General features: G+C 41.9%; 9 protein-coding genes across 9 annotated transcripts; 4 read left to right on the top strand and 5 right to left on the bottom strand.

The window, feature by feature from the left end:
• Window positions 1–22,955: 22,955 nt before the first annotated feature.
• Window positions 22,956–29,198, bottom strand: shox2 (shox homeobox 2). Its single transcript, XM_070906385.1, has 5 exons — window positions 28,922–29,198; window positions 26,935–27,143; window positions 24,521–24,578; window positions 24,106–24,194; window positions 22,956–23,249 (listed from the first exon to the last, which is right to left on the bottom strand). Exons 1-5 carry the CDS (start codon window positions 29,175–29,177, stop codon window positions 22,956–22,958), a joined length of 906 nt encoding a protein of 301 aa, XP_070762486.1. The 5' UTR covers window positions 29,178–29,198.
• Window positions 29,199–31,885: 2,687 nt separating this feature from the next.
• On the top strand, window positions 31,886–143,756 carry rsrc1 (arginine/serine-rich coiled-coil 1). The gene is made up of 10 exons (XM_070906469.1): window positions 31,886–31,943; window positions 32,516–32,725; window positions 36,070–36,192; window positions 53,290–53,511; window positions 73,994–74,030; window positions 85,623–85,674; window positions 122,999–123,070; window positions 138,988–139,094; window positions 141,425–141,532; window positions 143,382–143,756. Exons 2-10 carry the CDS (start codon window positions 32,532–32,534, stop codon window positions 143,472–143,474), a joined length of 1,008 nt encoding a protein of 335 aa, XP_070762570.1. The 5' UTR covers window positions 31,886–31,943; window positions 32,516–32,531; the 3' UTR covers window positions 143,475–143,756.
• A 1,152-nt stretch (window positions 143,757–144,908) lies between these two features.
• mlf1 (myeloid leukemia factor 1) lies at window positions 144,909–153,623 on the top strand. Its single transcript, XM_070906257.1, has 8 exons — window positions 144,909–144,997; window positions 146,224–146,377; window positions 149,811–149,855; window positions 151,551–151,634; window positions 151,750–151,878; window positions 152,357–152,516; window positions 152,985–153,123; window positions 153,327–153,623. Exons 1-8 carry the CDS (start codon window positions 144,951–144,953, stop codon window positions 153,385–153,387), a joined length of 819 nt encoding a protein of 272 aa, XP_070762358.1. The 5' UTR covers window positions 144,909–144,950; the 3' UTR covers window positions 153,388–153,623.
• Window positions 153,624–154,970: 1,347 nt separating this feature from the next.
• med29 (mediator complex subunit 29) lies at window positions 154,971–156,598 on the bottom strand. Its single transcript, XM_070906324.1, has 4 exons — window positions 156,437–156,598; window positions 156,243–156,301; window positions 156,054–156,138; window positions 154,971–155,497 (listed from the first exon to the last, which is right to left on the bottom strand). The coding sequence occupies exons 1-4, from the start codon at window positions 156,596–156,598 to the stop codon at window positions 155,270–155,272; spliced, it is 534 nt and encodes a 177-aa protein (XP_070762425.1). The 3' UTR covers window positions 154,971–155,269.
• Window positions 156,599–157,236: 638 nt separating this feature from the next.
• Window positions 157,237–168,850, top strand: ppp2r1bb (protein phosphatase 2, regulatory subunit A, beta b). The gene is made up of 15 exons (XM_070905813.1): window positions 157,237–157,333; window positions 158,044–158,134; window positions 158,343–158,443; window positions 159,016–159,248; window positions 159,421–159,568; window positions 159,698–159,853; window positions 161,009–161,123; window positions 161,279–161,349; window positions 163,000–163,134; window positions 164,566–164,739; window positions 164,924–164,984; window positions 166,481–166,635; window positions 166,830–166,972; window positions 167,061–167,152; window positions 167,267–168,850. The coding sequence occupies exons 1-15, from the start codon at window positions 157,256–157,258 to the stop codon at window positions 167,281–167,283; spliced, it is 1,770 nt and encodes a 589-aa protein (XP_070761914.1). The 5' UTR covers window positions 157,237–157,255; the 3' UTR covers window positions 167,284–168,850.
• Window positions 168,851–179,026: 10,176 nt separating this feature from the next.
• sik2b (salt-inducible kinase 2b) lies at window positions 179,027–219,729 on the bottom strand. Its single transcript, XM_070905451.1, has 15 exons — window positions 219,319–219,729; window positions 215,635–215,751; window positions 210,074–210,137; window positions 200,288–200,449; window positions 192,336–192,460; window positions 191,853–191,976; window positions 188,667–188,893; window positions 188,029–188,181; window positions 187,400–187,558; window positions 185,431–185,662; window positions 185,041–185,334; window positions 182,677–182,834; window positions 181,735–181,848; window positions 181,431–181,519; window positions 179,027–179,669 (listed from the first exon to the last, which is right to left on the bottom strand). Exons 1-15 carry the CDS (start codon window positions 219,454–219,456, stop codon window positions 179,027–179,029), a joined length of 2,799 nt encoding a protein of 932 aa, XP_070761552.1. The 5' UTR covers window positions 219,457–219,729.
• A 2,251-nt stretch (window positions 219,730–221,980) lies between these two features.
• On the bottom strand, window positions 221,981–226,631 carry laynb (layilin b). The gene is made up of 7 exons (XM_070906428.1): window positions 226,544–226,631; window positions 225,294–225,600; window positions 224,851–225,008; window positions 224,117–224,161; window positions 223,401–223,478; window positions 223,086–223,203; window positions 221,981–222,654 (listed from the first exon to the last, which is right to left on the bottom strand). The coding sequence occupies exons 1-7, from the start codon at window positions 226,614–226,616 to the stop codon at window positions 222,327–222,329; spliced, it is 1,107 nt and encodes a 368-aa protein (XP_070762529.1). The 5' UTR covers window positions 226,617–226,631; the 3' UTR covers window positions 221,981–222,326.
• A 5,896-nt stretch (window positions 226,632–232,527) lies between these two features.
• Window positions 232,528–235,292, top strand: LOC139285874 (zona pellucida-like domain-containing protein 1). The gene is made up of 10 exons (XM_070906547.1): window positions 232,528–232,621; window positions 232,792–233,018; window positions 233,196–233,386; window positions 233,509–233,581; window positions 233,670–233,767; window positions 233,901–233,984; window positions 234,102–234,273; window positions 234,812–234,911; window positions 235,005–235,028; window positions 235,135–235,292. The coding sequence occupies exons 1-10, from the start codon at window positions 232,528–232,530 to the stop codon at window positions 235,290–235,292; spliced, it is 1,221 nt and encodes a 406-aa protein (XP_070762648.1).
• An 811-nt stretch (window positions 235,293–236,103) lies between these two features.
• On the bottom strand, window positions 236,104–237,312 carry LOC139285911 (apolipoprotein A-IV). Its single transcript, XM_070906586.1, has 3 exons — window positions 237,264–237,312; window positions 237,084–237,177; window positions 236,104–236,953 (listed from the first exon to the last, which is right to left on the bottom strand). Exons 1-3 carry the CDS (start codon window positions 237,310–237,312, stop codon window positions 236,104–236,106), a joined length of 993 nt encoding a protein of 330 aa, XP_070762687.1.
• Between the last annotated feature and the right edge of the window lie 23,151 nt (window positions 237,313–260,463).

Below are 260,463 nucleotides of genomic sequence, written 5' to 3' on the forward strand. Positions count from 1 at the left end.
CGGTTTGTTGGCAGACAATATCTGAAATCTGATCATCCAATCAAAACAGTATTAACACATTGTAGTCTTGCATCTCTGAAATGGAAAAGGTTACGGTTTCAAAGTGTGTACAGCTATACAGCACTGGTGATTTTATCCTTTAAAAATATGACTGTTTAGAAAGCAAAGGTGTGTTTTCATGTTGTGGATGTTTTAATAGTAATAGTGAACTCCTTTTATAGTGTAAATAGCATGATAAATGATATGGTACTTGTACTGTGATACTGACTCTGTAGTGGACATACGTGTGACCCATTGTTAAACAGCAAAATGTCAATTTTACACTTTTGCACCGATTAAATAGATGACATATAATGTGTCAATTAGTGAGCTTTAGAGGTGCTGGTAGGTCAATTTTGTTAACTTTGGACGGAGCCAGGCTAGCAATTTCTGGCTATTTCCAGTCTTTGTGCTAAGCTAAGCTAACCGGCCGCTGGCTGTAGCCTTGTATTTGACGGACAGATATTAGATTTATTTCCCAAAATGTTTCAGGACGTGACCAACTGCTGCATGTGCGTGTGTGTGCCTGGATGTCTGTGTGTGTCTACTAAAACTAACACAGCTGATGAGCTGTATAAACATCTGAGCTGATCTCAGATATCTTTTTGTCCAGGAACAACATTTGAACCTGCAGGACAATGCCTGCACAGGGGCTCCACAGCTGTGTGTACACACACACCGAGGTCCATCGCTGCAGGGTCATCATACTCCAAACATAGCTTACAGTCACCAGAAACACTTTACAACAGGAAGACAGTAGCTCCACACCAGGGAAATGTTAATGTACTACTGTTTTTGGATTGACTTCTCATCAATTTGTCAACATTGTGTTCAAACTCAGCATGTTCAGTGAATGAGTGCAGTTGTCTTGTTCTTCTCTCGACGAGATACAAGCAGTGTGTTGTAATGTGTGTATGTCGGTGCTGATTGCCATGCTGCATAATGCAAAAATCGTGAACGTAAAGCAGCCCATCTGTGAGGGTGAGTTCTTCTGAGTCAAGAATAAAGATGCAAACTGTGGATTGGATGTACAAAGGCTGTATGTTTCTAATATGCTTGTGTGCTGTGCAAAAAGGACACAACCAAACACACATACACACACTGCTGTGACAGGCTGGCTGTTTCACAATGAGGGCCATTTGGATTCACCAGAGGGAATTGTCTTTTCTCTCACTGAAAGCTCATGCTCCCTCTCCCTGAACAGATACTCCTATCTGTTAGAGCTAATCTAATGGAGATAACTGCAAGCACATCTTTAAACTCCGTACCGACGATACCTGACACACACCGTCACTGTGAGCTGAAAATCTTGTATCTTTCTTTAGTTTGATAGATGGCCCAAATGCTTTCATAAGGTCTGACACACCCTATAGGACCATGTAACCATTCAATTAATAAGAAAACTCTTAATAAAATCAGATGTGGTAGAATTTAAAAGCACATCCCAACTGTGCCATGAGTTTGAACCCAGGAATATATCACATTTCATACATCTTTCACCTCTGTCACAGATATCAGTGTTAAGAACAGCTGGTGTCACTACTCATCTGCAGACCAACAACAACGGCAGTTTATTTGCAGGCCAGATTGTACATCTCTGGAAAGTTAATAATGGGCATGCTACACTAAATCTGTTGGTGGGTTACAGCTTCAGTAATGTCTATGTACCACTTATACTTGAATCTTTAAAGATGTAGGACTAATGACTAATTCAGCAACATGTAGAACACATCATGAGTAATTTCATTACCAAAACACAATAGCTTTCAGTTAAACTGATGCAGACTAGACTCATGTTTGAGGACGCTATTGATTATCCTATAAGAGCTGGTGTAAGTGAGGGCAGGCTGAAGGCTTAATGATTCTTGTGAAGAAATCACCCTGGAAAAGATGTGTTAGAATCTGATTAGGACATTTTTCACTGTGAATAGCTGTTTGATATTTTGAATAAAATTCACTGTCAAAGGCAACAAAAACAGCTTATAAAAATGATTCTGTCTGTGAACAAACAACACCACTGTGAGAGCGCTGTTGCTGTATTTTAATCAAAACTTCACTGAGGAGAAAAGGCGTTGAAGAATCTAAATGTCTAAAAACCTGTCATTTTGACGACTGTGATATTTGTATAATTAAAAAGGAGAGGGGATCGTCTACCCCATATATGATATGACTCCTGCATTGATGAAATTATCTATCTTGAAATAAATTAATATGTTTATCAGGTACAGAGGACAATTTAATAACTCACCTGTCAAAAGTACCCGATTATGTCTGGGGGAACTGGCAGCTGATAATTACCCACAATTCATGCCAGAGGTTTGAATCTTTGCAATAGAAAATTGGTGAAACACAATCTAAATTAGGTACAGTAATCCATTCCAAGTTGTGATGGGAAAAGGCCTATGTAAGGTGGATAAATGAAAAAGATTCTTGGGTTAGATTTACATAACCATAAGAGCTCTTACAAGCTCAGTTTCATTCATTTAGCCGTCACTCTTATGTTACACAGTTGCTCTCTTTTTGTGATCCATTAGGAACTGTTTTCTCCACAGAGTGACCTCACACACACACACACACACACACACACACACACACACACACACACACTCTCTCTCTCTCTCTCTCTCTCTCTCTCTCTCTCTCTCTCTCTCTCTCTCTCTCTCTCTCTCTCTCTCTCACATGCTGCAGTAGGACTGATAGGACTCTGTCTCATGTTCAAACGACCTGGATAGGGAAGTGCTGTCCGCTACCCTCCCTGGCCACATGCTAAGTGCAGCCTCAGGTCTGTATATCTTACTGTCGTCTCACTATCAGGTTAACGCTGCCGCGTCCTAATAGATCTCACTTAATGCGTCCTGTGGTCATTTCTGGAGAAATAAATAGCTGCCCAAACCCACTCCTATTGTCTCACATATTCAAACATGAGCACGCACACACCAGGCGTGCGGTGACTCAATGTGACATCACGCTTCCTGTCACTGAATGCTGTTCGCTGGCGATTACGGCAAATGTGAACTGGCCACACAACCTAAAGTCAGGATGAAATAAGACAACCTTCTTATTACAAAATGTCATCCATTCAATTCAATACTCTACGCTGCTACAGCGTTACTTGGTTTGATATAACCAATAGCTTATGGTAGCTAATATGTAGCTAATCTAGCTCCTGTTATTTCAACTTGGGAGCTTTAACACATTATTCAAAGGCGATCACCCTCATTGCTAGCCTTGTAGTCACAACAAATAAATGGTAAATGGCCCTATACTACTCACTTATATCATGTTACATATTTGAAGCATGTTATTAATATATAATAAATAGTTTGACATATTGGTAAATACACTTATTTGCTTTCTTGCTGAGAGTTAGATGAGAAGATCAGTACCACTCTCATGTATGAATGGTGAATATGTAGCAGTCAATTAGCTTAGTTAGCTTAGCATAAAGACTGGAAACAGGGGGAAACAGCTAACCTGGTTCTGTCCAAAGGGAACAAAATCCACCAGCACCCCTAAAGCTCACTAAAAATACGTTGTCTCCTTTGTTTAATCCAAAACCCAAAGCGTAAAACCGGCAACTCGCTGTTTTACAGGGGGTTATTTGCCGGACTATTTCTTGGCCGGGAGCAGTTGCCAGGCAACAAATGGAGACTCCAGGAAGTTATTGCTCCAGATACAAACAAACAGTGTATAACTCCTTTTTAATTAGCTAAACTGATTGTATTAGTGTTAATGTACTGTTTTATTAAGATGTAACTGCCAGCAATGGTGGCTTTTAAGCAATTTTGTTTGTTGCTGGTTCTGCAGTTTTTTTTGTGATGTTTGTTCCTTTCAGAAATTCCCGATATCTACCTCTTTGAATTACGACGAGGAGGACATGAAGTATAGCGCAGGTCTGCTCATCGTCCGTCCGACCCATTCATAAGAAACACCTATCGCAGGTTAATCGCCAGTATGCAGTGTCGTTCAATACACCTCCCTATTAAATCATAGAATCACATAGAAATCGAATAATAACCAAATAAACCTTTCACCTCTCCCCTCCTGTTCATATTCATGCTCCATCTCTCTTGCTCGCCCACATCTGCACACTGTCTATTTCTCTCTCTCTCCCTCTCCCTTTCTCTTTCTCCTTGAGTCTTTGTTTTTTTCTTGCTCTCATTTTGGGGAGTCGGTTAAATTACTTTTAAATGTCAGTATCGTCTAAATAATCTCCATCCCTGATACTGTACCAACCTTATTTCACCAAAGCCGGGCAGCCTCCAGCCTGCGTTCAGCCCTGGTCAGGATGCGAATCGTGGAGGAGGGTTGGCTGACACGGGTTTCACCCTGTCTGAATGGGTTAGAGAAGAATTTGGGGAAATAAAGGCACATTTGATGTGCAATTATCCTGTAATTGCCACTTGTGACCACAGAAGTCACTGTTTACCAAAAGCTGCATAGTCTAGCTCTCAAACAACAATGTGAAAAGAGCATTACCATCATCTCATCATAAAGCAGCCACTTTGCAGTGAAGTTTTTCAGTGAGTGCTGCGATAGATATGTTCAGAGCTCCGCATATGGTGGACAGCTGGACCTTTGGCTAGAGACAAGCCGGCAGAGGAGAGGCATGGCAGGCGGCAGAGTTTTTAATCTGTCTGTCTGTGTCTCCTCTCTGTTATTAACCTCACGCCCTGACAGCCTGCTCCCTGTGACACTGACCTGCTTCACCTAATGAGCTACCAATTACTACAAATTAGGCGAGAGAGAGGCCACTGCTATCATCCACTCCACACACTCTTCTCAACAGTTCTGTGGGATTTGGATGTAGCGTGATGCTCAGGTAGAATAAATAACGAGGTAACAAAAAAAAAACCTGTGACAGTGACATGCATTTTGGATTTCTGGAGGTGCGGCGTTCAGAAAGGATGCTGTTAACATTGTGTATGTGTTGCTGTGCTGTGCACTTAGCGCTGTGCCTTGGTGCTTTAGCCTGGCACCTCTAGTGAGTTACAACGATCATTTGTATTTGCACCTGCTCCTGCTGTGCTGTGTGTGTGTGTGTGTACGCCCACATAGTTGGTCTTTAACCTTGCACACCTGGCTACTCTGCGAGACCAGCTTCTCTCTGGCCCATCTCGATGTTTATTCATTTATTTATGGGAAGCCTGGAAATCATCGCCCTTGTCTTGGTCTCCTGTGGCAGCGAGGGAAGGCAGCCCAAATTTATGCATGGCAGCAGAAATTAATTAGGCATCAATTAACTCATGCTAATGTGTATGCATTGAATTTTTTTAAGAGCCCGCCTGTCAACTAATTTGTAAAAACTGTTTCACAGAAACGTCAACAGTCGGGAACAGACAGAGTCTTGTAGGCTATTTTCTCATGCACAGAGAAAAATACGAAATCAGAGTGGAATAGAGAAAAAGCCTTGAGATGTTAATAAACAAAGCTGGAGGAGGAGGAGAATGTGGCCTGCAGAGGTCACAGCGCTAGAGCCTGCTTCTCCTCTTCATTTAACTGTGTCCCTGGCCTGCAAGCTACCCAACACACACACATTCATGGAAAGAAGGGGAGAGCGAGAAAGTGAGATGGAGGGAAAGGAAAGGGAAGTGAGGCGTTTATTTGTTGCTTCGCTCTTAACAGGCTGCTGGTTCGGCAGGGAACCCCCAAAGGTAGAGTTCAGAGAAAGCGTTTGAGAGTGTGTGTGTGTGTGTGTGTGTGTGTGTGTGTGTGTGTGTGTGTGTGTGTGTGTGTGTGTGTGTGTGTGTTTTGAGCCCAATGTCTCAGTGCTCTCTTTTGCCAGGAGGTTTCCAGCAGCTCTTGTGTTATTAGTGGGCTAGCCGCTTCAACAGCAAACAACACTGGCTGTCTGGTTTATAGAGAAAAGTCAAGGGATCATGCAACCTGCATATATGCATTCATATACAGCATATATACAGTATATATATACAGTATATATATATATATATATATATAGAGAGAGAGAGAGAGAGAGAGAGAAAGATATATATAACCACTTCATGCATTTCATCCACTTCATCTTTTCACATACTTCATATGAACAAATATTTCAAGCTAACAGTAAAATGCACAATTATATCTCTCTTTGGCTCATTTCTTTGTACATAGTAGAAGTATCCTACAGGACTGAAAAATAAAGCACAGCTCAGGCCAGAGCAAAATGTTACATGAAATAAAATCCAACATCCAGCATCGAGTAACATGCCCTGTGTCATCTGACTGCAGATATATACGATGGTTATCTAGCTATCTGGCTGTGTTCTGTTAACCTTAGCCTGCTCTCACATTGAGGACTCTTAGCAGCATACCGACAGCTTGATCAATAGGTCAGCGTGCTGACAGCGGTCCTCAGGGGTCCTGGTAGAGGGAGAGACTGGGTGGGTTGAGGAAACGGGGGTAGTTAAGGGTGATCATGTATCCCGCAGACACCAGAAGCACCTAAGCAGGATGAACAAAACCCGCAAAACACTCACTTAACAGATGACCCTAACCCCAACCAACTCTGCTGTACTCTGAACTCCTAGTCACTTCTCGCATACCTGAACCAACAGGCTTACAGAAGGTCACAGGAAAACAATGTGAGCTTTTCGTCTGCTTCTTTTCTGCCCTATAATTTCATTCCCATGATCACCATGGTACATAGTACATGGGCTTGTGGTGTGAATGTTTTAAAGCAAGCCTATGTAACATAGACCTGTATCGTTTATCCCACTGTGATGCATCTATGTAATTACTGGACACAGACAGACCTTGAATTATTCCTTGAACTTGTGTGTTATTACATGGCCTGTGCATCCACCCTGTCCTCCTGCCCGTCTGCATGACAGACAAATAAAGTCTGTGTTAGGCGCATGGGAGATGCCGGGACAGATAACCCCGCATTTACATTCAAACGGAGCTTTTGACAAAGCCTTAGCAACAGGCTCCTTAATCAGCGGGCTGGCTGCGCGGCCCCGGCCTGCCTTCTCCTCTCCTCTCCTTACAGCCATGATCTTGAGAAGGAGCTTTAAATTGGAAATTATTACACATTAAACCCTCCGCGCACAGGCCAGGATCGAAGTGGATCAATATCTTGCCCGGCACAATAAATCAGACGCTTTCTCTCCCCTTCTCTCTTTTCCCCTTTGCTTTTTCAAGTGGCTATAGGCCACTGCTCAACTGGAACATATTTAAATTTTCTTGTAACAAATTAATTCCAACATTTTCTCTTGATTGAATTAGGGCAAGTGCTGGTGCTGTCACAAGTGTTTGGGCTGCTCCTGGGGAGAGACAAATTGCCAGGCCCTGGACACGGGTAACAAGCGGTGGTGTTGAGTCGCTGATAATCTCCCCACTAATTCTCCATTACAGCAAAATGAGGCCATAAATCTTCCTGACAGCTGATCGATGTAAACATTGTTTCCCCCATGATTGCCAGCTCTCCCAGCGGAGCTACTGTCCGCTCACAATCCGCTGAAATTACTCCGGCACCAGCCCTCCCTCCCTTCTCCTCCTCCCTGGAACTGGTGTGTGTGCGTGCTGGACTGGCCTGGCGGGGAAACCAAAGTCACTGCTGTCCTGTCGAGGTGGCCATCTAATTTTAGCTCAAAGCTTGCTAAACAAATGGAAAATATTAATCAAAATGTCTCCTGTTTAACCACTGGCACAAGCAATTCTTTATAGAAGAATGATTGCTCTACTACCATGTGGTCTCACGGTGTTGCAGGTTGAATGAAATGAAAAAGACTGTTGAAAAATGAAGGAAATAAGAAATAGAGGGAATAACATGCAGTCAAACGAATGATTTCTGCTCTAAATGTAGCTATCACTCCTCCTCCTTCTTCTGTGTGTGTAATGGCATTAGGCAGAGTAAACGGCAGTGAAAGATTGAGTTGTCAAACAGTCAAAGCACAAGGCTCGTTATCAGCGTGTTCACTGTCTGATAATATTCTACACCATTATTAAAATCCAATATGCATGCAATTACAGAGACAGGGATGCTGTTAAAACGGGACGTCTGGCTGTAATCACAGACAGAGAGGGCCATTTTAAGACATGCCACTTTAAGAAATCTGTTAAACTGGCATGTATAAAGCATTTTGGATACTTATTTTATTCACATATAGCAATAAACACCTTAGGACTATAAAACTAAAATTGGTTTCAAGTCAGAACCAGAGGGTATACTCTTGTGGGCAGATACTGACTGCTTTGTGTTTATATTTTTCTTTGTCTTATTATCCTCTTGATATTTGTCATTTTCTCAAAGTTATTCCTGCACGTCGGTATCTCTGCTGCTCTCTGACATCTTGCTTCTGGCATGATTCTCCGTCTGCTCCTAATTGGCTGGTTATTTACCACAAGTGCTGATCAAGCCTTACCCTTCTCTTTCAAGAGTAAGAGAGCTGGTCAAGACAGCTCTCAAAAGTTTCATATATAGAGACTAATGTGTCTCCTACTCTTACATTTCTTTCTTTTGAGCCTCCCGTATCTCCTTGACAGGGTCACTTCTACACTTCAAACTCAGCTGCCAGTTTACGAGGTACCTCCAGGTTAAACTAATGCAGTCTAATACAACAGCCCTGCAATAAAGGTTGTAATGTTCAGTTTTTGTTGAAACTGAGAGGTGTTCTTTCAACTTTATGATCATTTTGGAGGCTGTAGTTTGTGTTATCCTGAAAGTTGTTTGTACTGTTTAACCATGTTGATATAAATAGGGGGAGCAGCGCAGTATAATGTAATACAGTTCAGTAGGACAGGCTCCATGATGACCATAAAGTTGATTCATCTATTTCATGAAGGTAGCATTTATCGCAGGGTTGTTGTTTACTCAATACCAGTGGGTTGTTTGGTGTTATTATCGAGTGTTATTTTTATATTACTGTTGGATTAATTCCACAAACTAAAATATGGTTATTTTGACACACAACAAGCTCAAGTTTTACCTCAGAACTGTCACAAATGTATTGTTTGCTGCATGAAACAATGTGCATATGGACTAACTACAAAGGATACACATATTATTGATAATCAGAAACAAATGTTGATATGTACGTTTAAAAAGAGCTAGTGTAGAGCTAGACTATAACAGTTCACAACCACATTTAGTTTGAGTAAATGACCCAACAGTAACATGAGAAATAATACTAACACTGTGTCAAAACAAACCATTGTCTTGGGTTTGATTGGTGATCCAATGGTTTTCTGCCTATGGGTACTGTGTGAAGTCAACCCAATACTGTGTGTTATCTAATAAACAGCCAACTGAGTAGACGCTCTTCCAGCAGGGGTCCTGAGTCTGCCTCGGCCCAGCATCCTTAGGAATTACATCTATATTGGGCCAATCTGCACCTCACAATCTACTACTATCTACTATTTTTTGTCCATTTGGGGGCACTGGAAATAAGTTGTGAGCACAACATTGACATATCATCACCTTTTAAGTTGATATGGCACACTTGTTAGCAAACAGTTGCTTTTTTAAAACTCGTCTGGCGATAGAGTTGGTCTGTCTGTTAGTTTTATACTTGTCCTGTTCTACATAGATAATGTTGCCCCTCTGTCATTTTAGATATCCTCTATTTTGCAGCTAATGTACAGCCTCTCCTCTCTCTGTCCATTCAGTCTACTCTGGCTGCCTGTATGGGAGCATTTATGAGTCCTGTGACCACGGAGCACCCAGGGGGCTTGTGCGACAGACCCGGAGACATCCCGCACATGGCTCTAAAGGTTACTCAGGCCAGCACTCCATTGCAATTGGTCCCTGTCTGGCTCTGTCACTAGCATTATGACTTCATCACCCTCGAGAGGAGAGGAAGAGAGAGAAAGAAAAACAGTTTGCACTCATCCGTCAATGTCCATCTCAAATTACAGCTCAACCAATCACTGGAGAGGATCAATAGGGAGCGGCTGGGCAGGTTGGGTTGGGGGAGGGGGGGCTCGTGGTGCGACGGAGGGATGAGGAGAGGAAGGGAGGGTCTAAAGATGCCCGCTGAAAGACAGAAGAATAACTGATCAATACGGAAGGATGGATTTTGTCATTTTGAAAAGGGCTGTCAGAGGGTCGTTCACTCCCACCTGCTCAGAGCTATATCCTCCGACTCAGGCTGCGGATGACACATGAGTCCATCACGGCGCTGCGGCCCAATCCTTCTTCGCCTCTGCCTCATTCACTACTATCACACTGTTCGCATAAATCAAAACTTTAGAGGTAATGACACTCACAGCAAGCAGGTATTATTTTCATTGGCTATCAATTTGCATAGATCAATGGTGCACCTTCAAAGGGCAATCTCAAACCCTGATCTGTCTCCACGCGGTTGTAATTGCAAAGCGATTTCATTATATCATTTCATCCTACGCCTCCTCCACATTCCAAGTCACAATGTGTGTTAAGCCTGACCTCCTGCACTCCTCCACGCATGAGGAGAGGAATATACACTGCCGGTGCCTGTCTGATGAGAGCAATGTGTGTACGCTGGGTGATTAACTCAATAAGAAACAAAGATCTCCTTTATTGGGATGCTGCTCTGCTGTAATGGTTGTTTGATTGGAAGCCAGTGGCTGTATTGACAGGTGAAGTGGACTGATTAATGGGGGCTTAAGCCAGTAAGGATAACAGTCCTTCACATGGCTTATTTAACTCTAAAAGAGTGACTGATGGTCCACTGCAGGGGTGTCGTCTAAATCACTCCCCATTGAAGCCTCTAAGCACAGTAATGGAGCCATTTATGCACATCCCTTCAGGAAACATTGATTCGGAGAATTTTAATACAACCCTCTGCTTACACTTGTTCTCAACATGTGAATGCTAGCACTCCCCCTTGAAGCTAATTATAACTGTATAATGAGAACCATGAAAATGTTCGATATTCAATCTTAAAGCCAGAACGGTTTTTAATTCTAGCTTACATAACTGGGGATACGTTTTCCCAAAGGCACCAAGTAACTCGATACTAAAAGAAACATGCTTTTCAACAAGAAGTAATTACTTTCTGGGAGGTAATTAATAACCTTAATGGTAACCCTGGGTCAAGAATGCATTTATACGTTTAATTTATAAGTTAAAAGTTATTTTAAGTGTTACAAAGTAGTACAAAGCACTTCCACTATAGAACCACTGTACCTTATAGCCAGCAGCGGACAAGCTGTCCATTACAGCCCATTGTATACTGCCTTATGCTAATCATTTGACCTAAGAGTGCAGAGTTTTAAAGTAAGGCCACAGCAGTAAAAGGAGAAATGGTTTTAGTCAAAACAAAGCGTGCAGAGGAACTGAATGAATATAGAGTATCAGTATTACGTCTGTCATGAGGGTCAAAGGTGACTTGTTTGGGGCTTGGTTGAAGCTCTGGTTTCAATTCAGTGGATCAGAATAGCTCAAATTGACACCAAGACCCATCTGCCCACTGAATTAATCCTCCACTCTCTTCCATTTGGCCGTTTTTTTGTTTTCTTTATCTGCTCCATCCATTTCTTTATTCATTCAGTTGACTTTTGAAAGGGGAGAGGTGACATGTCCCGGGGCATGTATGTATGTGTGTATGTGTATGTGTGTGTGTATTTTTTTTAAATCCAGCGATTTCAAGTGTAACATTTGCAGACTGCGGGGTCACTGGCAGTTATATTTTCCCTCTCCCTCCTCTCTCTCTCTCTCTCTCCCTGTGAAATCGATCGTTTGTTTGTGAGGAGCTCAAACAGAGCGGGAGAAGGATTCAGAGCTCTGCTGGCAACGCGAGCAGAGCAGAAATGCTGCTGGGGAAAGAGGTAGGCAAAAGTCAGAAAACCTCCCTACTCTCACCGTCAGTGCACATGACCTTGGGGCCAGAGCGAGCGAGCGGGCGGAGGAACCGCCCAGCATGCGTTGGTGCATACACAGAGGAGTTGGGAAGGCAGAGTGGAGTGAGGGTCCGCGAGCCCTCGCCCTCTGCTTAAGTGAGTGCAAATTAACTGAAATAAAATTTTAAAGGTCAATGGCAATTTGATTTGTTGTCTGCATACTAAACCTTAATCACACAAGAACAAAGTTCCCCTTCTCTTTGAAAAGGCTGCTCTGTTATGTTAATCTATTTGGCTGTTAAACATGAAGGGCGAGCAACAGGTGAGGAGCCTTTATGTGTGTCTGTGGCCCTGCAAATAGAGAGAGACCGTAGCGAAACACAGACGGTAGTCGACAGTAGCTGACACTGGCTATCAAACAAACAGCACAGAGAAGATGTCTGCCAAGGAAACAGCCTCTGGTGAGAAACACAGAATGAAGGAAAAAGGGGGAGAATAGAGCGATAGCGAGAGAAGATGACAGAATGACACACAGGGGACAGAAATGTTTGTTTTTTGTGTGAGCCTGCCTGTGTGTGCAGCGTACAAGCGTGCCCTACTGTGTGTATAAGCTCTGTCTCTTTCTCTTGCTCTGTCATAGCCGTCTCAGTGGCGACTGAGGCGGTGGAGCCCCACGGGGGTCAGCCATGTAAGGAACATGAAAGGCCAATTTAATTTAGCACGTCCGTGGCTACAAAGTATTTTAATTCCGACAGCTGTGACTGAGGAGTTAATATTTGACTTGTCAGAAGTGGGGCCGGGGCCAGTGAATCATTGTAATTCTCATTAAGAGGCTCTCCCCCAGCAGCACCCTAATGCAGAATAATGAAAGTCAAGACGGAGTGAGCTTCTAATGCCAGTTGAGGCCTATCTTTTAATATTCCCCTCTTGATGGATTAGGGAAGCGGGAAATTCATCTTGGATCATAGGGCCTAATTTAATAAGGGATCATTCCAGGAGTATTGCATTTTATAATAATGTCATTTAAAGTGTCGTCTTCCATTTTTACTGTCCCATATGTATGCTTATATAATGGTGCCGGAGGGATGTGTTTTTACAGTGCTCGGATCTCTTCTGTGTCCACACACCCCCTCCAGATCACACTACACTGTCTCTCTGTGGTCTGCAGGCTCTCAACTCAGGCTTTCATTTCACATTTTGGTCATAGAGCCAATTGAGTGAGCAGTTATGAGAAGTTCAGTTACTCCAGCATGTTGCTGTTTCCTCAAATTATTCCTAATAGTATTTAGGGGAAATCACTGTGATATGAGTGTTGGGATTGTAAATATCACCCAAAGGAAATATTATAAAGATACATTACATTTGCTCCGTCACGCTTCTAAAACCTCTCTCAGTGTGCAGCGCTATATTTATCCAACCCACTCACAACAGAAAAATGGCTTTTAGGGAATAAAGTAAACAAATGTGACTAATATGAAGAAGTGTTGACGTTAGCAGCAGCACACAGCTCACAATTATGATACTTGTAAAGGCTGGTATGAGTGAAAAATACTGCATGTTAGTGAAAAAGCTTCTGTGAATGCTTTCATGCTTTTTATGTACATGCAATGTTCAACAGAAAAACAATCAATATAATGTGTGATTTTTAATCAATTGTGCACATATAGCATGTTAAACAAGTCTTAAACCAAGTTACCACAAAAAAATATATCACATTGCTCTTGTTTTTCCATATAAACTACCGCCACATATGGACTAATAACATATAATATTGTTTATTAGTAGAAGTATTAGTCTTCAAGAGCTAGGAGACAGTTGAACATCCATCCAAGTCAAGGACTACTAACTGAGTCCTACTCTCATAAAATGATTGCTGGCTTAAAAAGAAAACGTACTTGTTTGGTTTTAGAGAGGCAGAGGCCGTGGTTGCATTTATTCAATATTCTATATTACTGAAATACGTAGCAATGAAGCTTAAATCTAGTTTTGTTTATTTTTACAACTGCAAACAATATACTCTTGTGCCAATTACTCTTGCAATGTTGCAAAGATTTTTTTTGAGATGATCTCGTGTTACAGTTCCAGTATTTAGTGTATAACTTCATGAAAGCTAAACCCTAACCCTAACTGTGGGAAAAATAGCTCAATGATCTGACAAATTTGTTGAAAAAATATTTTCTACACAACAATGAAAACCAGGAGTATAGAAGTGATGCTTAAAGCAATAATTTGACGTTTCGGGAATTATGTGTGTTCGCTTTCTGTCACCAAGTTAGATGAGAAGATCCATACCACTCTCATGTTTGTCCATTAAATATGAAGCAAGCAGACAGTTAGCTTAGCTTAGCTTAGCGCAAAGACTGGAAACAGGGGAAAATAGCTAGCCTGGCTCTGTCCAATATAACAAATTAACATGTTATATTTTATTTGTTTAATCAATACACAAACTTCATTATTAATTTTTTCAGTAGGTTATGTGCCAGATTATTTCTTGGCCGGGTGCAGTGACTTCCTGTTTTCTCCACTGGTTGCATGGCAACTGCGTAGAGCCAAGAAATAGTCCAGCAAATTGTCATTTTTAGTCTGTTACACTTTTGTACAGATTAACCAAATTAGAAACAGCATGTTAACTAGTGAGCTTTCGAGTTGCTTGTAGGCAGATTTTATTACCTTTGAACAGAGCCAGGCTAGCTGTTTCCCCCATTTCCAGTCTTTGTGCTAAGCTAAGCTATCCAGCTGCTGGCAATAGCCTTATATTTACCACACAGACATTATAGTGCTATCAATTTTCTCATCTAACTCTCTACCACAAAGCAAATAATTCCCAAAATGTCAAACTATTCATTTCAGGTATTATTGTCACCCAGATTATCTGGCACGGATTTAACTTAAACCAACTCCTGTCCCCAGCGTCTCTTAGGTGGTCCTACAAGAGCACTTGTAGCACACACAGTGTGTTACATGTGACCCCTTTAAAAGGGTCCCTGTCATCATAAAGATAAGAGGCAGTCTCTCAAACATGCTTTAGCTCAACAAAGTGCTTCCTCTTTGGCACACTCATGTCTTCGGCACCTCCGTCTACCTTCTCCTACATACTCTTCTTTCTATCTGTTCTGCTCATATCGCTGCCCTTGTCCTCTTAACTCTGCCTTCTCATTCTTTGGGACTTTCTTTCTGTCTCTCCCCCTTCACATTCCACAATCTTCAGTCCACTGAAGTCCGAATTCAATGCCAGTCAGTCTGTTGAATCACTGGAACTTTCGAAAAAGATTCAGGTCACGATTTTAAAATCCGGTTTATGAATATCACTGCCGGTTGAGAGATATGGTTGTTTTCAATCAGCTTGCTTCCTTCCTCTCTATAACACAACCAGTTATCTGCCACAGCAAGTGTCAGCTATTTTAGGATGCATGCGTTATTCATTCTCTATACGTGTGTCACTTCCTTGAATTTTTTTCCCGTTGCAAAACAAAAGGGGAGGAAAAGTTATTTTTTTCGTTCACTGCACACACTGCAATCCAGCGTTTTTTGGTGTTCGACTTTTAAAGATTCACTCTCGTAGAAGCAAAACACTTTCCCATTCTTCCAGTGTCTGCTTTGCAAGCACTAATCATGAAGGAAACCACTGAATAAACACTATCTTGCATTAACTTGTGTGTAATGCCAACAGCTACACTAACAAATTCTAACCGTCACTTTCTTTGTTTAGTTTATATCTGGAAGAATAATATAAAGAGTCTGAAAAACAAGAGTGTGAGGAACTCAAAGAGACAGAAGAGACTGTCAGACACTGAGAAGTAGCAGTATTGCAGGAGGGAGGGGGGAGCGCGAGTGATCGCCAAGTTGCGAGATCTATTTTTACATCCCATTTCAGAATGAGATAGTGTCCTTCTCTCACACCTCCTGCTGTGGAGGAAGCTAATGCAGGCCTATTTAATTAGACGTTGGCAGTTTGTTGAGCCAACACTGTAATCCAATAGACGGTCGCACCACTACGGGGTCCTGCCTCCTCCGATGCCTTCTTGGCCCCATAATGCAGCTCAGTCAGCTCTTCGCATTTTGTCTGCCCTTCTCTCAGCTTGTGACATCAATTTACATTAGCCTGCATTGAAGCAAGATGCATTCTTCCCACCGGTGACTCACCCAAACACACACACACACACACACACACACACACACACACAGCCCACTCAACCTATTCCTCCCAGTTGAACTTGACATGGTCCCCCACCATTATACATTACCTTTCATGCTCATCTTATTAGCCTATAATAAGGCGTGTGTACATGTGTGCGTGTGTTTGTGTGTGCTTCTCGTATGTATTTATCTTCCAGCCCGGGGACAGCGACTTACATGCACTTGCCTAAGGAGTAAATTACCATAGCAATACAGCTGTCAATACTGCTGTATCAATGAGGGGACGCAAGTGGCAGGATCAATGAAAACATCTGAATAAGATGCCCTGGATGACAGACACTTCCCTGCTTTAAAATTCTATTACTTCGAAAGCACTTGACCTCTTGCTCCCATATTCAACTGTCCCAAAGACTTAAGAATATACAGGAGTGTATGTAAGATACATAAACTTTGTGCTTTACCAATGAATTACATGGTACACATCTTAGCCCCTATATTATGGAAACATTCATTGTACCCAATAGAATTCAGGGGTGTAACTAAGTACATTTACACACATTTGAGGTACTTCTACTTGAGTAGTTCTATTTTATGCTGCATTATACTTCTACTCTACTACAAATCAGAGAGACATATTGTATTTTTTACTTTGACAGCTTTAGTTACTTCAAATTAAAATAAGGATTTTACCTACAAAATTAACTTAAACTACTCGACAGTATAGAAGAAATAGTTTAAATTAGCTCCACCTCGACCAACTACAACAGTAAAATGCTACTTACACATTAATGCATCAGTAATAATAATCCAATAATATAAATTGAGTTTTATGTTTAACACACTGCTAATAATACTTTGAACTTACTTGCTTTTCAATGCAGGACTTTTACTTGTAATGGGGTATTTTTAGATCGCAGTATTGCTACTTTTACTTGAGTATAGGATGTGAATACTTCCTCCACCAAAGATGAAATATAATAAACAATCATTTTCCAAAATCAAAAGGATCCTCCCTTTTCTGCCACAAATAAACTGTTATCATTTTTTAAAAGTTATATTTCATTTTATTTATTCGTTGTCATTTTTGCAGGGCTTATGGGGGGTGGGGCCTTTACTAAATACTGACAGAGCTGACAGGAAGCAATCTTTTTTTCTGTTTACTTCTCCGTCTTTATACAGCACTAACTGGGTTTGGACAGCATAAACAATGTGCTTGAGGAAAATAGTCAATTACAGATTTGAGTTTGATCATTAAGATATTGTTTGCTTATATATCTCGAACTAACTTGAACAGATGGGTAATACAGAACCCAAATCTTGAGGGTTTTTTGTTTTAACATAATCAACTTTACATCATCATGATTAATGTGGCACATTTGCAGTTTCTTTGGATTCACCCCATAATACACTTTGCCTGTTGACACATTTGCCAGTAGTTCAGAGCAATTTCATATAATAAATATATCATATTGTTAATGTTTAGAGATTCCTTAGGTCATATTCTCATAAAGTTATGGTGTGTTTGTGTGCAACTACCGAATGGAAAAACTGTAAGTAAACTGCAACCAGTAGATCCATCATAGAGTTGTATGTTTTCTAACATCAGTAAGATGTATTGATTTCTCTACTGCACATACTTGGATTTATGGCTATGTGAAAACAACTAACAGCTTTATGAGTATAACATTTACAGTACACAGGTGATTGATGCTTATACAGAAAACCAGGGGCTATTTTCCATCACATCTAAACTTTGACTTGACCACACGTCTGTCACCAGTTCAGAGAGCGTTCGAATGCGGTTGACAGATATATAAATGGTCATAAATGGTTCCCTGGACAGATTGTTGAAAAAAGCGTTTAACCCCAGAATGAATGATCCTGGACCTCCCCGGATTTACCCACATTAAAAAGACACTTGAGCATCCTGATACAAATATTGGGTGATTTGTCAGCTTTTTTGTCATTTCATGACATTTGAAAATGACATTTTGTAAACTTCAGACAGCGTGAACACAATCAATATGAGATGAGTTAGGCCTGTGTTTCCAAGAGGCTTTTTGTAATTTAAGAGTCTGTGTACAAACATCTGATGATTGAAAAGCAAGTACTCGATTATACTCACACAGATGATTGGATCTTACCAGCTTGTAAATAGAGAGCGGCATGGGCCAAATGTTTAACATTTACTGTGTGTCCCTCATCACTCTCCCTCTTTCTCTCTGTCTTAGCATCTCATTTTGTTCTCTCTGAGACCACAATGCACACATAAACCCATACACACAAAAATGCATACAAACTCACCCCCCAGTGCATCCACAATACACCAAATGTCACCTTTTTTTTTTTTTTTTGATAGAAACAATAAAATCCCCTCGGAGATGCTAATGCCCACTGGTCTCAACACATACACCCTTGTTATGTCTTCTTCCCAGGGCAGGGAGTTATACATTATGCTATCTCCCTATCTGCAAACCAGCTGCAACTGGAAATGAATTAATAACAAATAAAATGCACCCAGTACATAAAAATGTGTAGATTGCCCTGGGGCACCTAAACAGGAAGCAGTGAAACAATTAGACTTCTTGTTTTGTTCTGACCTCCGTTTTGTTTTGTTCCACTTAGCTGCTGAATAGAAGGAGCTTGAGATGGAGACTGTTGTTTTTCTGTGTCTGTAATCACCACGGCTAAGCCTCCCTTGGTCATAGCAGGGGTCAAATCTGTGTGAACACCCACTTTTCATCCTACAGTGAAATTAAATACAGTGTTACAGTCGAGCTCTATGAATGCTGTAATTCTCCGCTGACTGCAACCCACACCAAGTGCTGCGGTTAGCCACCCAGGCCTATACGGTGCACGCATGTGATAACAGGCAGCGATATGGTGTCCTAATTGCTGGCCTGAGTGCTATTGGAGAGAGTTTTCAGCAGGTTTCTTTTTCACTTTCGCTCCATTTGATGTCTTTGAAGATGGTCTTTTATCTGCTGTTGCTCCTGATGGCTGTTGTCTTTGGTGCGGTGCTGTGTGCGCCCTGCTCTTTGAGCACTCCTAACATGTAACAAAGGCGAGCCCTTAGAGAGAGAAGAAGAGAAAGGCAGCTCTCTCTCACATGCTTTCTCACACAAACTCATACACGCACAAGCATGGATACAAACAGTATATACAATCACATTTAGCCATTCACACGCAAGAGAAAAGAATGCCTCCGCTGTCAGTAAAAACCTGCTCTGTGTGATTGTTTAACGTGCCCTAATTTGATAAAGGGCCAAGTGCGGGAAATGAGAGAGTAGTGTATTTGTCTCAGGGGTTGTAGTGGGGTAAATATAGTAACAGGACAGCACCAGTTGATATGAAGGATTCCATGGTGTGGAGTGCTGTTGTGACTCACCAGGCTATGATGATCTGTGTGTGTGTGTGTGTGTGTGTGTGTGTGTGTGTGTGTGTGTGTGTGTGTGTGTGTGTGTGTGTGTGTGTGTGTGTGTGTGTGTGTGTGTGTGTGTGTGTGTGTGTGTGTGTTGGCTTACATGCATTTGGATTTAAACATGTCCAGTGTTGTTCTCATTCATGTGATGGACTTGAATAAAATTGGCCCACTCCTGACTCCTCCAGCGTGGTGTAGAATAATCCATTACATTAGAGAGAGAGAGTGTGTGTGTGTGTGTGTGTGTTTAAGTTAAGGAGGGAGGGAGAGACCAGGGGAAAGCATGGAGCGAGCGAGACGGGAAAGACAGTGAGGAGAAGCCAGAGAGAGCCTGCGTGGCTGGCTCCCGGCTGGCTGCGTGGGGGTGTGTGTCTTAAGAGTGTGTTGAGAGGAGAGTGAGACCGCTGGTCGTCTCCATGTCTAATCAGGAGAACACTTGTGTGTCCCCGTCTCATTGTCTCCTGGGCCCCTCAGGGCGGAGGCCCTCCACTCCACCACTACACCTCAGGACATGCCGATAGCTGCCGGTCCAAACAGTTCACACAGGAATCAAGACTTTGGACTGTAGTCATGGACAAGTGTAGACGGAGGAAAGTCTTTAAAAATCTGTTGTGGAAACTGAAAAAATGAGACAGTAGGAAATGCACAGACTCCATTCCGGTAGATGAGGTGATGCTAAATATTACTGGAAATTAATTATCCCTTCATAACATCATTGTTGAAGTTTTCATTAAACTATACAGGAATGTCCTTGTGTTGTACTCAATAATGAGTAGTGACACTAGTAGTTTATGACATTGTATAATCTCATATTACTATAATATGTATTCCTTAACCTTTAAATCACTTTTTATTATTCCAAAGGAGGATTTTTTATGCCTTGACACAGAATTTGATGTTTTAGGCTCAACTTTTCTACCTGAAATAACTGAATGTAATAAATAATGTCTGGCCAATGTAATTAATGTGACATAACCACTCTGATGAACTTGACCTCGCTTCGTGGTCGCTACAAGTAAAAACACACACTACTCACACACGACTACATACAGCCAGAGCGGTACAGTCGCAGGACAGGCGCGCGCCCGACCCCGGTGTTTCTGTAGCTGTGCACGCTCCCGGCTCAGCAGTTTCCCAGTTCCGTCTCCTCCATTACTGGCGAGGCTCAAAATCAATAATTCAATAGTTTTGGCGTCTAAATCCTGCCCCAAACGGCGAGATACACAAACACTCCAGACTCTAGTGCAGACTCTGTGAGATCAGTATTAATTAATAGCTAAAGACATTGTGTTTTGTGTGGAAATATCGGAAGGGTAATGCGATCTGGATTCCTATAATTATAGGCTCCCGTGTCAGGTGTTTATTAAATGTTCAATAAAAGGCGGTTAAGATGTCAGGAAATGAATCAGGCAAATTTGTAAGTCAAGTGAGGCAGGGGGTAATAAATGATTCTTACAGAGACGTCGGCTTTGTTTTACTTTGTGAGCTGCCTGTATATTTTCATGCATAATGCCAAACTCCAGGTCATGACACATAAACCGGCATCATTTTAATTCAGTGGAGATGGGCAGGAGGCCAGATTCAAGACGGAACATGGGAATTTACAACTGGAATTACATCGAATACCATTAACCTATATTACTTAAAAATTGTTTATTACTGACATATCTTAAATGTTGCTGGTAAAAAACAAAACAAAAACACGATCGATTTAGGGCAGATCTAATCTTGGCATTTAGTCTGCTATGTGCAAACTGATAACACAAACAAACTATGATTAAATACAAAATGCATCTTTGTTTTATATAATTATTAGGCCGTTGGGGTTAGCTCATTTAATTATCGCAAAAATAACACAGATCATAAACTGAATGAGTAGCCTGTTAGAAAAAAATTAAAATAATATAATAGTGTGTATTTCAAGTGCTTCAGTGCTGCAAAACTTGCCACTGAACGGCCCCGTCTCTTTATCCTTTATCTGCCCGTTTTTCTAGCTTGTACTGGAAATTACCAGTCCTCCTCTCCAAACGCTCCATAACCAAATTATGAATAATGCATCGGTTTGGCATGGGAGCAGCAACAGACACCCGTGTTCCTGACTAAACGGGCCTGTCACAACTGTGACGTTATCAAAAGACCTATAGCTACAGGCATGAATTATTAAAAATCTATTGCTCTCAAAGGTTTACCGGCAGCAATAATAACAATAATAGTAATTTAGCTGAAAAAGGCCAATTAAGAATGTAAAAATAATGTCAACTCATTAAAGAAACTTTAGTTAATTTATTGTAGGAACGAAAAACATTTTGTTTAGGTGGATTCACGTTTCACATGTGATGGAAAAAGTAAAACAAGTTCATGAATATTATTTTCTTTTTTTCTTTTTTTAGAAACCCGTGCCTCAGGTAAGTTCACTTTCACTGTTATAAAAACATCAAAATTACATACAGAAAGCACATGATTTTTTTAATACACGGAAATAAAGTAAAATACAAAATGAACAAATTCCCCACAAGGCATTCATAAAGCCACTAAATAATAAAAAATAACGCATGTTTCTTGTGTATAAACATATTTTACACGTGCCCGTACCGGTTCGCATACAGTCCTCGTGTTACTGTCATTTGTTCGTTTGTTCACTGTGTTAAAGATGGCGTTTGTGACATAATGCTCTCCTTTAGAAGGGGAAAAATCACCACCTCACATGGACACTAGATCGGGTTATCCTGACAGAAAAGGTTCAGCATAGCCTACACATATATTATAATCTCACATCTTCTGGTGTGTCGCCTAGTTTCGCCTTTAGGAGGTCCAAACAAGGTCAAATGGGCCAAACATTCAAGTGAGAGTTGCCCTTCCTCAGAGAGGGGAGGGAAGAGGAAGAGAGGGGACAAGAGAGAGGGGGAGAAAGAGGGGGGAGAGATGGCTCACATCACGTCATCCGTGAAGACAAACTCATGCAAACACTGCTTGGGCATTTTGGATATTTGGACAAGAAACAGAAGAGGGAGAAACACTTCGAATATTGTCTCTCTTTTTTTGTCAAAGAATTCCCGCTCTGTCCTTTTACAGAGAAAGTGTTTTATAACGAGGCCAGCCTCTATATAGGTTCAAAACGAAATCATAACAATAATAATATAATATTAAAACAGAACAAAACAACTGCAGAATGGTTCGCCTTGTTTGACAAAGTATCGACCGTCCCAGCTGCTTCCTGCTGCTCTTCCTCCTCAGGGTGTCCCGCCGTCCTCCTCAGCCGTGCGGCTGCAGAGAAGGACCCTGCGCAGCCTTGCTGTCCATCCCATCCGCCACTTTTCTTTTCTTTTTTTTTGGCGTCCAAAAAAAATCACATCTGTGTAGGCTATCACGTCACAGTCTCTTTTTCATCGTCTTTTATCTCATAAATAGCCTATATTTTTTATAGTTATACTCGTCGTCCTTCATTTAAAAAAAAAGCATAAATATCGTCCATGGATAATTTTTTCTCACTTTGTCCTTGGATTTGTTCACTTTGTAAGCGTTCGTGTTCAGTGTCTCTCAGTCGCGAGGACGTGGCGGATAGTGCGTGCACGCCTCGCGCCCTCCAGTCTACCTGGCGTCACAGTCCCAGCGCGGCCGCGTGCTTTTTGGCCTTCAGTCTCAGGTCGGCGATGCTGGAGTTCTTGCTGGTGTTCTTGGCGGCGGCGGCGGCGGCCACAACGGAGGCGGCGGAGGCGGACTCGGCCGCGAGCGTCGCCAGCGGCAGCCCGAACGGCGGCGCGGGGAACATCATGTAGGGCGCGTGCGCCGCCAGGTGAGAGTGCAGGTGGTGCTGCGCGTGGGCCACGGCGCTGTCCAGCTGCAGTTGCGCCTGCACCTGAAAGGAGAAGGGCGGCACGTTGCAATGACTATCCTACGGGACGGGACGCACGGATGGGGAGAGAAGGGGGAGAACATGCGTTAACTTTGCAGCGGGATGTCTGAAGGGTCATTTCACTAGTGTTTCTGTTGCAGATGTGCTTCAACTATTAACTGTATCCTCCCACAGGATGACCAAGTGCTTAAAGAGGCCATCACTCAGCTGGACTTCAGGGTTCAATCCCTCAGCTTTTCTACTCCAGTGAGGACATTGTTGGCAACTCTAGTGAATCAAAGGTCAGATCTGACTTTTTATTCGGACATCAGTAGCATCAAATCTAATCTCAGTTCAACCTTTCATTGCCTTTGGGATTTTTGGGCCTTTGCCTACAAGATAAAAAAAAAAAGCCCAGACCAGGCCAGTGGTGCTCAAAGTGAGGACATGAAATATAAATGATGTACATCATTTCACTATTGTGAGCAGACTCTCGCCAACATACTGCCCTCCTCGTACAGGTGCACAGTTCAACATATCAAAAACAAACCTGTCATAATACGGAATATATACTTTTGTGTGACGTCTATTTCCGTGTGAGTTTAGCGGTAAGAGAACATTAGGAAACTGTAGTTGGCTGTCTATCCCACACCCTGCTAGGCCTACTGACATCGTTTCCCTGCTCCGGTAAAATAGGCATATAAATGCTCCATAAAACAACAGAGGGAATTTTTCAATTAGGCTGTACAGACTGCGCTTTGTTGGCACAGTGTTATTGTCAGTGTGGTAATAAGAGTTTAGTTACCCCCTACATTGGAACTGGAGTCTCTGCATAGCACTTGGGCAGAGCCATGTGCCAAGACAGCAGTCCGGGGATTGGTCTGATTTTAAGACTAGACGCTTCAAAGTAACTTGCCTGTTGGAATGGCATCCGTAAAGCCCCCACGTTGACATATGGCGCTACACGACAAGCTTCAAACTGATTCGCTGCTCCAATCAGGACTCCTGCAAAAGCACAGATGATAGCCTAATTGTGAGGAGAATATTCAAAACCACAAAAGAGTAAACTGTAGGACTGAATAACGAGCAGTGAGCTGATTGTCGGAGTAAACTTTAATAACGTCCAAGATAAACAAGCACTAAAGTAAATCACAGTGCTTTTGATGGCTTAATTAAGAGAAAATTGAACCACGACCCAAACAGTAACAGTGCGTAAAGATAAAGGAGGTTGCATGCATTTGAGCGTTGCCTTGTAACAGAATAAGATAGAATGAAATAGAAGTGAGCCTATAGTGTTGTATTTGTGGGAGCATGCAGGATTAAAAGCGTACCTTTATGTAACTGGTTCTCCTGCTTCCTGCATTTGGCTCTTCTATTCTGGAACCAAACCTGCAGGGACAGAAATTAATTAGAGACCCACTGATTGGCAGCTGCTTGTGAGGCCATGTGTAATTCCTCTCAAAGTGACAACAACCGCAGAAAAACAATATCCCCGAGGAGCACTGAAATATTAATGACACTGCTTAACCCCAGATTTGAATTATTACATTTAGTCTACAACAAGGGAGAGTGGGGGGCTGGAGAAACAGTGGAGCTCAAATGGAAAAGTAGTAAATCCACGGAAAAGGGGGGGCATTAAAACCTGATTAGGAGAATAGAAACACCCTTGTTGGAAATGTGCAGGACTATTGGACTATAATAAATAACCTTGTCAGCGTTGGTTTCATCTTTCTATAGATTGGTGTCCCCGAAGAGTTGAATGGGACTCTCAGATATCGAATAGCAGCAATGCTATTACGGTTTTGGACATCAGAGCAAGGCGATCTGAGAACATCTCCCTCTTTCTCTTTCCATCTCCCTCTCATTAAATGACCGCTGAAATTAATTACCCTTATCTGCAGAAAATCCATGTCAGAGAAACGCTTAAATGCCTCGCAGTTTTGTCTAATCACCGCCATAACACGCACTTGCACACACACACACACACACACACAAAAATCCCCGCTTCAAAGACAGCTCACTTCTCTTTTTTTCTCCTTCTGTTGAAATCGACAAGCGTCAATTTCAGAGAAACGCCTTGAAACACAGATTAAACGATTAATCTGCTTTGAATTTCCCAGACAAAGCTCGGGCTAAATTAGCCCACAATGCAACATGTCAATCTGCAATCTCCCTTACATTAGGGTCCACACACACACACACACACACACACACATACACAGAGAAAGCATGATTGAAATATCATATTGATTTGGCTGTCAGCTGGCTTCATTTATTGACCACAGTATATGTCAATCGGAAGTCATTTTGTGCACGCTTCAGGTATAATTCATTGCGATGATAAAAGCAAATGTTGCTATTGATTGAGGCAGAATTTTAAAACAAAAATCTAAATAAATGTGTGGTCTCTGCGTGCAACTGGTAAAAAGATATAGTAGTCTGACAGAGAGAATGAGAGAGAGGGCTGCTCTTGATTTGGGTAGAAAATAATACATAATTTATGCAAATCCCCGAGCTGTGCTCCTTGTTCGGGACACAATGCGCCTTATTGGTGAGATTCCAGTTCAGGCCGGGAGAGCCCTGCAAAAAGCTGGCTTTAACTTTTTTTTTTCGGAGGGGGTGGAGGGTGAGTGTGGGATGGGGATCATTGGGGCCCGTTTTATGATTTCTTCTTTTTTTTTTCCCATAACGACCGCCATATTCAATATGGAGACAAATGCTCAGTCATCCCCTGAGCCGGGGCATGCGGGATGAAGGAGCCTGGAATAAGATATTATAGAGTTTTGATAAATCAGATGAGAGGAGTTGTCTATATGTTCATTGTCCCCCTGCTCCCGTTACCCAAGACATGTCTGAGCCCCCCTCCCCTCCCTGCCTGACTGGCTGAAGCCTTACTGGGTTTCTGCGCAGATGGTCTGCCCCCATGAAAAACGACAGCATCTCTGACAAACAGGGCCTTGGTAACATACACCCAGAAACTGAAAGCAAATATTTGTAGGCTTATTTGTTTCGGTGGATTTGGACAATAAAGATTAAAACGGCTCTCGTGATACAAACAGAGCCTAATTGAGATCATTAACACAAATTAAATGATCAAAACATGCTGAGAGAAAAAAGAAAAACCAATCAGAAAATTATGGGGAAGACAATAACATTTGAATGTGAACTGTGTTTCAGCCTCGTTCAACTTATTAAAACTTGCAAACACCCATGGGGTTCCTCTGAACCGTTTCACAAATTCAGGCCTGCTATAGTCGAGTCAAGTGTACGTCTGTGCACATTTATCTCCTACATGAAAAAAAACCCTCCACAAAACAAAATGTTATCGCCCTCAGACTGTATTTATGCGTGACATCACGCTTATCATAACAAAGATCTGTGAATATATTATTAAAATCCCTCCAGGAAAAAGAGACAGAGGGAGAAACATGGGAGTCTGTGCATGTCTTATTATTTCTTCTTCCTCTACTATTATTATTATTATTATGATTAGTAGTATTAATATATTATTATTTAACTTGAAGCATGTGGTTCACTCTGTCATGTATTGTTTTTGACACATATACACTCACACTGCCATGTTATGATAATGTAGTTAATGAAAATGATAACAATAATAATCTTTTTTTGATAATGTAGCCTACTTAAAATGGCCCTCAACCTCAATGTTATTATTATTATTATTGTTATTATTATTATATTTTCTGTGGGAGGGGTTTAACACAGTTGAAACGTGTCTTCCTACCTGCACTCGGGCCTCCGACAGTCCCAGTCGCTGGCTAAGCTCCTCCCGCATGAAGGCGTCCGGGTAGTGGGTCTCGTCGAAGAGCCGCTCCAGCTCGTTGAGCTGCTCTAATGTGAAGTTAGTCCGACTTCTCCTCTGTTTGATTTTAGTCTGTGCCTCGTCCTCTATAGGCTTCGAGTCCTCTTTCCTGTCTTTCACGTCCGTGTTGCCTGTGTTGCAGAAGAGAGGGAGACGTCAACCTCATGGAGCTGCACTGTGACCCCCATGTCATCATTGGCCTTCATCAACAAATATATTTTAATGTTTTTACTCTTAAAAAAAGCGTCATTCTCATTTGATTAACATCTTAATCGTCTTATTCTGATGTACAGTAAAAATTAACCAAACTAATGGGTGCAAACTCCAGATTAAAGGGCAGAAACTGATATAACGTGCACTACAACCGTGACTACTAAAACCTCGTGGTCTTCACAAAAGAGCGAGAAATGATTGTCGACCTACAGCAAACTGAAATAAAACCTCGATCATAAGAAAGAAAGAAAGAAAGAAAGAAAGAAAGAAAGAAAGACAGACAGACATGCCCCCCCAGCCCTCAAAGAGCACAGAGCTATCAGACCTCGGATGTTTTGTAGAGCTACATAAAGCTCTTTAATTATTAACTGCTTATAAATATGCAACGCTGTGCCCACTGTTGGATGTCTGATACATGCTTGTCGCAGTTCCGCTTTTAACCACGCTGCCCACGACGAACAGATGTCATTTTTTACAAGCCACCCAACTCTTAAGATATCTTGTCCATGTGTGTTGACACGCTTTGTCCAGGTTTCATAACACACAGTGAGCAGGGAGCACAGGACAGCTGCTTCACTTCTCTTAAAATGTAATAAATAATAATAATAATAATAATAATAATATTCTAACACATTTGGCATTGGTCTGTTTGAAAGCATTAAAGCAATTCTTGTTATTTAATTAAACCATTGCCGTTTAAAGTATAATTTTATATTTTACGATTTTTTAAATTTGCTGTTATTTTCGTTAAGCAATTATATATGAAAACACTGAATTATTGAGGACAACCAGGAAAATAGTCTATTTAATATTTGTAATATAAGATCGTCAGATTTGTATTCAAGCCATCTACTATTACACCTGATGTGCTTTCACACCTGAAAACAGACATCTGTGTGCACCGACCCACTACAGAAATGACAGGACTTGATTTCCACCTTTCATGTGCAGTGATCTGTATGTCAGGTGTTTGATACGCCTTCTTTTCGTTGAAACAGCTCCATTATATATAAAAGAAAGATCCCTGAGATGACTGACACTCAATGACGCTTAGGTAATGAACAAAAACAAACTGTAGCTACACTGTTAAAGCTTCTGATCAATCTGAAGGAGGCAAAACTGCAGCGTTTTTGAAAATGTAGGGCAAAGAAAGCACCACAATGCACCTGTGTTACTTTCATAAACTTGTGGTTGGCTTATCATATGATAGGAGAATGGTTATTAGTTTGCCACAGGAGGCCATGTTGTTTATAGTTCTGAGATAGGCCCTTCTTTGATGCACTAAATCTATAATTGAAACTTTTAATCTGCACCACAGTAAGACATTACTAAGCTGCAAGCATCTTATTATGACGGACAATATTATGAGCGGTAATGTTTGGTAAAACGCCTGTCAGGAGGGCGACTTTGACGGTGCATAAGGCAAACAACTAACATTAACACAAATAAATGATACTTTCAGAAAGCACCAGTTAATGATTTCCTCTCTCACAGAGCTCGATCATCCTGTAACTTACATCTACCACTAAAACCTGAAGTATCCGTCTGAATCATAATCATAAGCCAGATGTTTTAACTCTCTTTCGAAAATAAAAGCGTGGCTATGATGTTCGATCGGCCTCTCTAGACTTCATTACTCCTCTATAAGTCCTCCAGACACCCCTGTTGATAAAGACTGTACACCGTGCAGTCCTACCGTCAATGAGTTTGGGGCTCCCGGCGTCCCTGATTCTCTCTGGGCCGAGCATGTCCGTTTCCCTGCCCGGCGAGAGCGCAACGTTCCGGGTGACGGCTGCCGCCTCCTCTCGGCTCCCCGGCTCCGCGGATAAAGACTCCCTGCTCCCTGCTCTCGTCGACCCGGTCTCCAACACCTCCCTGTAGGTTATCACTTCCTTCTTCTCCTTCACTTTCTGATCGAAAGACTTAGACACGAAAGCGGTGAGCTCTTCCATCCCTGCCTTCTCTCCTCTTTAAAAAAAAAAGCACACACACACTCACTCACTCACGCACTCTCTCCCTTTGCTCCACGACAGCTTAAGACATCAATGGTGTGGCTCGTTTTAAAGTCGACCCCTTGAAAATGATACGAGATGATGCTGCCAACTCTGGAAGAAGGTAAAAAATATATAAAGAATATATCTTCTCAGCCAATTCCTCCTCCTTTGGTAGCGGAGTTGGGAACCTGCTGGTGATCCTCTATTGAAGTCACAGTATTTATACTTTGCGGCGCCTTGCCCCCTTGATCCGTGCAAATTACCTCCCCTCAGGATGCCGGGATGAGCCCCCCTTCCCCTTCACTGATATGGGAGAGAGAGAGAGAGAGAGAGAAGAGGAGTAAAAAAAAAAACATTAAGCAGCACCGTCGCTATTGGCCATTAATCCGAGATTGACAAGAAGGACTAATTAATTTAATTAAGAGCTCATTCGCTGCTATTGTCCTGAGTTAGTTTTTTAAACACCCGGGAGATGGTCATGGATCTCTCTCTCTCTCTCTCTCTCTCTCTCTCTCTCTCTCTCTCTCTCTCTCTCTCTCTCTCTCTCTCTCTGCAGGGGTGTGGCTTAAAAAAAAATCTGAAAATGACAAGAGAGAGGGAAGCACATGGATGAGGAGTCCTTCCTCAGTATATCTCTGTGATCTGGGGGAAAATAAGTCACAACGATGACACTGGAGAAAAGAGGTAAAAAAAAAAGAAAGAAAGAAAGAAAGATAGAAAGAAGCGGACCAGCTGGGGATGCCGAGAGGAGCAGCACCGACTTAAACAAGGAGCTTTAGACGAAGCTCAAGTGAACATATTTGGCTTGAACCCCAGTTGCACTCAGTTGGCTTTAGGCCTGGTACATTTATCCATAAGTTTCCGGCATGTTTCTATGCAGCCACGTTGTCGCTTTTGTTTTGAAACGGAATTTCACCGCCCAGAAAGAATTGAAATAAAATTTAAAAATGTAAAAAAAAAAAAAACATTCATACTATAAAATAATTCCAGCGGTACGAGACCTAATTTAATATTAACAATAATGACAAACGAAATTATTATTATTATTATTATTATTATTAATATTGTATTTATGTTATTGCACATTGCGATAGAAGCCTGTTAAAACGTGTGAAATAAGGCTGACATGAAAGTTTGGGGACCGCGTGAGACAAATTATTTAATGTTTCTGAGCTATGCAGCGTTGCTTTATGTTTCTAATCAGCAATTATGTATTTTAAATTGTCATCATTAGTGAGACTATATCGCGTAATATTAATTCTCAGTGGACTTTTTAAGCCATTAGGATGTTAAATAGCAGCTAAACGTTTAATTATAATGCCTCTTGCGATGCGTTGCCATTGGGCTCACTAATTAACGTTTTCAACTCGCCTTTTTTTCCCGCTGAAATGATCGCCTATATTTGCAAAAATAAATAAACAAATGGTTCAGTTGCGGTGGAGGTAAGTGAATGCCGCGGAGAGAGAGGGCAATTAAGTGCGAAGAGGAGGCGACATATAGGCAGGCAAGAAACAGGATACAGCGGGATTTTGAAAACGTCGGGATGAATTTGATGCAAAATTAAGCGTGTTTATTGATAATCTATATAAAGCCCTATTTCCACACACGGCCTCTAACAATTCCCCTAATTAAATATTAACGATGTTTCAGCTTGAACCTTAGGCATTAATTACTATTATTTCTGCTGCATCTCAAAGCAGGATGAATTCCTAATCGCACTGATAAGCAGCCTCTTGTATCTATTTGCAGTGAAAACCCCATTAACTTGTTTCCATCCGCCATTCTCATGCACGTTATTGATTGATTCACTCATTCATGTTGTCAGTGAAACAGTGGTGGTTTCACTTTCAGTCCCCGTTATGTGTTTTTGAATTTCATGAGGTGATTAATTATTCCACTTTCCTGAAAATTGTTTGGATGCTCTGTTTGCCCTCGCAGCTCTCTGTCTCGAGCTATATGTTGGTGTAAAACCTTATTGTCTGAGAACATGACCTCGTGCAAATGATCAATGACAGACCTACAACTCACATGCATTTGCTTATGTTATGATCTGTGGTGCACGTGTGGGTATTGTCAGATCAAAACGAAATATGAGTAGCTAAGACTGTTAATATACATGAATAAACATTATGGCCCTATTAATTTAGAATATTTTCAATTGACTTGAGACTGAAACTGAAAAATGGCAGATATATACAATATAACGGTTCAAAATAATAAGTGAAGACATGCTGCTCCATTAATTGACCCCATATTTCTAGATTCATTAAAGAGTGCCAATGTCTGAGGTGGCCACACTGGAAGAAGCATCATCCAGAAATTCCTTTTTTTTCTCTCCCTCAAATAGCCTTCATCAGTCATGCAATAGTGGAAATAGAATTCTTTACCTGCAGGCTCATTGAATCAATATGCGCCCTTAAGCCTCCAAATAAATTCAAGCCATTTTGTTAATGTTGGCTTATATTAATATTAATTGTAAACAGTTTATACTTAATGTGGCAACAACGACACAATTCTGCAGTATTTAAGGTCATTTGAGGCTGAATATATAATTTAGGGCAAATCATGAAAAAGTAATTGATGATACCAGATGAGACCAGTCCCTCGATCGATTGCTCTGTGTTTGACTCCGCTGTCTGGACTCGATCGATGCTTTCCGGTTTGACGAGTAGAGTCTACTGAGCAGTGCATGGCCGAGTTGTGGAGCTTCACAACGATTTAAAGGTGAGGAGCGGGATTTTTATTCCAAGGTAACTTCTCGGGTTTTGCTACACTTTTGTCACATACACATGTAACGTTTACTGACTGCAATGTGAGACATGTTTACCGTTAAACGGCTGGAAGGCTTCATTCAAAACAAGAGCTGCAGACAGCCGTTGTTGGAGTTAGCACAGTTAGCCGGCTAGCCAGCCTCCACAGAAAACATATTTGTGTTATGTATCTCTTGTATATTTAGGGCATGTGCGACAACAGTGTTGTTAGATTTGTAATGGTGATGTAAGTTACAAACTGTGCAACTGTTACTATCCTCCGTGTAGTTGCTAAGATAAGATACATGTTGTATTGGCTAGTTATACAGCTAGCTAAGATCCCCTTACCAGACCTCTGTGGGGAAAGCAGCTACATTAATAAAACATTTTTTATAGAAGATATATAGAGAAATGTACTGTTGGCTTTGTTAACTTGTTTAGTATGTTCACGTCGATACTCTAGGTTTAGTTTTGTATCTAATTGTTGCTGGAAGTTGTCAGAGAGTTAGCTCATCAGTAACCCAACGCTTGTGTATGTTATGCCAGCTGACAGTCAGCCAGCATGGGTCGGCGCTCGTCTGATAGCGAGGATGACAGTCGGAGCAGGAGGAAGAGAAAACAGCGTCGCCGTTCATCCTCCTCTTCCTCGTCCTCGTCTTCATCCTCCGGCAGCAGGGTGACCAGCAGCCGGAGTCGGAGGTCCAGTCGCCGGAGCCGGTCTCGCGACAGAGACAGAGACAGAAACAGAGACAGGAGGTGAGAGGGCAAAACAACCTTTTCTTATTAGATTAGAGGTAGCAGGTGACTGTCCTGCTGAAGTGTCCTTGAGCAAGACAGACTGTTTCATCTCCAAGGGGCACTGCTCTGGTGCTGATGCTGATCTCTACCTTTGCAGCCACAGTTGTGAAACTTGATGTCATTTTATTGAAGCAGCAACCCTGCTATAGTTGACTTTCTCAACACTGTACTGGCTAATATCAATTTTGAAATGCATTATCAGTATAGGTCTATTAGCTTTACTTTTAATATTTTTCTGATTGGCCATTTTCACAGCACATAGTTTGACTTGTCATAGTAGGAAAAGCACAGGTGTTACTAATAACATTAATGATGGCTCTGTTCTATGTAAGTGTAAGCCACTAAGCCGTGATAGTGAGCCCGCATGCACAATAACAGGTCCCTGAAATTGAATCCGCTAAATGAATTCAACCATCATTCATTTCATTATTTTTGCCTGTGCTTTGTTCTTCTGTGACATGTCAAAATATCTTCTGTGAAAAAGGCCTGTTGTGGAATCTGCATTTATGTGACTGTTTTTAGATGGAAAAATAATGGGTATTGATTTGCTATGGCTTCAAAAACATATTTGTGCATCCCTAGAGTAAACCCATGTGGGTAAAGGGAGAGATGCCATTACTATTATTTTACTTAATTCTGTGTTTTCTCAACAGCAGATCACAGAAAAACTACAGAAATGTTTGTTTGGTTGGCATATAAACATAATTTACCTCCAATTTAAACAAATGTTGCCTTCTGATTTTAAAACTGCAGTTGTTTATTTTTCAGTTTTCAATGTAACCCAAGTAACAATGGTGTCTGGTATTTTTGGTCCTTCGTCAGGACAATTGACGACACCTTTCAGGCTGCAGTATTTAGTCTCACCAAGGATTCACATGAAACGGTGGACAGTGAAGGACCCCCATACTGTTTACAAATATGCCAGATAAATACTCTGCTAAGAGGACCCAGATGTGTAACATTTTTTGATTGAAATACAATGTATTTGGTCTTATGATTTCCACAAAAAGCATGTGTATGGTCGCTGGGTGGTATAGCTGAAAAATGTATCACGCTAAAATGTTTCATTTCAGTCAATATTGATCATTTTTAAAGACCTTCTTTTCTCCAGGAGAAATTATTTTGAATTTAACCACCTCCCTTTTGAATTTAACAATTTCCTCTCGGTCTGCACTCATTCTCTCACTCCACGATGTTTTGTTGTTGTGTCACATGTCGACGGTGCAACCGAACAGCACACATGTTTGCATTTAAGTGAAACTATTGAACAATTTTCCTTTTGCTATTCATGAAGTGTCTATTGCCGGTACATATCGCTATGGTTTTATCGCCCAGTCTTACTATTATAAAAAGTGAAACTAGCACTTTTACCTGTGTGCTTAGGCTAGAGGTCATTTTAAAGATGAAACGTAGAATCTGAAGGCTTGTCTTAGCTGAGACATGAAAGGTTACAAGCTCATACCACTTTTATAAGCTTCTTCTCATGTTTACAAAATACCACACTTTGTTATTTAGCCGTTTCAGTGGAAGCGGGAGGTTCAGATCAGACATCTTTGCAATGGCTAGTGGCTGGACCTGGCCTCCTCCATCCATCTCACAGCTGCCACTGGCTGTGTGTGGCTGTTCAGACAAGGCCAGTTGATAGTAATTATTTATGAGGCTTGGTCAAGGTCCATTACTGCTGATTGGAAGTCATTGCCTGTCTGTACAGGGTGGGGCTGGGTGGGCAGTCTAAACCCTGGGACCACGGTCCCTCATCTATTAGCTATACGTTTTGATCAATTAACCAGGACCTTGTGAGAATGTGTCTGTGTGAGACTACTTCCTTAAATATGAAAGAGGACACACCTTCTGTGGCATTTTCAACCTGCATACATACAAACAGTGTAAAGAGCCCTCACATGTAGTAAAACAAAAGAGTGCTTATGCTCATGGCTGGTGACATCATGACTACATGTATGCAAGTGAATAATTGTGTCCGTGTGTGAGATAAGAGGGAGGACGACAGGTAAAAAGTGTGTGTGAGTGAACAAGAGACATGAAATCCAAGTTGTTAGGCGTTGTACTCATGTGAAAGGCTTCTGTGTTAACCAGCACTTCCCAACAGCATATGTTTGAGCCATTATGTTTTTATTACGTTCGCACAGGAGAAAATGTGTGAGCTAACGCCACCTTCCTAAAAAACCTCAGCTCACTACTGTGTGTTTCTTCTGCGTAATGTGTGAAGTGGTTGTATGAGGGCTGTGGAACTCATAAGGCCCCGCTCATGGGATCCAGCCTTTGGAATACTAATGGATCTTTCCTGCGCTACTCTAAGTGGTACAAATCTGGTTTGATAGTTCAGCCTCTGTGTTATTTGTATTGCTTTTCTTTTTCTTCTCTTCGCCTCTGTCTTACAGAACTCCCACAGGACCGTGTATGTGGTTTTTTTTGTGTGTGTGTGTGCTAAAAAGATTTGGGTATTTTTGGCTTTGGTGAAACAAAAGAAGAGACTTTAAATAATGAATATTGCTCAAATTGTTTGCGCAGTAGAAGAGGGGGATTTCTGCATTTACATTCACCCCCATAAATGCCTCCTGCTACATGATATCAATAGGAACGCGGTGTGAGTAGTGTTTGGAAAATAGACGCTACACACACTGCTGTAGCCACATTAAAGAGCAGCAGAGCACCAAAGGGCCCCTGTGGAGGAACTGTAGGGCAGCCTGCATGGCTCTGCTGCTCTCTGCCGTGGACGAGCGTGTTCACTAATGCAAAGTAGCCGTCGGCGCTGCTGATAATAGGTGAGGTTGCCCGGGACATTAGGACATATTTGCTCTTGAAATGAACAGCAAAACAAATTAGGAATACAGCATTCACTTTTGCAGGAGAGGGAAGTATTTCAGATGATGATGTCTGAGCTGCCGTAAACGGGTGAATGAACACAGCATAATAGAAAATGGTGCTTGTAATGGAAAGGTGGAGCATAAGGGTGAAGTGAGGAGGGAAGTGTTTAATTTGTAGGTTTGTTTTATGGATACTAAACTAGGAGAGACTATACAATGAAGCTGAATGACCATACTAAATTCTAAATTCTAATTACTAATAATACATTTCTAATCTCAGCGATTTTGGGACCCAAATGTTTTCATAAACCACACTGGGCATTCAGAACAAATTTACGTTTCACTGCTGTTGATTTGCCAAAATCACAAAATGATTAATTGTATAAATAATAACACTGCTGCATGATTCATGTTTTGTTTGAAAGATCCTGCCAATAATAGAATTAAATTTGTATGTGTTTGGTCCGTGTGCTCCAGGAGAAGAAGACGTTCCAGCAGCAGTTCGTCTCACAGTTCATCTCGCAGGAGGAGGAGTCGCAGTGCGGAGAGAGACAAAGGGAGGAGCCATCGCTCATACAGGTCACGCAGCCGAGACAGGAGGTAACACCATCACACACATATTATTCTGCACAGTCTAACTTTTATTTAGTCTTGGATTGAATAACCACCAACACAATGCTTTTTTAAACAGTGAATGTTCAAACAAAAATACAAACTCTTGACTTTAAACACTTTATTTTACTTTATGATACTTCATTTTGAATCTTTTGACCCTTTGGTCGTGAATTTCACAACATTTCATGCTTCATATTGTTGCTAAATCCAGCTATAGAACTTATTTTAGAAAGTTATAGTAATTTTACTGGCACAAACTTGCCTAGGTTAATCTTGACATTTGCACTTGAAGTTTGTGAATCATTGCAACATAGTTTTTTGCCTCAGAATTGTAGTAATAATAGCACATAATAATAATGTTATTATTATCATTAATAATAATACTATTCGTTAAATACATATTAAATATGTATTTAACAATATTTTCAACAATATGTTATATATATGCAGATGACAAAGTATATAATACATGAAGAGAGAGAGAGATTAGCGATGGCTACATCATTTCAGAGTGACAAAAAGAATGCACTTGAAACGCTTTTTGGGTGTTTGTATTACAAATCAGTACGTGGAACGCCACTGCAGACTTTTCTTATTAAAAAAGCAATAAGACTTTTGGAAGTTTACTTCAGTGTAAACAAACACATCGTTTTGTATTTACGTCTCATGTCATCAGATGGAGCCACATGGAAACTTGCGTCTTAGGTCTGGATTATTATGTTGCGTGTGCATGTACTCATGTCTGAGTTTGCTCTGACTATTCGTCTTACTGTGTTAGTATTAATGAAACACAGACCCACAGAGACAGCAGGTCATAGCAGTCCAATCCTTCCCAAATCTCCTCTGGCAGCAGCTCTCCTTTCACTCATTAATGCAATTAAAACATCATTACCCATACATACTTTGTTGAATTATGATTATTATTGGTGTAGCTTTTTTTTTTTTTTTTTTTTTGCAAGGGACTAACTTATTCATGCTAGACTAATGTGTCCACACCTGCACCACACTTCTCGCACGCACACACACACGCACACACACACACACATACACACACACATACACACACACACACATACACACAGAGCCATAGTGTATCCCTTTCAGAAACATAAAGGCAAAGTCTCTGTGTGTGGTGGTCCATGTCATTAGCATAGCTAATCTGGTGCTAATGAACCAGTAAACTGTGCTGTTTTTAAATCCCTCACACACACACACAGACACATTGTCACACACACACATAAAAACATGCACAGACGCACAATCGAAGAAAAGGTTGTCATAATATATGCGTGAGCGAGGCCCTTTGTTTACTTGTGTATGGCTGCGGGGGAGAGCAGAGATCATTTTAATCACAAAGGAAAAAGTGTTTTAATATCTTCATTACAGAGGTGTCAGGATGAATGGATGATGCAACAGAGACGTTTTGACATAAGAGTGGTTGATGGCGCCATAAAAAGACCATACTTCAAATCTCCAACAAATGTCCGTATTACACTGCAAACTGAAACCATTTATGGAGAGAATTTGGCCAAACAGCCTTCACACATTCTCTCCCGACTGTCTGTGGTACTGTGTCAGTCACTCACAGCGGCACTGGTGATTAAAACATCAGTCGAAAAATGGCATTACTGGTGTGGTGTGAGATGAAGGGTGGAGGGGATTTGGGAGATTTAGGACTACAGTCGATGACATCGGTGTTTACAAACGCTGTACTGTGATTAGGAGGGTTGCGTTGTGTAATCGGCTTAGCGGTGAGCGAGGAGCAGGTGGGTTGGGCTGGTGTTGGTGGGAGTGCGTGGTGGGGTGTTACGGGGTGGGGGCGGTGTTGGAGGTGGGGATGTGCAAAATGATGGCATTGATGATAAATTTATGCAGTTATGTGATGGCAGCTGCAATTTGTGTCTGCAAAACTTTGTCGTCGACGGCCACATGTGTGCTCCTGTTAAAGCATTCGAACAATCCAGTTGAAATTTTTTGTGTCATCTGATGAATGGGATCAGAGATGAAATGATTCAAATTGATTGTCGATCGACAGAAAAATAACTATTTTAATAATCAATTGTTTCAGTAATTTGCAAGCAGACTAGACTAGACTAGATAATTCATCTATTAATCAAGAAAAGAATCGGGATATTAATTGATGATAAATATAATTGTTAGTTGATGCCCTAAATGGGACTAATTAAGACAAATCATGTGCATATCATGCATTCAGTGTTTTGAGTGTTTTCTGCAATACTAGGGGCGGCTGCGGTATTATAGTTCTGTACTGTACAGCTCTGTTGTGGGATACTGCACTTTCTGCGTCCACTGTGTTGGAATGAAAGCAGGTTGGTGTGTACTGTGCACAGGTGCCCTGACTGCCATTAGTCAGTGGTGTGTGTGTGTGTGTGTGTGTGTCTGGATGAGGCTGCCCGAGCTGGCTGAGAGGCTGGCTGATGGATCAGAGGAGGATTGAGTGGACAGGACCTCATGATTGATACGCAGATAGGATATGAGGTGCTGCCTGCCACCCCCACCCCAGCCACACCAACCCCGGCACCACTTTCAGAATATGAAAGAGAGAAGCAAGAGGAAGACCGAGTACACCGACTGGAGAGAAGAAAGAGAGAGGGGATGAGAAGTTAGAAGAGAATGGAAAAAGTGTGGAGAGAATAGGTCGAGTTAGCGTCGGGAGAGGGAGAGAGCGGAGAAGATCCTAAAGGAGGAAAATGAAGAGGAAAGACAAAAGCGAGCACTGGTAGAGAGAACAGATAGGCTTGAGAGAGGGATATTATTCAGAAGAAATGAGAATAATAACGTCTGCATCAGAATATTGCAGGGGAGAAGATTAGGACCATAGTGGGGCCGTCGTGGGTTGAAGGGAGGGAATATTATTACCTTCTTTTCAATCTCTCATGTATAAATAAAAAATAAAGAGATACATGAAATAAGAATAATGCTCTATCTTGTGTTTACCATCTACCGTTGCTTACTCCCTCTCTCGTCTCTTTCTCTTTCTCCTTTTTTTTCCTGCCCTCAATCAGAGAAGGGCCAGGTCCCCCAGAGGCAGTCAATCTTGCCCTGAAATGTAAAACAGACAAGAGGAGCAGATTACCTATTTGCCATTAATGTTTATTCTCTTTGATGTGAACAGGCATATCAGGCTGTATGTGTATGTGTGTGTGTGTGCCTGCCTGTGTGCGCACCAGCAAGCGGAGCATGTGTGAGGTTGATCGAGCGTATGCATGTATGTGCAGATTTGCGTGAATTCATGTTCATGGAGAGTGTGTGTGTGTGTGTGTGTGTGTGTGTGTGGGGGGGGGGGGGGGGGGGGGTGTCACGGCCTAGTCCACTGGGGGAGAGCAGAGTGGAGCATGGCAGCAGCAGCGTACAGTGATCTGATGTACCCAGTCCAACAAAGACGACACAGCCTCTCATCACAGTCGGATCACAGGCACGTCTTTAGGTGAACTCGGCGGAGCGGTGTAGTGCTGGGCTTTTATGGGTGGTCACAGCAGGAGTTAAATGTGTGTGGCCCAGTCAGTCATTCTGTCAGTCCTTCATTCACTTAACAGTTAGCTTTAGAGGCGCTGTTAGAAGACGTGGAGAAATGGCAGGTGCGACAAATCCACCACTTGACCCATCAAAGAGAGGCTGAGCATTTCATTCATTGGTGGATATTCACACGTTATGCATGCACTCACATAGATGAGCATATACTGCAGGGCACACACAAATGCTTACATTTTCCTCATTAATATTTCAGGAGTGTGTTGAGTTAGCAGGGCAGAGTGCTAGCGTCAGGGTTTAGCCCTGCTAACACTGGAGCGGCTTCATCACTGGGCTGCTGTCATGACTGTAAGGAGAGTGAGACCTCTAATTATCTGTCTTTCCCCTAGAGGAGATAGATAGCAAGCTAAACACACCACCCACCGTGCTACGATAGCCGACCAGAGTCAGGATTATCCCGGGATGAGTTCAGAACTGGTGCTTAGTTAGAGCGAGGGGAAAGGACTGTCGGTGGGACATGGGCAGGGCCAAGACAGACAGCCAGAGACAGCATTTTAAAAGTTAAAAAATGTTCGCGTTGTTTGGCTACTATAAGTCAGAATTAGTGATATCTATAAATGTTTTCATGGTGTAAAAATGTATTGACATTATTGATGACTTTCTGAAAACATATTTCTGGCTTTACACACGATGCCATTGCAGTGTTTTTTATTTCAGTGCAATATATAACTTTATAGGATGTGTTATGAATAAGCCCCCAGGTTCGGATTAGGTCCCAGTTCAAGTCTCCTGCATTAAGGCTGACATGAAACATAGGATGTAATAATAATAATAATAATAATGAGACACTTGAGTGATCATTCTGCTGTCCTCCTTCACAGAGGTCAGAGGTCAGGGTTGACTAAAGAGCAGTGCCCAGAGCTAGCTAGTTTCATTGCCTTGGTCTTCTGGTTATGAGACAGTCAACCACTAAGCCACCCTGTCATGTCTTGCTGCTTCTAGAACTAGGTAATCTGGATGTTTTAGCTCCATAACATGAGCTCTGCTTTCTGCACTGGAGATCACAGAAGGAGTCCAGGCGTGTGTGTTTGTGTGTGTGTGTGTGTGTGTGCATGCATGAGTGCATGCCGGGGTTGAGCGATGGCCTGGTATTTATTTCGCACAGCAATTTTCCCCTGTATGAGATGAGGTGTCGTACATCTGCTAGATAGCTTTTCCTGCCTAGCATCGACATGGAGCGCGCGCAAGGTCATCCAGGCGGCTTGGGAATGGGGAGGGCTGAGGTGAGGAACTGAAGGGAGGAGTGGAAGGCGGTTGAGTGCAAGAAGACAGAGGTGGGGTGAGGAAAATCAGCGACTTTATTGTGGGGGAGCAGTGTGGCCTCTCAGCTTTTCATTGCACCTGGATCAGCAATTCCCCAGTCAGGTGGCAGGCTGAAAATGGTTCTGTGCATTTGTGTCCAACATATATTTATTCACACAGTGTGTGATGTAGCAGGTGGTTCTGGGTGTTGCTGGCTTCATAAGAGAAACAGCCCTGAGTGTGTTTTGAGGACATGACAAGTGAAATCTGGTTTCCTCAACAAACCGCTGAGATCTTGCCATTATGAGAGAACCATAAGGCATGAATGATGGTGCTGATGGATGGGAAATAAGATGAGGAAGAATGCGAACAATCCCTTAGTCCTTTTTCTTCTTTAAGTTGCAGTATCTCACTTAGTGTTCTCACAGTTTTATAGTGGTCTTAGGTTAGTCTGGAGTGTACTATACTGGAATTTAAGAGCAGGCTCCTGGCTGTTTTTCATCCATCTGTCTGTTATCCCACGGACTCTCAACATCTTTTTCTTCTCCCCTTTCTTCCTTCTTCCCCTATTACTGGACTTGCAAAGTGTTGATTTAAACTGAAAGATGACCTGGTTTAGTTCGTCTGCGTCTTCTCTACTCCATAAAAATCAACATGCTTCCAGTCGTGAGATCTGAACGCGTTTGTTGTGTTTCTCTCTTTTCCTCTCTCTCCCTCTGTCTTACTCTCTTTCTCTGTGTTGTCTTTTTTATTTATCTGCTGTAAAGGCCAGTCAAGCGCTTCTCGGCTTTGTTGTCAGAAACCTTTATTTACCAAAGGGAGGAATAAGTGACTGACACAGACAGCCTCTTTCATCCCCGCCTTGCCGCAAGCAGTGTTCCCCTCTACCGCCAGAGGAAAACCCCCCCCTCACTTCTGCCAAGCCGCCAACCCCCCTAACCTACTCCACTGCACCCCTCCATCCTGCAGGCTCACAACACACTAGTCCACTCCCCTGGGTAGCAACCTAGCTGTAGAGTCTGCACTGTGTAACACACACACACAAAATTCACCTCACAAAAGGCATCACACCAGTCCTCTCACATAGTCGATCAAATGAGGGAGCTAGTCCGATGGTCCCAAACAAAGACTAGTTTGACATCAAAGAGTTGTCCCTTTTCTCTTTTTATCCATCTGTTAAACAAACTGGGAATAGGGACACATAAATCCTGCTATGTTATAGCCTTGGCTTGAAAAGGTCGTTTTTAGGCGTTGTATGAAGAAGGGGAGAGGAGGAATCTCTCAGGCATCAGCTGCGGAATCAGTGCGTCAGAAATTACTCAAGCACACTGATTTGCGTTTTTCTGGAGACATCAGAGGTGCGTGAAGTGAGAGTCACCTGTGCATATTTTCCATAGTTAGCCTTCTTGTTCATCCAGATGAAGTAAGGGTTAAATAAGTAGGTTGTTAAAGGCACATACTGTAGCCCTTAATCAAGAGTGTCTAATTTGTAACAGCTTTTCTTTTCTAGTTATTTGTATCTTTTATTTTCTCTTGATCACATTTTTGAGTGTGGAGGAGGGAAGAATTCTTATTGTTTTTTTTGTTCTTCATAACATGTTTTATCAGATGGCCACTCATAGTCAAATACTGGTACACAAGAGAGATAGACACACTTGTTTATAAGTAGCATTTAATATACTGACTCATCAAAAAGGGATACAGAACAAAAGTCATAAATAATAATAACAATAAAGATAATGTAACAGATAGTGAGATGTGTAGTAGTGAAACTGTGAAATAATCACTATTTGCTAATTTAATTTAATTAAATTTTAAAAAAGAATTCTTATCCTGAGCTAGAGCATATTTGAAGATGCATGATTCCCCTTAAATGTACAATCAATTCTTATTGCAGTATAAATTCTGCAAGTTTATATAGGTTTTGAAATTCAACAAAAGTTGACAAAAGCATTTTACCACTTTAATCATTGAGTAATTTTCCTTTTTGAAAGCTGTGTGAATGAATGCAAATCTTGTGTGATTAATTTAAGTATCATAGAGACCAGACTAGTCACTTTATGTCAGTATACCAAAGACAAAATTTGGCTGTTTGATGACTGAAACCCATTAAGTATGACACTCCTACTGTTATTTCTTTAGTAGAGACACACTTACACTGTTTTGCAAATAAAAGCTCTATAATGCCAAAGACTAATACCATGCAATCAGCCCTCATTGTGTTCACTTTATGACAGTGAAAAGGCTCATCCGTCTGGCCAGACCAAGAGAAAGACGGAGAGAGAAACGCTTTTAGCTCTGGCATAGGAAAATGAACACCAAATGTATCTCTCTCTCTTTCCTTCCTGCCTTCTCTCTGTCTCTCTCTCCTATTTAAGCTTCTTGAAGTTCTTCCAAATTGGGTTTTAAATGCCAATTAGGAGGTTGAATGTAGTAAAATAAAAGCAAATGCAGGCAGGATGGCCTCACCTTCTGGCTGGTTAGGCTTCAGAGAGAGCCGAGCCGGACCTTTGGCTCCCAGCGAGGCTTTGAGAGAAATATCCTGCCTAATGAACACATTAATTAGAACCATAACTATTTATAAGATGATAATTAGAAACGAAGGGAGGTAAACTGGGCTTTTCCTGCAATTAATGGAGGATTAATTACGGGAGCTAATGAAGTGGATTTTTGAAACGCGTGGAGGTGAAGTACAGAGATGTGCAGCTCGCTTTGTGATCACTGGCATAATTATTTTCTCCAGCGCCAAAGCGTTTGAGGCCCTGGTCCTCGCTGGCTCAGGCCGGCTAATAAGCATCATTGCATCGTTATATATGCACTTAAAAAGACTTGCCACTGAAATGACTGTCTAATTATTTCTAATTGGCAGGCCCTGTGTGTTGTCATTGAGCTGTTTGGAGCCGCAGTGGAGCCCTGGGTCTAATAACGCTCTGGGCGGAGAAGGAGGGGGAGAGAGAGATAGAAAGAGAGTAATACATAGGGAGAGAGAGAGTAAAGAGGAGGGGGGCTCTACCAGTTGCCTGCTGCTGATAGTCGGACCTACACATTGCCCCCCTATTCCACTTGCCCAGCACGACAGCGGGTCCTAGAATGACGCCCGGTGCACTCAGAGGTCACCTTGCCAAGTAGCCGATTAGCAAAGTTTTATTTTTATCTGTGCTTATTTTCCCCCTTTTAATTAACAGCTTCTGCTCTTAATTTATGCACAGATAAACACCACCGTCTGTCCACATTTCTTCTTTTCACTCTTAAACATGCTACACACACTCACACACAGGGAGGGAGGGAAGTATGTTTATGTGCTGTGTGTGATTCAGTGGCCAGGTTTTGAGCCAGTCCGTAGAGACTCATGCTAAGAGAGCATGCATGGACAAACCTCAGTCAGGCGTGTTTACCTTGTACTCTAGTTATGCTCTGGCGCAAACCATATGGACACCATCATTCTCCTGAGGAAGCGTGTGTAGACTTATATAGTTTGTCTTTATGATATGCTGGCACAGTCCTATTCAGACAGATACTTAGTGTAGACTTTTTAATACACATTTATCAATGGGTTTTTAAGCATTAGTAAATATGTGCATGTTAACAATAGATTTATATTTTCATTATTTGAGGCATTGATCTCCATTTAGGCTGTGTCATATTCACATGTAAGACCTTGCATGTTTGAGAGTGTATGTGTTCTGAGAGTGTTTGAATGATGGCCTAGGATTATGTGTGTGAGCACCTCACTTAACTCGTCCTAAGCAGAGCCATGTGCGTAGTCCTGCCAAAAAACCCCGTCATTCCTCCTCTCCCTCCCGGACAACTTGAGAGCAAATTGCCAGCTAATGGAACCACTGCCTGCACTTGTCAGTTCATTTTGGACAAGCGAAGGAACCACACAAACACACACACACACTGACACACACACAAGCATGTGGTTTCACTCACACGTTTAGTAATTTATTTGTGGAAAAAGAAGAGAAAAATGAAAGAGAATGGCAGACAAATGAAACAGGGATCATGTGCGCCTTGACTGAAACCTTGACAATCTTTTTGAAAGTAATGAAACACTTTCTCAGCATGCGCATGAGTTTTTCTATTTGAAATTTGTCTTCCTTTTTTGTTCTGTCTATCCATTTGGGTTTTGGCAGAGTCGAGGACATGAGGAGGAAGTGGAGATAGATGGATCGCCCAAAGGATACGTGGCCAACTGTCGTATGATTGGCTGAACAAAGAGCAGAACACTTCTGTGACTGGTTGAACAGAGAACCCGACGTTGTGATTTTGGCTCGAAATCAAAGCACGAAAAATGTAATTATTTTAAATGCAGTCAACAGTTTTGTTGGAGTGGAAGTTTGCCAGATTTCTCTGTAAACTCTGCGGGATATTGACACTCAGAAAAAAGTGGGATAACAAAGTGTGCACCCTGTCTCTCATGTGCTACTGCAGATGTGTGATGAATGGCATTCATGCCATCAATGTAACATGCGGCATCATCTGGATCCTGTTTTCAACAGCGCATAGCAAATCAAATCAATCTTTTGATTCCTTCACTTGAATATTAAAACACTTGCCATTCTCACTACAGATTAACAGGGTCTGGATAAAATAGATAGAAAATATAAAGATATAAAATAGATAAGAAATATAAATAAAATATATCAATTATATTGACCTTAGCTGCAATAACTTTCTGTTGAGATAAGAAAAAACATTTTGGGATGTTGTGTATGCAGCTACCTATATATCTCACCAGAAAAGGTTGATATGCTTATGGGTCGGTGTCAAAGTGCTGCTGTGCTTCACAAAGATCACCAGGTAAAAGGTAAAAGAAGGTAAAATCTGCCATCTTTACGGGCCACTTCTAATTCTGTGCATGGGACATGTAGACTATGATTAGCGACAGATGTTGTGGAGGGGAGAGCCTTTTTTTTTTCGTCAGAGGGTGGAGTGTTTTCTCTTTCTATTCATTTCTTGATCTCTCTTTTTCTGTGTTCGTCTCTCTCTCTCCTTCTCCTTGTTCAATTTTGACAGCAGTTCATAAAAAAATGATTTTTAGAAACTTCTTTATGAGACAAGCCTCTGTTCCGTCAGAAGACAACTTTATGTTATTCCACTGAAGAGGGGAAACTAATAGTGCTATGTTTTTTACAGGGCACTATTCCAGTTGTGTCTTGGGTGTTTAATTAAGTGTAGTTTCCCTTTAGTAGTGGAATGTGTGTCTGCTTTTTGTCGGCCCGTTCCTCGGTGCCTTTTACAGTCCACCCACATGGTTTGTCTCAGCGTTTATGATTTTTCTTATACCGGAGTTGTGAGGTTCCTAAATCACTTAAGCACACGGGGCCGAGCAGTCCACATTTAAACAATAAAAGGCTGTTATGCTAAGGGCCCTCAGATCTCCTACCACTTCATAAATACGTGCGTATAAAAGGCAGAAAAATACATCTTCCCTGACCAGAGAGAGAGGGAGAGCGAGCATCTGAGAGCACACCTGCTAATTGGAGCCAGCTTGATGTGAAGCACGGCTGTCTGCTCTGTCTTCTCCATAAGTCCCAATTGTTTTTTTTCTTTTCTTTTTCATTCTCCCCCTTTTTTTGTTACCCTTGACTCCCCAACTTTTAAAACCTTTTTTCTTTATCTTATCGCTACTTTTCCTTCCATAGCCTCCTGCTGTCCTTCACCTATTGTCTTCCTTTGTCTAGTCTGCACTCCTCCTCCTCCTCTTCCTCCTCCTCCTCCTCCTCCTCCTCCTCCTCCGCCGTCCTTCAACTTTTTCTCCCTCCCTGCTTCCCACCCTCTTACAGATGGATGCAATGACAACCAAAAACAACTCTCTCCTAACTCGGCGTAACTAATTGTTCTGGGCCATGATGGATGGAAGGAGGGAAAAAGTGGGTTTCAGTTACGGGAGTGGCTGTGAGCGAGTTGGCAAGTTGGCAAGTTAGCACCTAGTCTAAGTGTGACCTCCACTTGACCTTGTGCCTGAGCTGAGTGGCTGAGCCAGGGCCCCCTTCGGCTCCAGCTGCTAATGGGTGTCATGTCGAGCTGCGGCTGCACAGAGGTCAGAGGTCGCGGGTGCACACCAGACGGCCAAGTTTAGGATTGCGATGAGGAGGCTGAGTGACACTGGGCATATGCGCCAATGAAGACGCCGGGTAATCAACACATGCAGCGATGCACACACACTGGCATGCACATATACACGCATTCATGCGCGCACGTGGAAACCACATCTTGCAGCAGAAAGTCATCTTTTCCCTCATCGTTGGCTGGCCGTTGTAGGTTCATATAGATCTGAGGGGTCTTTGAAGGCCTTTGAACTCTGCTAAATGACTTGACCTTGTGGCTTGTGGCTGTAACCGTGTGTGTGTGTGTGTGTGTGTTTGGGTGGCTATGGGGGGGTAGTGAGTGGGTGGCCTGCATGGGGTCTCATTTCTGCTTTACAGCATAGCAGGGCATTGCAGACGTTTGTGTTGACGACTGCTAAATTAAAAGCAAACTGAAGATTATGACAAATCTAAACATTGCTTTTATGAAGCAGAGGGGGACGAAGAAAAAACATTTCTGTGAATCTTTCATGCTCTGTCTTTGCTGTGTTAATTGTGCTCACAATCAGCTACTTTGCAGTGATTCCTTGTGTGTTATTTAGCATGCGTGTGTGTATGTATATTTATGTTTCTGTGTGGGGGCGTGCATGGTGGATGACTGTGTGTGTGTGTGTGTGCGGGCATGTACTGTGAACCGAGGGAACAGATAATGTGGCTGCTTGGAAGAAGGAAGCAGCTTGGGAAATGATTTCAACAGCTCTCATAATTAGAGGAATATCATAAATTAAACTTGTGTCTGCCGTTGCGTTTGAAGAGCACTCAAAAGTAATAAATTCTGGATGGTTAACATATTTGCATTCCATTCAGCAGGCAGCGTCAGGCAGGAACAGCTGTTTTCCACGTCTTTTGGCAGCAGGAAATGCACATTGCTCACTCAAGGTGCTTTTAGACACATTGAAATGGCAGAAAAAAGAAAAGTGACTTTTAACTTGAACATGAAGCTGCTGCTGTGTGCTCTGTCACTGGAAATAACTCGGCGGGGAACAGCGCATTAATGAAGTTCTTCAAATATGGATCTTCCCACTTTCAATAGGCCTGTTTCTTTTTCAATCTGTCTATTGCTTGGAAAACTCGACTGGCAAGCTTTTGTGTGTGTGTGTGGCTGGAGGGTACTCAAATTGAAGATTTTACTTGATAGGCCTGTACCACCAGCGTGTTGGGTTGGTTAAGACAAGTAAGCAAGTCAAGTAAGATACAATAATGATACAAAGAATAAACACCAAAGATGTGAAACAAATGTTAGGGTTTCTGAATGCCACCTCAGCAGTTACAAAATCACTTTATCTAGAAGAAGTTCATCAGAAAACTACTATGATTTTTGAGTGTATTTTTCTAGGCTAGTTTAGGCCAGATAGCACCACCTATACTTTTTAACAAATTTCATATCACATCATCTCTGTCTAGTCTATCCAACATTACACAATATTGTTTAAAGGCATATTGTGATTTTGTAATTGTAATTAATAGTTGTTGGATCAGTCCTGCATCACCTCTGGGCTAGCCTCAGTTCCCCTGGCTTTTGTTGTCCATTTTTTGTAGACGATTTCTCTCCAATCTTTCTCTCAATGCTAAAACATGATGCTGCGATTTTCAGTCCATATTTAGCTTAATGGGGGTCTACTGCTGGTACTTGCATGTGGAAGCAGACTACTTCATCATTTTACAAAGATTAGATAAAGAAAAGGATAGTGCTCCTACGGCTTGGACTCACAAAAGTTGTAGTTGTTAACAAAATAATTTTGTAACATCTTTGTTAAAAGACGAAGTGCTTAGACTTAACTAGATATTACAGTAGTAGATAACCATTTAGCTCAAAATAGAATATGCATAGATAACTCTAGAGTCGCATTTCAGCTTTTCAGAAAGATGAATGAAAAAGAGACAAATACACTGTCCCGTGGAGGGTAGTGGCACGGAGGCTGGAGGCTAACTTAAAAGTGGAACGTGACTTCAGCTCTCTATATTGACACATTTACAGTAGCTTCTGTGGATGAACAAAAACAATCAAGTCAAAATGATGGTAAGATGCAAAACCTTCAGTTAAACAATTCCAATTTAAAATCCTACTCACATTATAGCGATCAGTTATTTTTATTCCTTATCATTAATACAATATCTAACCAGGAAACTGAGATGGTCATTTTTAAACACAATGATACAACTGTATGTCTAGATCCCATGATACCTCTTGCTTTTAGTGTATTGTTGGTAAGAAAGACTCTGGTCAGACAGGGGTCACTGTCGCCAGTGTCCACTGAAATGCGATAGGGTTTAAGTTACATAGCCATTAATCACTGCTGCATCACTCTGGCCTAATGCTGCTCGGGGCATCACTGAGAACATCACTTGTGGTGTTCCCAGCAGTTGTGTTGGTCTTTTCTGCCTTGGAACAAATACAATATGGACTTTGTTTTGTCTCCCCAGCAGAGGATGGTGGTTGGGGAAACGAAGAAACAATATGAATGTCCGTCACTGCTGCTCGAATAGGGGGAAGATAAAGTTAAAGGAACAGTGAGGATGATTGGTCTTTTTGTGTGTGTGTGTGTGTCCACGTGTTCCCCGTTCCTACACTGTGTAGTATGAATAATGATTTAACCGGGGTCAGATTCCATTGGAGACGTTCACCTGTATCTGACACTAGTGGTATCGCGTAGCTGCCATTAATGTCCAATTTTCAATGAAAACAGAAATAGAATACAGACTGATAAGGGTAACACACCATCCAGCTTCACACCCAACCACATAATTACCCCAATGGGCTGTGGTGAGGGATCATATCCTGGCGCACACTGGGGGGTCAGTGGCGATAAGCTTCAGCCGAGCTCCCAACATGCAGCATAATTACTCTATTGATAATTCACCAGGAAAATGGTCCCAGCCAATTGCAGAGCTCCGATTTAATGGATTGGATGCTGAAACGAGGGAGGAATGGAGGAAGGAGGCTGTGAGGGGGCAGCGCATGTGTGTGGGGGGGTTGTACGTGGGGGCAACCAGCAAGGGCCTTTTATTAGAAATGAAAATATGTTTAGGCCATTGGGGGACCCATTTTCCCTGGAGATAATAAGGCCAATAAAATGTAAAGCAGGGGAAGGGCTTGGCATGGGGTCCAACTGTGGCTGTTTATCTGTGTGTGTCCTGCATTAGCCCATTTATCCCCAGCCTCAAATTAGCTAATCATTCTCCAAGGGGAAGGACTTGGTCAGGAAATTGACATTTAGCAGCATAGGCTCACTCTATTAACTACAGTAAATTTAATTTGCTGCACACCCCAGAAGTGGGCTGTTTTCTTTGCTATCAGAGGGAAAAGGGGAGAGAGGGAGAGACAGAGAAACAGACAGAGAGAGATTGTGTTTATTGCATCTGCTGCTTCTGGCCACAATTTGCTTGGCTGTAAATATAAGACTTAGGCTTGGAACACTGCAACTCTGTTGTATTCCCTCTCATGTACTGTTGATTACAAACATACGCAGGCATTGTCAACACATAGATTCACTCATTCCAAGGTCTGTTTGGGCCATTGATGGATTATCTCGCCTGGAGACTCCAAACCCCAAAAATGCCAATGTTTTTCTTTTCCTTTTTTTCCATTAGCTGTGATTGTCTGACTAGCCTAATCGTAGCTCCAGTAAACACTGCATCAAACATGCTAAATCAAATGTCCTGTGACTGATGACTGCTTTCACCTCTGCCTCTGAATCAGATGTTTCATGATAATTATTGTTGATAATCACTCCAGGGTGTCTGCTTTCGTATCTGTTCTGCAAATGCAATGAGACTGGCTTTATTGTGGGAACAGTTATTAGTGCAGAGGACTGCTGCTCAAATAACTGTTGTATTATTGTAACTAAAGCTGAATTTATTGGTCAATTAATCAGTTAGTCGTTAGACGGAATGTGAATCAACTATTCAGCTATTTTGATAATCCATTTTTTTAAAGAAAGAATGCCAAAAAAGTGGTTTTGACTGGAGCTGCAACAATTAGTTGATTAATGGATCAACAGAAAAATACTTTGATAATCGATTAATCTTTTTAGCTAATTTTCAAGCAAACATTTGCTGGTTAAAGCTTCTCTGATGTGATGATTTGCTGTTTTTATTTGTCATATGTGATTATAAACTGAATATTTTGTGTTGAAATGTTGGTCAAAACAAAACAATCAGTGGACAAACCATTTTTATAACTATTATATATATAATTGATTTGTTCAATAAGATAATTATTAGTTTCAGCCCTAGTTTTTACTTTTTTAAATGCTGTTTTTTGTCCTCTGAAAATTAGTTGAAAATCTTTTGATGAAAGTATGAAAACAAATTGTAAAAATGAAAATAATTGTAAGTTGTAGCCCTGATTGTAACTCTTGACGAGAAAAATATATAAAGTTTACATGAAGCTAAACTTTCTGAGTTGAAACTGATTCATATACTGTATGCATTATGTGCTCAATCTATGGTGACGTTTTAATGATATTGGTCATTGTCTGACCTTATGAAATAGATTTATTCACTGCAGATTCACTTCTGTGGAACTTCAAATAGTTTTTATTATTGTTTTATTTATTTTTTTCAAAGAGAGATTCTCTTTTCAAGACCTTGAGCCAGTGCAGCTACTCTCCAGTGATCAGGATCGCCCCAGCCTAATTAATTGCAACAGTTGTCAGAGTGTTGTCTGTTAGGATGGTGACAGGCGTCTGAAGAAAATGATTAGTTTTCTGTCGGGAGAGAGACAGCTCTGGATGTCCCAAACTGCAAACTAATAAAGGGGGGAAAGCAATAAAGCTCGTGGACAGCAGGTTTGACTGTTTTTATAGACAAATCAATAAAATGATAGATGATGGAAAATAACGGCATCTCAGCTGCCGATTTCTACTGGGGTTTCAAATCACGGTCCTTCCCGCACACGTGCATGTACACTAACACACGCACACACACTTGAGCAGAATATGCTGAAGGGTTTTGTCTGCATTAATAGTGACATGTACCGTGACACATAAACAAGTGGTTATGTTTTTGTAATTTGTGTCTCTGTGTGTATGGCACATGTATGGCATGATGTGTGCGTAACTGTGTTTTTATGTTTGTGTGTCATAACTAACAGAGTAAATCTCCCGCTGTAAATCTTTTTGAGACCAGAGGGGCAGTGTCAGGATCAATACCGAGGACAGGCCTTCCTCTGAGCACGCCTCTAATTGGCTCCATTTCTACAGTGTCATTGTGTGTGTGTGTGTGTGTGTGTGTGTGTGTGCGTGTGTGTGTGTGCGCGTGTGTCACGGTGTATGTGATTGTATATAACTGTATTATTAGGTCATCCAATGAAGGGTGAATTTGTCCACTCCAGGGAAATTCTTTCCTTGTGAGTTTTATTTTAAGTGTTGTTAACAGATGCGAACGTTGCATTGCTTCTGTGTGTTGATGTAAAGTCACCATCTCCACAAAGCTGGTCTCACATCAGTTGGGTGTTATTTACAATAGATTTTATCGATTCTAGTTTCAATTGCAGTTCTCATTGACTCTGGTTTTGAAGACCTGTTTGCAAGTATTTATTATAGGTAACATTATGTTGTTTACATATGAACAAAAATCAAAATATGTTAAAAGCTTTACAGCAGATTTGGGGAGCCCTAAAAAGGTATATGTTGAGGAAAGGAATAAATGTTTGCTTTTTAACTGAACATTTGTATTAGCTGATTATTGTGTATTGTGACTATTTTACACTACATCTCACAGGGAGAAATCCATCGTTGAAGAGCCATAGATTTTCTCAACAAGCAATGAACTGAATCACCTGTACTGCAATACATCAACAAGATGTGTTTTCCTCAGTGGGAACACACTCCATTACTATTACTTACTATTGCTATTTCTGTTTCCTATCACTGTTGCCACACACGTGCATAACTGACAGCCAAGTGAAACATTTTCAGCCACATTTGCTTGGAGTGATCAAAAGGCATTCTGGGAAATACAGACAATAATTAACTGAAGTAGAAGTAGACAAGACAGAAAGGGAGAAAGTGGATATAACTTAATCATAAGACTGCAATTGTATTTGAAGACTCATTTGTGGAAAAACTGTCAGCATCTCACTTCTTCTTCTTATTCATTGAGGGGAAAAAGAAAAAGAAGAAAGATTAGTTTGTTGTATTATCAGTAGTTTATCAGCTGCAAACTATGTCTTGTCACCTTTCATCTCTTCCAGGTCTCATTCTCGGCACCGGCGGTCTCGCAGCAGGAGCAGCAGCCGCAGCCGGCGAGGGACGCACAGCCGCAAAAAGAGCCGCAGCCACAGCAGAGAGCGGGACCGGAGCCGGCGCAAGGGCCGCGACCGGGAGAGGGAGAAAGACAAGGAGAGGGACAGAGGAAGAGACAGAGACAAGGACAGGGAGAAGGATAAAAGTAAAGACAAGGCAGCCAAAAAGGGGTAAGTGATGAATGACTTTGTACATGCAAGCATACATGCACAGCTAGACACAAACAAGTGTGGTGTTGGCCCAGCGCTCAACTGTAGGCTTCACAGGAGTAAGGAATATTTTGGGCAGGATATTATAGACCTAAATATGGAGCTCAGTCTCAGCTCCTCCATCTGTCCATCCATCACTCGATCCTTCCATCCATCACTCCATCACTCCCTTTCTTCCTCTATTTCCCCTTGCAATCAAGCACTCGGCTACTTTGGCCTTGTAATTTGATATAATTCCCTCTTGTAAGAGAAGGTGTCATAGAGATATAAGAATAGATGGTAGGTAGGAGTGCTGCACAGGTTCAGTTTTTAGAGAATGTTTTGGTCACCAGATGATGTCTGATGTCTTTAACTCTACTTTTAACCCTCTGGGACCAGCTGCAATAAGCCTAGAAACATAACAACATCATATGCATCTCTGAAGTCTTTGGCGCTTATACCAAGAAAAAAAAACAATAAATGAGAGCTCCTTATTAAGGTGGGAAATGTTTTCAAATGACATCTTCACTTGCAAGCTTATGTCTTCCAAAGGCTATAATACACACTAGAAACAGGTTTAGTGTAGTGGATCTTTAAACAGTGGTACACTCCACTTCAGGTCTAACTACCTTAGAGGCCTCTCTTTGCCTCTACCAGAATAGCACCCTCAATCCCTCCCCAGCACTGTGTGCTCTAATGTGATTGGAGGCCACTGTAATATGACTGGTACCCAGTTGTTGTCTGACACATTGAATGGCACACATGTGTGTATCAGACTATGGATCCCATGAGTGCTGCTGTGCTACAATGCTGCTGTCAATTTAAGAGGTAAACTGTATCAAAACTCATGGTATAGTCTATGTTTTGCCCTTCAGTTATTTCAGTTAACAGATAACTTTACAATTAAGTGCATAGATTGAAAAGTGTATATTGTGTGTAATTTTTATGATATTCAATACTTGGATTAATCTTTGGTTATGCATAAGCTCCCACCTGTTTTGGAAGGAATACTTTGAATACTTTGCACATAAACTTGTCAGAGCAGTATTTTCTAGGCTTTTCATTGAATTTACTAACAGAAATATGCAGTAATAACCAAATGGCAATTGGCAGTTTGATCTGACTGAAATGATCTCCATTCCTCAGATGTATTCTTGATGCAACAGTGCAATCAGATGATGAAACATATCACTGTAGAAATGGCCATAAGAGAAAAAATGCAATATAACTAAGAACATCTTTTAAATTTTTCTTGTGCACCACTGTCAAACTGTCACAACTTTTTCTGGAAATTGTGTGTGTGCTTTATCTCATTAAGTGAAGTAAATGCTAATTATCGGGAAAATGTGTCTTTGACAGTGAATCTTAACTGAGATTTTTTTAAACATCTCATTTTGTGTATTTAGCTAGTACTATACATAGATATAACTGAGGAAAACATGTGCATGATTAGAAATACGGCTTAAGTTTATTTAGAATTACACAATTTGTAAATGGCCTTTCAGATAATGATTCATAAGTTTAATATACTTGCTAGAAAAGATAGAACACACATGTTACAATAATAACAAGTCTTATCCTTTAAGGCAGTTTCTATATATTTAGCACTAGTTTTTTCATCCTAATGGAGGCTTTATTGGTCATCAACGAAGACCTTGGGGCCTCTGTGTGAACCGAACATGGAGATTTGCTTTTAAAGGAAAAGTGCTCAGTTTATTTGAAGCTATTACATATTGCCTTTCTTAGATCAGTATCAGGAAAACAAATAAAGCTAACAGTGAAATGTAAGGCCAGCAGACTATATCTATTTTCTTATTAAGGCTTCAATATCCTTCAGCATCGATAAGAATCTCTACCTTTATCTCTGACCCCGCTTTAGCTTGTCTGTGTGCACGTCTGTGTGCTCATATACGTAGTATGTTTGTTGGTTTGTGTGTGTGTGTATGCATTTCCACCTGTGGCAGCGTTAATATATTTCAAACCTTCTATCCTCATATCTGGCCCTCCAATTTACTTAAACCTGTGGAGGCATGATGTTGGAATAACTTTGACTAAACCATGTGGTGCTGACCTGCCATCATACCAGGTGACACATATACCTGTGTATGTGTGTGTGTGTGTGTGTGTCTATATATACACACACACACACCGATAGGTTTCCTTAAACCTAGGTATTAATGATGGTTACTTGAGTGTTTGCTACATGTACCTTGCTCTTTTTGATTAGAAAAACAAGTAATCTTGCATAAAATATATTAGCATGCAGGTTTTTTGTCACAATTAAATTACATTTTTCAAGGTCCTTGCTTCTGTAAGTCACAATTCAGTATCAGTTCAGTACAATATCAGTTAGCGAGAGAGACACAGTGGGTGGATTCTTCACAAATGTCTATTTGTTGTGGTTATTGTAATTTTAACATGAATTTTACATTCACTGGAACAGTATTAGGTAATTGCTTGGGCATTACAATTTTAATTGATGTATATTTTGTGACAGGATGGAATTTGCTAAAAAGATCATTCCACTTTATTTTGACTTTATTGTTTCTGTCCCCACACTTGAAATTAATGAGTAAAATTCAGATTAAGTTAGTCTACCTGTGGACCTTGACAGGATGTTATCAACGTCCAAAAGCTGCCTGACATGGATGTTCCTGTTATTCCCCAGATGCTCCCACAGGAGTTTAGGTGCCTAACAAGTCCTCCTTTAGCAGAACAAAGGCAGAAGCAGTGAGATGTTTCAGGAATATGTAAAACAAGGCTTTCTACAGTATATCCTGTCTATGACAAGCCACTTCTTTTTCCTCTGTCTCTTCCATTCTTCTTCTTCTGCTCTTAATAGTGATGGGGGTAGGGTCTTTATGTAAGCCCCTGATCCTCACCACTTACACACAAACACATGCGCACACACACACACACACACACACACACACACACACACACACACACACACACACACACACACACTGTAACACTCTAACCTCATTTACATCCAGGTTTCCTTACTGGGTGGTGGGAGAGGAGTGAAGCGGTGTGATGTTGATGGCAGGGCGGGGTGGAGAAGAGGCTCCGGAGCTTTATAGTGTCTGTCAGGATGAAAGAGGGGCCCCTCAGAGCCGACACCCTGACACTGACTCTGTGTGTGCGCGTGTGGTGTTGTCGTCATTAAACATTTAACACTCCTCTAGTATGACAGCAGGCAACTTGGTGCTCCAGCGGCATGTTTTCATGCAAAATTTATTGAAAAAGACGAGCTGTTGTTAAGAGATCTTGTTGCCTTTCACCAGTGGCAAAGGGTAAGTGGGTGATTGTAGGGTGTTCTCTCTCTCTCTCTCTCTCTCTCTCTCTCTCTCTCTCTCTCTGTGTGTGTGTGTGTGTGTGTGTGTGTGTGTGTGTGTGTGTGTGTGTGTGTGTGTGTGTGTGTGTGTGTGTGTGTGTGTGTGTGTGTGTGTGTGTGTGTGTGTGTGTGTGTGTGTGTTTGTTTACCCAGACTAGTGTACAGGGTCAGTAGGTCGGCTTTGCTCTGTGTAATCCTCTGGCTTCGTATTTACAGAGACAACATAAGAGCTTCCTTTAAGTTTTTAACCAGCCCTAAAACTGTTTGTTTGTTTGTGTTTTGAGTTTTGTTTATATATTCAGCATTGAGTTTAATATACCAGCAGTTCCCAACCTTTTTTGTCTGACGTACCCCCTCAGCCCGATCAGATGTGCCCAAGTACCCCTTCATCAACACCACCCGTCACGCTTCAGATATGTTCATTTTAATTGATATGAAACTGGATGTTATTTAACACTCTTATTTATACAGAACTATAGTTCCAATATTTTCTTTTCACACAAGACATAATGATCCTGGAAGTTTGGATTCCTATTATCAGCACTTGGAGTGCTGGACTCAACCATTTATCCATTAGTTTTAGGGATCTGCTTTTATTTCTCTGCTGGCTTGCTAACTAGTTTTCACACACTTTTAATTGCAGAATGTGGTGTTAATGTGTTACAACGGACTCAGGTTGGTGGCATGCTGGCAGTTAATTGGTTATTGTGACTATAAATATGATAAAGATCAGCCTCACATCAATTTGTAATTCGATATGTGTGTTTTCCTCCTAAACACAAATTTGTGGATTTTCTATGACCAAATTATACTTTACTTTTTTCAGATTAGCAACTCTGTAATCTTTCCATGAATCGCCCCGGGAATTCGCTGAAATATACCATGGGCAGACTATAAAGATGAGCAAAATCCTGACTTACCTCTTCCCTGTTATCCTCAAAAACAATTATTGTAGTATAGTGCACAACTTAGCTTTGATTCTCAACCTGATACTTTGTCTTAACTCATTGTGGCTCCAGTCCGTTCAGGTTCCATTTTATTAATGTTTTCTATCAGTGTTTTTTCTTATTTCCCTAAATCGAAGCAGGAGAAACAAACTGTTGTTAACAAGTATGCACCTGCCCCCAGGCAGATAATTGACAGAAGTATAATTTGAATGTAACAGCATTCATCACCTGATGTTCTGACCCAATTCCCACCTGTAATTAATGAGCAGAAATGTAGAGTTAACAGATGGCTGTTTCTCCACAGAAAGTGACAGGTTTTTAAAAACAGTTTTAGTTTCAAGTCAGTGTTTTAAAAGGTTTTGGCATCATTAAGTGTTGCAGAGGTTCAGGCTTTGATCAGGCTTGAAGGAGTTTTGTTAGAGTATGGATGGAGTACAGACAGGGCCCAGTTTTTTTGGGTTTGCTCATAATGTTAATTTGCACATACACACAGGTATGCATGCTCTCACTCTTAACTTTCCTTTCCATGTCCGTCACCCTCCTCAAACTCGACTCCTTTCGTCAAAGAATTTGTCTGCTTTCAAGAGAAGTCTTCACCTTTTCCTTTGGGCTGCGTCGACCTCTTTGCTTTCCTCTGTAACCGATCACCAAAGCAGTGGAAGAACATGGGCTGGCTGCCTTACTCCACATCCTCAATCAGAGAGGTCTGTCCAATTAGGCTGAACTCATTGTATGTGCCGGGTCGCGGGAGATGCATTGGTCCATCTTACTCAATTTCATGTCATTTGAGTGAGAAATGGGCAGAGGCTGGGCAGCGGAGGCTCAGAGGGCAGTGTGGAGACCTCTCATGGCAGCAGAGAGCCGTCTTTTCCCTGTGCATGTAAAACTGGAGTTGGTATAATGAGCTTAGGGTTAAAGAAAGGAAATGACTGCCTACCTTTCATTAAAGCAGTTTTTGATGTCTTTGTCTATGAAAGAATCATTTAGGATTTTTTCTCTGCTAGTGAGGGGCAGCACTTCAACAGCATCCATTGTTCGCTGCTTATTTTATCAGGGTGGAGGTTCTGTTTCATATAAAGCATGTTTTCCTGACATTTTTGTCCATACACCCGTCCCCACCAACCCGCCCATTCCCATCTCTTTCTGTGAATGTGATTGTTTAGTAATTCCTCTCATTACTGTGTTTTCCCCTGACAAGCTAAACAGAACCCAGCCTCACCACAGGGGTCTCGTCAGGACCCGCAGGCCTCAGTTTGGCTAGCTTTGCTCCATCGCTCAGCCTTAACCTCTGGAAGCCTAGAGGCTGCGAGGCAGAGAGAAAATAAAACAAGACCCTAGACACAAGCGCACACACACATTCGTGCTCACTGCTGTTGATTTTCTCTCCCTCCTTGCCTCACTCTGAGGAAATGATTGTCTGCTTCTTTGCCTCTGTTGAACATCTATCAGCTCATTAGTGTTGGTAATACACAGAGAAAGTAAGTGTGTTTGTGTGTGTGTTTGTGCGTATGTAGCCCCTGCCTGCGGCATCCTCTCAGCCTGTTGGGAGTGTGTGTATGGGTGGTGTGGATGGGACCACTGGCTGCTGCTGCTGCTGCTGCTGCTGCTGCTGCTGCTGTGTGTGTGTATATATATATATATATGTGTGTGTGTGTGTGTGTGTGTGTGTGTGTGTGTGTGTTTGTCTGCACTCTTGCAGGACTCTAGGCTGTGTCTGGCTCTGGGAGCGGGTCTGGGGAGGTAAGAGAGACTTCAAACACCGTCCTCGGAAGGTTAGGATACACTCACATTGACTTAAATCAATGAGCTGTAAGTGTGTGTATTATTTGTGTGTGCGTCAAGGGGGGTAGCCCAGTGGCCAGGAGCAAGAAGATACATGGATGAAGCTGAAGAGGAGTGGGTATGTGTGTGTGCGTGTATGTGTAGTTTGGGTGGGGGCTGGGTGGTTGGATGAGGGTGGGTGAAATAGGAGTGATGCCTACATGCAAAGGATGGACAGCACACACACATACACACACTCAGGTCCCAGTAGACAAACGCATGTGCACACAGAGCGGTGCAGCTGTAGTGTTTCTTGGCCCATGGCTGTATGTAGTCATTAGCTGCTTTTTTCCACACAGATAATGAGCATAGATTGGATAGAAAACAGCCTGGCCTTATAAACTCGATCCGCACTAGATGGACATTTATTTACATGCTCACAAGACAGACGAATACCCTGTGATGCAGGACAAACAGTTTTTTTTCCCCCATTTGTTTGAATGTGGGTCATCTGACCTGGCTCCATGACCTTGCTCCAAACCTGAGTTTAAGGCAGGAAATACAAAGGTTTAGTATGAAGTTGCAACAGAATTATCATTGGGTTGCTGTAATCTTAAAGAATGCCTGTGCAACTTGTAGCCCTAGACTATACGTTTTGCATCAAAGCTCCATGAATCTTTATTTCAGCACTCAATAAAACAAATCCCTGTAATGTGAAAGGGTGGTAGTGCTGCTACTTCTGACGGCTCCAGCAAGTGTAGCAAGTGCCAGATATACTCCAAAATGGACGAGGGCACCGAGTGTGTTCACACATGTGCTGTGTAGATGGTGTGTACAGTCTATGGATGTGATCAAATGACAAAATCTATGTCACGTGGACCCTCGTGGTTACACAAATGCACAAAGTATAATTTGAGCTTTACCATGAGAAACTAGGTCAGGTTTGAGGGTCTGGATCTTAAAGGAGATAAACTAAGGTTTTTCTGGTAGTCTTGTCTTGGTTTTCTTGGTTGTTTTGTCTGGTTGTGTTTTTTTGTGAAAAACTTCTACTTTCAACCCACCAGCATTTTCATTGGTCATTGACCGTATCTTATTTTAACCCTGAATGATTAAAGTCTGACTCTGACACATAATCCAGGGTATAATCCATGTTAGTTAGATTAAAGTTACCTGCTGAAGTTTGTTACAATTTCTGGAGATTAAACAGCAGTCTTAGACATCAAGTATTGTTCGTCCAGAAAGGGATTTACGTTATTCCAGTTTGCTACAATCAAGTAAAACATAAATAAAAGGTGAGCATGCATGCAGGGAAATCAGAAAGAGTCATTTAAATTAGGTTTTTGGCACAGAAATAGGAAACACATTAGAAGACACCAAAGATGAATTGGGAAACAATAGGGTTGATGATGATGATGATGATGATGATTATCAAATTCAGGTGTATTGCGTGTATTCAGTTGAATATTTTTAGAATATATTATTAATTCACACTGACATATTTGAGCATTTAATAAACCACCTGAAAGGAATAGCAGACAAATTCTTTGTTGTCTTGACAGTCAGTTACTGAAGGAAATGCTGTCTATGCCTGAGAATGACCTCTCTCTCTGTTCTGTTCTGTTGTGTGTGTGTGTGTGTGTGTGTGTGTGTGTGTGTGTGTGTGTGTGTGTGTGTGTGTGTGTGTGTGTCTGTGTGTGTGTGTCTGTGTGTGTCTGTGTGTGTGTGTATAGAGAGAGAGAAATCTGGCCACTTATAATCGCAGGAGAGACACCCTGAGCGAGCGATAGAGAGCTGTGACAATCCACTTAGTACGCTCTGTAATCTGTTTAACCATTTAGTGAGTTGTTAAAGGAGTATGCAAACACTCGCACACACATTTTAAAAAAAACGCACACTAGACGCCCTGCAGGCTTTAGCGGTGCACAGGACAGTCTGCCTCCTGAACTGGGTAGCGATTCAGTGCTGTAACACGTTTAGAGTTGTGTGAGTGTGACTGTCTGTGTGTGTGTCGATGTGTTTGAGACCTGCTGTAGGCACCGAGAGAAGCCAGGCCTGGAGCATGATGACAGAGACCAGACCCGGCCAAATAGAAGATCCCCCAATCCAATTACCCTGTTCCTCTCTTTTATTCTCTCCTCTCCTCTCCTCTCCTCTCCTCTCTTTACGGCCCGGTCTTAGCAGGAGCTAGTGATGGCAGTCCTGGCTGCTGTTGAAGTGGCTGGCTGCTCTGCTTTATGGATCAGAAGAGGATGCAGGCAGGATTATAAGCAGCAGGTTATGAGCAGCAAACATGACAGGCCAGCTCCGATTTAGGAGGGTTATGTAAATGTGCTTGTCGACAAAATATGTTTTTCGGCCCTCTGTATTTTCTCTCTCTCTCTCTCTGGAAAAGCTGGGTAGTTTGGTTTGGAGGAAACAGAGTGGTGGTGAAGGCAGGGAGGGGAGCTAAAGGGAGAAGATTGTTATGGAGAATGATGTGTAAAAGAGACACCGTTAATGTTTAATTTTCTCCAGACTCCAGTGCTTATTCATCTGCACCAGGGGCAAGGAAAGGTGTTGACTGAAGTCTTTATGAGAGAGACTGAGAGTGAGAATACATTATAGAGAGAGGTGTTCTTTTTAGTTGGAGAGAGCAGACAAAGTTACACTGAGAAGAGAGAGAAAGATAGACAGACCGGGAGAAGAGCAGAGGAGAGTTTTCAGTTAGCAGAGAGTAGCTTTCGTCATGCATTTGACCTCTGCCGCTCTGACAGAAATACGGCTCCGCAGGTCTTGCCTAATGGCATTGATCATTACAAGAATACCTCCTTCAGACTGGGTAAACAGCGTTCCAGACATACAGTTAAGTACCATGACTCAGTTGTGGAAGTAAATATTGCCTGAGAGAAGCACATAATAATCATTCTCAGTGGAGGTTTCAGATCGGCAGCCATTTTCAGAGGATTTGGTTTCACACAGAAATGAGCTGAAACAAAAGAGTTATGAATGCAGTTACCAATCACACAAGCGTGTGTGTGCTTGATTGTGATCACTGAGGGATGGAAGTACTTTGTGTCACTGATGGAGTTGGCGGTCGTACACAGCTCATATTGAGCGTTGAGTAGCCACAGGAAAGTTATGAAGCCCCCCCCCACCCCCACCCATTTAGCCCGCCACTTTTTCAGCAGAAGTTTAGATCTCTGGGCCGATGTTTAATTCATTTGTACTAATGTCTCGCTCACTCTTGCTCTCCTTCACTCTCATGTGCTCTGTCTTCCTCTCTCGCCAGCCTAGTCCCTGCGGTTCTCTAATAGAGTTGTTTTACCTTGCATCTCACTCTCACTCGCTGGCACACACACACACACACACACACACACACACACACACACACACTGCTGACTCCTTTCTGCTGTCCACTTTTTGCCAGTAGGGCATATGCAGTCTTAGTCAGCTTTACACGGGGTTGGATATGGTTAAAATCATTCTCAGAATATTAATAGGGATATTTTACGATATATGTCACAATATGGCGAATGTCGGCAAAAAAAACATTAAATAATCAAATGTTTAAAGCCAAGAACTGAGCTGCGTTGTTATGCATTACGAGACAGAACTCCTCATGTATGTGAAACAGCTTTTTAACTTTCATTTGGACAAGAAAAATGTGTATCACAACAACACACATTTCGCTGAAAGTCGATAAATGATAATATTGAATTAGTGCCAGCTGTAGCTCAAATACAGTACACGTAAGACTAATACTGAATACAGTATCATGAGGATGCCAAAGCTGTATGTCCCTCACTTCCAGCAGTGAATTCTTGAGACTGATATTCAGGCAGTGTTGGAGCATCAGGTTTAGGAATAGATGAGAAGAATCCCTTAAAACACAGTTTACATGCCACCACCGATTCATTAATTTCTGGTCTCTAAGTCAGAAATTTTCTTTCCCTCTGTTCTGCCATCTACTTTTCTTTCTTTACAGGTTATCATCTATCTTTCCTGTCAGTATCTTTCTAGCATTCAGCCCTTTTCTCCTTTTTTATGAACCCCTCTCTCTGTTTCTGCTCTTTCTATGCCCAGATCTGACGGCATGGAAAGTATGTTCAGTTGTGAATAAATATCTTGGGCACTGCTGTCTAATCAACAGTCAGGGAAATAATTCACTTCTTTTTCTCCACGTACACACTCACTGATGCCGACCAAGTGAAACCTGTCAGTGCTCAGAGCTCAATGTGGAAAACGTTTTTAGGTAAAATGTTGGAGTTTTTCAGAAAATGAAACAGAGTAGCAAATCATCTTATTAAATTTTCAAACACATATGAATCAGACTGAATAATGCTGTTTGAGCCAATGTTATGGCACGCACGTTCTTGCTGGTATACATACGCTGCAGTTATGTTGAGGAGAGAAGTTTTTATATGGTCATACTGTATGTTGGCATCTCTGATGTATACAGTGTTTATGAATGCAGTGAGTATTGAGCAAGACTGGGTAAGATTTGATTTGATATTTTATTGCCGATAAAATACTTTTTGATACCTTACTTTGAGAAGTTGTTTTCTCCAAAACCCCTTTTGTTCATTTAGTAAAAAGAGGATAAGTTAAATATTGTCTTGTCACAAAAAGACAAACAAGAAATTTCCCTGAATTAAATGGTCTAAACGCGGCATAATTTCAATTCAAATCAGCACTTATTTCATCCCAGAGTAAGTCATCTTACAACATTGCAAATTTGACCAGACATTCTATGCCAACTTTCAGTACGCGAAAAGAGTTTTTGATGCCGTGTGCTATGGACTTAGTGTTGAGGTTTGACACCCAGCCCTGGTGAAGGGTTGAATGGAGTAGATTCAGGTCTACAGAGTAGGATTTTGTTTGCAAGGTGTCAACATGTGAGCTGTAGCAACCACTCTGTCCTAGACATCTGTGTGTGCATGTAAGTCTGTGCTGTGTTCGTTCGTCTATTTGCATTAGTGTGAGACTTGGGGTTAACTTTTCTTTGTACCACTTTTCCTTGAAGTCTACAGACACACACACATACGCTCTCACACTCCTGACATCTCTCCCTGTTGGCCAGACTGCAGAGCGCTTGGGGCCATGTTGTTTTGTCTTCTGACGGACAGACAGAAAGAGAGAAAAAAGAGAGACTTATCCCGGCCAGTGATTACGCCAGTTTGACACCACAGACATGGAAGAGGGAGTGGGGTGGGGGTGGGGGGGATCAGTGCATGAAGAGAAGTGAAAAAGGCACCGTAGAAAACGGTGTGTAGATGATATGAATAACAATGTACGCGGTGTGTCTCCCTGGACCCTGATAACCTGCAGACCAGAGCCCGGTCCCTGTGACAGGCTGGCCTTTGTGGCCACTTTATCCCGCCTGTACACTTGTAAGGTAGAGCCGGGATAATCGCACCTAATCTAATTAAGGCTAAAGAGGGCCATGACTGAGGCTGGCCAGAAAGCAGACTGGGCACTCACACACACACATCAACAAACACAGCTCAGCAGCAAAATCCTGTTTGCATCAGAAAAATAAGGTTGTCATATTGATTATGCAGATGAGGGACTAACGGGGGCTAACTGCCTCTCGGCCAGCCGGTTACAGCTGACACAGGCTAAAGAGGGGGATACAGAGAGGAAGAAAGGATTAGGACAAATTTAGCTAGCTGTTTTCTTTCTACCATTTGCATGTACCACTTTTAGGTTCAGAGCAGCATTGTCCCTGTTGCTGCATTCTTGTTTGGTGAGGTTGAGACTAACAGTGTGTATGGAGGGGTGCTGGAGAAGACTTATAATGTTCAGTTAACTAGTATTTATCAAAGAGCGTTACAGTAGACATGATGGACTTGACCTAAAAGTGAAGTCTGTTTCCAGCCCCCTTTGGAACAACTTAAATTGCTAGAAAAAGCACATCATTTTATAATTCTTTAAGGTTTTCTGACATCATGGGTAGCACCAATTTGAAATACGGCTGTGGCGTCGACACATTCACTTATAAGCAAAAAGACAAACATACACAGACGGATTCTATCTATGTAGTAAAAAATAAGATGAGAGAAAGTGAAGGACTGTGATTAATCTACATTTCTCAGTGCTTTTATTATGCTGCAATGATTATTTTCAATATCGATTAATCTTCTTTTTTTTTTGACAAATCAAACGTCTTCAAATATCTTGTTTTGTCCCACCAACAGTCCAAAATGTATTCAAATTAAATTCATATACAACACAGAAAAGGAGTAAATCCTCACGTTAGAGAAGCTAGAACTAACAAATATTTGGCATTTTTGCCTGATTACTTAAATGATCTGTCAATCAAATATTTGATTAATCAGCGAACTGTTTCAGCTCTACTTCTAGGTGAAGTTGTAAGGACATGTTGTGGAAACATGGCTATTAATAAACTGCACGTGTAGGTGTGTGCGTGCGTGTAAATGCGTGGATGCCTGTATATGTGTATGCACTTGTCTTCAGGTGTGTGTGTGTGTGTGTGTGTGTGTGTGTGTGTGTGTGTGTGTGTGTGTGTGTGTGTGTGTGTGTGTGTGTGTGTGTGTGTTGTGTGTGTTGTGTGTGTGTATTGTGTGTGCAGCCAGCCGGCAGCCAGATTGCTATTTCCCCCCTCTGCCCCTATAGAAAGGCCTGGGTATTCTCTGGATGAGGGTGTGATGTACAATTGAAGGGCAGGATTGAAACTGATTACCTTGTTAACTCCTGGCACCCACTGGCAGCTTGAAATAGACCTGAGCGCCAGGGCCTGATTTGCAAATGAATTACCTCTCGCCCGGCCCTCCCCTTCCCCTCCCCTCCATTCCCCCGTCTTCCTCCCTCTCTCTCGTTCTTTTTCTTTTTTTTTGTCCATTCGGTGCCAAGATCATCTTTTTATATTGTGCCATGACAGATGCTGTGCCGGGCTGCCATTGTTCCCCATCAGTTTTTCTGGGGCCGCGAGGAGAGCCAAAAGATTTCCACATGTGATTTTAACACAAGTGTCCCCCCTGCCGTATAGCCCAGTGCTTTATTCTTTGTGTACCAGTACTGCAATCTACAGAGTTTTGGAGCAGGCGGAAATGTTGGGGAGTGTCATTGTCTCCATCTCAATAATGGAGAGGTATTTCTCTGATTAGGAAAGGTTCTAATTGGGAGGTATGAAAAGGATCGCCGGCTATTGAAGAAACCACGGGGAAATTGATTGCTCTCCATGTCTCCCTTTTGCTTTTTCTCTCTCTGTCTTTGTCCCGCTCTCCCTCTATGTAACACACTAAAAAGAAGTCAATTTTCTTTAAAACTTGGCCCCAGCATTCAATTCCCTTCAGCACAGAGTTGGTGGGAGATATGGACGGTCCGTAGGGAGAAGAGCTCCGTCTATGATGTTTTATGTGTGTTTAAATACGTGTGTGAATGGATCTGTGTGTCGCTTCACTTTTTCCTGGTTTCTCAACCATGACCTACTGACGCATGATTTATTTCTTTAATAGCAAAATAAATGTGAACATGTGCCAGGTCCTAAGCACAGGCACAAGGCCCCACCTGCCTACTTCTGGCTAAAGTAAGCACAGATTTTTTTCTTCCATATTCAACATGCAACTGAACACGCATTGTTGATGACATGGTCCCCGCAAGTCTAACATTCAGAATGTTCAGCAACATTTTACAGTGTAAAAATAAATTTGTCAGTACAGATAAACTATGTAATGGTGACACTGTTTTTTCAGTAATTTCAGTCCTTCAGTTTCTTCTTACTTATCAGCCAGCATATACATCGACACAGATCTATCTGCAATAAGCTGATATCAGCCTGGAAGATTTATCGGTCTGTCTAAAAAAGACAATAGTGAAGTATTCACAAGGACAGAAAGTCACCAGTTTGATCCGTCACACTTTCATCTCCATAATCGGCCCCTTCTTTTTAATGTTGATTATGCTCTTAATGTCCACCTCATTCAACAAGCCAGTGTTCTCAAAAGGTGTTATTTTTACTGTTTTTGTGGAGGTGGCACAAAATGTAACCATGTCAAATTCTCTGTGTTGGATAAAACAAGTTTGGTTTGGAGATACTGCTCACACTGTAGCTATCAGTGTTTTTCGTGAAAAGGTTTAATATTTTTGCCTCTGGTGCAGAGTGACAATAAAGCTTTTTCTTATTATGAAGGATGAGGATGTTAAGTAATCACGAGACGCACTCTCGTCTGTTAAAGAAATAGAAATCATGCAAAGTTTCAAATGTAGTCCTTAAATTCCTGCTCCACAAGTGTTTCTAGCACTCTCCTCTCTTTTATATATGACCAGGTGTCATATAAAACACATATGAACAGGTGTGTGTGTGTGTGTGTGTGTGTGTGTGTGTGTGTGTGTGTGTGTGTGTGTGTGTGTGTGTGCGTGTGTGTGTGTTTATCACAGAGAGCAGAAAGGCCAGCCATAAATCAACTTCCTTTCTTATTCCTCCTTTTCTGACTTTTTTATTGACTGCACTTAACCCTCCCTCAGAGTAACATAAAGTGCTGAATTTGTTAGCCCCATTTTTAATGGACTGCTTTTCTCCACCATTTTCGGATTATGCTAAAGTAGAGCCCCCTCCGTTGAGAAAGGGGGCAGCTTGTGCACCCGCAAATGTATGCGTGTGTGTGTGTGTACGCATGCCGAATTACATAGAAAGCATAGAAGCATAAGTCTGTGTTTTGTTCCCTCTTGTGTGTTCTGCGTGGAAGAGTGACAGCCCCTGACTTACCCCTATATTATCCCTTCCTGTGAGTCTGCGAGTGTGTGTGTGTGTGTGTGTGTGTGTGTGTGTGTGTGTGTGTGTGTGTGTGTGTGTGTGTGTGTGTGTGTGTGTGTGTGTGTGTGTGTGTGTGTGTGTGTGTGTGTGTCTGTCTCCCCCCAGCCGTCCTCTTAGCTGTATAAAACCCTGAGAGGTAGCTCTGATGGTACACACACAAGAATACAATTTCAATTTCAATTGGCAGCCCTGTTAAAAAGGAGCTATGGAGATGGCAATCAGGCCTGGGGGAAAGCTGAGCTCGCTGTATTATTGTGCTGTGTGTGTGTCTGTGTGTGTGTGTGTGTGTGTCCGTCGACTGCTTAATATCAAGCTTTTGCCTTCTATTAGTTAAACAGGCAGATGTCGCTGATGTGGACTGCGTATTAGTGCACTCTGTGTGTGTGAGAGAGTGTGAGTGAGTATGCTTGTTCTGGTGTCCCCATCACATTGACTCTTTAATAAATACGCCTGCCATTCTATCAGCAGTCAAACAACATATGAATGCTCAATGACATGCTTGACAAGGCATGCAACTGTGGCAAATGGGGCGCACCAACACACACACACACTCTTATGAATGATGTCTCTTTCATAGCGTTACAGTGTCCTGTCTTCGCTTTGCTGTCTCTCTTCTTTTTTTTTTTGCTCCTCTCCTCACTATCTCTGACTGACATCAACTCGAGGGCTGAGAGGCTGCTGTAGGCCAAAATGTTATTTCTGCAGCTACGTTACACCAAGAAAAAGAGAGAGGCACACTTAATAAAAAAGCTGAGTAGTACTTTCGACAAGGTCATGGATTTAGAATCATTCCCTAGTAAAAAGTTATGTGTATTATTAAAATTTAAGACAATAGCACAACTATTTTTAAATGATTGTGATTTCATATTGAGGAGTTTAGTAGAGTTAGCACATATATGCATCCATGTGATGTTCTAGACATTTCAAGATTAAATCGACAGACAGATAATTAATATTTAACTATTTAGTTAATCTATGTAATTGATTATTGTTTACGTCATTTTTCAAGCAAAACATTCCCTAGTTCTGGCTTTGCTGCCCTTCCTTCTCTTATGTGATATAAACTGAATGTCTTTTGATGGACATTTATTACTATTTTCTAACATTTTTACAGACCAATGGAGTAATTGATTAATTGGAAAAGTAATCGTCAGATTAATCGCTGAAAATGAAAAACAAACATTAATTGCAACATTTCATCAAACTTGTCAGCCTAAAGAAAGTTCCTCTATATTGATTATGTCCACATGTGAATTTTTTGTCAATTTCCAGCATATGGATGTGAAAGCATGCAGTGTTGTGTTAAAATGTGCCAATACTTTTAGGGTAGAAGCTTTAAATGTTGCTTAAAGGTCAGTGAGAGACCTTCTGGTTCAGTAGTGTTTATGACTATTAACCATCCACACATCTCATACATAGTAAACAGACTATGATGGGGCTGTTACAGAGACACAAACAGCCATTGGTGTCGAGTTTTCAACATTTTTTTTGTTTTCTGTTGCGGATAATTAAATTGGGTGATATTTCACCACGTTTATACAACACTGAGATGCGAAAAGGGCAAAGCCACAAAAGTGAAACTATGAAGATAAGTTTGACTGACCAGTGCGCTGGCCCTTACCAGCACACCACCATTGCAAGTGAAAGGCAGTTAAGTGGTTGCTGTCACATATAGAACAGTTGAAGGGTTAATATGGCCAGTGGAGAGCCGGTAGAAGTATATCTGATATTACATGGCCAGTAGTGGACCCTGAAAGGGTTAAAGCTTCCACTCTCAGGCCAGCGGGCCTGAAAGGTAATGCATGGCTGATGAGTGCTGGGCTAATGGGCAGCTCTGTTAGCTGGAAATCAAATGACTGCCTCTGCATTTTAAGTCCCTCTGTCGCCTCCATTGACCGACTAAAGATATTTATCTCTGCCGTGTCAAGCGGGGGGAGGAGGAGGAGGGTTCAAGTAAAGAGTGGAAGAGAAAGAAAAAGAGAGGGGGTGAGGGAAAGAAGGGGAGGGCATCTTAGAAAAACCTGAAGACCTAATGCAATTATTAGAAACTTGACCGCAAATGACAACTCATCTGGTGCTGGCTCTGTAATTAATTGTCTGCTAGCAGGAGTGCAAAGGTTTGGGAGGGTGGGGTGAGGGAGAGAGAGCAGAGGAAGAGAGGCAGGTGGGTGATTGGGAGAGGGCAAAATGGCAAGTGAAGAGAGACACAGGGAAGGAGATGAGGCAAGATGAGGCAATAGCTTAAAGATTCTCGTTAGAGCGCCAGAGACAAAAAAGGTTTGGACACAGCGAGACAGAACATGTACTGTGAGTGATGGAGGCCGAGAGAATGCGGGTGAGACGGCGAGAGGAAAAAGAGTGCGATTTGAGTGGATAAAAGAAGGAGAGGTGAGGACGATAAAAGAGCTGGAATGAGAAAGCAGAAGTGCAGACGGTGTGATGGATTCAGTGGCCATGTTAAATTGTTCAGTATTGACCTTCCCGGGGATCCGTTTAACACTCACACTTGTTTGTCCAGTTTTACTTAATTGACCTTAGATGACTAATTACCATTTCCTGGAACAACAGTACATTACTCTCTCTCTCTGCAGCCCCCCCTCTCTCACTTGCCATTCTCTGTCTTTCTGCCTTGTAGCTTTAAGGGAAAATAGATGTAGTCTGCATACAAAGTATTGCAAGTTCCCAAAAATGTAATGATGCAACTTTACCACCTTCAAGATCTTCGTCACACAAAATGCCTGACATCGAAGGCCAAAACGTTGTCATTACATTTTTGAGCGGTTACAATATTTACTGTGCAGACTACCTCTCTTTTTCATTTGCAGTGTTGTTTTTGTCCTGCACCTGAATTCAAGTGTGGTTGCATGTGCACACTGTAACTTTCTTTGATCTCGGACCTGAGATCTATGAAATGGCAGTGTTCACCAAACTAGCTTTTGATTGAGCATTTAGATATTTGTCAGAGCTGACGTGTTACTCTTGTAAATGTACAGTTTTGTTGTATATAATATATAATCCTTGGGGGTGTATCTTGAGACAGTCAAGACTCAGAGTATCAATAGCCATTCTTAATAGCCAATGCCAATTCTTACTATAACATGTCAAAATGTCTGCTGTGAAAAAGGCTTATGAGACCCGTTTCTTCCTAATTGAAGTCAGTGACTAAATGGTTAAATATTACATTCATTTTTCCAGACTTCTATCTAATGCAACTTACATTTGGAGAACAATTTGGTGTTCAGTTTCTTGCTCAAGGACACTTGGACATGTAAACAGGAAGAGTCAAGGACTGAACGGTGGACGATCATTCTCATAGTCAAACTGTAGGAAACTGAGTTTAACTTACCTTACTAGCTCGCTTGTAAATGAATACATTAGAAATAATACTGTAAGTAGAACTAAGCAAGATTTTTAATGTGCCACAAGTATAGTTCCTTGAATGAGGACAAACTAAAATATGTGACGTGACTGCACCGCTTTCTCAGCATGCCAAGCCTGTCACAGCATATCAGGAATCAGTCTGTCTACTTCATTCCTGACTTTCCATGTCTTCACTTCGTCTCTGCTTCCATCACTCCCCTCCCTCCCTCCTGCTGTGTGCCAGGGCTGTAATGTGCTCCTATGGTTGTAGTAAGCAGGCCACAGTGTCTCTGAGGCCTTGTGCTACACCACCATTACTATCTGGCTTGCCTCCACTACAAATTGGATGAACAGGCACTGACACATTTTCAATATTATTACATTAAACCAAGTGGATTTTGATTGATAACCTAATATTGGCCTAATGCAAAACATCAATCATGGCAAGTATATTAATTATTTAATATTGTGGCGTAATTCAGAAATCGATGCTGCCTCTGCGTTGAAGGCACAGAGAACGGAGGGAGGGAGGGAGTGAAGAGAGAGAGAGATAAGGAGAAAAGGAAAGCTCTGTCCCTGAAGACCTCAGCAGATTATATGATGTTTTGAAAAGAGAGATGAGGATGTAAAATGGTGTGTGTGTTTGTGTGTGTCAGCGGTGTGTGTCTAATGGACAGAGCGATCCCCTCGGCCCTGGTGCGGACAGTGCTGGACAGCTTGCCCTTGATAAAGTCAAGACAACAGATGACAGAGTGGGAGATTAAATGCAAGTGAAGAGCTTAATAAAGGTTGGATCACAAAAATAAAAAGACAGGAAAAAAAGACATGTGGTCATAAAAGAGGAGTGCGAGGGGAGAGAGGGGGAAGAAAAAAGCAAAGGGAAATGAGTGGAGGAGGAGGGATCGAGCGCTGCGTCTCCCCTGTGTTAGATTGTTTCTCACTAATTGCGCTTCATTAGTGGATTACACACACTGTCACCACGGTAACAAATGTCTTGCTGTCTGGTTGCCGGGCGCCCGTCATGTATAATGAATGTGGCGGGGTGTTTGTCAGAATGTAATGTAATTACAGCTAGATGAAGTTTGCCTTAAGTGGTTGACTTGTCTGCATGTGGCTCACTGACAGAGCACAGAATAAACAAGCAAACACCCTTTCTTCAGGACATTTTATTTTCTTCTTTTCTAGTTGTTTCTTACTTTTAATATTTCTGTCATTCCTTCATACCATCATTTAGAAATGTTGACGATGTGGGAATGGCTTAGGTTTTAGGTCACACTGGGTATGGGGCATGCTGGGGTGGATGGATGGATGGATGGATGGATGGATGGATGGATGGAGGAAAGTAGGGAAAGGGGGGTGGAGGGTGGGATGGATTAGACAGTATGTAATTTTAGAGATGGTGTAGATTTACACTGTGATGCTGCAGGCTGCATTAGCAACTGAAGCCTGTCGATAAGCCTCCCTCTCAGCACACACACACACACACACATAGACTGAAACGCCACGGCCAGGGTGGAGTTGTCAGTAATGGGGGCCAGAGTTGGATGGGGGGGTGCTGGGATCGGGGATGGGGCCTGTTTGTGTTCTCTTGATCTGTTGATTTCCACTGCTGCAAATTTGAAATGTGCCAAAATTGCATCTATTATTTACTGCCAATTTGCTCTTTTTAAAACCGACTGCTCCCCCGTCCTCTTCCACTTCCTCAGCTCGCCATTCTGCCTTTGCTACCCTGATAATCACACACACATTTTTTTATTAATTCACAAATAATAAGCTCCGAGTTCTGTCTCTGTACTTGGAAATGATTATTATGACTGCCAGCAGTGTGGCGACAAGATTAGTCAACCTCTGTCTGGTGTCAATGCAAACACACATAAACACACACAAACACACACAGCACTTCAGTCTGAAAGGTTACAATGAGGATAATTCTGCATTATCTGTTTTTTTTTCCTTTTCATGTGATCAAGATCAATTTCTTGCTCACTCGATAAAAAAATGTACTAGTTTCAGCTTCTCAAATGTGAATATTTTCTTTGTTTCTTAATCCCCTAAAAATAAACTCAATATCTTTGGACTGATGGTCGGACATGAGACATTTTAAGTTAATTCTATCATATTGGGCTTTTGTGATTGTTGCTGTGTGTTCATGTTCTATAGACCAAACAATAAATCACAGGTAAGTGTTTAATGTGCTAAAATAAAAATAGTTTTTTGTGTGTCTGCAAAAATGATCTTTTCATTAAATGACGTTTTGTGTCGGCACTTTATTTACAGTTGGGGAAATGTGTTGTTGTGTTGCAGGGACGCCGGGAACATCAAAGGCAGATTAGAACATCTGGTAAGTTTTATTCAACACCCCCCTTTTATCCCCCATACACATGCACGCACGCACGCACACACACACACACACACACACTCTTTGATATCTGCATTCCTAATGAAACATCCAGAATTGGAGCTGAATACCTGCAGCTAACAGGCAGGGAGGGAGAGATGGAGAAAACAGTGATAGAGGGAGGGTAGTGTCTCTCATAGGGACCAGCTTTTATATTAGGGTTTAATTTATCCCCAATTCTGCCCAAATACACACACACACACACACACACACCTTCCCTTTCTCCTTCTCCCACTCCGTCTGCCAGCATGGGGCCTTTCCTCAGTCTTCTCCCATCTATGAATCGAGGGGCTGCTGGGAACGCTCTCCTGGGACGGCCCTGAAAATTTAATGGCCAACGTTTCCAAGGTTTCTCTTGCTACTTGCTTTAATACGGGGTCAGAGTGCCGTGCAACAAAGTGAAAAGGTTCTCTCTCCTCTTTTTGGGTGGGAAGGAACCAAGGTTTGATGTGCCCCATATTCCAGGGGATGAATTATAGACAGGGGTCAGTGAGGGTCCCGGCTCTCGGTGGATGTCACATGCCCTCCCTCCCTTGCCTCGCTGCATACTAAACCGCAGCTCCCAGCACCCTACGCAAATGACCCCCCGCCCCACCACACGCTACGCAAATGACCCTGAATATGCCACACAAATGACTGACCCCGAAATTCAAACAGTTCTCAGTAACTCTCCACTTGAGCGAGCGGCAGATCAGATAAAGTTGACCCCAGATACCGTCGTCGTCAAGCTCAGTCGCAGAATTGTTCCTTAATATTATTATTGACTGTATTCAGAACTGATTGAAGTACATGTACAATTATAATATAATTGTTAACTATTTATTTAAAGCATTGTGTCCTCCTTTGAGGTAGGGAGTCACCGTGTGTATAGGCCATTGAAGCTACTTTTTTATTCCACTGTAGGAGTTTTTTAGGCCACTAAATAGTACATAGATTTCTCACTCAGACTTCGGACACTTAAATAAAATGACGGACATTAAATATAGTGCACGATATAGTAATGGTGTAGTTTGGGTTTGCAGATGTCTATGGGTGGGTGTGATTGATGTGGTGCTCCATAAAAGGTGGTGTGAATTATTCAAGAGAGGATTACATGCATAAACAGCATTAATCAATATGTGTATTGGCAGTTATATCTTGGCAAACATTAGGCACTATGCATCTCATGTTGAGATGAGTCTGCCTCTTAGAGGCAAGTGGAGGAATGTGAACTAATTTCCATGAGACGTAAGTGATACTGGGTCAGTATGTAGTGCAGACAAATCTCTCTGTATGTACTGAATATAAACGACATTTCATTTTTTCACACTTCTTACACACCTATCCAAGGAGGAAAGTCACCAAAGTCACCTTGAATTGTATATCTGTGTATCATATTATCATTTTATATCAATTCACTGAAGTTATACAGAACAGTAGCTCTGTAGAGGAATGTAAACTAGATTGTCTTTTACACAATCATGTCCTAGCTGGGATTGTTATTTGCACGTGAGTATGTTTGCGTTGATGTTAGGTTTCTTGGCAGGGGTTAGTGCAACCAGTTTGCATGTGTGTTTTGTATAGTTTTTGCATTAAGTGGACCTATAGGGACAGATTAAAACATTTGCATTTGATTCTTATATACTGCTGTGTCTTTATCAGGATAGCGTAGGAGTTAAACATTACACATTTACACAAACACAGAAACGCACATTGGTATGTTTACTATTGCATTTTTTTTTGTATATATGTCCCTTGGAATTTGAATACCTGAATACTGAGTGTTTGAATTTATGGGTGTGTTTATGCTTATGGGGAGATTGCACCCCAGTAGTCAGCTGCCTGGGGAGTGCAAGACTCTGATTACGATTCGGGACAGAGAAGTGTAAATAATGGAGCTCGTCTCCCCCTGAGGTACAGTTGCTGGGCTGTTCGAGATGTTGTTTCCCCTCTATACTCTCACACATATTGTATATCCCTGTAGATTTCTAAACAGGCATTTATGACTCTCTGTTGATGTACTGCTCTTAAGATTAGTGCATCAACCATATTGACACTTATGGCGTCGCCAAGCTTAACTCATATCCTTTCAACCAGCTACCTGGTTCTATCAAGGAATCACTTTTTATTTTTTACAGATGATAATTACTTCCTCATATTAATTTAAGTAATTTGCAAGCGTTTCTGTAACTGCTCCGTTGTTTACTCATAGCAAAAAAAATAAATGTGACAATCAAGCTTCTGTTCAAATAATTCTTGCGCTTGATTTTTCATGATGAATACTAACGCTACCTCCTCCTGTTAAGTTAACAGTCTGAGTGAATGACTGGTGCAGTAATTAGGTGGGCAATTAAGATTTATGTGGTCTGAGGTTTGTTTTATTGTTCATGTTTGTTTTGTTTTCGCATTTCAGCAGATTGACTGAACGCGATCAGTAGCAATGCAGAGAAAAAGACTGAAGTTAATTGCTCCCAGTGCTCTGCGTTAGTTTCTGCTTTTGTACACACACACGCACATACTCATCCAAGCACACACACACACATGAACACACATACACAAGCACCGAAGTTCGAGTTGGACGATTCCTTGCTCTGGGAGAAATGGAGGGATAGTGAAAGAGGTGGCCTACAGCAGCTAATCAGTCCAGATGCACAGCTTCTTAGAACGAAGTAGAAGAAAGCCAGCAGCTCAATCAATATACGAGGAATCAGCCTCATCAGGATTACTGGCTCAATCAGCAGCTGTACCCATCGCTCTACCACACACACTTGCCTGGGGAAGCATAGAAAAAGCGAGGGGTAGAGGAAGAACAGAGGTGAGAGGGAGGTACGCCGTCGACCCTTGCATGGGAGTTTGAATAGAACATGATGGTGGAGAGCAGGAGAGGCTGGATTACAGGTCAGTCCAGGGTCGCAGGTTGAGTTCAGGTCATGAGTCACAGAAAACTGAAATGACAAATCTGTGTTGTCATTGGAGAATTTGTGTCATGCCTTGACTGGGCATAGTAGGCTCTTTTTTTTAAAGCAATAACGTCCTTTTAAAGTTACCATTAAAAGTTTTTAATTTGATTAAAGCCAGCCACATTGTTGAAGTGGAATTGTTTGCATATGACCGGTTGTTACACCAATTTCATTTAATAATTTAGGCTCACATCAAGCCCCCATCATTTTACGGGGGAAAATGCTATAGGTCTCAGAATTTAAAATGTAGTCAATACATTGCCAGTTCAGTATACATAATGAATCTTTCTTGTATTGAATAAAGTCATAGTTATTTTGTAACACAGCCATTAAGTGTTTCTGCACCTCCCACAAGCTTTAATAGTCTTAAAGGTTGTGCAGTAACCCTCCAGCAGGATTTCTTATCTACACATTTTCTCCTGCCTAAGAGAATATCCAGCTCACACAATGAGCTGAATTTCTTCATCTGACTCTTTGTTAAATCTACTGTCATGGAAATTTAATTTCTGTGTTGGGTACTTGTCCCTGTAATGCTATTACTTGATGTCTTTGCCATCAAGATGGTAAAAATCTACTTGTTGAATAAAGCGAACCAGGGATACATCACCTGGTTTCACCCTCAGTACAGCAAAGTATGAAAAACTCTCTTAAAGCTGCTTCATATTGTTTTAAATGTCATGATGACACAGTAATATACTCAGCAACAGAGACAAACAACAAAATTCTTTCCACCAGTTCCTCAACATTTCTTTTTATATTGGCTCTTCTATCTTAGGATTTTGCTATTGGAACCTCTGCTTCTCCCGGAGCTGCGCAACACTCCTCATTTTATCTGAAAATTATTTATGCAACAATCTATTTATGCAAAGATGCTCTGCATCACATGAAAGTGTGTTTGTTTTATCTGAAAAGGTAGCGTGGAAACTGTCTCTTTTGTTGATGCGCTGATTGCTGTACACATGGCTTTCTTCAGGGATGGCCCGTGTCGTCCCAGCGTCCCTCGGTGAGTTGAAGAGTTTACTGAGGCAAATTGCCTTGTTGGCCTACTGACAGATAGGCAACAGCAGCTGTAGTCAGGGCAACACCCTCTCACACACCAAGAATGTTTTGCAGAGTTCAGAGCTCAGTTTCTTTTCTTTATTCTGTGTCTGTCCATGTTGTCAGACTTTAATTGTCTCATTAAACACTTTCTCTTTATCTCTCACTGTATCTCTTTCTCTTTCTTTGTCTCTGTCTGTCTTTCTTCCTCTCTAATATGATTGTATAGGATAAAGAGCTGAACACAGCTCAGAGAGAGATTGTGGACAGATAAAGGAGGGGAAGGGGGGGGGGGGGGGGAGTTGATAATCTGCAAACAGATTTCCTTGCTTATTACACTAATGATTTCATGATATTTGATGTGTCGGCGGGGGTTGGGAGGATGTGGAAGCATGGGTGGAGGGGGTGGGGTGGTCTCTTTCTCTCTCTCATCTCGACGACGCAGCTAAATGATGGAGTAATTTGAGTGACCTCTGACTTGGGGCAGGCCCAGACGTAATTGCATGTCATGCTGGCACGGGAAGAGGAAGAGGAGGGATACAAAGTATCCCCCCGTCTTTCCCTCTTTCCCTCCTTTCTCGCATATCACTTGTTTTTCTGCGTCCGTCTCCTTTTCATGCGTCCCCATCACTGTCTTGCTCTCCATCTTGTTGCCTGTCTCACCGCGGCTCGCTCCTTGAGTGTTTCCAAATCCCCCCCCCCCCAAACAAAAGAAAGATTGCATTAATTTTCAAATGATGATATTACATTAAGCGCGGAGATCTCATATATCAAAACGTGAGAACTACTCCCTTACTGTATGTGCTTCATCTTAATGGTATCGCTGGATGTCAAGGGCATGGAGGAAATTAAATCGGAAAGTGCAGATAGACCAAAGAAGATATTATCTCTGGATGATTGCAGTTTTGATAGGTATTCCAGTGAATTTCATTTTCTCCGGATGGGGAGAAGATGAGTTAGCCTGCACATTTGCTCATTTTTCTTCTACATGATTTATGTGAGTTGAGTATAAAACTCTCTCCTTTCCCCCCCTTCACCCCCACCGCCTCCCCCTTTATCGGGAACACATACATGCATGCGCGCACACACGCACACACACAGGGTAGTAAATTACTGCCTTTGAGTTGTGTCTTGGCTGGGGCAGTTCACGTGAGTATATGTCTGCGTTCTTCTTGTATGGTTGTATGTGGGCAAACAGCAGTGCATGGGGTTTTGTGCATTTGTATGCACGTGCATGTTTTAGTGTGTGTGTGTTTGCACTTGTGTGTCTGAGATAGCAGCAGAGCCATCAGCGGGAATGATTCCAGGGAGACGGGGGAGTGTCATTACTCAGACTTGTTTACATTCTAAATACGTAATGAAATCTTGTTGGTAATAATGACGGGAATAAAAGTTTGGGAAATTGTAAAAGTGGTGAAGTTTGAGAAATGAGCCCCGGCCTGTGAAATAGCATTTGGGGGCAGGAAACGACATTATTATGCAGTGCTCCTGCCTGCCTGAGACATGAAGATGAACTGCTGGCGGGCCATAAAATGCTGTTAGCCCTAGCCTGAAGTATGGCACATTGTAAAAGAGCCCTGATCCCATATTGCCATTATATATAAAAGTATAGCCATACACAACATTATTTTTCATATAAGATGAGCTCAGATACAGTGGCCCAGGCCCCCCAAATACATACACTGATAGGCAGATTTTTTTCCCCTCCTTATAAAATATATAAATAAACATATTGCCATGGAACCCATCTCTGCCCTGATCTTATAGACCTCGATATTAAAAACAGAAATATTGCATTTTCTAGGGGCTCTGTTTTCCCCTGTCCTCTTTTGGGTATGGGATATATCTGTGTGTTTGTTTAGGGGGTCGGGTGGGAGGCGTAGAGGAAGAAGAGGAGATGAAGAGGAAGCCCGAGCAGAATGCAACAAATGAAAGAAAATGGAAACAGATGAAGACTTTAAAAATATAATGAGATGAATATTGAGCATATCAACTCCAGCATACAGAGAGTTAGTTGAGGTGGGCGCTGCATGTCTGCGTATTGAAACTGTTTATTGACAGATAATAATAGTTACAGTGGGGCAATTAAGATTAATGTTACAGTATGTGGACTGGTGATGTCATTTATAGTGTTATGGAGACATTTGAAACTGTCAGGTGAGTTTACTCAAACCCACATTTCACTAATGCATTCATTCATTCATTCATTTATTCATTCAGATTCGTTACTTTTTAGGTTGCATATAGGAAGCAGGAAAGAGGGGATGACGTGCGACAAAGGTCCCAAACTGTTTGAATTGGATGCAGCTGGCTTTTACTGTATTTCTTAATGTGTATTAACCATTCACCATGTTTACAATAGTGCAGTTCACCTGTTGACCTTGAACATTTAGTTCTGTTAAACTTAGTTTTAAGCACTAGGTTTATAAAGAATAGAGTTTATCACAGTCTTTTACAGCAGAGGTGATTTCATTTCACTAAAACGTGTTAAAGAAATGGCTCTGGTAAATTTACTTTAGAGGACATACCATAGAGACAAAGACAAAGTCACCAATCTGTCCTACTGGATTTTTTTGTGCTCCATGCTAACAATAGGCATACACCAGTTTAAGAGAGTTATGTACTTTGGCTTATCTCATCACAAAGAAAATGATAACTGGCATTATCTTTAAAACTTATAATCTTCAGTGAAATTTGGTATATCAAGTATATCAAAATGATGAATGTTTAAAATTACACAAAATCAACTTTGTTATTGAGTACCTGGCGCTACATTGTCTATTTTCAGTGGAAATTACCTTGGAAGGTTATAAAGGATTATAAAAAATTAAATCACTGAGCAGTGGACGAATGTGTACAGTATCTATCTAACCCTTCATTGATTCATTGTCCCGCCCCTTGGTCTCTTCCTTACTTCCTCAGTTTTTGTCCATGTCTCACTTGAGCCTGGAAGTGACTGGAACTGAATATGGTTATTGTAAATTGAGTGACAGATTATATAAAAATGAATGGATGGACAGATTATGTGAGGAGAGAATGACTAAAAGTTACAAAGTGTTTCTCATCGGCGTGTGTGTGTTGATGTTTGCTGATATTCAACCGTACTTTGTAGCAACATGGTGGTTTATATCCTTTTTGTTATTCTTCTCTCTTCTCTCTTCTCTCTTAATTATTGTTGTTGTGTGGAGTGATAGAGGGAGTAAATCATTTAATGAGACAGCGGTCCGACCACATGACCAACATCTGGCCAAAGATGGCCTATCTGACCTTTGTTCTGCCTCTCTGTGTTTGCTCTTACAGGCATTTGTTCATCTACTGACCCACCGTACTTTGCTTTGTCTGGTTGTCCTCAGGCCCAATGATAATAATAATAATAATAATGATAATGATGACAATAATAATAATAATACTCCCTTGGACCAGAGCATGACTACAAATAGATGAAATTTCCAGCATGCACTTCCTCATTACACACAGTGTAGCATTGTTTTTACCAAGCCAAGTGAGGGTTATTTATTTTTCTAATGGGACGTGTTTATTTTTGACTAATGGGACAGGCGCTGGGCACTTAGGCTCAGCTAAGCGTGTCTCAGTGCGTCTGTCATCGCTGTGGTGAGGTAAGCGAACAAGCTGGAGGCCTGCTAGGAGCAAACTGGACTTCCCGTTACATTCAGGGCAAGAGTTTGCCTGAGTTGAGTGGGTGTGGGTGTCAGTGCTGGCAAAAATAGCCCAATAATAGTAGATTCTTTTATGACAGCTCCTTGAAAAGGAGGATGTTTATAAAAAAGGCGTTCCGTTACACCTCCAGAGAGAGGAAAAATACAAAAATACCTATGCTGTTGATGATAATAATTTCTGCACCATACGGGCTCCTGCTCTTACCAAGAGACAGACGGATCTCAAAGCATGGGCACATGAAATTGAAATACTCATTGTTAGATATCCCAACAGAGGGCAACACATGAGGCGTTGGTGTGCTCCAAATGCTTGTCAGAGGGTTGCAGTGATTTGCCAGGTGTGCCAAAGAAAGGAAAATAGGCAACTTCTCCATCAGGCTCTTTTTGAGTCTTTACAAAACTACCAGTTACTTTTCAGGTGCACAACCATTGCAAGGGCTGTTCCGAACACCTTTTTTTTTGTTTGATGACATATCGTATGAAGTGGTTCTTTTTGAGCATACTCCCACCTTTAAGATGGCCGCGGCTTGGTTGGTAAAGCTGGTGGTCAATTAATCGCAGGTTTTGTGCTGGCTCGCCTTGTCTACATGTCAAAGTGTCCTTCAGCAAGACACTGAACCCCAAACTGCTCCTAATGGACAGGCTAGCTCCTTGCACAGCAGCTCAGCCACTACCTTTTGTGTCTGTGTCTGTGTCCATGTGTGTGTGTGTGTGTGTCCGTGTGTGTGTGTGTGTGTGTGTGTGTGTGTGTGTGGACAATTGAGAGGCATTGTAAAGCACTTGCTTCTGTTGTCAGGTTAACACGCTACCGTAAATAAGTACAATCCATTTACTATATGTATGGCTCTGTAACAAACCACCAGTTAACAATAACAGTATACATTTCTACCTTCTAAAACCCTCTCTTGATGGCTGTGCCTGTTTCTGTCTGTCTTTGGTCCCCTCTATTTCCATATTCTTCTTCTTCATCATCATCTTTTAATTTGTCCCTCACCTTCCCTCTCTTTCTTCACTTTTCTGGACTGAACTTTGTCCGGCTTTTTTTTTGTCCCCTGCTTCCTGTTTCCGCTTTCCTCACAATGTGATAATCTAAAGCCCCTGTAAGGAAAACGTTGCTCATTTCCAACACACACTCCCACCTTCCTGCCTCACAACACACACACACACACACACACAGAGTCCTTTTCGTCCTTCTCAGTGTCTCATGTTTGTTTGTGTACGTCGGAAAGGCACGGTTCTAATTGAGGGGCAAAGCCACTTCAGATGCAGCGGGTGCCTCTCTCCCAGTGGGGGGAACACAGATCTGCCTCTGGGGAGCACAATTAACGCCTTTTTTATTGTTTACTAATGAATTACACACAGAGGAAGCAGGCATGCACGTGTGAATTAGAGAGAAAAATAGAGTTTGTTGGGAAGCAAAAACGTGCAGTGCTGTGTGTGTGTGTGTGTGTGTGTGTGTGTGTGTGTGTGTGTGTGTGTGTGTGTGTGTGTGTGTGTGTGTGTGTGTGTGTGTACTTGTGTGTGGGTTCTGTATCATTATGTTTGCTTAGTTGTGGGCTGACTTCTGAGTACCTTTCACATTGCTTGTGATGATAATTTGATATTAATTAGCCTGATTCAGCCTCCATTTAATTCTGTAGGCAGGAGGCACACACTTGTCCTGATTTCTTTTTTCTCTCCCTTTTCAGCATTTATTTAAAGGGTAATTCAATGCTAATCAATCTCCAATCATTGATGATAAAGCAGGTGATTTTCCATTTACAGGTGATATGAAATAGCTGCTTTGACATCACTGATTAGTGATGTAAGAGAAGCAAGTTGCTTGAAAGTTTCAGCAGCGACAGACAATGCAGCAGCACTTTTCTATCCCGTGTGATTCAGTGTTGTGTTACCCACAGCTGGCAGGACTGTGTGTGTGTGTGTGTGTGTGTGTGTGTGTGTGTGTGTGTGTGTGTGTGTGTTTGTGCGTGTGCATTGAGGATGCATAGACTTACACTTGCCTTAAGGCCAATGTAAACAAATGCTAATGTAATTACTGAGGGGGCGTCGTAATAAACTGTAACTAAGATGATTGCACAGCGCACAATGATCAGGTTAGTTAAGCTGTAATGTGTAAATGCTTTAAATGACTGGTTGTACCAAAACTGATCTCTGTGTCGTTCTGATTGTTCAGCTGGCTAAACCCTGTACTATTTAACCGTGTTCGGATCCTGCCCAGGACTTTTATTTTGTGGCATATAATCCTTCCTTTTGTTGTAAAACTGTTCCTTTAAAGGCAAAGATGCCAAAAAGCAAGAAAATAATAGAGTGAATTATCCCTATCACTTCTTCATGAGGGTGACTGGAAAGTGTGTGTTTAAACGTCTTGTGTGTGGGTGGAGGCCTCAAGTGTGCTTCATCTTCTCTGGCATAATTGTGATTAGTAATTTTAGCTGTCGAGCAGTGCCAGTCAGTGTGAGAGTGATCCACTATGTCACCTGCTACAGGGGATGCACACGCACACACATACACACACATCCATGTTGCATTAAGTGTGCGTCAGTCTGTCTGCAGTGCCTTGATGTGCGTTCCATCTAGAATAGAGCACCCTGACAACGCTACATTAAAGGGGGTCATTATATTTCCCTGGCTGCCACCGAAAAGTGACGTTTTTACAAAGTGACAAGTTTACAGTTTGATAAATCAGATTTTTTTTTGCTCTGGGTGGGGTGGGGAGCCAGGAGACGGAATAGTGGGAGGAAAGAACCGGGTTGTCTGTGGAGGAGGAGGAGGAGGAGGAGGAGGAGGAGGGAGGAAGTGCTGCCTGTCAGCGACGCCCCGGCCCCGTCGTCTAAATGATGCTCCCAGGCAGCGGATTCAGATCCCATCCCCATTAGCATTTAATTTCTCTCTAATCCTACACACAGGCTCCACCGCTGCATGGTAACGAGGGCCGCCGTGCCGAAAAAACCTCAGAGATCAATCTGCAGTGCGCTCGCCTTTTACAGCTCTGCGCCCTGTCTTAGCCATCACTCTTCCTAGACAATTAAGACCCTCAAATATAATAGCAGTGATATTGGAATTACAGCAAGGCCCTTCTGAGGGCATGTCAGGAAAAAGGGTTGCACCTCCCAATACAGCTGTCAAAGCAGAAGGCCCTCCCCCCGTTCATGCCTGCTAAGCGTTTCTGATGCATGCACACATACACATACACACACACGCACGCACATGATGGGAAGGGGAATATGTTGAGTCTTTGGCTGTGATCTTTGTAAAATGTGCTCTCTGTGCCCTCTTATCCAACTCTCCAAAGACTTGTTACAGCAGCTTTTGTTTTCTCTCTCTCTCTCTCTCTCTCTCTCTCTCTCTCTCTCTCTCTCTGTCTCTCTCTCTCTCTCTCTCTCTCTCTAAATTTCTCTTCATCTCATCCTCATTGATTCTCCCTGGTGTGTCAGAGATGTTGTTGCTTTCTGTTTTTCACCAGCAGGGTTTTTACAGACGACTAGACAAGTAGATTAGCGAAGTTGTCCCCCGGTGCTCCATGAGGACAGTTTAAGGGAACATTCACTCTTAATGGTTGCAGTTAAAGATTATCATGGGTAAAATATATTTCGGCCTCAGGGTTTTAGAGCTAGATTACATGGAGGATATCTGTCCTGTCGTGAGCTGCGCTTTGTCATATCAAGCAAGGTGGTATAGTACACATCCTGTAAGACAACACTTAGGAAAGACTTCGTGTTAACAAGTGTCTGTCCTGCTTAACGTGCCCCACCAGCTCAAGCCTCGATGCTGTAGTTGACCCTGACCTGTTTAAGAAGAATGAGGAACTCTTTGTAGGAGTCAGCTAAAATATCACATTATTATTGACTACTTTTTTGTTTTGTTTTCTTACTCTTCTGCAGACTCCAGCAGAGCAGGCTAAAGTTCGAATGCATATGGTCCTGCAGGCTGCCGGTAAGTGGATGATTATTCGGTTTCTCTTCCCTCTGTCTTTTCTTGTTACAGTGTGTTTCAGCACTGTTGCCATGGTCTGACACTTGCCAGTTGTTGTCACTCACTCATTCAAGGATGCTAACTTGAAGGCGGTGTGTTAGCAGCCTCATTGTGCTGAATCACATATTTTCTAGTTAGAGATGGGACTTTTCTGTCAATATACCATGTCAGTCGGTCAGTCCACCACTTTCCCTACGCACAAATGTCACATATCAATTTGTTCAAGTACGTCTGCTTTCATTCATAAATATACCCCTGTGATATCACCCAGGGCTATGCAGTACAGCAAATATTTACAGTGTATTAGTGTGGTAATATATTTGGAGGTACAGTACAACAAATTGTGAGTTAAATGTATTTTTATGCTGATTATTTGGTCATTTATTTACTTTCATGCATATAGATGCATACATGTACCCAATGTTCCAGTGATACTTTTTGCACTAATCTGTTCAAATGTAATGGTGTAAAGCCTAGTTAATCTAGTTTACAATAGAAAAATCTAATTGTATTAGTGTAATATTTAGACCTTATTTTTTTGCCATATTTTGAAGCCCTACCACACAAAATCTTGCTTTACTGAGCTGGGATTGAGCCACAGTCTCATTTACGCACACTCCACCGTGGACCTAGACGGGTTTCGTACTTGTTTTTCCCACACACAGACTCACAGCACCCCTCCCCACACACACTACCACAATCTCACACACACACACACAGACAAATGTATACACACACTCTCTTGCTCTCGGCTTTGTGTGCTTCTGGGCCCATATTCACTGCAGCTTAATTTCAAACACTCCTCCCAGTACATAAGTCATAGATGTCACCATGCACGCGGTGTATATATTCCAGTGTGTATTCGAGGGGTAGAATTGCGAGCCAGATGTGACAGGCAGAGATTGACTGTGGAGAAAGATGTCTTCATGTTTACAGTCATGCGCACACACACACAGACACACAGCCCAGCACTTCAGAACAGGGCTCTGATTTCACCACAGGAAATATATGAAAGAACCAGGCATCTATACATCATCTATAGAGCACCCAGCAGCCACACACTTACCTCACTTAAGACTTGTTCAGCCGTACTGTAGGCCACAGAACAATGTTGCAGTGATTTAACTGATTTGAACTTTGTCAAGCATATTTTATGTACTTCATCATACTTTGAATAGACTCTACGTAGTTTGGAACAGGTGGGAATTTGAGATTTTATGGAGTGGGGGACAATTCAGTTTTACAATTGGTTTAGAAAAATTAAAGTTTTCCTTTGCTCGGTTATGTTTTCTGTCTTATATCAGACACCCCACACTCCCTGCCTCGCCACCTTAAGGCTAATGTTGTACTAATGGTGGTGAAGCATCATAAAATTGAGCATGTGGCTTTGAGTGCAGCGGGCCAGACTGGTGCAGACATAGGCCCAGGGCCAGACGCGGGACTAGAGGAGAGGGTTTAATGCACTGGACATGTCTCTGGTTTTCCTCTCTTTCCTGGAGGCTTCCAAAAGAACAGGTTTATGGCTCTGTCAAAGATTGTCTTCACCAGAGAGCCCAGGCCGGCCTGTTTGAGGCCTTCGGGTGCCCGTGGTCATATTGCTCATAACGGTCTACAGTAAAATACAAATGGGCAACAGATTTTAACTTGATAAAGCAGTTTATATTTGGTACTTGGAATGATTTATAATTTTATTTTATCCTTGTTTTCTGCTGCCTTTCCTCTGTTTTGTGATTAACCATTGAGTGCCCTGGCCAATTTAAATCCTGTTTGTATAATTACAAATATTAGTTTTTACAAATATTACAAATATGTTTTTAGTCCTCTGACCCTGCAGCTGCTAAGTCTCTTGCTGCCAAATCTTCTAAATTCATCCATCTCATATCTCTTCTTATTCTCTCCATTTTCTTTCCTCTTGTCCCTCTCCGTCTATCTGTCCTCTCACTCTCCGTCTTTACTGTCTTTGTTCCAGTGTTGTTAGCGGACAGAGGGAGATAGGGATGGAAAGAGGGAGGGATGGAGGGCGAGAAGGAAGCAGCAGATGTTGGGAGGTTGTGTGAATGTTAATGTCCTGACGTAGCAGTGGAGCTTAAGCCTCCTCCTCCTCCTCCTCCTTCCCTCCGTTCCTCTCTGAGTGCCCGCCAGGCTTTCTCTCTCGGGGTCTCCTGACATCCTTAAAGCCCGTGGCTCTCCACTCCTCTCCTCTTCTCTGCTCTCTTCCACCTCTTTCTCTCCCATCCCCTCCCTCCCTCCCTCCTTTTGTCCGTCTATGGACTCTCTCTAGTCAGTAGAGAGCAGATCATCCCATGGCTAAAGCGGCTCAGGCCTTTGTGTTGGGGGGCTCTGTGGACCTGTAATGAGCCCCGTCGGCTGGCCTGCTGGCCTGCTTAGCGCTCACTGGGGGCTTTGAGCGTGCGCGTGTGTGTGTGTGTGTGTGTGTGTGTGTGTGTGTGTAGTGGGATGAGGAGGTGAGAGGAGGAGGGCAACACTGGCCCCCAATGAAAGAGCTGGATGGATATGTTTATGGGTCACTTCCTGCTTGGCCTACATATCAAACACACACACACACACACACACACACACACACACACACACACACTACACCCCACATTTCCAAGACAAACTCACTTGCTAATTTCATCAATAATAAGATAATTTTTCATTCTGAAATATTTGACTTTCAAAGATGGTTGTTACTGTCAGGAAATTGATTCTTTTTGCATGGCCAGATTGCAGGGAAGCCTCTTGCACAGGTTGAGGTTCAGCTGGATATAGTTTGACAGTGTATAGTTTATAGATTATGTGATAGCAAAAAGCAGCAGTGTCCCTACTACTGTATGTGGCACCCACAGTATGTTTGGTTCATCTGTATCTCTTTCTCCTTTGTCTTCTAAACCTGAGAGTGAGCACCTATAGACTGATTTCTGTCACTGTTCGTCACTACAGAGCAACAAGAAACATGCGCGCGCACACACACACACACACACACACACACACACACACAGTAACCACGACATCCTTACATGTATTATACTCTTTTCTTTTCAGCCACTTGCAAGGTTCTTGGCTCTTTTCAGCGCAGTGTCCATTTCCACTCAAATGAGCATGAGCACTGTGCGCGGCAGCGGGCCTCTCCTTATCCACACGTCAATAGGGAGTGTTTGCAGAACACCCACTAAGGACCTGAGGGCCAAGGGTCATCAAAACCTCCGTCTTCTCCCTATTTGAACCTTTGACAGCAGCAAAACAAACAATCCTTAAGATCCCATCAGAGGCTTGAACTTGGCAGGGGTTCACTGGTCTGAATTAACTTCCTCTATTGGTTTGTCTAAGTTTGACACCTGGCTGGAGTTGGATGTTCTCATTTGTGATTTTTGGTTTGGTTTATAACTTAAGCTACTTAATTAAAATTACAACATTGACTACTGCATTCCCAGCAGTATTTTTTGGTTCTAAAGGTCTAAAATAGAGTCCAAAAGAAGTCCCTGTGCTGCTGCACAGAAAACCTGACCTACAATTTTAGTATATTGGATTAAATTAGTCTCTTTATTTAAAGTGGATAAATATGACACATTAAACAAAATTTATCTCCTAACATGCAATGCCATTAACAGCTAATATTCAGCAAAATAAAGCAATTTTAGGAAATATGTTTTGATTGAAACATTTTATGTGTTATTTTTAAGTTCAGGTTATAAAATATAACTTGAATGTGTGTGCGTGTTTATGTCAGCTTTTTAAGCAAATATGGGCTTGATTGGTATTTTTTATAAAACCATGATAAGACATTGAATCTCCCATTTGTTGCAATAATTGAGAATTGAGAAAGTGTGCATATTATGGCATAGAAAATATACATTATTTAGCTTTAACTCATTTCCTGGCACTGGTGACTCTCATTCAACTTTAAGTGAAATTGTAGCGAAAAGTGTAGTATTTAAGTACTCTTGATATCAATAACTCTCTAATAGCAAACCCTTCTTCCTCTATATGAATGCGTGTCACTAATTTACTAACTAGTTTAAAAAATTCCATGAATATTGATCAATCCTAAAGTCAAGAAAAACTAATTATGAAAGTGTCCCTTTGAATCCTTTTTACAAAGTTTTTTCTGGCGTTTTTAAGAGAGTTGAGAGGAGATGATAATCAGAACATTGAGGGACATTGGGTCGAATGAAAAGGTTTGTTGCGGTTACATGATGTGTAAAGCATCATAGACCACTGGTCCACCAGGACGCATAGTTTAACTTGATTTTAAGGACTGCCAGACGTATGTCTCTGCCTTTTCTGCAGGTCTGTGATTATACATGTTGGGTTATGAGCATGTCTGTCGGAGTGTGTCTCTCTTGTTTGTGTCTGCAAGTTTTTCTGTTTTTCTGCCTGTTTATATCTGCTCTCTGATTGAGTGAACGACAGAAAGAGGCAATTGGGGGGGGGGGGGGGGGGTGCAGCCAAGCTTAGCAACATCATGCGATAGGACTAATTCTTCCACAGTAAATAAGGGGTATTAGGCTTCTCTGTCGCAGCAGGGGTCCTGAAGAAACACACACACACACACACACACACACCCTTTCTCTCGAGCTTCTTTCCTCCGTCCTCCTTGTGCATCCAGTACCCGCCATCCCTCCCACCGCTCCAGCCCACCCCCTTAGGCCCTGACAGATGTGTGCTGAACAGACCACATACATGGAGGGTGTCACCTTACCCCCTCTGGAACTAAAGGGCTAATGCGCCACATTTAGGAGGCTGCCGCCCTTTGTTCTGCCAGGATAAGAGGTGACAGGGATGGGGAGACTGAGACTAGACCTTGTTCTTTACATGGCCCAAGACTCCTTCTTTATTCCCCTGGCCTTTCTGCATAGTTTCTCCTCTATAAACTTGTTTTCCTTCATTCTCATTCTTCCAATTTTCTCTCTGCCACTTCTGTACTTTCATTGTCATCTCCTTAAGATTTAGCAGCCATCGCTGGAATGCAGCTCAGCATTTGTTAGGCAGCGAATTACAGTTATCACACATTATCCATCTTCATCATATCGCCGTCACTCTGGTCGTAGCACCTCTTTTTGTTTGTCACGACTAAGGTGATTGTCACAAACACCAGTCAGCGGTGGCCTTCATCTCAAAGGGGATTTCTCTGTAGAAACACAAGGGAATTACCCAGTAATAACTCCTACCTACATGTTCTCTTTGCTAAATGTGTTACTGTCACAACAACAGCAGCACGCCACTTGACTGTTTGAACTGAAATGAGGGCTTTTGCTTTAATGAGAATAGGGGATTTTTGAGCCAAAAGATGGTAAACAACTTGATGACAGCTTTTTTTTTATTTAAAAAAAAAAAAAAAATACAATTATTTTGTTGTGAGGTTCAGGGATTCTTGTTTTTTTAATGTACTGTTTTGTCTTGCAGGATTACTGCTGTTGAATTTGGATTTTTTGATTTAACAGTAAAGGTCCGGTCAGAGATCAGAAAGAGCAGAAAGACAGGGTGAGAATAAAACAACTAATCATGACTCGCGTAGTTTAATGATTAAAACAGCCTGGTCCGTAGAGAAGATTTGCTAATGTTTACCCTGCAGCACTAAAACACCAGTTTTAAAAACCTCAACTTAACAAATCAGCAGAGATGCTTCCAGGTTAGCTTTGTAGGGATTTAGTTTGATACTCATTTTGGTTTCCTTTTTTTCTCTCTTCTTTTCGTTAGCTGAAATGTTCAAGCATAAAGCTAGAAATGTAACGCCATAGCTTCCATTATATTCAAATAAACGAACAGTTGCACAACAGAAATCCCCTTTGCGTCTGTGCAGGAATGTGTCTCCTGTTGTCCTCTGGGAGGATAATGGCACAGGGGTGTCCTGTAATTTAGTCTCTGTAACCATTGATCAGCTGGATTTATGTGCCATTACCTCACTGTTCCAGTCAACAGTCGTAATTATGTCTCACAGAGAGAGAGAGCGAGCGTGGGGCCTCCAGTTACACAGGACACAAATACCTGAATAAGCTTTTATCAAACAGCCCCTGCCGCTCACTTAGTCGCAGATTGACACTGGTGGCAGACCGACTGACCTCCAGATGAGAGGGGTGGATGGATGGATGGAAGGGTCTGCCGAGCTCAGTCAGAGAGCCATACCTCATATTAAGAGCCCGTGCCTCAAGTTGTTGCTCTGACCCTCTCAAAAAGAAGTCTGTTCATGCTTTAAACACATGAGTTTAAAGAAAGGATGTGTTTGAGATGGATCTCTGTGGTCCTCTGCACCTACAAGAGGATTTCATTCATTTCAGTAAGAAATAAACCCTCCAGTTCAAAGGTGTCTGTCAATGGCAGGGCGGGCCGAGTGACCTAAGGACCGCATGGATCAGAGTTTTATGTACAATTGATTTTTGGTTTGTTTTATGGGTATAATAAACACAGGTCCTGCTGCACCCTGGGTTTCTCTTGTGATACCCTTACCCTGCTCATCCTCCCACCTTCCAATGCTGTAGTTACAAAACATGTTACAGAAACTGTTTTACCAATTTGTCATTAAAATTAGACGATCAGTTTATTATAGTTAATCAACAGAAAATGTATAAACTATTAATTGTAGTTACTATTAATTATCTGTTTTGATAAGCGATTAATGTAGATAAATGCCAAAAATAAACTGGTTCCAGCTTCATAAATGTGAATATTGGCTGGTTTTCTTAGTCTTCTATGATATTAAACAAAATATCTTTTGGTTTTAGACTGTTATTCTGACAAAACAAGAAATTTCGATATGTTAACTTAGGCCTTTTAGAAATTGTGATGGACATGTTTAATTATTTTGTGACCATTAATCAAGAAAATAATCGACAGATTCATTGATAATTTAAAAAAAAGTGGTAGTTGCGGCCCTAATTGAAATGAGTGAATCAACTAGAGCTGAAACGATTAATTGATTAATGAATTGTCAGCTATTTTGATGATCGATTAGTCTTTTAGGTAATTTTTGAAAGCAATAATGCTGAACACTTTCTGGTTCCAGCTTCTCACATGTGGGAATTTGCTGCTTTTCTCAGTTTTATATCATTGTAAATTGGGTTTTCGACTGTTGGTTGGACAAAACAAGACATTTGAAGACGTCTCCTTGGGAAATTTTCACCATTTTCTTACATTTCATAGATCAATTAGTGTATGAATCATTAGTTGCAGTCCTAAAATCAATTACTTGGATGCATGAGTAGGTGGTGTATGTGTTTTTATTTAGTTAGAATTCATGTTTTCATATTGTGTTGTCAGTTATCCTTATTCCAGTAATAGTTATCTTTTTCCTGAGATTGAGGGTCTCGGGTGTAAAAAGTACTTGTCATATTAGTGTACAACTCTCCTTGCCTTGCCTTAGTGAACAATATATACTGTACTAGAGAGAACCACTTAGAGGAAACTCTCTGATTATGTGTATGTGTGTGTGAAAGAGAGAGAGAGATTGAGAAGGCTTTGTTTTTCTTCTGTGGGCAGATTTCAAACAGCATCTGGTGAGCTCTTGAAAAAGACTGTTATGAGTATGTTCAAATCCAAACTGAATCATTTTTGCGCCGCCCTCCCTTTTCTCTCCTTGTTGTCGGTGTTTGGAGACACATGGTGATATCTTTCCCTCCTCCCTCCCTCTCTCTCTGCTTCTCTCTCTCTCTCCTCTCAACGTGTAGCCATTTCCATAACAGAAAAAGAATATTTTTAATTTGCTGCTTTCCATAATTTTGCAACATATGGTATAAACGATTTTGATGCAAATGTATGTGCTAATTATTTGCAGGCGAGCCTTAAACAGGCCAGCCATTGAAGTGGAATGAAAGCAAATTTGCAATCACCTTAAATTTTGCTAACCATTTACTGTTAAGTAAACTTTGCTAAGTAATTTAATTACCTTGGACCGCTGGCAGGCGCTCAAGGCTTTTTTCGCGAGGGGGTGGAGAGGGAGGCTGAATGCAAAGAATGCAGAGGGAGAGATATGAGAAGGAGAGAGTAAAGGCGGTCTATACTGCTAACAACAGTACTATTGAATTCTCGCCATGTGGAAGTTATTGCTGGAAAAGATTTTGTTGCTGCGGCACCTCTGCGAGGGAAAGGCGGGGAAGAGATAGAAATCTTTTAACAAGTTGTCCTGTGACATCCTCTGGTTTTTAGGATTAGATCATCTCTTCGGTTTTGTGTGTTTGTAAATGTTGCTACATGGGTTTAATGGATGTAGCTGTCTGATTGGCCCTGGAATAGACATAAATGGATTGCAGTTAAGTGCAATCAGTGAGTTTATGTCATAGAATCAGAGGGACTTTACAGTGCTTCTGTGGCTCACAGGAACCAAATATTTTCCGTCTTTTTAGTATTTCAGGTTTTCATATTTTATTGTATTACAACATTGAATCTAGGTAGATTTAATGTTGCTTTTTTTGACAGGAATCAACAGAAAAGACCCTTTAATGTAAAAATGAGAACAGATCTTAACAAAGTGATCTAAATTGATAAATACTGAATACAAAATATGATCATTTGCAGTAGTATTCTTCCCCTTTTATAGGGTATACCTAAATCATCACTGATGCAGTTGGTTTTAGAAGTCTCATAATTATTTAAATGATACACCTGTGTGGAATTTTCATTAAACTTATCTTTTTGTTTTAAATCAGCCTAAAAATATTCAATTGGCAATAGACTGAACATTTATCTGTGCTTCGTTGTGCTCTTGTTCACTCCCACAGCCCAGAAACATGCAGGTGTGAATGTGTTTCTCTATGTGCTGTGATAGACTGGCAGCTTGTCCAGGATGTTTCCCTGCCTTTCACCCAGTGCATGCTGGGACAAGCCCCAGCCCCCTTGCGACCCTGAATAAGAATAAGCAGGTATAGGAAATGGATGGATGGCTGTTCAGTCTTCCTGTCATAGATGGACCAGGATGGGTAGCTGCAGCAACCTTGGCCTTCGTACACTAATCACATTGGATTCTTCTGATGGCTCTTTAGGTGATTGAATTGATTGGTTGTATTACTGTAACGGGCAACAACTCCAAGGCTTGTTTGATGTCACTTAGTCTGCAAATGAAATATTTCCTAATTATAGACACTGACGCATTTGCTAAAATGATTCTCAATTCTCAATGAATCTCAAGTCCTTTGTTACACATACTTTACTTCATGATACCTTAATGTGCAGCTCAGCTGTTGTGCTACATCCATACATGATGGAGTCACAGGAAATGGAAGATGTAAATGCAGACAAATGGGATGAATGATGTGGCAGCGACACCTGCGATTGCTTGCAGTGCTTCATGTGACAAATGGAGGAATGCTTGATTTAATAGTACAGTGGGTGGAGGGGGCCAGCAGCTCGGACATTAGAGCGGGGAATTGTGAGGTTGATGGTTTGATTCCCAGTTCCTCCTAACAGCATGTTAAAGTGTCCTTGAGCAAGACACCGAATTAATGTTTATGTGAATGATATATAAATGTGGTTACCATGTTCTAAACACAGCAAGGTCAATAAAATGGTTTATAAGTCTGTATTTAGTGAGCCATATTGGCTTAAAGATGCCCTGTAGAGTTTTTAACCACTAGTGGCTCTGTGGAGCAATATTTTTACAAGTGTGTCCCTGTTTTGTTTGTGTTTGAATCATTTTTCTCATCTTCAGTACCTTAAAGAAGTAGTTCGACATTTTGGGAAATGCAGTTATTCACTTTCTTGCTGAGAGTTGGATGAGAGGATTGATACCGCTCTCAGGTCTGTCATTTGAATATAATGCCGCTTAGCTTAGCATAAAAGCTGGAAACAAGGGGAAACATCTAGCCTGGTTCTGTCCGAAGGTAACAATATCTGACTACCAGCACCTCTAAAGCTCATCAATTAACATGTTCTATCTCTTCTTTTTTTTTTATCTGTACAGAAACTGAAGTGTAAACAGGGTTATGTGCCAGAATATTCCTCGGCTGGGAACCAAAAGCGAATCAGCGTATTTCCTTTGTGAATGTTCAACGATTGCTTTAAGGTTTCCTGGGCTACATATAAAGCTGACTGAGCACTTCTGCATTCACTTTTGAAATGTTTAGGAACCGTTAAATGCAGTAATTTTGATATTGTGGAAATAAATGTAACATTAAGCGATTAAACATGGTTCATTTTACGTCTCTGTTTAAAGCAGTGTTGGATGCTGCTCCGTACTGCTAACAGTCGACAGCAGTACGGAGAAAAAGGCAGACACCCCGAGCAGTTCTGTAGCCTGCCCGCTGGACTGCATCAACAAGCTGCAAACACACTGGTTAGCTTCTTGAAGCCTCACATGATCAAAAAAAAACTGACTTTGCTGTCACTTTTTTCATCTTTATCAGCTTCTGTGGGGTGTGTGTGCAAGTATGCTCCAGTGTTTGTGTGTACAGCCAGTGCGTATGAAGGTTAATGGAGTATATGTGTGTTTGTATGTGTTTCTGGTGAGGTTTACCTCCGTCTATAACAAGCTCACCCACTGATTTCAATTAGAAATGTAACTGTAACGGAAGGCTATCTTGTGCAATCATATATAACCAATGGTCTTTTCAGAGGAGTCAATACTTCTGTCAAAGTTTTTAGTTTTCTTCATTTATCCTTTCTTCTCTCATCAATCTGGCCTCTTGTAGTAAAGTTGAAACGGCTTCTTCTCTCCTTTAGCACCAGCAATGCTCCACAGACACACACAGGAAGGCGAGGGCTGGGATGGAATTGAAGTAATAAAAACCTCTTTGTTTTAGTTTGTATTGGACCATTCATCATCACTTTATTTAATACGAGGCTGTAATTGTGCCATCCCCAACCATCACTAATGGCTGTGTTCGTCTGTGTTTGCTTTGTTGATGGAAATGAATGAAATTAGGATAAACAACCGCAGAGTCGCGTGTAATCAAGGCCTGATTAATGTACCAGCGTTTCAGCGCCGTTTCTCATTCCACAACACCTGATATCTTTCCCATAAACAAATTCTGTTTGTCTAAATGAAGAAATTAAATGACGCATTTGATGAGTTTATGATTGACCCGGTCCGGCTCGTGGCTCATTATTCTCTGTCTGTTGAGGCCAAGAGGTATGTGACTAATGCTCTGTCACTTCCCACACAAGGATTTATCACCACCACTGATTAATGGCAGCCAAACAGCATTTTAATAATTTTATGATTGTGGTTTCTGGCAGTCACAGAGAGAGACCGAGAGAGAGAAAGGAAGATAGAGGGGAGCGGGAGGGAGGAAAGAGGGGGGGCGTTTAGAGGGAGAGGGTCCAAAGAGAGAGAGAAAGCGACAGAAAGTGTTCATCCCAGATTAAATGTTTTATGCCATTGCAGGCTGAGCAGACGGAGGCATGATTATGCGCCGTATGAACATCCCCATGAATCTTCTCGCACTTGAAAAGTATTTCATACACATGTTTAATGAATTTCACCCCCTCATTATTACATTTACTTTTTCCACTGGAAAGCAACAAATTCGCAACAAATCTGTGTAAAAATATCTCAACAGTGAGCGATTGCTTCCCCCAGGGGGTTGAAATGTGGAGGTGGATCGCGGGAATGGGGCTGATTTACAGGTTAGGGAAAGGTAGGGGTTAAAGCGTCGGCGTGGCAGGTGAAGATTATGATAAAGCGAGTAGATTTAATGGCACCGGCTGATATCTTACAGCAGATACTGATAAAATAACTTGAGATGATCTCATGGGCTTGAGAAATGAGATGACTGTCATGGACATTAATGTTTAAGTCCTGACTCAAGACCAGTTTAATCATGCCAAGCTTAACTCCAACATTAACTGTTCTTCTCTTGGTTTACTTCCCAATGTTCACTTACATGTACCTCTCCTGTTAAATGCTCTGGCAACGCTTCAGACTACATTTTTGCATTGTGACCAGTACAGGTTAGACTGCTTTCAGACCAACTCCGGCAGTTGCTGCGATTAACGCAGGGTTGTGCAGCGGTGTGGGAGTGACACTACGTGGCCGATTTGTGTGACGTTGTTAACTTTAACCCCAAATCTAGAGGGTAGTGGTAATAGTTTGCCAACTGCCTCTAAACAACAAAAGAGAAGAAGAAGAACTTTAACCCCTTTTAACCAGGCTAAAATGAAATTTGGTTGAACCCACTAATTTTTTACCATATGAAGATAACTGCTTAACAGAAATAAGGTGCAACAATGACTCTTTTCATATCTACACTATCTATAACATAGTGTAACTATATTAAGTGTTTTCCAGATGTAAAATGATTTCACATAATTAATTTTTCTGCTTTGTTTTCATTTTAGGGGAAAAACTCATTCCAGTGCTAAATTACTCAGTTGGTGAATATATCTTTCCGTAACATGGGTTGTGGCTTCGTATTGGTTTGATTTTAGATAGTGACATTTTGCTTAATTCAGATGTTATATAAAATCAATCGTGAACTGCTCATATGCTAATGTGCTACCACTATTCGACCAATCGATTTAGCAGCTAAACAGCATCACCTACAGAGATGATATAAGGAAATATCAACAAGCAACAATTTATCAACAAGCATGTCTGCAGTCCATGGTTGCTTTCTGCACTAGCATTTATTAATATGGGCGCAGACCTGAAGTGGCTGTGCTCTGCTAGTGATCTGCAGCGGCCTTTGTGGCTCTGTGTGTTAAATGAGATTAGAGAAGAGAGGCTGCATGTGTAGGGAGACATGACAAGATTGACAGATGCAAGCATATGTTCATTAGGTGGAGGCACTTTTTTGTAAGAGGGCATTTGGACTCGTGTGTCCCGATCAGCCTACAGTTTATAATACGCTCTTTCAAGTCCAATTTGTGGCGCAGAGAATGTTGTATGTGAACTTTATTTCTAAAACACCTTTCAAAACAGCGTGCTTCACTGGTGCAAATAACAACAATGTCAGTAAATGGTCAAATATAGAAAGATTAAACTAAATCAAAAAACAATAATATACAACCATCGGAGTGATAAGTAAGTTGTCTCTGTACATCACTACAGAGAGAAGACACAGCAGAGACTTCAGTTAAATGTCAGTCTGTTAGCCAATAGCTGTAACCAATGAAACTGTTTAATGGCACTTGTATATGTGTATGCATTTTGTGGCACTATTGTGTGATACCTGGCATTAGCCAGTAGCCTTGTATCTAATTGCAATAACAGGCATACGTAAACAAAGACATTTGCACATTATTTTTAGATTATTCTTATGTTTTATTTATCTAGCACTTTGTAGTGCCTGTCTTGACTTAACCTAATTTTATATTTAATGATTTGTCTTGTAAATAAAAAAAAAACAGCTCAGGAAAGACCAAATGTTGTTGTTTATGAAGCTAGCAGAACCGATGCTGAACGCAGTGGCATCTGGAGCCAAGCCTTCAGTCATCATACACCTGACACCTATATACCAGTGTGCTATGAAGTTGGTTCTGTGATTATGTTTCTAATCTATACTTAGGGAGCAAAAAGTAGTTGTTTTAGTTTCAAATAAGTTGGTGCAGAAAATAACACATTGATTCTGTAAGTCAACGTTTGCAAAACAACTGCAATGTTACAATACTGAAAGACCAACAGATTCTAGGGCTGAAAAATCAGCTACAGCCACACACATCCTTCTTAATTTTGGCTCTAGATATACAATTGAATGTTAATCGAAGCCAAACAGTCCCAGTTCTTTGGACTGGAATAACTTATACTTGTTATTAACATATTACTTATTTCAGATCTGGAATTAATTTGGTGTCAACATACTTTTAACACGCTGATTATTTAAAGTGTACCCCGAGTTATATATTTTGACCTTCTTTTGTAAGATTGATTAGCATTAGCGTGTGTGCATGCACGTGCTAACATTTGTGTCTCCACTCACAGGGCATGAAGAGTTAAATTCTACATGCCAAGGCACATATTGTACTGACTGCAATGGTTTTGAACAGCATGTGTTTTATTCCTGCCACACCAGCAACCTTTCAAAGTGGATGTTAGTTTGAATTAGATTAGTGTGGGTCATTTTTCCTCCTAACTCAGAGACACAGGAATAAACGCAGCATGGCTGATAAACATTTAGACACCTGTCGTCTCCAATCTCACGTTCCAGGCCTCAGGAACAGATGGAAGTCATGAGTTGTTTCAAACTTCTAATGGAGTCCTAATTTTGTACAGATTGCGCTGTTACCCTGCCCCAACTAACACACACACTCAGCTTATTATTTCTCTGCTCTCTCTCCTGTTACATGCTTCTGTCTCCCACTCTCAATCTTCTGCTTCCTTTCTCAGAGAGTCTTAAGACTCACAGTATAGATGAATCCGGGATGTAGGCGGAAGTAAACAGGCGGGGGTTTTTCTGAAAACAATGTAAGAAATCATGGATTGCGAGTTTGTTGATTTACAATCGTAAGCTAGCAAGTAATGCAGGCTACAGCAGCTTCACATCCAGACTGTGGAGGCTGGACAAAAACTGTAATGCTATTTTTTGCAGAAGTCTTTGTCATAACCAGTTCGAGACTGAATAACTTCAACGCTCACACAGACTACCTATTTGTCGTAGGGTGTTATTTCTGATCATGATTAATTAACCTAAACATTTGTTTAAATGTGTTCAGATTGAGTCTGTAGTGGCAGTGGCAGACGTAATTCTATGTGGTAATTTCTTCCCAACACATACTGTATTCTTGGTGCGTATGTCTCCTGTCTTCAAATGTCTACGCCTCCTCTTCCCTTCTACCTTCACTGTCCCTTCATGTCTTTTTCGTTCAGTCTTGGCGTGGCATGTGCTATCCACACTCAGACATAACAACTCAAACAGCCCTCCTCTGTGTGGCACAGGGGGCTGATGACAGAGACATCCACCCTCGCTCATTCAAAAGGGCGGCACTGCCACATTATTTACAGTAGGCCACACGCATGCATGCACACACACACATTTACACCCATGTAAATTGTTCATTTGTCCAAGACGCCGCACCCAATACTTTCTTCTTTCTTCCTCTCTCCCACTGCATCCCTCTGCCCAAACCTAGTGGCTCTAATAGAGGGGTGAAGAGAAATAAACAGTTAATTAATCCTCCATTGGCTCAATCTTGCATATTTCTGCCTAATTAGTAAACCAGGCAATAAGGGGCCCCTGGGTACCCGTCTCCTCCCGACCAGGGCCCCATCTCCCAATCCGTCTCCCAGACCAGAACTCCAGCCGTGTGTTTTAGGAGAAATAAATATTAGAAAGTACATTGCTCCTCTTTCATCTCCTCGTGCTGAGAAGAGGGAATTGCTGTGGGAGAATTAATGTTCATTTAATTTCCCTTCTTTCTTCTGCTCATATATTTGCATTCTTCAGGTATTTCTTGTCTCTCCATGTTCCCCTCCCTCCCTCTCTCTCCCTCCCTCTCCCTCATATACACAGAACAGGGCCTTTTTCATAGCTACTACATCTGCAGGACACATGTTCAGTAAATGCACATTTGTGTGAGTGTCTGTGCGCCATGAATTAGAGTGTGTTGGCTTAAAAGAAAGATGTCCGGGCCTGTATCTGCTGATGGTGAAAGTATGTTTTTCTGATGTCTTGAACATCATTCCTTGTTACCAAAGGCTAATCTGTCTCGCTCAGTTTGATTGATGTCCTTTTAGAGCCAATGGACAAAGCCAAAGCCAATCCAGGCTGCAGACTCCAGTGCAGAGATTGATGCCATCAGCTCTGTTCATACTCAGAATAAACCTGTCTTGATCTGTGGCTTTGTGGCCCTGTTTTAGCTATCTAGACGCCAGATCCAGGCTTCACTAGTGGTCTAGCGGTAATAGTGACAGTCGCATACCTGAAAGGTCACAACAGCCATGAGTCGTCTGTTGAGTTTTGAGCTGACCAAAGTTCCTAAAACACCAAAAGGGGAGTTCATCTTTGATGGAAGTGAAAAATAGTCTTGCTTACGGTCTAAATGATCGAAATCAGGCATTTATTCAATCCAACGTTTTGTATTAAATGACTAAAATCAGTTTTTCATTTCTTTTCATGTTTTTCTCAGTTATCATAAGTAAGGAAGATCAACATTTTTGTTTTTGTTTTTTGTTTTGGTCAGTTAACATTCAAAAGAGTCATGTCAAAACCTTTTACAATAGAACTTAATATCACCAAGTCTCCACTGAGGAGTCAGAAAACAGCCCTGTGTTTAAGCAATGCACAGGGCTGCGTTGGTAGGGGCGTGTTGTTTCAGATGCCAGTGAGACAATGAAATAAAAATCAGGACGTCCAGTTTGAGTAATAGATTGATGAGTATGAAGGCGTATCAGACGTCAAAACACGGCACAGTGTTTTATAATATTATGAGGAAGGATTTTACTGCTCTGTAAAGTTATATTTTGTAGAGGCAATCGCGAGGTAAACCGTAGAAATGCGGCGTTCATGTTACAAAGTAATCTACCCGGAATGCACTGTTGTACGTGTTTGCTGGATGACGTAACAACTTTTTTTGACGGACGACCATGCATTTTTGTCTTGCCTCATTCAAATGAATAACAGCCGTTTTTGTCAGTCTGAATGCAGCCTAATCCTGAAAAAAAGGCTTGAATGAACAGTGTCCCTTGGAAAGCAGACAGGTGTGGGTTTACCTCACTGGCATCACCTGTCATTATTGTCTGTGGAAATGCACACTGTTTTGCTCTGCCAGCACCAGTACTCTCAACCTCTGGTCTGCTCGGTCCCTTTAACCTTGTTGTGTGTGTGGGTGTGTTTGTGTGTTTGAGAGATGTATGTGATCAATGTACAATCTCTCGATCTGAGATTAGTTGAGCTGCAGTAGTGAATTAGATGTGTAATCTTATTTGTAATAGTGACAAACCTTTAAATCTCTGTTCTGCGTTAAAGTCTGCCAGGGTTTTACAGAACCAGGTATGACCTTTGACCTTGGGTTGATAGAGTTTATGTACTTTCAAAAGCTTATGGGAGTCTTGATTACTCCTGCTGGGACCAGTTCACAAACAGATGTTTCATGAGAGAGAGAGAGATGGACACACAGTAACAACGGGATCCTCAATTTTGACAAAATGTACAGTATGTTTGACAAGAGGTAAAGGCGAGGAGGAGTGTATGAGTGTGTGTGTGTGTGTGTGTGTGTGTGTGTGTGTGTGTGTGTGTTGGGGGGTGTCTCCAGATCAGGACTAATCGGTGGGATCAGCCGCAGTGAATAGGCTAGTCGTTATTCTGAATTGGCCAGGATATGTGGTTATATGATGGAGAGCGAGGGTTTAAATCCCTCAGCCGGCATTGTTGGGCTTTCTATACAAGCTGGCTTTTCTCCTCACACACACATATACACACACACACCAGTATGAGAGCAAGGATGAGCATTGATGATAAATATATAATCCCCACACACACACACACACACACACACACACACACACACACACACACACCATTAAACCCAGTGGATTACAGCTTGGGGAATTACGGCAGGGATTTCTGTTGTCTCTCTTTCTGTCTTGCTCTTTCCTCTCCTCCTCCTCCTCCTCCTCTGCTTTCACTGCCCTCGCTTGTCAACAGCCCCACTTGGCCCAGGCTGCCAATCCAAAGCTTTGATGAGGCAGTGTCAGCTATTTGTTTGGCCAAGCACAAATGGATCTGTGAATAGAAGGAGTGTATGAGAGAGAGAGAGAGAGAGAGAGAGAGAGAGAGAGAGAGAGAAAGAAAGAAAAGCTGAAGGAGAGGGAGAATGGCCATCCTGGCATGTGATAATATTGAGAAATAATCTGCCACCTTCTTCTTCCTCTCCTCCTCCTTTCTGTTGTCTCTCTCTCAGGTCTCTCATTCTCTACCTCTCTCTCTCTCTCTCTCTCTCTCTCTCTCTCTCCATTCTTAACTCTGTCTCTCGCCCTTTATCTCTTAAACACAGACTGTGCCAGTGTCAGCTTGCAGCTGATTACCGGTGTAATCACTCACATTTTAGATGATCTGATAGGAGAAAAGGCCTACAAATCATCTTAACACCCCCCTGAATCCCCCTGAACTCCTTCTCCTGAAGACGGTGGCCAACAACAACTACTTTATTTTTGTCCTCAATATTTTCTTTCTTAAACAGTAGGCCAGAAAATTCCCTCAGAAAAGCCCAGTTAAAACAATGCCGGGGTAAGCCCATTCTGCCAATATCCGCTGCTTATTTCAGTGTAATGTAAGCTCTGGATTTGCCAGTGTAAGTAGATTGGGGCACAATGTAAGTACAAGTGGAGTTGATGTAGCTAACTTTGTACTATGTGGCAGCTTGCTGTGTCTTAGTGAGGGCTGCTCTCTGCCTTTGTTGAGACTGAGTTTTTAGAGCTTTCAGTAACAGACAACTGGCTGCAACTATAAGAACTGTGTACCTGTAGGTTGTTTTGTTTACTGGTGATTGTGTTCGTGTATCCAACACTTGTGTTTTGATACTGAGAGCAAACAGTTCTTATGAGTGAAAAACTTTTTTCTTTTTTGTGAATTCACACAGATGCTTTTGGAAATGAAACTAAGACTAACAACTTGGTTACTTACTGTGAAAACTTCCTTCATACTAATTAAGTTGTGATGGTAATTGTAGAATTTGATCCAAGAGAGTGCAAGCATTGTATTTAACTGGAATTGCCAAGGGACTTTAAATTTTAGTTCATATTTTCTGGGTTATCATTTGTCTTACAAAGCCTTCCCACAAACTCCATCTTGCTCATTGTGGTTAGGCGCAATGTCATTTGGTAATGACAAGAATCCCTTTGCAGCTGATTGGTTCAATTTTTATACAGTCAGAACCAGAGAACACAATTTCCCTTTCAAAATGGCGGTGTTCATAACGTAGTCCTCATCATCTCCTCGTAGGTTTCTGGTTTGTCCAGCTTCCTGTGTGTCAGGCTCCAAGATTTAGGATAACATATCTGATCACTTATTTTATAATGCTGTGGGAAAGATGGTCCAAACATGGTCTAAATGTAATGCAGTGCCCTTTGAGCATACATAAATGTGTTGCTGCTACAAGTCGAATACACTCACAGTGATTGTCTACAAAGGCAAAATGTTTTTCTCTTAAAGTGTTCACGAGTTTTAGCTCGTCCCACCATTTTAACAAAGCTCAGCCATATTGATGTTATGATGTTAATAACAGTACTGAAAAAGACATTTCAGTTAACACAGGTTGTTTATGGAGCGGTGTCTTGTGTTGCTGTTTGGTAAATGGCCCGGTAAACACGTTAAAGGTTTAAGAGGTCTCCACGTTCCATTGAAACGCCCATGAGCAAGGGATTTAACCCCTAACTGGAGCAGGTAATTGTTCAGTAGCCGGTAAGGTGAAGATTTCCCCTCTGTAATACATTACAACATCACTGTTTCCCTCCAGAATTCAAAGTCTCGTTGCTACTGTAGTAGCTGGATTAAGGTGTATACAAGAATCAAATATCCTTTAATAATGTGACTGAAATTAGAGCAATATTAATTATCAGAACAAACTCAGTACATGGCAAATTTACTTAATTATCTTAATCGAGTTAATATCGGAAAAATTGCAGGCCATGTAAACCTAATCACCGCCCTGTGTATGTTTGCGTGTGTTGCAGCTTGGGAACTGTTAATTACACATGAAGGGGTCCCCTAGCAGCAGGCTGGGAGCCCTAAGGGGCCAGTGGTGGTGCTGGTGGGACGGGGGAAACAGATTACGACGGTCTCGGGGCACCAATAGATGGCCAGATGAACCAGCAGGGGCCCCTTTCTTTTATTCATTCCCCCAGTGGACCCCTCCACAGGTCCAGGACATGGGGCCTGCTCACATTAGGCCAGGACTCACATTATAAAACGGTTATTTTTGTGTAGAACAGTTTGTTAAAGTAATTGTTCTAATAGAGAGCAAGTTAAGGAAGTGTTTATCATGGTTTGGCATTGACTGATGTGGCCCAATTTGGCCAGAGTCAGCAGATATGGTTTTGTATGCAACTGTGAACAGCCACGGCCTTGAAAAGAAATCGTGTGTGTGCATCATATAAGTCCTGTAGCATACTACTGTATCGTCTTAATGAGGTGTGTGTGTGTGTGTGTGTGTGTGTGTGTGTGTGTGTGTGTGTGTGTGTGTGTGTGTGTGTGTGTGTGTGTGTGTGTGTGTGTGTGTGTGTGTGTGTTTCCTGGGGTGATAATCCTGTCTCCCGTCTGCAGAGCCCCAGTGAAACCACACTAAGCCACTTCATTCACTTTGATCCAGTTTTGGGGGACAGTTTAATTTCCCATAATGCCGTTGATCAATGATTTCCTTTCAGCGCTGATGTAATTAGTGGTTTTAAGCCAGTTCTGCACTCCTATCTTACTGTTTTAGGGGGGCTTGAATTCATTATTGAGGAGTTTTAAAGAAAAATCTATATCAGCTCACACAGAGAGTGACATGAACATATGAACACAAACAGGGAAGTGTGTGTGTGTGTGTGTGTGTGTGTGTTGTAGTAGCTGTTATATAGACTGAAAAACACAAATCTCAACCATTAACATAACTCTGCCTTTTTTCCTAACCTACACCAATGGTGCAGTTTAGATAACTGTGAAAATTAACAGTCACAACAATTAAAACCTTCCCCTAAACAATACTAGCTCTTATGCATAATTCATCAAATAATAATAATAATAATAATATATAGATCTGGTATTACCCTATTAAGAAAGGATTGTTTTATTAATTAACTTGATTAAGTGGTAAGCTTGAGCAGGGTGGCTTGATTGCAAATGGTCAAATGATTAATACAAGCAATTGTTGGCGTCCTCACTGATGTTCAAGTGCTATTAGCTCCTCGGTGCAAATGAGTTAAACCTTAGTTTTATAACCACATTACAGACCTCTCAGCCAGTGAGGAGAATCACAGCTAAGGCATACTGCATGCGGCATCACTGCATCTCACTTTGGCTGTTGAACACACTGTAGCGTTGATTGTCAGGTGTCAGAGTTTGAGTTAATTAACTTAGTTTGTGGACTGTGATGCAACAGTCAACATGGCTCAAATGTCTGATTATGAATGTTAATGATAAGTCTAAATATAGCTGATTATACACAGCATTTCATGGAGTATATTTGAGTGATTGTATTTCCTCTGGCTTCTGTTTGCCAAAAGAAACACGTGTCCACACGACTAAACAGTTTCCTGCTGCACTTTAAAGCCATTATGCATGTTTGTTCTTAAAAGTCTTGTCCAGTGCGAATTACAGAGCTGTCTGCAACTTGAGACAACTCCCAGAGCCTCACACATGTCATTTTGTGGGCAGGGTTGACCTCCTCTCCACTCTGTAACAAAGACAGAGACCACTGGCTCAACACAGGCCTGCGTGTGTCTCCTGTATTCAGGCACAGCAGGCTCAGCTGGTGTTGGTAAACTTCATGACATAATTCCATTAAGGCATTTAACTAGAAGCACAATGACCTCACATTAAGTTGATTGCTTTAATTTGTGCTGGCGTATTGTGCTGAGTAAATGTTAAACATAATCAAATAAGCTCTTTGTGGTTTGAAAACTGTACAGTGTGAAGCGAAGAAAGTTTTTAATTAGATATTAGTCACTGAGTTTTGCATCATTGTTGTAAAAACAACACCAGCTGTCTTCAGTTTGGTAGAAAGAGATTCATTTATTGGCCTTCAATTTTAATGGATGTGGTTTTTGAAGAGCATTTATATTTTGTAGTTTAACACAATGTTAAGCTCAATTGCCATATTAAGCCAAAAAAGATTCAGTAAACTAATGGCAGGGTCTCTGGCTTCAAATTCATTATTGATTATAGGAACTTAGTAGTTTAGTATAACATAAGACTAAGAAAGGCAGCAAATCCTCACATTGGAGAAGCTGGAGCCAGCAAATGTTTGGTTTATCATTATCAGAATAGTTGCCGATTAGTTTTCTGTCAATCGACTAAATGATTAATCCGCTAGATTCTGAATTCTAAAAAGTCAATTTTGTGTATTTTTGAGTGAGTGGTCATTCCAGTTCTGCATGCAAACCTCATGAGAGATGTAGTTAATTTAGACTTTAATCCTTTAGGTTTAATTCTCTGAATCCAACAATACCTGAGATTAGACATTTCTATTCCTTCTTGACACCTCCCTGACAGTGACCTTGTGGTCATTACTGACCAGTAGCCTTGTCTCTTATTTACCTGACTTTCTTTTGAACTAAGCCCAGTCTGCAGGGCGTACACGCTCGTGTGGAAGGCCAGAACCTAAAATTATCACTGGACCCTCTGCCAATGCCTGACCAGGTAGTCATTACTGAAAAAGCCTTTGAGTTTTTCACCCTTTTGAAGTGTGTCAGTACTTACAGAGATAACAATGCTAGTGCCCTTTAACCTTGCAGAGTTCTTCAGCTGTGTGTGTGTGTGTGTGTGTGTGTGTGTGTGTGTGTGTGTGTGTGTGTGTGTGTGTGTGTGTGTGTGTGTGTGTGTGTGTGTGTGTGTGTGTGTGTGTGTGTGGACTTCCCTGTTTTCATTTGGCTGACCGATCTTTAAAGTTGCTCACTGGTCTGGTTACAGCCAGGGGATGAAGCATGGCATTGAGTAGTTTCAAATGGAGCCAAACTAAGCCTATATGCAAACAAAACCCAGGGAATTAGGGGAACTAAGCTGGCCTGTTCACAGTAACTCCTCGGCCAACGCTGAACCACAGAAGAGGAGAGAGTGAAGGAGAGAGGGGAGGGAGTGAATGAGCGAGGCTCTCTGAATTCTCATGAAGGGCCTGTTCTTTTAATTGTGTTGAACAAAACAACAGGGGCTAAGTAATGGGGTTTTAAAGTGAAGCACATTTGGATAGATTGTGTAACGCCCTGTGTGGGTGTGAGGCGGGGAGCAGAGAGGAGAGAGAGGGAGAGAGACACCGAGGGCGAGTGGGCGGTATTGTGTGGCAAGAACAAAAGGCGAAAGTTGGCAAACGGAGGCACCCACTGAAAAGCCTGGAACCAAACTGGCCGGCTAATTACTGACATGCATTGTCAAGGAGGAGGAAACACAACAAAACCGGGATAAAGATTAATTTTATACCTCATCCTCCTCGCTGTCAGACACACAGAAACAAATCCTGTAAATTGAAAAAGAAAAAAAAAAAAGGCAAGCAGATAGAGGTAGAGGGATCAGAGGGATAAAGCTATGGGAGTGTAACAGTACAAAGCAGTGCTAGTAAGGCTTCCTTTATTCTGTCAATCCCTTCTCTCAAACACATGCTATAGACTTGTCTTTACGTTTCTTAGCTGTCTCTTCTCAGACTCTCCCTAAGAAAAGGAAAGAGTTTTGGGAGAGGACTGTTTATGAAAGGAAAAGTGAAGATAAATAGGGCTGGAGTGCATGTAAAGTTGCTGCCAGTATTCATATTTTTAGGCCAGTTATAAAAGAAACAAGAGTCTCATATAGCGCCAAAGGTTGCAGAAATGGCCAGAATAATGTAGAGGCTGCAGTCAGGAAACACAGAGGGCAAGATCTTGAGTGGGTTGTAATGCAGCAGTATCTTGTAGAATCATTTACAAAGAGAGGAAGAGAGAGGAAAGGTGGGACTGAGTGCTAGGTTTATTATATTGGTGTTTTTTGGAGAGAGTGCTAACATCTCCTGACATGTTTGTTCTGCATCCAGTTCTTTCAGACTTTGGTCTGCCATTTTTCTCATTCTTTTTTTTATTTATTTCTCTGTTCTATTTTGACAAGTGTTTCGAAAAATCGCTTGTCATCCCCAAACTATGCCAGGCTGGTTTTCTTTTCCCTTTTTTTTTTTTTTCATATTGCCATGGAGGTTTCACGAGCGTACATCGGCGATTTGGAGATGAAAGGGATGGAATCATCCCGATTCCTGCCCTGCCACTGAGCCGCTCAAACTCCCTGACAAAGCTGTCAGACTCCATTTTGGCTCCAACTGCCAGAGTAAACTTGCTCTGCCATTTACAATCAACAAGAGGCAGCGCAAAGTCCCGCTCCAGCTCGTGTCAGAACCCTCCAACTGCTCCCCTTTTCAGAAGCATTAAAGTGTATTTTCTCCCCTTCTTTTTCTCTTTACAGTACGTCTGTCTGCTTATATTTCTTGCTCTTTTCTCTTTCCTCCTTCTTTTTCTCTGTCTCCATTGTGTATCTTGCTATATTTACTCTGGTGGAAACACTGCTGAGTGTAGTTAGAGATGTTTATAGCTGACATAAGACGTAAGGAATCGAAAAATACAGAGGTAGTCATACTGTACACACCCGATTTTGATCTTTGTATTGTTTGTTTTATCATATTTTCATGGTTCTTGCTTATGTTTGACAAATCACCCACTGTTTATTTCCACATGCTGTCTGCCTACAGACATGAAATACCTTGTGATGATAGTAAAGATGTTCTTCTGATATTCCCCTGATGTCTGCTGCTATATGGGACGACTATTATTTAGTTATTGAAAGTTAATTTCCACTTATTTTCAAACAGGGAATTCCCTCGTCTCCCAGTCTTTGGCATCATGTCAAGGGATCATGTACAAATTGTGTGGTCTGAGGGAGTGTAGACGTTTACTTTAGAGGTCCAGTCTCCAACAGCTGAACCCAAAGAAATGACTGAAACACGTCTTCTCAACACATTAAAAAACATTTATTTTTATTCAATTGGAATGCCCATATCCAAAATCATGTATCATGTATTTATGAATTTAAAATCCACTATGAACTGCAAAATATGTAATATAATTTGTAAGTAATAGTTTTTTCAGGGGAATAACTGACAATTTAGATTATAGATGTAGTGGACACCCACATTGGGGATTCCCTTGTGTTTACAGTATACACTGTTTTTTTATAATGTGCATGTAATTACTGTGAGCAGGTTGATTTGAAATTCTTAGTCATAATTGTGAAACAGCAATTTTTGTTTTGCCAGTTGTTGTGCTTTTTTTCCCTCTCTATCTGATGTGACATTAATGCTGAATCAGAATATAATGAAGTGTTCGACAGCTGCAAGTGTAGGAAGGTCTCATGATAGTGTGCATCTTCATCAGATTTTCAAGACTGTTTATAAATTGTGTTTTTGGAGAAATGTTGGTCCAGTGGGTTTGGAGAGGTACGTAAAACTCTTCAGTAAGGGGCACAGTTTGAAACATAATCGATTTGTCATTATGCAAAATCTAGGAAAATAGGATTATTAATAATTTGACTTATCCTTTAAATCTTTGCTTCTTATTCAAATTAGGCTTGGCTTCTCTCCATCAGTGGTGCTCCTGGTGAGAGAGAGGAAGAGTCTCCATTCTCCGGCTGGGCTTTCATGTAGAGACGCCCAGGAGAGAATGAATGAAAGAGATACACTGAGGTGAGAGGGTGCAGTGAGATGTTTACGAGGAAAACGTTCTAGCTTTGCTCCAGGTTTACCAACAGTCTTTGAAATAGAGCTACAACCATTATTTGATTAATCAATCAACAGAAAAATTATCTGCAATTTTGATAATCGAAATAGCAAAATATTTCTCTTTCCAGCTTCTCGAATGTGAGGATTTGAAGCTTCTCCGTGTGATGATCGTAAACTTCATCATTTGAGTTTTAGACTGTTTTATTTATTATATCAGGCACTTTTCACTATTTTCTGACAATTAATCGAGAAAGTAATTCAAGTACTAAAATTCAAATTTTGCTTTTTATTATCTTGTACAGGGAGATAACTGTTTCAGCTTAGCCCTACTCACATTGATCAGAGCACTTGATCGCTGCGATTATGTCAATGAAATCGTACCTGACATAATGATTACCTCTGGAGTTGGAGACTTCAGTCTCAAGTGACTGTAGAGAGTTGTAAATCTGCCACTGATGCAACCATATCACAACTCTACTAGGAATGTCTGATTTGAATATGTGTGTGTGTGTGTGTGTGTGTTTGTATCCGTGGCGGTTCGTGTTTGTGCACCTGCACCATGATCACTTTCATTACTTTGAAGTAAAATCATTTCCTGTCCCGTTTATTCTGCCTCGCCCAGCCCAGCCCAGCCCGTACCATCATCTCGGCGGGTCTCTGCGTGGCCCAGCTCGGCTTGGAATGAAACGGCGCGTCCATAATCTCTGTGCCGGCATGTTAATTTTCAAGTCAAAGGGGCAGCTCCCTTTTCATCACGGCGGAGGCTGTGGAATATTCAGCGCGCTGCAGATGTTCATGAATAATGTCTGTGGCCAAACCCCTGGCTGAGGCTGGGGGAGGAGGGATAGAGGGGTGAGGGAGGGGAGAAGGGAAGGGGGTAGGGGGAGGCAGTGAGGCCAGATGAATTACACGTAGGGGGGATCTGACAGGCGGCGTGGTGCTTTGTGATCATTCCAAAGTTCTAATAATCTCTCTCACCTTCTCCATCTCCCCAGTAATGAAAGAGAATAGGTGATTGCACCCCGGGCTATGTTCCCCGCGTAATGACTCCTCCAAAGGCACAGAGCCGCCAAGGAAAAATGAACTTTGAATGAGCGGCGAATTGGCTCTGACAGAGTGATAGACCGTGACACAGATTCTGTAGCAAAACAGACGTAGTGCTAATTGATTATCAATATTTTAAGCAAAGTGATGAAAATAAGCATTAAGAGATGAGAAAGAGGGAAGAGAGAAGGGAGTGCACAACACTACCTTCGAGGGGGGCTGTCATTTGTCCAATCTGCCTCGCGCTTTCTCTCCCCTGTGCTTCCACTCCTCCTGCGGCCAGGCTATCTCCCCCATTCCCCCCCTCTCCCTGGTGCCACTCTCAGCCTGCCCTCTCCCTCTCTCATGCATACCGTCTTTCTGTTTCCCTTCATCATTCCGCATGAGCAGACATTTTAGCCTTAATTGCCAAATATGTCCCTGAACTTGTATTAATTTTGTAACGCTTTGCTTTATTTATTTCTTCGCTCTCACCTGCATTTTTGCCTCTGATGTTCTACTGAACCTTGTTATCTTGCCGGCGTCAGCCACCTTGTCCCTCAGAGTGTGTAATTTAGGAGTTCAATCACTTATTCATTTTTTTCTTAAAGAAAGAAAAGACATGAAACACTTTATTCAGAGACATTGTTTGGCAAAGCCGGACTGTCTCCACAGAATTTGTAAAAAGATATCAAAGAAAATGAATACAGTCTTTTGGAGAAGTATTACATGCACATGAACACATACACACACACATTCATACACTCGACCCACCATCGGTGAAGTCCACACCAAAGAGCATGCAGCGACTAGCCGAGACCACCAAGTTTGTGTGTCTGTTCTGCCGTGTGTGTTTGTTCCTGTAATGTGGTCAGTTGTGCTGAGCCCTATTGACGCTGCCAGGGTCCCGGCTCTCCTGCCTTTCTTTTCTAAGTGGCCGCCCTTCTGAACCTCCTTGTGTCAGCACTGCGATTAGCGGCTCCAGTTTACCTTTCATGTGCGGGGGTCCTGATAGACTTAGTCCCATCTCCCCCACCACCTCCACCACACACACATGAGACACACACTCAGTGGTGTGCCATCACAATGGCATCCAACAGGCTTTCAGCAGGGGAACCAGAGCCTATTCTCCACCATTCAACAGCACGCTCAAGTGCATTCACACTGAAATAAATGAACACACACACACACACACTAGGCAAGCATATTTTTGCACTGAAATTGCAGCACATGATCAACTCACTCTAACCAGGATCGCACAGTTTGATTGTAGTTATTTTGGCCGATGTAACCTTCTTTAATTTGGGAATTACATGGAATTAGTAATAATAAATGAATAAATATCTTAAGTTTTATTTCTCATCGGTAAATGTGATCAGTTTATGACCATTTCTGTAGTGGTCAGTAGCTTTAAATAATTAGTCAAAAAAAAAAAAAGACAATGGTGCTTATTTCCACTTCGTGTCCCACTCACAGTTTTATTTGAACTCATAATTGTGCTTCTGAATTGGTCAAATTTCAGTTTCATCAAGTATTTTTCCGATTTTGATCAAATTGGAAAAATAATTGCAGGGGTTGGCTAAATGTGCCTTAACCCTTGCAGTCATGATACAAATACATGGAGGGACTACAGTATGTGTAGTATGTTTTGTGATAATTAAGCTGGATCTTCTGCATCAGGGTGTTGAAGAAGCCACATGTGGAGGCTCCATACTTTTATACCTTGCAGGTGCTGGCATGCACTTACCCAAAAACATGTAGAAACCCCAAGACCTGTGACCGGGCTGATTGGGCTGGTTGAGTCTTCTCAAATCTGTAAGATTTGTGATCCAGCAAAGCCATTTCCACGACTTTCTCTTCGTTGCGATGGCTGCTTTTTATCACATGAATGAAAGAATGTAAGCACGATTACTTCGGGTATGTAATGTGTAGCCTGATAATGTACAACTCATCCATGGGGTGTTGGGTGAAATCCTACCACTGGGACCACTGGAGCACCTTGATGGAGAAGCAAAAAGCCGGCTTAAGTGTGCACTCGCACCGGCAGAGGCAAAGCAACCGGTACTTATTTCATTTTCGAATGAGCACTGCTGGCGGAGAGATCTCAGATTTGTTGGAAATGGATGTGGTTTAGCTAAGGCCATTTGAAGGGTGTGTGACCTTATGTTCGTCTGTTGTAACACTTCTTCCTTAGTTCCTATCAGTCTGCTTCTTTTGATCATAAATGTAAGAAAAGCTGTCCCCATCTCTTTATATAACAGATCCCGGCTGAGGTTTTCTCACAAAACAGTGCAGCATGAATATTTTCACCAAGAACATGGTAAATAACATTCCAGATAAAATAAATATATAGTCTAAATGAATGTCTCCTACAACAATTGGCTTCGGTTTGTGTACTTACTCAAAAACTCCAGACTCTCTGGCCACAAGAGACAGCTGTTTGCTGATTGGATGACACAAACAAAGTTGCCACCTAACCAGTCTAAGCACATGGTGACAGATTATTTTGTAACAGACACTAACATATGCAAACTTCCTTTATACCCCCACCTTGAACTTGCAGTGTAAAAACAGTCCTGCAGTGGCCACTTTTTTAGATCCAGGCCAACGCTGTCTAGCTGTGGCATCCTGAGATGACACTTTTACCTGTGACAGGTAGCTTAAATTTTGGCTGAACCTATTTTTTTTTTTAGCATCCTACAAGGGGATTTGTCAGTAAACGGGGTATCACTAGCGCACAAACCTGTTCAAAGGTTAAAAGACAGAAAAGGATGCAAAGAAGCAGGTGGGTGTTTAGACAGAAAGAGTTCATGAAAAAAGATAACAGAGGAGAAGAGAAGGACATAAAGGAGACAAAAGAAAAAAATTGAGAGGCGTAAGAAAGAGACAGTGGCATGTGGAGACATGACAGGGTTGAAGTTGAGGGTGAGATGTCATTCAGAGGCCCCAGGATGCTTAATATTTTACCGTGTGATCCCTGCATTATGGATTTGGTCTGATTGCCCTCTCAAGACCACTGTTATGCACTTACCCGCTCGTCTCAGTGAAGTTCTCACGACAGAACTTTTGTATTAATCTAAAAGGCATACCCATCCTCCCACCAAACCAATAGAATAACTAGTTTCACTGCTAACATACAACACATTAATGTGATGTTTTAATATCTACTGTAAGCCATTAAAGGTAAGAACACTTGTAATTAACACATGATATTTCCATAGTCCATAGGGGTTGAACTTTGTTTGACCTGGTGAGTACATTATAGAGGCTTTGTTGTTAGCTTTCCCCCCTCAGGCTTTTGTGTGTGTGTGTGTGTGTGTGTGTGTTTGTGTGTGTGTGTGTGTGTGTGTGTGTGTGTGTGTGTGTGTGTGTGTGTGTGTGTGAGAGTGTGTGTGAGGTGCTTTTATGCCTTATGTGAATATTTTGACATCCGTGTGTGTTCCTCAGGTGTGTTTATGTGTGCGCAGCCCATGGCAGTGCATGGTCCTCAGAGTAACCTCCCTCTCTGATCTCCCTGACCACTGGAGGCCTCCGCTCCTCCCCACCTTTTCGGCAGTTCTCCTCTCTGGCCCAGGGTCCAGGGCCTACGTCTCTACATCTCTCTGAGCGTACTGGTGCAGCTGCAGAGTCAGGAGATACACTTTCGCCCTTGGGTCTAAAGGGCAGGTTGGGGTGCTGGGCCCGAGCCACCCACATGCATCGCGAAGACCCCACCACTCAGCTGCTTATTTGCTTGCTTGCCCCACATGAAACCTGTTCTCAACCCCAGACCTCCTGTGCCAGGTTTTGCCCAAAGGAAATAAGACGGCCCCAGTGTGTTGTCTGGAGCCGAGCGCTGCGTGGTGCAGCGGGGTTTGGATTATGTGGTTGAGGATTATTGTACTGATCTTCCTTATTTTTCACTCTTACTTAAAACTTACTGACGAGGTGTTATTTAGAGTCAGACACTATCAGGACAACAACTCAAAGGAAGCTGCCTAATTGAATTATTACACACACACAAAATGTGGCACTCAAGTTAGTGGAGTCACATCTCTGCCATCACAAAAATATACAGGAAACACTTAGCCTTTAATAAGCACCAGATCTAAACAGATTAGGGAAGCAAGTAACTCATGTTAATTATTACCAATAAATCTGCTTTTTCAATTAATCGATTATTTATTCGGTCAGAAAGTAGTGGCAAAAAGTAAAAAACTCCAAATTGCTTGTTTTGGCTGAACAACAGTTCAAAACTCAAAGATCTACCAGCATGTAAGACAGAAAAGAAAAGCAGGGAGTCTTCTCCTTTGAGAGATATATTTTCACTTTTTTGCTTGAAAAATGACACATGATTAATCAGTTATGAAAATTGTCACAGATCGTTTCACAAAATAGATCCTTCTATATGACTACGTTTGCAACAGCTTAACAATGCAATACAAACAAACAGTTTGACAGAAGTTGATTCAGCTCATTGATTAGCTGTAGTAATATTTTGACTATTGGTTGACTAAGAATTCTTTTGTTGTGTTCTTTGTTGACATGGCCATGGAAACGTCCACAAATATCCACTCTATGTATAAAACGTCTTTGCAAAGACATTTCGTGTTGAGAATGAGAACGTAAATGGCTGTTGTTGTAGTTTGACGGGAGCAGGGACGGCACCTTTGGCTACTGGTTGAACATCTATGAAGCAAAAGTGTTAACGTGCAGAAAAAAGTTTTCTCCTCGACCACCTCATATCTATAGAAATGGACTGTATACAAACACGGTATGGAGGAAGACGTTTACATCCAATCCACCGTATGTTGGCCTTTGAGTACTGAGATTTACTGTATATAAAATCTGAATTTGAATTGTATGAGTCTGTGTTTGCAGAGAAAATGAACTCTGGATCGAGTTACCTCCTGTTTTTCCTTTAGATAAATCTCTTCTTAATTCCTCACCTCTTTGAGTTTGACAGATGCAATCTCAGCATGTCATCATGTCATCACTGAAAAGGAAAATACAAACATGGAGCCCAGGTGTCTGGAGTTAAGAGGCTGTTTTTAAAAATTAATAGAACAAATGTTGCATAAGCAAGGCTCCAGAGTTTTGGATGTTGGTTCTGACACAGCGGGTTGTAGGCAGGGAAAGTCTTAATTTCACACATTCAGATGAATGATCCAAACTGTCCCTCTGACTTCATGTATAGCATAGTGTAGAGATTAGCACGCCAGTCTAGTTTTTATCAAGCTCATCTGCCACAACACAGTGTCAGCATGCAGTGCTGGCAGCTTGCATCCTTCATTTAGGCAATCACTCCTCTCTGAGGCATCCATAACACCACAGGAGTACCAGCCCTAATTGATGCACCCCCCAGCATCAGAATATAGCTGGGAAACAAAACAAAAGCTTTTCAGACGATTGGCAATGAATAATTGATTGATTTTGTAAGATATCTCTCTCTAATTGTTTAGTTTGTAAATATTTCATGGGTGGCGTTAAATCAGCCCGATGACAGATGCAGAGGGCAGCCTGCGATAAAGATCATTCAAGTTCAGGTCTTGTGTCTTGTGCCTGAAGGAATTCACTCTGTATGATTTTCACACGTAGTAGAGCGATCATATGGTTGTAGCTGAGACACACTGATTCATGAACAGAACTGGTTACACTTTCATGTGTTTTTTGTTGTCAGGAGACTTTCTTCAGGCCCAACACAAGTTGCACAATGTCATACATTAACTGCTACTAGAATGCAGGCTTGTCCTTGAATGGGTTTTATGCATTCTGCTGCTAAATATTTAAATTCATGTTTTCATCTCTTCCTGCCTGCCCATCCAATCAGGATGCAGGTACATTTGTGATATGTCCCATGTCAAATTATACTTTACAACTACAAGGTCTAGATGAGCTGTTTTTGATTAAGGGTCCTGTACAAACGCACAGGCACCTGCATTTAAACACACACATAAAAGCAAGGCCTGGCTGGAGCTTCACACTTGTGTTGTCTGTGTGCTGTGCCACCTAGTGGTTGCTCCAGATGTTGCATCTTCCCATGATCCATTTTAGCTATACACCTGCTGTAGATTTCTGCAACAGTATCTTAGCACTGGCAAAGTCGACGAGTTGATTAGACCAGGTGTTAAGGAAATCTTCAGCTAGAAAAACGACTGTTTACCGATCCCTTACCTAGACCCCTTTCCTGTGCTTTCTCATCTCTGATGTATCTCATGCAGTACCTGTAATGTGATCCCAGCTTTGTTTGGACAACCCAGGAAGACTAGTACGCCTCTGATTTAAGCCCATTGCTAAGTTCTGTTGCGTTTTGGAACACAAAACTCTCGGATGACATATTTGAACTCCCAGACAGATAAAAATACACAAACAAAATTTAAAGTCTGTTATTGGTGGAGCAGTGCTTTGGGACTCCAGAAGTATGTACATTTTTTGACATCAAATGGCATTTGGTTCTGACTTTGCCTTTATCATACATGGATGGACTTGTGCTGTATAGTCAAATAGTCAAATAAAATAGTCATAATGTCTTGTGTTGTTCTCACGCAGATGTAGATGTTTTGAGTTCTTCACTTATTTTTTAGTTACTTACAAAAAAAAGCAACATACAACATGCAGTTAATTAAGTTATTTATCAGATATATCTGATTAGTTATTAGTTATTTATCTTTAAAATTTGGAGGGAAAAAAATCTGTATGGTGGTGGGCCTAATTTTCCTTTTCCTTTCTAAATTTCATTCCTTTACAGACGGGCTGTGACACTTGCGATATTGTTGCTGCAACAATGCATCGTTCTACATGACCATCCAGTTGTCAGTCTGTCTACCCAGCACTTTTCTGTCTGTCTTCCCACCTGTCTGTCTATCTTGTCTCCTTGCCTGTCAGGCCTGTTATGTGTCAGTTAGTTTGGCTACCTGTCTGTCCTCCAGCCCCATTGTGTTCTTATGTTTCTTTGTCTCGTCTTTCTGCCTGTCAGGGCTGTTATTTGTCAGTGTTCCTGCAGGTCTGCGTGTCTGTCTGCCTGTCTTCCTACCTGTCTGTCTCTTATTTATTTATTTATTGTCTTATCTGTCTCTCTGGTGTTCAGCGTTGGTCGGAGGCCCGGCTGCCGAGCTTCACTGTAAAGTGCTCGGCTGATTAGAAGAGACATTTTTCCAATGGCGCTGCGCTGCCTCTAATATTCTGTTTGTCGTTGGGTGTGAGGCTGATTTATCACGCCTCCTCTCCTGCTGACATTCAGATTCACTTTGATTGGCGGCTGGACGGAATGACACCCACCACTACCAACTCCGCTAACATCACTGTGGCTCTCACACAAACACACACAGTCAAATGTGATGTTCTGCATACTTGCAGTCATGTATACAGTGGATATGAATATACCTATTACGCCAACACATACCCACATACATTTAGACATGAAGACATGCACTTATATATTTACTCACTCATAAACTCACACAAACACACAGACTAAGTGGACAACTGTTGTGCTGACCTCTGTCTCCAGCATTGCTAGTTTGTAAGTGTTGTATTGAGTTTATTGAACAACGTGGGCAGATTGCTGCTCTTCTGTTGTTCTCTCACCTCACGAACTCTATAATATGATAGCCTTTCTCACTTCTAATACTTACTGTATCCGGCCTAAGGCCCAAGCTACCACACTCCTGTGTTGAACATCTCTCTCCCTCTTTTTCTCACCCTCTGTACCCCCCCCATCCCCCCATCCCTCCTTAATAACTCTATAACTCACCTCAGCCTTAGATTTAATTGCTTATCTGTGTGTAAACGTATTAACCCTCTGCTGTATCTGTTTTGCTGCCATCCCGGGGGCCCGACAAGCCTCTCTGACTGCCGTGCCTTACATCCAATGAATAGTCCTTCTCTGAGTGGTAATAGGGAATCAGCATCGTAGCAGCAAGCATTGGCGGCGTGTAAGAGATAAATCAGATTGGGGGTCTTGCTTTGCCAGTTTATTGAATCTAAATTGCGTGCGTGCGTGGCCCCCGCCGGCCCTACACGGCCCATCCATCTCCCGGCTGATAATGGAGCGGGCCCGATTCCACCTGGTGGGAGCATTATTACATTTCCCCTCTAACGAGACCCAGCTAATCCTGCCAAGGGAGGAGGACAGGAGAGAAGAGAATGGGAGAGGAGAAGAGAGGAGTGAAGGAGGATGTTGGGGGAGGAGGAGAAGAAAGAAAAAGAAGGGAGGAGAAAAGAGACAGAAGAGGAGATTCTGTTTAAAAAAAAAAAAACAATTGCAAACATCCTGGCAGCCTGCCTCTCCCTCCCACTCTCCTTCTTTCTCTCTTTCTCACTTTCTTCCTCTCTGTTGCTGTGCATAAAACATCTTCTAGCGCCATCAGAGCTACATGGCCCCTGGGCCCCTGAGCTGCAATTACACTCATAATCACAATGCGATTTCACTGACGCTCTCCGCCCCTTCCTGCTGCCATCCCTCCTCTTTCCCTCCACCCCTGCAGCCAAGACTGAACGAAGTCTAAATGAAGTGAAAGGCCTCTCCTCTCCCCAACACCCGGCCGTTTATTACCCGCTCTAATAAAAGTCCATCACAGAATTATCCTACAATGAACTGCAGCCACTAAGTTGCCAAGAAATATACTTCCAATAAGCGGCCTCTGCACACAGACATGCCTATATTTCTAGATGGGTATAGCTGTGAGGCTTAAATCTTTTTACATGTGCTTTTTACAACTATAATGTTAACAGGCTTTTCATGATAGTGCAGCAAAGTGTGTTGCAGTAATCTATTTTTTTGTAGTTTTATCTTTTTTAACGCAGAGCTCCTTATTGATGTAATTAAATCGTATCCCTGGCTCAGCGCTCAGGCCTACTTTCATTGTTTTGAGGGGGCAGGAGCCCCGCGAGGCAGTGCACTGATGAGAGATGGATAAACAGTTTGATTTGCTGCTATCGCCCCCAGGCACAGTGTACTGGAGAGATGAGCAAGAGAAGGAAGAGAAAGCATAAAAATGGGGAGGGGTGGGAGAGGGCAAAACAGAAGGAGAGAAGAGAGAGCGAGAGGATAAGAGAACCTGTTGGGGGAGGGATGAAGGGATAGAGGTGGAGGATAAACATGCAAACAAAAAGAGGCGACAAATCACTCCTGTTGTTTGTGTGCACATGTTTGTGTGCACGCAGGCAGAGGCTTTTTCTCTTATTTCTGCTTGTTTGTCTGTTTCCCTCACTGTCAGTTCTTCTTTTTTTCTACAGGCCCCCGTCTATCTGCCTATCTCACTTTTTTTTCCCCTCCTCTTTCTCCCCCGTCTGCCTCCCGCTCCATCACACCACCAGCACCGCTCTGTTTCCTACCTGCCTCTCGGTAGCCCCGAGCAAAGAGGGAACTGAAGAGCGCAGAGAGGAGTTCACTCACACGCACAAAAAACACACACAAATACACACCTGTGCATCCAAGAAACCTCATGAATGCACTTGCGAACGCGTGCAGGGTGGTGCAGCCTATGGTTTGGCACACTCGTACACACAAACTTACTAAATTATGACTGTGTTAGCTTAGAGAAATAGATTGGTTGCTGTTGATTTGGTTAGACATGCTCTCCTACACGCATGCACACGCACACACACACACACACACACACACACACACACACACCCTAGCAGAGGGAGGTAGAGGAGGGTTCAGTCATCCATGTAGAGTCATTGTTAGTAAAGATGCGGAACCTCCAGACTTAACCAGCCATAACAGCAGTGTGACGGGTTCTTTGTCTACACCAATTACTGAACAAAAACAGCAGCGCAGTCACAGAGAGACTAGCGCAACCCATGGCCTCCTGCATCCAAACACACACGCACATACACACTGATGTGTATGTGTTGTATTTTTATGTAACATATTTGCTTGTAGCGCAAAGTCTTAACACACACTCAGACACATAAACCAGGAGCGTACACGAAACACACATGCATACAGGCATCTCAAGTGGTGCAATAAACCACATTCGGACACCCACAGCTGTGCCCGAACACAAACATTCTGTAAGCGCTCACAAACACTTACACCCACTCTTATGTTTTATAAACTTCCCCAAAACAGTGCAGAGCTCTCATTCTCTTCCTCCCCCTTCTCTCTCATCTGCTCGCTTTCCTCTACAGTTTCTCTCTTCCTCTTTTTTTTTTTTTCTCAAAGTTTAAACTCATTAAGTGTAATGATATTGGAGACTCAATTTTACATAGCTCACTCATCAACCAAGTGAGATAGCAATAAAGGCAAATGGCTCCGCCGAGGCCCTAACGCTGCAAAATAAATGATGCGCCGCAACGGAAATGTAATTAATTTAGAGGCAGTATTGATAGTCCTGCCATACATGGCATTATATTTTTTAATGTGGCTTAACATCTTGATTATTCAGAGGGAAAGGCGGAGGAAAAGGGAGCCGAGACAACACAGCTCATGATGAGAGATGCTTAAAATGCCCTGACGAGTGTTTACTCCCGCTGCCTCACTTTCTCTTAAGCTTTTCATTATGCCGAGACGATAAACACCTCTCAGGAAGACGCGCTGACTTTTACAGGGGTATGAAGGAAAAGCAGAGAAGGGTGCTGCCTGGTAGTGAAAGAAGAATGCATGACGCATATTTTTGAGGATTTGTACGCTTACTGTTGATCCAATGACGTGTCCTCTGGTCATTTTCTGCATTCTCTGTGATGAGTATCAATTTGTTTCAACACACAGTATCTCACACAGATACAACTTTTGCACCTTGTGCATATAAATGTTTTATGTTTTTTAAAGGGATAATCAAATTTGAATTACAAAAAGGGTGGATTCATTTTTTGGTTTATATATTTGTACTGAATGTAAAATACAATCATATATCATAAATAATATTTTAAGAATGATAATGAAATCCTTCATACCTCAATTTACCTTTTTAAAAATGCCATAAATATTTTCTATAATAAAACCATTATGAGGGGTTCCTGCTCTTAACTCTGCCGTCTTTCTTTCCAGCTAAGACGGACGAGGTGCTGAAGGCAAAAGTAGCCAAGAGAGAGGAGGAGGCCCGGAAGAAACTAGAGGACGGTAAGTTATATGTGTGTGTTTGTGTGTCTGTCACAGATCCAATGTGTGGACTTTGGCACCAATACCAAACTAGTTGTAACAGTTTTAAATTGACAACATAGTCACAAAGGAAAACAAAACTCGTAAACCATAAAATGTAACACAAATCGCAGTGTTAAAGGTTTTGGCAAGTTGAAACAATGAAATAGCTGAAGGTAGAGTTTTATGTTTTGTTCTCCATGAAATAGCCATTGATATTACCTTTGAGGGGTGTGAACAGTTTTCTGAGACATTTGTTCTCATTTGTTACGCCACTTCTGTTTTTTACATGACTGTCTTCAGGTGGAGCATGTTTTAACTAATAAAAACAAAAGGCATGTATGCAATTAAACACGTTTTATAAAGCTTCCATGTCATAAATATAAGACAACAATTGTATTAGAAAGTGCAGCAACACAAAAGATGTGTATTAGTTTTGGAAAACCTTCACTCAGCTCCTGTTTCTCGTGTCAGGTATCGCAGTATTTTTGTAGTCCCTGCACTCTCTGCAGCGTTAGTGATTTTAAACTCATCTAATATGTTCACATTAACAGATTAATGTAAGCAGTCTTGTCTTGTAAAGGAGAATTCTTCCTTCTCAGTTCATCAGTACTTTGCAAAACATGAACTTAGAGATGTTGATACACTCCTTAGTTTTTATTAAGACAGCTGTAATCTACAGTAACATGCATAGTAGATGTGCAATGCAGAAATGTGCTTAGCATTGCAGGCAGTAAATTTGTCCTGCCAACATGAAACCCCCCACCTCCACCAACATAGGACATGCATACACACACACACACACACACACACACACACACACACACACACACACACACACACAACAAAGATGATCTCGATACACATTCAAATAAAGTCAAGAGTAATTTGCAGTGGATATGCTAGCGGTAATAAAAGTCCTTAGATAGAATAATGATCCTGGTCCCTGTTCTGACCAGAGCAAGAATATCAAATGTGCTGTTATCAACTACTGTGTGTGTGTATGTGGGGGGTGTATGTACATGCACACACATGCATGTGTAGTAGCATAATTGGTCCTAATGTGGGTGGTTTTATATTGCTGGATTCTCTCTCCACTCTTTTGGTGTCATTTTTTGTGTTGGCATCGAGCAGGCATGTCAGTGTGACCTTTAAAGTTAGCTGACCTTTTAGCCAAATGAAAGTCCAGCCATCAGAAACTAATTAGCCCTCCACTCTTGCTTTGGTCCCCCAGTTCTGGGAAAAATGTATTCTCTCCTTCTCTCTATTGCAGTGTTTAGTTTTTTTTCAGCCTCTCCACCATTCTCACATTAATATTATTCATCTTTCTTGGTCTTAGCACTCTGTCTCTTCCTCCCTGCCCTCTCTGTTTTCTCCTCCTACTTTCTGTCTCACATAGTCTCTTTCTTCCCACCTCCACTTGTCCTCATCAACCACTTCCACCTCTCTCCTGCCCTCTCTCTGTGCCTTACTTTTACTCTTTCTCTTCTCTGACTTCTCTCTTCTCTGTGTGGAAGCATTGCCAAAGTGGTGACTAAGTGCCTTGCTTGGGGCAACAGAGCAAGGCTCCCAGTCAAATAGCTTTCTTAAGCTAAGTTCACACTGCACTGTTGCCTCTTTTTGGATGCAGTTGACTCTTTCTCCCCTTTGCTCCAAGCTCTCTCATCCTTCACTCCAACTGTTCGTTCTGTGTGAAATGAGGTGTTGTGCTTGATTGTGTAGTGGAGCGGTGCAGTACAGCGTACTGTGCAGGCGCTGCCTTCAAGGACGCTCATTTTATTCCTTTCCCTGCACAGGGACACATGAAGTGAGATCAGAGAGGCTCGACACAGTGGCCCTGATGACTCGCCCTTGCCTTGGTTGCGAGAGAAGGCCGACCGTCACAAATACACATGAACACACATCCACACAAGCAGAGTCAGCCAGCTCCATCCTCTTCTGCCCTTCCTCCCAGCACAACGAAAATGGAAGAGGTGGGCCACTGCTGCTGCTAAACAGCAGATCACCAGGGGTCTCCTTATTCCCCGCAGGGCCTCTTAGAGGTCAACACAACTAGAAAGTTTACACTTGAACCGCTAAGTCAACTGAAATGAGAAAACCTTTAAAGAGAATGGAGGGGAGAAGTGAAGAACACTACCACCTACACACCTCGTTCATAAATAGATTCACATCCTAGACTGGCAATGTGTTTGAGTTAGTTTAGCCCTAATCGAAACCACCGAGATCTGATTCATGTGAATGCTATGATATGCAAGCTATTATTGTAGCGAACTGTGGCTGCATACTGCGGAGCCCTGCGAGAAGAGAGGGGTTTTTATCAGCAGGGTTTACTGAGAGAGAGAAAGGAGAGGATCAATAACTGACCCTGTGGTCATCAGTTAACAAAGTAGTGTTCACTTAAAAGGAGTGTTTGGCTTTCTGGTTAAGGGCAGCCAGATGATGCTAGTGGTTGAAAAAGGAAACATGTGATATGAAAGGGTGTGAGAATAAGAGGGGAGGATGAGTCCTTTGTTAGTTGCATGCCTTGTTTAGGCTAATAAAGCTGAGAGATGTTGTTTGTGTGCCCAGGAGGCTTTTAGCTAACATAGTGTTCAGCTATAATAAGATGGACCGACTGCCAGTGTAGCACAGACTGTTTGTGTGGACTCTATTGTCAGCTGGCACTGTGTGTGTTGTACTGTATGTAGGGCTGGACACTCGTGGACACTGTTCTACCTGAGCATCAGGAGAAGCTGCTTTGTGTTTTGTTACTGTGAGATTCGACTAGTAATTCCTCCCCCTTTTTTGCTACATTAGCTCATGTTGAACTTTTCAATAAATGTCTTTAAACTGACAATAACTACAACAACCATTGATATCTAACCAGATTTTTTTACCAGCCGATCAGCGCAGTATGTTTGATCATCATGCTGTGATTAAACAGGACAAAGATATAAGAAGTGAGCCAACATGAGCTGGAACTTATAGTTTCCATTATTAATCTGCCTTTCTCCGTTAAGCGTTTTGTGTATAAAATGTCTAAAAATAGCCCCATTACGCTTCATTAAGGCCTTGTGTTAAGTCCCTCTGCTTTATATACTTAATGTCCGGCATAACTAAATAGGAAGCTAACACATCAACCAGTTGACATGAAAATTGGTGTCAAATGCTTCATAACCCCTATTTATTCCCACACACTCACGTGCCACTTCAAAAGGCCCCTAAACACACTCTCTGAACACTGTCGTGTGGTGAAATTTGGGTCCTGTGTGTCTCGTTCATGAGGCACTGACAGAAATGTCTATTCATTTGTGCAGCCTACTCTCCAACATACAGAATTATGTAGATATGGATTGGACACTAGCCTATAGCCTGCGGATGATATTTTAGCCCTTTCACTGCTCTGTCCCCATTACCTCAAAACCACCACCAGATTGGGAGATCATATATTTTAATGAGACGTATAATAGCTCTTTAACCCATATCATTAGGGGAATATATACCTACGGTTTGCTCTTTTGGCAGTTAAACGAAAGGACTGTTTCCCTAATTACGCGGTGTGTAGGACAGGTCACGGTTTGGGTGTGTACCTGTCTGTGTGTGTCTGTGTTCAGGAATTATATCACCATTACATATTCAGCCACAGGCCTGCTCCAGCTCAACCCCCCCCCCCCCCCCCCCCCCACACACACACACACACACACACTCACTTCCTCGACCTAGCATCCATTAACGCCTCATCACCGTTTAACTAGCTCTGTTGTCAATCACCACAGGGCCTCGGCTGAAACAGAAAATGTCTGGCTTTGGTTTCTTGCCTTACTTGTCCAACATATAGAAAGAAGAGAGAGTGAGAATACACATCCATAACTGAAGGATGCCTCAGTCAAGGACAATCCATATAAGTGAAATATCAGTAAAGGTGCATGTGCCCGCACCGTCATTTGTTTGAAATTGTATTTTTCTTGTTAGGTGTGATTACATGCTCTACTAAACAATTTGTCAGTCAGCTAAAATTTCCGCTCTGCATGCAATAGCGGTGTGTGTGGGTGTGTGCGTCCATAATAAATGATGTGGTCCCTTTTTCTAATTGAAAATAATAACTAATCCACGGATAACAAGCTCTTGTATAATCCAAAGCCATATCCCTTCAGTTGTGGCCTATCGCGGCTGTAATAAAAGACAGGAAATGAGAGGCAAGTGAGAGTGGTGGCTTGGACATTGACGCTTAATGTAATCTGCCTTGAAATCAAATTATTTGACCTGGAAAGCCTAACAATACAAAACTCCTGCCGGGCTGCTGTTAAATATTTAGCACGTGCCTGTCATGAATACAAATGGTGCGCAAATTAGAATCTACAGGCGCGTGACCCCCATATCACACCCCGGGAGCACAGGGGGGCTGGCTCTGCTTTAAATGTTTTAATTACCGGGGCCATGGTGTGGCGTGCCACGCTACCTCGCCGAGCGGCATCGGCGCTGCTCAGGCTGCCACTTGAAGGACAAGCGGTGAAATTCATCCACTGGTAAACACGAGTGATCTGGTGTCCATGATCTCATCACATTAACTAAAACATGAGGATTCAATAAGGAGAGTGTCTGAATTATACCAAGCTATAATTATAGTTCCCAGCATCCTCTCTCAGGGTAGAGCATTATACTTTCTTTAAACCGAGTTCTCTCCACTGGCTATATGATCTACCGTGGGACTCCAGGGAGGCACTGTATTGCTCTTGTGCACTCTGCGCTGAAGGAAGATCTGTCTCAGTGATTTTGATGTAAGAAAATCTGGTTTGTATTGATTCGGTATTGATTAGTGGAGTTAGCCTCATCTCCTGTCGTTACTTCAGATAAATGGCCTTATTTGTTGTGTTATTATGTTCAACACAATCATGCCAGGAACAGTCAGAGGAATATTGAACCGACACTTCATTGGCTTTATGGCTTCTATTTGTTCCAGGAATTAAAGGATGTTTTCTGCCTGTATAGCACTGTGGAGAAAGTGTAAAAGAGAGCACATTGACAGTCAATTACACCGTCACTTTTAAGGTCTGTTTCAAACAGAATCTTACTGAACACTTATTTCTGGTTTTTGTCCTGCCTAAATAATGATTGATTTAGAGATGAATAGTGCCACAGATTCAGTCTCGCCATCTCTCTTTTTTATTTTCTCCTCTCTCCTCCCTATTCATTCAGGTCTGTGGTTCCCCCCACGTTGAAATGATTAGTTATGCAAGGCTTGTAAGCACTGAATCAGAGTTATGGTCCCTGGGGAAATAAATTTGGCAGAAAATCAGTGTGAGAAGATTTAATTATCACGAGGAGACCTTTTTTCCTTGCCTTGGCCCACTGAAGCCCAAACTCCTCTCTCTCTCTCTCTCTCTCTCTCTCTCGTGCTATACTCAGCTCTACACGCTGCAGCCAAAAAAACCCTGGCGTGCAGCATGGGCGCCAGCCCTCTCCTTGCCTTCCTTCTCCTCCCAATTTGTTTCATTGCACGGTGATAAGCCAAGCAATTACTGCTTTATTGATTTTTCATCACTGCAAATTTAAAGTTGATCCCCCCCCCTCCGCACCACCACCTTCCCCTTTTCTCCCTCGGTGATGGCTCGGCAAGGTGATTAGGTGACCTCCTGTCCTGCTGGTCCCATGAACGAGTGGAGGCGCATGCCGAATTCTGCTAACCCCGTGTGACCCTTTGTTGTCCCGGGGTAATGGGATGCTGATGCTGCCCGGTGTGGCTGTCACTTCTGCAACTATGGAGCCTATAGCGTAATCATTTCTATAAGGATATCTGTGGAATGACATGTTTGACTCGATAGCAGCCTAGCTATCGCTGCCATAGGCTAGATTACACAGAAATTGACCATGCAAGCTTCCAACCTGTGTTCATTCAGGTCAAGTGGACATATGATTGACAGCACCCTTTTACCCTCTGTGATTGGTAATCGTTTCCTGGGTCACCCTTATCAATTAACCTGTGACCAGTAGGCCGATGTACGCTCAGCAACCTCGCGTGAGTCACCACGCTGATATATTTTCCAGGTTTCCCGTCCGTTCTATTAAGGTTTAGGATAGCGTCACGCAAATGTGTTGAAAATCAGATATTGAATGTGTCTTGATTAAATTAATGTTTGGAAAGTGGGAAAAAAGAACTTGGTTTGTAAGTGCTACACGTAGCGATACATACATTTTAATCCACTTTTTTGCTAATTATTTTTTACAATTAATAGTTAAAATGTAGTTTTACAGACTTTTTCTTTAATTCTGAAAATTGTACCCTGAATCTAGCCAAACAATCAGTATGATAATTTCAGCCATAGCAACGGAGCCTTACTGTTAGGAGTTTGAAGGTAGAGCAGTAGCTTACCGCTGTAACTGAAAACATTTCCAGTATGTGAAAGTGGCTTCCACACACATGCGTGTGTCTGGACATGATCATGCACAGCAGTAGTGTACTTGGTGCAGTCTAACAGGGTGGTCAGACTGCTGTGATTAGACACACCCGCAGACTGTTGCAGGTCAAAGTGCCGACGTCCTGGGTGGCTCTGGCCATGTGGTGGCCCCTGCAAGGTTTGCCATTAGACATCAGAGGTCACTTAAGAGTGTGTGTGTGGTGTGTGGTGTGTGTGTGTGTGTGTTGGGGGGCCTTGGTGGCATTACACTGTGTCATGAAGGTATTGCACTTTTTCACTACTCTGCATATGTGAAAAGGTCATTACACATTTGCACTTTGCTGAAATACACAAGAGCATATTATCAGGTTAGTAATAAAGTAATAATGCATACTGACATAAGCATAGCAACAATTTTATGCCGTGATCCATTCCTTCAAGACTGTTGGTTATTGGTCAGTGGCCAGGGACCCGGATCCACAACTGTATTTCTGCATACATTACTGACAAACTGGGCATCTCTTTGTACATCCATCACAAACTCAAACTTGCAGTGTTCAGAATAGGTGGTTTCTGAGTGCCGCAGCATAATACCAATCGTTTTGTCATACTTATTTAGTACATCAGATCATAACCACTTGGGTTTCTTGATTGAAACCTGTGTGTAGTAACCCTTTTATACTGACCCTGGCTGGGAGCATTATCATGATTATTTGTCTTTAAGGGGTACAAGAAAATATAAAAAAATATGAATAGGCTGGATATTAAATATTGCACTCAGTCATATTCTTGCTTCTGCAACTCATTCAGAGACGAGCTGTGTCTGTAACATCAGGACAGGTCCGGTGATCCCAGACTGGATCGGGAGAAATATTTTAGGGGGAGTTGACAGACAGTGTAGTGAGTGTGGGATAGGGTGACAATCAGAGAATGTGGAGGGGAGGTACACCGGTTTATACTTAATAATATAATATAATCAGGGTGCAGAGAGAGAGACTGATGCAGCCCCTCTCACACACAAGTACAGCTGACAGAAATCAAGCATATCAGGACTGACTGGACATTATAGTCACACAACTATTCATGCATTTCTTTCCTGTAATTTAGGCCATGAAGGAAAATAATTTACAGTGAGGAGTTTTGGATTTACATGCAAATGATGATGTCACTCTTGTTTTGTTACTTTGCATGATTTCTTTCAGTAAGTCGGAATGCAACAGAAAAAAGGAGGGTAATAAATTACACAGTGCCAAGGTTATTAGTCTACAACTGAGGTCAGAGGAGGAGGAGGTGGGGGGCATTTGCCTAATTAATTACTACTCAGACACACTCACTCACTCACACACACACACACACACACACACACACGGCCATGACCTTTACTAATATAGTTTGTAGCAGACCACACAAACAGGAGACTCTGCCTCTCTGTCCCTTTCTCTCTCTCGCCAACACACACACACACACACACACACACACACACACACACACATCCCCTGTCAGGAGCCGGCAAAGTGAAAGGGAGAATCAATTACAACCCAACTAAGGGGAAAGAGTTGGTTGCTTGATGACTACATGTCAAGAAGACTGTAGGTCACAAGGTGTGTTTGCCTGTTTGTGTGTTGACGTTCATGTATTAGTGTATGTGAAAATCGAGCCCATTTCCTGGATTCAGATTACATCATTTTCATTTTAAAGACCTTGCTCCAATTAAGTAATTAGCTGCGTGGTGTTTCTCTAATTATAGAGTTGTTCATAAAAGAGCTGCTGACCAGCCTGGGATCGAAAAATGGAGACCACTGCACTTTTTTCCTGCACGCGCACACACACACTCAAACACACACATATGCACAGCCTAGTTTAACATCACGTTAATGCAGTCAAATGCATGTTATTTCTGGTAAAGGGTAGGGCAGGACTCTATGTTCTAATCACACTAAAACAGCACTGTGCTTAATAAAGAGCTCCTTGAGTCTCACAGACAGACAGGCTGTTATTGTACTCCAGGTTACAGAACAGAGATGACTTTAAGATGCATGTTCTTCATTTGTATTTGTATTCCATTATATTTCATATGCCTTTCCTATTTTACAGTAAATACAAGCTGTCCTTCATGGGAGATAAGTATCTACTTAAAAATGTAATGCGCAAGTGTGACAGGGAAAGATTCTGTGTGGCTCTTGCAGCATGCAGAAACCATCTTACATACGAGTTTGATAGAATATAAGGGAACAAAATGTGTTATAGGAATGCCACCAGTCCACTTTCAAGCCCATCGACAGAGAAAGTGGCTGTGATCTTGAAGATCTCACCACTCAGCCTGTGAAAGCTTCACTATTTAATGAGATTCTGTGATGCTGCCCAGGCACAGGACATCGGCTAACACTCATACTGCTCTCTTTCTCTCCCTCACACACACACACATATAGGGAGGGAAACACACCCACCTGGTTTTGGTTAGCCTTCTATGTTTGCTGTTAGCACCGTGCAGTCAGGTCAGCGGGAGCAGTCAGGTCTTAGCTAGGATTTCAGATAAATAGCTGACTTATATGCAGTAAATATACAGTAGAAGCTTTTAAACTTTGTTTGCACTAGTTTCCCGAAAGGTAGACCCCTGTTTTTGGCAATGAAAGCATTATTTATACACATGATAGCGATAGCTACAATGTCAACAAGGCAACAATCAACATACCTGATGAATGGTCAATTCTCCATCTGAGCCAGTTACAAGTAAATAGTGTATGTTACCTTTTGTGAGCTGTAATGCTAACAGTGTTTCTGAAAGCGGGAATGTAGCATGCGTGGCGTCATTCTCCCCAAAATTTGTCTCATCAAGGTCATGACAGGTACGTGAGCAAACAAATAATGTAGCAACTCTTTAGATGAGATAAGTGGTGTATGATAGATGGATGTATGGATGGAAGGATAAACTGGGGCCAATGTATTGTTCCTCCCTATGGTTTCATTATGGGCGCAGACAAAAACAGGTTAGATACATGCATTTAATTGTAGTAGCAGGATTTTTAGTACAAATCTGGTGAATATACTGTAGAATAGTTGAACCAGGGTCAGTTGAGGAGAGGAAGTTGAGAGGATAGATGAGCAGAATGGGGTTAAATGACAGAGGAGAGAGAAGTGGTGAGTAGGGAGGGATGAGCAAAGATGTGGAAGGAGATAGCCAAGCATGGCGCGTGGCTGCCATGTCATCCTGTCATTAGCAGGTTGTTTGGGTCTTTAATTCATCATTCAGACCTTTATTGACTGGAGAGTGGGAGATCACTATCACTCTGAGACACGAGAGGAGCGCGTGTGTTTGACACTCAGTCACCAGCTGCTCTTCATTTCCTGATGCCAAATAGATATCGCATAAGATATCACATAAACATATCACACGCCATTATCTGCTGAGGTCAAATAATGCTCGAGGCTACATGGCCATTTTATCTAAGAAATGTGATCATGTGTGGTATTCTCCATAAGTTCCAGAAAACGTATGGACCTGATGATTGATATAAGAGGTTTAAGGGAGACTACTGAGCATTAGTGATGTGTGACAGGCTCCTGATGACAGTGACAGGAGTCGTCAGGACGGTAAACTCCACAGAGACCAGTTGACGCTATGACAACAAGGTGAGCACCGCAGGGAATCACTTGGCCTGTGTATGTATTCATGGTTGAATGTGCATTGTTGGGAGACATGGGTTATGGAGACACGGCTTTTTTGAAGAGGGGGATGGGGGTAATATATGAATGACTGTGCGTATTGTGTGTGTGTGTGTGTGTGTGTGTGTGTGTGTGTGTGTGTGTGTGTGTGTGTGTGTGTGTGGTCTCGTGGGAACGCACATTAGACCAGCTTAGCCACCTGCTCTGTCACTGGACATCTCCCTGCTCACAGGCACACTTACAAACACATACATACATATGCACATACTCCTTGGGGACACACTCGGGACATCTGGCTCGGCCTGTCAGAATTTTCCTCCATTTTGTGTGACCTGTTGACCCCCGGCAGCCACAGGCGTCAGACAGGCATCAGCATCACAGCGTCACTGTTGCAACGCCACCATTGGTGGTTCGCTGCCTTATAGACGGCCTACAGATCTGCGCAGAGGAGACGAAACTCATGGCGGTTGAGCTATTCTTGACTTGTTTTGATAGTGGAGGTGTTTTTCTGCTTCCCTCCTTACCTATACCTCTGGGTTGCTGATCTGTATTTGTCTGCTCTCATTATCCTCATCTCCTCTCTTTCTTTTCTGTTTCCCTTACTCATTGAGGTCTCATTTTTCAATGCCTAAAGCTGCAGGGTATTAGTTATGCAAATATTGACGTGCAGCTTTGGCCTGCTAGCTATCAATTGAAATCAGCAAATCAATGGGCCTAATAGCTGCTCATTAGCCACTTGATGCATTTCCAGGGCTAACATCAGAACCTGTCAGTGCGCCCCTAATCAATACAGTCTAAAAGTATTACCTAACCAAGGCCCACACCAGACACCTTTTTAATAATGTAAGTTGGCTGTCTGGCTTTCTGTGTAGTGCTGCAATGTGGCGCAATAGGTCTGACCCGATGGCTCTGGGCCTTAAACTTCTCTGTCATATCAACAAAATATCTCATCAGCCACAACATTAGGTTTCTTGATGTATTCGTTTTTGGTCTAATGGAAATCCTCATCCGCGAAACAAAATGTCTCACAGAGAGTCATTTAGTGCTGATGATGAAATCTCATCAGTCGGATTTTAATAAGTAACCTATTGTTTCATTCTTTCTGTTGTTGTTCAGTCCAATTCCCAGGCATGCGTTGGAGCAGCCTGTTGTTTGGGCCTGGAGAATCGTACGGTAAAGACTTTGATGCAGCCAGGATGCTGCTGCTGAGAACAGGGCCAGACCGGAGCCCCTCTATCGCCCCTAGCACACAGCCCTGCTAAGCTTAACTCAGCTGTTTGATGCCAAGCTCTGCGAGTGTGTGCCTGTGTGTGTGCATGCGTGTATGTGTGTGTGTTTACCCAGCTCAGGGGTTACATAAACAAGAGCAGCTAGCCTACAGGTAAGACCCACAGGAGACCAGCCGAGAGAGAGAGAGTGAGATGGAGCGCCAGTCTCTTACCTTGGCATTCCCCTGGTGTTGTCGCCATTGCTGGAGCTGGATATTCACTAATGAAGGGCGAGCAGGAAAATGACTAAAGGAGATAGTAAACAAAGTTGCACACGCACACATTGAATACACTCATGCACGTGTGAGTGTGTTAATATAGTTAACTTGGTGGAGGCAAGCCTCCGTGCATGTGTTTGTGTGCATCTCTGATGTATCTAGGGCTGCTGTAAAGAGATGGGGAGAATGTGGGCGGATGGGGGATTGGAGGCGGAGGCTGGCAGCGGGGCAGTTGGCCGCTGGTGCAGAGAGAGAAAGAGCGGGGAAGGGGATTGGAGGAGGGGGGTACAGCGGAGATAAATCATTAGAGAGCAGGTTATTGGAAATGCAGGGAGATAAAAGAGTGAAGAAGCCAGTAATTGCCTTAAAGATCAGACTACAAAGCATTACTTTGGATTTTACAAGGCCAGCCAGCAACAAAAGAGCAGTAATTTATGAGCTCAGTGTAAAAGAATAGCATAATTACATTAAAAATTAATGCTAATGAGGGCTAAAATGGGGAAGGTGGTTATTATGAAAGTTTGTATTCATCTTCCCTGGGTTGAATGATGGCTAGTGGCTTGATTAATGGCTTAATTTCTATCAATTAGCAGGCAAAAAAATCTCCACTGAGACGGGCCTAAATTGAGCATTGAATTACACATCTTAGCCTCGGTGCAGGGAGAGAGGTTGGGGGGGCAGAGGAGGGGAGGGCACATTATTGAAATCTGGGAAACCGAGAGATGTTGCTGTGTGTGAGCGCGTGAGTGTGTGCGTGCACATGTGAAAGCCGGGCATGGGTTACAAAACTTAGATAAATGTTTTTCCTCACGTATTCTAAGAGCTGTGGTTTGAACCATAGTTGGGTTTGCAGCAGACTGTGTGTCAGTGGTGAGGTGCTTAGAGAAACACATAGAGAGGGCCATTGAAAAAACATAAAGGTTCAGTTTAAAACAAATCTTTGTGAACTTGATACTCTGTATTTGACAAGCTGAAAAATATATATATTACATTAAACTGGCCAAATCAAAATGGGAGTCACCTTTTTTCTGTCATGACTGGTCCCAAATATATTTTCTTGTACTTACTGTGCTGAAGACACACTACCCACCATTAATACAGCAGCACAGTTTGCCCTTTCTTTGCTTTGGCTTATTCATTTTTAATACATTCATTAAATGCCTTTAAGCTCTCTGTTTGCCACATAATTCCAAAACACCGTCAAAGATTTGCCACAATTTGCGAGACCTCAATAAAACAAGCAGTTAGTTTTCCTTTTTATTAATTTTTTTCCACACAACAACAACAAGTGCTGCGGTAATTTAGCTGGCACGCTAGTGCACTCAATTACTGGAATTAATCTGCAACAGCAATATATTCAGCTCGGCTGCTCTTGATTGACAAACTGTAGACCAAAGTCAAGTTTACAAAGACAGCGCTGCCATAGCCCAGGGCCTCTGCTCATGTGTAGATATGTGTTGTTGAACAGCGCCCTCTTCTGGCAGGGAAGTGTAACTGCTGCACGACGCTCTCATCTTGAAAGCTGAAGGAGATGAGCTGAAATCTGTTTTCATTGGCTGGTTTGATTTTCTCTCCCGTCTTCTAGTCTTAATCAATGAAGTGGACAAACAGCTATTTAGAGAGAACAATAGCCTATTGATTCTGAGCCACTCATCAGCACCGCTGTCTGTCCAACTAATTTCAGTAATGAGATGGCAAGTGAGTTTTCTGACTCTCTCTTTTATACACACACACACACACACACACACACACACACACACACACACACACGCATGGGTGCAAACATGGCAGGACACAAACACACGTTAATATACAGTGCTCGGTCACTATCCATTACTCTAATCTGCAGATACGAAATTGAGTTTGATCCTGGTTTGCAGTAATGGTTGTAATGCATTTCAGCGTCCAGACACAAATGCCATAGAGAGCTACCAATAACCTAATTTAAAGCAGTAGATACTGTACATTTAATTGTGTCTACTTTTGTTTCTTTTCCTTCCTGTCTCTTTCTCTGTCTGTTTTCTCTCTCTCAGCTTTCACTTTATCCTCCTCTCATCGCTGACAGAGAAGCGCTCCTAATGCGGTGACAATCGAGTCGACCCGTTAAATTAATTTGCCAGATAATGTGTCAATATTAAATATCAACTTTGACCTCTCCGAGCTGCGGAGTGCGCTCGCCCAGCTAGAGTATTGATTTTTGTCTGCCTCTAAGCTCGCTAGGCCTGCACTCAAAGTCCATTATTTTCTGATTTTCTCATGAAATACATATCTTTTCCCGCTGACATCTGACAAACAGCATATGGAAGTCATTTTATCTACTAATAATGTGTTTGTCAAAAAGTCTGAGGTCTTAATGGATTCCTGCAGCGCACACGGACAGCCCAGTAACAGACGGGCCTGCCAAGGAGATGCTAGCAGATATGGGGGCTGTGTGTGTGGATACATGTCAGTGTGGCTGTTTGTGTGGTAGTTCTTTATGTAGGGCATTCATGCTCAAAGGAGAGCAGAGGAGGGGTAATTGAAAAAGTGAATTATTTGTGCTGAATTAATTGTCGGCCAGTCGCAGGCGTTCATTTTCATCCAAACACATGCAGCCGTGCAGTGAGTGGGGGTGATAGAGGTGTGAAGGACAGGCCACAGTCTCCAGGAGGATATTGGGCCAGTGTTCAGACTTCATCTAGCAGCCCAGTCAAGGTAATGACTATTTTTGGAGCCGCTGTGCAATGCGTCTCTGCTCACATCTTCCCGCACAGGATGACAAGCTGATAGTCCGTCATATAGGAAGGCTTAATTCCACTTGTCACTCAGTTGTCCAATTCTGCAGTGCATTTAAATCAAAACCAAGCTGGTTTGAGTGCTATTATGAACTATAATAGGGTGTGCCTTTTGGTCTGTGTGTGTGTGTATGTGTGTGAGATAGCATGTGATGCTTTGCTGTGAAAGACGGAACAAATATTCATTTATTCATTAAACACCAGGGCCATGAAGATCTGTTGTGACACCCTTTCTGTAGCTGCTAATGGATTGAATTAATTCCTGCTATTAGCTCCAATTGCACGCTGTGTGTGTGTGTGTGTGTGTGTGTGTGTGTGTGTGTGTGTGTGTGTGTGTGTGTGTGTGTGTGTGTGTGTGTGTGTGTGTGTGTGTGGTGTAGCATGTACATATTCATGCTGGCCATGAGTGTGAGTGCAAAGTATGTAAGTTTGCAAACACACAAGTACATGCGGGAGTACTTGTATCCTGATGTTCTTTGTGTGTGTGTGTGTGTGTGTGTGTGTGTGTGTGTGTGTGTGTGTGTGTGTGTGTGTGTGTGTGTGTGTGTGTGTGTGTGTGTGTGTGTGTGTGTGTGTGTGTGTGTGTGTGTGTGTGTGTGTGTGTGTGTGTTCCCATTTGTGTGTGTGTTCCCATTTGTGTGTGTGTTCCCATTTGTGTTCATCCACTTGTTTTCATGACACAGCCTACATGAGTGGAGCAGGGAAACATGGATGTCTGCTGGATTGACAGACAGAGAGATGGGAGAGTGCAGGAGAGGACGGATGGATGGGGGAGAGAGGGATGAATATTGACTGATCAGTGGAAAGATTGACAGCCAGAGAATAATGGGAGCATTCAGACTCTGTCTTTTTTTTCTTTCTTGCTGTTGCTAACTTTCCTGGCACACCTATTTTTGCCCTCCTACGCTACGAAGACTGCTCTTGAATCCTTGCAATGATTTATTATCTGATATGCAGAATCCTGATGTGTTTATATCCAAGAGTAATTTACCGGAAACCCTTTCTGTCTTTTTGTTTGATTGGACAAGCCAGAGCAAAATACGTTCTGATACATGAAAACTGTATGGAAGCTAATCACATTTAGTCTCCATAATGAAATTCCATTGCAGCGAGTTTGTGTTCATATTTTGATTATTTTAGAATGCATTATCTGAGTGTAATTCTCTGTCTGGCTATTATCTTGTTAGTATTTTTTTTTCTCCACTTGCCTTTTGTTGCGACTGTATGCCCTTGGCTAAACAAGAGCCCTTTTTCATGGGGGCCAAGATTAAAATAGGGGAATATCAGATATTTCATATTGCATGTGTCAAAGAGCATTTTACAGAGAGATAACATACAATCAACTAAGCCCATTCCAAATGAAAGCTGCTGCCTTTCGGAGAATGACAAGGGTTGGCTGGCCCTCTGTGTCTGTGTCTGTGTCTGTGTCTGTGTGTGCGTGCGTGCGTGCGTGTGTGTGTGTGTGTGTGCGTGTGTGTGTGTGTGTGTGTGTGTGTGTGTGTGTGTGTGTGTGTGTGTGTGTGTGTGTGTGTGTGTGTGTGTTTCTGGACATGTGTGCCTGCTTTTGTTCATAGCCTCTCTTCTGTGTAACATGTGTTTCAGAGGGAACTTCTCTGGAGGAGCAAGTGCGAAGGATAAAGGACATTGAGGCCATCGAGAGTGATTCCTTTGTTCCTCAGGCTTTCAAATCATCCAGGGATGATATAAAGGTGCGTTCTGTCTCTCTTTCTCTCCCTGTCCCTCACTCTCGCTATCTTTTCACTCTGTCTCTTATTGAATTTACCTCTCTCCAATGCTGTGCCGTCTGTCCAGAGACAGCCCAGACCAAATCAAACATTCATTCAGCGCAGTTTGTTCCGACCTGAGACAGTTTCATCAGACACTCCACTGTTCGCCGCCTCCAAAGCAGCAGCACCCACACAAAAGCCACAGCAGGCAACAGCCATCCTGTCTTCCTCCCTCTGTCTCTCTCTCCCCCCCTGTGGTTGTACAGATGCAGACAAAACACAGAAGTCATTATTGAAATGTCTCTGAAGGAGCAGGAATTAGATTTGTTGGGGCTCATGGCTGTTTTGAAAAGATAGGCGACAACATGTGACAGCAGACCCGCACAGACGTTTGGGACACATCCTGGGGAGTCTGACAAAGGTCAAGACCCATGTGGCTGCGGCTTGGACTGGACTACGCCAATCTGTCCTGGCCTGGGCAGACTGCACAGATGACACGTGCACAGTAGACTCTGTCTTCCTGCCTCAGAGTGTAATGCCGCCCTTCACATATTGAACTTGAGACTTCAACTATCCAGCTGGGAATCAACTTTCATTGTTCACACCTAAATCTCCTATATGGGGAAAAAGTACATGTCAGGTCTGTTCTCACATGTGTATAAAGTTGGAATCAATCACCAAACATAATGTAGAAAAATAATTTTCTTTTGCAAAGAAAAACAAATTTGAAATACAAAAAAGGAGTTCTGCAATATTTTAATCAGTTGCTTTTGGAGAACAGAAGTGTTTTAATGAAATACAAACTCAAGTTTTTAAACCCACTCTCAGTCAGAGTAATCTCTTGGGTATCGTCCTCATCATTAGTCAAATATCACTTAAGATATCCAGACGATTCATTCTTAGTTGGGAAGGTTTCACAGTCTTTCAGAGTCTTTTAGCTATATCACATCATTGGCTGCAATGAAGAGAATAATGGATAAATATAATTTACATTTAAACATTGTTTGACTACCCCAGAACAGATCTTATTATTTGTTATTTAATGAAACTGACAATTAAACCAATTTATACTAAATATTGCCAAAGGTTTTTTTTCTATTTCAAGCAAGCTGCATTCATTAGAAATGTATGTTCAGCATATTAATAGCAAGAATTGTGATGACCAGTTATACTATCTGATATTTGGCACATCACCACACACACCACAAACAGCCAGCGTGTTTTATATCTCGCTCACTTTTTGTATCCTGCCAAATGAATTTTAAATAGATCGTTCCAACTGGGTAAACTTTTGCTCTGGGGCTGGTTTTAGGAGTGTTTGAAACATGAATGGACTTGGCAAAGTATTCATTTTGATATTTCTTCTTTATCAAGTACAACTAGGAGAACAGGCCATCCTTCCAAATATGGGGCTTATTATAGTTTTAAGTGATACCTCAAGGGAATACTTTCTAAATATCACATGTCCTTCTATGAGCTTGGACTCATGGGACAGGTCAAGTCCTTTTCAGTTGAAAGAAAGGGGAAAATACATTTCCTTTGACTTCAACTGTAACAAAATGTGTCTAATGTTGCGGCACACTAAGGTGTCGTAAATCAGATGTGTTTGAATGTTTACATGAGCCTGCTCACGCTGCAGTTGCTGGTTTAGCACAATTAGACTCACTTACAGAAAATACAAGGGGAGAAACACACACACGCATACACAGATGGAGTGAGACATGAAAATTCAATTCAGGATACAAGCTGATTACTATCAATGCACTGCTTTCTAGAAGCTTGTTGCATGAGCCAGACATTCACTGCCACCTGCTGGACAAATGTCATATTGCATTTCACAATTATTTTCAGGGACCCAATTCTGTACCACATACTAAATGTATATACTATGTATTATATAATCTTAAATAATCTTCATAGTATATTATATATCAGTGTTGGTGTACAGAAATCTGCAAATGTTTTATACCAACAGGCAATGATGCACTACATGTGCTAAAGGACATCAATTAATTTGCAATTTGGGAAAGCAAAACATTTTCCAAATCTGAAATTCTTTTTTTTCTTTTGTTCTTCAAGATCTTTCTCGAGCTATTTGCAATTTATTTACATGTTTTTAATTTTTATTTTTTTTCAATGGTTTCCTTTCATAATTGTGTCTACCGTTTATATGCTTATATTTAATCATGTTTCTTTATCAGTGTGTGTGTGTGTGTTTTGGTTCTCCAAAGCCTATTTAAATGTTTGAATGTGGTCATTTTAGTTTGAGTGTGACACATTTTTGCATGTTTTGTGTATTTCCGTGAGCACAGACTGAGCCGGCTGAGGTGAAGCTGGAGTCAGACAGGGCAGATTCTCAGGATGTCACTCTTCCCATCTCCATAGTCTATAATGACAGTGACCCGCTCGCTCATCCCAGTGTAAGTTCACACAAAGCAAACCCCTTTCGCTGTTAGGTTTAGAGTTTTTCTGTTTGCTTCAATATCACACCAAGCTGTTATAACGCAGACTTTTTAACACCCTCTGAGCCAATGAGCAACTTCCACTCCTCTGGCGCAGCTAAAGTTGGTCTCGCTTCTTGTCATTTTATCTTTTGGTGCCGTCTTGTTTTTATGAGTATGGTGCTTAATGATTGGACAAACTTTGTAAACTTTTTTCATTTAAAGATACCACTGCCACTAACACCACCACCACTATTTACACCATTCCTGCTTATTCTGATGCTGTGCTTCGTATAGTATGGGACACTGCGGTATAGTAGATTATAGCCTCCTAACATCACCTCCTCCCCTGCCTGCAGGCCAATGATGAAAAACGAGAAGGAAACTTTAAACTCCAATAACGCTCCCTGGGGCTTCCCAGTCATCTATCTCCACTGGGGAAACTAAGTTATGCCCTGACGTATGCAGATAACCCCCTCAAATACACACACACCACCCTGTAGCTAAAATACACACATACACACCCTCAGACAGGCTGATGTATGGTAGCAATATGCCCCAGGCGGGCCCCGGCCTCGGCTCCAGCTCCAGCTCCACTTCCAATTAGAACAGATGAGTCCCATTAGCCCGGCCCAGATACTGTCATCCCACACACACAGCCTCATTAGCACCATGACACCAGCGCGGGGTCGACAGACAAGAACTCACTGGTGTTGAATCTAACACACAGATAACATGCGGTTCAGCTGTAAGCAGCGTGGGTTAGGAATGAAGGATTGACGTGGCCTGGTTCGCTCTACAATCTGCATAATAATACACACATATCATCACATAGATGTACAGTATGTACACATAGTCGGCATGTCAACACAAACACACACACAGTGAATACAGAAATGATCTTCCAATTTTCCCCTATGCCTCAGTGCCCTGCTTCTCAGTCTCGTAGTCATTATGTTACTTCCTAATAAACAGATGCCTTCATTCATCAGACACTTGCAGCAGCAGTTTTATAGCCCTCTTACAATCAATATCATTACAGCTGGTGATGTACTGCGGTGAATACAAGTCACATGTGGGCCTTTTCCTGTCACCAGGCTAACACATCGCTAGGCCCACAGAACTACATGAGTCGTATGTTGAGTGCCGTTCGTTTGGGAAAAACTAATGTCAAAATATTGTGAATATTGTGTGTATGTACCTGTGTTTCTGGGTACCTTTATTTAGACAGGCAGTGGACTTGGAAAGATTACAAACCATGTTAAATACTGTCTGTCAGCTAGTTAAAATATGCGAAGATGAGTCGTAAAAATAAATTGGTAACTTTTTTGGTAATTTTGCCAGCAATAATGCCAAACATTTTATGGTTTCAGGTTCTCAAATGTGAGAATTGACTGCTTTTCCTTGTCTTACATTACCATAAATTCAATATTTTGGACTGATAGTCAAAACAAGACATTTGATTAGGAAATTGTTATGGGCATGTTTCGATGTTGTAAAGCCCAAATGATTAGTTCATTCATGTCTAAGATTTCGATTTTATACCTTGACATGCCAGAAATGCAGTTTTTATTCTGTGTTTTTCAGTAGAGTCACAGTTTTCCACTCTTTCATGCCATGCCCTATCATTTGAAATAAAATAGTTATGATATTCTTGGTTTGTTCTACTGAGATGTCGATCAATCTATAGCTGTTTTTCTCTTTGCGCTAATACTAACAAAATAAAGCAAACCTGGTTCTTGAATGGTGAGCCTGATGTTGGTGGTTCCCTTTAGTCCTGTGGTCCCTGTCCTTATCTGTACCTTTGTCTCTCTACGCTCTCCTGCAGTTGTTCATGGACAAGGAGAAGGCTGAGGAGCTGTGGCTCAACAGACTGATGTCGCTGCGGCAGGAGAGGCTCATGGGAAGTCCTGTGACCTAAAGGACACCAGAAACCCAGAAGATCCTTTCTGTTCTCAGTGCAGTTCCAATTGCTTTTATTGTGTCTGTCTTGTTTTAGGACATCACAACTTTTCTTACTTCTCACCCTTCCACTAATTTCTCTTGGCTGTGATAAAACTTGTGAGAACTTGAACAAATGAACAGTTCTGATGCCTGATGTGCTTATTATTTTAGTAATGTTAATGTAATTCAATTAAACAACCTACTGTTCTTTATTTGCCTTCATTTATTTTTTAATGAAGGAAGAAGCTGTTTTATCATGTACGTGTTGGATTTGATACATTTTGTCTTTTGTAATCAACTCGGTAAATAAAGTTAGCTGTGTTTTTTTTTGGAGTGAAAACTCTCTTGTGCTTTTGTGGGTGAATGATAGAGACATGTAAGTGGGATTGCAATGATAGAAACAGCATCTCCCTCTTCACCTAAAACTTGTGACACTTGTAAGATAGCAGCAGTATCTTCAGATAGATATAGATAAGTGAGTCACCCTGCCATACAGTAGCTTACTAAAAGTAGCCTGACTCAGCCTGAGGTAGTCTTATTTCTTTGGTCTGCATCAGGATTGACATATGACTGGAGTAAACGTCTTCTCTCCTGTCCTAAACTTTGCCTTCCTCTTAAATATATAGACTCATGTTCAGTGATTTTTGTTTATGTTTATTCAATGTTGTGTCCTTGTTTGAGCAGGAATTTAAGGCAGTGTAGAGTCCACTCTAAGGCCTATTTGTGGAACAACCAGATGGTAAATCTATACTCAGTCTGGGACACTGTGTCACTCCCGTACCCTCCAAATAGTGAGTGTTGTAATGAAATAATAAATGAGAATGTACAAAATGATTTGCTAGGGCAAGCACACAAATAAAGCTTTGCTGTGTTAGTGAAATGTGTGTATACCCCCCTCACATGTGTCCAGTGACTGCCCCTAATGTCTTCACACCCTACAATTACCAAACCAACAATCACCTTAGAAACTAAACAGTCTAAGAAGTTAATTTAGTCTTAGAGAGTTGCCTGATGTGATTTCTGCTTCACCTCAACAGCCGTTGATATTTCTGCAGTTTGGACTTAGTTTAACTAGCTGCATCACCCTGTGAGGGTAAGTTAGATAAGCACACAGCTAATTGCGTGGTGACATGCACAAGCGACACGCTAAAATTTGAGTTATACAAGACATTTCTAGAGTGCCGTTGCCATGGCAGCCACCCACAACATACAGCCAGCGGATAGAACCTGTTCGAAGCTCGAATAACCAGCCAATCCCAGGGCCGGATTCGTATCACGTGGCCGGTGTCATTGTGAGTTTGCTTCTAAATCATATTGCGTGCCTCCCCCTCCATAGTAACATTACCGAGGCTGAGCGGTGGAGCCGGGACACCTGTGGCGGAACGGATTATTTATCATCAAAATCAAAATCTTTTGTCTCAGTTTTCTGTCCACAGCTTGAAAATCCGTGGAAATGTTCAACAGTAATCTCAGGGAGTTTGATGAGGATCCGTTTTTGTCGTGAGTTGTTAAACTGTTATAATGTATTAGAATGTTTTGGCTTGTAGGTTGTTTACATAATGCATCAATTGAAATAAACTCAGGCGCAGTTTTATCACGGGGGAAAAACAGTTGAAGGTGTAGTTATATCCCAGTCAAGATAGACTTTCGGACTGTGATCCCCAGACAAACACACAAACTCCAAGGCTATCAAGCTAATAATGTGAACGTTAAAACTGAGGTTATTATATTTTAGCTAGGCTAACATTAAATAAACGAGTGAGAAGAGGTGCAGAAGAGGTCAAATTTAGCTCCACTTATACTTCAAGTTTAGTCATTAAAGGAGACATTGATATATTAGGCCTGACTTAGGTTGATTAACTTGGTTGTGTTCATCACTCACAGCTTGTTTGGTTCACGTTGGCTCACTAGATTTGTAATTTATATAATAATAAAATGTGGCTAACTAAGGTGAACAGCTTGTTAACTGTTTACTTTGGGCTCTGTCATGTTACCGCCTCCCTGCATTGAGCACATTTGAACTTAGTTATTATATTTATTTATTATATTTAAATGTGTAAATCACATTTCAGTTACAATTTAGTGAAACTCTTAACGTTACCTACCAACAGCTGGATGGAGCACAGACACTGATTTTTACGCAACTGTGTTTTCAAAAGTAAGCTTAAAAGGTAAATAAAAATGTGAGGGCAGACTGGGTGTTACTTCATAATGTATTCATATAATGTAATGTTATGTCCATGTAAATGTTTCCATTTAGGAGGGACATTAAAAGTAAAGCAAAGCTTTGAGTAACAGATTTGTCTGTATAAGTTGGAGAAAGTAATCAGTAATTGATCATTTTTGAATAACTATCTGCACTGACTCTGTGTGCTACAGTCACTTTGACTTATTGCATGAGTGAACACCTGCTGAGTTAGTGTGGCCACACTTGACCCGACTTCTGAGGAGAGTGTAAGGGTGGCTGAAATTATTTTAGGGGTGCTTCTTATTTCAATGTGTTGTGTTCATTGCATAACTCATCAGCAGTGGGCTCCAAGCTGGCATAGTTGAGTAATACATATAGGAGTACAGTATGTGGTGTAGAGACCTTTTTCACTTGTTTTTCCTCTCTGGGAACCTTTATCATGATTTGCAGCCCTCAGCATCGTCTTGCAGAGTTGTGTAGAATTCCTCAGTGAACGTTGAGTTTCGCTTTGTCTTTACTTCCTCTTCCTCTGCCATAGGGATCCATTCCGGGCTCACAGGGAACATATGCGGCAGATGATGCGTAGCTTCTCTGAGCCATTCGGCGGGCCCAGTATAATGGATGGCAGAAACCGTGGTCGCGACATGGCAGAACATCCTAGCTCATCCCCGGCGCTGAGGGGCGAACACAGGGTGAGAACATGCATTTCAAGACGCACTCCTTTTACAATTTTGAGTGGTTTGACTTGTGGCCACAAGTAATAGGAAATAAAGCTCTACCTCGTGTGTTACAGAAACCATATGTGTGTACAGACACGTGACTGACTAGCCTACATACATATCATTTGGGTCTATGTGGGACGAAGGATGAAGCCCCTGCTTCAGTAGTTTGCTCCTACAGTTAGGCCTTATGACTCTCTGTTCACTGTTCATGGGCTTATAACCTCAGAAGATTAGCTTTTGAAGGGAGTGCTAATTTTACTAAGGGTATAGTGGAAGCTGGCCACTGGCAGCGTAACTGGAGCACCACTCACTGAGGTATGGGGCCATGTGAGTCTCTGGTTTAGTAGAAGGGCAACCCCGTTGGCCTCTCTGGACAGTTATATCTAGCCCTGAGGAGCCCTATTTATAGTGCATTGTTCCACTGACACACTGCTTTCTTGCGAATACACACACAGACTTCTTTAACACTCGAACCAATAGGACCCCAGAGAATTCTGCTTTGCTCTGCCGAGGTGAGCTGCTGCTGAAAATGAGCATGATGATATTTTGATCTCATTCTAGTTGGCCTAGTTGTCATGTTAACTTAAAATATAAGTCTTCCCCATAAATCTTTTTCACACATTTTCACTACGTGGTCAAGGTTATGGTGGTTAGAGAGTACTCATGGACCAATTGTTTGCTCGGGAACATTTTGGTAATGAAAAAGCAGGAAGACAGGCAGGGGGATAGTTTTGGTCTGCCATGTTTTTCCCCAGTTAACCTTTCCAAATCAAATCAGCCCCTGTACTGCTTATATATCCCTGCTAAGTCAAACTTAGTCCCTGTCACCTGCTTTAATCCCACTACCTCATGAGAGCCTGTATATTTATCCTTGATAATGACTTTCATCAGAAGCCTAGCCTCAATAGCCAGCAACCTGCTTTCTCTTTATTAGCATCATGCCATTAACTAGCTAATGCCAGCTGAGGAGGGGCTCTGAGTGCCTGACTAATGACCTCAGTGACTGCGGGTGAAATGGAGCTACACTGCAAGATGTCCATCCACACAAATCATTGAATCTAATATTAGTAATATACTGTTTTTGTATATGTTTCATATGTTGTTTGGCTTGTCCATCAGTTGTTGAAAAGATATTTGCTTATGAACATACAGTGTCTTAGTCCATTGGCAGAGTTATTTTTTTCTTTTTTGAGGAACAACAGGACATTATGAGGAGTTCATAAAACATTCAATCCTGTGTCAGGTGGAGAGTTTTTGCAGCACAAAAACAAGGTAGGGCTCTGCTGAGCTGGATCACGAGTTATAAGAGAAGCTGATGTGAGATCTTTGCAGTTTGGCAGGAAAAAAGATTTCTATATATCCTCCCGATCTCTTGACTGCTAATTGCCAAGAACAATAAACCTACTGTATGGTGAGATACATGGAATTACAGTTAACTGAATTACCATACATTTTTATCACAGTATCACAACTCTGCTCTCCCACTCCCACACATACTGATTTATCTGAAGACATGGAGCAATGTTATGGTGCCCAGCAGTGGTCAGAGGGCTGAAGCTCTGGTGCTGTGTTGTTGGCTTTGTAAAGGCATGTGTGCGGATGTCATGGACACTCTGTTTTCTCATTGTTGCTCTTTTGGTCCATCTGTTTGGCAGAATGTGCCTTGGCAGTGCTGGTGCATTAGCGGCTAGATGACAGACAGCTCACTCTCATACTGCTCTCCAATATCACAGGCACAATTGTCCACACAAAGATACATACATAAACACACACGCGGTATTAAAACATGCTCACAAGCACAATTACACACAGTCACAGCATGCAAAATAACCCACATACGCTGGCATGCCAATACACACACACACATTGGCCACATAATGCTAGAAGGCTTGCACTTCTTGTATTAGCTTACTAAGCATTAGATTGCCAGTGGGAAAATAAGCCCCATCTTACCTTCCAAGGCTGCTATGAGTTCTCACATTTCCCAGGCTCTTGCCAATATCCACTACCTGGTTTATATCACCCTTCAAAGCGCTCATTCATCTGAGCACTTGTTTGTAAAAAGTACTGTTGAATGACAATCAAGCATCATTATAAGTTAGATATTCCTTCTTTGATTCTGTGGTTTGTAATGAGCAAGGCTGGTGGTGCTAGGGCTGGGAAAAGGCACTAACTACTAGCATAGGCAGAGCTCATGTCGTCTTTGTTATAGATTTATACCCTTTAAGTTAGATTTTCCTCCTGCTCCGACACTCAAATAAAGTGAGAAGAAACATTTGGCAAATTCACCTATAGCAGCTTTAAAAACATCACAGTCCCCACAATCAGATTCAGTGCCTCCTTGTCTTCTCTGTGGTGTTCTAGTTCTAAGAGCACACATTTCACAAAGTGTCTCTAACTCCCCGGTGATACACCACTTCCTTGGAGCTAGACACAACCTCACTTTTCCTTTTAAGTATGAATCACATCTACATTGCACGTCCCCTATGATGTAACTCAAAGCTCCCCCAGGAGCAGGAGCAGCCTGCCTCAGAGGGCACAGTGGCAGGTTCAATATCAGATTGAGAGAGAGATAGAAAAGAGAATGTCAATCTGCAGTTGTCCAGACAGCCTAAAATAATGTGTTAAAGACCACTGGGTCTACGTTCCTTATTTTACACCCTCAATCTCTCCTCTGCTCAACCGCGGTCTAAATATAATGCTGCAGATATGTAACCGGCATTTATTAGTTCATACATGCCACTCTGGGATAAAATTGGCGGTGAGGCTTCAGAGATACTGGTCAGGAGCGTTTTACATCAGCTTGACATTTGAAAAGAGCTGAGAGAGCAGCCTTGGACTCTTTCACCCCTGGTAGATCCCTGTCCTGACTGGTCCATCCTGCCCACTGCAGCCTTCCCAGAATGAAGCTCAGTTTCAGTGTTAAAGCCTCGCTAATCTCTGGCAATGCGACCCAATTACACGTGGAACACAAGTCATTCAACACCCCACTGATTACGCACAATACCCCTGTGCATCACACCCCAGAAAATACACACACACACACATAGCGATGGATGTTGAGATGCTTATCCAGGGCCGCAGGGTCATAAACACCTGCGGTTTTGGCCCAGAGAACACAGGGTCTGACTGAAGGCTGCAGGCGGGCCCCTCCTTGGTGCTCACACTCCCAGAAGGTTCACGGCCTTGAAGGGTTGTGCTGACGGCCGTGTGGAGAGCTCTGTGTAGCTGTGTCAAGGGCTTAGTGACCGATGTAAGACAACCTAACAGCTTACTGGCAACAACCTCAACAAACGTGCAAAAAGTCTACATGATGTGTGTGTGTGTGTGTGTGTGTGTGTAATATGCTATACAAATAAAATACAATGCTATGTTGCTAAACTGATATTACTTGAATCCTCAGGATATGAGCCGGTCATTGTTGCCCTTTGGCAGTATTGACAGCACGGTCAGTAGAGTCCTCTGCTGCATGGCCAAGTGCATGCTCCCACTCTATAACTGGTCACAGTGTTTCCACTACATACACTCCAAATCTACACCCGTCACTCCAATCCATATACACAAGATTGCGTCATTTCCCATCATCATATTGCCAGCAATCATTTTAACTTAGTTACAGCACAGTTTAATCGACCTGCACTCTTTGAGGCCACTAGCACTTCACCCTCAGGATGTGCTCTAGTATAGCAGTAACTACAGTGTATAGAAAAGTTCTAACTATGAGGGAAAAGATACTATTTGCAAAACATTAAACAGTGCAGTATGTGCTAAAGGTTCAATTCTCCACAGGCACTAAGGGTGAAGTAGTAAGTGACATCACTTATATTTACCGGGAAATTTATTGATTACATAGTCATTAATTCAGGAATAGAGAACACCCACACACAACATCCAACATTAAGTCAACTATTTACCTAAAGCAGATGTTTTCACCAGGATATGTACAGTATTTTTCAATCAGCTGCAGTGAAGATAAGGGATCCAGCTGAAACAACAACAGCGTGTGTACAGTAGCATTCAGTGGGTCTGCCTACATGGGCTAATTGGCCAATTTTACCCAATATCAGGATTTATTTTTTATTTTTTTATTTTTTTACTATACTCCAGGGGCCAAAATTGCATTACAAGCAAGATGCCTGCTCCACCTGCTGTATAATGGGGCATCAGGTTTAACTGTGAAACAAATGGATTCGATTAATATTTACAACAAGTAATTTGCAGAATTTTGGGAATATTTTGAATGCAGCCCACAACTAACCAACCTGTCGTTACACCCCCCTCAGAAAAGCACAGACACTACTGCCATACTAAATAATTATTGTGGAAACACTGTGACCAGTATGGAAGTTTTGCAAAATCTGACATGTACTGCCACATCATCACCCTTGTTCCTTTGATTGTGTTGTAATGAGGAGTGTCTGTTGTACGAGGCTGATGATGCATCTGTTCCTGCCAGATTTGGGTCCATTTTAACGACACCCTCACACATCATGCATGGTGATTGATGGCTTCTTACTGCAATGTGCATAGCTAAAAATCAGGCAACTGTGACCTACAGAATTCTTTTGAATAGGAAAATAAATGTAATCATGCACTGGGTCCTTGAACTAAGAAAAGTTTGTGAGTTACAACCCAGTTCCACGAGGTGCTTTGCATTTATATAATAATGACAGTGATAAAAATGTGTTTTTTAATTTAGATAATACAGTTTATGTCCGTCAACAAATACTACCGTCTTATCTGTTAAATGCACTGCTGTAAATCCCAACATCAAACATGCAGTCAAGTTGATGCACACAATTAGAGCAAGTTGGCCACCTTTAAATTCTGTGTACAGTAAAAACCCTAAATAAAGACATGAATACCATGCTTATTTGCACGCTGGATTTGGTTTCTAGTTTTGTTATGAATGTTACTAGGTCACATATTGTAAAGTGATAAATTGTGAATGTCCTGGTTGCAGTGTCCCAGGTGGCACACATGCAAGACACATTTAGCACACTGTATTCTGTGCATGTATGTTTGTACACATGATGGAGTTGTTTTACGAGCTGGTAATGCCTAGTGACCACGTGGCACACGAGGTCCCGGCCATTCAACTCTTCTGGCCTTTGGCTGTTTTTTTTCTTTTGTGTTGGTGCAGGACATGATGAGGAACCCTTTCGGCATGTTCGACAACATGATGGCCAACATGAAAAACAGGATGGAGGAGATGCACAGAAACATTGTGAGTTTACTCATGTCATGGTTTTGAGCTCTCTTCCTTTTGTTTTGCCTCTTTTCTCCAACTGTTGTGGTACATGAGCTGCATTTGCTTAACAGCGCGTGTTTGTGTGTTCAAGGAGAACATGTCCACAGATACAAACACCCACTCATTCAGCTCCTCGTCAGTCATGACATATTCAAAGGTTGGAAATGAGCCCCCCAAGGTCTTCCAGGCAACCTCATCGACACGCCGTGCCCCTGGAGGCGTAAGTGCCCCATCAGATGTGTTACTACTTTATATCAGTACATTAGAGCACAGTTCAGTACATTGAGCTCAGAGAAGTACATCTGTCTGTAGAGGACTCACTCATTCTGTCCTTCCTGAGTGATCGTGGCGATAATGTCCCCTCTGGCCTTTCCTTGTGAGGACATTATCACAAGCAAACTTTTCTCACAGTGGCATATGATGGCTCTGTTCCATTAAGGTGTGCCAGAGATCATTCAGAGATCATTTCGGTGATCCTGCACACACAATACCAGGGCCCTAAATGGAATGCAGCCATTAATACTATTATTAGCTACACTTGTGTTTGACTGGTCAAACTGTCCAACTGTCTACTTTGTGACTGGACTTAATGTAATATACATGTTAATAAACATGTTGATTGCTAATCTCTGGAATTAATCTGCTTTTTCGTGGATCAACTGACGTGTCTGATGGGTTTAACAATGTTTTATCATCAGATCAAAGAGACCCGGCGAGCAGTTAAAGACTCTGAGAGTGGTCTGGAGAAGATGGCCATTGGTCACCACATCCAGGACAGGGGACATGTGGTTGAGAAGAAATACAACAAGAAAACAGGAGAGAAGGAGTTCAACCAGGACTTTCAGAATCTGGATGAATGTACGTTAAAGTGAGACAGGGAGTGTATAGATGTGCTCTCTCAGCTCCCTGAGTTCTGCTTCTTCATTGAGTTGCTGCAGTAGCTACGCATGGTTACTACTCAAAAATATAACTGCTTGAAGGAGCTACTTCAGAGATCACTCTGGAAGAAATCTTCTTTCTAATTTTGACACTATGTACCTTGATTCACAATATAAAAAAAAAAAACAAGATGCCATTACAATGATAGATAAACAGGAAATAGCCATAGTTTTAGGACCATCTTTGGCCATTCAACACTTTCCAGATGTCTGAATGGGGTCAGATCATACGTGTTTATGTGTTTTGATAAGTTCAGTGGATTTGTTAAGTAGACCGGCCAGTTGAACGCAACATTATTCCTCTGTAAGTGCCACTGTGCACGCATTTCTAGTCCATCAGTCCACAGACAGAATGTGGCCTAACATGATCCTGATCCTCCTCCCCCAGCTGAAGCACAGTCTTTTGACGACGAGTGGCAGCAGGAGGTGTCCAAGTTTCAGCCATCCGGCCCCATGTCCCGCCTGGAGGAACCTCGACTCCGTGGTGTTCACCGGGCAGCCCTCACCGGTTCTGAACAGGCCCACAGGTCAGTATTACATGCTCAGACCACGTGTAGTGTTGAAGACGGACCAGAATCTGCAGTTCAGGATCAAATGACAAACAAGTGGGAGACACTGATAGCAGTCACGTACAGTGCACTTTGATAAGTATATTGTTATCATGACATGACACTGCACTTAATTTAGCTCTTGAACTGTAATTATTTACTTTGTTTTGTATTTTCCACAGCGACCAATCAAAGGGCCAGGCCAAGGATAAAAGCAGCACAAAAGGCTCAACGAAGCAATAAAAACTTCTGTTTGTGTGCTTATTAAAGTTTTTACAGACAGTGCACTCTTGTGCTCTGTACCAACACACACGCACACACACACACACACTGGTTTCATTATATCATTACACATTAACAGTGAAAGAGCAAATTAATTTATATCATTTTGCATCAGATTAATAGAATTTGCTCATTTTCACGATGCAACAAGACACAAAATGTAGTGACTGATTGACTGTTTGAAATCCACTAATGCACTTGGCTAAATTGTCTTTTTGTAATTATATTGTCTAGTACCAGATGCTCTAGATATATGTATTTTATCTGCTGTAATCTTTGTAAAAAGAAAAATAATACTCTTCCCTTTTTATATGTTACTTTGCTTTCTCTTGTTTTTCATCTGACGAACTCCGTGCGAACGTCTGGATTATTCTCAATCATTTGTGTATTGTTCTTGTATATTTTTTCAAGCTTTAAAAAGTTATTCTCAGTGTACAAATGCTGAATAGGTGTTCATGAGCAACTGTATGTATGTTACTGGAGGCCTGCAGATGGTCCATGAGTGCATGAGCGTGTACTGTGGTGAACCTCTGGTTGTGTCTGTTTGGTAGTGACCCAGTGTAGTATTTTTGGATCTAAGCACTTGTCAGTAGCTCATATTGGTCTGAGATGTAACACAGCTGCTCCCCTCTCACCGTGCTTGTGTATCAGACCTCATTGATCCCTTAGCTTCAACCTACAGAGATGAGGGAATTGAGGAGCCTCTGACCAATGTATAGCTCAACAAGGATCAAAGTGTAAACTGAGTCTTCATTCAGTCCAGGAATACAGAGCACGAGCCTTTCGCTTCAACTCCCGCTCCCCAAACTAACAGGAAGAACAACAAACATCCTCCCCTTAACTCTCTGCCAATCACAGGTATGTTATCTTACACAAATCACTGTCATTGGTAGCTGAAATGACTGACAGGCTTCACAGCGTCTAAGCTTATTACATGTTCATTGACACTCTGGAAGTCTCAGTAACTGCAATAATATCTCTTAACACAGAGACACTCATAACATAATAGTTAAACATGTTACCCAGTCTGTTACAATATAAATCTTTGTAAAGAGATTGCAATATCTTTTAACAACTTCCTTCCTCCCCCAAATCGGTCTGGGTAGTACCAGGCTACTATTCTGCTGCCCCACCATATAAACACTACTAGTTAAATCAGATTCTTCTTTTACAGGTTCCTCCAACGACAAAGAGCTCAGTTATTACTCAATGTGTCCGCTTTCTTCCCTTTTACCACTTCCAGTGTTAAATCTTATAAAACTTTACTGCAGACAAATAAGATAAAATTTAACTGTGTGGTAATTTACCTTTACAGCTGAACAAATCATTTTTCAAGACTTTTTTTTGAAAATTCAGCTGTAGATTTTCCTTTATGATCGTCCCATGTATTTGTTACTACAGCACCTGCATCCACAGCTGATGGGTTTTTGCTCTCATGAATCATGCTCTGACATTATATCCTCATCAATTAAAAATGTTATTGATAGACAGGACTTCCTTTGTGCATCTTGGATAATAAGAAAACATTAGTATCAGTAGAAAGGTTTTATTATTCAATACAAATAAGCTACAAAAGACTTGTGAATAATGTTACAACTCTGCCACCACCTGCTGGTCATCTTACAGCACAACGTTTTGGCAGGAATATTTACACAGCGTTTACAAGAAACACAACTTCCTTAAAAAAAATCTTAACTAAATATACAGGATGTTGAAACAGCATCTTGACAAATGTAGCGCAAAACTGAGTTCTGAATATGGGACAGCCGCAAATATAAAAATCCATCATCTTTCTCAAAAATGTCACCAGATGCGTGAAGAGTCGGGGTGGTCAGGTCCAGGTCTACATGATTCCCTGAGGCTGTGCCTTTCCTGCAATCTTCTTGGAACACTCCAGCAAAGCATTGTGGATGTCTTTGGCACAGGAAATCTGAGACTTGATCATGCCGAGGTATTGGGCGTAAGACATGGACTCTGTTTGCACTGTGTCTGGCTTGGTGGCTGTTGGAACCAGGTTGGGTGAATGTTTGGCGCTGTCAATGCTCTGAGAGAGGCACTCATATGCCAGCCGCTGCACAGAGGAGAAAAGGTGTGAGTTTGTATGGTACACAGCCACATGGGCTACATTGTTCTTGAGGTTTGACCGATAACAATTTGTTGAAGACGAGGTAGAAAATCCTTTCAATAAACATTTAAACTACGAGACAGGAAAACAAACTGCTGCTGCTGAATATATATATTATAGCAATGCTCTATTCCAATGCATTCATTCAAAAGCTTGTCCATATTTATCAAACCCACAGAGATAAAGTTAGGAATGATGTAAATGCTCTTTGTGAGGTGGGTTGGCAGCTCCTTATAGGATGGTCGTGACTCACTCCTCCCATCTAGTAAATGTGATATATGGCTTTAAGAGGGTTGAACTTTCATATTTACCAAAACAGATAAATAAAATATTTGAACTCTAGAATATAGAAAATTTAAAAAAGTAAATAGAACTTCTTTGTATCAGCTGTGGTGGCCAATGAACCTCTGTATCCAATAATAGGACACATCAATCCAGGTTCCATAGCAATATTTTGGTTATATATATGTGTGTGTGTGTGTGTGTTGTGTTTAAGTCTTACCAAACACAGCTCCAGTTGATCACAAAGGGCATAAAACTCCTCCAGGCTTTTGTCAAAGCGCTGAACTGATGCGTCGTTGCTTTTGCTAAACCAGAAGAAACAACAGAAATCAAAAATCAGAGACCTGGTTGACAGAAACATCTTTCATCACAACCATGGTTGTAACGTTCCCCCAACAAGGCTACTTACATGCCGTTGTCAATTGACGTGTTATGGGCCAAATTCAGGGATGCAATCTTCATTACATTCTGAAAATTAAAAAATGAAGTGATACTTTAAAGTACATTGCTGCATATCATTAATTTATCTGTGAAACAACAGTATTTCGACTGTGAACTCGTTAAATCAACTTTAGATATTGAGGACAGATGCGGCACAGTTACCTGTAGACTCTCCTTCAGCTGTGGAATAAGCATCTTAAATCTGTGAACTGGATCAAAGTCTTGCTGTTGGCTCAATTGCTGCTGTTGTTGTAGTGAAGTAGGCTGTTGCAAACCAGCCTGAGACATCGGCCCACCGGGCTGCTGCTGCTGCTGAGAAGCCATCTTGACCGGCTAATGCGCACAAGCCGGAAGAAGAATAAAATATCCGGTTCGTCGTCTTTCAAAATAAAAGCTACAACGTTTTCTAAATTGAATATAGATGAAAGGAACAGTACACTCACCGCCCTTTCTCTGTGATGCTGACTAATACAGCACTACCTATATATACATATATTATTGTATGCCTATATAGATATAGAACGAGTGGGGTCGACTCTAGGTTCAGTTATTGAAAATACTACATATTTGTTTATATTGACTCCTTTTAAGGTCGTTCTTTACAGTGTGGGCCTACTTTTGGTGTAAATATTTTAATGGTAACACACGAGTAAACTTTAATTTTAAATTCAGGACATTGGCGGTTAATAGAGAATTTGCTACTTACACTTCTGAAACCATGGTGTCATTTTATTTATGACACAGGTCGGAGGTTCTTTAATTATTTAACGTTTTGTTTGTTCAAGTAAGTTTGTTCAAGTATTTCATTCTTTTGTTTGATTTTTAATTTTAAATGAGGGTTGTTTCTTGGCGGTTTTCTCTGTGCTTTCTTGAAGGCAGCAGCAGCAGCGGAAGAGGGAGGGCCCTGCAGCCGCTGTTCTCTGGCAGAAACCCCGTAGTGCAGCACAACAGCGCCATTCGGTAACTGCAGTAGTATCCAAAATGGCAGGAGCTGATGGAGACGATTCTCTCTACCCTATCGCCGTTCTCATTGATGAACTGCGAAATGAGGATGTTCAGGTAGTAACACTATTTTCTACTTGAATTCTCATTTATATTGTACAGTAAATGGAGCCATGTTGACGTATCTCTCAGTCGGGGACCGGAATACCAGCTAGTTAACTAGCACATATGCTAACTAACGCTCCCGGACAAGGCCTATCAGGAATTTTCTACCGGGCGCACCCTGCCTTGCCAATCAGGCTGGTTTGCTGTCTTGGTTTACGACGTCAATTGTTAAGCTGGAGTAACGTAATTTTCGGTCGGTATGTCTGTTGAAATGTATGAGTAATCAAATGAATTGGGTATGACAAGTTATCCAGGTCACTGGTTTAGCCGCTAGTTTTAACATCGCATCGCTACTGGCCAGCAGTATGCTAGCTAATTGACTAACGTTGAAGTTAGCAATCACAACAACAGGACGTTCAAGGCCGCAGTGGGTATAACTCACGGTTATTAGCCTGTTTGTTTCTTGTCAATGAACGGGAAGCTAGTATTTCTTATGGGTTATCTTAGTTAATCGCCCTTGAAAACGCTGTTTAACGTTAGTTAACGTTAGTTACTCATTGCAAAGACACGGATCGTAGCAAAGATAGTAACTATAAATTATTTTGTGGTAAATTCTACCTGGGTTAGCTTGGTACAGTGAGGATTAACGTTACTAGTCGATACGGGTTATTAAATGTGCTTACACTTTATTGTGAACTAATGTATGTCCATTTTGTGTACAGTTACGGCTGAACAGCATCAAGAAGCTGTCCACTATTGCTTTGGCCCTTGGTGTTGAGAGGACTCGCACTGAACTCCTTCCTTTCCTCACAGGTAATAAAGTCAGTCATCTAACTCGTTAAAATCACCTGATGTTTGACACAGCAGTTATGACCTCAATGTTGTTGTCAAAAGGTTGTCTCGTGGAGAAATGCTGAATGTGTTGCACTTTAAGCCATTCCAAGCTGTGGGAATATCATGGTGTTACATTTTCATACCTGAATATATGCAATATATCACAAGTCTTTCTGTCATCCCTTAGACACCATCTATGATGAAGATGAGGTGCTCTTGGCCTTGGCTGAGCAGCTTGGCAATTTCACTATGTTGGTGGGAGGCCCAGAGTATGTCCACTGTCTCTTGGTAAGCCACTGGAGAGTATACGCTTATGAGAGGACAAAAAAATCATTTGAGAAGTCCATGTTGTCAACACTATGTATTGCCTTATCAGTTGAAAATAATGAGTATTCTGCATAATGCAAGGATATAGCTCAGGATACAGATACAGTTCTTAATAGTTATTGGCTGATAACGGAGTCCAGTGGCACAGTGGCATAATCTTTGACCACACAGACAGTACTTGTTTTTATGATGGGTTTGGTCTTTTCAGGGGATTTGTTTATTAAAAAAATAAGTAAAAGTCTGCATTATGTTTAAGGATTTTTTTCCCTGAGATGACGACCTTCTAGTTGAGTGAAATGGACAACACTTACCTATTTGGATTTTATATAGGCATTGCTAAGGTGTATTCCTACACAGACCACAATGCTTACCTTTAGATGACCTAACCCCTAAATATTGTAACATTATCTATTAAGAGTGAAAAATCTTGGTGTATTTGATATTGTCTTCCTACCTTTACATACGTGTGAAGTATAAAAAAATGATGAACAACATTACCCCTAGCTAACCTTATTCATTTTTTTTATACACAGCCTCCTCTGGAGAGCCTTGCTACAGTGGAGGAGACAGTAGTCAGAGATAAAGCTGTGGAATCCCTGCGGAAGATCTCTCAGGAGCATTCTCCAGTTGACCTGGAGGTCCATTTTGAGCCTTTGGTCAAGCGGCTGGCCAGTGGTGACTGGTTCACTTCTCGCACATCTGCCTGCGGCCTCTTTAGTGTCTGTTATCCTCGTGTCTCCAGCACTGTCAAGGCTGAGATCCGCCAGTAAGTGGCTTCTTCACAAAGGGCTCTAAATCCTTAGTTGCAGTTAATGTACATTATGTATGACATTTAACGAAGACCTGAAGTGATTGTTTTTATGCTTCTAACCAGGTTTGGTTCTGCACTCAGTTTTGTTTGTCTGATAAAATTTTGTTTGTTTTGTGTTTATCTCTAGGCATTTTCGCACCTTGTGCTCAGATGACACTCCCATGGTGCGTCGTGCTGCAGCATCTAAACTGGGAGAGTTTGCCAAAGTCCTGGAGTTGGATTATGTAAAAAGTGACATCATTTCCCTCTTCACTGCTCTGGCCTCTGATGAGCAGGTATGTCTTCCTTCTTCTCAACCTGAACCGCTATTGCACTGTTTTCTGCAGTTCCTTAGTCCTAAGTCTATTTGGCTGTTAAAAGGGGAGGGCCAAACTGATCCTATTACCTTTCTCCATCTCTCTCAGGACTCAGTGCGGCTGCTTGCAGTGGAGGCATGTGTCAGCATTGCCACTCTGCTGCCTCAGGAGGACCTGGAGACCCTGGTGATGCCAACCCTGCGCCAGGCTGCAGAAGACAAATCCTGGAGGGTCCGCTACATGGTTGCTGACAAGTTTTCTGAGGTAAGCAGCACACCTCTTTCCTTCGTGTCTTCCCTCCCTTGCTGTCACCCTGATTAAAATATATAATTGGCTAAAATGACAACTGAGAATCAAGTCATATTTAGAGTTGCCTTCAAGATTAGCGCGGACAATATTTACATCTGCTATTTGCAACAAGCCTTAATCTCATGATTAATATTTTTCAGGGCGCACGCATTATTTAAATTTGTGGGGTTTTGCTGTTGCGCATGTTCTTTGAGTAATTATTGCTGAATGGAACAAGTGGAAAATATGCTTCTGTGTTTACTGATAACAGTTTGATAGATCAAGAAAGACAGTGCATGCTCAAGTTAGTGTGAGAAGCTAAAACTGACATTTAACTTCTTCTACAAATTGTATTTAATGTAAATCTGTGTGTGAAACTACACTTGTAGACTCATGAATAGAGTCAAATGTGCAGTTACTGGTGCACATCATAAAACAGTCTTCTGTATGCAAAGGGTTTGATGCTATGTCTCGACAAACAGCCGCTGGGCTCTGACTGTACACAGCATCTCACAAGTCCATGTTGAACCTTTTTTTTTTATCTTGCCATTTAGTTAGGGGTTAAGAGTACTTACTTTACTTCCAAGCTTTATACTGACACCAAAATGTATCCATGACAGAAAAGAAAGCTGCAAGATCTTTGACACAGTGTTGGAGTAGAGCATCCATAACTGGCTTTCTCTTACTCGGATTGCTTAACCAGACAGTTGTAATGCATTCAGGACTTTTGCATGGGAAGCCATAACTGGGTTGAAAGCAGACATTTCTGTGCATGCTTATTGTAAGAGCCAATTTTCCAACTCAATGAAATGATAACCTAATCATTTTTTAAATAAAAATAAACAGCAGGTAGGAATTATATATATTTTTTCAGCAACAGCTACATACACATCCACCCCTGTCACAAAATTTCACTATATATATTTTTTTATTTTTACATGGACTAAAATCTAACAAATTGAGTCAAATGATTGGTAGAAAACATTTATATTAGACATTACCTGTTATATATCTTTCATTACCTTTATTCTTGGTTCTCCACTAACACCATAATGTCCTTTTTTTTGTGGTATAGAATCTTTCCCCACATGTGCATTTGCATATTGAGACATGTTTTCTCTCTAAATGTAGCTCCAGAAAGCCGTGGGGCCAGAGATCACCAAGAACGATTTGGTCCCAGCCTTCCAGAATCTTCTGAAGGACTGTGAAGCTGAGGTCCGTGCTGCTGCAGCCAATAAAGTCAAAGGTCTGTACATGTATACACATTGATTAAAGCCTTAATGCCTGAAGAAGACTTGCTGAAAAGATACATTGCATGAATTAAATTGATCAACTTGTTTCAACTTCTTGTTCAGTTTGTTCCATAATTTAGTGACAGTGTGCTCATCCTCTTTTCATTAGAATTCTGTGAGAACCTCCCAGAGGACAGTCGTGAGCAAATCATCATGACTCACATTCTGCCCTGCGTCAAGGTAAAAAATACCTCTGTCTGCCACATTGTGATGTTTCTCTGGTGCTTCACTTCTCTGTTGAACAAAAAACACTTTGATTTGCTATGAGTTATTAAACATGGAAAAGGACTAGAGGCTTATCTTTTTATAGTCTTCCCCAAAGCGTTTATGCAGACATGTGGTGTTGTGACGTCCGCTTAAAACTGGGTTGTTTTGCAACCTGGGTCTTGTTTTTGTAATATTTGCCATTACTCCTGTTTGATAATGATATTTTATTTACCAACCTAATTGCTGATATCTCAAGTGTGGTGATGAGTCCAATAGGGAAAGCAACAAAAGTGGTCAAAATAGGGTTTTAAGCAAACTCAGAGTTTAAACAGCATCATGTGAACCACTCCTATAGATACGAAACTGAAAGTGTGTACACAAACATCTATTATGCAAGTGTCAGTTGCACAGAAAAACGGTGTGTCCACAACAAGAAGTTCAGTAGGTTCAAGTGTAACCAGTAAGCTGTCAAACACAGTTTTGATTCATTTTCCCATTAGCCATTTTCCCCAAGATTCTCCCCTGATCTCAGCAGTTAAGTGATTTATGTTAAAACTGTGAACTGACTAAAACCCGAACTATAAAAAGTTGTAAACAAAAATCCTTTTAACAAGATCTTGGGTGATACAACAGAAAAGAAATATTTCCACTGTTTCCACAGATTGATGATCTCTGTGTTTTGCTTTGATGCTCTTGATCAGAGTAAACCATAAAACCCATTAACGTACACGGCTTTCACATACACACACTTAAACAAAAGAGAGATGGTCTGACTGCAACATGTAGAGACCTTTTTAGATATCCAACGATAACCATTAACATAACATAAATGGTTATTAAGGGTGTTTTTTTGTGGTGCAGTTGCAAAAGGCAGAGAGCAAGAGTGTGTCTGCATGCCAGATTTCGAACAGCAGGTGGCACTGTTGTGTTTTGTTAAACAATTTGTTAAACAAGTTCAGTCATAGTGCTATAGATTTCAAAATTCTTATATCATTGCCAGTTGAAGTTTTGATTTTTATTTTAATTCACTAATGGTAGTGGCGCTACATCTGTAGTGACACTCCCGGATCTATGGTCTGTTTGTAAAAGGTACAGACCACAAGGATCATTCTGCTTATCCTGTCAACATATCAACAGTGGAACAAAGCTACACTGGTAGCAACACACAATCTTAGAAAGCTGTAAAAGCGTCCTATGATAGTAACTCAAGAACATATAACTCGTGATATTTGCACATGGCAAATTTCCTCAAAAGTGCTACAATTCTTTAGTTTGTACTATAAGCTTCCATGTGACATTGGTTTGATCAGTCAAGCAATATAGCAAGTTAACGTGACAGGGTAGTACACAATTTCTGTGCCCCTTGTTTATGTTATACAATTTCTGTTTCTGTCCACGTCATATTTTAAGTTATTCCACCTACAGTAGTTAACTACAATGACTGTTTGTTGTCTGCACTAGTATTAAGTCTACTCTGCTGTGTATTTACACACAGGTCGATTATAGCCTCCCTCTCTGTAGTTTGTTGTGAATCTGACCCATAGCAGTACTCTTGATTTTTATTTATGTACTTTGGTCTTAACTATTTGTTTGTAATGATCTCTGTGTCTCGTCCCTGACCAGGAACTTGTTTCAGACACCAACCAGCATGTGAAGTCAGCCCTGGCCTCAGTCATTATGGGCCTTTCGACCATCCTGGGCAAGGACAACACAATAGAGCACTTGCTGCCTCTCTTCCTGGCTCAGCTCAAGGACGAGGTAAAGGAAATGCAGACTTATAATCGTGGGTCCCAGTTTTTCTTTTATATTTCACACAGCTGTCTGGAGATCCTAAAAGCAGTGTTTAGTTTGGTAACATTCACAACAAAAGCTTCCTGTGAAGCATCTGAGTTTGACCAACTTCTTTGGCCTTCACTGATCAGCGTGTCTGAGACATGAGACACGGTAAAGCGACTTAGCCACAGCCACCAGATGTACCTGGCTGCCACCTGGCTGGGTAGGAGGAGGATGATGCATGCAGTTGGCCACCAGACGGAGACCTTACAATTAGATTACTGAATTGCTGTCTAGAAGGAAGCATAACGACAAATTGGACACAGTCCAGCTAGATAAGTTATTGCTCGATGCGTTTTGATTGTATGTACGGCACTAAGTAGTACATTCACTGGTTAAAGTAGGTTGAGCAAGCCTACGGTTCCAGCTGGTCATGTAGCACATAGACTGATGAAAGGATGTGCCCAATTTCATTACAAAGCTATTCTGTCTGCTTTGCATTTCAGTCATTTTCAGTCACCTGCTTTTGAAATGATTTGTTTATATAGTGGTTACAGTAACAAACTGTAGAGCAATGTGTATTATGAGTCTGCATAGAGTTACAATGGGCTGGGTTTTAGCTGATGAATGTCTCTGTACATTCTTCCTCTAACGTAACAGGTTAATCTAGAACAACGGTAGCCCAGTCACATCTTGTCCATGACATTAATTTGCACATTGGGATCAGACATGAGTTTGGCAGGTTACAAAAAGGTATATAAATGTTTTGTAAGGCTTGAGGCTGTCAGCTCTTCCACTGCTTTCTTTAGTTATTTAAAGATGGCCCAATTTCTCACAGCACAAACGCATGACCAAGAGTGTCTAATTAGATTACAGTCCAAACTGACAGCTTTGGCTTGCAAATTTCAATAATTCAAGGTGCGTCTATCTGAGGACAGTTTTAGAGGGAATAAGATGGAGAACGTTCTGCAGACATGTCATTCATTCAAGAGCTGAATTATTTCAAATTGTCACTATGCCTTATTTGGCTGCTACTCTGTTCCCACTTAGTTAACAATCCTGACTGAGTGCCAAATCATTGTGCAGTTTAAGGCTTCTGGTTTTTGGAATATGTGGATGAAAAGTGTTGTTTAGCTGTTCCAGTTAATATTCTGTCCAAATTAGAACTAAAGCAGATCTCCATTTAAGGCTCTTGGATATAAACCTGGGTTACATTATCCTTCACAAAAGTCTATTTTGTTTAGAGTGACTAAAGTGGCTTGGCTGAAGCCAAGAAATTTGCACAGTGGTAAAATACAGTGCTAAAGTTGTTCATTATATAGCAAAATATATTGTCTAATATCTGAATACTTTGTTGTGATGAAGGCCTGCTGCCATAAGCTTAACTTGTTCATCTTAATAATGTTTCTGTCACAGTGCCCCGAGGTGCGTCTTAACATCATCTCCAACCTAGACTGTGTGAACGAGGTGATTGGCATCCGTCAGCTCTCCCAGTCACTGCTGCCGGCCATTGTGGAGCTGGCAGAGGATGCAAAGTGGAGGGTCCGCCTCGCCATCATAGAGTACATGCCCCTGTTGGCAGGACAGCTGGTGAGTCATGGAGTCTAGGAACACAGCTGAAACCCATATAAAATATGTTTTAAAGGTCTTTCTAATTAGTACCATGCGTAGAACCAGAAATATTAGCAATGTACAGACAGACTTCGTCAAGCTTGACTTGACAGTAGACATCCAGGAAAGCGCTCTAATTGCACTGTGTCCATGTTTCCCCCAGGGAGTAGAGTTCTTTGACGAGAAGCTCAACACCCTTTGTATGGCCTGGCTTATTGACCACGGTAAGGCACTCTTCTGGGTTAAAGTTTTCCTAGGAGTTATGTCAGATATTAACGAATTGAACTCACATGTACTATGTCATGCCACAAAACAGTGTTTTATTTATAAGCTGTTGCTTAAACAGATGCTTATGTAAGCAGCTTTTTTGGCAGTATTCTTGTATTTGTGAAATACAGATTTAGTCCCAAATATTGTCCTTGTTTTGAAACACCATAACCTCCAAATCATTAGATTCCCAAACCATTTTCCTGGAAGGACTCCATAGCCCTCCTTCCCAAAGTTTCCAGTTGTGATCACTTTATTTGCTTTGGCCCTTTGTACTCTGCAGCAGCCTGCGACATGCCATAAATCTACTATCCCTTTTTGTGAATGATCTTGCATACAGCTCCTGCTCATTTTACATTCCACGCTTCAGCAAGGTTGCATTAGTTGTTGTTGTTGTTATTATTATTACCAGAACAAAGAGCATATGGTTGAAGGCAAGACATTGATAGGCTTAGAGGGTGGGAGTGAAGAATGGGGACTAAGGGGGACTACCCTAAGGTAGGGGTGAGATGTGGCTCTCTGCCATCATGTACATGCTAACAGAAGGCTGTGAATAAGAGGCCCTTTTCTCTCTTACCTCCATGTACAGTATTCTATAGCTGTGAGTAGGGAAAGAGCAATGTGAAAGACAACTACTTCTTCCTATAGCACACTGGTTTTGACAAGTTGTCTTCAGAATTCGTGTCACCATGGGATAGTTTTTCTTGTAGGCCACAGACTGAAATGTGTTCTGTGGATTTATACTGAACTTAATGGAGTTAAAACACAGTTGGGTCTGTGGGTGAGTTTATATCTGAGCAGGTATACCCTCCAGTTTAAAGTGTTCTGTGAGACAATCACCCATATTCAAATGCTGGAAGATGAGCCATAGAGCTAAATAATGCACCCTGCTCAATTCTATAACCTAAAACATTGTCTTTTGCATACATTTTTCACTCAGAGTATATAGTGTTCTCTTCACATTGAGTTTTCCAATTAGAGAGACACGCTCGGTATTGAGGACAAAGGGCCAGCTGGGTTACATCATTGGAATGCTGTGTGTGTGTGGGGCTGGGGTTAGGGCTGTGCCACCCTTACGTAAGCCCTTCAAAGAAAGACAGGACTGCAGAAATCAGCCCACAATCTTTCCCTCACTGACTCTATTACAAAGAGATGCTTTTTAACCTTTTACATGACATACAAATGCCATGATTTCTGGTGTTTTGTATACTTAGACATTTCTCACAGTACAATTACCCAGTCGACTGAGTAAATTCTATATAGTCTATATTGACTTTTTTTTTTAAAGAAGTTTCCATCATATGAATATAACCTACCTGATGTGCACACACACAATTCCCCTGCAGTTTGTGTGCTGCCAGACCACACGGTCTCCTCTCCACATTGGAGACCTGGAGAGAGACAAAACTCGAGCACATCATTCACACAGAACGTTGTCGCTGTAATTTTCTAGTGTATGCCATCCGTGAGGCGGCCACCTGTAACCTAATGAAGCTGGTGGAGAAGTTTGGAGCTGAGTGGGCTCAGAACACCATCGTGCCCAAAGTGCTGGGCATGGCCAACGACCCCAATTACCTCCACAGGATGACTACTCTATTCTGCATCAATGTGAGTCAACGGCATCGACTCCCATAAGCTTGCTCTCATGTTTATGTCCTCGAGTTACTTGGAAGGGTGTAATGTCCCATTAATGGCACACATTTTCTGTGCTATTTATCAGTTTCTGTCTAAAGTTATTTGTCCATTAGCTGTGTGTTCTTCACTGTTGTCATCCTGGTGACCACCTGTATTCTGTGTCTCAGGCTTTGTCAGAGGCATGTGGCCAGGATATCACCACTAAGCAGATGCTACCAGTGGTCCTCAAGATGTCCAATGACCAGGTGGCCAACGTACGCTTCAATGTGGCCAAGTCCCTTCAGAAGATCGGCCCCGTCATTGACAGCAAGTATGTTGTCTTTGTAATTTCAGCACTGAAATCAAGACCCAGCATCGTCAAGTAGTTTAATAATTCTCATCCTCTGTTTGTCCCAAAGCGCCCTTCAAGCAGAAGTGAAGCCAGTGCTGGAGAAGCTGGCTACAGACACAGACATGGATGTCAAGTACTTTGCCCAGGAGGCTATCAGTGGTAAGCATTTCTCTCTTCTATCATTGTACACAGACTTTGAATGACATGAATCATATTTGACAGAAACTTGATGTTGTTAAAAAAAATCGTATTCTCGTTTTCTCCTTTTTACAGTTTTGGCCCTAGCATAACCAACCCAACATGGCTAAACCAGACAACCACCCGAAAAAACAACGCATACACTTTTACAAGATATTTATTGATGTTCAGGAACAACTGGTTAATGTATAGAGAAAGCTGTTAACAATTGTTTAATCTGTTTTCTTTTTTCCTTTTGTTTACTGTACTGTCCAATGGTAGTCCATGTCCAGGCATAGCACAGGCTTCTTCGTTAACCTTCCTCTTTGCTGTAAATGGGTGCTTTTAACAAAGGCAAAGTGTGATGAAATTGCATTAAGTGGTGCATGCTGACTAATGTGCTACTGTACTAGCTAGGCATCGCTAACCAGAACCCCTCTCACATTCCCCCCTTTTACATCTTTGGCCACAGCATACCACATGTCTATGTTCGCTACCTAGCACCGAGGGCCATGCTAGATCTCTGAGCTGCTGCACTTTTCTCCCAATGCTAGACACAAACTTTGAGCAGCAGATGGTTCAACAGGCTGTTTATTTTGCTGAACTTCCTCCCCAATCGGCCATTTGATAACGCTCTTTTCCGTGACACACTTTGGTGGCTCTCCAGAGAAGTAATTGAAAGGTCTGTGCAGGTCTAGTAGGCCGTCTTTTTTTTTTTCCACCAGACCAAACCTGTTGTCTCCTAAATGCTTCACAGGATTGTTTTGTACAAAGCTCTGACAAAGAAATAATGGTGTGTCCATTACTGCATGTAATCTGATGAAGTCTTTCAATGATTGCATGTACCAATCAATCTCAAATAGTGTCCTTTCCCAACTCCATCTGCCAGACTACACTCTTTGTTCTCTGCAGCAACACAGATTGAATTGGTCAAACAAAGGAATTACCTCGGCCCACTGTAATAGGGACCAGCTCAGTCGTAAAGTGTTGCTCATAATTATCCCTCGTCCTAATCCTCGGTGAGTTTGTTGATATGCTAGGGTGGGAAGTAGCAGTCAGTTGTGGTTTTTCTGCAATATTTTCTCGGCATTGCTCTTAATCTTTGTGCCAATGACTTTGATAAGCGGTGATGTTTTCTTTTAGTATGCCTGGGTAAACAGTTGTCACCTGTCCTGTTCAACATTGAGTAAGAGTCAACATTGTCCTTTTCTGTAAGGGACACTTTATTCCTAGAAAGTCAACGGGATGGTAAAACTAAATTGACTACAGCTGTCAGGGCCGTGGGATTAACAAAACCATGGCACTCCTTGTGTCCTAGAGCCATCCAGTTTTCCCTTAAATCCATGCTAAGTCCTCCTCATGTACGTGAGATTTAAAAGCATAAGGTCGGCGAATGTGAAGGGCCACCCAAGAATTCCTGCTTACAAATCTCAACGCGATGGAGAACAAGCGCATGCTTTTCAAGAAAGTGGGATGGGGGACATGGAGCATGTGTACGTAAGGCTGCATAATGTTTTATTATGGGGTGGGAGCTGGGGTGGTTATGGGCGGGTTGAATAAATGTGTTGTCTGTGTTGAAAGAAACTTTTGTCTTTTCCCTGAACTACTCCCGCTGTTCCCCCCTCCTCCCCTCTCTCATTTTGTTCTCTTGAATAAACCTTGATTGTTGATTGTCCTGTATCACGAAGACTGTGCTTTTATTTTTATTTTTAATTCTCTTCACAATTGGGATGCTGTACTACTGTGTCTTCATCTGAATAAAGTAACACAAAGGACCCGGTGAAGCCTGCTTTTATAACTAGTTACTGCTCAAGAACATCAAGGCCTCCTGTCACTGTAATTGCCAATCTGCTTTATGGTGACGAGCAACAGGAAATGATAATGTCGCAACAGCCACTTCATTAGAATATATAATGAATTTACTAGTGAAATATACATTACCATTGAATCAGTGGATTTTTGATGCTCAACACGTCAATCAAAAGATCAAAGTTAAAATACATCACTACATAGTTTTGCAGTTCAGTGTGACATCAGAAAGTAAACAATTATGGAAATGTCAAGGATAATATTTCCTTGATGTAAAGAAACTTGCAGTCCAGGTGAGTTGGCCAACATACTACAAACAAACACAATTAATTACCATTTTTAAAATCACTTAACAGTTAAAGTTGAAATACATTTTATAAAAAAAGATTTGCATACAAATGTTTGCTAGGATGGTTACACCTAAACTTCCCATTACTTTGCCACAAGAATTTTATGTACAAATAAGAGAAAAGGCTAAAAATGGATGTGTGCTTGCTGCTGAAATTTTACAGTTAACACATTTTGAAGTAGTTAAAATACTGAAAGAAGTTGAGGGGGCAGTCAAAATACAACACCTAAAATAAATTATTATGGAACTGCAGAAAGAAGTTGAAGTTTACTCGTGTGCACTGAATGAAGTTGAAGTGTTTCAATGCAAGTGCTGAGTCAAATTGAAATATCTGTTAAGTGAATGTGCATAAAGGAGTTGAAATTGTCTTAATGTGAAAGCAGATGAATCCCCAGTTAAAGAATAAAAGATGAAGGAATCAGAATCAGAAATACTTTATTGATCCCTGGGGGAAATTATACAAGAAGAGGAACTGTCAGTTGAAGTGTGTGCGCTCATAGCAGTTGAATTGTTGTTTGAAGAGTAAGAAATTGAAGCAGTTGAAATGTCAGTTAGGGAGTAAAAGATAAATGGATTGAAGCCATACTTTTCTACACAATGATTAAGTAAAAATATAACTACAAAAATATTCACATCTGGACACTTAGATTTTGGCCCATTCATTTTGGGTTTTTTTGCAAAACTGCTCAATCTTCATGGTGATCTTGAGTGCACAACAATTTTTAAGTCCTGCCAAAACTTCTGGATTGGCTCGCAGTCCGGACTCTGCCTCAGTCACTCTGGGAGCTAATATTGTTGTTTTGAAGCCATTCCTGTGTAGCTTCGGCCTCATGTTTGGGCTCGTTTTCTCGCTGGAAAAGAAATCTACCCAGTCGCAGTTCTCTTGCAGACAGCAGCAGGTTTTCTTCGAGGATTCCTCTGTCTTTTACTGCATTAATTTTCTCCTCAGTCTTCACAAGCCTTTTGGGACCTGGTGCAGAGAAGCATCCCCAAAGCGGGATGATGCCACCCCCAGGCATCAGGCGATGGGGATGATGTGTTTCATAGTGTTTATTACACTGCAAAAAGCTTGATTTGTGGTCCCACTAGGCCATAAAGTTGTTCAGAAAAATGCCTAATTATGTCGTCTGTATGGTAATGGTAAATACTCTTTGTGGGCTTTGTAACAATATCCTTAAAGCACAAAGAGAGTACGGCTCCTCAGCCTGTAAACGACTCAAGAAAATGTGGGATTCATTTCACATGTTCCCGGTCTTGTATTTGGTCAGCTCCAACCTGGCAGGCAGCTGCTGTGGAGATGAAAGCGCAGGTCCTTCAGGCTGTTTTGGCCACAGGGAACCATGCAGAGCAGGGCACGATCTGCAGCTGACACCTGCCCCTCACCCCGACTACTGCTGGGGAGAGGAACGCTGCAAAATAAGGGCTGGGCTGAGAAAGAATATTTATCTTTGTATGTATGAAAACTTGTCTCTTATTGACCAAATTGTGCTGTACTGTGTTTTTTGCCATATGCAGCAGATCTCAGATGCGCCATCCTTTTTTTGTTCATTCCAAATGAGCAATCAGCAAAGAGGATTAGGGCAATAAATCACATGGCAGAGATCTTTATGAGAATCTCAACCTTCCTTTTTTAATCTCCTCAAATCTCCCGTCAGCCCTCCTCGGAGCCATGTGCCCTCCCAATCCTCCATCCAGCCTTTGACTGTATACCTCGCTGCCAGAGCACATTATGCACATATACTGTACTGCGCAGGCTGGTGTAGCTGCTGTGTGTCAGCACATTCTGCTACACCTTGAGAGCTATTTAGAATATAGCAGCTTCAAGGCAGGATGGGCTTTTCAAGCACTGGTGCGAAGGAGGAGGAGGATTGATGGCAGATGGAACCTTTGAGACTGATAACAAAACTAAAACATGCTCGCATATACCAAACTACGACAAGTTGTTTTTTTTAAGCCGGTGATCTAGACGCAGGAGGAACATGCCAAGCTTTGGACTGCAATTTTTCCTACAACTGAAAATCTTCATTAAAACACGATTACTTGAGGGCGAAGGCTAATCCACCCCCTAAATCCACTGGAGTTCATGAGGCAGTAATGAAACAGCAGCAACCTATTTCTTTCTATTTAGATCCTGTTATTTGGGGAGATTTTCAGCAGCCAGAGCCCTTGACAGCGCAGAGAGCCCTGACGTCAATGCAGCTGCCTCCCAGGACTGTGTCATTTATAATGAAAGGAGTCAGGCAAAGCCCCCACACAGCACGGCACACACACACACACACACACACACACACACAGTGAGGTCAGATGCTCTCAGGGTGACAAACATCAGTCAAGGAGAAGAAGAGCGATGGCCCACTCGTTTTCCTTGAGTCACCTTGTCACTCCAGCCCCCCCCCCCACCCTGTCTTATTCTGTCATCTCTCAGCGATGCAGCATGCGGTTTATAAAACTGTGCAGACTTTCTTCTCCAGATAATATCGGAGCCAACGTGATCGCTCATGCGAGAGTAGTGTGACTGACTCCTGGCTTGGCTGTAACGTCCAGCCCAGGGCCTGCAGGAGCTGATTTTTGCAGGCACTACTGGGTCATCTGTACTGGGATTTCCGACTCTGTCCATCTGCTGGCCAGCATGTGTTCGGCATGTTATTCCGAGACGAGGGACTGAATAATGGGGGACACATGCGTATGAGTGCAGTATGACCTTCAGTGAAAAGCTGATTTCATATAAGAAAATCTTTGTTCCACTGGCAATCCTGAGCTACAGCATTTACGTCAGACTCACTTACTACAAAGCCTGTGTGCTGTACTGGGCTTCACAGTTTTTTAAATCATTCTTTGTGTTTTGTAAAAATCACAAAAAAAGGTGCAGCTTGTTGCAAAAGTTCATTTTTTTTCTCCTCGGTTTTCTCGTTTGTGTGTGTGGGTTTTTTTTTTTTCGTGCAGCTCTAATCCTGAACAGTGCTGTGATCTCATGCTCTGAAAGACGCAGTAGGATGTTGTCATCCACCCTCCTCCTGTTGTCATGGCAACCATTGATGTCATTACAGTATACTTTGGCCTGATGAGTGAATAGGCCTCTGATATTGTGATATTTTATTGAAAAAAAAGATTACCGTTGTCTGTCCTCATATCAGCTTTCTTTTCTCTGCCCCCCACCCCACCCCCCACCCCCAAGAGTGTCTGCAGCAGCCTCGATAGCAGACAATGGCACTGAATGCATACTATAAATAACTACATTTAACTGGAAAACGCTGCCGTCTTGTAGGGAAATTTGCTGTGAGGTCGCACTTTTCAAACATAGAATGAAAGGGTGTCGAAATACCAGAGCAGGAGGTGTTGAGTTAAATGGATCCCATTTAAAGCCACTGTCTCGCAGCACTTTTCGCAGAGTCAAATTAACTTTGCATCAAGGGCAATAGATGCAAAATGTGAAGCTATGTCGACTGAAAACCGATCCAGGGGGCGTTTGCATGTGGGCATGCTTGAGTGTGACCCATCCCGTGTTTCAGACTTATCAGTTTGGATCAGCAGTGCCAACAGTGTGTTGTGTACATGGTCTGATCCCAGGAAAAGAAGTGAGACCCAGGTTTCCATGAACAGATTGACCCCCCCCCCCCCCCCCCAGTCCCCCACCTACCTCTGGTGGTGTATTAGTGGGATTAGCTGTTCTCTGTCTGAGTGGGCTGATTGGATTGACGTGTTCTCTCTACATGATCCTTTCCACACAAGAGGGACAAACCTCTGCTCTCAAACAGCATCGAGAAGTCCTTTCATTTTTGTATTTACAGACTGCAACCTGCAATCTCCCACTCGGATGTGTGGCTGAGGTCAGCCAATCAGAGCTCGGCTCAAAACAGGCCCCTTTTAGCTGCACTTTACTGCCAGAAAAGGTGTTTGAGTTTCACAGCAGTTTAATAAATATTGACAGGCGATTGCCATGGCGATGGACTAAACGTGATGTCAGATGGGTGAGCTCAGCCACTGGTCAGGGCCTCAGTGCTTATCAGTGGTGATAAATTATTCAGTCCCCCCTCCTGCCTGAAAAAACCCTCTAGTGATGTTGACCATGCAGATAGTTTTGGTTTTATTTGTCCATGTTGTCTCTATCTCTGATTTCTTATCCTCATTGTATTTCAAGGCTGGACTACCAATCAGGCAAAGCAGGCAACTGCCCTCGAGTTCCTCATATTCATTGTGGTGTCTGTTAGTTTGTGTTAATTTGATTAAATGCACAGTGGTTTGGGAATATGCACTACTAAAGCAGGACTGGAATTATCAACGCAGGTCCTGCATTATTACCGGTCTTGTGAAGGGGCCTGAGTGTTCCTGAATAAACTTGTGTTAAACCAAATCACCACAAACGACAGGTCATGTTTTGCCCTGGGGTTACTCTTGAATTATGGCAAAACACTTATTTTGAGGTCACAATGACCTTCGACCTTTGAGTCAAAAGTGTCACCTATTGTGTGTCCGATCAACTGGTCACAATCTCCCCTTCTGTTTCTGAGTTATGGTGTTGAATGAGGACATTATGCTGTTGACCTTTGACCTTTTGGGTAAAAAATGTCATCACTTGATTGTTGCATCTCATTAAATACCTGTGTGGACTTTTGTTATAATTACAGCATCAGTTCTCGAGTTATGGCCAAAAACAAGGTCATTGTGAGGTCACAGTGACCTTTGACCTTTGAGTCAAAAGTGAGTGTCACCAATTCATTGTCCGACCAACTGTGAAATATGGTCGTCTAGTTATGGCCAAAAACGTGTTTTGTGAGGTCACAGCGACCTTTGACCACCAAATTTTAATCAGTTTATCCTCGAGTCCAAGTGGACGTTTGTGCCAAATTTGTAGAAATTCCCTGAAGGCGTTCACGAGATATTGCACTCACGAGAATGGGACGGACATACGGACGACCTGAGAACATAATGGCTCCGGCTGTCACCAGTGCGGAGGCATTAAAAACCCGTTAACTGTCCCGTGGATGTGTCTGAATCATTATGTAAAGTCCCCTCTGTTAACTCAACCTGCTCTGAACAGCACTTGAAAAAGGACTCAGCACATTTTCTTCTTTTGTCTTCTCACCTACTAGTCAGACCAGATGTGTTGACTGCCTCAGGGTAACTCTGCCAAGGTACGCTGTCATTCACTGACATGCAAAGATATGACCTTTGAAATACTTCGAAAAACATCCCGGTACTTATTCTTTTGTCGTGAGTAGAGAACTACACATCTGTTATCTCCTGTATTTAATGACAGGAAATACGTAACACATGTATGACTACGACTGTGACAGTATTGACCCTATCAACCAATGTTTTTATTGGTAGTTTAATTTGAGCATTAGAGAACATAAATATTTCAGCGATGCAGCAGAACCAGTCCTGTAGCTCCTGCTGGATTGACTGCCTCGGGAGCTTTAGTTCTGGTTGAAATGATTTCAGGTTCAGCTATGACTCAACAGTTTATATGAAGCACTTGGTGTGATTCATTTTTCCAGGTCATTAACCCACGCCTACACTGTGCAACCCTGGGGTGCTATCAGACGGCTGCAGTTTGTAGTTACAGGACAATTGGATTATGTGCAGAAGACAGCGCAGTGTGTGGTAGAAAATGCTTAAGTGTCAGCTCTGTAGCCGTGTTTTAATAACAGCGCCACAACACACTGACAATTACGTGACAACGCACACACAAAAGAAAACACCCACAATGTTTTTATGTTCAATAAACCTTTTTTAATCTCAACAGCAAGTTAGCTTATGTGTGGTCAACATCAATGAAGGTAAATATAAAACTGGATTTCTATTGATAGATTGATGTTTTTGTTTTATCAGCAGGAGGTGAAATTATGATACTTGGAAACACGTCCACTAGAATCTTCATGACTTTAGTCTTCAACTAGAGAAATATTGCTATAATACTTTTAAATGGCATACACTGATTGACCAACAAGAGAAAAGCACTGTAGAGAAGCTGACAAAGAAGCTCCAAAACTCCACACGGTGGGTCGTACAGGGAAACTTCTGAGGGACTTTGGTTTTGTACCTTTGTAAAACCTGGCTCTACTTACTTTTGGAAGAAAGAAAAAAAAAATATACAGAAAAGAAAAAAGTAAATCATAACAAAATAAATGATACAAGGGTCCAACCAGAAATAATGGCGCTATTCAAAATCTTAATTTAGATTGAAAAAAGTAAAAGGCACACTGAACACTTTTCACGTTCAACACAAAATTCACCTCGGCGCACTGAAGATTCACTACACCTCTAATTGTACAAAGAAACACTCATCGTCAAAGGAAAAGTGTTCCTCTTTCTCGGATTAAAATCAACAATCAGATAAAGTGTTACTGTGTCTGGTCTTTCTTTGAAAGAAATGTGTTTTGTGTCCATTATTGGTTGGGGAAGAGAGAGGAGAAAAGGTGTTTCCTACAGATTGCGGTTCGTTTCATCTGCCAGGAAACAGCAGAGCAATACAAACCTTTTCTACCTCCACCACAATCACCACCTCCTCTCTCGCTACGTCTCTTCTTCCCCTCGTTGTCAAAGTGCTCCAGTATTCAACTTCCACAGATCATCCTGTAGCTGTTCTAGCCCGACCATTGACAAAACGAAAGAAAACAATCAAAATATTCACATAAAGGCGAAATCCACCCTTTAATACTCTTTACACTGCCCTGTATTGACAATTCACTGTTGAACCTGCTCTTCCTCTCTTGTTCTAAAGGACATTTTCAACATGACCCACAAACAGGGTGTGAGCTTATTCCGATCAATAAAATGTGGGTGTATGACCATATAAACATATCCAGTTAACCAACTAGTTTGTAAATTTTAGGGTGGAACTATTAATGCAGCCACAAGACCTGTTTTGCAACATGTCTTGTGGCTGCAGGTTACTCGAGGTCTTGTTGCTGGAGTTACTATCTCTGCCCTTTCCACTATTCAGTGTCAGAGCAAAGCGGTGACCTACTAAGCATGTGCTCTTAGATCCTGAGTGACTGACATCAAAACTCAGTTATAAACAGGAATAAAAAAAAAACCCAGCAGGAAACTGTGCGTTGTCAACGATGTTGCGCAGAAAAGCCAAAAAGAGACACAAATGTTCCGTTTTCTTAGTCTTCTATGAGAGTAGACTAAATCTGGACTGTTTGTCAGACAAAACAAGCAATTTGAATACGTCAACGTCTTGGGCCCTGAAAAATTGTGATGGGCATTTTTCACTATTCTATACACCAAACAACTACTTGATTAATCAAGAAAATAATCAGCAGGTAATTTGATCATTAGTTGCAGCCCTAATCTGTGAAACAGTGTTAAAAGCATTTCAGGGTGGATTTTTCCTTTAAATCTTGCACAGGACTGCAACCACAGTTGGTCCACATTTTCTAGCCATCATTTAAGACTGTTAACTGCAACTATAAAGACTCCCAGTCAAACCACCTCCGTGAACTCAGTCTAGTCTACAGACTGAGAGTGACCGTCTCGTCTGAAGGCTAATCTGACTGCAAACACTCCGACAGTTTAACCCACGACCACTGAAGGTCACGCAAGTCCGGTAGATGGTCACAGTCAAATAATCTCATCTCAACCCTCTGATGTTTGCCGTCCTGTTATTCAAATGAAAAGTCGTTTTTTGAAATCATCATCTGTCAGAGAAGATACATCTGTGCGCTTCAAGTAGATTGAACACAGTCTGAGCTGTAAAAAAACAAACAAACAAACAAAAAAAAGAGATCTCTCGTCTTGTTGCTGGCCTGCTGTCAGTCAAAGAGTGGTGGTGAGTGAGCCTGTAGTCAAAATCCAGTGTCAGGTGACTGACGTTCTGCTGGTCTTCGTCTCACAGCAGCCCAATCGTCAGAGAGGAAACATTCGCTCATGAAAGCTAATGCAGGGAATCTTTATGGGGTCGTTCCATTATTATAAACATGATTCATCGTTTAAAACACCACAGAGGCATGACTGGAGCATTGAGGATGTAGACCAGAATTAACCTAAAAGCTACAACTGTGCACTGAGGGAAAAGCACAGTGTTGTGTTATTCTGAATGGAGACGTCAATACAGTGTTTGTCTTTTTCAGTAATGACGACAAATGATGTTATTGATGCAGAAAATTTGAAGTAAGAATTTGTGCAAACGAACATAAATCACACTCAAACATACTCACAACCACACAACCACACACACACACACACACACACACACACACACACACACACACACACACACACACACACACACACACATATACATACAACTGTCTCCAGGCTTGTCACTGCACTTCCAGGGCGAGTGAGTGAAAGATTATCTCCTGGTTACATCATCAGCTCAAGTGACGTCACTGCTGACGACTCAGAGGTCCCCGGGAACCAATCAGAGTTGGCTGTACAGGTGAGGCTTCCATTCATAATCCCTCAACATTTAAGGATTAATATTGCTTCAGTATTGCCACAAAAATAGAATAATATTGACTGTCTAACACCGCTACGTCTCAACCAAACACACATTTATTACATCAGCCCTCATTTATCAGGCAAACACATGACCCACAATTCAACTGTTAAACAGACGAGTGGCCATTTCGCCTGCAAAAACTGCGAGTCATCCTCCTCTTCTTGAGTAAAATGAAACCTGGCAAGTGTGTGCAATCGGATGGAAAGGTGGAAAAACAGTTCAGTAGTGTAAGAAATAAATCAGGATCAGTAGTTATAAGTTTAAAAAAACACAAAGAAAACTGCATTATTTATGTCACATAGCCTACACACAAGTCTGCAGCTACAGAGTCGTGTTACATCTATTATTTTCATTAGTCAACTAACTATAAAAGTAGCTTTTAGAGAGTTTAGTGCTGTTAATGTAGCACAAGCTCAACAACCTGGTGCTTCAATCAGCGTGTTCAGAGTTTTCGGCAAATGACAAACAAAAGTTACCTGCTGTTTTTTGGAGGAATACTGCATAGGTTAGTGTTGAAACCTATCCACTCATGAATACGATCATCATGTCAGCCTTTGCGCTCATTAGTGTGTAAAATCTAAGTGGACACCCTTAACACTTGAATATGTGGTGATATCCATGGTACCGTGATAAATGAGGGCCATTTTCTCTTGTTCAGTTGTTTTGTCATCTACTGAAATAAAAATAAAAAATGCACAAAAGTGTTTTAAGAACCAGTCTATTGTTGTTGATGGTGTCCTATTTTAAATACAAAAAGCACTGCCAGCCATTGTCCTCTTGGTTGCCTGTCAGTCAGTCCTAAATTAGTTCACTTCCAAACCATTTCTAGGTGAAATGCTTGCACTCCAGGATGTGCAGCACCCGCCCCCCGCCCCCCCTTCTGGCTGCACGGCGCAGTCCTCACAGGTGGTGCAACGTCTGTGACGCGAGCGGCCTCGCCAAGTCAGCACGGCGAGAACTCCCATTGTGCCACATATCGGACCTGTTCCTGCCTCACAGAGCTGATGAGAACGAGAACAGAGGAGGAGAGGGAGAAAGGGAGGTAGGCTACGGGAGGATTTTGGTAGAAAGGTTGTCTGAGGTTCATCACAACTAAGAAATGAAGTTTGTATTAGTCGTACAAAAAATTAACACTTCTCCTCCTGTTGCTACGCTTGTGGCCTCCACTTACATCTCCATTCTCTCTGCTCTCAGTGCTGTGTGGGTTCTCATTGCTTAATACTGCTTTCTATTACCCCCCTCAGCTTTAGTTGACCAGTACGAAGCCATGCTGGGAGTCCACGGTCTCCATCATCTCACTGTCCAGGAGGGAGCTCTGCAGCTCAGGCAGGCCCAGGCTGTCTGACTGCGCCGGACTGGCCAAAACCCCAGGCATGCCTCCGATCTCAACCTCTCCTGGACCAGGCGGGGGCAGCGAGGTGGGATCCAGCGGGAACTCGTACTGCTCTAGGTGAAGAGCCTCAGTGGAAGGCCCCAGGACCTGCTGCGCACAGCCAGCAGGGTAGCCGAAGCCCAGGCCGCTGGCAGAGGCTTCATGGGGCTGGGGATGGTGGAGCTGGTGGTGGAGGTGAGATCCAGGGGGCAGGTGTTGGGTGTAGTGGTGGTGGCTCATGTAGGGATCATAAACCAGGCCCTCGCCCGGTTCCATCAAGGGGCTCAGGCTATGGGGGTGGCTGAAGGGAGGCGAGGCCTGAGGGCTGCCCTGCTGCTGGGGCTGAGGCTGGTGGGCGGCTGACATGGGGGGGCCCTGAGGGGAACTTTGAGACGCCGCCGGGTCCAGAGCAGGGCCGCCTGTCGGGTAGGATCCTTCAGCTATCTGCATCTGGTTGAAGTAGGTCTGCAGCCCCATGCCCTGTGACTGCTGCAGGTACATCCTCTTCTGGTTCAGTCTGTGGGGAGAGCAGTAGAGCCTGCTTAGATCAAAACAAAACTTTGAGTCAACACAAGGGAGAACAAAAAGCTTGCAAAATGTATGCATAAGCACGTCAAAATTAGAATGAAAATGTAAAATACTGAATTCAAACATGGTATTTCCTGCTTGTTTTGGGGGTACCATTTGGGGGTAATTGTTAGGCTGGTCCTGGACCACTGAATCGCTGCCCACATCACCAATGTGTTCAGCAAAAAGGTCTATTGTGCTTATTGATGGTTGGAGAAATAGCCAACCACATCAGAGTTTAGTAGATGGGATTAAGAATGGGGACACCATCTTCCTACATAGCTAGCCTGCTACAAAGCTGCATCCATGAAAAATAGCGAAAGAAAAAAATGGTGACAAGCGTGAATGAGATTGACGCATGTGTCACTCGCTACTCGCTACGGGCCCTGTTCTTCAAATGTTACTTAACTAATTCAACATGCTGTTATCAGGCTTAAATAATCCTGTTTATTCTCATCCAGCTAATTTGGTTCTTTGAAAGCACGATGAGGACTGATTTGTTGAAGTTATCTTAAATAACACTGCGCTGTTATTTCGAAATAAAGGCAAAACAAGAGAGTTGAAACCATGATCTTCATTCTTGTGAGTGCTGATCATGTGATTGTAGGTAAGTGTGTTGGGAACCCTCCCAGCATGCACCAGGGCAATAGATTCATGGACATAGGTCTCATTTTATGTGTTTCTGCGTTGTTACTGGGGTCATTTCTTTCTACATTGTGCTCCACAATGTTTCCACTCTGTTAAACATTCCCGGTGAATATGGTCAGACTACGAGTGATGTTGGGCACATGATTGGTTCCCAATAGACATGCAAGAGACTTTTAAGTGATAATCATAAGCCTGCTGTGAAAATGAAACCTTACTAAAATCTCTCAAAAAGCAGCTTTAACTGAATGAACTGAAGTGTTCAGAAAAGTGAGTTATGCAGTTAATGATTTATTTTAGCATTCAAATGACAAATTCCCATTTGAAAGTCAAATTAAATGGCATACGCTCTCGCTTCATTGGTTTTTTAACAGTCAGTATCTTTTTGCTCACAGTATCTCAAACTAAATTTAGTTTGTCCGTTTTTATTTACAAACTTTTTTATTTTAAATTTATATTTATTTTGTTTTATCATGTATACGCACAGCTAACTCTTCATTATTAAAATGGATAATTACACCAACAGATCATAGATCATGTTCTCTTCTAAATTCATAATTATATCAACACTCTTTAATTATAAATATAACAAAGCGACATTATGTAATGTACGGGGTTCACCCTAAAACGTCTTGGTCATGATCCACCTAACTGTCGATACATTTTTTGCAGGTTGAATACAGAATTAATTTTAAAGCAGCTTCAAAGAACCAAAAGATCCAGATGTCAAATCATCAACATCCTAATCTGAATAAATCAGTTTATGGCACAACACTAAAACAACATGACCCCCTTTCTAACAAGAAATCAGCTAACAATTGTGGCTCTGGCACCAGTTTCATTCCTGGGTGTTCCTTTCTTGTAGGTTGTTTTACAATTTATGACTAACTCTTCTTATTTGTATTTATTTGCCATAGCAAATGCTTTCTTTGGCTCTACAATCTGCAGTACAATCTTCCAGCAGTGAAAGGTCACCACAGCTAAATGAACATAAGAGAAAAAGCAGAGAGAGTATGTCATAAAATGGGAAAAAAATTTAAATACATTAAAATACAGCGTGATTTACCTGTGTTCCTGCAGCTGTTGCTCTAAACTTCGAGGAGACTCCTTACAGAAAAGTTGGCAGCTAGCAGGACTGTTAGCCAAGACGTTGGCCTTTTGGGCAGAAGAGAGATTGGGATTGATGACTGTGTTCAGGAGAGTTACCATGGTAACCGGCTACCAACTGTTTCATTATTGTTGCATCATGGAAGAGCCAAATGATATCAGTGAATGTTACGCAAAGCAGCCTTTTGGCTTGACAGAGGAAGGCAGGTGTGTATCATTGAATACAGTGATAATGAGTGAGTGCAGCGGGTGCTGGACTGTACCTGTAGTCTATGAGTGAGGTATTGTGTCTCCAAACTCTGTCTGCGGGACAGGAGAGGCGGCTGCGGCCCACCCTGGTATAAAGCTAGGCCCTCCTGCTGCTTGGATGCCTCACCCTTCAATCAAACACATAACGCGTTAGAACAAGGGGGATTTTTATGCTCATGTATGCACATAGACACACATGTCCCAGACCCCCTCTCCTGTCAGTTAATAAAGCTGTGTCAGGGTCTGGGTGCTTCATCGTGTGGTCTAACTGGATTATCTATGCTGTCTCCTGCCCAAATGCCTGTGTGGTGACTGATCAGCCAGATGCCTTTCTCTAAATGGCATGTACCACAGGGATTACACCGTAGTTAAATGAAATGAAAGCAAATTAAAAGGATGATGGGGCCTGAGCATCATAACCAACAAAGAGCTGCATTATTGCATTATGAGGGATGGACAAAAGGAAAACAACTAGATCTTGTCTGCTTCTACAATTGATTGTGGGTTGTTGTTGTTGTTTTTTGGGGGGTTTTTTTACAGGAAAGCCTTCGTATTTTCCTCAAATGGCTCTCTTTGCACTGTGTTTATGTGAGTGTATTATTTTGTGTATATGTGTGCCCCTCTTTGTGTGTGATTGCAGCTTGGGCCTATTGAGTGCCAGTCACTACTATGGTTAAGTCTGACTGACTCCAACAATGGCTGCATTCACTTTGGCCTAGGCTCCAGGCTCCAGGCCCCAGGGGGACGGGAGACAGTAAACAAGCCACAGTTGGCTGCCTCTCTTGGGGTTACACAACAGCCTGGGTGCCTGTTTTTTCTTTTTTTTTTCCTGGCCAACATGGGGTGAGGATAGTAGAGGGACTGAGGCTGAGAACGGGTTTGAGAAGAGAACGATGTTGAATGGGTTTGAGTGAAGGATGTGTGTGTTTTTTTTGTAATTATGAGGTAGGACTGACTTCCAGGAGGTTGTGCAAGTGGTGCTGTGGTCCCAGGGGGCCCATGACGGCCCCTTCCCCGGAGCCCATCTGCTCCACTAGCATCTGGACTTTGTTCAGATCCAGGATACCTTTGGTCCTCGCCAAGTTCTGGAGGTGCTGCCGAAATGCAACCAGACCTGAAAGCACAAACAAATACACACAATACAAACTTAGTATTGATTCTTGCAGCTGATCAATAGAATCACTTCTCTCTTCATAACAGGATGTTAAAGACTTTATTCTCCCAGAGAGTCAGGCTTAAACCTCACTGACGTTAGCAAACTGGTTGACCGGTTAGCACTTTTTATCACCCTTACTGACAATGTGACTGCATGTACGTCATGAGGCACTGTGGGTGTGTTTGTGTGTGCACATGTGACAGTATCTGTGTGTGTGTGTGTGTGCGTGCGTGTGCGTGCAACAGCAAGTAGCTCTGATAAGACAAATCCAGTGGTGACGAGCTGTGGCTGTGAACGATAGGACCTGACTCACCGTGATGGTGGGAGTTATTTAAAACAAGAGTCAGCAGTCTGACGCAAAAGAATCCACCGCATCAACACTCTCCAAAGAGGATTACGGAAAATAAATAAATAAATATCCGCAAATACCAACTGGGAGCACACAGTGCAGAGCTGTCAGAGTAGAGTTGGGAAGTAATGCACATTTTTAAGCTATAATTATAGTTTGAACTTGGCTAAAACACAGGTGATTTACAACCAGCAGGCTCAGAATAATGTAGCTGTAAAGGTAAAAAAAATGGAGAGGTAGATAGAGGCTGTTGAACATTCCCTCTTATATTTTGGCTCTTCTTTCTCTCTGATGTGGAGTAGAGACAAATCCTTCATGCCACAGACTGAAACTTTGAAAAGAGAAAGAAAAGCAAGACAGAGAATGAGCGGCATAGAGGGAGAAGCAGAGAGAGTGATAGATAGATAGATAGATAGATAGATAGAGAGAGAGAGAGAGAAGGGGGAAGAGAGAGGGAGATATGTGGGCTGAAACCTTCAAATATCTGTCTGTGATTCATAACGTGAATCATCACCGTTGTAGTCGTCAGAGGGACTGGAGAGGGTGAGAGAAGGGAAGAGAGAGGAGGAAGAGACAGGGAAAAAAAAAAGTGTGTGAAAAAGAGGAGGGGAAGCAAATGACAGAGTGGGAATGAGGCACTTTTATCTGGAAGGCAGTATACATATATGTGTGTGTGTGTGTGTGTGTGTGTGTGTGTGTGTGTGTGTGTGTGTGTGTGTGTGTGCAGAAGGGTGTGAAGGAGCAGCTGCAGCAGGGGTGTTGCGTCTGTGTCATGAGAATCAATGCTCTTCCTCTTGACTGGTGCTCTAGTGCTCTGTGAACATATGCACTGTGACACTTTATACATCAAACCCTTCTGCAGAACGTGGTGCCCAGGCTTAAGGAGACGTGTCGGATCTGGCATTTAATTGACACTTATGTATGACACCAACCTGTCTGGTTTACTTCCACTTCAGAAAGTGATTTTCTATACGTCACAGAATGTCTTTCAGCAATCTCTCAAGAGCACGTCTGAACTATGAGGCTGTGTAGATCCAGCAATAGGGAGAGTATAGTAATGATGTCTTGTGACTGTACTGCATTATGGGTGATTAAGTAATGCTCCAATTTAGCGATGCACTGCTATAACACTGAAGTCAGACTCACGATGAACTGTTTAAAAAAGAAGTGATGCAGCAGAATTAAAGATATCAGCTTTTTTATTCCACGCATTCTTCTCCTTTGTCAAAACCTGCTGCCTACATTACCCACAATGCAACATGGCCGCCGACAGTCGGAGATTTGGACGCGTTATGCTAGTAGCAGCTAGCTAGTCGAGCAGCTAGCATCAAGCAGAGCTGAGGGGCGCTTCTTTCTAACTCCACAACCCCAGATCATTTTCATTTTCAAACTTCACTTTCAAACCCAACTGACGCCGACTCAAGAGAAATCACTCAGGAGTCAAAAAAGGCTTTATAAAACGCAGAAGTAGTAATAGACCTGTTAACAGACTTTTAGATGTAAAATCAATTCAGTTCCCCTTTAAGGTGGATTTGTCTGTTTCCAGTGGTTGGTGAGGAACTTAATCATCTTTCTTTGAAACCTCCTGTCATCTCAACCATTTAGACACTGAAAATGCAATCACATAACACAAGCAGTTAAACGACCTTGTGCATATTGAGGTCGACCCTAACATGGAGGAAGACACTTAACCTATTATGAAGTCAATGTAACGTGAGAGCATATAGAGAAGTGGGTCATTTGAGAGAAGGTCCAAAGAGAAGAATGAATGCGTGTGGAGGAAAGAAAAGACAAATTAACACTGGTGGTTCTGACCTTGGGTGAGGGAGGTGTCGGAGGCACGGCGTCCTTCTCTGAAGCTGATGGGGGAGCGGTTGTGCGCATCCCGATGCTGGGAAGTCAGGGCGGCCATTGCTGGGTTGGCAGGCCGAGCGCTCAGGAAAGGTGTAGGGGTGACGCCGGGGGCAGAGCTGTTGGCCGGTACCACGTCACTGAGAGAGGGGGGATCCTCCAGCAGACCGAGGTCGCTGTGCATGGAGCCCATGTCGTAGCCGATGTCCGAGTCCACGCTACCCATGGAGGGGTTGTGGCCTAGAGTGAATAATTTCCCTGGGGACACATTTTTTTTCCATTAAATCTTAAGGAAGTGATCCAGAAATACAACAGTCTAAATGTGTGTGTGTGTTTGATCAGGTGACATCGTACCTTGGTTAGAAGGGCCCGGCTGATTGGTCACCTCAGAGAGGGTGTGTCGCCGTTGGCCAAACCGAGCTGTCTGATAGGCCGAGAGCAGGTGGGGTGGATCATCATCTGTGTCGGGCTCCTCTGTCTCGATGCCTTCATCGATCGACGTCTCCATCATGTTGCTAGGTGACGAGGTGGAGGACTTGCGGAGGACAGTGGGGGGAGGCAGGGGGTCCAGCAGGCAGCCGTTCACCTAGACGGAGGGAGAGATAAAAGGGACAGAAAGAGAGAGAATGATAACTATACATTCAAAACTGACTGTGCCAGAAAGAACAGCTCCACATCGAAGAAACCAGTACACAGTGTTAGTCAAATCAGGCATCTTAAACACACAAAGGGTGCATACACACAAGCAAACACATACAAAATCCATCATTTGTACCAGACCACTTGGATAGGCGACCACCATACTGAGAATGAGGGCGCTACTAGTTCCTCTCCTCCCTCTGTTTTCCCTCCACGCACCACAGTTGGTCTCATACTGTGTGTGTTTGTTACAGCGGGCAGGCCTGTGTGTGTTGGCTTAGAGGTGGAGGGTGGGGATAAAGGAATGCAGGGCCAGGAAGTGAGCTTTGACTGAAAGTGCTGTGTGACTGACACACACACACACAGACATAAATTCACACACACACACACACACACACACACAGACAAAGATCATCTGCATGAGTGGCCGCAGAAACCGGAAAGCCTGGTGTTGGCCTAGAAAGAGCAACTTTGCCCAATTCCCCATCTGCTTTCTGTAGTGTGCTGGGATAGGAATGCTGTTACTCAACCGACACACACACACACACTCTCACTGAGGACAAGAGGGGAAAACATTGAGAAATGGACGATGGAAAGGGGTGGGGGTCATGAGGGGAGAGTGAAGTTAAAGGACGAAGAAGAGGAGAGGAGAGAAAAAAAAAAGGCGAAAGAACAAGAGGGCCAAAAAACTAAAAAAGAAAAGATGAGCTGTTGGCTGATGGGTAGGAGGTCACAGCGGCGAGATCGCTGGAGCCGCGCAGCAGCTTCCTGTCCATGTGTGTTCACTCAGCTTCGCATTAGGTCACATCATCATCACAGGACCGCTTACATAACCAGGCTCCATTCACGCAGATAACGCGCACTGCTCTGTTCTGCTTACCACAGACACACACACACACACACACACACACACACACACACACACACACGAAAACAGACACATCACTCTCTATTGGAGCCAGGAGAGGGGGTGGGATGGAAAAGAAATCTTGACGATACTGTGTGTGTGTGTGTGTGTGTGTGTGTGTGTGTGTGTGTGTGTGTGTGTAGCCCTGCAGGTGTGTGAGGCCGTCAACTCAGACTACTGGTGTCTGTGTTCTTTAATAGTCGGTCAGCTCAACAACAGGCCTGGAGGAAAAGGTTGCTGGTTGGCACAGATAAAGAGACAGCATAGTGTGTGTGTGTGTGTTTGTGTGTCTAGAAGTCGTGCAGGACAGGCAGCTGTCCTGTCTGATGTCAGTGCTGGCTGAGTTCTTACATGAGAGAACAAGTCAGCTGCACTCTGGCAGGTTGACGGGGCAAGACAACACTCGAAACCTCAAAGGAGTCTAGTGTACACACACACACACACCACACACACCACACACACACACACACACACACACACACACACACACACACACACACACACACACACACACACACACACACACACACACACACAGAGTGCACAGACATTTGTGATTCACAGTGAGTGGGTATGCTTATCAAAGCGAATCACTGTCAAGCTTATCGGGATAATTTTTCAGGACATACTTGTGCAAGCAGATGATGACCGTAATAACTACAACTTCCGTAAGCCGTCATGTGAGGACAGAGGGCACACAAACAAGACGAACACACAAACAAAAAAGACACCCATGTCCCTGAAGCCTCAGTCTGTTTTTACTGGTATTGGACCTACTTTGGGCGTGTTGACGTCCTCCACCATGAAATTCTGCTCCAGGGGACATGCAGTCTGGGGGAAGGTGAAAGCATCGGAGGAGGCCTGGGGCACAGCAGGGGAGCGCAACAGACGAACACCCTGCGGGAGCAAACCCACCTGGGCTGAACCACTGGTCGACTGCAGAGAGGGAGAAGACAGACAGGGTCTTTGACATCAAAAAAAAAAAAAAAAAAAATCTCGAATTCACAGCCAATACTTAACAACATCCTTGATAATAATGCAATTACGACAAAATTGAGCTGCTGTGAATTTGACTTGATAATCCAAACGAGACAAAAAAGGCCACATCCTAGATGGTGAGGGAAATGAAAGAGAAATTGCACTGGGTCGCTAAGAAGAGACAGCGGGCAAAGAAAAGAAAATTATGAATAATGTAGCTGAGGGGGACGCATTAAGATCAAGGCTGGGCGGAAAATTCTGGGAGAGAGCAGGTGAAGACAGAACCTGGCTGGATGGATAAATGAATGGGTCGTGTCTGCCCGATTGTTTGTTCCTGGGTGCAGGTGTGAATACTGGAGCTTTGATCAGGATGGATGGTAATCTCTGTACACAATATTCAGAGACCCCCCCCCCTCGCCAGTGGCTACCTTGACGACAGTCTGTTCGGCGATGGTGCTCGGCCGTCGCTGGCGGGCGTCGAGCCGCTGTTCGACGGGGAAGCTGCAGCGATGGGCCTTGAGCCGCTCCACCAGCAGGTAGTAGATAGCAGCAAAGTGGTTGTAGCTTTTGTTCTGCAGAGACTGGAGGATGACAGACAACATAAATGGCAGCGTCTGTAATTGAAGTTATTACTGAAGAACGCCCTCCATTTTGGATGACTTAACTGTGACAGCTCTTAAGACATGCTGAGATAAAAAAAATAATTTATTTCTTTTCCCTGTGTGAAATTGGGTTATTGCAGCAGCTAAGGAACAGAGTATAGATTAAAAATACAATAAATAGAATGTATAAAAAGAAAAGACAGCACACAGAACATACTGCATATAAATTACAGCCTCTTCATTACACTGATAGAGAGCTTGAAAAGACTTCAGAGTGTAAAGGAGTACTTCAAGGTTCAGATGTGTTCAATGAAGGAGTGGATATATTTTATGATGTATATCATATCATATCCACTGTCCACTGTTCTCTCCTTCACAGTCTGAAGCTCTGACCTTTAAACCTCACCCTTTCACACCCCTGTTGAATAAATAAAGCCAACTCCTCCCCGCAGATCGGTCCTCACCTCTATGGTCTTGTGCTGGTCGATGCCAAGGCTGTGCATCAGGCGGAGGACCTGTTCGCTATACTCTCCCACACCCGCCTCGCCCTCAGCAGACAGAGGCTGTTGGTACAGAACAGGCCTCTGTACAGGAACATACAGAGCCATCCACTTGTGCTCCTTGATTTGGGCCACAGACAGGCGCTTTGATGGGTCCAGGACCAACATCCTGCGGATCAGGTGCTCACAGTCTGCGAGGGGTGGAAAGCATAATCATAGAGGATGTGACAAGGTTTTTATAGCCTTTTATATTTTAGATCACCGCTTTTTAAAGGAAGACGATAATGCTGCGCACTTCTTGTTTAAGCTACGATGAAGCAAATAAAGCCACAAAGCGTCATGTCCTCGTCAACGTAAGCCAGATGAAGTGGGGCAGAAATAACACTCAGGAGCTTAAAATCTGCTCAATTCTTCTTCGTTTCCTCTGCCGTCACTTGAGAACAGCGTGTCCACACTCTTTTCTACTTTCCTCCCCTCCTAATGAGAGCTCCTCACCTCTAGTTAGTGGCTAGATGAGTTTGACGTCAGACACAGCTGGGTTCTTAACAGGATTACAGTTCCCCTGGCTGTGCCGCTTTGGCCTGCCTGCACCCCTACTGCCTGCACTGCATTCCTGTCCGCCACACGGCATCTTTACCCATATATCCTGCTGCTACGGTCTCACAGCAAAAACAGGTGTGTTTTCAACAAATAAGTTGGCCCTGCAGTTGGCCATTATTTATGTTTTTGAAATTATTGATGTCTACCTTGAGCTTTTACTCAGACTGAAATGATGATTCATGTGCTCACGAGACTAAAGTTGTTCTCTTTTTGAAGTGCATTTTAAAATCAAATTATCATATTGTCTTTCTTCACATTTTACACTTTAGAGGCACAGCAGATCAACTTGACAATGCACAGATCAGTCAGTTTTGGTAAATATTATTAAACTTTTAGCAAGTTTAGAGTTTTTAAAAGAGTTGAAGTTCATTTTCTACACACATTAGCAATTCTTCTACTCTACTAGTGTCCACAGATATCCTGTCTTCTGTCACAGAGTTAGAAGAAAGACCTCAGCAGTTCATAAGCCCAAGGACCTGGCCCTGCTGATCTACTAACGTCTGCTTACATCACATTTTTATCTACCTCGTGCTTGGCAGTTCAGCCAACTCAATTTTTTCCCCCCATCATATGAATAACCAGTGTGCCCTTTACTGCACTTTTACCTCAAGCTGTGGCATCTTAGCAGCTTGTGCTGCTGCTAAGTTACATCCTGCTTCAAATACAATACAGTACAATTTGTTTGACCCAGAAGTTACGCAGGCTGTGCTCGTTGCTACAGCCGTGTTTATAGCAACAGTTGAAGCTGAGCACATTTTCAAAGCTACTAACCACTAGGGAAGGTTGGACTATGTAAAGGGGCCAACATTGCACAACCGTCTAACCGGCTGGCCGGCTGATTGATTGACACACTGTCCTTAGCCAGTACGTTACACCACGATGACTTAACCACAGAACCATCCCAGTTAACACTTGCAATGTCCCAGAGGTGTAGAGTTACACCAACTCCCCCAATGAAGGAGAACAGCACTCTGTTGTGAGAAGTTGAAGAGCAGAGTAGGTACTGACTTCATATTTCATTGATTTTATCAGACACAGGAGCTTGAAAATAACTTTAACCATTATATATAAAATGCAGCCATCATGCATGACTGTGAACGTGAGCATAGCTTTCAAACATCACATCACATCAGCTTCAAAGCTTTCAAACATCACCAGATTTCACTTGAATTTCAAAAGCACCCTGTTTTGTTTCAGTGTGGTCTGTGATTGGCTAGACAGAAGGAAAAAAAATGCAAACAAGCAGCAACACAAGTGCCTGAGATTCACAAGGCAAAGCTGTGTGCAAAGTGTGTTAGCAGATAAATCAATTTGTTTAACAACAGGATAACAGAACTATTTTGCAATATCAATTAATAATTCAGTTAACTGAATATCTTCTTTTGTAGACCAATAGATTCATCAGTTCATCAAGAAAATACTGGCTGATGCTTTGACCTGCAGTTTGCATTGAGTCTCAGCTGCAAAAGTCATGCACAGACATACAACATATAGCATGACTATTCTGTACTACTATCTACCAGGCCTGTGCAATATGCAGCAGCAGGGGAGCCATAAGACAACAATCTACTGTAGTTGATCAGTAAGTTGGGAGTAGACCACAACGTTCACAGTGCTGAGATGTTCTAGTGAGAGTTTACTGTGCAGTGCTAGCCTGTGCTGTGTACCACAGCGTTGGCCGGTGGGAGAAACAAGAGGAGATGAGATGGACTGTTTCTGGATGAAGAAATCGGCACACTCTGTTCTCCTTGTTCAGGGAACAGGGGCTGGACTGGGGGTGGGGAGGCGGGTTTGAGTGTCAGTTTGGCCACGGAGCTGACATTACACTCCTACATTCCCCTTACGTCCTAATTGTTTCAAGGTCCTGAACAGAAAAAAAAAGAAATCTGGTCGACTCTCTCACCACACCCCCTGTGGAGAAAGCGCTACAGACTTACAGATGGGATACAGAGAAACAGACATGGCCACAGACGGACAGGAAGATGTCTCACAGATAGAGGTGCATGAGTCAGACAGACGTGCAAACAGACAGACAGGCAGCAAGGCAGAGTGTCCTCAGAGAGACAGACAGGGAAGCTGCTGGAAGGCCTCACTGGCTCTCCCCAGGTTACATAAACAGCTCCAGCTCTGGACTTAATCTGCTGCCAGCTAGCTAGCACAGCTGCTAACAGCAGGGCTGCTTTGAGACAGTTAGCCAACCTGACTCCCTCAGCAGCCTGTGTGCATGCACATACACACTGACGCACATACGCACATTACAGAGGACAATGACAGAGTGTCTCCTACTGTATCCCCTTCAAATGAGCGCAATGCTCTCTCGTTAATGAAATGACCCCCTGACTGGCTGCAGTCACAAGAGAGTCTGCCAGCGAATATTCAACAGTATGTTGACTCAAATAGGAAAACGTGATCTATTCGTCTGAGAGGCAGTGTCCTCTCACAAACACTGCAAGCGTGTTCATTTACAGGAATGTGAGGTACTGAGCGGTGGCAGCTGGCATAGTCTCTTATCTTATTTTGTGTTTAATATCCCAAAGAGTCTCTTCTTACCTTCAGTCATGAAGTAGGGGATGCGAAACCTTCCTTCTAGGACTCTCTGTCGAAGCACAGGCAGAGTGGGCCCATCGAAGGGCAACGCACCACACACCAGCACATAAAGCACCACCCCCATACTCTGTGAGCATGAAAAGATGCAGAGAACAAGGTCAGGGCAGGAGCTTGGAACAATCAGGAGATTAATCAATCAGAGGTGTCTGGATGTAAAGAATTTTAAGATTAATGTTTCATTTCCAGCTGTGGTTGGAAAATCAGCACAGGAACAAAAGCTGCTGATTTAAGCATCCAGACTTTGTTTCCATTGTGAGATATAAAATAATTCTCAAAAATGAATTGAATGTTAAACAAAATTGCACTCAAAGAAAAAGATTGGCAGAGACTGAAATGTAAATTCAATTTCAAGTTTTATTGTATTTGGAAAAAAATATTCAAAATAATGTGGAACAATTGTTTGCTTCATGGAATCACTCATCTTACCCAGATGTCTAGCTGTGGGCCCTCATACTGTTGGCCCTCAAAGACCTCAGGAGCAGCATAAGGCGGGCTGCCGCACCACGTGGCCAGAGGCTCCCCGGGCTGGAAGAAGTTCCCGAATCCAAAGTCTACACAGGGCAAAACACCAGGGGGGTGGGGGGCGGGTTGGGAGGAAAGGTACAGATAATTTCAAACATTAAAGTTTGTTAAAACTGTAAAGTACCAAACCTCCAACTGTAAATATTACTTGTGACTGTAAAAAGGGAACAGGGTTAGGCACATGGTGAATATCTACAGTATAACTGTGGGGGTTGAAGTGGTCAAACTGTACAAAGACAATGTCCAGAACAAAGGTGGGTTATGCTTTGTGAGTTTGAGAGTGTCTCCATGGGGTCTGCAGGTTTTGCATAATGTAATATGTGATCCACATATTTGTGTGTTGAGGAAATGGGCCTTTGTATGAGGTAACCTCCCCTGGAGACTGACATGAAGTCATCAAAGCTGTACTCTGATTGGTTGTCTGTAGAGACAGACTAAAACTCCAATTTAAATCTTCAGAGGAACAAGACAGACGAGTCTAACTTACACTTGCACACATTACACAGAAAACTCTGAGAAGTTCACGTCTGCCTTTCATTAAAATCCAACAAAAAGCTGCAGTAATATCTGCCAAATCACACGGAGCCAAGTTGCGTGTCTGCAGTTACTCAGCCAGCCCTTTTTTGTATTAGTTCGCATCATTCTCCCTCCTCTACGGAAGCCCTGAGAGGCAAGTGAGGAAAAAAAAGTCTGATCTTAATTGTTTTCTCTCTCTTTAGCAGGTGAAAAAAAAGTTTTGCCAGGACCATTTCTAAGTTTCTTTTTGTGATCTGTGAAAATAGATTTAAAAAAAAAGCTTTAGCAGGTTACATTTTTGTGTGTGTATTTACTATTGTAACACTAATTTTGGACACAAGAGCCTGAAGTGCACCACTACCCCATGTTCTAAATAGGACTAAATGCTTTCATGTTTTCTTCCAGGTGAGTTTTAATTTCTCCATGTACTCTAAACACAAGGTACATGTTGTATATTGAGTGTTAGCAAGTTATGTAACTGTTATGTTACTGTCATGTCCTTCTTTTGGCTAGAAATGTCACCGCTAATCTGCAGTTAATGTTAGCTATACTGACGTTAACCGTACATATGAAAAAAAAGTAACTTAAAATTATCCTGGAAAACCAGGATACCAGCATTTTTTTTTTTACCTGGCAACCCCCCCCCCCCCCCTTGCTTCCCACAGAGGACAGAAAGCAATTTAGACCCGACTTAGAAAATGGATCACCAGAATTGTTTTTTTCCTCACTTGCCTCTCTGGGCTTCCGTAAATGATCCTTTGTCTCCTCATGGTTTTACAAGACTTACTAGTGCTTACTTCTGGTACTGAGATGATCGTACATCGACATAAAATCCATTACTCACTATTTTGATAACTGATTCATCATTTTAAATCATTTATCAAGAACAAAATCCTTAACATTTGCTGGTTGTAGCCTCTCAGATAAGAGGATTTTATGGGTTTTTTATGGCCTCATTATCATTGTAAATGGCATCTCTTCAACTTGTGATGGTTAGCCTAATCCACTTTATAGCCTTAATGATTAACTGATGAAATAAATCAGTGAATCAACAGATAATAGATAAGGAAAAGAATCCATGCTTAGTTAGTTGGGACCCTGAGATGGAGTCATGGGACCTGATAGCTACAGGAGCAGACCGTCGGGCTCACTTAACCCTCCACCCCCACCTTTTTTCCACAATTTGAAACAGTTACATAAACAGTAAAAATGTATTGCAAAACAAATAAATAACACTGATAAAAAAAAATCTGGCTTACATAATGGGGCTGGAGGTGATGTGGTGAGACACACACACACACACACACACACACACACACACACACACACACACACACACACACACACACACACACACACACACACACACATTAAGCAGTGTGTGAAAGAGAATATGTAACCAAGTCCTTTTCCTTTGCTCTGCATCACGATCCTTTACAATTAACAATCTACAACCCACTACAGGTTATATATTGTCTGCCAAGTGCACGCATACATACGCATACACACACACACACACACACACACACACACACACACACACACACACACACACACACACACACACACACACACACACACACACACACACACACACACACACACACACACACACACACATCTCACATTGTGTTGAGCTGCATCTAACAACTTTTAATTTATTATTATTTTTTGCGAGAATCATTTAGTTGATTCAACTTTCTGATCATTTTGGAGGATGTAGTTTGTGGTGCTGTTGAACTGCATTGCGTTAAACTGCTGCTGCTTCTGTTATTTAGCCTGCCCTCGTTGACATGAATGGGGGGTATTAGACTGTATTAGTTTTAGCTAGGTGTACCTAATAAACAACTGAGTGTATAAATAGAGAAAAGCAGGAAATTTTCGCATTTAAGATTTGTAATTTCTTCTTGATAAATTACTTAAATTATGCTAATTTTGTTCCATTGACGAATTGTTTAATTTACTATTTGTTTCAGGAGTAAAATTTAAGGTGTGTGAGTTGAACTGGAGGCCTAAGGGTTTAGAGGTCTCCCCTCTACTGTTTGCTTTCAAATGAAGGCAGAATGTTTGAAAAATACTTTTAAAAAATGGGAATGTGGATGATGACAATGATGAAGAATCTAGACTGCATGCTGTATTTTGACTGTACAGAAATGAAAAGGTGCAGGAAATTGTAGTTCACTGGAAAATACATGTAGCAATCAGGTTTGAGAGATTGGCGCAGTGCAAACTCCCAATTGAAAAGGAAATAGCAGGTTTGACACCGTGTATGTGAGTGCATGTATTCAATCCATCTAATTACTGCAGTGCAGGTAGCAGCAGGTGTGGTTGAAATAAAGTGGAGGGTAAATCCACAGCGGGGTTTATTACAAGTATGTTTACTGTCTGATGCTGCTGTGAAGGTGAGATGTGAGATGCAGGCACAGCAGAGCAGAGCAGTGCAGTTGGGTTTACCGTCAGATGCTGTGACCCATTTCATGGAGCTGAATACTGAGCAGACTGGTTGACGTCAAACACTCCAGCGCGCTGCAGGCTACTAACAGCACTCATAGCTCAACAGGAAGGGCGGGGTGGGTGTGTGTGTGTGGCGCACAACAGTATTAACATAATATTAGCCTAAACATGTCACATTGGAACACACTCCAGCTAAGGGCTCATAAAGCTGTGTGTGGATATGACGAGTGTATAAGTGATATCATCATGTGCAGTATGTGTCAAATGTGTCATCTCTAATCAGGTATGAGCATTGATATAGTTATGACTGCAGCTCAGGATGCTTTGCTCTGGATTCACTCTTTCCTCTCTCCGCTCGACTCTTCTCTAACACTTGTTATTACTTAAAAACTTGGGCGGCGTGTGGCGCAGTGCGTAGCACTGTCACGCGGAAGGTAAAGCTGGTTAGAGCAGGTTGGGGGTTCGATCCCCGGCTGCCCCGCCACTTGTGTCGAAGTGTCCTTGAGCAAGACAATGGGTTCAGTCGCGATCGGTGTGTGAGTGAATGGGTGAATGGGTGAATGAGACTCAGCTGTAAAGCGCTCTGGGGTCCGCGAAGGTTGAAAAGCGCTATATAAGTGAGTAGTAACTTTTTCTCTCTCCTGGTCTTTTTCCTCATATGCTTCAGGTTCACTGGGCCTCTTTCACTCTTGTAAAAAAGGACATTTCACTGAAGTAACACGTTTCACCTTACAAATGAAACGCTGAATTCATAAGCAATAAAACACAAACTTCTTCAACTCAATACATTCAAGGATTTTGCTGATGCAACCTTACTTGGTCTGTTATGACCAGTAGCTCAGGGTGGCTAATATTAGCAAACTTTAAATAGATATTTCTGTAGTGTTAGTCATTTTGATTTTGACTTGAGGACTCTTCTTGACTTGCTTCATTTAATTTACCATTATCACATACTTGTCACATGTGCCCACAGTGGCTGCTATTCAATACAGGTTACATATTATCTAAATTATTATCTTAACCTGTGACTGATTCCACTTATAATAATTTTCACTGCAACTGTGTTAAATTAAGTACATATTTGCATAAAATTGCTTGCTAGGAGTGGGCAACATCTATTATGATATAATGTAATATTGTACGTTACGATATTGTTCACTAGACAAGCTGTTTTCGGATAGAGACCCTACTTGTTTAGAGATTTAAAGCCCTAAAAACCTATTTTCTGAATCAGCTTCTTACCATGAGCGAAGGAGTCCAACATGAACAAAAAAGTTTCTGCCGTAGTTCAAACAGTTTTTGGTAGTTTCACGTGAGAGATACATGAATGTGTGTTTTTCTCTGTGCTCTTCTAACTGGTTTGGAAAAGTGATGTCATGTACCTCTGAGCACCAATCAGGATTAAGCAACATTTGAATAAGAATCACAGTTTGTGGGTTGTTTTCACCGTCAATCAAATCTGATCCATCATCAGAGCAAATCCACACAATCCTGATGATTTCCCCCCCTAATTTTAACTTTGATTGGTGCTTATTTAATCATGAATATCACAGAGAACTATTTAAGATATATTGTTTCACGGTATATTATATATCGTCATATTGTCCAACCTTAATGGTTTCCATGTGTATACAACAAGTAATGTGAAACTGTTTCTCCAACAGGTGTCCTTGATCTGGAGGTTGTTTGTACTTTCTACATCATTTAATTGAGCATGAAACACCTTTAGGGTTTGGTGCACTTCCAATGACATCATTCTGTGGATGGTTTCAACCTTGAAAAATACAAATAAATAGTTAATGAAGCTCTAAATGCCTGTTAACATTTTGGTGATGTGAGGAAATGTATTACATATTGGATTTTGTTTTTGAAAGTGGTTCTCGTAGATCATGTTTGCTTTGTTGTGACCTTAGAAATTCAACACAACCCAAAACATGGAATATATATTTTCCTGCTTAGTCACAAAAGGTTGCTTCCTCTCCTCCTCTGATCCAGTTTTCTTTTTGCTATTTCTCCTCCTCTTTTTCTTCCCTCCCCTTCAATCTGTCAACTTGAACGTAAAGGGGCTGTTTGAAGTGAAAACATGAAGGGTACCCCCCGCTGTCGCTGTTCCCCTCTCCTCTGCAGCCACCATGAGCATGACCTTTCTTTGACTGACCGCTGCCTGGTTAAGCTTCATACAGACTGACCAGAGGTGGCCTTTTAGAGAGCAGGGAGACTTCACTGGACTGCAGGAAAAACCCAGAGGCACAGGTTCAGTATGGAAGCACAGGTCTGGACATGCAAATTCAGACTAGTGCTGAAGCAATTAGAGGATTAGTCGAGACACAGAAGTAATAAACAATTTTAATAATCAATTAACTGTGCAAGTCATTCATCAGGCAAACATGCCAAACATTCACAGTGCGAGGATTTACCTGTTTTATAGCACTGTAAATTGAATATCTTTGGATTTGGGACTGTTGGTCAGCAAGGCTGAATTACCAACTGGACCAAGTGGGCACCTGCTCAGGGGCCCTGGACTCACAGTGGGCCCAAAGGCTCCCGCTTCACCATGTGACAATTAGTTTGTTGTTTATAATTACATTGTTTTTAAATTCTGTATAAAGCATATTTAAACTAAAACGATGAAAGACCTGCATCATTACCTAATCTTGAGAGTTATCTAAATCAATCAAGATAAAATTAAATAAAAACTAATTTCAATAAGATTCAATAAAAGCAAGGAGTGGTAAAAGGTGAGACTTAATGGAATTTACAGGCGTTTTAAAATCTATCTTTAAGGCTTTGTTTTAGTTTATATTGTGCATCTTCACTAAATTAATTTGCACATAATACACACAAAGTACATATATAGTGCATAGAGATGGGGGGGGGGGGCACAGCACTTTTTAGCATTTAGCATTCCTGTAGCAATTTGAAGATGTCAGAAGATATTAGACTATTTTTTAGACATTTTATAGACAAAATAATAAAATAAAAGCCAAACAAAATTATAGCCATACAGTTGAATCAACCATTTCTTGTTGTTAGTTGCAGCTCTACCCAAAAGCAATGCAGCTGCTTTTCTATGGAGCGGGTCCCTGTTTTGTTTGTCATATGCGCACATGTCGTGATACACAGTCCTGCCAATGGTGTCACACTGTTCCACTGACCTACAGATGGCAGTAATGTGCCAAGATACGCAGCAATGTGCCAAAAAAAGGCAGGAAAGAAGAAGACTGCTTGCAATGCAGGTTTCAAACTTTAAAGAAAAATCGTCTTTGCAAACGTTTTATGAGGAAGGAAATGCATTCATCACATTTATTACATCTCAAGAATGCACACAAGGCATTTTGGCGAGTAATACTGATTGTAAACATAACTTTTGTTTGTTTACAAGAAAACTCCACAGGGCACCTTTAATAAGATCTACAAAAAATCAATAGACTAATTGATAATGACAATAACCCATTAGACGCAGCTTGAGAAGCAGATTAGCCCGAGAACTTTCTTTCACCGTGGTTGAATGGGTGGCTGATCTGAACTGACACTAATGTTACTAATGCAGTGAGGACATTTGAAGTGAGGACTGTCCGTCTTGTGTACAGTTAAAATCTTACGTGTTTACTCGTCTAAACTTCATTTACCGTTACTCTTATCAGAGCGTGCTGTGGGTAAGAGAAGTACAGAATGTACCTTTGCTGCTGATGTCCTCCCCAGAGACGTTTTCTCTAATCACAAGTCAGGTAATGTTCTGTTCATTGTTTTCCTGCTTCAAATCTAATCTGCCGTGCGGACAATCGGCTGTGAGTCAGACATGTTTGTGAAAATTACTGCTGGGGTAATAACATCTCCAGGTTTTCATCTTGGACCCTTCTGAGAAACAGTGAATGGGACGATGTGAGCAATCACATCATCATTTATTTTGTTTGTTCGTTAATTTGTCTTCATCCGACTTCATCTTTTAGAACAAATAAAAGCCACTGCACACTGAATGACTTGTATGAAGGTTAACTTCTGTCATTTATCGACCAATAAACAATGATTTTATTCTACTCTTTGGAGTAAATGATATGAAGTGCTTTGAAGACAAGAGGCCATTTTCCCTGGAGCACACATTCATGCTGTGTCTGGTATCCTTTCACACCTGTATTTTTAGCCGTCCTCATATGATCAGCTCACCTTAGATGGATTTTAGAATCAGCTCTGAATAAAGCCCAAGATAAACCTCGGCCTCTTTCAAGACATAGTCACAGCTGCAGTCCTGCCACCCTGCTATGCACCGCTCCTTATCATTCCTACTTCGTCCACTCATCTGCCACTCTGTCTCCGAAGTAGCCAATCCATATCATCGCCTCCTCTCCTCCTCCAATTAAACCCAAACTCTTCCCTCCCACCACCCTTATTCACTCCTAGCCTCCCCCTCCTCCACTCTGGGAAACAGCGGTAGGGTGACATTCTCACTAGCTAGCTCTAAATGCCAGTTGCTTAATAATTACACTTTGAAGCTTGTACTACAGACCTCCAGTTTAGTCTCAAATCTCTGCCACTGGGTCTCTTCCTCTTTTTGTCCCGTCTTTAATGTTTCCTCCTCAAGAATAACGCTAGGGGTCACTGGGAGGGATTTTTGATCTCCTCTGATCTGTTTTCTTAAGGTGGAACAAACCTTTGGATTCCTGCTGAAATGTCGGTTGTGGCATCTTTCAGCCAACGGCTATCTCGCATGCAACCTCTGATCACATCTCAACACTGTGCAAATGGCCTGGGCAGGTAGTTAAGACATTTCTGAACTATACCGGCACTGAGATCATGGCAGGCAACGCTTCAAAACGAAATGATTCCATGCAGAGACATCCTGTATTTCTCATACATAAATGTCCTCCTGCTCTAAGTCATTACGGTACCTGCGATCTTGATGTTCATGTGGCCATCCAGCAGCAAATTCTCCGCCTTTAGGTCCCTGTGGACGATGTTGCGGTTGTGACAATACTCCACCGCCGACAGGATCTGCCAGAACTTCCTCCTGGCTTCTAGCTCACTGAGACGGCCGTGCTTTGCCAGGTAGTCTGCAGCCAGAGAGAGAGACACAAAGACAGTAGGGAGAGGTGACGTGTCATGTTAGAAGTAGATGCAGAGAATATTTTACTTGACTTATACAACATGACTCTGCAGGCCTTTCAAACACGGGAAAAGGTCTCACTTTGTACGGGTGAAAAGAATGCATTAGTGCAGATTTTTCATTCCACTGAGTGTTGGCGGTTGTGTTGAAAGGATAATTTACTTTTGATGAGGTGCAGGCCTGGTGCCAACAGTAGTTCACAGCTGCCCTACATTACAGCATGCTTTGGAAAGTGATTCAGCGCAAGATGTACAATGTAATTTTTCTTCTGAAAACCCTGTTCTAACCCTGTGTGTATGCGTGTTTAAGAGTGTGTGTGCACATGTGTAAGTAGGCAATGGTTGAGAGTGGGGAATGCACAGTGTTGTCATAGCCAGAGGAGGAAATGGGAGGACGAGATTTCTGAGAACTGGTCTTCTGCTACATAATGTCCACATTAGGACACGTTGGAACAGGGTGTGAGTTGGGGGTTTAATAATGATGCAGAGTTTGTCAGTGTATGATTGCAGTGCACACACAGACATAAAAACACACTTGACAATTAGTGGGAGAAATCAAGATACCAATGTAAATATGAACCGTAGTAGTAACAAAAACATCTGTTTCATCTGCTTACTCTGTAAGACTAACTGAGTTTGTGGTTGTTTAGAAAGACGCATGAAACCGGAATCTATGCCATCTCTGGGAGGCCAAAGTCATAAATTTTACTGTCTTCTTTCTCAAAGCATCCAGATCACTGATCACTTTTCTTATTGTCTGCTCTCACACCGCCCTCTCCGTTTTTCTAACCTTTCACACTCAGCGTTCACTAATTCTTACAGAGTTGGCCTGACAGACTATTTTACAGGATGCGTGATTTTTTGCAGCCCTGTGAACTTTGGAAAGTGTGGTGTTTGTTGCTGTCGGCAGGGTTCCTCTTCACACCTCTCTGTCCAGATAGCTTGCAAACTCTTCAATTCACACTCTGCGGCAAACAAGATAGGACACTCTGTGTTGGCTTTCCTTCCAGCTGGCATGGATACAGACCACCGTCCAAACCTGACGACAATGCACAACAACCACAACAAACACAGCCAACAAAACTTCATAAATGAGTAAACGGAGTGTGCAAAATATAAGGAACACATATCATCCGAGGACCCACAAGGTCAATCTCATAAAAGAGCATTTTTGTAATCATAAAGTAGACAGGGACTTGCAGCTTAGTTCGCTCGACATATTAAAAACAACTTTTTGCCTTGTCATTGCATTTGTTAGAAATACCTTATATCTTTTCCTTTTCTTTTTTCTTTTTTTTTTACACAAGTCATATTGCTTTGATTTCCCTGATGTGCACACACATTTATGTAAAGATAAGATCACTGAAACTAGGCCTCTGTCGAGATGCACAGAGAAGTCACCACTAACATCAAAAACATTATGCCATCAACTAAACATGAGATATTTAAAGTAGAGCAACATGTGCCCCGAGACCAACGACATGCATCGCCTTGTAAAGATCTTAACAACTCTGTATTGTCTCAACTCAGGATTGACCAAAAGGCCAGCTGTGTGTTGGGACAAAGACAATAAAATGACTGAAGGCCCTAAGTTGCACTATTCAGCTTCATGGAGATGATGCGGTTCCGTCATCGACAGCGTGGTTGATAAATAGCTAACATCTGACAGAGTGAGAAAACCTGATTAGATAGTGGCTGGCAAATTCCATAGAGGAGGCCGTTTAGTGAGGGCAGCTTTCATGCAACAATGCTAATCAAAAAACACACTGGGGAGGGGAATGTGTCGAGGAGGTCCAAGTATGCACCTGTGAGGACAACAGGACTCTAAAGTAACAACCGTTCTGGGATCAAAACTCTCCCTTTCTTGGTCTGCCTCTGTATGCTTCCACTGAAGCTCTTGTCGAAGGGTCAAACAGCAACAAGCTTTACGAACTAATTCGACCAAGGGTGAGATACAATAATCATCAGAAGAAAACTAAAATTGTTGGACACAGCCCTCCCAATTCTGACTTGAAAGGTGTGTGGGGGGGGGTTCCGACACTGTTCGACCTTCCAACAAGCACTTCGTTTCAGCACACCGACGCCTCAACTCTCTCACAAACTTTCACACCCAGTTATTCTCTTATTCCCTGCAGCAACCATGCCTCCTTAGGGCAACATCATGGAGTTTCTAATTAGAAATCTATGGCTGCAGGTAACGATTAGTTTCATTATCAGTTTAACTGCAAATTATTTTCTTCGTTTGGTCTTTAAATGTCACAAAATGTCCATCACAATTCGGCAATGTTCAAATTCATATTGCCTGTTTGGTCTAACCAACAGTCTATAACCCAAAGATAGTCAGTTTCCAATCATAGAAGACTAAGAAAACCAGCAAACATTCACTTCTGAGGTGCAAGAGCTGGTACATTTATGGCATTTTGGCTTTAAAACTTAACAGATGAATCAATTACTACTTGCTTCAGCTCTAAAAATAATCTCGATTGACTGTTTTAACACTAAAATGCTAAAAAATAAAAAAAATAAAAATGCTGAACATCACAACTAATCTTAATTCTGCATGAACAGCAGCACTGTGTTGCTATTGCTTGTTCTACAGTAGCACTTGAAAAACAAGCCATTACTGTCTGAGCAATCAACACTGCGCAGACACACACACACGCACGCATATGCACACATACACAAATCCACACTATGCGGTATGTTGCCCCAGTGGAAGGATGAGTAATCCACTGATACAATGTTGGCGAGGGCAAGGACCTCAGCACAGTGAGGCATACAGAGCTGCATTCTGGGAAAGGGAAGAGAACAAGTATGAATCATAGGGGTATTAGGGAACAGCTCAACAACCACTGTGTTCCACTTCTGCTGAGAGCTGGGCGAGGAGCTACGTCTCTTAACAGCTGCTCAGGTTTGGAGGGGACAAACATCATGGGTACAAACTGGCTTGTTGGCTAGACCTCTGGCTGGACTTCAGATAACACCGTGGGGCAGGCAAGGGGAGAGAGTGTGTGTGTGTGTGTGTGTGTGGGTAGAGGACAAGGGGCAAACACACACTCTGTTTCCACATCAGTAACTGATACCCAAACCACTTAAATACAGCAGCCACATTAAAGTCACGTCTATGTGGGTGTTGATAGATGTTGGTGCTGATTTAATACTGGCACCCTCAGGGGTTAAACTGGTCTGGAGCCAGCTGGAGCTGAGCGCTGCACTTTCACCCAAGTTATAACGCGCCAAAGATCAGCTGCAGCTACTGCTTGTGACAGTTAACTTCTCTTCCATGGGATACTTACAAGAACTCATTCAGGAGATATTCAAATAAAAAAACAAAAACAAAGCTCAACACCTGCAACCACTTATAAATACCTCTCCATTCAAACTCAATCAGGGCAGGGCTGTGTAGTGTTGGGTGATATGTTGAAAAGGTGCCTTTGTATTTATTGTCACATTACTCCAACAGAGTTTTGAATGTAAGGCCTGTGACAATCATGGCCAATCACAATCATTACTTTGTCCCCTCGTACTGCCCATTCTGTAGATTTGCCTGTTTGACATGCTAAAATAATTGCTCACAATCTTCATATTGCTACATAAACCTCGTAATGATCAACTAACCAATTTTTTTTGTTTCTGGGAACACCACAATAAAATGTAATCAGAGCAATTTCTATCCTTCCCTGGTACCCAAACATTAGTTGCAGCCCTACATAATTACAGTAAATTTGTAAAAGAAAATTGGATTACTCCACAGAAATAAATCACTACAATACTCTTTTAATATTCCTACAGGAATGAATAACATACAACGTCTATGGTACTCTATACTGTGGCCCAAATGTAATTTACAGGTGCCATCTCATCACATGAAATAAGTGTGTATCTTTTATCTCACCTATTTGGACTGGTTGAACAGCTGCTTCTTGATGCAATCAGAAAGTCAGACCATTTTCAGACACAAATAACAGGTGTTTTGATGTGTCACAAAACAATGTCAGTGTGGCAATTAAAAACAGTGGGTATGCTTGGTAAATAAGAATGACGCATGTCAAGCTACCTCTCAGTGCATTTTATGCTTTAAATGCTTCCTTAGCCAACCAGGAAAGAATTGTTTAATTTATGGGTTAATACTTTGCTGAGGATATTTGAGGAGGCAGACATATAGAAAACCCATAAAGTTATGTTATAATCTCCTCATGATGTCTATTGTGGGTGTGATTGTATAACAATGTACTCCCAACCTCCAAGTAGCATTACTTTAGTATTAAAGTTACAATGCTTAATGAACACTTACTAAACACACTTAATTAAGTTCTGACACTGACATGTTAGGGTTAGGTAAGATAATGTAGATGACATTACCCTTTTTATTTATACATGTATAACTAAAACACTACACCGTTTCCAAATGTCTGCAATCACTGAAGAAGATGAGCACAAATTACCTCGGCTCAAATGTAGAAAAACATGTCAGGTTTATTCTGGCATGACAACATTTTTCCTTCAGCAGGTGGATCCTTGAAAGCTGCCATGTAAGACGCAGCCTGTCACTCAACTGAAAACACGTTTTGTAAATATCAAAAAGGGAGGAAGTCTTTCCAAGCACTCCTTTCCAAGCATCACCACAACCCATAGAGATTGAGAGCAACATACTGTATCTGGAGAGCGATGATATATTACTAACTGACTGATAGATTGTGTCTGTGCATATAATTTGTTTGGATAATGCTGCCGTTGGTCAGGTCTGCTAATCTGAGAACGTCCTGTAGAGTATGTACGTCTGCGTTTGTCCTTCAGATCTATTTTGCACATTGTGTGGATGGGTAATGTATCATGTAGCTACATCAGCACTGTTGACTGAACAGCAGTGAATGAGACAACTTCACAAATGGTATCTTTGTTGAAGGTTAAACGTCATTGCAACAATTTTTTGCAGCTAGAAAAAAAACAACGTAAGGAAACATCCAGAGTTCAGGTTTATATCATATATCAACTATAGTATAGAGACCTTGGAGATTATATTCATATATTTTAGCCATTTAGGAGTCATTGCTAAATTTGGGGGACTATGAGTGAATTCATTTTGGGTCATACGTCTTTGTAGAAATAAGAAATTGAAGTTATTTGGTACCAAACAACTGGTCCTACTTTGGGCAGCCGTTCCTCTATCCATTTCTGTTTTTCCCCTCTGGTCATCAAAGTCAAACCTACCACACTCTGGCGGGTGACAGATCTGAAAACTGACCCAGTAAATATGAAGGTTGGTTTATGGTGACATAGAAATTGACAGCCCAAGTACATAAGAATGTGTCTGAAGTGTTTCTTTGAAGTCAACAGTCTCGATGTCTCATTCCCTTTCCATCAGTCAGACAAGAGATCTGATTCTGAGTGATTCTACTCACTGCCAGCTATTATACTCCCCTCTTTCCAGCACTGCTTTCTTAAATATGCATGCCCTACATTTCCCCACCACCTTCCAAATTCAAATGGATGTCCCCTGCTCTCGCCTCTATTCTCTTCTGCCTCCTCTCCCCTCCTGCCTCTGCTCTCTGCAACTCCGCTTTATTTGTGGCTGACCCAATTTCCAGGTTTGATCCATCCTGCGGTTTTGAGGCAGACTGTGGAGCGGCAGACTGACTGACTGACTGACTGACTGACTGACAGACAGACACAAAGGCACACCAACAAGCTGGCATAGATGCCTCTGCTGTGCCCATTACTGTGCCCACCCACCCCTTTTGAGAGAATGAACCCATCACTCTCCGCCTCCTTGTGCCAAACCCAGCTCCGCTTCTTTGTCTTTATGGCTCCAGACGTGCACACACACACATACACTACCCCTCCTGCTCCTCCACAACACCATTTACTGAGAATCGGAGGCTCATCCATTGTCTCACTGATTCCCTGTAACAGGGTGGGCTGCTAAGCATCCACAACAACTTCACATCTTCCACTCTTGGTAACCTATGGCCAGGAGTAGACCTGAGAGATTCATCATGTCAGAAAAGCCTAACTCTCTGGAGGGCGACAGTGGAGGAAGAGGCTGGAGATCTGGCTTGGCAGCATTTCAGTTTGCCTGAATGACTTGATCCATCTCCAGAAAGCATATTTGGAAATCAGAAATTATTGTTCAATTTTGTGAGATTGAATACTGTAATGCTAGTCTAGTGCTGCAGCTACCAGTCGGTGTCTGCCTGGCTAAGTCAACGCTGCCGCTGCTGCAGCTGATGATGACATAAATATGTCTTACATAACTATATTACATTGTGCAATCAGGGCAGAGGGGTCCGAGGAATCAGGACATAATGGTTTTATAATACCCTGAGATGATCCATGAGAAAATCTATGGATTACAGAAAATGAGGTTGACCAATCATTATTGGTTGTCGAAAGGAATAGTTCGACATTTTGGGGAAATACGTCACTTTCTTGCAGAGAGATGAGAGGGTCAATAATGCTCTCATAAATGTCTGTAAACTATGAAGCTAGAGCCATGAGACCGTTAGCTTAGCTTAGCACAGAGACTGGGAACAGGGGGAAACAGCTAGCATAGCTCTGTTCAAGTAATAAAAACAAAATCTGCCTACTAGCAACTCTCAAACTCACTATGTAACATGTTTGTATCATAACTTGTTTATCAAATCTGTACAAAAAACTACAGAAACAACGGCTGATTTATTTTTTCTTGGTGACAGCGTCATTATGCTAAACTATGCTAACCTACCTTTTCCTGGACGTAGCTTCATATTTAATAGACAGATATGAGAGTGGTATCAAGAGAATCAGAGAATGAGCATATTTCCAACAATATCAAACTATTCCTTTAAGAGCAAGCTGTCCGGAGAAGGGACTGTAATATTCTGGTCATTACATAGCTTGACCAGGCGAACAGAAGCTGCCTCTTCTCTAACTACAATAAGCTGCAGTGGCTATAACATACACACTGACACAGATGAGTCACTTCTGTTTTATCTCTGTGTACTTCTCTACTTCCTGCACATTTTTAACCACACTCATTCTCATTCTTTTTTTTTTCTTTCTTGTGTCTGCTTCCCAGCTCTCTCTAGGTCACAGGGGCAGGAGTTGCTGCTGCTGAGTCAACATCACAACTGGAACACTGGCCTCAGAATTAAAAACACACACACACAAACAAACACACACACACACAAGACATGCCTATTAAGTTTACTGTAGACTATTGCTAGAGTAATCCTCCCAGCTACTGTGTCTGGAAGCAGGCCGAGTGTACACATTCCCAGACTGTCTAATAGGTGAGGCCAATAATCTATGTGGTTCATGATCCACTTAAAGGTTGTCCACATCAGACAGGTCTATACTTGTGTTATAAATTCTTGAAATATTTGAATGTAAGGTTTAGTTCAGAACTGGAATAATTCCAGGATTTTCTTTTGCTTTTGAAAAAAAAAAAGTAATCCTGTGATATTTGATTGAAACATTTATAATCCTGCAACAAATGTAAAAGAACAGTGCAATAAATGTGCTCTTTCTTTAGGCCAATGTCCAAAGTGAGTGTGTGTGTGTGTGTGTGTGTGTGTGTGTGTGTGTGTGTGTGTGTGTTGTAGCGATAGAGCGCACGTCGTGTTATGGCAGACCAAGATAATTTCTTATCTTGGTGTACTATTCTTGCTATGTTCTGACTTGTCTGTCTTTTTCCAGCACAAGTGTCTTTATTTGTGCTTCACTCTAAAACAGTGTGTAAACCACTTCTACTGTAAAAACTCATCATTGTGCCTCCTGTTCACTTGGAAACTATGTTTACTTGTCTCTCAAAAACCTGGTAAATGACTTGACTGGAAATTATTGTTTATAGCAAAGGGATCTTGTTTTTCTATCTGTCCCAAAGGTGCAAAATGAATAAGGCAAGCTGTGTGTTTTTTCTCTGTGATCTGCTTTCGTAACTTGTTGCAAAATGAGTGAAAACTTCAACATCTGGTCCTTTTTAGTCATTTAAAAATCATTATGAAAGACCTTCAGGCAGCCATGATGAATCATAGATGCTTTGTTTATGTGACATCTATTTATCTCCTATTAAGACGACTTTGAAGTGTTCACTCTTCATACTGCGAGTTTCAGAATACCACTTTATGTGATTGTCGCATTCTTGAAAGTCAAGAATAGTGTATTTTGTTGTTTGTCTGCTTTTAGCTTGTTTTGTGGTGTTTTCCTCTTGACCCAATCTCTTCTGAAAGAGAGAATCTTAACATAGCTGCAATGATGAGATGTTTAGTAGATTAACAGAAAAATAATTGGAAAACATTTAAATAATTGCTTCATAATTTAAGTTATTTTTTTAAGCAAAAATGCCAAACTGCAGAGCTCCAGCTTCTCAAAAATGAGGATTTTCTGCTTTTCTTTGTTTTCTGTGAGTGTTGGTTGGGTAAAACAAATTGTGATGGGCATTTTTCACTATTTTATAACATTTTTAAGACCAAACAACAAGAAAATAGGCAGATCAATCAATAATGCAAATAATAGTTAGTTGCAGCCCTAAATTTTAATAAAAACATATTAACTCAATCTTAGCTAAACCAGACACAGTCAGCATTGCCCGAGATATTGTGCTGCACAGATATGGAGTGCCATCTTAAATATTATTAAGAGCCTGCTATAATTCCAACATTTTAAGAAAAAAATGTCATAACATTTAAATCATGCTGTTTAATTAATCTTGATGACGTCTACTTCATCCTTTTTTTCCTTTTTTTATATGATTATAATCAGATGATTGGTGCAGCATTGCTCCATTGTGTCTCATGTTTTCCTTTATATTATTGGTCTTTGCATGTATTTTATTTTGTTAACTCGTGTCTTTTCATATGTTTTTATACTCTCGATCTGGGGAAAGGTCCACTGTATAAACCTGTAGTTTCTTGACCTCTCCTATCACGTTTCATTCCTGTTATTGGTTATAATGCTGTGCAAATAAAAGTAAACCAAACTTAACTAACTTAACTAAAGACAGTCCTTTTTTTGGCTACTTTTTGCAGATCTGCTCTTAAACATCCCAACAGTTTAAATTAAAAGCAGAACGATAGTTTAACTATGCAGAATTTAATCTCGGTGCCCTGTAACGTCAGTGGAAATAAAGGAATGGCATTGGCCAGCGTGTAAAAAGTAATCTTGATATCTTGCATAATCTGATCATCTGAGTAGTAAACCAGTAACAGCAAGTGATTCTGCACCACCCATGGTAATAAATCAGTCCTTTTCTTTTTGAAGCTGCCTTCGCGGGCCGTCAGTGATGTCATTTTATATGACAAGAAAACGGTGTCAGCACATTTAGCACGGCAATTACTTGGAGCACATGACGAGGGCATTGTTCCCAGATTTCCATCAATCATGTGACCTTTGAGATGGAGGCCGAGATAAGTGTAAGAGCAACGCAAACTCAACAAGACTTTGATACTTCCTTGTTTGTCAAAAACATATACTGACGCAACAGTGCAGATTTTTTGTGCAACTGATATGGGGAGGACGTGAATGAACTGGGTGGGACAATGTTTTAAAGATACTGAGGTCAGACTGATCTTGTACTTGAAAAGATCACTCACCGAATATCTCCCCATTCTTGGCATACTCCGTGACTAAGTAAAGCATGTTCTTCGTCTCCATCACCTGAGAGAGGGAGAGGACGAAGGAACAGGGGCCGAGGGAAGGGAGAAAAGAGTGGGAGAGTGAACGTGAATACACACAGAGGACCACCTTTCAATAGCAACAGATAATCCAAATCAACAGTCTCCTGCAACAAGAGAGAATTAGAAGACATACAAAAGACCAAAATGTTACACAACTGTCCACATGGCTTTCTCTGATTCTCTGAGTTTCAACCGCAGTGTCTGGCATCCAAAAAGTCAAGAGCAAAATGCATGAATGGCACAGGGTCTAAATATGGCATCCGTGCAAGAGAATGGAGGTGGACGGCTGGTGTTGCGAAGTATATTTGAATGGTACTTAAAACCTTTCAGTCCTCACACGGTGCTGTGTTGTGTAGGAGGAGGAGAACCGATTTAGAAACAGAAACACTCAGGAGATGAATAGAATTAAATGCGGAGGGGAGAATCAGATGGAGAGGGGAGGATGAATCAGACACAGTGAGCCAGACATTCACACTAGAAATCCTACGCTCATTGTTTATGATCAATTTTCCATCTGTTACACTGACCGATTCATGGATATAGGAAATGAAAGCCAGTTTGTTGTTTTTTTTGGGTTGGCCCTGGTTGTGTAACAAACAAATGTTGTTCTCTCTGTATTGTGGAGCTTGAATACAACTGATTGATGAATTAAGCTCTTACTTAATATCGTTCAATCAAAACCAGGAGCACTGTGGGCCAAGACAGCATCTAATCTGGGAAATAAACCTCTCTCACAGCAGACATTTTGACATGTCACAGCAGGGAAAGCACAGGTGTAACTAATAGTATTAACGATGGCTCTGTTTCATTTAGGTGTGCCAGTAAACCAGCATGTACAATAGCAGGGCCCTGGCACTGGCACACCTGAGTGGAATGCAGCCATTGTTAATGTTATTAGTTACACCTGTGTTTGACAAGATAAAATATCCACCATGAGAGAGATCTATTTCCAAATGATGGCGGATGTCTTTCTATCGTTATGTTGTTCCTGCTGTGATGGAATCCAGCAGCTACATGCTAACTAGCTTCATATGTTGTCATGGATCCATTAGCTGTCTTAAGCTGTTCATTCATCTATTCTATAAACCAGTCTGGGAAGGCATTGGGCAAAAAGAACAACACATGTTTTGGGCAGCATTTTTCAACTTTAACAACAATCTTGCAAATAGTGCTGGGTGCTGACATTTTCTTTTATACTACTGCTGATACAATACCAGAGTTTCTTCTTACTTTTATTTTCATTTGCTTATCAAGGACAACACACATTCATTAACATCAATATGATGTAACTGTCAGTTTAGTGCGTTCCTTTTGCTGGTTGATGTTCCAAAAACCTCCCGTTTTTGAAACCTTACTTTGAGAAAAACATTTTCTACGAAATGAAGCAAAGTTAACCAAATCTTAAATGTATTTTTAACACAAGAAGCTGCACAATAATTTAGCCTAAATAAAATAGTCTAAAATTATTAGCATTTTAATCTGGAACTGTTCTATCAACAAATTGAGTAAACAAGATTATATTTACAGATTCAGCGCCAGATTTCGATACACAACAGTCGTCAATACTCTGTGCTTCGGACTAATTTCAGTTGGTAGGCAAAAAATGTTGAGGTTTGACACCCAGCCCTACTTGCAAGTCCAAATATCAAGCCAATATGGCACCTCATGCTTTTGCATGAGATGAGTAAAGTTCAACAGGATCTTAATACTGTGTCACAGACCGTGCTATACTTTAACAAGACCATTTGTATTACACGCCTGCAGCTGCTTAACAGTAAAAGCCTTCATGCACTGCCAGTAATCACTATATGCAGAGATAATACATTAAGTACACAGTATTATAAGTATACAGTATTTCTGGCTTCAGACAAAGCAGACTCCTTGTTGTGAATAACTGTGATGGGGGAAATAACTGAAGCTAAACCTCTGTCATGTAATAAACTGTAATACAAGTGGAGAATTCATAGGTTGAATTCCAGATACCAAGAAATGCAAGCTGCACTTTGTGGTGTCTGATACTGCCCTTCTCTAAAGGTGATTATAACATCATTGCTGTACATGTGACATGTACCGAGATGGTTGACCATCTCAATGTCTGAATATCAGGCTATGAGGACGGGCAGCTGTATTGGTGAATCGCATGCTGAACGCAGGCTAAACTGTTTTAATACAAGACTGTGAATGAACAATATATACATTTAAATGTAATTATTTTAAGGGAATGTGAGCATTAATTATAGTGTAGAGGATATCGAATTAGGGTCATGATCCATGCAATATCCTCAATTTATTCAAGCATTTCCTGTAACATGATGAAAGTGAAAGTACCGATAGACAGAGACTGATTTTGTAATTTTGTAAACAATATCCAGTAAATACTGACTGCTGAAAATCTTTGTACTTGTAGAGAGACTCATGGCAGATTAGAATAAGAGGGAAAGTGGAAAGCGAGAAACACCCAAGAGAGTCAGAGGATGGTGAGATGTAAAAGGGGAAAAGAGGTGAAGAAAATGTTTACAGACTGGAGTCAATAGAGAAGAGGCCACACAACACATGACAAACTAGAGAGGGGTCTACAGTTGGGTTGTGTCCGTGTGCCTTCTGTAGCTTGGGCTACCCTTTAGGCCACAGGGCCGACCCCAGTTTATGAGACTGGAAAGGAAATCGCTAATTGACGTGAGCTGATTGGATGGATGGGCCGTTGGAAATAATGATACACACCAAAATAACACAGCAGAAAGCTGGAACGGTGCCACATGGTTGTGTAATGAAAATGAACACTCATTTACTTTCCCTAAACAAAGTAACAGGACCCAAAGGCTTATGTAATGCAACTGAATCACCAAAATTGTTGAGTTACCGGTGGTTAGGCTATTTTGTGCCAGACAGCAGACATCACAGTAACTAGGTGAAACAAGTTTCCCTTTGGCTAGCTAATGCACCAACAAAGTGCAACAGCTAGAACAAATAAACTTTGAGTCTCGTAAAAATGTATGTGAACTTCTCTTGCACACCTGAACATGCATTCAACTACTATAAAAGGTGCCAAGGGCATGAAGGAAATTACATTTATGGGACTTATTTCAATAAAAATGTCATCATACTACTGATAGTGACAATGGGCCAAAGACCACCACACAGCAAGATTATTTGCGTCTTGACCTTAAAAAATTAAAAGCAAATTTCTGCTGCATGAAATTATATCACAATTAAAAACGCATTTAAAAAATTAACCATTACAGTTTACAGCTGCACAGAAAGACATGGTGTACAGTGTTTCCCACAGGTTGAGAATTTACTTGTGGTGGAGGGGGGCGCGGCGTGTGACAGCGCAGCTTTGTGACAGGCGGGTTCAGTAATAAACTACCCATAGTCCAACTACCCTCATAAGTTAAAATAAGATGGTAAGTAAGTCATGACAGTGTGACAGTGAGGCAGCATGCATAACACCAGGACCCTGAAACTGAAGCAGCTAAATGGAATTCAGTCATCATTCATTTTATTATTTACACCTGTGTCTTAAAAAAAAAAAATTAAAGTAGACATCTTCTTGGCAACTTCAGATCACTTGAGCTTTGGGTCTTTTAGCTAAATCATTGTGCAAATAAATACTGACAAAAATAAGATAAAAATAAATACTGTGCCCTCATTTTCCAATAAATATTCTTTTTCTTTTTAAAAAAAACGTAGTTTCCCATAAAGTCGGGGGCCACAGACAAAAATTAGTAATGGTTTTTAAACAAGCAATAAAGCTATTCTGGCCTAAAGTAGAAGTTTTACAAGTAAGCTGACGGTCAATAAAAAGTGCGCATGTAACATATAAACACAGTCTAAATAGAGCATGACACTGCAGTAAAGGTCAGATCTGACGTCCAAGTACAATAATAAAACATTAAATTTATATAATCTTCAACTGCTAACAAGTCTGAATCATACCAGAAGCACCTTCACACAGTGCAGAGCACGCACAGATTGTCAGTCAGTCATTAACTATGCTCTCATATCTTAAACTATCCAGCGGTGGCAGGTTCTGCTAGGCAGCCGTTGTTTGCTAATGCATTAGAAAATGACCTGGATTGGTCCTGCGCCTCAATACCCCCGACTGCTAAAAGAACCTGGAGAGAAGATTTGTTCACAGATTAGCCAGAGGCGCGGCTAATTCAAGGCCACCTCAACAGATACAGTTACATCGGGCCCACGCTGCAATGCATGTTACATGTTACAGTATCACCCCTGCTCTATTAGGGGCCTTCTTTGACCAGGGGCCAGTTTCACAAAGACAGATTTGGGATTATGGCTTAGACTTAACTAAGAGTCAGACTTCAGACTGCTCTTAATTATCTTAAATTTGACTACTTTTCAATGAATTTGGGGTAAATAAATAAACTAAAAAACATGGCTGACCAAGCAACTGTGACAAACCCCTCAGCTCTGTTCACTACAGCAGAAAATGTTTGCCCTCTGGTAGAATTAAAGTTACAGGACATTTTACTAAAATAATAGCGACAATGGTAAATTAGTATTAATCCCACAGTCGACAGGAGCATCAAAGATAAGCTCAGGATCGTTTCTTTGGGCAAAAAGGACTGATGATGTCCTCACTGCTGTATATTTCCAACAGGTTACTGCGCTCTTTCCGTTCTCATTGCTCGCTCCACAACATTGCAACAAACCACAAATTATAAACCATGTTTTCTTCTCTTTTTTTTTTTTTTGTCATTTCTTGTCAGCAGGTGTCTCTGATTGTTACCATGGAAACATGAGTCTTAGCTCCGAGTTAGCCTGGGGGTAGGGTGGCTAACTTTTTAGGCTTAATATAAGTCAGTCTTTATTTTTGTAAACGTGTCTAACCTGCATTAGACTAATCTAAGAGCAAACTGGCCTTACACTAAAATGTCTCTGTGAAACCGGCTCGAGGAGCCTTACAACAGCTTACATTAGACAACAAAACGAGAACAATAAATCTGTGTGAATTCAGGCTCGTGTAAGAGACATTAAAGCTTTTACTAAACGATTCAAACTTTTTAAAAGTGTTGACAAGGGTACATTGTTGTTAATGGAAGACTATAACAAACACCCCTATGTGTGGTATACAAACTAAATATATACAGTGACATTCTTCCAACAGCACTGCTACAGTGACAGACTGCAACGAGTTGTGATGGGTCACAGAAAACGTTAGGTCGAAGCACCAAAGACAGAAATGAATCTCCTTAATATCTCTTGATTGAAAGCTTGTCGAGCATGAGACAAAAAAAAAAAGCATAAACCATTCATCTTCGAACAGCACTACAACATCGGGAATAACATCTTAAGAAGATATTTCTATTAGAGATACGCAAAAAAATATGCAAGAGTCCAGATATACTGCAGTCTAAATCAGTAAAAGCAGAGGGCGGAAAGCGGCAACACTGAAAAGATGATTAATTTTGTCCACATCTTGCATGCTAGGCAGTCATAAGAAGCTAGACACTCACCTGGTAGAGCTTGATGATATGGGGGTGGTCCAGCATCTTCATGATCTGAACTTCCCTGTAGATCTTCTCCAGGTTGACAGCATCCAGTTGGGTCTTGTCGATGATCTTAATGGCAACCTGCAGAACGATAGAGCATCAACAAAACAACTCATCAGTCTGTTTCTTACTAACAAACAAAGGAATCATTGTTGGGTCTCATCAGACTTGATGAGCAATAAGGAACACCTCCCCACACTCACACACACACACACACACACACACACACACACACACACACACACACACACAGACACACACACACACACACACACTAGTACAGACAGCAATTTAATATTCTCAATGAAGCAGAAGAAGACAGTGTTTTCTTTTCAGCTATGAGAGCAGAGAACTGTTTGAGACACAAGATAAATACTTAAATACAGCTTGTGCTGAGACTTTCATAAACAGTCTTAAAATGCAAGCCGTGATGAAATATCACATGAAGGTACAGCAGAGGCAAACACAGGCCTCGTTGCGCGCACACACACACACACACACACACAATGACACGTACATGTGTAAATTGCACACTCACAACTTCAACACTCTTGGCTTTGATTAATGATGTCCGGTAGGTAACAAGGCAATATTAACATCTCTCCTTCAGACTGTCTCATAAACAACATTTCATCAGTGTGATCTGAAGTGTTCCAAGCGTCTGTGAGTCAAGCTGGAGGAGTAAACAACCCGAGACCCCGGTTCCCCTCTCAGCAATCGCACCACAGTTAGATTAAGGTAGAAAACTCTTGCCAAGCGTTCAGAACGAAAACAGGACTGCATTAAAAGAAATGTAAGGGGCTTGTTTTGGTGTGGGTGTGTTGTTTCAGGTGCCGGTGAGGCTTGAGCCGTTGAATCGTTTAGTTGATCAACAGAAAATGAAGTAAAAGTATCTGGTTCCAGCTTTTTAACATAAATATTTGCTGGTTTTCTTTGTCTTGTATGGTGGCAAACTGAATATCTTTGGCTTTTGGATTGTTGTTTGGACTAAACAAGCTATTTTAATGCGTCAACTTGGGCTTCTTGGAAATTGTGATGGTATTTTCTACCAAACGATTAATTAAGCAATTAGTTCAGAAACTACAGTGATCTATAATGAAAATAATCATTAGCTACAGCACTAGGTGAGATAATAAAACAGGACCTGGGAAGGCGGGTTTGAGTAATACATCCATGAGTTTCAAGGTTTATTGGATGCCAAAACACTGCACGGCAGTTTATAATGCCATCTGTGACGCAGGATCTTCCTCTGGAAACGTATCACTGTAACGATCATTTTGCCCGCCATCACGACGATCATCAAATAAACAGCAGAGTTGCCCTCTTCACGTTACAGAGTATTTCACCAGGAATGTGCGATTGCATGTGTTTGTCAGAGCAGTGGTATCGCTGAAATAAATAAAGGGGGCTGCGTCTTCATGTGGTTCTCATGTCGGTCTGAACGCAGCCTCATGTTTGGCTTTAATCTCAAAGTGAAGTCAGACATCTCCATCCCACTGACACCCATTTTGAGCCTCTTTAGCATATTTGTAGTTAGCACTTACAGATGTGTAGTAATGGGTGTTTTGATGCGTTTAACACTCTCCATTATTATCTCCCTATCCGCGGTACAGACAGGTATGCAATTTGCCATTAAGTCCTATGAAGAAATCCAAATCTTTTAATGGCACACCGGCTACAAATCGAGACCTCAAGGGCATACAATTCAAAATCACTGGCCTCGTACAGAGGGATTACAGGGTACTTAGTATGAAAAGATCTGAGCTAACCAATTACATTGTCAACAACACGAACACACACACAACTTAAGACTTCTTGTGAACTCTGCTGGCACAAGGTCATTTGAGGATAATGAGTTTCAGCGGGGTTTTAGCTTATACACTAAGTAATGAGAGCAGAAAGGCAGGAAGGCGCTACGATCAGAGATGGACAAATGTACGACCTGCTGAGCTGACAGACAGGACCACATGGGGACGGATCAGCACTGTGTGAACCCACAAGCTGCAATATGTACATAATGGGATGAATGGGTCAGTATAACACGCAAGGGGCCATGACTCGAAAAAGTAGGTTACGCACACACAGGTAACCCTATCTAGGAATAGACACGCAGACGCATCAGATCTGCTGTTTCATGTGTCATTAAACTCTGGTTTTCTTTACACACACTCGCTCCAGGCTAACATCTCGTTTGCCCTGGCAAATTCTCAAGGCAGATGGCATCACATGAAGTTGATAGCCTGCCTCTCCAGCTGACCTTGGCCACTCTAACAAACAGCCTGGCTCCGGCCACGGGCCTGGCCGAGCCAAGCAGCTGCAGCATCTCTCTGTACTGACCAGCGCTGGGTGACCTCTACCAAGAAAGTGGCCTGAAAACCACCAGCATGTTTTCATTCAATCCAAACATCACACCGGCTGAGGGAAGAGATGCAGCCTCTTAGTGAAATCACCTGGTGCAGTGTTTGGCTGAATTTAAAACCTGCATTCACGCAACTGTTAGCGTTACATGGTGGAAGATTACCTGGCTAGACCAACGCTGCGCCACTTCACAGGCTTTAATAACAAGATTAACATGATAAGAGTCTTAAGAGCCATTTTCTTGCCTTGTTATTCATTAAACCTACCAAGGGCCTCGTCTGGATGATGTAAATCTTTGTTTTTCTGTACAGTGCGATTGCTCACATTCAACGACAAACAGTTGGAGGCTCTGGAGAGCAAAGATCAAAGTGTGCCACAAGTCTCGCAGCCTATTTTTCCTATCTCTCCCTCTGTCTTGCACAACACAGCCTTTTCACACACAAAGACTGGACACTCTCTACGTTAAATCCCCGTGTCATTACAATAGAAAGTCATGGCACTCAGTGGCACTGGTCAAGAAAGACCTCTCTGTAGCGAGCTGACATGAAACTACAAATAAACTCAGACACATCCAAGCCCTGTTCGTTCTGCGCTCATGCTGCATCGCCTGAGAGTGTGCAGGATTTGTAACATCAAACCCTCTCCAGACGAAGTGAAGACCCCAGAGCAGTGTCAGTGGATCGCTGTCTGCATGCATGCGTGCAGAACACTTTGCTTTCCAATTACAGAGCTCTGGCTGGCATATCCCTCTCCTCACAAAGCTCTCGGCACTGCTGGCACAAGAAACCACTAAATCACATCATTATTTGCGTTATATAATGGGACCACCGACCCATGCTGCATGCCCCAGATACAGCAACTGGGATGTTTATACCAGCCAGACTCTTGAGTCGGTACACTGTCTGGGTCACCATTACGAAAAAGGAGTACAGGTGTATGATGCTGGTCTAGCAGTAGGAAAGAAAGCATGCATGTTTACAGTTTGTTTCCCAGCAGCACTGGTGGTCAGACCTCTTACTGGCAGTGATGTGGGCTGAGGGGGGTGAACGTGCAGTCTTGTCGCTGCTGCTGTACCTGCAGGATTCAAACATACCAGCTGTTGCTGGCACTTGAGAGGCCAAGTGGGCCGGCAGTTACCTGATCCAAGTTTCTATTAGTGCATGATGTGGACAGCATTACGGTATCTGCTGTGAATATCTAGGGTGTCAACTAGTGCATAAAAGTTATGTAACTCAGCCGAACAGTAGCCTAAGTTAGCTTGCAGGCTAACTAGTTCACCAACACACTCACCTCGGTCTTGGTAATGCGGTGTCGGGCCAGCTTCACGACAGCGAAATTGCCCTTTCCCAAAGTGCGCTCTATGTCGTAGAAGCCCACTCGGACCGGACCCCGGATCAGCGGTTTTTGGAGACTGTCAGCCATGACCATGCTGTTCTGACTGGGACTGTTTGTGGAAGAGTAGAAGGTAGCCAGTCGAGCAAGGGGGACACACACGGGGGGCTCACACGGGCTCGCTCGGGCAGCTACAGATAAAGACGAAAGGAAAACAAACCGCCCGCCGCCGCCGCCGCTGCCGCCGCCGCTCGAAGCGTGTCCATTAAAAATAGACAAAGTTGATTTGTGTGTCGCCCTGCCAGCTTGAACGCTAATGTGGCGACACTCTCCGTCAGTGCGGCGATACGAAGCAGGCCATTTGCTGATCCCGGGGGCTGTCACACCACGTTCTCCACTACAATAGAGCTATAATATTTCAGCTCGAGGTACCTCTATCAGCTCGAGAGCACACGAGTTGACTTGCAAAGAGGCATCATGTTCTCTGGTTGACGTGTATTGACGTCAAAGCCATAGGGGTATTTGTACAGGGGGCGGGGCCACGGAGCAGCTCCACACTTCAGTGCCAATTGGTTGCCAAGACAACCAGACCCACCTCTTACGTCAACCGGTAAAATTGCTATTCTGAAATCTGTTTGCTTGCCTGCCCTCCTTGATTGCACGCATAGGTAACTTTGAAGTTTTGCCCTGCAGGTGTTAAATAACCTTTGTCTGCTGCGAGGGGGGAAACTGCACCGGAAAAGGGTTAAATTAATTCTTAATCAGCCTGAATCTGCCCCCCTTTTAATTGCTCACAGCAATGTGCTCTGCAAGAATGAATGGAAACATTTTTTTTTAGATAAAACAATATGCTAGGATTTCAAATTTAAAAAAAAGAAACAAATTGCATTCCTCAGCATGTCTACTTTTAGTCATATAATCCAGAAAAAAATGCAATGGGTAGTACAAATCCCATAAGATTATAATATATAACATTATATAATGTAACATGCAGGACCTCATGGGAAACTAGACATTTTATCAGCCACAAAGACACTTTGGTCAGCTACATAACAGCACCATCTATTGGCAAAAGTAGAAAATTGAAGGAAGGCCACACATTTCCTTTTGAAATACTGTGCTCAGTATAAAAGTATTTGTACTTTATTAACAGACGTTTTACATTCACACACATCTAATGTCGCACAGACGCTCCCCTGCACACAAATACAAACACATCTGAATATACCCATGTTATTATTAAATAAGTAGTGCAACTGCAATATCTTGTAACCAAACTTTATTTGACACCCAAAACTCACATCATGTTTGAGATATGGCACACATTCACACCCAGCAGTTGTTCTCTTCAGCTCATGCAGTGACAGTCTAACGCAGAGCATGGATTACTAAGCGGGCAGGCAGAGCAGCGCTCTGAAGGCCTCTCCGCTGTCACGCATAGACTTCCTGAATGTAAGAGTTCCAGATGTGCTTTTGGCATTTCCTGTCTAACATTCTCCAAGAACACACTCAGCCTCTCCTTACTGGGCTTGCTACATCTTTCCAAGACACCGAGACCCAACAGCCCACTCAGTACACACTCAGAAATAACACAGGCATTTGTGTTCAGTAATGTATATCCATGGTTATTTTACAAATGTACAAGGCATTCGTTTTTACAAGCAAACACAGATGAATGAGTCCATGACATATTCCAAACTGGTCCTAAAAAAAGTGTCTGCACTGTCAGATCAGTGGGAGGGTTCAGTTTCTCACACAGTCAGGTGGAGTCGGGAAAACCCACAGCTTTGAGGTTTACTGGGGTCAGTGGAGTTCTGTCATCAGTGTTTCCGCATGTCCTGTTCCCTGACATCAGAGTCCAAACAGAAAGCCTTGCACAGGGCTGACACCACTCTTCAGGTTTAGAGAAAAGGTCACAGTAGTCCCTGAATAGGACAACTTCACCGCCGTCGGGAGCCAACAGGATCTTTTTGTCCTTGTGTCTCATATCGTGACGTGATTGGAAAGCGGCTGAGTAGTTTAATTTTGGATTGTTTTCAACATGAGTAACCTTGCATGAGTCCTCAAAACTTGCACTTATTCCCAGGGTTAAATGTGCAATCTACCATGCCAAATATAGCAGCACTGCTGCACTGCTAAGCTGATCTGACTCATTTCTGCTTATTAATTCCTTTCCTTTGAAAAGCCTTATTGCTGCTGTGAAGTCACATAATTTGTCAGAGAATTTGTCTAGATCACAATGACATTAGTGCCACCATACGGTTGACATTTGTGGTTTTGAGTGACGGGTCTCAACAACTATAAGATGGACTGCCATGAAACTGGTACACACATTCATGTCCCCCTCTTATAGTTATAATAACTTTGATGATCCCCTAACTTTTCATCTATTTAATACTTTGTGTTTAGTGCTAATTAGCACATGTTAGCTTGCTATCACATCAAACTAAGATGGTGAACATGGTAAACATTATACTTGCTATACATCAGCATGTTAGCATGCTGACGCATTTAGCTTAATGCAACAATGTTCCACATAATATTTTTTGAAAATATCTGAAATATATTATCATTTTTATATAACCCATCTATTACTCTTGAATCCAAAGGTAAACGCCATACTTAGATTTACAATTTGATTGACTATTTGTGAACTCTTTGGGAAGTTCAAGGCCTAAATATGGAGTCCCAAAACTTTGGGAAACCATGCTTTTAGCATTAATCTGACTTGTAACTTTGGATGCTGGATGCTCAGGATGCAGCACTGGAGACAGATCTATGTTCAAATAACCCAAGTCCGGGCCAACACAGCCACGTGTTTGGTAATCCTGCACCACACAAATAACCAGTCGGTGTACGCAAGAATGGGATGGAGAACACTGTGTTCCTCTGTCTAGCTGGGTCATATTCGTTAGCTGCTATGAGGCCGACGGACACTCACAGAGACCAGATGGGCATCAACAGTGTTATCCATAGATCTCATTTTCCACCCAGCCAGTCTGACTGCGGCAGCGCCGGCTTTGAGCTTTGCAGGTCTCATAGATGTCATTGGTCACAAAGCCGCTCTCCCTGTCTGCGCATGAAACATTCTCATAATCGTCACACTGGGAGTCCTGGGAAGGAGCACAGGAGTACTTTGTCATGATGTCTGCTGGCGTGCTGCTGTCCAAAGCAGTGTGAGGCAGTTTGGTAACGTCACTAAAGGCGTATGGTCCTTGTATGGCGCAAGGTGAAGCTGTTGTTGACATCCATGGTTTTGATCTGCTGGGATAGCTTTCTGTTTTTGTCTTCCTCCTGAATATAAAAGAAACGACATTAAAGAGCACAGTGGGGTCATCACAACAAGGTTAAAAGGGAGACATACAGCTCATCAGTAAGATTACCACTTTACAGGCCACGCAAATGTTTCTAACCACAAACTTTTCTGAGACCAAAGATACAAGAGGCATATAAGTGATATATACCCTTAGAAAATGTGTGCTCACATGGGCCAAAACTGAATAAATACTTGGAGAAAAGCTGCATCAATGTGCCATATTCATAAATAAACATTCCATAAATGCATTATACACAGATATATTAACTTCTTCTGCAAAAAAGGAAATTACCTCTTCTAAAATGCTGGTTAATATGCCGTTTTATTACTCTGCATCCAGAATCACAATGTTTTATATTTGAAGTACAACAGATAAGTACATGGTAGGCTTATACTTTTCTGCTTTTACCTCTTAGCATGCTGTTTGTAGCAGAAGAACCCAGCAGCTGCAAACAGCAGCAGCAGTAGAGCAGGAATAGTTGCATAAAGGATGTAGGAAACATACAGGGTGTTGTCTGAGAGAGATACTGCAAAGGAAAGAATATCACTTGGCATAACATCTTGAACGACTCCTGAGTAGGAGCTTTATCCTTGAATAGTTAGGTCACAGCATGATTCCGTTTCTACTTCAAACATTAATCTTTAGTAGTTTCCCTGAAAACATGAAGGCCATTAACTCTAAGGATCAAGAATAAAATATGAAGTTTTTTTTTTCTTTTCTTACCCGATGACTCGGATAGTCCTATTTTTATCCTCTCATCACTTTCTGTAGTTGAGAATAAGTTTGGCCTCAGAGAGGGAACTGGAGCAATCAGAAAACAAATGAACATCATCAGTTGAATATGACATGTTTATCGAATCATAGCAGATTTTAACTGATTTGTACCAAATGAAACAATAAACAACAGTTTGATTTGAAATATAAAAAGTATTATGTATAATAAATCCCATATTTTGTGCCTAATTGTTTGCGTTTCCCTGTTTAAAGTTCCTTGTTGTTAGATGATGTGATCACATGCGTCTCTATGCACATTTAGTTTATAAAGCCTTTCAGTATGTATGTGAATGCATGTGTTGTATAAGTTTTGAATATGTGTTTATTCACTTTTTGTAAAAGATTTGGACTATTTTTTGTCCTGGATAACATCTTTCCTGAATGGAAACAGAAAGTTATTTGCTACAAGGATAAATACATTATACATCATAGTAAAAAAACAAACAAACCTGAATACATTTTGACCACTAGAGGTCTTCATTTAAACAAAAGGAAGTTGACAAAGTAGTCATTAAAAATAAGTGATAAAAAAAAGTGGTGATGTGTTGGTTTAGAGTCATTTTAAAAAAATCTTTTTTTAAACATTTTTAAACACACACTTCTCATCTGTGTCCTACAGAAACATATTGCATACATGGACAGTATGTGTGGGGTGCATGTTGTACCTGCGTGTGCTGGGTTCCCTTCCTCAGTAAATACTGGTCCTTTTTCTGCAAAAGACAGAGAAAAGTAAGTCAACATCACTCAGCCATTCAATACAGAGCGCATTTTAGTAAAATTATGTAATTAATGCTGCATCACTCAGCTAATAAATCAGAATCAGAATATTAGAAAATGTATTATAAAAAAAGATTGAACACACACAGGCACACAAGAGAAAAGATAATCAACAGGAAGAACCATGAGAAAAATAAAATGAATCAACTAACTAAAAAAAAAGTGAATAATCTTCAGAGGAGTAAACGGTTTAAAGTAAAAAAAATATGCTTAAGGTTGTTGACCACAAAGTATGCACATAGATTCAGTGAATGTTGTTTCACAGTTTTTAAATCCCTTAAAAGAACTATAAGGAGATCCATACACAAACAAGGAAAAAACCAATAGGTTAATTTAGAAATTAATATTTAAGGTATCAGGTATACCTTAAACACAGGCAGATAAATCTTTTCAGGTTGTCAGAGAGCAGAGCATCCAGGCCACCAACATTAAAATTGCACTTTACTTGTTTAGTGCTAGCTGTTGACAGCAGTGGCCATATTTCAGTAATGGTCTTTGGAAGATAAAATTCAGATTTTGTGGATTCAAGAACCCAATAAAAACCAAGAGTGCCAAATGTCAATAATTCCCAGCACTGCACAGCCAGGTACAACAGCACAGCGTCTGTGATCTACAGGCTCACCTTCTGGGTATTTGCAGACAAAGTTGTTCTTGGAGTTGCAGTTGTCATCATTCCACTGGAAAAGGAAATGACCTTCTTCGTCGGGTGGTGCAGAGGGCTGGTGGTACAGAACCGCACACATTTCACCACCACACGATGGCTCATCCCAATGCCAGTTCCTGCAGCAAATAAGATGCACAAGTTTAGACTCGTATCATATTTAAATTGGACAATTTACATTATTACATTCACAGTTTTACTTCCCAAATTCTTGCAAAGGACTGTAGACTTTCCATCCCTCCCACACAAGCATCACTTCATCCAATAATCATTTCTAACTGACTACAGCCTTTTTCCACTGATATTTCTTCCCCTGTCCCCTGAGATCCCTCAAACCGTTTTCACTGATGCAGCCGAAATATTCATACATAAAGAGTGAAATGTTGAAATGACAAGAGAAAGACCTGAACTTGGCCTTGCTTCCATCCAGCCAATAGTACTGCGAGGGGCAACCTGGGCTCGTGGTCCCTGCCCTGTAGCGCTGTGGGCTGCGTCGGAGCCCGATCCAGAAGTCTCCATCTCCAGCCTGCAGCTGTTGTATGAACCTCTCCATCAGTCGCTGCTCGCTTTCTGTTTCAATGCTGAGCAAGTCGCCTCCATCCAACCTGCACGCCTGCCTGGCATCCTCAAAGGTCAGCCTCCGCCTGCTGTCCTGGATGTAGGACACCTTGTAGCATGGGCGCTCTGTCCCGCGCCGACAGATCCTTTGGCCTGGACATCGCAGTCAGTATTTGGGAGAGAACAAGATCATAAGTGCAGGGTTTTTTTGTTTTCTGGAGACTTCCTGCGGCATCCATGTGGCAGGAAGATTATAAACTACCTACAGTATCATGGACAAATTAGGATTTTTTGCCAAAGTCTTTCCAAAGTCTGTTCACATTTTCCTGCAATGTGGGAAGTGAAATCATAGTATAAACTAGTAAACAGACAAACAATAGATTAAGCTATTGGTGAACAACCTTTAGTTGTGACCCCCTAAATACAAAGTCATGTCTACCTGTGACCCCTCATATCAGGTTGCTTATCAAGGAGATGTGAGATTATTTTGTGAGAAAAGTGATTTTAATGTTTAATTATCTGTAATCATCTGCCGACCCATTTGATTCATCTTGGGGCCACTTGTGGGGATCAGGACCCCAAGGTTGGAAACCACATTAAACCATGAACAAGTAATTAAAATAAACAAGCAATAAAATAATGGCCAGCCTAAGATCTCTGTGAAATATTACTTGTATCATTTCCAATTTTACAATTGAAAAATAGTGCAGTGGGTGTAGTTGGTATTGGTAGCATACATGCTGCTTTTATCATTATAGTAAGCAGCACAGTTAATGTTATAGTAGCCTTTTAGTACTTAAAGTTATTCAAACTAGGCGACCCCCTGACTTCAAATCAGTGATCTAACAGTCTGTTGATGTTAATTTTCCACCACATCACGCGCGTGCTGCTGTGCTGCGTTTGAGTGCAGCCTGTTTATCATTATAATGCGCATACTGTGTGCTTTAGGCTTCTCTACGGTGGTTCTCGTTACTGTAAACCACTTTCAAAAATGCCCAAAACGCCCGTCGAAGTCGAAGTTTTGCCGTGGAAATAAAACACACAGTATTTCACTCAGCAGAGTTTAAAAAGGGAGTTTTCGCCCGTAGGTTCTTACCATTTATTTTAGAAGCGGATCCAGGGTGGAACAAAACGGCGATAACGGTGCCAAACAGCTTCATAAAATCCATCTCTACATGTTCACTCGAGTGTGCAGGACGATTGCTCTTAAAATCGACCGTAAACTAGTTTCTCGGGAGTTGAGCTTCAGATTTTCAAACACAAGACTAGTGATAGAGGCAGCAGAGTCTGTCCAGTCAAAAGTGGGTCGACTAGTGAAGGCGTGCACATGGCGTCTGGCTGAGGAGAAGAAGAAAAAACAGAGAGTGAGATAGTCCAAGATTTTTGCTTTGAAAAAGACAAAGTATCGTTGCTTTTCAGCGGTTCTTTTCCCCCTAGATGTAAACTCAAACCACTGAGGTATGAATGTGTGTCAGTGTGCAGTCAGTGTCCCCTTTTACTAAATTAGCAAAATCCCATTTCACATATAGTAATGTCATTACAATGGGATGAATAGAGTTCTTTGTGCACACACTATGTATCATGCTCCCTGTATTAAAATAAGGAATGATTATGTCTCACTCTTAATCCACCACACACACACACACACACACATACACACACACAAACACACACACACACACACACACACACACACACACACAGTGATTGAGTGCTGTCTGGGGAAAAACAGCTCAGAGGAGAAAATGAAGCGAGAAAGAAACAGAAAGAAAACAAGGTTGTCTCCAAAAACTTAAACGGTGCGTGTTAAAAAGTACAACTCAGTTTTTCCTTTTGTTTGTCTGGTAAACGTGATGATGATCTCATGTGATGTGTGAAGTTTATCGACCACGTGTCTGATGCGGCTGGTGAAATCTTCAGTAAAGCAAGCATTTAAAAGGAAACTGACTCAGAGCACAAAGTGAAAACACCACACAGAGAGGACAGAGAGTGAGATAGGGACAGAGTAAAGAGATAAAGAGGATGAGAGCGAGAGGTTGCCCATGGAACAGGAAAGCATGCAGAGGAGGAAGAGGAAAGGGTTTTTTTCAGAGCCATACTTCCTGTTCGTTGCTTTGGGTTGGTTTAGTTTCCAGGCACTGTGGCTTCATTTCCAGAATATGAAGGATTGTGAAAGTCTGGAGCAGTCGTGTGGGTTATGCAACAAAAATAAATAATTTTACACTGTTTACACTGAAACCTCAGCCAAAGGCCTGAGAGGCTGACACGTTAAATGGTGGCCTGCTTCAGTTATGGTGGAATGAAAAGTACTGTTGTTGTTGCTGTCAGTGAGACCCAAATCTGTTCTGGTAACAGGCTAAAGCCGTGGGAGTAAAACTGTTTCAATTTAAGGTGTACCTGTTTCCTTTAAATTAAGTTGTTTATAGTCTTTATCTGTGTTATTTGTGTGATATTTGTATATTTATTGGACTTCATTTCTGCACTATGCACTGTTCAAATGGCAGCCAATGGTGCTGTGGCAGGCTCAGTAGCAGCTGTTGGCATGCTTCTCTTCACATGGGGCCTATATATGATATTTGGTCATATATATTGGGATTTAAATGAGCCTTGTATTCATGTTTTTACCTACAATAGATTTGTAAAATAAAAAATAGATTTAAAAAAATATGTAATGAGTGAAAACTTATATTTCCATCATAGGGCTGGATTTGGCCCACGGGCCGCTATTTTAGTTAAGTTATTGAGCGTGATCTCCTTTATCCCTCTACATTTCTATTATAATGGGAGTAGTCTCTTCCAGGATAACAAAACAGAGGGAATAAAGCGATGATGCTCTGCCATAATGGCAGTAGTTTGTTTATTGCAGACCTACATCTGCAGCCTGTGTTATTGTATCTAGTACTGTGACAGAATGTACAGTACATGGTGATGAGATATGTTGAAGTCTGGAGAAGTTGTTAGAAGTCACAAGGAGACTCATAACACAGAAGTCAGCTTTAACCTCACCGCAGCCGGCAGTTTATTCTCCTCTTGTGTCTTGGATTTCTTAACAACATCCATCAGCAGATGACCTTGGAAGCAGAGTAATAAACACCAGCTCATCTCCATGGAGAGCTGAGGGAGGACAGACAATCACAGGCTGTTTTTCTGTGTGTAGGTCTGTTGTCTAGCACCTGGCTTCAGGCCATCTCTCTGTCTGTCTCTCTCTACTTACTAGACTGAGCCTCTGCATGGTTGTCATGAGTGACCTGGAATTTTCCTTGTGTTGTTCTTTCAAATTTGATTATAATTAAAAAAATGTTTGTCATATGATGAAGAGCTGTGAGCTTTTCTCACATCATCAGTGTGTTTATTGTTGGGCAACAGGCTCAAAGGTGATTTGTGCTAAACAGGAATGCACCACGGTTGCATTCACAGCAGGACTTCAATGTTGGCCTGTATATACAGCTGCTTACTATGTAATTAAACATTTGTGAAAGCCACACGTGCCTTTTAAAGCTTGTATATTGTTCGATTTGTATATTTGAGCCCATATGGGCTGACAAGACACCAGGCCGAAACATCAATCGGGATGGCCACATAACAAATCAAAAAGGGAACATTAAAAGCAAATCATGTGCGAACAGACTTGTTATACTCCTGTGGGAAGGCCTTTTTGTAGATAAACGACTCGGGCCCTGAGTTGTGAAGGAGAAGTGAAGGAGGAACCTGCTAGGGGGCCCTGAGGCAAAAATTAGTTAATGGGCTCCCATTAACGCCTGTTTCTCCCACTCTCTGTGCAATGTGTGCAGTGTTTCTATGCCAGAATACTACCTGGACCCAGATTCGCACCAAATGAAAAAAACTAAGCTTCTAAAAACTAGTTTTGACATAGAGACCCTCTTCCAAGATTTCAAGATCAGAATCCATCTTAAGGCCATTATCATATTAGTTGTTTCTACACTTAAGAGGGTTATATTGTCACACACATTTTCAATGAAAGTAGCAGAAAACAGTTAACATTCAGAAAATTTTGGGGGGGCACTGACCGGTTCCCCTCCTTGCCCAGCTGGTGCAGGACAAAAAATGTTTTTCTATTTACTGAAGATGACTTTATTTTTGTGTCTTTGTTAATTCCAGATTATTTGTACTTCTTTTGTTTACTGGAATTGATTGTTTTTCTGAGAATCAAATACACAAAGGCTGTCACTGTGCTGTCCGTTCATCGAGGAGGAAGATGTGTCTCTTGGCTGTCACTCCTCAACGCTGGGGAATCTCGAGTCTATTAGACACAGACAACAGCGAGGCATTCGAGCTCTGTCTAATTTTGGCCAGCAGATGACACCAAACTACTCGTGAAATAAGGCAGAAACACCGTTCTCAGTTATTGTCCAATGACATCAGTGGTGGAAAGTAACTAAGTACATTTAGTCAAGTACAGTACTTCATGCTACTTTATATTTCTACTGCATTTCAGAGGGAAATATTACTCTATATTACTCTACATTGTTCTGACAGCTGGAGTTAGTGGTTATCTTATTTTACATAAAACACATATGATCATCTTATTAAATATAACACATTATTAAAGATTAAACCAATGTGTCTAGTTGTGTTCCACCAAAGAGGCATTTCACAGGGGACATTGTTCTGCTACTTTATGTATTTTGCTGATAACACTTCCATACTTTTACTTAGGCTGAGTAAAATTTTGAATGCAGCACTTTTACTTGTATAGTGGAGCATTTTTGAAGTGTTGTTTTGGTACTTTCATGCATTCTCAGCAAAAACAATTTAAACATTGCCCAGCAATATTTCATATGGTTACAGCATGGTAACAGCATTATGTCATAAGAGGAAATACATTTAGCAAATTATTGCTGCACAAGTAAACAACACTTTTTCTTGTAAACAGAAAATACAAAAACTCCTCTGCAACTTTTGGAGCGCTGCAACTATTTTAAAACATATTTACTCCTCAGTTGTCTATGTGATATGTTATATTCACACCCTGAGGGGTCATTAGCTGCACTAATGATCTGCTTTACTGTACACGCCTGCAGAGTACAGTACCGTTTCCTCACAAGCTTCCCAGTGTATCCTCTTTCCTCCAAAACTAAATCTGTGTCCTGCCCCGGGCTTCATTGTTTTCTAATGTGATTGTATGTCAGTAACCAGCTCTTGGTGAAAGGAACCAGTAAAGATGTACACTTATCATTATCACAACACACAGTCATAATAATCCGGACAGTCTGTCTGACTTTAGCCTCTATACTAAAGATGATGGGTGCTTTGGGGTTAATTTCTATCCTCTTCTCTTCTCTTCTATTAACAATATGTTAAGCCCTGTCAGCCCTGTTTTCAGCCTTGTGATGATGCATTTTTATTTATTTTTTAAAAATTATTTGTTTAGTTCATCCGAAGTGGGAACATTTTCTCACCCCATAAATGAAACACTTTCAGTTTATCTATCAAAATCCATAAAATTGGAGGCACTCCCCAATGAAAATTGGTTTTCATTGGGGAGTGCCGATATGCTCTTTTCAAAATCTAAACTACGTGCTATCAGCAGTTTACATGATTATTTCACTTATGGGTTATTTGTGGTCCATCCTGAACCATCGACCTGTGGACAGGTGAGCATCATTTTCCAGACATCTCCATCCAGACATTATCTCTGACCCTGCAGCCAGTGGGATTACAGGAAAACGAAATGGAGAATGTGATTAGAGTGCAGAAGAATGGCCAACGAGTTGTGTCCCGGGTGGTGAAATCCTCGGACACCGGCGAAGACTGAAGAGATTGTAAAAGAGTGACGCATCTGTGTATAGTGTAACAAATGTCTTCTCTCACCATGGGCATTTTGGCAAAAACACTGATGCTCCTTTTCATTCTATATTTCTGAGGAACAATGGGGCCTCTCAGTTGAGCAGCAACAGTTGTGGCCTATAGCTACTGTATAGAGACTCCCTGCAATGCAAGTATATGGAGACAATGGAGGAGAGGTTTGACATGCAAGGGAAATTAACAAAGGCTGGTCCTGGTTGGTTTAGTGCTTCATAGCTTGTGGCAAGCATGATCACCTTTCAAGGATTCAAGGAGTTTCATTCTCAAGACAAGAATCCTTTATTCAACATGGGGATTTTCATATCTTGGAAAATGTACATCTTTCTTTTGAGAGTTAAGAGTTTTTGAAGTTTTTGGTTCTGAGTAACTAGATTGGCATGTTATTTGTAATGTGGTACAGTATCTCAGTTATTAGTTAAAGGGGTTATTGATATAATATAATCAGAATTAGCATGTAAAATGCGTTTATTCTGCATGTTTTCATCATTTCTCTTTTCAGTCATTGTTTTATCAATCACATTCATCTATAGTCTGCTGATCAAGAACCTGTTTTTTTAAGTGAAAAATATATGAAATGTGGAGGAAATCTGTTGATGGCCAATTATTGTGTTATTATGCTGTTTTTTTCTGAAGTACAACAAGTTCATTTATTAATAAATATGTACATTGCGTCCAAGTTTAAACCTCATTTGCCTCAGCAGCACAACCAGCTCTAACTTTCTCCTCCGTTCTTCAATAATCATTTTTGATGGAGGGAAACCTGAAACAGCAGTTGCAGTTAACCCGAGGCATCTGTGTGAAATCCCACTGACACATTAATCTGCTGGGTGAAGATCTGACAGTGAATCCTGCCAGGAGCTGCTGCTGTCTAAATGAGACTTCACGGTAGAAACATGGAGAAAGTGTGTGTACTTCTGTGTGTGTGTGTGTGTGTGTGTGTGTGTGTGTGTGTGTGTGTGTGTGTGTGTGGGCACATAGGGGTCTATAATTAGTTGAAGGGAGGGCTTAAGAGTCACACCTCTATGGTTTTAGGTGTCTTGAGGCTGTCTGACAGTATAAAAACCACATTGCACGACTACTTCTTTGACACCTGCTCAGGTACTAGCTAAGGTAAGGTTGTCATATGGGTCTCTTTGATTGTAAGTTGCAGCGTTTTGGGGATTATGAACAAAATCTTTTGATTGTTGATATTGTTCTTTTTTTCTCCATCTAAATACAGGACTGATCAATCTGACTGAGCCTCCTCCAGACAACATGACTCTTGGCCTTTGTCTCCCTCTGTTGGTCGTGCTCCTGCAGCCAGCTCTGTGCCTCTACAACTGCTCGTCTACGTATGAGAGGACCCCAGGTAGGTTAACTGTTACTTCCACTGAGCCAGATGGCTTTCTTGCCCTCTTCTCATCTCTGCCTTTGCAGCAGCAACTGGATCATCATATTAATTTCCCCTCAAAATCTCACAATATTAGAACATAAATCAGCGCTAAATCTCCTCTGTGTCTCTTTTGCCCTCTTTCATAGACAATTCGGACCTGACAGTCAGCTGCGGCACCAACATGATCACCTTGGAGATCAACCTGTGCACGGCTCAGTGGGCAGGCTTCAACACCACAGACCTGGCTCTGAATGGGAACCACAACACTACGGAGTGTCAGGGCTCTATCGACACCAGTGTGGACCCTCCAATCATCCGTTACCAGCTTCCTGTTAACCACAGCCAGGATAACCCCTGTCGCCAGTCTCTGCAGGTCAGAAGTTGTCTGGTAGAAGATGCTGAATAATGTTGAATCACTGGAAAGATTAGGGAGATATTGACATATATTCAAACAGACAAGTAGTTCTAGTGGTTTGGCATTTTATTCAGGGTTATGTGGCAGTATAGAAGGTCATGTAATTATTGTGTTTTTTGTTGTTGTCTTTTTCAGATTGTGGATGAGGCCCCGGACCCCACAGGCCCCTTCGCCAACTTCTTAAGTATCCAGTCAGTTATCATCACAGGGTACATCGACACTCCCAGATCTGACCAGGGATTGATCAGCTATGCCACAGACCTCTACTATCACTTCTCCTGCCGCTACCCGCTGGAGTACCTGATCAACAACACACAGATTGTGGCGTGAGTAACTGCCCAACTTAAAAAAAACATTATGCAAAAAGGGGCATTTCTACGAGGATTGTTTAAGCACATTGTAGATTTGACATGTACCTATAGTAATTCTCTTTTCCGTGATTTTTTAGCTCCTCAGTTTCTGTGGCGACGAGTGATAATAATGGAACCTTCATTGATACACTGAAAATGAGTGTTTTTAATGTGAGTACAAGTTGGCATTCAGTTGCCTTAGACACACTATAGAGCTATTTCTCTTGACTTATTTTACTCTGATGTCCTATTTCTCCAGGACACTGACTATGGGTACCCGTTAGTGGTACCTTCAACAGGACTTGAGCTCCGAACCAGGATCTATGTGGAGGTCAAGGCTGTTAACCTCACAGGAAAGTAAGCAAAGCTCATTTGGATGAGTTGGTGCTCATACTGGAGGTGTTTATCTAAAGAAAAATATTGCAATAAAAGTGAGCATGGTGTATTCTTGTGGCAAACAATAACTCACTGCCTAATGTCCTATTTTCAGTTTCCATGTACTGCTGGATCACTGCTTTGGTACTCCTGCTGCTTACAACATGTCGCAGAGTGAGCAGCACAACTTCTTCACCGGGTATGGAGGCACACATCGTTAGTATAGCTTCATACATGGGGGAAATAATACAACTTCCACATCACTTTTTAAAATATATAATATAAACTGTATTTCAATATTTCTGCTCTCCACTAGCTGCTCATTGGACCAAAGGACATCTGTGACAAGCAACGGCCTTTCCAAGGTTGCCCGATTTAACTTCGAGGCCTTCCGCTTCGTTCAGCACCGTGACCAGGCAAAGTCCAGCATCTATCTGCACTGCATACTGAGACTCTGTGAGCCCACCAAATGTCAAGAGCTGCTGTCCGTAAGTTGAGAAGTAAAGAACGAATGACTCTGCTTTAAAGATATCTGAGAAAGTTAGGAGCCCTATGACAGTATCTTAGGAGTTGATGAAAACAGAAATAAATAGAGGAATAGAAATTTTTTTACCCTCAGTATTGAGCCACATGAAAGATTCAATAAAACTAAAACATTTAACAGTTGCTAATGATAACGTTGCTAGAAATTTGTGGAGAAACTGCATTTTTGGGGCATTTTATGGTCTTATTAGTTAGCTGACAGTATGGAGATGACAGGAAATGTAGGGAGAGAGATGGGAAATGACTGCAACAAAGGTCCTTTAAGCAGATTTGAATCGAGGACGTTGTGGTTCATGGTCAGCTCCTTAAACGCCCAGGCCACCAGGGCTCCCCAATATGTCTTCATTGTGATTTATTTTATCATGAAATAAAGCAAATAAATCACACGATATTTCTTAAACTTAAAATGTAAATTGAAGCCACAGTTTTACATCATATGACATAGATCAAACTAAACCCAGCTGGATGTTTGTTGCTTTTCAGGCCTGTAATAACAGAAGAAAAAGGTCTTTGACTCCCTTTGGACAAGAAAGTAGTGATTCTGCTACTGTTTCCATTGGACCTCTTTACACGGCCAGAGAAGGTTAGACCCAGTAATAAACTACACCACTGTAGTGAACCAAGATAAAAAGTAGACTTTTTCACTGACTCTCTTTCTCATCTTCCCCTACTAAAGACAGGCCATATGCAGCGGCCTACAGTGAGTATGATCACATCCATTGTTCTAGAAATAAATCTTAACATCTTGGAAAATACCACGACAACCCAAAAAGTAATCTCCATTAATCTCCCCCTGCGTGCATCAGGTAATGACGTGGCATCACAGAGGGAGGATGTGAACGTGACGGGCCTGGTGGTGGGGGTGGTGTTTGGCTCGGCGGCTGCTGCATTGCTGGTTCTCGGTGGCTGGTTTGTCCTGAAGAAGTTTTACTGGGTGGGAGGATTACCTCATGCCTTTGATTGACAGATCAACTGGAAAATTGTCTTTGCCTCATTGCCTCATATAATGTTGTAACTGTATGTTTATTGTGAGACTATAAAATCTGATGATGTGATGTGAGTAATTATCAAATGTTCTTGTCAGGTGACCATGGAAACCAAGCAATACGCTGTTATTATATACCTTATATAATGTATATCTTGGTCTTATATAACTATTTACTGCATCTGCATTCAGTCATTTATCTGTAATGAAGGAACAATCAAACCTGAACTATGTATAAAAAATATTTTATGTTATTATGAATTTGCTTAGTCAGTGGTTGTTTTTCTTCCTACTGACAGGTTGCACTAGTTTGTACCAGTTTTTGGGTGTCTTGTACAGAATCTTGATTCCTTTGCTTTAAACTGTTAAAATGTATTTTAAGCACATTAGAATCTGCAGTATATAAGTCAGACTTGTTGCTATGTTTTGTACAGATTAAAAATAAAGTTTGAAATCAGGTTGGTGTTGCACTGTGTGGTTGATGATACATCATTAAAAAATGACAACAATTTGTATCATCAATAACTTTACTCTCTACAAGCAGCATCTTTTTACACGGTACAGAAAATATACACAGACATTTACACACTAATTCACATACAGAATGAAACAAATACATCAATCAAAACCATACATTTACACATATTTACAGGCTACTTACTGTGCTGGTACAATGGCAAACAACAAACCAAATTCATGGACATGAATACAAGTCAAATGATTCACTACAAGGGACCATAATGGCAGTGAATTAGTATTGTTTTTTTTAAATGTAAAGTTGTCTCTGTCACTACACTGAGTGCAGAATGTCTTGGATCAGAGCAGAAAGTTTAACTGAGAAGTCCTCCTGCAAAGCGCCACCTGGCTGTATGGATGAAGAAGAAGCAGACAGGCTGGAGGCTCCCTGGATCTCCAGCTCCTCTTTCAGCCCCCGAAACAGCTTCTCCATCCGGGCCTGAAACACTTGGCTCTGCAGGGCTGCATTCTGGCAGAACCGCTCCATACTTGCTGTAAATTCAGCCTCACGAGGCTGTGCAGTTTCTAACACAGCAGCAAGCTCTGCTTTGAGAGCCCCCAACCTATTCTGTGCTTCCACTCTCAGTGAACTCACTTCCTGTCCCAACCTGGAGCTAATTTCCTGCTGGAGCTCTGACTTGGCTGCCTCTTCCTCACTACCACTGATCTCTCTCAGATGTTCGATCACCCCGATGGTTTTAGTATGGAAGTCGCTGATGATGTCGGCCACCTTAGAGCTGCTGTGCTCCAGGGTTTGGCTCATCCAGCGGAAGGCCTCCTGGTAGAGAGCTGGACTGGCTTCTGCCTGGGCCTCTGCTGTCTCCAGGCCCTGCAGATAGAGGCTCAGCTGGCCACAGAGGTCTTGGGTGTTGCTGCTGAGAGAGCTCTGGAGCTGCTGGGTGAGGGGAGCCAAGCGCTCCCTCATGCTGGCCAGGGTGGAGCTGAGGTGGGCTGGAGATGGGGACAACCTCTCCCGCAGCTCGGCCAGCTCTTGGCGCAGACGGGTACGCAGACGCTCCGACTCCATGTTGAGTTTGCGTTGCATCTCTTCTGCCACAAGGTTTTTGCTGTGATCGTCTTGGTTGTAAAGGCCACTGCTGTCTATGTGGCTCTTATAGATTTGACTGAGCAAAGAGAGACAAAAGCACTCCGTTAGAAAGTGTTCTGATATTTGACCTTGACATGAGTGTTTGGCTGCAAATTTCTTTCATGTCTTTAACTGCTGCTTAACTGGACTTTGTTTAGTCAACTTACTCCACATTCTTTGTGAGTTCTGTCTTGTCATGAGCCTGGTTGTCTTTTGAATCAGTCCAGGTTGCCTCCCTGGTGTTACGGTGGAGTGGGTATGCTACGGACAAAGAAAACATACATGAAAAAAAAAGAAATACATTGTAACATAAAGAATATCAAACAGCGTTTTTGATTAATGTATACCTGAAGTTGTCAAGAATGACAGGGTGAAGATCACAACTTTTAGATGCATGGTTATCTTTCTGTTGGGGGACAGATGAGAGAAATACATAAAAAAGTTCGAATGAACAAATTACTTTCCATAAACTAACCATAATTCCTTTTACATACATTCAATTCTCAGTCTAAGACAGAAGACAAGAAGATCAATATGTGAAAAAAGTGGCTGGCCTTTACCTGAGGATCAGGGGTCTGTAGACTGACTTCTCCTCTCATCTGACTTATAAAGGTTCTTGTTATCAGAGCGGCTGCCCAAACTCTGACTGTGTCAACAGTCAACACGTGGAGGGTCACGCTGATGACAGAACACAGCATGCACATACACACAGAGCTACACACACACACACACACACACACACACACACACACACACACTTAACAGCATTCTTGCAGCATTGATTTAAGGACATTATGTCATGTCAATAGGGACGCACCACTTTAAGAGAGAGTCTCAAAGGGCCAAAGTGCCATGATGATGATAAGTAGTATGATAGAATAATATAGATGAAGATAGATAGAAGAATGAAAATAATATAGGAATACTGTTATAATAATTAAATAAAAACTCAACAACACTTTTGCACTTTTAATAAAAAAGTGAAAGTGAGGTAGAAGTTTATTGGAGCAACCCAGAAAAGGTTCAACAAGTTCAAGTTTGTGTGTCCATGGCCAGATAAGACATGTGGCTGCATTTCTGGCTTTTTACGTCAAAGGCCCACTTTGCCAGAAACCAGAAATATATGAATATTTACAATGGGGTCGCTTGTTTGACCCACAGTGCCTGTTGTGGCTTTTTAATGCATTATGCAAGATTTTGAAGTGGGTTTTTCATGTTTAGCATGTATCAAATTATGTTAGAATTCAGTGTATCCTGTTTTGGAGCAGCTCATACAGCCTTGATTGTCAAGGCTTGTTTTGGATGCTTGACAATCAACAGTTTACACATTAGTGTTTGTGCTGCTAGTCAGGACAGAGCAGCTCAAAGCAGCCAGAGTAAACACTGCTGATTATGCACAAACTGTGTTTTTTTTGTGTTCTATCCTTTCACCAACAAAAACAAGTCAATTTACAAGAAGATGAAGTGCATTATTGAGTCTTCATGCTCATTTGCAGTGTGTGTGATGTTCCTGCATTTGTCTGCATTGTTGACACAATGGCTTCATATTTCCAATGATTTCTTGTCTATGATCTCATTAATTTGTAGCGTATTTGTGGATGCGATGTGGAGGGTTTTTGCACCAGTGACATGGATATGTGGGTGAAAGTTGAGCCCTGTTCAGTTAGGTAAGTTACGAGACGTCATTGGAGGATCATAGTCCATGGCTACAGTGATGAAATATGTAGGTTATTCCAATTATCCAAAGTCCAACATTTATTTCAATACAATAACAGTGGAGAGTGAGTAAGACTTTGGTTATTGTACATAAAAACAGCACTGTTGACTGCTTTCTGCAGATGTACATTTGGTTGTTGAGACCATGAACATATTGTATGAGAATTCAAAGCAGAAAATATTACCTTAACTCTGATGTTTTCAGCTCAATACACTTTATTTCATAATAAGCTGGGAGCGGGTCTCCAGTGTCATTCGAATATGGAGCAAAGGGTAAATACGTTGGTTATTGTACTCAGGCGTGCAGAGATTACCATGAGAGGAACTGTATGCAGGGCAAAGGTTTCCGTGAAAAATGAAATCTTTAATTTTGTCAAACATGTATTTTTCATAAGTAACTGTTTGTATCAGATGCAGGTAACTAATAAATGTATATGTGGAATATTTTCGTGAGCTATACTGCATTTATGCTGCATGATGTTTATTGATGCAAATTACGTGTCAGGTGTGGGTCACAGAGACCTTGATAATTGTCTTATTTTGTTTTCCACAAGATTGCAAGCCACTATCAACAAGCAAACATACATCAACAACAGTAATGATAATAATAATATTCATTATGTGTGTGTCAAATTGATTTGGCTTGCATCAAGAAAGGTGCTATATTTGAGCAGATATCTGAGCTTGATATGTGAATTTGAATGTAAAGTCTGCAGCTGCCGTGACGCATGCAGCGCTCAGCTGTCTCCTCTAAAGCAAAGCTGTGCTGATGTACATTGGGTACCAAATCATTAGTCAGTTTCGTGGTTGGATTGAGAAGAACAAATGCAGTAATGTGATCCGGCAGCGCCAGGCAGCTGTACTCTCTGTTTTCCACCAGCAACCAGCCCCTCCACTGTCACTGTCACCTTACCTCATAGGCCTCATAAATCATTCAGCAGGCCATTGAAAGTTATGCAGACTAACTATCCCACTACTTACCTCGCAGCTCTGTCTACCAACAGACAGATCAGGTCATGTGTGCAGAACATCAGGCAGGGGAGGTTTATCAAGGGAGTGAGGTTTCTACAGCATCTTCACAACTACTTTCTTGGCTATGACCAAAACAAGGCAGGCAACCAAGAGACTATTTACAGATCCTGGATGAAGAATTAAACCTTTCTCCCTGAGTCTGGGAAAGAGCTGGGTTACTTGTGCGCCAGTCCTTTATGTCAGGAGGTGGACATATTAACCATGCTGAGGAGTTTCCGGTGTCTGTGGCTTCTGAGTGCTGTGCTCCTTACTCTGGTTCATGGAAACAACTTCAGGCAGCAGTTCCAGGAGAGGCCTCCCTGCCAGCCAGGTAGGCTGTTCTGACTGCACACAACGATCTTTACATGACATGAAATGAACTGGTATATGATCAACTCCATCAGATCAACATAACAAGATTTTTTTTTGCATATGTTTAGCCATTTTGTGCCACATCATGTTCTTCATCCCATCAGGGCAGAGGTTTTGCTGGAGGTGGCCCTAACAGGAATATGAAGTCCTTTATCCCTTCAGCTATTGGATTGCAGCAAATGTTTTGAATGAGTGACGCATTTGGAGAAATGGTAATGTTTCACAAATGCGCTCAAGCAATTGTGAAAGACTGTAAACAAAATAGTCTGTTACCAGCTGCGAATGCGATAGGGCTCAAATGGTTTCTGGTTTCTTGAGCTGCTTTGAGCCGATGGTTTTGGTGACAGGCGACAGTGACTTTGGCGTTAACCTCTGGACTTCTTTATTATTTATTGTTTGCTGTACTTTTTTCGTGTTACTCGTTTACTATCTGTTTGCCAAATTACCTCTGTGATCTAATCCACATCATTTTCTATTGTAGACTATTCTTTGGTCTTTCTAGCCATCATTGCCAGTGTCTGTAGAGGCAGATGGCAAACATACAAACTAATTAAGGTCATTGTATGTGGTATCCGTCTTAACCACTCTAGTGTACAAGGAGAGATTGAAATGTAAATGAATAATATCATCAAATAAAACATGTTTTCCCCTAATAGGTTTCTACTGCCCTTTGGAGAGCTTCACTCCAGTCCCCTGTCCTAAAGGAACCTATGGGCCAACTGCTGGTGCTGTGTCCATAGACAGCTGTCTGAAGTGTCCTCCTCACCACTACTGTCCGAGACCAGGTCTGCCTGCCTCCCTTCCCTGTGGCCCTGTGGCTCAGCAGCCTCTGTCTGGTCAGAAAACCTGTGTCTGCCCGGAAGAGGGACAGAGTTTCCAGGTGACAGTGTTTTTACATGATAGTAGGAATAACCCAGTCATTCCTGCAGCGTGTGTGTTCCTTCTGGTGTGTTTATGTGAACGTGTAGTCCATGTTTTCATATCACCACCACCGCATCCTTCTGTACCTGTCACCCACTTGCTTCTTTGTCCTGTGAGCTCCTCCATTCTTTTATAAACCCAAGAAGGACTCTACTTTCTCGAGCCTACATGATTTGTTTTGTGTCTCTCTTGAGTCCTGGGATACATTGTGCATACTAATATGAGAGTAGCTTCCTCACTGTCTCTCAGAAACTTTAGACTGAACAATCTGTAGCTTCAAGCTGAAAGAGCTCCAGATCAGGTTCCCTTGCAGCAAGGTCTTGTTTCCTTGTCTGCTGCAGCTTGCACGGGTGTTGAGCCCTCCGCTCACCAGCTCATGATAACGTGAATGAGATTTTTTTTAATGTGAGAACAAATGTCGAATGAATGAATAAATGGATGAATGGAAGGAGGGAGGGAGGGAAAAGCAGATGAAGGAATCAATGAAGGAAAGAAGGAAGGAAGACAGACAGACAGACAGACATAGATAGACAGACAGACAGACAGACAGACAGACATATAGATAGACAGATAGATAGATAGATAGATAGATAGTAATGGTTTGACAGGCTTCACCACTGTATGAATGAATGACCAAATTAGCATATTAGGTAACAATGTGACCACACAGTGAACTGCATGTAGCATTATACAACACAATGTTTGAACCCTGCTGCCTCTCCTGCAGACCAGTGATGGCCGCTGCCACTGTACCATCGGCTACCAACCTACCAACAATGGAGATGCGTGTGTACACAAACTGTACGATGTCTGCAGAGATGGAAAAACACGCACACAGTATGGGGACTGTCTGGACAGATATCAGTGGTCACTTCACTGCAGGCAGCAGGTTAGCCTTTGTGCAATCATATCACTAAAGTAGAGCAAAGGTCTTTCACAAAACGACACTTGACAGGAAACTCATCGGAAGATCTGTTTGAATAATGCTTGAGGATTTTGATGAAGTCGCGATCTATTTACAGAACAGACTGACAAAACATACTCTACAAGCATAGACAAGGCTAATGAGTACAACCTAGATGTCTTTGCCCTTTCCTCCATGAACCTGACCGCAGTTATCTAGTACAGACTTGGATTCGTCCCACTTAATATTTAACCATAAACTGCTTCCTCTGACTGTCGGTTAGCCTTCACTATTCTTCAGTGTTTATTTTTGTCACTGTCCTCCATAGCAGTCTTACAAATGACCTTACACCCAGTTACACACTCAAACCGAGCAGAAGTTGAGAATGCAACCATTTCTTAGATGATTTTTAAATACAAAAATACACACAGACAAAAGGTCCGAGCAAGTAACAAAGAGGACTAAAGTTGACCGATAAATTGCATTGGTGACTTTCCTGCAGGTGTGTCAAGCTGCAGAGGACTACCAGGGTTATGATGGAGAGCTGGGCCTCTGTGTTTGCAGAGAGCCTCCTGGAAGAGCTGCGTGTGGAGGCCTATGCAGGAGAAGGCCAGCTGCTGAGCTGAAGCTCCAGTGCCAGTCCAATGGAGAAATGGAGCTGGTGTGGAGCTACAGCAGTCAGGTGAGCAAAGGCAGCTGCAGATTTACACAAAAACACACATACATACACCAACATATTTGTGCACAAAAGCAAGCTTACTTTCTGGGATTTTGGGTCAAAACAATTAAAATCCACTTCATCTGAGAAGTGTTTTTCCTAGTCATGACATCCATACCCATATGTGTATAGTATCTCCATTGAAACTGTCTTAGAATAAACATAATGAATAGTTTGAGCGACACTACCTGGTCAGACAATGCATACAAAACCCTCATACAATGTCGTCTTTATTGCACCAGCAGCGAAAGCATAAGTCTCTTGTGTTGCGGTGACCTATTAATGGCAAACACTGTTATTGTGTGTGTGTGTGCAGGTGTCGGGCATCTCAGGCAGCGTGCTGGAGACGGTTTTTAAACAGAGGGACTCCCAGGGGACTCTTCTGTGCAACAGGCATCTTAACTCCTCACATCCTGTCTACATTGTTCAGACAACAGGTGGAGACACACACACATAAAGGCACTTTTCTTCCTGGCTCTCTTTTTTTCCATTTGCCTCTCACGTCTTTCTCCCTCTTGTCGTCTGATTACAGAAACAGGCTTCCTCGGCCTCCTCGGCGGCCTCCCAAAGGAAATTCAGCAACTGTTTCCTGTCACCACACAGCGGGACACTCGGGGCTCAGCTGGTTTGTCACAACAACACAATATCTTTTGATTATTTAAAACACAAATAATGATGATTACATGAGCCGTTTCATGTAATGCATTAGAACTGTAACAATCGAGGTCCTGTTCTGTTATTTTTTAGACGTTCTGTGGGAGGTCACCAGAGTTGGAAATATCAGTCATGGAGGCAGAGAAATGAACTCCAGCAGCAAGAATAAAAACAAGGGAGACATCAAAGAAGAAGTGAGAGAAACAAGTGTAACTGGACTTCTGAACCCCACAACATGTCTCCATTTGGGTGACGTTATACTGTTCACTGTCAACACTCGTCACTTTCCTCAGTATGATCTGTAAGTCAGATGCTAGGTGTACAAGTTTTATCCAATTTCACTGCTATGTATCTGTGTTTTGACTTGCTTTACACTTGCCCCTGATCCTTACTTCATGTCTTTCAGTGACAACTTGTACAACACAAACAGTGACTTCGACTGGGGTGCATTCAGACAGCTAAAAGAAGAGCTGACCCTGTCTTGGACTCCTCCCAGCTTCTTCTCTGTGGTCTTTAGCCAGCCTGGAGTGTATGTTTTTACACTGAGCAGCCATCAGCACAAACACATGGTAACTAAATTCAAAATAATTATAGGTTGTGATTCTACAACCATGTAGGTTTTCATCTAATATTCCCCACCAAATTGCATAGTGTATTCCTGTTACCAAATGAACATGTTAAATGCATTTCTTACCTCCTTCAACATTTGCAAAGACATTTTTAAGAATGTTTTCACCATTAAGAGATTGAGATAAAAGTGCAAACGACAGAAATGTGTATCAAGTCAGCAGTTTACCCATGCTGTGCAAATAGTAAGAGGGACCTGCTAATCAAAACATTGCTCCACAGCACCACTAGTGGTCAAACATTTAAGTTTGCACACTTTGGTTTGTTCTTGGTCTTTAGATTGCAAGACGTAAACACGACAATGTAATGACCTGAGCGTTTTCGTATAGATCACCTACAGAAATATGGTGGGCTTTTACAAATTTAAAACATAACCTGAGAAATTCCTTGATTTAAGTCACATTAAACTAAGTTACATAGATGTGAATTTACAACATCTGGATAGTTAAAATACAGTCAAATATTCCCTCACTTTCTGCTCTCTAATTTTGCTGTGATGCATATACATCAATGTGTCATTCAGACTCACCCCACACTTTTGTTCTTACTCAGTATGTGCGGGTGATGCCTGCAGGCGGCCAGTGTTATGAGCCCGGCCCCTTCTTCCCCACCATCCCTCATCATGTGACCAGGGTGGGAATCAGTAGGAGACGAAACCTGCTACTGAGGCCAGATTGGCTGGTGACCGGAGGACTGCTACTTGGAGCTGTGGTCATCCTCTGTCTATGTGTTACGCTGCTAGTTAGTATACGTACACAAACACATAATATCACATTAAAAATAATCTAATAATAACACAAACATATCCCACGTGTAGATCCTGTTCCGTGAATATGGATGGCCGGAGAAGGAGCCAATCAGAGTGCGGTATCGCTTGTTGCAGTTGGCCTACCACATGGACGACTACTCATCAAAAGGTTCAAGGGTGATCTCACTTAGGAAGATTCACCGAAACCAACAAGCTAGAATGACACAAGACTCCCTTCAACCAGGTGCAATATTGTAGCTCTAACGCCACACACACATAAACACACACACATGCACATGATCACTCAGCTCATTGATTTGAAAGCCTAAAGGCAAATATGTTATATAACTTGCATTCAAACATAATCTGCAACACGTCAACGAGTGCACCTGCAGTGTGCACACATAACACACACACAGACACACAGACACACAGACACACACACACACACACACACATATATACACACACAGAAACACACTTGGTTGGTCTTTGAAGACCCTTGTGGCTTCTTATGTAACACTGACAGCGACCCCTGGGCGTTACTACCACCCAACCAATTACTGTTGAAAAGGCTCGTATACCTGATATCACGTGCGTGCAGTGACTAACAGTAAAAATGACAACAGTCCAAATGTCACGGTACTTGGGAAATCACCCCAAATGACATTATCTTGAGACAGTGCATTTTATGACTGCAATTGTCACCATAAAAGTATTCAACCCTGCTACGTAGAGTTGTTTATCATTTGACTGTTGAATAGCGTCAAAAGGCATACTATTCAAACAAGAACATTTAAAATATCCTCCATTATGCCAGTTCTTTATTAAATGCTTTGGCCCAAAAAAGAGGCCTTCCAAAATGGCTCAGGGAGAAACAAGTAGAAGCTTCACTTGTACTTTGAAGAGTGAAATTTATTAAAGCTTCTGATGTGCAAACATTAACAAAAGCGCACACCAAAAATGAAGATTAGAGCGGATGAACATTGAGCTTCCTCAGGCAGCAAATTATGCTCGCTCTTAAAATGTCACTTTGAGAGACTGGTTATAGATTTTTAATGTGTTTTTTTTTTTTTTACATTCTACTGATCTCTCTCTCGGTCTCTCTTTGTGTTTCACTCTCATGATCGCAATCTGTGCAGACACCTTTGAGGAGTTCTGGGATTATGAACACCAGGTGGATCTGGAGGCATTCAGCAGCAACACCTTCTACAGCCTCCTGCTCAAACAGAGTCTGTCTGTCACCACGCGGCTGGGACAGCTCACCACTGAAGTCTGTAGCTCTTAGTTTAAATTCAAAATAAACATGCAGAATGTGGAAAGATTGACATATACCCCCTTTTCTTCTGTCACACACACTCTGATGCATGTAATTCTTATCTCTGAGAAAATACCCCCCCTTTGGACTGTTTCACACACAATTATGCATTAAGAGCCTGTACTACACATGCCTACATTATTGTTTAATGAAGAGTTTCTGAATACTTAATGTAGCGGGAGGCCTCAGGCAACCATTTCTATAACATAGCTATTGTTTGCAGGCTCCCAATGGTAGGAAACCATCTTAGAAACATCAGTGGAATTCAGAAACCTGATTTATATGTATGTTCAAATCCAATCAAAAATTTGTCAAATCATTTTAAATCAAATGTTCGACATTTTGAGAAATATTTACTACTAATATTTACGGTACACATATGAGAGTGGCACCGATCTTCTCATCTAACTCTCAGTAAGAAAGTGAATAAGCATATTTCCCAAAATGTCAAACTGGTTGAGGCTGTAATATGCCTTTTTAATTTACATATTACAACACAACAATAAATGGGTCATACAATATTTAATTTGATCTGTGTTCATGTACTGATTTTCAATGCTTTTGTGCAGTAAACCATTGGTCATTGGAGGGCGTTACATGGGTGTAACTAGCAATAAGCAAGGTTGCGGCTACAGGGTTGGACTTTTGGCCAAAGAGCAGTAATCTCACAGCAAAAAGCAATATGAAAACAAAAGTAAAGGGAATCTAAAAATGCTCAAAAGACCCATTCATATACACATTTTTTTTGAGTTGCAGATGGCCTGCATTTATATTCTTATTTAATGCTTCTTTATGTTATTGTTATCTTCTCAGCATCAGGCTAAGTCCTAGATGCCATTGATTGAAGGTAGATACTGTATTTAAGTGCAGATGGGGGCAGGACTAGCATACACTTTGCTTTCCAACATTGGATATTGTATCCTTATAGTTAGTCTGCTTCACATACCCTCATTTCTCACAGGCATTGATTCAATCCAATCACTGATTTATGTCTCTTTTTCACCTGCTACTGTCCCGTCTTCACTCAAGTTCAACAAACAGATTGGGTGTCACATTGGAATGCTTCTGTTTTTGTCGCACCCCTCTCTCTCCGGCGTTCTTCCTGTTTGTACCATCAAATTGCCGCCTGCAGTGTAGGAGACAGAGGTTGTTGTTACAGCCCTCAGGACAGCCGAGGTGATAAAGATGTAAGGGGAGAAGGCACATCTCGCACCCCTGTGTCGTCCCACAAACGTGCATGTCTCACCAGTGCTAGCTGCACTGGGGTGGGGTCATATGTGTGATCTGATTACTTCTATCTTATGAAGATACTGTTGTGGCCTTTCATTTTGTCTTCATATATGTGTCTGTGTGTATCCAGGTAAAGGAGCTATACCAGGGGGTGCATGGGAAACTGCAGCTACTCCACCCGTGCCTGATCACTGAGGAGAGGATGGGGGGGGGTTATGAGAGGATGAGGAGGGAGGTGGAGAGGGAGGTGGTGCGACGAAAGACTCTGGCCTCACAGCTGAGGACTCTGCTCGACAGCCAGCTGCAGGTTTACATTACGTTACATTCCCATCTGTTCATCTCCCATTATCCCATTAATAAAATAAAGAAAAATCCTGGTTTCTCTCTGAAAACTAATAAATCTATTCTAATTACAAGGAAAGATAAAGAGAAAGAGGAGGTGTTCAGATTTGAGAGAGACAGCAATCTTTCTTCAGCTGCAAGTAACGATTGTTTCCATTGTCAGTTAACCAGCAGATTATTTTTGGTATTAATTGGTCAATCTTTGGTCTACAGACTACAGAGGTGGTAGTCTAAGGTGATGCCTTCAAATTGCTTGTTTTGTTTAAGTAACTCTCAATGACCAAAAGATATTCAGTTTACTTTCACATAAGGCAAAGAAAAGCAACAACACTTCATGACTAACACTAAGTGACTAAAACAATTCATTGATTATCAAAATAGTTGCTGATAAATCTTCAGTGGATTTGATTAATCGACTAATCATTTCAGCTCTAGATCTTTCTGTTAACCGTGTTAGTATGTTACATTAAGTATGATTGTTTTGCTGGTTTCTCCAGGTTCTGAGGCGAGAGCAGCAGGCCCAGCAGAGGGTCCACAGCATGTTCACAGCTCAGCTCAGAGAGTGCACCAGACTACTGTCCAAGGTTTATAACAACAACCAGCCATCGTGTGAGCTACACCAGAAAAAGTAAAGCTCCCATTTATCCTTTACAATATGTCACAAACAGCAAGTAGAACGGGGTAAACCCCCGTACATCTTCGGTCTGTTGTTTCTCCTCTTCAGTTTGACCCAGAGGCTAACATCCCTGGTGGATGAGATGGGAGAGCTGGTGTCAGCAGAGTGCCAGCGTCAGGGGGCCTGGGGGTTGTTGGGTGAGGGTACAGGGGCCCTGCTGCTCTGCCCTGACACTGGAACTGTGCTGAGCAAGGACCACATCTTTGGTGAGTCCAACACCCCTGAGGTAGATTACTTAAATATTCCAAATACTCTGTCCTTGAATTTTAGAGAAACAACACCATCTATTGCTAAAAATGTTCACTGCAATAACAAAGTGGTCTTAGTAAAAAGTTTAAGTTGTTAATATTCAGAATGATTGAATATATTGAAATCACATATTTCTCTTCTGAAATATATACTGATAGACCTACACTTTCCCAGCATAACTTCAGACCCATACAGGTCCATACATTAAGTCCTGTAATCTGTCATTCTGTAATTCTGAATAACAGAATAATAGACTATAGAATTACATTAAATTATAATTGTAGAGGTGAGATGTCCCAATTACAATACTCACTTTTGTATTTTTAACTTTTCTCTCATTCTAGGTACAGTTTAGAGGTGTACCTAAATGATAAAGAAACATGATTTTCTATTTAAATCAGCATGGCTACCCAGCATGTTCTCTAATTCAAAACAGCTTAAATCATCATTACTCCCAAACATTTCTCCTTCTGCTTCTCTCCAGGTCCTGATGGGTCCCTGCGTGTCTGTCGAGCACTTAATTGTGATTCAGTCACAGGCCTCATCAGGCCAAATGCTCACAGCCATATGCTGCTGAGCAGCGGCCACGCCATGCCAGTGCCACCTGATTTCTTCGTCCACCCACAGACCGGCAGAGTTATGCCCATAGCTGGCAACGTGGCTTATGATCCTGCAAGCTCTACGTTAGTGTTCACAACTGACTCCTGTACAGGTAACATGAGGGGTGCTTGTGGGGTTTGGAGGGTGGCTGAACATTCAAACATGGAAACAAAATACAGGGGATGTACTTGTACTTTACATTGTCATATATATGATACAGCATTACATATAGGTGTTCATAATGTAGCTAAAGTGGAGTTTGGTGGCAGTAAAAATTAAAAAACAACATACAAGGCCTTGTTGTCAGCCCTATAAAGTCAATGCTCATTAGCTTCTTTTTCTTGAATTGTTGCCTAAGATGACCAATAGAAAGCAGATGTTTTCTTTTCTTTTCTCCTTTTTTGCACAAAGTATTTTACTTTGATCTTCTTGGAATTGTTTTATGCTTAACAAATTGAGAAAAAGGTGAAGGTTATGGACTGGCCAGAGGTTTAGAGGTTTAAGAAGTGCATATATCACAGGAAACTGAATACTGTCAGACTACAGTTTAGAAAATCATACCATCTTAAATATGTCACAATGTGGCAAAATTTAGCTGCATCTTGAATCCTTATTTCTGAACTGATGCATACTGCATGATCACCTTCTTGGTGGGAATTTGGACATCACTTAAAAACTGGATGAATATAATACTATCATCCCATTCTCTGTGGTTTACTGAAAGGCAGTAAAAGTGGAAGAAATCAATAACTGAAAGTAGATAGTGGTTAAGTAGGTATAAGTAGGTATAAAGAAACTGCATTTCATAAAAAATAAGTCTGCATTCATTAAAGATGGATGACATATTGCCGTGAAAGAGTTTCTAAGACTGGAGGTCTTTTTATCAGACTAACCTGTGCTATTCTTGCTCTCAGGAGACAGCCGGAAGTGGGACAGTCCCCTCCTTCCTTTCATCCCTTACCCAACCTCCCGCCACTCGGACCAGCCTCTGCCCAGCACTCAGCTCAGAGGCCTCAGACCGGGCCAGAGACTGCAGCTGGGTGTTCCCATGGCAGACCCAGACACAGGGGTCCCGGTGCCCATTCTGGCTGTAACCATCCACCCCCGGACAGGACTAGTCTACCCACTGGGAGGGGTGCATGTGTGTCCCCTCACCCGCCTGCCACAGCCAATACAGACTGGCTATCCCATGCTGGACTCCAGGACGGGGAGTGTTGTGCTCACTGTTGGGGTCAGTCTAGATCCAGTAACAGGTTAGTGCTGCTGGTGAGTCTTCAGTGCAACCTGTGTCGAGGTTACTAAACTACTAAACTTCAGTTGTATGTTTGTGTAGGAGCTGCGCTGCCAGTAGGTGGAGTTCTGCTGGCTGAGTCCTTCATTGAACCGCTGAGTGGGAGGATGGTGAGAGTAGGAGGGGCCAGCATACGGGCCGGGCAACTGCTGCCTAATGCAGGAGGGTACCAGGCTCTTCTAGACAGCAAGGTGCTGGACCACATGACTTGCAAGTCGGACATATCCAAAGATAATGTATTATGGAATTTAAGCACATAATACACTTCATTCCCTTAATCTCACTATAAGGTCCATTTAGAAGCTGTTCTGGAGATTTTTGATAACCACAACATCTATTAAGGAGATGCTGACGCACCGTTTGTTGTTGGTCAGTTTGGTACGCGGGGCGTAGATGGTGTGCTTCCTCCACTTAGGATGCTCTGTTGTCACACAAATTTTTTTCAAAAAGCCAAAAAGCTTTAAGTTGGATATGCAAATCCATTTATTTTCAAACTATAACAAAAATACATCTCTCAACATAAAGACACACCACCTTTACCTTGCCTTCAGTCAAAAACCATAGACCTCGCTGTGCACCACACCTGCATCAAATTAGTCCCACACTTAAATAGACTATCATGGCTACAGCGCCTCTCAATGGCCACCATTGAAATGGCTCCAACAGTAGTTATCTGTAGGTATGATACACATACTCTGCTTGAAATATGACAAAACAAACTTCATCTTATGGAAAGTTTTTGCAGATTATGTAAATGAATGCTATGAAAGATGTATATATTATGAGACAGATAACAGATTAATTCAGCAGATGTTTGACCCAAAAATGACTTGAGTTAAAGTAAAACTTTTCTCAATTAGGTTCTGGCTGTGATGTTCAAAGTATCGGAGCTCCTGAAGCCACTAACTGAGGAGTGGGGGTCAGACCAAATGTCGCAGCACCATCAGGGCAGTGAGAGAGGGAGTGGTCGACAAGATCATCTTCTCGCTGCAGCCAAGGAGCTCCAGCAGGCCCGGGGAAGGAGCCTGCACTGCCAGCTGCAGCTGCAGACCAGGTTGGAGATCCTGCTGGACTGGACTGTGGGTCTCCAGCAGGATGGAGGGACTCTGGGTGAGGAAATAGGATGCGTGGATTTGAGTAGAATCTTGTGGGCAAAACATCACAAACTCCCTTTTTGAACTTCTCCTCCTTCTGTGCTCTGTGCTGATACGATCCTCTCTCTCTCCTTTTCTCTGCACCTTTGGGCTGTCTGTGCTCAACTTTTGCTGAAATGTTTTCTAGTGTTTGAGAAAATATTACTCTAAAAGAGAAAACACGTTTTCTACTATTTATTCACCTCTTACCTTTTCCTTTTAATCTCTGCTTGTCATAAAGCAGCTCATTGCTGAGTAGAAACATATGCAGTGTTGGTCTATCACTTTTTTTTTTGCTAATCTGTTTCTTCCTTGTACCTTTTATTGTGATATGTGAATAGAAATTCATATACTGAATGCCTTTGCTGCTTTGAAAAGTAAAAGCATGTCATATTGTAGATATAATATTGCACAAAAGAAAATGTAGTCTCTGTTTAACTTTTTTGCTCCTTCTGGATGTCACAGTGTTGTCCTGAAGTTCCTCCTACTGCTGAGTACAGAAGAGCTTTAGGCATAAAATGACTTGCGTGTCTTTTTAAGTTTAAAATGAGCCGTCGGAAAGGTTTCATGAGCCTAAGGAGGATGACATTTTCTTACCTCAAAGACTTTTCACATGACCTTTATTTGTCACATGCAACCACCCTCCACAGAAACTAAGCATGACCTGCTCGTCCCCACATAACCACATCATAATGGCACATGCATTACAGTAACCTACATGTAACCCATATCCATATACAGAACTATTATACCATCATTATTTCAAACATGGATGCTATGAGCTCAAAAGGATACGAGATAAAACCTTTAACTTAGGCCACAAATTCTGAATCATCACACTGCCATAACATACAGTACGGCACAGTACCCACAATGCTGCTCTGCTCGAGGCCGTTGCCATGCAGTGGTGGAATGTAACAAAGTACATTTACTGAGGTACAGTACTTAAGTACAAATTTGAGGTATTTGTACTTTACTTGAGTATTTCCATTTTATGCAGCTTTACACTTCTACTCCACTACATCCCAGAGGCAAATGTGAATGTTGATGATGAACTGAAGGGTTAAGTGTTCTGGTATTGGTTGTGAAAATTCTCCTGCTTCTTAAGCTAAATAAACTATTTAAAAACCCTTTTGGATTAGCTGGAATCTGCATCGTCACAAAGCTGAAAACAGGTATGTTTTTCTGAGCTCATGAAAAGTTCGCTTTTTAGAGATACGTGGTTCTCACAGGCCAGTGACCCTACAAACACAGAATTTGATGCATTGCTGTAGATGAAACTACCCAACAGTATATAAAATAGCTAAAATTAGCTCAACCTTGAACATCTACAGCAGAAAAATGCAACATACACATTAATCCAGCAGTAATATCAATCCAGAAATATCATATATAATAATAAAACACTGAAAGGGAACATTTTACTGCAGAATGGATACTTTTACTTGTCATGCTTTGAGTACACCACAGAGTGGTATCAGTACTTCAAGGGTCTGAATACTTTGTCCACCACTGTTTCCATGTGTCAGGCTTATCATGTTCTCTCATTTTGCTCACATTGCAACTCTAATGTGGCTAATTTCAGCTGCTGTGGTTGTATAGACATGTGTGCTCTGCTTGATAACCTGATTAAGTTTTGCTTCCTATAGTGTTTAATGTGCTTTGATGTGCCATGCAGCCACAATCCTGTTTCATGTACCTCTCCCTCTCTGTATCTATATTCGCATTTACTTTTGTTCAGAGGATGTTTGATCTCAGCCAGAGGAAACATCAGTAAACAGTGTTAGCTCATGTTAAAGTAAAGTGAAAGTAAAAACTGTCAGTCTTTTCTAAACTGGTCAGTAAAGCCTTGTCGACCCCTCTTGAACTTGCTAGAAACATGCTGGACATAAAAACTTGCAGGAAAACTTTGGGAAATAAATATTTGAGCACTGGTCATGTTTTGTTTCCTGCTCTCTGACCCTCTGACTTCTTCTGTTCTCTTCAAACCAGGAGAGATGACTGTCTCCGGTTCAGATATGTGTGTGCCAGCTCTGCTGGGTATGGAGTACCCTGACCCCATGGGATCTGGTCTTAGTGTACCTGTGCTGGGGTGTCAGACTGACCCTGTCTCTGGGATTATAATACCGTTGGCAGGGACCATGGAGGACCCTGACGGAAAAGGTACTGTGAAAAATAAGCTATTTCACCTGACACAGTTTATCTAATCCACTTTTAAATTCTATTAAACAATGCAGAATAAAGGAAGTTGTACCCTTTTCTGTATCCATGCACTTCACAGGCCTGGTGGCCATCCGTTGTGGATCTCAGACTGTTGACCCAGTGACGGGGGTGTTGGCCCCGGTGGTTGGAGCCAGGCTGGAAGTGTCCAGAAAAACTGTTGTACCTGTCACAGCCTCCTATTGGCTAACAGTGATGGATCAAACTGATAGTGTGCAGGTGGGGATATCTTTCCATAAATTATAAAAACACAAGAAACCTTTAATATGATGATGGAGAATAAAAGTGATTCAACTCTCTACTTTTTGTTTAACAGCCTAATTAAGATAAGATAAGATAAGATAAACTTTATTTATCCCACAGCGGGGAAATTTACAAGTCACAGCAACAAAGTCAGAAAGGTGCAGAAACACACAGCAGACAAGCACTGAGTCAATAAAAACCAGAAGTATTTAAAAAAAAATGCATATAATAAATACAGATATTACAAATATGGGGAACAAAATAAATATATACACGGAAAATATAAAATATGTACAGCAGGAGGGCATTTTGCCAATTTGATGAAAGTGATTCAAGTCTTAGTCTGTGTTTAAAGTCCAGCTTTTCAGTTCACAGCCCATTGTATTCAGTGACATTGGATTTAGTGAATCTGATGTACTTCCTATTTTTGCTGCTATTGTATGCCAGGTGGAGGCGCTGCAGAGGGAGGTCTGCGCGCGAAACACTCACTGGCAGCAGCAGAGGCAGCGGGAGGAAGATATTCTCTCTGATCTGGACTCAGCTCTGTTCCAGTGTCTCTTTAGAGTCACAGAAGCGAACTCTTATCAGGTCAGCAGGAATTTGCCGTTTCGGTTGTAAATATAGCCTGGCCTCTGAGTGTAGGAGGAGAAATTCAAAGGGCTTTGGAGCCTTTTGAACATGTGGAAATGAGTAGGGGGGTGTATGAATGCTGGGGCAAACAGCATTGCAAACTAATTCTAGTGAAGCTTTTCATAACCTGAGGCACACTGCAAGTAAGCAAGTTGATGGTTCGGCTTTTCATGTCCACAACTAAGAGTTAGGGCAAACTGCACTGTATCTCTGCGTATGTGTTTTCCCATGCCTTTGTTCCTCAAATTGAATATGTGTGTGTGGATGTGTCTTTATGTGTGCCAGTATGCAAATGTGTGCCTCCACTTATTCGTGTTGAAAGTGTAAGCGTGTTCTCTGCTGCAGGTCCAGTGGTCAGGGAGGCAGCTGAGGGAAGCAGCCGCGGAGCTGCAGGATTCAGCGCAGACCGAGGCCCAGAGGAGAGCAGCTCAACGCTCCCACTTGGCTCTGATCTTGCCTCCACATGCATTAAACATCCTCACGCTGGGTAAATTGGTTGGCAAGCTGGCAGAAAGAAGAGCACGAAGGAAATTACACTCGTGACCTGCACTGTGGTTATATTCATTGCTTTCCAAAAGAGAGACGATTCATGCCAACCTCTCATATCGCACCCTTCAGTTGTATAGTAATTAACATAATTTCAATGCTCAGTGTTTTGTTTGGGTTAGCAGGCGTGTCTTTGTGCATCTCTCTGTGTGTATAGGTGACGGGGAGGAGTGGGATCAGCAGTGTGTTTGGCACTCAGAGCTCATGTCAGGCCTGGATAAGGTGGATGTGTGTATAGAGCAGCTGCAGCAAGACCAAGAAAAATGGACAACACAGGGGGGGGACTGGGCTGCAACCCTCCATGCTATGGTCAGAATAATGGCTTTATGGTCTGTATTTTGGCCCTGCAGCTTAATTGGTGACTGACACAGTTAGGCATGATGCTCACTTCCTTCTCAGGCCAACGATGCCAAATGTATATGACTCTATAGGGATCTTTGGAAAGGCTGGTAATTGTACCTCGATGCCTGCTCTGTGCTGTGAGATGTGAGATGAACATTGTCGTCTAAATGTAAATAAGACTTTATACTTCTTGTTGCTCTGTGTTTATTCACCCGCCAGGAGAGAGAGCTGAGACAGAGAGAGTTGTGGGAGCAGTGTTGCTGCAGACAGACGGAGTTGGAGGCTGCTCTTAATGCGCTGCACTGTGTCCGACACCTTTCTCATCTCCGTGCTGACACCGCTCAGGTCAAAACACACACAGACACGCCACATAACAAACACTGAATATAAATAAACCTAAATATATGCAGGGAAGTGCATGGCTCTTTTTTTGAGGGTTATCAAGAAGTTGAGAAATGTTTGTTTTGGTTGTTTCTCCAAGTGTTTTTCTGAACTACCCCTCTCTTCTTGTTTGTCCAGGCAGTACTGTGTGGGAACTTTTGGTACAAGGAATATGGTCTGGTCCGGTGGAGTGGGCACAGGCCGACTGTGGAGGTCATGGGTTTGCTCCAACAGAAGGCTTTGCCTCTGCTGGAGAGACTGAATCAGCTCCTGGAAGACAAACAGCCTGCCAGCTTTTCTCCCAACACCTGCAATCAGCATATCTCTGGTACCAGATAGGGGTACTACATTTCTGACATGATAGGGGTACTAATACATGAGAGATATACAGTGCGTATAGTTCTGGAGAAAGTGCAATGGCATCTGGTAGCTAAACAAAATTTCTGCTTCTCTCTGTGTCATTGGATCTGCTGGTTTTAAGTGTTTTGATATACAATCTTTGAAATTGCTGCACTGCGACCCACGTTTCCTGGTACTTACACTCCATGTGAGCCTGCAAATTCCTAGATATGAAGCCATTATCTACATTTTCCGGCACACTCTGTCATTGTGGTTAAAGGGTAAGGCTGGTGTGTCTTATTGTCAACAAATCCCATGAAAAAAACAAAACCAAGCTCCATGGTCTCTTCAAAAGACCTGAAGCTTTTTTCATTTTCAAATTAGGCTAATTCATTTTCCAAAAAAGCTGGCCACTGTAGATTTTTAGCAAACATTACATTAAACAGGATCAAATAGTGCATTTTAAGTCGTGGATAAATACACATTTGGTGCTTTAGTGAGTATTTACACCAGCAGGGCAGTGTACTGGGGATTGACTCTTTTACAGTACCCATGTTCATTGTAATGGAGGGATATGGCACTCAGTGGGCTCATTTAGGTTTTTTAAATAGTTTTTGAAAAACAATGGAGCTTTTTGGCCCAGAATAATTGGCTATGGTACACCAGGCTTGGACTAAAACAGACAATACTGGTCACTAGGGTCGATTCATTGTTGGTTTTGGTCTTTTCATGGGATTTGTTGACAATAAGCAAAATATATAATATTGCCAGGCTTATCCCTTAAGTTTGATGTTTTGACATGTTTCAGGTTTGTCAACAAAGCAGGCGTGTGGGTTGGAGTTAGCCTCCAGAGTCTGGACAGCCTCTGTGCCTGTGGTGAAAGGTATGTGCTGTTTAAGCCACTCGAGCCTTGTGATAACATGTCTGAGTGTCTGCACACATAATGCGTAGAAATATTGTGAAATATGTTCATTGTTAAAATGCAGCAGGATAGAGCAGTGAGAAGGGAAACAGCCACTGTATTGGTAAGGATTCACCATGTTGATGTGTCCTAGAGTAAGAAATTGATAGCTCCAGGGTGTTGTTCTGTTTCTTTAATGTTCTCGATCAGTGATCATTATGTGGTGATAATGATTTGTCATAGTTTATATATGGCAGGTACAGAAACCATTAGGGAAAGTTTTACAACGAAAAAACATAAATAGTTCATGTTTCTATCAAAACCCTTTAGCCCTCTAAAATAAAGCGCATTACCTCAAAATAATGTGTCTTGGGTCTGTAGAGAACTTACTTTACAAAAAAAGCCTCACAGCTGCTTGAGGAGAGAGAGCTTGATCTCTGGCGTACGGTGTTTAATAGGTCTCTGACAGTTTGTGTTTCTGAAGGCGTCTCCACCCAGTCTTTGAGGGAGCCTGTCAATTTAGCTCAATCCCAGGACACGGGTCTGCAGGCCAGCTCAGCACCGACCCACAACTCACAAAGACACACTGCGTCCTCTGGCATTCACTCCCAGGGTGAGGCGAAGCACAAATTATATAGTAGTACTGAATGCAAGACCCCTTTCACCCTGTGTTGTTTTGTGCTGTGCTCTGCTTCAATGCTTCAATTGCACATTCTCTAGAGTCTGGTAATAGACTTTTGGCAAAGGACACGAAGATATATCCACATAGAGGAAATTTAAAGTTGCCAGGCAACCAGTAGAGACTCCAGGAAGTCACTGCACCTCACCAAGAAATAGTCCTGCACATAATGCCTGTAAAACATTAACAATGGCTCCATTCCATTCAAGTGTCTCACATTAAACCACCATGCACAATACCAAAACCCTGAAATGGATGCAGCTAAATGGAATTCAGCCCTCATTAAAGTTATTATTTACACCTGTGATTTTCCTACTGTGACATGTCAAATGTCAATGTCTGCTGAGAAAAAGGTCTATAATAATGAATCGTTTTAATCTTGATTTCCTAACAGAGAGCCAGCCGTTGAAAGAGTTTGCTCTGCCTGCGCACATCTCTGTCCCCACAATTCCAGGTAACACCATGACGTAAAATAATCCATAGTTAGAACGTGTGACATGTGGTATGTCACATTAATTTCTCAATCCATGTTGCTTTTATTCCCCAGAAGAGGAGTGGACCCAGCTGCTGGAGCTCTCTCCTCTGTTCCAGCTGCTGAAGCAGGTGGAGCTGCAGCTGAAGGGCTGGGCCTGTGGGGCGGGGCTTCTTAGAGGAGAGCTCACTGGTAGGTCGATGCGACACCTGTAGACAGCACAATCACCGGGTATTCAGAGACAATCAAGCATAACACACACACACACACAGATATTTTCTCCCCAAATCAAACCTAACTGGAGAAAACTAGAATATAGGCTTGATTTCTGTAAGTATTTTTTTTTTATATTTATGAATACTGAATAAGGGTCCCATTATGTGGTTGTGTACTGTTGTGAAAATGGCAGATTGCAACCTTTTTTAGATTTCAGCACAGCCGGCATGTTAACTGCTCTTATTTTCTTGTTCTCCAGAGCCTTGGCGAAGGCCAGATGGTAGACTTTTTCTGAACCTCAAGTGTTCCGGCATATGTTAGTTTGTTTGGCGTCAGGGACTCGGGATTTGATTAAATGACTTTCAGACGCTGTCAAATAATGTGGCAAAAAATAGATCCTGGTGTAACTATCAAGAAACAGCTTTTGTTTTTATTAGTCACACTAGTGGAGTTACTCGAGGGATGGAAATGTTGGTCCACCACTTTGTTCCAGACTGAAGTATCTCGACGAATATTCGATGGATTGCCTTGAAATTTTGTACAGACATTCACGTTCCTCAGAGGATGCAGCCTACTGACTTTGGCGATCCCCTGATATTTACTCTAATGCCACCGTGAGTTTGACATTTGAAATGTCTTGACAACTTCATGAAATTTGGTACAAACATTCATGTTCCCTCACAAACAAGTGGTCAAGCACGGTCCTGCATCAAGTGCAGTTCAACACAAATCACATATTTCATTAGAAATTTGAATTTTGCCAAAAGATGACAAGTTTGTAGCAATGACAGAAGGGTAATTAATGGCCTGTTGTTTTCTGTGTTTTGTTCAGACAGAGGTAAGAGTTTCGTAGACGTCCTTGATGCTCAGTGGGAATGTGAGGGAGAGCTGATCCCCTTGGACCCGTCAGTCCTTAACCCCAGAGAGTTCCTGGTCTACCAGCACGGACTATTCCTGATGCACACATTGCACAATCTAAAACTGGTTGGTGCCAAACTTCACAGGCAAACAAATCTTACTTTCAGCCTAGCTGACTATTGATTTTTTTAATTATTTTTATTGTGTTGATTTTGAGGGTTTTTGAGCTATCTTTTAGATTTTCATTTCTTATGAACCACCTGACTCCAACTGTCCATGTATCCCAGTTAAAGACCAAAAGTGACTTGGCTTTGGTGTGAGAGCTCTGGAGCTTTAAGCCGAGCTTCAGTAGGCATATTGTAGTAAAGTAAAAGCTTGGATTGTTGTTCTCTTTTCCAACAGACTCCAGACATTTCACTTCAGATAGCAGCTAGTCTCCCAAACAACAACTACTCCAACAACGCCTTCAGAAATTCCTTCTTTTATCAGGTAAACTGTGTAGTGTAAGTGTAATTTGAGATTTTCTTTATGTTTTCCAGTAACAGTGTGTGATAGATAGATATTTGTACAGTATTTTTAGATATTTGTTAAGTCACAAGTGATACACCTAAAACAATAACATAGACAATGAATATTAAATGAAACCCCCGAAATACCTTAGATATGGATGTCTTCCAATATCACAGAATGTTTGAAGATGACATATTGCCCGGCTGTACTTCCAATTGGTTGTGTGAAGGGTGATAATGCTGCTCCCCACCTGTTTTTGTGAAAAGAGTGTGAAAGCAGTTTTCACTGTAACATGCTGAGGTCTGGAGATAAGATAATCTGAAAACCAAGCAAGCTGTAGAGATTAGTTTTTAGCTTCAGTATCTGGAAGCTTAAGCATCAAAGCATTTCACACACTGAAGCAGCAGGTTGTCTGAAGATTAGTCATCAAGAATGGTTGTGCTGTAAGCATGCTGTCCACAGATAACAGTGCTCCTCAAAGAATCTGTCTAAGTTTGAACCAGCAAGTAGTGAAAAAGTGCTGGTTCACTTGAGACCATCAAATCCCAGGATTTACTTCAGATTTTCCTCTCCTGCTGAAGTCCATTTAGAGAACATTATGTGCTTTCTCTGTAACATCCCTATTGTCCCCCCTCCCTTTTTTAGGAACTTCTACTTCGACTCTAAAGCATATTAGTGGTATTCTCAAGTTCAGCCCTAT

The sequence above is a fragment of the Enoplosus armatus genome, chromosome 5, assembly GCF_043641665.1.
Source record: "Enoplosus armatus isolate fEnoArm2 chromosome 5, fEnoArm2.hap1, whole genome shotgun sequence".
NCBI classification, from domain to species: Eukaryota; Metazoa; Chordata; class Actinopteri; order Centrarchiformes; family Enoplosidae; genus Enoplosus; species Enoplosus armatus.

Coding starts and splice junctions, on each gene's coding strand:
- shox2 (XM_070906385.1), bottom strand. CDS start 29,177: ATGGAAGAGCTCACCGCTTTCGTGTCTAAGTCTTTCGATCAGAAAGTG. Junction 24,579..26,934: donor TGTCGGAGGCCCGAGTGCAG/GTAGGAAGACAC, acceptor CTGTCCCTGCAG/GTTTGGTTCCAGAATAGAAG. Junction 24,195..24,520: donor GGAGAACCAGTTACATAAAG/GTACGCTTTTAA, acceptor GTGCTTTTGCAG/GAGTCCTGATTGGAGCAGCG.
- rsrc1 (XM_070906469.1), top strand. CDS start 32,532: ATGGGTCGGCGCTCGTCTGATAGCGAGGATGACAGTCGGAGCAGGAGG. Junction 53,512..73,993: donor GACAAGGCAGCCAAAAAGGG/GTAAGTGATGAA, acceptor GTTGTGTTGCAG/GGACGCCGGGAACATCAAAG. Junction 141,533..143,381: donor ACCCGCTCGCTCATCCCAGT/GTAAGTTCACAC, acceptor GCTCTCCTGCAG/TTGTTCATGGACAAGGAGAA.
- mlf1 (XM_070906257.1), top strand. CDS start 144,951: ATGTTCAACAGTAATCTCAGGGAGTTTGATGAGGATCCGTTTTTGTC. Junction 151,635..151,749: donor AGGAGATGCACAGAAACATT/GTGAGTTTACTC, acceptor TGTGTGTTCAAG/GAGAACATGTCCACAGATAC. Junction 152,517..152,984: donor CTTTCAGAATCTGGATGAAT/GTACGTTAAAGT, acceptor CTCCTCCCCCAG/CTGAAGCACAGTCTTTTGAC.
- med29 (XM_070906324.1), bottom strand. CDS start 156,598: ATGGCTTCTCAGCAGCAGCAGCAGCCCGGTGGGCCGATGTCTCAGGCT. Junction 156,302..156,436: donor AGCTGAAGGAGAGTCTACAG/GTAACTGTGCCG, acceptor TTTAATTTTCAG/AATGTAATGAAGATTGCATC. Junction 155,498..156,053: donor ATCAACTGGAGCTGTGTTTG/GTAAGACTTAAA, acceptor TCCTCTGTGCAG/CGGCTGGCATATGAGTGCCT.
- ppp2r1bb (XM_070905813.1), top strand. CDS start 157,256: ATGGCAGGAGCTGATGGAGACGATTCTCTCTACCCTATCGCCGTTCTC. Junction 161,124..161,278: donor TGCAGCCAATAAAGTCAAAG/GTCTGTACATGT, acceptor TCTTTTCATTAG/AATTCTGTGAGAACCTCCCA. Junction 161,350..162,999: donor ACATTCTGCCCTGCGTCAAG/GTAAAAAATACC, acceptor GTCCCTGACCAG/GAACTTGTTTCAGACACCAA.
- sik2b (XM_070905451.1), bottom strand. CDS start 219,456: ATGGTCATGGCTGACAGTCTCCAAAAACCGCTGATCCGGGGTCCGGTC. Junction 215,752..219,318: donor ACCGCATTACCAAGACCGAG/GTGAGTGTGTTG, acceptor ATCGTTCTGCAG/GTTGCCATTAAGATCATCGA. Junction 179,670..181,430: donor CAACAGCTGCAGGAACACAG/GTAAATCACGCT, acceptor CTCTCCCCACAG/ACTGAACCAGAAGAGGATGT.
- laynb (XM_070906428.1), bottom strand. CDS start 226,616: ATGGATTTTATGAAGCTGTTTGGCACCGTTATCGCCGTTTTGTTCCAC. Junction 224,162..224,850: donor TGTCTGCAAATACCCAGAAG/GTGAGCCTGTAG, acceptor TGTCTTTTGCAG/AAAAAGGACCAGTATTTACT. Junction 223,204..223,400: donor AGGACTATCCGAGTCATCGG/GTAAGAAAAGAA, acceptor TTTCCTTTGCAG/TATCTCTCTCAGACAACACC.
- LOC139285874 (XM_070906547.1), top strand. CDS start 232,528: ATGACTCTTGGCCTTTGTCTCCCTCTGTTGGTCGTGCTCCTGCAGCCA. Junction 233,768..233,900: donor GCTGTTAACCTCACAGGAAA/GTAAGCAAAGCT, acceptor TCCTATTTTCAG/TTTCCATGTACTGCTGGATC. Junction 234,912..235,004: donor TCTTTACACGGCCAGAGAAG/GTTAGACCCAGT, acceptor CCCCTACTAAAG/ACAGGCCATATGCAGCGGCC.
- LOC139285911 (XM_070906586.1), bottom strand. CDS start 237,312: ATGCATCTAAAAGTTGTGATCTTCACCCTGTCATTCTTGACAACTTCA. Junction 237,178..237,263: donor GTCATTCTTGACAACTTCAG/GTATACATTAAT, acceptor CTTTGTCCGTAG/CATACCCACTCCACCGTAAC. Junction 236,954..237,083: donor GAACTCACAAAGAATGTGGA/GTAAGTTGACTA, acceptor CTCTTTGCTCAG/TCAAATCTATAAGAGCCACA.